Source organism: Pararge aegeria, chromosome 1, assembly GCF_905163445.1.
Source record: "Pararge aegeria chromosome 1, ilParAegt1.1, whole genome shotgun sequence".
In the NCBI taxonomy this organism is placed as follows: Eukaryota; Metazoa; Arthropoda; class Insecta; order Lepidoptera; family Nymphalidae; genus Pararge; species Pararge aegeria.
In genome coordinates, this window is record NC_053180.1 from 16047665 (window position 1) to 16309668 (window position 262004).

The following is a 262004-nucleotide window of genomic DNA, read 5'->3' on the forward strand; positions in this document are numbered from 1 at the left end:
GCAGACTCGTAGAGCCCTGTAGTGGGCCGGTAATGATTTGAAAAATTTGATCTTCTAGAGACTAGCTTGTTTTATGAACAATTTACGGGAGATCTAAAGTTAAATTCTTTAGTCAGGCTAAATATGAATTGGAAGTTGTTACATGCACTTTTCCAGCAGCTGGAATGGCAGCCCCGAACTGGTAAGCGCAGCGTTGGTCGACCCCCAACGAGGTGGACAGACCACATTAAGCGCGTCGCAGGTAGCCGCTGGATCCAAGCGGCTCAGAACCGTGGAACTTGGAACTCCCTACAAAAGACCTATGTCTAGCAGTGGACGTCTATCGGTTGATGTGATGATGATGATGTGATGATGATGATGATGATGACGATGATGACATGAACTTTTAGATCAAATCCACTTTGGGGTAGTTTTGGGACACTTAGGGCCCTACAAATAAATGTGGTTTAGGCTTGGCTTCTAAATAAAAGTTACAGTGTTTTTGTTTAATCAATGTTGGTACGATAATTTTCGTTTAACTTCGTCTATTATTGTCAGTGTTTTTTATAAATTGATCTCAGTACTAACCTCTAGGTTTCGAAAGGTGATATTGTCCATCCCCGTGCTTTTAACAGCAGCAGCAGCAGCAGTTTCAGTTAATCATTTAAACTTAGTATAGCATAGTATGGTGGATCTTAATTATTCTTTAGCTAGGCTCTTCTTTGGTGACCCAAACAAAAACTTCGCAGGATGAATTTCAATAAGTAATTAAACGTTTATACGTTATGACATAATAATGTAAATATTGTAAAACATTGGTGGATAATGTTTCGTTCACATTAAGTCAGTTTCAGAACGGAGCTTTAATTATAAATTGCAACGACGGTAATTTAATAACACGCCACTGTCATCAATACTACAGGCTCACGTAATTTACGTCAGTAGAATCTTTATAAAATAACGCAAAAACGTGATTCCTCTGTAAAAGAGTTCATCAGATTAAAATATAACTTCGTACTGATCTTACAAATATGGAATAGGCCTATCAAAGCAATCCCTCGACGTAGCTTTTTTATTAACATCGTTCGAGCTCTCCCAGATATTGAGAACTGGAGTTATTTGGCAGAGCTTGTCCGAGGAGTATTGCCAGTCTTATTTCTGCCCCCAAGTACAATTGTTGTCCTCGAGACTTAACACCAACGCCTTAGGTAGATGGAAATAGGGGGGCAATTTGTAGGACGTGTTCCTTACATGCCCTGCCAAGTGTTGCTTTGTATATAGGCTATGGTTATCTTCTTAACATCAGGTCGGCCATCTGCTTGTTCCATAAATAATTATAAAAATTAAATAGCATAGTGAATCGTGGCTCGGAGTACCGAGCTAGGCTAAAGTGCTTGCCTATCTGTTTACGTCGTGAATTTCATCTACTGTCCTTCTTTTATTCAATTCTTAATAGCCAACTATTTCCCTCTTATTTAAGGGATCGTTTTCGCTTTATTTCTGACTCACTGCTCATTCCAACCTCCGATCCCGCCTTGGTAACCGTCTGGTACTCCCATTTTGTAAAACGAAGTTCTTCGGTAATTATTTCACCTTTAAAACAATTATGCTTCCGATCTGACTGCTGAAATTCATGGAAGTAATTCCCTTCCTATATTTAAGAGTCATCTGAAGGACCACTCCCTCTCTTTGGGTGTTGGCAGTTGAAGTTGTTGCTTTATTCTTTTAAATATTATTTATACTATATATTCATATATGTATATTATGTATATTTTGTACTTATATATTACGTTTATTTATTTAAATTATCTATATATTAGTATCTATACATTTTGGTATTTATCTATTACTACTCTTGCTCTAAGTCCTTTCTACAAAGGTTGCCTGTAAGAGATTTCATGCAGCACTAAGGCCGCCTTTGCATGTCTACATTGTTTACTGTTTCATTAATGTTTCTTTTTTTATATGTATGTTATACGTTCAATAAAGTGTTTCTTCTTCTAGTCTATACAGTTTGTGTTTACAACTTGAAATAGCAATAAACATTCATTTGATATCACTTCAAACGAGTGTAAGCGCAAAAACAATGTTTGTAATAACAGAAACGCGTCCAAATACGCCTTTATGAAAAGTAAAGCTCTGAGTGGCCATTCTCAGTGTTTTATTGGCAGTTTTGTCGCGGAATCTTGGGGCAATTCTAGAAAATTTATTTCTTTGTAACATTAACACAGTATTGCTTTTTATGTTGAAATGAAACTAGTTTTTAGTTTTACAAGCTTTTGTCCGCAGGCTTTTATCTAACTCGCAACGCTTGTATTGTATGCTGCGCTCCTGGTTCTAATATATTATACAGGATGTTTGGTGCATCGTGTGCCAAATCGAATCTGATGATTGGAGGGGTCTTTGGCTATCTCTTCAGCCCTCGTAAAAAAATCTTGCTCAAACGGTTTTTTTTATACTGATTTTAAATTGTTTTTTTAAAAATTGTAAAAATTCTACATTTAAATTTTAATAAAAAATAAAGTTGTTAAGTATTAATTAATTTTCTTTTTAATCTTTAATTTGTAACGTTTTACGCTTCTTTTGAAACTAGAATTACACGCCAGCAACATCTAGTTTTTGTTTTACAGCCCCGCAAAGTTTTTTTTACGTAAAAAAATAAGCTTGAACGTCAACTTTCGGTTTTAATAAAAAAAAAACTAAAAGTGATCATGTTCTTCCAATTTTTTTAAAACATCTCTGGACTGTCCCCTTTCTAATGGTGTGCAATATGCCATGAAAAGTAATTAGTAACATCACTAATTTTCAAATTTTCTAAACTTGGTCGCAATTTTCTAATATTCAACAGGTGAAAGAAAAACAAGGGTTTGCGTAAATAACACTCACAATTCACAAGGCAGATGACATTTTCTGTCTCTTTCATAAAGTTATACGCCCGTTGTTCGTTTAAACAGGCAAAAATAGTTTTTTCACTCTAGTGAAGCGAAATCTATCTTCTATTCCTTTCTTGCATAGTGCAAACCTGTTTGAACCAATCGCGAACGGGCCCCGCGTCGCGTCGACACGGCGGCCATCTTATTTTTTAGTCGAGACATCACTGCCTCTGCTGCCTAACGTGTGTGCTAGCTTACTGTACTCCACGATTCTTTTATTTAGTTTTCGTTAAGTTTTGTTGTTTTTTGTTACGTTTTATTTACTTTTGGTGTTATTGTTAAACTTTGTTGACTTTTTTGTTGTTGCAATGACGACATACTCTAACGAGGAATATGCGGACATCATAATGGTTTATGGTGCAGCCCGTGGTGTCGCTCGTGCAGCGCAACGACTTTACCAGGAACGCTTTCCTGGTCGACGATTACCTGGCCGCAGAGTCTTCCAAGACACATACCGACGTTTACGCGAGACTGGGAGTGTCAATTTTCATGAACCAAGGGGACATGTTGTGCGACATAATGTTGAAGTGGACGAGAGAATACTGGCACTTTTTGAGGAAGACGACACAAGAAGCATTAGATATGTGGCGGCACAACTTGATATTTCAATATGGAAAGTGTGGAAAGTCCTTCGACAAAACGAAAAATATCCATTCCACGAGACTCCGGTTCAAGGTACGTAATTTAAAACCTTTGTTTGACGTTGCCTTTGTTTAGCAGGTATCCATAATCTTCTAGTGCAATTAATTACTGCTCAAGGGGAATTAAAAAGATTTTTGGTTGTTGCAGGTCTTGAGGGTGGCGACTTTGACAGACGAATGCACTTTTGTCGGTTTTTGTTACACACAGATGTGGATAATCCTGATTTTTTAAAAAGAATACTGTGGACTGACGAATCCAAATTTACCAGAGAAGGGATTCTTAACTTGCACAATTTACACCATTGGGCACCGAAACGGCAAAACCCACATGCCAAAAGACAGCAATCTTTTCAAAGACGGTTTAGTGTGAACGTTTGGGCAGGAGTGATTGGGAATCAGGTAATTGGACCGCACTACCTGCCTGATAACTTAAATGGCGATAATTATTTAGAGTTCCTGCAAAATGATCTGCCGGAATTATTGGCCGAGGTGCCCGTGTTTAATGAAGATGTGCCCATAGTATTTCAAAATGACGGCTGTCCCGCGCATTGGCGTTTAACTGTGAGGGAATACCTCGATAATGTGTTCCCCAATTCGTGGATTGGGCGCGATGGGCCTATTGCATGGCCTCCACGTTCCCCAGACTTAACTCCGTTAGATTTTTATGTCTGGGGACGTGCCAAAGAGCTAGTATACGCCACAGAAGTCCCAACGAGGGAGGTACTAATACAACGCATAGAAGCGGCCTTCGGTACAATTAAGAACGAAATACGGCTTCGGACTACAACTGTAACAATACGTCAAAGATGTCGGGCCTGCATTCGAAACAGGGGTGAACAATTTGAGCAGAATTTGTAAAAATTATGAAATAAATGTTTCAAATGCAATGTATTATTTTTATTTCAAGTAAAACCTACGAAATTTAAAAATTTTACCTGCTTGTGAGTTTTATTTACGCAAAAACTTGTTTTTCTTTCATCTGTTGAATATTAGAAAATTGTGACTAAGTTTAGAAAATTTGAAAATTAGTGATGTTACTAATTACTTTTCATGGCATATTGCACACCATTAGAAAGGGGACAGTCCAGAGATGTTTTAAAAAAATTGGAAGAACATGATCACTTTTAGTTTTTTTTTTATTAAAACCGAAAGTTGACGTTCAAGCTTATTTTTTTACGTAAAAAAAACTTTGCGGGGCTGTAAAACAAAAACTAGATGTTGCTGGCGTGTAATTCTAGTTTCAAAAGAAGCGTAAAACGTTACAAATTAAAGATTAAAAAGAAAATTAATTAATACTTAACAACTTTATTTTTTATTAAAATTTAAATGTAGAATTTTTACAATTTTTAAAAAAACAATTTAAAATCAGTATAAAAAAAACCGTTTGAGCAAGATTTTTTTACGAGGGCTGAAGAGATAGCCAAAGACCCCTCCAATCATCAGATTCGATTTGGCACACGATGCACCAAACATCCGGTATATTTTAAACGCAGAGCAGTTATGTATATAATATATTTTGCAAATGTAATATTTTGTGTCCTGTATTGATACGCAAAAATAAAAATGTACAGCTATTTTATTTTATTTAAACTCTTTATTTGTACACCACTACACAGTTAGGAAAAAAAAGGACGAATAGAGAGAAACACAAAAAAACTGGAGTAGAATACAAAAGGCGGCCTTATCGCTAAAAAGCGATCTCTGCCAGGCAACCTTAAGATTAGGAGACAACAAGAGCGAGAACAAATAGGTGGTGTAAAATTATTATAAACCTACATACCAATAACTACATACGAATACATAAACAAAATATACACAAATAAAAACATAAAATAAAATATTTATAAATAAATTTAAAAAGCTATCTCGAATGTGTCCGTGGTAATTTTTGTTATTATATGTTATTTTCTTTTTTTTTAATACAAAACAACAAACTAATCAAAATGATTCGAATGGAAGAGCAAAAAATGTTCTGTTCGAGTTATTTTTAAATTAGCTTTATTTAATTTTTATTTTATTTGCTATATTATTATCCTAATTATAAAACCAATTTTTTTTATTTTACTACGAGTTAGCCCTTGCAAACTCACATGGGGGTAAGTGATGATGCAGTCTAACTAAGTAGCGGGCCTTCCTGTTGGGAAGTATGGTAGTCATACCTCTAATCGGTTTCAACGCGACATCGCACCGGATCACTAAATCGCTTAGCTGTACGTCTTTGTCGGTAGGGTTGTAACTAGCCACGGCCAAAGTCTCCCACCAGACCTGACCAGAGAAAATTTAGAAATTTTTAATTCCCAAATTGTCCCTGCCAGGAATCGAACCCAGGACTTACTTAAAGTCGTCAGAATCAAAGAATTATTTTAAAATAACTGTACAATTAAAAAAATAATACTTAGCAAAGGAAGAGCCTTTTAACACAAATACGATGATAAACTATCGAAAGTTGCAGATGTAATCAAAAATAGCACTAGATATTGAACATTTCCCGTTCGTATATCAAACAGACATTGAAATCTAAATATGATGAAGAATGTAGCGCGTGATACGAAATCAAATATCAGTTAAATAGAATAGCGGTAGAGCCATTCGGGTCCGAGGATATTAAAGCACCACAATGGATGTAAAACTGAGGTATTATACCGGTTTGATGAGTATCGGCGATCGTACCTAATTTGAATATTGAACGTTTTGGCAAGTTCTGAGTATTTAACTGAATAGGGTGGTTTGAATTGTAATGCTGAATGCATGAGGTTCAATTGAATTCTTTATTGCCTTATTTACATGTAAACTTTAGTATAGATAAGTTGTGATGAGACTTGTGTAGCGCCGAAGATATTGTCAGAATTTATATATCGGTATTACTTAAATTCCTCATTGGTGTTCCGCATTCGTCCGGGAACGGGTTCCCCGAGCGTCTAACAAAGCCAACAAGAGGGACATGCCGTGTTGGTTTTTAGTTTGGGTATACCCCTTTAGAGCGGGGAGACCAACATAACCTCCGTCCTGCCTAAGGGTCAGAGGTAGCAATAAAGCTTTTCCACTAAAACCAAAAAAAAAAATTGGTGTTCCGCATTAACAAGAAATGAAAAAAAAAATTGAAAAATATTGTCGTGCTAGCGCGCTCGTTATTTTAGAAATATTAACTTATTTTTTAATCCAGTCAACGGCGGTAGGGTAATCAAGTTATGATGCAGTCTTTTGAGACTACAAGCAAGCTATCCTTTGGGGTGTAGACGTCCTCTATCGCTAATCGGTTTAACGCTGCGTCGTTACGGAACGCTAATTTGCTTGGTGGCACGTCTTTGTCAATAGTATGTGAATTAGCGTAACCCTGTGGTACTAAACTAAACGAGACAATCAGGAATTATAAATTCTTAATTTTGCGTGCTGCTGCCTGCTGTGTGCCTCACCGGTGCCAGTGACGTCGTTACTGCAAAATTCTACCTTTTTATGAGAGGGAAAAAATCCACATGGATGTCTTGTTCATGCCCAAATAAGAAATGCTGCAATGGCCTACGTACTAAAAGCCAACCGAATCCAGGGGAATCCAAGGAACGCCTATTCATTACATCTGGAAAATAGCTAGTCACCATCGAATCAAGAACATACATAATCCTCATTTAGCCATGCAGTGCATTGTGTCCAAAAACAGTGAAAAAGCCCCGCGCACGTCAAGTCAAAGTCAAAGTCAAATATTTCTTTATTCAAATAGGCACATATATGGTACTTTTGATGCGTACATTACATGTAAACTGAATACACCACATAAATATATAGTAAAATTATAAGTAAAAATTTAACAAAAAGTATACAATTTGGCGGCCTTATCGCTACATAGCGATCTCTTCCAGGCAACCAAAGGCGTTAAAAACAGCTCAAGAAGAGAGGTAGGTGGTGCATTTAAATAAACATGCATATATACCTATATATACAAATATAATATACTTACAATAAAATATAAAGATAGTGATAATAATTAATATATACCTATATAATTAATATCAATAATAAATAAATATATACAAAAAATATAACATAGAAGTGAGTTGATTGCTATAACTAAATTCGTCAACTTAAAACTAAAGCTACGAGAGTTCCAAACGCGCCCTGGTCTAAGAAAAAGCCCACAACAAATTGAGCCGGTTGTTTTTTTTTGTTATCACCATCTCACATTGTCTCTTAAAACTATTACGTCTCACTACACCCTGCGGAATCTTGGTAGGTCACAATTTAATTCCTATTTTCTCATTTTATGGTGAACGCTTAGAACATTAGAGGTAAAATAATTACTGTAAACTGCTAAATGGTATAAAGTGACTAACCGTTTTGTTCGAGAAACCAATCTAAAGTGGAGTAGTTTTTGAAAGTTCAATATAAGCACGTCACAAACGTACACGGTTTCTGTATGTTCTTAACAGTCAGATTAACTACGAACCGTGGTCCGAGTCCTCGCAGGAGGCACCCTCGGTTCTACGTCTCCCCCCTTCCCCCCGATGTCGTCGAGCCCTGGGGCTCATCTCATGGCGAGCGTGCGTGCGTTCCTATGCGTGTTAACATGACAAGTGTTTTTAATCTGACAAACCTCTATTTCAATCTGAGCTGTCCAATAAAACATTAATGTGTTGTAGCGTGTTCGGAAGCGCGATATAGAAAATTTTATACATCATATAGTATAAAAGTAGAGTGGGGTGCAAATTAAACTTTTAATAAAAAACCTTTATGTCTGTAAGTGAACTCTGAAGCGGTCAAAGTTCGTAACGAGATTCGTGAATCACTGCAAAGCGAACAGCTTAAGCCACGGCACTTTGCTCAATAGAAACTGACTGACAAAAGAATACTATATTATTGTCGAGGGAATTTTTTTAACTAAGTTTTTAAGTACTTCAACTTCAACTTTGTGGTTGAATAGAAGCGGCGAAAAAACATTTCTAGTGAGATTTATAACACTTTGTGCTTTAAAATCTTTTTGTATTTAGTTTTACTTAAAATACTATCACTTCGTACATTCTAACATTTTTGAAATACTAAGGTTTGTTTTAATATCACAAAAATTGTGTCACTTCTTTCGCGTGTACTCATGCAACATTCTTTTAGTAGGCCAAGCAGGTATTATAACCTAGATATTAAAAAATATTACATTTTATTTAAATATAAATATTCAGTATACTTCTTGCTAATCTACCGCTCGTAGTTTTCTTTTCTTAATTAAAAAAAAGACCAAAGACCAAGACTAAATTTGTTTGTGTTGTTACTCTTCCAGACACATAACAGCATTGATATTTATGCAAAAAGCGAAATGTCTTTGTAATCAGTATCGAATAAGATTATATGACATTCGAGTTTCGACATTCAGGTTTCAGAATCATTATAGGTTTAGAAAGAAAGATGTATATCTGTATTGTTGTTTGCAGGTATTATTGATACAAATTATAGTAACATCAAATCAGTGGCTTAAAAAAATACGCGGTGACAATCAAAACGTCAGCTGTTTTTAGATTTCAGGTTCAGGGGATCAGGGCTTACTAAGACAACATAAATTTGTAGGGGTTTTCACTCGCTACGGTGTAATGTCTCTTGTTTCCAGCGACACCGTGCGACTAGTTTAATGTCGTCTGTCCACCTCGTGAAGGATATATACACACTGCGCTGACCAAATATATATAAACTATAACTATACTTCACTACCACGACCAAAAATAAACATACTATAACTATAGACTCTGTACTAATAGTAAAACTCGAAAAGTTGTATGAGATGAAACTTTTGGTGAGTATCTATGAAAGAGTGTTCCTACATGATGTATTTAGATTATCAGTCAGATCTAATACGAAAAGTGCGTTCATTTTTATTCAATTTCAAGTTAGCTCTTGACTGCAATCTCACCTGATGGTAAGTAATGATGTAGTCTAAGATGTTAGTGGGCTAACCTGTTAGGGCGTTTTGACAGTTATACTTAAACCATACCCTGAATCGGTTTTGGACCGTCTTTGTCAGTAGGGTTGTAACTGGCCACGGCCGAAGCCTCCCACCAGACAAAGCCAGAGAAAATTTAAAAACAATAAATTCCCAAAATCCCCCTGACGGGATAGCGGGAATCGAACCCGGATCCTCCAGTTTAAAACCACAGCGCTCACCGCTGCGCCAGGGAGGTCGTCAAAGGTCGTCGACTTGATTATTTCAAAATTAATATTCATGTATATTATGTGAAAATTAATATTCATGTACTTCAATAGCGCAGTTTCAATTCAAGATGCAAGAAGTCATTTTGTAGCTCTAGTACTTCTTAAAACAGGTGTCCACCGGAGTTTCGTCGGTTTGGCAGCCGTTCATGAAACTCGTTATAAACTTGAACCACTTGAATTAAGTCAGTTACAGGCCAAAAGGATTTTTATTAAAAGTTTCAGTGCCCAAAGTTTGTTCTTAGTTCAATTTGGACAGTTGATTTTGAAGTGGGTTTGTTAAACAGTGTAACAACATAAACTGTGTAAACCGTTGCCGATGACTTGAAAATTATCACGCGGTAACTGACACACACAAATTTTATAAAAGGCATATACTTATTTCATATATATATTGAAAATTTAAAAATTCTAATATGCATTTTATATTTGTAAAAATTGATAATTCCTCCAAGTGTAAGTATATATACTGATAAGAATCTATATATATAAAAGAGGATGTTTGTATATATGTCATCGATAAACTCAGAAACTATTTGACCGATCATTATGAAAATTGGTATGCTTATGTATTTTTTCACGGAGAATGTTTATATGCTATGCCCATTGATGTAACTCCCCACCAGGCGGCGCTGTCAAGTATCGACTTCCGCCCCGTTCAACCGATTGTCATAAAAATTGGTATGACCATGTATTTTTCCACGGAGAAAACGAACATGCTATGTCCATTGATGTAACTCCCCACCAGGCGGCGCTGTCAAGTATCGACTTCCGCCCCGTTCAACCGATTGTCATAAAAATTGGTATGACCATGTATTTTTCCACGGAGAAAACGAACATGCTATGTCCATTGATGTAACTCCCCACCAGGCGGCGCTGTCAAGTATCGACTTCCGCCCCGTTCAACCGATTGTCATAAAAATTGGTATGACCATGTATTTTTCCTCGGAGAAAACGAACATGCTATGTCCATTGATGTAACTCCCCACCAGGCGGCGCTGTCAAGTATCGACTTCCGCCCCGTTCAACCGATTGTCATAAAAATTGGTATGACCATGTATTTTTCCACGGAGAATGTAAATATGATATATATAGATTCTTGGAAGTGTTAGAAGTAATATAGGATACTTTTTATCCCGTCATTAAGCTCGGTTCCTTTGGGAGAGGGGATGAGTGTTTGACGATTTAACATCATAACTCCGACAAATTAGAACCGATTTAAATAATTATTTTTGTACTATACAGGTATATGTGTTTAATTGTGTGCCCAAACTGTGGTTGGAGATAGACGACAGAACTCCTCAGCGGACAGCAGCAATTTAATGCCACATCAAAAAACAAACGCAGACGAAGTCGCGGGCAACAGCTAGTAATAACATAAATGACTTATTCGCTTAGCATGTTCGACGGATCATGGGTTTCCAGGGTGGATACGACGGGTCAAGAAATGGTAAAAACGTTTTTCAGCTCAAAAATCTTCGGATTACCAGAAATTGTCACAGTCTACTCCCGCGCCCTCGGTGGTTACGTAAGGCCTTAAAAAATGTCTAAATGCTGATGAATTGTAGACAATTCCAAGTTTCTTTAGGAAACGTCGTTTTTCTAAGTTTCTAATTATAACTATCCCTGTATATTATGCATATATTGTACTAGCTTTTGCCCGCGGCTTCGCTCACGTTAAGTTTTATTTTTGATTTGTTAAATTTACTACAAAGGGTTAAAAAAAGGTCTTGCGGCTTATAGAAAAATATGAACGGAAATTACTTAGAAAATCAGAAACTTTCATATAAATTTTGATCCCCTATGAAATACGTATTTCTTTATTATAAATCGAAAACCTAAAATCAAAGTTTAATTGATGTAGCTTGAAAAATAAATTGATAAATGAAGAATTTTTTACAAACTTTCATCCCATATTTAACCCTGATGGAATTTAAAAAAATCCTTTCCTAGCGGACGCCTACGTTGTAATAACTATCTGTGTGCAAAATTTCAGCCCAATCCGTCAAGTGGTTCGAGCTGTGTGTTGATAGATCAGTCAATCAGTCAGTCAGTCAGTGACCTTTGCCTTTTATATATTTTGATAATATACAAGTTATCAGCTGCTCAATAAATATTTTACGCAAAAAGGGTAGGTTAGGTATACTTTCGAAAATTTGTGCAGTTATGCTGATAATGCGTTTGGTGAAAATAATTGGTCATATACAATTACCAATCAAGTAATCGGTGAGTACTAAAGCAAAAATGATAACTTTTAGTTTTTTAATCGATGAAGTGCGTTTGAAATAAAAAAAAATATTTTCTAAGATTACGTTGACGAAACAGAGACAACTATTGCAATATCCTGTACAACCAATCGCTTGGACATGGTAATTATTAATGATATTATCACTCGCGTTTAGATGTAATTAATGTTTTAAAAGATAAAATTTAATTAAAAAAAAAAATTAGGGATTTTTCATAAAATAAACTTCTTTCTAAAACTATAAGATAAAATTAAATTTATATTAAAAAAAAATGAATTAAAATAAAACGATAATTGTAAATAAGAAATGTGAATAATAAATGATTAAATGTAGATTAAAATTGTAGCTATATTTAATTAAAAATCGATTAAAAAAATTTCTCAGCTTGAAATGACAGCTTAATTTATATTATTTTTATTTATAAATAATAAAGACAAAAACAGGTTATATTGATAAAAAAAATCTATTTCAGTTTCATACTCTATATTTAATAGAAGTGTGAAGTTGTTTACTCAAAACCTATTATGTCATTATTACTTTATAAAACTATTTACACTGTAACTTATAATTAATCTTACTTAAATTTGTATTGTTTATCGAAATTATTACTTACGAATAACTATTAATTAAATTTTATTCAATTAATTATTTAAATGTATATATATATATATATAGATTATTTATTTATTATTCATAATTAACAATTCATCTCAAGGCCAGCGGATAGACAATATTTTTTGTTTTCTTATTTGGCGTATAAATGTACAAAAATTTTGGATTTCCTAATCTTGAGCAAGCAACATAAAGCTGGCCATGTGAAAAACATGCACTTGATAAATTTAATCCCGTAACTTGTAGCGACTGACCTTGAGCTTTGTTAATCGTCATCGCAAAAGCAAGGCGAATCGGAAACTGTAATCGTTTAAATGTGAATGGTAAATCGCTAGGAATAATAGGAATACGTGGAATCAGAACATCTTCTCCTTTATATTTTCCGACTATTATTGTAGCTTCAATCACATTAGGCATAAGTTTTTTAATGGAAAGTCTAGTTCCGTTACATAATTTTGGCGTATTTAAATTTCTAAGAAGTAGTATTGGAGATCCAATTTTCAACGTCAGCTTGTGTGAAGGCATTCCAGGTGGCTCTAAAGAGTTAAGAAATTCGACTGAATAATTTATAGCATCATTTTCTTCTGTAACTGTGTCAATAGATTTATATTCCGTAAAAGTTCCAGGAATCTTTAATTGTATCCTATCATTTATTTTATTTACATCATCATTCTTAGGAGCTAGGATAGCACGCTCACAAAGCCAATCATGATTCTTAAAGTTGCTGGCGATGTTAGGAAAAACTTTATTGTCAAGATCTTCTATTGATGACTGAAGTTGACAGAAATTCTGTGGGAATGATTGGCTACGATACGGGTTAGGAAATCGTTTCAATAACAAATGATATACTTGAAGTTAGCTGATTTGCTTTTTAAATAAATTATATTTTTTTGTTTACAAAAGAAGGTTAGTTATTTCTTTTATTTTCTTATTTAATATAAGTTGTAAAATAACTCATTGAATTTAATGAGAAAACATTTTATTGCATTCATTGCCGCATATAAAATTTTGAATCAGTTGGTCGCTATAGAACTTAATGCATTGAAGCGCTATATGATGGTGATATTTAATAACATGGACATCATATTTACATTCTCCGTGGAAAAATACATGGTCATACCAATTTTTATGACAATCGGTTGAACGGGGCGGAAGTCGATACTTGACAGCGCCGCCTGGTGGGGAGTTACATCAATGGACATAGCATGTTCGTTTTCTCCGAGGAAAAATACATGGTCATACCAATTTTTATGACAATCGGTTGAACGGGGCGGAAGTCAATACTTCACAGCGCCGCCTGGTGGGGAGTTACATCAATGGACATAGCATGTTCGTTTTCTCCGTGGAAAAATACATGGTCATACCAATTTTCATAATGATCGGTCAAATAGTTTCTGAGTTTATCGATGACATATATACAAACATCCTCTTTTATATATATAGATAATATATTGACAAACACTAAATAAATGAAAAAATGTTATTAGAATAACTATGACTACATCATGACCATATTAAAAGGATAGCGTAGGCAAGTTTCTCTACACAAATGTATTCCCATATCCTTGCATAATTACCTCTTAAAAAAGTAACATATTAAATGAATGGTGACATTAATACAGGCTGAATATGATTTTCACACAGTTTATATTTGATTGTGTTCAAAAATTATTCAAAATTGTTTTATTTCATTAAAACCTTACAAGTACCACGCTTGTTACAAAAGCAAACGTATAATCAATTCAATCACATGTGATCGAGCAATGCTCATGCCGATTCATCAGCGGCGGCCATTTGCCGAGCATTAGCTTCAATTTACTCCAATTCGATTTTCATTATTTGCTCAGCAGCTTTGCCTTTTGCCCCGTTTATAATAGCAAAAGGATACTATTACTATATTAATCATATTTTTGAACCCTCGAGTATTGTACTTTTATTTGATTCGGCCCTTTAAAGCTTGCGTGTGGACATGGGTCAAACACATAGAGGCTTTTTTTTAATGAATCTACTTAGTACATCGAATGCCTTAACCTTATCTTATCCTTGTGTGAACGCTTTAGCCTTAAAAGTGGGAGGTTCCGGATTCAATGGCAATTTGGGACTTTATGATTTCTGTATGTTATCTAGTCTGGACTTGTAATTTTTTATTATCATCTAAATTTCTTTATAACATGTCTGTCCTTTTATATATCATTGTATCTCTTGTTTTGTTACCTACCTTCATTTTAATGTATTTTGTTAAGTTTATTTTAATTGTAATGGAAAAGTGGAGTCTTCTGACACAGGGGTAGTAATACAGGGGTACTACTCTTAAAAGAAATCTTCAGCGATATATTGATACCACTTTGTTTCTTACCAAAATAAACTGTTTTTATTTTATTTTATATATTTATTATATTGTATTGATGGCCGACACGCAAAGTAGATTTACCCGTATATTCAAAGGCTAATTGATTTTTACGAGGTGTACGAAATATTTGTGGTAGAATTATTTTTAATAACATTTTTAAAACCCTCGACTTTCAATATAGTGTACATTATTCTACTAATCCAGCCCTCTCATTTGATATCCATATTGAGGTAGTTGTAAAAAAAATGTAATTCACCCTTTTGGATGATTTCCATCAAACATAGCTAAGAACGATCCATACTAATTCACTTTCCAAACAAAAAAATAAATAAAATCGATTCATTCGTTGCGGAAATGATGCTACACATCACACACACACACACATACATACACACATACACATCCATACACACATACACATCCATACTCACCCATACACACATACACATACACACACAGACCCGTTAAACTTATAATCACCTCGTCGTTTTTGCGTCGGAGTTAGAAATGAAAATAGTTGCTTAATATCCCAAATACCCTTATCGATTCATCAGAGTATCCATTTGCTAAACAACAGCTTGAATTTACTCGATTCATTATTCGGTATTCATTACTCGCTTGGCGCACTACACCAATTGTTTAAACAGCAAATGGAAAATACACTAACCACTCTTTGCTTACTTTTATTATTGCGTTTTAAACTTTTACTAGAAATTCGTAAGCTCACTTGCAATTGTTTATTGGTGCATTATTTTGTTATTACCATCATCATCAGTCTAATCAATGCCCCACTTTTAGGTACTTGCATCCTTTTGAATAGAAGAGAGCAATATAGAGTTTAAACACGCTACGCCACTTAAGTGTAGACTTAATGATAAAACTAGACAACAAAACTTTATCGATGAAGTGATATTAACACAATATTTCAATGTAAAAAACGCTGAATCAATAGAAATTAGATGTTAAGAAAACTTTGATGTTTTTGGTCAAATCCTTAATTAGCCATTATATCATGCATTAATTAAGCGATAAATTCTAACTAACTATCCTATTCATATAAAACAATGTGGAAACTGAAACCGCTTATCCAACCGCGGCTAAGATAGCGCCAGATGTGATCCGCGCATAGTAATTACATAAGAGATAAATTATAGACGTGGTCAAAGTTAGAGCGGAAACGAAACTGTTTAATTAACCCGTCTGCCCAGAGTCCAGCAGTGGACCAATTTCGTGCTATTAATGAAATAACTATTAGACTTGATAGTGCTAGTCGATCGATCAGTGCGCCGTGCAATAATTGTTGACATTACTATTCCACACAACGATAATCTGGTGAAAGCTGAAAAGGCAAAAGTATCTAAATACTTGGACCTAGCTCGAGAGATTACCACCATGTAGGTTGTTGAGTCGACTGTTATTGTTCCGATCGTCGTTTCAGTCAATGGTCTTCTCGCCAAAAGCTTCGACCAACATCTCAAGAAGCTTTCGCTTGGCTGTTGGATCAAGGGGTCGGATACAGAAGGCAGTAGTCCTTGAAACGGCGCATATTGTGAGGAGGTCCCTCACTCTGAATCCCTGACCGCCGGATGCTTGGGGACTTAAAAGCCCCGCAAGCGGAGGAGTGGTGTTTTTTTATAAACTTTATGTAGTGTCTTTTATTTTACTTTTATAATTTCACTGTTGAAAATTGAGAAAAAAAAAGTATATAAATAAATAAAAGATAATAAAATAACTACTTATTGTTAACCTATTTGTGTTTATCTGTGTTATTGTACACGCTTATACCAATAGTGATATTGAGTTAAAGTTGGGCTACCATTATTTTATTTGAAAAAGAAAAACATTAAAATTTTATAATCAATTGATCATACATGCCGTAAGAAGTTGTGGATCTATTTGATATATTCAAAATCATGGCACGTTAATATATAGTAGTACATATTGTGAAACTCGCTTTAAGTGACTTCGCGATTTGCTAAGCCACAATTATATAGTCTTCATATCAAGTACTTATACGGTAAAAACTTTCTGATGAGACGCGAAGTCTGGGTAACCTTGCTCCTAAGTTATGCTCATTATCAGATTGAGGCTGAACGCTTTGTAAGTTATCCGATCCTTCATGTTATTTTAAGAAGTCTTAAAACTTACCAGAGTTTACTCCTAATGTTTTTTTATATTACTTAACTTAGAAATAATATAATGACGCATAAATTGTTAGACTTGATAAATAATGTGCATTTGGATGCTACTTGTTTGCATATCCAAATGATAATTTCTTGTTGTGTTCCGCTGTTAAAGTCAACTAAAAAAAACCTAGATCAGTGCCCTCGTTTAAGATTTTAATTTAACGAAAGTTCACAGAAGTTATTTTGTATTGTTTTATGGTTTAACACTTTGAAATTCGCAACGCAGGAGTTAATATTTTTTGGGAGTCCGCGGAGAGGAATTAAACTGATTTGATTGCTAAACTTGGTAACCATGACGTTTGATATCATATGAACAGATTGATTTTAACGCCGATATGACTTGTCTTTTGGTTCAAAACTTACACTGGGTAGGTACTACATTTTTATTGTTTGCCTAAAATTATACTATTGTTTAAATTCTCTATAGTTTTGACTATTCGCAGATCAATTTAATCCATCTGAAGTCTGACAGACAATGCCCAAAAATTGCTGAACATACTCTCAAATAGAAAATATACCCTTAGATAAAGATGAATGAAGTACAATTTCTGTAACCAGGAATGTTCAAATAAATTAATATTTTACTTATTTTATTTTTTGATCCTTTTTTTCAATTGCACTACCTGACCGCGAATTTTTTGGACTCATATTGATATTCAGCAATTCAGGTGCTATATATTCAGTATAATACAACTCTATTTTTTAAAAGATACTTTTTGAGTATATTTTTTATTTATTTGCATTTACCAATTTAGAGTACTTTTTATTTATTTGCATTTCATACGATGACTTAACGTTATAAATAAATTGCTCGGTCTTGTAAGATCGCTTGGACGTCAATAAGTAAATACGCTCTTTTACTTAATTTAATATTTCCTCGTGGAAAATATTCATATGAAAATAAAAATACCCCTACAATTTACTAATTAAAACTCGTACAAATGCTTTCAGAAAAAATCGTGCGCTTTCATAAAATTGCGATGCGTCGCTCCCATCAAAACTTTTTAAAATACTTAATTCACTCAATTTACAGTCCCTCAACATTTTTATTGGACTTGAAAAGTATGAATGGTATTAAGCGTGCCCGCAAGATGCCTCTATAAAACGAATTTCAACTCATTTCCTCACCAAATGAATGGAAGTGGTAGAGTTTTTAACTACCCACAAAGCTGAAAGCTACTTTTGAAATTGTGCTTTCGCAAAAAGGTTCACTATGCAAACTTTTTGTTAATCAAATATATATCTAACACATTAACTAAGGAGCTGGTGGCAAACACCCTTAAATAATTAGTTCATTAAGTAAAAATAGTAAAGTGATAGCCTTGTAGGTAAGGCTTCGGCTTTCTTTTTAAGGGGCCCGAATTCGATACCCGGCACGCATATCACTTTTCAGAGTTATGTGCGTTATAAATTTAAGCAGACAAAATATCACCTGCTTTAAAGTTGTAGGACAACACCGTTAGGAAACCGGCATGCCTGAGAGTTCATAACGTTTTTTTTGTACTAGATAGATTTACGCTTGACAACTAAGATGCCTGATGGAAAGCAATAATGCGGACTAAGTTTCTAGAAAATGCCAATTCACTCTTGTCTGAAAGGAATTCATGTTTTATGAATCAGGATACACCGATGTCGGAAGAGCGTTCCATACATGAGCGGTACGTATCAGAAAAGTAGATGAAAAACGCTTCGTAAGTGTTGCCTGTATGTCAACCACATTTCTCATAAGTTCGTATAGTCTACTAATCCTGAAGTCTTAACCCTTCTCTTTCTGACAGGAGGGCCCTGTTATGGGCCGGTTGGTAATGATGAAAAATGATTAAAGCCAACTTCTAGGTATGGCATTATATTTACTGCACAGGTGTGTTATTAATATCTTCGAACACTTTCTGCTAAAAATCTCGTAATAATATAGTCGTGAAACTCATTTCTATTAAGATGATTTATTTTAAACCTCTTTAAATTTTAATAATTTAACATCCTGTGAATATTATGATGAAACAACTGAGGCGTGAACAAATAAAAAAAACATCTAGTCTAACCTTACAACCGTGTTGACGATTGGCGCAGTCCCCATGGTGTCAGAGTCCTAGGCTGTGGGTTTGATTCCAACAAAACGTTTGTGTGAATATTTTTCAATGGGCGTGTTTTTGTTTGTTATGAGTATTTAAGTATTTTATTCATAAACTATTCATCACTTATCGTAGAACCCATAACACAAGCTACACTTACTTTGAGGCTGGATGGCGATGTGTGTGTCGTAAAATATTTATTATTATACTACCCACGACTGCTTATCACGAACTTGTCATACATGTCGACATTACCACTGGCTCTCTTGCTATTTGACTCGTGAAAATGTTTGCACACAAAGCTTTCTGGTTTTTGGTACTTAATTTAGTTTCGTTTTCATCACATGGTTAAGGTTTTCAAAAGCCGTGATTGTTTAAAACGCCGGAGTTTGTAAAACAGACATTTCATTATGCATTTTGCTTTTGACGGCCCTTCTTTTATTCGCAGTCCTTTTATACTTCCAGAGTGCATTTTTAAATTTATTTGCCATGTACGCTTACTTAACAGAAATTTTTGTAAGAGCCTGTGCGTATTTATTTATTCACTTCCATTTTGAGGCGCTTCATTACGTAAAGTACTTTTTAAATTATTTCCTTATCACGCCATACCTAAGCAGTATTCTTCAGCTGTAAAAAAAACTATCCACAAACCCACAAAAAGAGTTATTAAACTCATTATGTAGTTAAATAACACGGGAATACTCTATATATAAAGCGCGCGAAATTTGTCTTTAGAATTACGACAGCATAACATAATTACACTGCCTTTTCATCAGAGATGCCATCCAGCCTGTAATTTAATTTAATAAGATTCGTACCTTTTTATTTGTAAGCATAAGTTTGCGCCGAGATAATTTTACACTCCTTGAGGTTGAATATAACATTCAACTCACTTCAGCATTTAGATGTTTATTAAGCTCGTTTGCAAATATTTCTCCTACACTGTTATTTAGGTCAGGCTTTTTTGTCATTCCTACGGATTAACTGAAATGTATCTTATTTTTTAATCTTCGCCAACAAAGAAAGCCTTCTCTTTGTCTTCGTTAATTATAATTCTTTATCGGTATGTGGCCGAAATCAGACCACAATCAGTTAGGTGCATTGCATAAGCAGCTTTGATTAAATCAGTCAGTAGGGTTTCCTGATTTGATCTTTCTTCTGTCCCTTGGAAAATCTAGTTCTAGCTCACATAACATAACATTTGTAACCACGAGATCAAGTTTGTACCCCAAGACGTCCATAGTGCATTAAAGTATCGTGGTGTGAACACATATGCACGATTCCTGTTTCAGAGTACGCTATCTGTTGGACTTTATTAACGATAATGTTGATGAGTATATTTGCGATGATTATTGTTGCTATGACGATAGTGATCTATTCTTTTATGGGAATTTTTGCCCGTATATCATATTATTAGGTTAATACAGGTTAGAATTATGATTCATTAGTTTAAGATAAAGTCAAGAAGCAGCTAAAACAGGCTCATTTATTAATTCAGTTGATAATAACTGCTAAATGGAAACATCGCATTAAGCGCCACTATAATCTAGATAAATATTTTTTAATTCCCGGGTGAGTCATATTGAAAACAACCACTGAATAAAAATATTTAGAATATTTGTGTCGTCTTTGATGGCCTTGGTACTTTGGCTATGAATTTTTCCAACCGTTTATTCGCTGAGTGAATTACTTGGGAATGAGTTTGCTGAGGTCAGGCGAACAGAGAATAGCAATAAGAGAAGTTTATTTTTTGCATTCTATCAAAATGAAGCGTGTGACTGAGATTTCATCATAATCATCATATAAGCTAAAAGCCACATAATATATTTCTTTTGTAGTGATATTTATGAGGTAAACACTCTTAGGCTGCTTATGTATAGCAGCTCGCGAGTTGTTTAACAATATTGTCTGTCTACCTAGTCTAAGACAAGAAGGGTATTTCCAAAATTTCGGGATCCCAGTGTCCCTGAGCTATTCCTCACCCATTGCTACTTTAGCTTTACAACTCGTTGAGCTATGTCAAAAGCTTTCTTCACGACTCGGCTTCCGTCTTCCCCGATATCTATAATATAGGTTCTGTCAAATCAAGAGTGAATAGGCATTTCCTTGGCAAGCGCGCTCTAACTTAGGCTGTATATCCGTATTATTTTTAGTGTCATTTAAAAAAAAAAACTTGGCATCAACTCAAACAATTGCCTAATAATGTAGGTGATATATATAGAAAAAAATAATAGCTTAGGCTCTTGGTGAACGGTCGATGTATGCCTGGGCGTACATGGACCGTTCAATCGGTATACACAATCGGAGATTGCTAGCAATCTCCTTAGATTAGGCTTTATTTGTTTAGATTGTTTAGCCTTGTTTGTCGTTAGTGAAAACAGGCATAAGTCATCAATAATTTTGTAAAGCTTTATCCGACTCATGAAGTCGGAAGGCGGAGGAAGAAAGTTTACGAACTTCTTCGAACCTTCAAACAAACCTTAACCTTAAACCTCAAAAAACTTCCTTACAATCGAAGTTAAAAGTAGAGTGTGCAATTCGGTCACGAAACCCATTTTATCCTTGACTTCAATATTAACCCTCGCCTTCGGCTCAGATGATAAACATCTCAGATAAAATTGATTATTTATGCCCTTGTAGCAGAATCCACTGGGCGATTTAAAAACAACCGTCATAAAAGTATGTTGTCTTATGATTTTGACATTGTACTACTCACATAAAAATCTATACGGGTATTATTCCCTAAAAAAAGACCTATGTCCAACAGTGGACTTCAATCGGTTGAAGTGATGATGAATTTATTTATACACTTTTTTTTTAACTTTCACTATTGTTAAATTATATAAAATAAAAAAAAGCTATTAAAAATTTATAAAAAAAAAATTATGACGGCGAGAGAAACCGCGTTGCACAGCTAGTCATATTATAAAGAGTTCTTTATCGCAAAAGTTTGGGCTTAATGAAGCACCTCGTCTTTATATTTATGACTTGCCAGTAACGGCGGGAATCACTCGTATAAATGTTTAATTAATGTTAATTAATCACTCGTATTAATGCTAATTTTAAATTATATTATTATGAAAAAATTCCTAGTATTATGTTAAAAACAATAAAATACGTGTTATCCTGGAAAATATTTTTGCCAATTATTTTAAAGACATTATTTTCTTTACTGATGGCGCCACTAGTACAACTTTGTTACAGCTATTAAATATTGAGGGTGCGATGTACGGAATTGGAAAAAAACACGTACGAGTTCAAGTGTTAATATTTTACAATCTGTTTAAGTTCCAAATTAAAGTTAGACGTTCGAGTTTAGTATTTTACGCTCTAAAGCGTAACGTAATAGGTATGTTAAATTTTGGTCATTCATTTAGGGCTAAAATTTAAATATAGAATATCTCTACCCGAATATCAAATCTTGTTTTATACAAACATTCTAAGCACTTTACGACAGAAAATATCGTTTATTTATTTTTATAGCAAAAGGCGCGCCGTTCGCGATTCTGAAGATACCAGTACGTCGTGACTGTACATCAAAACAAACATTTTCTCATGCTCTAGAATTTGGATGAAATCCAAAGAACCATCGTGTAAAAGAGCTTACAAAATTGTAGTTAAATTCTTTATTTCTTTGTTTTAAGCATTAGGATATATTCCGTTACGTTCTTGACTTCGAATATTTTACCATTATTATATTTGTCAGTGTGTAATATAATGCACAGTTTTAAGCTTACTATTAAGACCAGAAATACTTTACATATATCCAATTATTTTTATTAACTTGTTGTTTGTATCTTAAATCGTTGTGGTTATTAGACAAATTTTATAATTAAATACTAGGATATGCTTTGACCAATGGATAAAATAATATATGATTCAAACTGACTCATAATTTCAGATTCTTAAACGAATCTTTTTGGCAGTATAGATTACAAGTAATACGAACGTGTTACCACTATCGGTTCGAAGGTGCTAAATTATTATAATGGATGGCGTTCATAAAGCTTACTACTCGTATCTTAGCTTAAAAAAATGTTGATCCGTATTTTATTAACGTCAAGGTATGTCGTATTTAAGCGTAGTAGCTTGTGTCTTATTTATATCTAATGTACAGAAAAACTAAACTCAAATACTTTTGTTATTTAGGTAAGCTATAATGGTATCGGTAATAACGCAAAAATTTTCACCCTTAGGTGGTGTCCAAACTGTTTGTTCTAATGGCGGAGATCCGCCATTTTGAATATTAGTAGCGAATAGTTTGTAGCAAGAATAACTAAGTTAATTTATTAACGAGTTATTTAATCTGTGCGAGTAATGTTTAAGATTTAGTAATTAAATTGTTATGAATATTGTTGAAATGGTATCAAGTTACAATATATATAATAACTGGATGAATGACACAGAGTACCAAAGCGAAAAGGCTGTGAAAGTGCAGTGGGTAGCTCGACTTCACTATCTCGCCTCGCATTCGGGTTGCCGAGTTCGAATCCCAGCGCGCACCTCTAACTTTTATTAAGTTTTAAGTAATTAAAAATATCACTTGCTTTGACGTTGAAGGAAAGCATCTTGAGGAAACCTGCATGCCTGAGAGTTTTACATAATGTTCTCAAAGGTATGTGGAGTCCACCATTTCGCACTGGGCCAGCGTGGTGGACTACGGCCTTAACCCCTTCTCATTGTGAGACCCGTGCCCTGGAGTGGGCCAGTAATTGGTCGATATAATGAGTATCAAGTTACAAGATATCATTTTAACTAGATACCGAGTACCACATACCTCCAGTTTAGTTCTCAGCCCTACTACAGAGTTAGGAAGTTGGTTGTATCCTTCCCTCCAACTCTGTGTACACGTGTAAGCTGTCGCTCCCGGTTATAATAACTAGCATGTGATAATTTTGCTAAAGCCCGCTAACCCAATTCGAGGAGCATTTAGGATTTAAGCTCTAAATTCCACTCTCATATATATAGGCCTCTTTATCCTCTGAGATTCTTACATTATAACATGCTCATTAACCTATTTTGTTTTTGTTTCAGATTAATGGAGGAGTAATACCCAAATATAAGTCACTGCATAAAAATAAAACGACTATCTTAATGCAAAATGCAAATTAATTTTAAGTATACAATAACTTAGTTATAATTAATGCGAGTGTTATTAAGATAATTGTAACTATTCATGTAACTATGAAAAAATAGCTAAGTGAGTGTTAAAATTAATTTAAAATGTGTCTTGAATGTAGAAGTTAATCTTAGAGACAAAATGATCAAAATGACAGTGTTATTCCAAGCCTTGGTGGTCTGCATGACATGCATCAGTCTGCAATTTATTGGTAAGTACCCTATAGTGCCTTTTAGTACTTCAAAATCAACCTCTTTGACTTAGTCTTATAATTGTATGACAATTTTAGTGTTCCGGTGGAATCAGCAATTAAACATTGGCAAAAAGTGCACCAGATTCCAAACCTAAAATAATATAAAATACATTTATTTTTAACTAGCTGTTGCCCGCGACTTCGTCTGCGTTTGATTTTGTTTTTTGATGTGGCATTCAATTTAGTTGTAGTTCTAAAAAAAATTAAAGTCTTTAGTATCGCTAAGCCTCAAATGAGGGGTTTGCTGCTGTCCGCTGAGGAGTTCTGTCCTCTATCTCCAACCACATTCATCAGATGTACACAGTTTGGCCAAATTAAACACATATTATAACTTCTATAGTACAAAAATAATTATTTAAATCGGTTATAATTTGTCGGAGTTATGGTGTAAAATCGTCAAACACTTTCATCCCCTCTTCCAAAGGAACCGAGCTTAATGTCGGAATAGAAAGTATATTACTTCTAACACTTCCAAGAATATGTGTACAAAATTTCATGAGGATCGGTTAAGTAGTTTTTGCGTGAAAGCGTAACAAACAAACTTACATTGACATTTATAATATTAGTAGGGATAGGGATATGGATAAGGATAGGGATAGGGATAGGGATTATAATTTATTCTTATTATAATACTTTTAATGTAAATAATTGTTTTTTATTGAGTTCATTTTATTTGTTATCGAGTTTAGTTAATATTTGTTTTTATTTCTAATCTTTTTATTTTTGTATTATTTTGTATATGGGTGCTATTAGAGGATGGAAAGTAAAGTTAGTTAGTGATGATCGATTAAGGATTGGAAATTGTTATCGTAATTGCAAAATAAGTACGTGAATAAGTTCTGACCGAGAAACTCAGTAGACAATCATTTGTCGTGGGGCCAAACCTTGGACTCTAAACTTCCTGTGAATCGGACTCAGGAACCCGCGATCCATCGTCGAATGTGATAAACACTATGCCAACAAAACCCTCGCATATTACCTTTGGTAAAGAAAATTCCCCTCGAGCTCACGTATGTACACTTTGTATTCAAAGCGGGGAAAGTGGGGCGATCCAGTCACGCATCATAGGTGCTTTCTGCACCAAAGCGTATTCAAGACATGTTAACACTATCCTAACATAATACTATTGACATTGAGTGTTATATATAATAAATAATAAATAAATACACACATCGTCATATAGCCCCAAAGTAAGCTTGTGTTATGGGTACTAAAATGACTGACGAATAATTTTACTTATAAAATACAGATAAACATCCAAATACTGAACAACATTCATGTTCATCACAGAAACATTTTACAGAGGCGGGAATCGAACCCACGGCCTTGACTCAGAAAGCAGGGTCGCTGTCTACTGCGCCAATCGGCCTTCAACTTAATAAAAGTATAACTTGAGTAAAACTATTAATATTTATTATCAATACTTTATTCGTTTGTTCTTGTAACCTTGGGATGACTCTCGAGCTACTAATAACTAAAATAATAAAACTATTTATTTTAGAAAGTAGTGAAGTAAATAATAGTACGTGTATAATTATATAGTCTGTGACCGGAAGGACAAACGCCAAGCTTATTGCTACCAAGGAGCATTGCTGTATTTCCGTGTAAAGGGGCGTGGTCTGGGGCTTTCAGGGTAGAACGAATGCCTTGCATGCCCTGTGAAGTGTTGCTCTGTAATACTACTATTAAATCAACGCCAAAGCACTAAACGAGGTAATAGCTTATATTTAAATAGAATGAGGTAGTTAAAAATTTAGTACCCTAAAAATAACAAATAAAGAAATATACTACGACAATATACACATCGCCATCTAGTTCCAAAGTAAGCGTAGCTTGTGCTATGGATACTAAGATATCCGATGTTTTTTTGTAATGAATAATATACATAAATACTAATACATAAATCTATAAATACTAATATGTAACAGCTTACATTAGTAATACGTCTTAAAATGTTTTGTTGCCTGTACATACAACACGCAGTTCCCTACGGTCTATATTTTTCGAGTATTTGCACGACACACGTAATTTCTCCCGTCCTCACGCGAGCTTTGCTTTCAAAGCGAAAGGAAGTGGGGCTATTAAGCCACGCATCATAGGTGCTTTGCGCACTAAAAGTGACGTACAGGGCTCTGCCAACTCTACGATGAACAAGGATCAGTAGTTATGATAACCAAGGTTTATTTTTGTGGTAGATTGTTGGTGTCTATTTTTAAGGACCCTTAGAAAAAATGGATACATATTATATTTATTTTATTCCACTACAAGTTAGCCCTTGACTGCAATCTCACGTGCTGGTAAGTGGTGATGTAGACTAAGATAGTAAGAGACCTGCACCTTTTACTGTTATAGCAGTTATACTGAACCCATACATACCATTGTTTCAACGAGACATATTACCGGATCGCTTAATCGTTTAGCGGCACGTCTTTTTCGGTATGGAAAAAGATTCCCGACCACTGACCAGACCAGAGAAAATTCAGAAATTATTTATTTATTTATTTATTTTATTTATTTATTTCCAACTTACGACTAGTTTACAGGAATTTCCTCATGCACTAGCGTAGAAACTGATGCCTACCTACACACTAAACTTTATCAGAGTAGCAAATGCACCACAAAGCAACCTTTGTGAGTTCAGTCAGAGTACAACAAAACATATCCGTTCTCTCAGCTATGTCGTAATAAATAGCTGTAATAAATTATAATTATATAAATTCCTTAATTGCCCCTGTTGGGGATCGAACCTAGGAACTCCAACTTTTATCCACGGCGCTCATCGCTTCCGGAGCCGGAGCCGGAGCGGTCACCAAAATGTTTCCGTTTCATACGACATTCTTTAAAACAACGTCAGACGGCTCAAACATCTTGGAAGTTGAAAAAATAAGTCTCTCACTTTTGTAAATGTAAATATCACTCCAAAAAAAGCATAACTTCAAAGACGGATAAGCTTTTGTTTTTTAAAATTAGAAGTTGAAGAAGAATTGTTTTTGGTAGTTATTAGGGCGTGTTGTCTAAATAACTACGTGAGGTGATTAAATATTTGTGACTGAAACGTCTTACTACGAAACACGTCAATCAAGATTTAAGGCTTCGTACACGTGTACCTATAAATCGTGTGCATTTTCTGCATATAATATTTATGCAAAAGAAATCCATCCAGCGTCAATTTTTCCGGGATATACTACGCTCTCCGCCTTATAAACCGTCTACATTTATATCATACTATTGTTTTGCGGTTGCTTAAAGAAATGGAAACCAACAAACACACTTTCGCATTAATAATATTAGGACGGATAACAATTTTCCATTAAACATGAATGTAGCGGTCTCCACATTACCGAACTAGATGGCGCCACAAAAATCTTGCATCGCGCTAGCGAATTGTTCACAAAAATTTACTATATTTACAACTTCCAAAGATGAACGTTCGGACCTCGGTCCCCGAGCGCGATCACCCGTTCGGAGGAAGATCTTCCTATTGTTACGGTTAAGCGTATCACAGCTCTCGTAAAATTAACGTTATTTCTCTTCCTGAGCTGTGTTTTACGCCATTATTTGCTTGAAGGAGATCTAGCGACCATCGTCATCATCATCATATCAACCGATTGACGTTCACAGCTGGACGTAGGTCTTTTGTAAGGAGATCCAAATACCACGTCCTCATTCCGCTTGGGTCCAGCTCTCTGCGACTCGTTTTATGTCATCTGTCTACCTTGTCGGGGGTGTTAAATACGAAACGATTACCGGTGCGAGGGCGCCATTCCAGTACTTGGGACCCCAACATCCCGTTTTCCGCTCCGCTATGTGCCCCGCCCATTGCTACTTCAGCTTCACCACTCTTTGAGCTATGTCAGTAACTCTGGTTCTTCTACGGATCTCCTCATTCCTAATTTATTTACCAATAGATACTTCGAGCACATCTCTCTCCATCGCCAGCTGTGTGACTCTAAGCCTTCTTATGAGACCCATAGTTAATGACCAGCTTATGTAGCGATAATGCCGTCAAATTTTATGCACTGTATAAACTTTTATTTACAATTTCCCTGTTGTATAATGTAGTGTGCAATAAAAGTGTATTAATTCATACATAAACAAACAGCGCGCATAAACATATGACCCAAAAATTCAGACCTGCCCGAAATAATCCCACCAAAATGTTCCGCGTATGTATACCGGAATACTCAAAGCCGTACATTGTTTGGGCCGCCACAAGATGTCACATCTCATTACCGTATGGAGGAATTCTTAACCGCGACCCTGTTTATACTATACCCAGCTTTTATTTTATGTTTACCTTGAACAGCTTTTAGAGACAAATGCGTTATACTTGGCATGCTATTGAATTGAATATTTCATGATCAAGATAGAAATGAATATTACTTACTTGTGAGTAGTTCTAATTTGACGACCTCCCTAGCGCAGTGGTGAACGCTGTGGTTAAAAGTGTGAGGTCTCTGATTCGAACCCGGCAGGGGCAATTGAGGAGTTTATTATTTCTAAATATTCTCTGTTCTAGTCTGGTGGGAGATTTCAGCCGTGGGTAGTTACTATCCTACTGTCAAAGACGACCCGCTAAGTGATTTATCGTTCCGATTTGATGTCGCTTAGAAACCTATTAGGGGTAAGTATAGGTTTATTATAACTACCATACCCCTAACAGGTTTGCCCGTTACCTTCTTAGATAGCATCATCACTTATCAGCAGGTAAAAATGCTGTCAATGACTAACTTGCAGTGGAATAAAAAATAGGTATTAAAACCACCAAAAATATTGCAGTGGTAATAATCTCTTTCGCTGCATCAAAGTTAAAATGTGATGGAGTAGTTAAAGTTTAACTTGAAAAATTTACTATTAATTTACACCTATGATTGCATGAATGATACAAGCATGCCTAAGAGTTCTACATAATGTTCTCAAAGGCGTCTGGAGTCTACCAATCCGCACTGGGCCAGCATGGTGCTCTACGGCCTAAACCCTTCTCTTTGTTGGAGGAGTACAGTGCCCTGTAGTGGGCCTGTAACCGCTTGATATAATGATGGTACACCAAGGAATACATATAAGACATCAAGACTTTTTTGTTATTGATTAATTATTTCTCCCAAAAAAACCAAAAGAAGATACGATGGCTAGTTTGCTAAATTTTTATTAATAAATAAATAAATAAATAAATATACTACGACAATACACACATCGCCATCTAGCCCCAAAGTAAGCATAGCTTGTGTTATGGGTACTAAGATGACTGATGAATAATTATATGAATAATATACATAAATACTTATAATACATAGATAAACACCCAGACACTGAAAAACATTCATGTTCATCACACAAACATTGTCCAGTTGTGGGAATCGAACCCACGGCCTTTGCTCAGAGAGCAGGGTCGCTGCCCACTGCGCCAATCGGCCGTCAAATTAATACAGTTAAGGTGAGTAAACAATTTAATATTTACCTATGTTCGAGTATTATCTACCTTTGAGCATATTACAATTTTATATTAGTGTCATATAATTTAGTAAAATACCTCAAAGTATTCCTTTATATTCCTGTTTCTTCTTGCTCCACATAGTAATTTTATTTGGATATAAATCATATATCTACGTTGTCATCATATAATATTCTATTGATGCGAAGATGTAATAAACGTGGCTTCAATAAAAGACGTACATTTTAGACAGAAACTATACTCGTAGGAAATGAAATATTATTCAAACAACTTCCAAAAGGAAGGAGGTTATTAATTTAGTACTGGTGTTATTTGCCGATATTACTTCACAAAACTGCCAAGTAAGTGATATTAATTTTTTATTCAGAAATTTAAAAAAACCGTAAATTTTACTTTACTTTGTAAATTTTAAGGATTCCTTAGGCCTTAATCTTAGGGCTTGAATCTATAAACTATGTAATATTTTATATTCATAAAAAATATTCTAATATATTATCTTGAAAAAAATAAAAGTTGTAAACTGAAATAAATGAATTATATTATTACAAGCTATATTACTGAAATTTTAATATAATATCTTATTTTGGTTGGAATCTTTTAGTTGGCTCTCTAGCTATGAGAGAATTATTAAAATCGGTTCAGTAGTTTCAAAGTTTAACGATATCGAACAAATAAAGAAAAAAATCCTCTATACTATTAGTGTAGATATACTGTTATACTTCTGATTTTACAATTATTCATTGGATGTAACGATAACGCAATTTTTCTTCCTAAATAAACGAAATAAATATAATACAATCTGCCTTTGGAAGTCCCGTTAAAATTGGACGGCAAATTATATCCAATTTGTGTAATAGCTTCCGAATAAGTATCTTTTTATACCTTCTTAGAAAGTTGAACGTGGGAGTTGGTTTTGCTTTTTTAGTCCTGTTATTTTACAATGGCGTTTTGAAAAACGAACGACAGTACCAAAAATGTTCATGAAAGTTCTACGTAGGTACTCAAAGACCTACATACATTGTGTAACGTATCATCTTAGAGTCGGATGGAGTATTTCAGAGATCTGTTACAGTATTTTGAATGAAAATGGTCGTCTAAATACTCTCAATTCAACTGTAAGGTAACTGATACAAATGATTAGCGATGGTGAATATTTTGAGCTGGTGAGTATCGCATGATAGTTTTCTTTAAGATAGAGAAAGGAACTTCTGTTAGTGCAATAAATTACTTGCACAGAGTACAGAAGCTTTTTAACAGTATAATTTATACACTTCCTAATATACACTTGAAAACGAAGGTTTGTTTTGTTTTTATGACCTGTTATTTTAACAATGTTCCATTGGAAAACGGTATATAGTACCGGTATATGTAGAATGTTGTATACTCAAATACATACATTGTGAGCAGCTGTAAAAAAAAAACTTAAAGTTATTTTCCTTTACCACAAATAGTTAAAACAGTAAAATTACCAGTTACATTTATTTTTTCCTTAATAGGTACATTTAGACAAGAACTTCCTCTGAGAGGTAATCGATAATAACTTTACTTAATCTTTAATATCTTGCAATTTCCTTGAACATCAAACGCGTAGGATATTAAAATGCGTGATAGTAATAGAATAGTGAATTAATAGTGTGTGATCAAACAGAATTCCACTATCTATTCCCTTACTTTCATAGTCCGATGGGACGTAGGACCTACAGTTTCACGTGCTCTCCGAGGCACGGGGGTCAATCAACGTCAAATTACATGCTCTGGGCTGGTACTGAGAATTTCTCGATTGAAAACCCAATACTATTCGTTGCCCGACCCGGGGGCTGAACCAAGGACTTTGTAAGCTCCAGTTGAACATTAACAACTAGACCAACAATCCGATATCCATACTAATATTTTATAATATTAGTATGGATATCGGATGCGAAAGAATGTTAAATTGGTTTTTTGCCTTCTTTCATGCCCTAAGTAAGCAATAAATCAACTTATTTGCCCTATATATAGGCTACTTTTGATCCCAGGAAATAAAACATGATTTGCCGTAGAAAAGCGGACGAAGAACGCTGGCAACAGTTGTTATTATTTTATAACTTTTCGATTTATATGTGTACTTTGTATATTTAAACTTTATTATCTCAGAAAATTTGTAATTTGTAATATTATCACTCCGATTTGAAATTCAATTTATTGAGAGAAAATCAGAGTCCGATCAATAATGCAATATAACCATTGTTAAACTTGGAAATAATTGTGTAACTATGATGTTATAATCAGAGTGTATAACAAACACTGCAAAGCAAATAAATCTTTATAAAAAAAACCAAACACCCAGCAATATTTTTATTGTATTTGATTAATAACAGAATTATGGACCCGGAATATAAATAAGTTGTTTTATATTTTTAGGGTTCCGTATTTTAATGGTGTAAATGAAACGATTTTTATTTAACTCCGCATTGTCCAGTGCAACAATGAAATGAATGTCTTAAAAACTTTTTAAATTCTCTATATAACCTAAACTAAATAAAATTGACATGTCTAAAAAGGTCCGTCATCAAAAGACACAGTGTAATAATTACTATATGTCCAATAACAGTCCTATTTTGGGCCAAACGCGTGTCTCAACGGGAGAGTTTGCGCATAATCAACGATCTGGGCAGTCGAGTTGGTGATCGCATAAGCTGGCAGTAAAAGCATATATCGAGATACCGCATCATGCAATCCCACCGCCAGCTGACAAGCGGCGCATAGGCATATACAGGTTGCTCCCAGGATACGATATCAATATTCTTTAATTTTTGGAAATACTTTTTGAAAACATTCTTTATATTGTTTTCGGTAATCGAATCCGTAAGTGGTAAAGGCAGGCAATTAATTAGTCTCGGTACAAGATAGTTAGTCGTTCGTTTACCGTAATAGTTATTTGCTCTTTTGACAATAACTTTACTTACTTACTTTTGATAATACTTTAGACGTTACTGTTCTATTTATTATCATACTTTTGCTAATATTCTTATTATAGTTAATAAAGTTTTCTACTAGTAGCCGTGATTTGATTTTTAGTTTGATTTTTAGAATATTACATATTTAATAAATGTGAGCGTCGTCATTTTTTAATTTATTTCGAATACTACACGGTTGAATCTGTTTTAGTATTTTTTGTTGTAATTTTTTCAATTTGTTCGACGTATGTTTTAAAAGTGCGGCTATAGCTGCTGAGTCCGTATAAAATAATGCTTTCACCTAAGGCTTTGTACATTTCTAGTTTTATTTCGTATGGAATGAAATAAAGCAAATTTTTGCTAGAATCGCATGCAGTTTAGAGCAGAGATTGTTTATATGCATTGTTGATATGATATATAATTAAAGGTACGGAGCTTACTGCATAAGTATGAATCGCACTTTGTACTTTTTATTTCTTATTTATTAAAATCATCTAATGGAATAACTTGATTTCCCAAAGCGGGGGAATATTCAGGGATTGCAAAAAAAAACGCTTATCAGGAGAATATGAATTTTATCGTCCCCAGAAAATTTTCTCTTGTATTTACGAGTCGAGCTTTCAAGTTAATAAGACAGCTAAAGGCATTATGTAGGCAATGTTTATTATGGCATAAACAACTTATGTCAACAAGATTTGGATAAGGATTCAAGAAATGAATATGTTTAATTAGGGTCTGCGAGTTTAGTAGTGTGAAATAATACTAAGTGCGTATGTCCGTCTGACAATGAACTACCAGTTGATATCTTGGAGATGTCTATCTATCTATCTATGCTTATAGAAAAGTCCTATAAGTATTAAGGACTACGTAAACGATAAAAATGCTTGGGTTTAAATTATTACTCTAACCATTTGTTGGTTGTAACCGGTTGCTTCTTTAATAGTTTTAAGTGACAATGTGAGATGTTGATAACAAAGAAAAAATTTACCGGCTTAGTTTGTTGTAGGCTTCTTCTAAGACCTGGGCGCGTTTGGAACTTCGCTGAATTAAAAGCTAAAATGGAGATTATTTTATTTTAAAATACATAATTGTTAAGTCAACAATTATTCATAGTGAAATCTTCTTAGTTCATGTTCCGTTGTCTTAGCGAAACGTGCACAGAGAGTACATTACCGAAGATGTGTTTATTTATTATTCATGTACCAGAAATTGTGATACAAACATAAATATATATGGAGTAAATATATGGAGTAAACAAAGGAAAGCTTATCTCTATAAGAGATCTCTTCCAGCTACCCCCAGGATGTGAGTAAGATGATTAATGTAGTGTGGAGTATAAAGATTGAAGAAATTAAAAATTACGCATCATAAGATAGTGATTGAAGCCGCTTTAGACATTTTAACTTACAGGAGTGTCTTGGTAAAGGGTAGATATTAGTTTCTTTGTTACTTCTGTTGTACAGTAAGCAACTCAGAAACGGGTAATTGCAGTGCGGGTTGCCTTCATCCCACATAACATATATGATCTACGCTTCATATTTGCTAAGTTAGGGTCACAGCGCAGCTCGGGATGTTTACGAAGAATAGCAGATAGGACAAAAAGCTGATTATACAGCTTCTCCTGCTTATCACGGAGCAAACTAAACTTCATTGTCATATAGTTAAACTCTAACGACAATGACGTGCTACCAAACGGCAATAAGTTTCGTCACAATTCCGTGTCAAAACCAATTCTGTGTATGGGTTTAATGTAGCTGCCCACTAATAGGTCATCATCTGATACATCACTCACCAGGTGAGATTTCAGTCAAGAACTGACTTCTAGAACAATAAAAAATAAGTCTTAATAAACATGTTGCATTATGTTTTACTTATTACTACCGATAATACTACGATTTATTTCCTCACATCTTTGCCTCGTAAGCACAGAAAAGGTTGCTATGAATCTTTTATCAAAGAAATAACATAGTGAAGGGTGCGGTGTTTTTATAACTAACGTTATCTTCCCACATCCAATGATTTCATTTCCTTATCCTATATTTCACGAAGCAGGAAAACTGGCTAATACATTATTTTATTTGCCTAACTAGCCTTACATTTTGTCAGATAAGCGACTTTGTTTTCTAAAACTTCCTTAGCTTATTTTTAGCTTGTCTTTACTGACTTCTGGGTGTTATTAATTGGTTCTGCGTAATATTTTTTTAGCTGAACTTTGTTAACCTTATATATTAAGATCATGCCTTAAACTTTTTCACTTATTATCATTTGTATTTTTTTCTTTATGACGAATGGATTTAAGAGAGATTATATCTTGGAGGAACATTATTCACCTTGTCCGTTCTGCCGTTAATACGTCCGTCCGTTTGTACGTCCGCGGCATGACTCAGAGGCTCCTAATTTTTAAAGGCTGTAATTTTACATTGGTATATATTTTTAGAATGCCAACACAATATTAATTTTGGTTCAGAAAACCTTAGGCATTAATGTGGTAATTTTAGTAATTTTCTCTTTTCCATCAGCGAAAAAGTTACCGTCATATCGCTTAAAAATGAATGAACAATAGTGGCACAACTTGATAAATATACTTAGAATCGGAGTACACTTTACTGATTCTTAGTATATTTCAAGTCTTATAATGTTATATTATTTCATAACGAGTCCTACAATGTACGTTGCCCCATACACACTTGACCGATTTTCTTAGAAGTTCATCTGTTATATTTTTTAGAAATAGAAAAAAAAATTACTGAGATACTATATAGAATATTTACAAAATACACAAATATCACAAAATCATACATCAGATGAACTTTGCTTAATAGATTGTTTATCTTTAATGTAATTTATCTTTTTAGTATAAAAGTTATGTTAAACAACTAATTATTCATCTAAAAAGTATGTAAAAAATTTAAGTCAATAAAGTAAGTGAGTTAGCTTAAGGAATTCCATAAATTTACCTTTTTTTGCTTACTACACGTGGCATTTTGCCCACTACACTAATTTTATTGACTGCATATGTCTTAATATTATTTAAACAAGAAAGAACCTACTAGTACAATTGGGCTCACGAAGCGAGATCTTTTTGTACTTTTAAAAAAATTCTTTCTACGAACAATTTTATTTTATATCACATTGGTTAATACTAGATTGTCGTCTGGGGACATAGAATTTACATTCATAAATTGCACTCGTAGATTGGATGTGGTGTGAATATAAATGAATATTTGTTGGAATGATCATAGAAATAGTTGTAGTAGTGTGTCAATAAAAACGAGTTTTACTAATGTTTAAGACTACCTTATTAATATTCTGTAGATTACTTAGTTGATTTGCTTACCAGTAATTTATTAGTAGCGTGCAGTGTAGCCTAAGTAGCTCTAAGTTGCTTCAGATTCATCGCTGTTATGTTAGATCTTTAATTAGAAGATTGTGGGATATTAGGTTATCCGACGAAACCATTTTGACGTGACAACGTCTTATAATTCGATGGAGCCGGCTGCACGCACTAAAAACATGACGTATGCGGCGTTACCTCGCTCTGAGGCATTCCATTCAAGGCTTGAAGTGCAAGCGAGAGCGCGGAACGAGCGACAAAGAGGCACAGTCGGCCTCCGCGTTCGACATCTGTCTCTCTCCTACTTGAGTGAGCGATGCGTCCGCGTGGACAGCTTCTATACAATAATACATTTACATGTTTTCGGCAAGGATGAAGTGCAGTGAAAAGTGAATGTGGTGTCAATTGTTTATAGCAACGATAATATCTATCAAACAAATAAAATTAAAATTTTCTTTTGAAAAATGCAACCATTCCATCAGTATTTTCTTACGACGTTATCACGTTCAACTATCGTCAGTAAGCCGACTTTACAGACAACCATTTTTTTTATATAGTATAGACAAGACCAGGGTGCGTGGGTATAATTACCCACGTGATGTATATGATTACAGATATCCAGAATAACTGTTCTTGAGACATTTGTTTATGCACATATATATATATGCCTTAAAATGAAAACAATTTATCTTAATGGTAAGACCGCAGAAAAAAAAGCTAATTCCATCACATGCAGTGCCATGTGCGTGAAAAAAATGTCTGGTATCATAGACGGTTGGGAAATAGCCGCCATCCAGCTTGTTGGTATTAACATTGCTTTATTATCGCATAGTTATTATCTGAGAATAGGGAATGTGGTCATAGCTCTTCAGATACTCCCTTTTATACGTACAAAAGAAAAGAACATAGCGAACTCTACAATACTCTAAAGCTATTAAATAATGATCATTATTTTTTATTTGAAATTATGACGTTTACCTTTTTTTTAAAAAACTTTTTGTTACTTAAATATAAAAGTTATGTATAGCATATGACACGGACTTTTTGTCAGGCATTATTGAGCTCTACAACTTTTATATAGCACTCTCATCGTTAAGGCAGCGTTCGTAAGAAACTTTTTCGTTCGACCGTTTTTTCTCCGACTTACTTTGCAAATCCAACTACTATAAAACATTCTTCTCAGTTTAAAGGTTAATAATATATAGACTATAACACTCACAATTTATGTGTCTTTATATTGGTGGAAGATTTTTTTTAAAAAGCGGTTCAGAAGATCCATTACCCCGATAGTGTCACAAATTCACAAACTCACAAACTTTACCTCTATATAATATTAGTGTAGAAGCATAGATAAGTATATTAAGCAAGCACCTTATGTTCTGCTAAATACAGATAAATAAGAATTGTTCAACGACTAATTTGGCTTTTACCAAGTTTCACAGAGGAAAATAAATTTTTAGTTGTTAGATTATTTTTGTCACGAACAACCGTTATTTGTTATTTTTTGGGGTAATTGGGTTAAGATAATATTATGCTTTTAGGAAGACACTGAATTAAAATCCGTAAATTAAAAATGCGTTGATGAATATAACATTTTTTTAAAAGTTTTTTAAATATTTTATACATCTCCTAGATTTTTTTGGCTTGTTTATTTAAGTTATTCTATTTTTAAAAGGAGTAGCTCAAAGCATAGGCCCCTTATTTTTCAATTACTGTTTATGTCATCATGATCATCACTACTAGTCTGTCGAAATCCCACAGCTTGACACAGGTTTCATCCATGCCCACCACTGTATGTGTAGCAGGTACCCACCCCGCAGGCCTAATGCGGGTTTGTGGTCTAACAAACATGCTTTTAAAACCCAATAAAGGCGACATCAGATAATTATTCTTACTCATATTTAAGGATGTATAGTATGTTATAATATATATATGTAATAGTTTAATATTTTTTGTATTTATTATTAAATAGCGGACTCGCGCGACTTCGTCCGCGAATGAGTCGACTTATAAATAGTCGTATTTGGTCGCGGACTGTTTTGTAGACCTTTAAAGAAACAACAATTCCGACAATTCCGATATACTTACTACATACTTCCGTCGTTTGGCGTAACGTTTACCGTTCACGCATCGCACGCATCAGAATCTCTCAAAAAGTATATTTATTGCAATGTTTTCAACATTTCTCATTAATGATAGTAGGTAGCCATTGGCCGTAGCCTGATGTTATATAGCCATAATTGTTACTACCAATCCAAAAAAAAAACCGAAACAGCATTTTCTATTTTCTGAGATTAGCGCGTTCAATAATATAATATCTCAATTATGCCTATCCAAAAAACCACAAAATGCGGAAAAAATACCGATGCTATTCCTATTCTGTAGAAGCAGTTTGCTTTTCCGCGATAAAACAAAGCCTATGCCAAACAAAGCCTATGCCTAAATTTTAGCCAAATCGGTTCACTCATTGTGACGTTAAAGCGTAACAAACATTCTCCCACCTATCGATCCATGCATATATCCATCCATCCATTCATCTATTCTCACAAACTTTCGCATCTATAATATTAGTAGGATATTACGCATGCATTCGATCGTTGTCCCATATGCCTTGCGACTTGCTGTTATCTGTGAAACATTATGTCCTTGATCTCCAAAAATATTCATCAGATCTTCATTAAAATTAGACAATACATGCTTGGTAGTACACACTGTCAAATAAAAAAAGAATTATTAGAATCGGTGCAAATTTAACGGAGATATGAAGTAAAGTTGATAAAAAAAATCAGGCCATTTCCCGAAAGAAACTTATCGTTTATCGGGATAAAAAGTATCCTATATGTTGACCCGGGATACCAGCTACCCCTATACTAAATTTTATTTAAATCCGTTCAGTAGTTTTCACGTGATGCCCGGACAGACAGCAAGACAGACAGACAAAAATTAAATAAAAATCTGTTTTGGACTCAGTATCGATTATAAAGCATCCCCCGGTCAAAATTTTCAAAATATATTAAATGTACAGAAATCTTCCAGTTACAGTTATATATATTATACACTTAAAATAATATATTAGTTATATATATTATTTTAAGTGTGTAATCCGGATAAGTATTCATGTGTAATTATTTCTAAGTATGTATGTGATACTATACACCACACGGCACACCGTTTGGTTTCTCTTGGTTTTGCTAATCCTAAGATTGCCGGGAGGAGATCGCTACCAAGCAATAAGGTCGCCTTTAAAACCCTACTTTTTAAGTGTCTTCTTTTCATGTACATAATATCTCTTTCTTTTTGTGGTGCATAAATAAATAAGTACCTTCAATAATGAAAAAATACCGTTTAGTTGATTATTATGTTTGAAACACTAGTTTTAAAATATGTGTATAATACATACATAGTAAGAACCGAAGTATAGTTTTTCGGTTTTTTATATGTATCATATATATATAATAATTTTCAAATCATAATTTCATGAAAAGTAATACTGTAATACTGTACTGTACTGTAATACTTTGTCACTGTTATTTTAAATTACAATAAAAACATATATACTTGGCGCCTGTTTGACTAAAGACCCCTTTATGTATTATTCATGTTTCTACTGAAGGGTCGATACTCTATCTCTGCGTAAATTTGATGCCGGCCTTTGTTACCCCGTCCCTAAAAGACCTTTTGATGAGAATAAAACTTTCTCGTATTATTATCTAATTATTTATTTAATGTTTGTCATATAATAAAGTACGAGTTAGTCCTGTTTGAACTTATCCTTATATATGGACCATTAGTGAAACGTACCACGTTCCCAAAAAAACGGGTGCATCCAGGAGTATTTTAAGAAATACGATGCGTAGATTGCCATGGGCAAAAACTGAACATGCTTTTAAATTTCGCATGACGATCCGTTTCAGAACTTATAATCGATTTTTCTACAATTTATTAGAATAAAATTTAAATACAGTCATCATTTTACAACTACTCCAGGGAAAATGTAAAAAACTAAGTCGTAAACATAGATATATTTTAAAAATTCTTTTTTTTTCTGGACCTGTCTCCGTACTTGGTTGGTCTTAACCGTCCATTTGGTTGTTAGTCGTGGGTTAAGGGCCGGTAGGGCCTCCGTCGTGTTTTACAGTCTTTGGTTGTTGATCGCGTTTGTTTATGGAGCCATATTTTGTATTTTAACACCTTATTAATATAGCTAAATAATTTAATGAGGGAACACATACTAGGAGTTTCTTAATAAAAATAAATTAGATTCTTATTTTACGTAGCTCTATAAAAAGTTTTTAAGTATCTTTGAAGGCATCAACGAAATTCATATAATTTCTGTATGGTTCGAATTTCATAAGCCCCATTTCTGAAGCAGGAATACCTGCCTGCCTAGGCATTTCTGAGTAATTTATGATAATATCTACCTACCAATCTCACAGTTAATATACTTTATCTGGTTCTGGTGTTTCCCTAATGGACTCATAATGCTTTAGGTAATCGGCTTACGTCCACTGTTTTACGTCGCTCTTAATATTAATTACTATATTCCTGATCGTAACTTGTCGTCGATAATGGTGAATTTACGATTCAGTTAATCTTATATTCTAACCCACTGTTTCATTAATAGCCTAATTTCGTCCTTTGTGTAACGATCTCAGTTCTATCCATAACGTACTGTCAAACATTTTAATAAATCTTAGACTAATATTTTAAGCTGACGAGTTTGTTTGTGTGTTTATTTGTCTACTTGATCTCAGGAACTACTGGTCCGATTTGAAAAATTGTTTCAGTGTTGTATAGCCCACTTATCTAGATAGGCTAAAAGCTATATCACTATTATTACGCTTAGATCAATAGGAGCATAGCACCAATGAAGAATGTTTTAAAATTGGCGGTTTGTTTTCCTTTTGCGAGCTCCCGCTACGTGCGCTGCGTAAACGGTTTAAGTTTCGATATAATCATGTATGACAAAGTTGATTCGCTTTAAAAGTTCTAAAAAAGTCCGCAACATCATATGCCTATCTCTTAAGGTTGACTTATACGCGGAGAAAGTTGCGAGGGACCGATAGTTTAAGATAATTTTAATAACACATTGCATTAATAAAAGTAATTTTTAAAGGAGGCAGCATCAGAATTCAGTCTGCTTTGGTTACAAGGTTATGTCAACTGTTTTTTTATTGTGGTTATAACAAACTGATAGATGTAACAAATGTATTCTAAAGCCAGTCGGATTATAACTTAAATACCGCCTGACCAGTAATACTTTATCGAATTAGCTAGTTCGATTCTCGAGTTGCCTACATTAAAGTTATTTCAGAAAGATACTGTTCCGAGTAAATAAATCATATAATATTTCAGCCTAACCGAATCAAATATATTTAATGTTGATAATTTCTCAAAATTCACACGTCTTTCTACCATTTGCCTTCAGCGCATCCTTAGTTATTTTGGACATATCACACGGCGCGGAAACGAGAGCATTGAAAAGTTGATAGTGGTTGGAAATGTAGAAGGCAAACGTCCCCGTGGCAGATCTCCAACCCGGTGGTCAGATCAACTAAGAGAAACTGGTGCCCGTACCTTCTATAACGCAATACAAATGGCCAAAGACAGGACCCGATGGAGAGAGATCTTATATGACAAGATTACTCGCCATACCAGTGATCACGATCCTCAGTCATGAGGGAGCGACTAAAGAGAGAGAGAATTTCGATCTTATTTTTTCATTTTTATTAGTGTTTTTACCTACACTTGGAGGAATTATCAATTTTTATAAATTTAAAAGGCATAAAAAAAATTTCGGAACCAATTTCGGAATTTGCGGGCTTAATTGGTGAACGGGCTCAGGCCGCGATTGCCCGCGAGTCGCAGGTTCAAATCCTGTTGGTTCCGAAAATTTTTATGTGCCTTTTAAATTTATAAAAATTTCGATCTTGCTGTGGCATTGTTATATTTCTAAATTAAATATAAAAATAAATAAGGTTATTTATTTATTAAACTCTTTATTTGTATACCACAACATTAACATAATATACAAAATATAATAAAGACAGAAACATATAAAAATGTAGAATACAAAAGGCGGCCTTATCGCTTAGTAGCGATACGTTACGTAATACATTACGTAAGTTACATGACTTAAAACCTTTAGTATCACGAAATCTTAATCACTTTTGGATAATCCAGCAATTTTTATCTGAATTGGCTGCTAAGCCGGTTTTCCTTGTTGGTAGTCCACTCCGATATCAGATAGACGTGACCCGTCCCTAGAGCCATGTTAGCTTAGTATTCTGGTAAGAAAACATTAGGTATGTACGTGGATATAAGTTGGGTCACGTAAAAAGAGCAATGACATTTTTACTGAACATTGATTAATTTTTACAATAAAATTGCGTTATCTATTGTGTAATATAGGTACTAGCCGTGGCCCGCGACTTCATAAGTGGTCCTAGTGGGTTTTTAAAAAATCGGGACGACCTGTTTATTTTAAAGATAATTCTATAAAACTATCTCCATATATGCAACTTTTGCCAAGATTGGCTTAGCTGTAAACCATATAATTGTACTCTCTTGCTTTGTATTTATATGTCTGTAACTACTTTTTTTTCTTTGGTGTACAATAAAAGTATATTCATTCATTCATTCATTCATATATTTAAGTACCGCGAGAACGGTTTCCGGGTGTTTCTCGGGGATAAAAAGTAGGTCCCTAACCTAAGTCTGTCAATAATTACAATTTTTAAAGTCATTATTTAAAGTTATTTATATTATTTAATAGCTATTTATGCAACTGTTTTATAATAATGGGTTTAACAGTATCACAAGAGTGTTTGAATAACTTATTACAAAAAGTGGCATACGCGAATTTATCTACGAAACCCGTATAAAAGATTCTGAAACAGTTAGCTTACTGCTTACATTAAAACCGCCCGTCCTAGTAATATCATTTAATGAATTATTGAGTATGTTAAATTGAACTAAGTATTAATGCAAGAATTAACTTTTTTTTTAAATATCTGGCAGTGTACTGTCAACAGACAAGCAAAGTCCATACGCAAAGTCTTTACTTTTATTCTGTTAATGTTTATTTTTATTTTGAGCATCCCCAATGAAATCGAAGTCCCTACTATATAACTTATGTTTTTTAAAATTCATACGGCACGCGCTTCCTAGTCAAACACGCGTTCGAATGCACTTTTATTGAAATTCATACAGATACTATGAATCGAGTAGTAAGTATTTGGCTGTCTATTGTGTAAACCCTTTGCACGGATGTTGTCGAAAAAGAAAAAAAGGGCTGTTATGAAATTCAGTTATCATCCGTTTGGATCCTGTTACGGTTATAAGAAGGAAAGGTGTGTTAATGTTGGCAATAAACTAACTGCTTAAGAATGTTTTATAGAGGATTGGATAAATAAACTTACCGTTTCAGAATGTTTTATAGAGTATTGGAGTATATAAAGTTATTTAACACTCATTACGATGTTAATCTAGAGTTTGTTTATTATGAAATGGGACGGAAAATTTAACGTTAGTTCCAACGATACACATACAAGAATTTGATCGGAATCGCTATCCATCTGTTTCCGTCTGCATTTAATTTGACCCTTTTGATTGGTATGACAAAACATTCATCGTTGTTGTTTTAAATCAGAGCTGGATTTATTTGAATAGTTGGACGTTGGATCAACGAAGAATCTATTTTAGCCAGAATATCAGCACTCAAATTATGGGTACCTACTTAGATGACTGATGAATATTTTTATGAATAATATAATATACATACAAACACACAGACACTGAAAAACATTCATGTTCATCACACAAACATTTTCCAGTAGTGGGAATCGAAACCACGGTCTTGGACTCAGAAAGCAGGATCACTGCCCACTGTGCCGAACAGCCGTCTATTGCAGGATGCGTACACAGAATAAATAAAAAGCAAAACTGCCAAGCAAACAAGCTTGTTTTTCACTGTCAGTTGGCTGCAGGTCACATATCGCATAAAAGAGATTAATGAATTTAACCCAACACGCTGTCCCCATGCGAAATTGTGGGAGTTATTATGTCATGTTGTTGACAATAAACCGGAAAGACGAGTTATTCGACTTTCGATAAAGGCGAGTGGACTACGTCAAATTCCTAAAGATCTAAAAAGAATTGAATCTGCCTCCTTGTTATCTATTATATATATAATTAAAACAATATTAAAATTATACAATAATATCCCCAGATAATAATTGACAGATGCCCAATCACTTGAAGTAGTTTTGGACGTAGACACTATAAATTTCCTACACCCTACGTATGCAAGTTATAAAAAAATGTACCTTAGAAGATGACCGATAGAGAAACAAAGATTTACATTGAATATTTTTCTTTGAACTTTTTTCTTAAGAATATTTAATTCAAATTGAACAATATTAAAATAAAAAACAAAGAATATATATTAATTCTTACACACATGCGCACACACACAAACACACAGACACACACATACATCGTAGATAACGTTTATCACTATGTGGGGCCGCTATATCGATTAACTCGCTCTAAAAAACACCACTTTCATGTCTATATTATATATATTTCATAAAAGCCATAAATTATGTCTTCTAACTATACATCACCTAGGCGTAGCGGCGCGTACATCGATCAATCAAAAGTTTGACTCCTATACTAGAACTACACACTGTCAAATTGGGTATTACGGTAAAATCAAGCCACGGCCAAGTGCAAGTAAGAATGCCGCATCAAGGGTTATATGTTCCTATCAACTCCTTACCGGCCCACTACAGGGCACGGGTATCCTCCCACAATAAGAAAAGATTATGCCAGTCCACACTTGCCCAGTGCAGATTGGTGGACTCCACACGCCTTTGAGAACATTATGGGGAACTCTGAAGCATGCAGATTTCCTCACGATGATTTCCTTCACCGATGAAGCAAGTGATATTTTAATTGCTTTAAAACGCACATAACTTAGAAAAGTTAGAGGTGCGTGCTGGGATTTGAACTCGCCCCCCGAAAGTGAAGTCGAAGTCCTTCCCACTGGGCTATCACCGCTTCAAGGAAAACTTGGAAAGAAAATGTATATAATATCATTCATTATATTAATCGACTGCCTCAAAACAAACATTATGGCTCGTAACAACAAACATAATATCTCAAGAAATAGGAATTACTCTTATTTCGAGTGTTATCATATGTTAGTTTGGAGCCACTTGAGCTTTTGTCTTGCTTGAAAGTCAGATACGTGGTCATGCTTGCGTATGATTTTGGAGACGCTCAAGTTTGTTCAGCTGTATTTTCCCATTTATGTCTATAATTTATTACTTATATACTATCGTTAACGTAGAGTGACCCAAAAGACGTAATTTATTAATATTATGATGGATGTATCTCTTTTTGTTTCTTTGAATGATGGATTTTTCCATATCCTTTGTGATCGTATGTCACGATAGCACCCATCTATTTGCGTGTGTTTCTTGACTTGAAATACGTTTTATTGCAACAAATTCCACGATAAATCTTTTCCACGCTCCTTGTCATTTGTCAATCTCAATTTGCCGATAAAAGCCTTTCTGGTTTACATTATCATTAACCGACTTTGAGCAAAGGCGAAGAATATTATTTTTATTTCATCCACAATTTAACCACTGGGGTGACCGGACTCCCCATAGCCTTACATCAGTTTGTCATTAGTTGTTGCTATTTTGCGGAGGGAATACTTAGAGAGCCAGGCTATCTCAACGGGACCTATTCAGATCAGAATATGGAAATGGTACGTTGATAATGTTTTTGCTATAGAGAAGGGCGGACAGGAACAAGTGGAACGATACCTGGCATATTTCAACGAAATTTACAGTAAAATGTCGTTTACGTATGAAATGAAAAAGAACGGTAGCGTGCCATTCCTGGATGTACTGGTTCAAGTATGATCAAATGGTACTTTTGGTCACGCGGTATACCGAAAGCAGACACACACGGACGGGTATTTGCACGAATTATCACACCACCATCCACGTCACCTGGCGTCAGTTGCTACTACACTTACAAATCGTGCTCACGCACTTTGTGATGCTCTTCACTTACAAGATGAGCTGGCACACGTACGTAGGGTGCTACGTTAGAATGGACATAAATCATTAATAAAATAAAGTAAACAAAAATGCAAGGTGCGCCTTTTGGAGGCTGAAAGGAGATAGCCTATCTTTGTTTTGTAAGGGGAGTGTCAGATAAGATTGGAAGACTCCTTAAACAGCGGTATGACATAAAAACTGTCTTCATACCCACAAAAGATTGCCCACTTGATGCGCTCTCCGATCGTTTACCATACCAGTGTCCGGGTGTGTAAAAGATAGACTGCAGTTTTGGAGCTTTTACATTGGGCAAACAAAGAGATCCATAGCCACTCAGGTCACCAAACATATAAAAGCAGTTAGAGACAAAGAAGTCAGCGATTACGGAGCATGTTATCGTCGTATGTACATAGAAATGTTTATTAACCACGAAAATCATAGTTTAAAATCTTTAAAGTGATTTTCATCATTCATCATCGTCATTATCATCATCATGCCGAGTGCGGCATACCACGCCTTTAAGAGAACATTATACAAAACTCACTGGGGTGCGGATTTGTTTTCCTGTACCAAGTGATATTTTAATGGCAAGCAAAACACGCCGTGTTTGCCTACCTATATAATAAAAATCAAATTAAATGCTGACGTAACGCATATATCGAAGATGATCGAGACTTTTCACAGATTTCGGAGCATTATAGACTGCCAATAAGGTTTGAGTTCCACTCTCTAACCTCTGGGAAATACAATTTTCTTCCTCAAATGTTTAATGCATGAAGAAATTGATAAAATATAATATAATAGTTAATAAAAATTGACAAATATTATAATCATTGATTTATCGATAGTTTTCATATACCGGTTGACCTGAAGTGATGCTGTGACCGCGCGCTCTCCGCCCTCTATCTCGAAAACGGTTCACCGTATAAAATTTTTTTTAAGCAATATTGGTAGAGAATTTTGTATTCTACAATATTGATAAAATTAAAAATAGCAAAAAACCCATAGGAAATGAGGTATTTCCAAAAAAGCGCAAAAAACCGATTTTTGTGACATTTGACCTTGAAATTTAATAGTTGCTTACCATATGTAGGTTTTGAGACAACTTTTAGGGTATCAATATACAGGTATTTACAGACATACAGGTGAATTTACTATAATGACCGGACTATTTTTGTTGCTAACTCAATCAAAACCACCTTTATAGTTATTTAATTATTCATATTATTTATACACATTATTTTATCATAATTTTTGGTAATCAAAAGAGCTCACTCACTTGCAAACAAAGGAGTCGCTGAATTGCAAATCCTTCCTAAAAATAATGAGGTTTGAACCCCTCTTGAGAAAGAGGTAAGTACATCTACAAAGAGCAGACTGCGCTCGACGTTTGAAGGCAATATCTTGAACGTTCTTTATTAGATTACATCGAAAAGTATGGTGATTGAATTCAAATTTATTCGATTATAATATAATTCCTAGTGGATAAGTTATTCCTTCTTGGTTACTAAACTATGCTTTACTACCGTATATGTTGCCGTCTGCTATCTATCCAGCGTGCTATCTATCTGCTATCTATGCGCGTCTATCCAGACGTCTGTCCATCGATCAGTCCATCCATCTGTCACAGGGGTCTACGTTATCTCCATCATAAGAACATAACATTTAGCAGCCAAAGCATCTTTTTGTTTTTTGCTAAGTCATATATAATGTGAATATTTATTCCCAATCTTAGTCCGCGTGTATTTTTTGAACAATCTCACGAAAACATCACAGTCTATTTATTATTCCTGGTTAAACCAGGTTTAATAGACTGTTAGTACTGGTAGACATTAGCAGATGTAATGCAATGCAATTTATAATGATTCAGGCGGGAAAGGTTATAAATAGAGTTTCTTTGTAATATTTTTTATTGAGTTACTTTATTTAGCTAAGCAGTAACATGAAAATTACACTTCTTCAAACTTGAAGACGTCTTCAAATTTGAAGATTACATACTTTGCCGACCCCAAATAACATGAATTGAGGGCAAGAAGAAGGTTTTTAGGGATTTAGTTTTCAATTTATAACGCCTAGTAGTGAAGAATGTATTTATTGTAATAATATTATGTTGTAATATGGACCCACTTGGTCTATTTCTTATTGCCAACTAAACATAAACCTCACCAAAGAGGAACAGAGTACGTGAAACTTTTCGTCCGAAGAGAAAAACTTTTATTTATCCGGGAATGTGTATTATCCTCACTCGTTGCTGAAAGGTAAACAGGGATGCTTAGCGTTCGTACCAAAGTTTTCCTTTCTACGACCTTATTATTCTTTGGAAACGTTATTTAGAATCGATTCAAGGATAAACGCCCCCGAGGGTGCTTTTTACTGAATCTATAAGAAGGGGGATGTTCTAATTGGACAGTTAAGTAGGTATGTGTGTTTCAACGTAGTGATGAAGAACTATAATTTACAAATTTTATATCATATTTATACTCTTAATTTTTACTCCACAACAAGAAAAAAAAACAGACAATTCCAGGAACAGTACCAGGCCATATTAGGATTAGGAAAATTAAAAAGAAAACGTATCAATAAACAAACTAATACCTATACCAGACTACACACATAAAACAATACCTAAATATGAGTAAGCGTATCTTTTTTGAGATAGATAATGAGCCTTACATGCATTTTTAAATATGCCCAGTGAATTACACTGCTTTATGTTCATTGAAACTTTATTTTTTGATAATGCAGAAGTCGTCATTTTTAATGTAACATAAAAATCTATCCAGCTTTTTTTTATGAAACCGAACAAATAAGCTACACTAGACCAACGAGTAAATATATATTTATTTATTTATTTACTAGCTGTTGACTGCGACTTCGGCTGCGTTTGTTTTATGATGTGGCATTCAATTTAGTTGTAGTTCTAAAAAGGCAAAATTAAACACATATTTTAACCTCTATAGTACAAAAATAATTATTTAAATCGGTTATAATTTGTCTGATTTATTGTGTAAAATCGTCAAACACTTTCATCCCCTCTCCCAAAGGAACCGAGCTTAATGTCGGGATAAAAAGTATCCTATATTACTTCTAACACTTCCAAGAATATGTTAACAAAGTTTCATGGGGATCGGTTAAGAAGTTTTTGCGTGAAAGCGTAACAAACAAACTTACATTGACATTTATAATATTAGTAGGGATAGGGATAGGGGTAGGGAAGTAGGGATAGGGATAGGGATCTTTATCGTGGGGTGGTTACGGCAAAGCCGACTCCTTTTCCGCCTGAGGAGGAATATAACAGAAGACGGGCATTAGCGTCCTGTATGCACGCCACTACCCGTCTGCCCAGTGTGGAGATTGTGGGAAAACCTTATTGATATAGGTTTGTTTTATACTGAATATGCCACCATCAGCGGAATTAAATTGAGTTATTGAACTATTGCCTGCGATTAGTGCCTTACATAACAAAGTGTTCTGGCTTCTTAATGGTGGACTAAAATAGTACTACGGACACTCAATTCAAACACAAACTCTATATCGAATTTCACTCTGATCGAGAATACTAATTATATTTTGATACATTAAACTCAAACGTGATAAACATCTGGAGTTATTATCTGCACTTAAAACACTACGGCGGAAAATATTATTCCCAACCACAAGGTGTACGAAAAAAATATAGTCAATGTTAATTCATATAGTGCATGTCATTCTTCTTTTCGGAAGCTATGATTTTAATAGTCCATGTTAGTTTGATAAAGTCAATTCGTAGACACACGAGCCACACCAAAACCATGTTACCTATTGAAAATCGATGGAACATTTCCATAAACCAGCAGTATACCTCTCCTTGTGACAAACAAATAGCCAAAGTTACGTTGTTGGTATACCTATGAGGCGTAGAACCGTAAATTTACTACGTACCAACGACTTACCTACTCTCTAGTAGTGGTAACTAGTTAGTATAGGTACTGATTCTATATTGGTTTACTTGTAATGTGTTATGGTCATTGACTCAAGTGTCTACACTAAATCTTTAAAGCCCGCTAACTCACATCAGAGTGGAGGATCTCTTAATCCTACTCTCCTATAATATAGAAGAACTTTTCCGGGCAGTTAGAAATTAATAAGATGAGAGTGATAACGATTACGATGATATCTAACACATGTATCATCATTCCCAAGAAATTAAGATTAAATCATCACTTCGACCGATTTTATTTTATTTTTTATTTATACAATTTATTTGTTCACCACAAATAGAAAAAAAAAAATGGACACAACAAAAATAAACTTGAAAAGTAGGATACAGAGAAATTTCGAATTCGGCCCCACAAAAGTAAAGCCGAAGTCCTAACCACATGGCTATCCCTGCTTCATTATATATATTTATTTTATTTACTTGAAGCCTTTAGAGCTTAAAATGGCTTTTGTACAAACAACAAGAAACATTCATAATGCTTGAAAAAAATAGTAAGAATTTAAGAACAAGCCAGGTGCATCTATAAGTCAAAAATATAGTTAATAGAATGGAGTGGTAACAGCCACAGCTTGCATTTTATGATACCCTCGCAATCGTAAACTTTGCCGCGGTATTAATATTGCGCGGATGTGGCCAGCGGTGTCGTCATTGCGGTTACCGGTGAAACTTTACGTGATTTTCATTGCACGCTCTATCTCTGTTCCTCTTTCAGTAGAGCGGACAAAGGGGAAAGGGATGGACAGTTATATTTTCCTACATTTTCAAAGGACATCGGTGATCCGTCACCGCTCTCTAAATTGAATACGATTGAACTGTATTGCGAGCATTATTTTACTAAGCAAAATATTTAATTGGAACGGAGAATTTACTCTGGACTTGAATACAGAATGCACTTACATGGATTGGGGGTTAACGTAGTTCTTAATCTAGGCGGTATCTAATATATTTTTTTTTACCCTAGAACATGCAAATGAAAACTGAATAATACTTCAGAGGCTTTAAAGGTACATTATTTAATTTCTCTGAGATTTTTCTGTGAAAACGAAACGCGAATTGAGTTAACCGTTGCCAGAGTTTTTACTGAAAGAAATCAGTTACAGCCCTAACATTACATAAAATCATGTGACTCCTGTCACTTGGTTAGGTACACGTCGCGTAGCGTAGGTACTATGAACGTGTCGATCTTTTATCTTCAATAGGGTTGTCATAAGTAAACACTTAGAATGTTTTGAATTACTTTGTATGAAAAAATAAATATGCTTCTTTTAGTTAAATATTTTTACAGTGTGATTATAAGATATACTTATGCACCCTTTAACAGTATTTCGTTACATGTTGTATTAGTTCCCAAATTGAGGCTCACAATGTCTTGCTTTTATGCGTCACTTTCTTAAATCACTAGTTTTAAATCACAGACCTGAAGTGATCTGAGGCATCTAAAATTACTGATTATAACAAACGGGCATCCAATCAATTTGCAACAGAACTTCTAACTAGCTGTTGCCTTGATTTTTGTCCGCGTTTGTTATTGATGATACAATAATTTGGATTGTTGACAAATCCAAATTATTGTATCATTTAAATCCATATATTCAGTTATGGTTATAGTAATTATAGAAAACGTTGTAAATTATAGAATTTGTATATACTTTGATTACTAGCGGTGATAGCATAGCCTACTTCGGCTTCACTTCGGGGGGCCCGCATCTCTAACTATTCCAAGTTATGTGCATTTAAAGCAATTAAATACCACTTGGTTTAACGATGAAGGAAAACATCGTGCGGATTCATACATGACTGAAAGTTAACTCCAAGACATCGCGAGCAACAACTTCTACCTGATAATAATATAATAATGGTCATTTCGAAACAAGCTAAAGTAATACTTAGAACTAATTTTTATCTTTGAAGCTTCCTTTGAGCTTCTTGGATGTTTCATCATGCATTTTTTACTGCTCGGAGATTCCGATCCACCTAGCCACGTAGCTTTAGAAGAAATAAAAAGATATAAAACACTTAAGACCAGGAAATTATCTCGATAGAAGACGCTATTTTACTTTGAAAAAGGCCTCGGGTTCAAAGCGATACAAAGTAGAATAAAGTTTCTAGAACAAAAGAATTTAGCCTGTGGCTTGTTAAAGTTCGAACAGCATAATGCAACCTGCATTAATAATAAAATGTTAAGACGTAGCAAATATTTACGATACAAGTAAAAATTAAAATGTTAAAAATCTACCCATTAATTACTGAACCGGAACTTCTATTGCTTATACAAACGTAAAAATGTGTTGAAATATTAAAAAAGAGGTTACAACTGTGACTATTCAAATATTAATAAAGATAGGTCTTACTTACGTACACGTTAAACAAGACGATGTGACCTCACGTTTAATAATGCCATTTTCAAAACAAAGCCATTGTAAAGTTAGTGACTCAACAACAAGACGACTGTAGAAAGACATCTTTGAAAAACTCGATAGTAAATTTTAAAGTATCCAAGAAAGCTATAACAAACCCTCTATACCACTTAATGAGAAGCTTCAATCAATAATTATTTAAACTTGGTCTGGAATATCAATAGTTATAGCAATATGTATCTAACTGCTTGGGTGAAATTAAGCACAGCAGTTCAACCGTGAAAGGTCGGACTGAAAACCGATCTATTAGTTCTGAAATAACTCAGAACAGTAAATAAAACAAAACACAGTTAACGGAACATGCTCAAACGAAAACACTAAAGCAACTTCAACATTCCATTCAACCCGTAGATATTAAATTCGGTTGAATTCTCTTCGCAAACAACTTTTCCATTACAACGCTTTCTAGCAGAGAGCAAAAATAACTAACATCAAGCGGGAGTACTCAACACAATCCAATAATAATAAAAAATGACATAAAACCTGTGTTATTTATGATCGCGAGCGGAGTCATCTTATAGAATAATGGCCCACAAACGTTACCGCTAAGCTAATCTAAGAAGGCAGCGATTTATGATTTAAACGAAATTTTGACGACCTCTTACTCAGTTGTTTACGTTGTGGCTTTTATGTAACAGGTCTTATGTTAGTTTCGGGAGAAGCCAATTTGGGAATTCATAATTCTGAAAGATTTCAGCAACAGGGCGGGGTAATTTTAAGCTTCAACCTCTTATACATTTTTAAACACCCCAAGCATTTCATCTGGCTACGTTCATACTTTGATATACCGTAAAAATGAGGTAATAGCTTAATTTCGACTTCAGCATTCCTTTCTAGGGGACCGAGTTTGAGCTCCAGCGCGTACCTGTTGCTATTTGGAGTTAAATGTGTTTTAAATAAGTTAATATCACTTGATGAAAACGCCGTGAGGATGCGTGCATACCTGAGAATCCTCTGTAATGTTCTCAAAGGCGTATGAAATCTACCAATCCACACTTTGACAGCGTAGTGGACCACGGCTTAGGCGGCTTAAAATATCGCTTGCTTTAACGATGAAGGAAGGAATAAACAATTTGATGTAACTTAAACGCCTGAGAGTTCTGTATAATGTCTACTATCTAATGTGTGCAAATTCGCACTTGGAGAGAGGAGAACTACGGCCTAAACCCTTCTCATTCAAAAAGGAGACCCTGTAGTGCACCGGTAATGATGATGGTGTTGGGACCCCTGTTTTAGGTGCGTGTCTTAACATTCTCATGCCCAAAGGGTCCTAGGTCCTTAAACAAATTTGAGGCGTTGCACTGCAGAAAAAATAAACGCCGATATCACACGTTCGAATTTATCAATTTAATACTTTATGGTTTTGAAGAGTTCGTTCTAAACTACCACCAAAAAAATAAATAAATATATTAAGACAATACACTACAATACATCGCCATCTACCCCCAAAGTAAGCGTAGCTTGTGTTATGGGTACTGAGATAGCTGATGAATATTTTTAATGAATATAATACACAAAAATACTTATAATATACAGATAAACACCCAGACACTGAAAAACATTCATGTTCATCACACAAACACTCTCCAGTTGTGGGAATCGAACCCACGGCCTTGGACTCAGAAAGCAGGGTGCGCTACTCGGCCGTCGCCGATTATGTAGTCTTTAATATAAAGAACTCCTGAGCACTGCATGCTACTTATACCCACCGGTTTAAGTGATGCGTTGTTTTTAGCCAGTCTCTGAAAATTGTTTTGCTAATTAGAGTTGTTTTAGGAATGTATTAGCAATTTACTTCGGTGTTTAACCAAAATATAAGTTACTGTTATACCAAAATTTAAGAAAAAAATCCAATTACTTTGGTGTTAAAATAAGTAATATACTTGTATAGTGTAACTTTTTTTGTAAACAACACATCAACGTTACTGTTATTCTAAATAGAAAAAACACTTTTTCTAAAATTTTCTTTGAATTAATTTCGTTTGCTGCGAAGGCACTTTTAACACGTTAACGGTAATGTGTAATAATATCATAAGCATCTTTATCGTTATCCACTGCTGGGCAAAGGCTCTGTTCTCATTTAGAGAATATATATATATAGAGTTTAAACCCACCACGCTACTCCAAATCAGCATTGCGTACTAAATCGCCCGACCCAAACTTCGGATTTAATTGCTCAGATCAGTTTGTGACCTTGAAATGAACATATATTGATCTGTTCCCCATTGAACTTACGTAAACCAGTCATATTTCTATTGTTGATATTTGATTTGCTCTGCGGAACTTGGTTGATTGTTTGCGGCCAAGAAGACCTATATCTTTATATTATTCATCATCATTCGGTGGCATTTTGATATTAAAGTTTGGAGGTCAACCGGAGAAAAACAGTACGATGATGTCTTCTTAATTTTGGCATATTTTTACTGTTTACGATAAAATCACAGAATTAATTTAGTAGTTGACAGTAGTTATTTTACCTGTAATATTCTAAACGTTTAACATAAGATGATAATGTTAAGGATTACTTAAACGATAAAAAAGCTTGGGTGTGAATTGCTCTAGATTCATAGCTTATTATAAGTTTACTGTGAGATGGTGATAAAAAAAATACCCGGCTAAGTTTGTTGTGGGCTCTTCTTAGACCAGGGCGCGTTTGGAAAGCTCGTAGCTTTAGGTTTAAGTTGGCGAACGAAGTTATCACCATCCCCTTACAATTATATAAACATTAAACATATATGTATGAACGCTTCATAAGTGCCTGTGATAGGCCTACATGAATAAAGAAATTTTGAATTTGAATTTAATTTGAGGAAAATGGGAAAAGTTTGCGAGCTAGCAGCATTCCGCTGGTGTGAAGTGAGATGTGCTCGGGATTTTTTTCTATGTTTTGGACACAATGTTCTGCATGCTAATGGCTGAATGAGGATCCTGTATGTCCTTAATTCTGTGGGTAATATAAAATTACATTTTATCTTAAAATAATTGTCTTCAATATTTTCTACTATAAATGTTTATATCAAGGAGAGAAAAATAACCAACTTCAAAGGGAGTCTAATAATAATAAAAACCGTCATAAAACGAATATTATTTATTGTCGTGACCGCAGTGAACTCAAAAGAATAATGGCTCCGCAAATGTTACCGCTAAGCTAATCTAGAGGCCGAGCGATTTATGTTTCAAAAGAAATATGCCAGTTATGTCAGCGGATTTCACTGGGGCACTTTTTCGACGGATAAACTTCTAAGCCGATTTCGATAAAGATTATTGATTAATAAGAATTCATCATCGTTATCAACCCATTACCGGCCCACTAAAGGGCATGGGTACCAGAATGAGAAAGGGTTCAGGCCGTAGTCCACATCTCATCATGATCGTCATCAGTCATCTAAGTATATGGGTACTTAGGTGACACAAGCTACGCTTACTTTGGGGCTAGATGGCGATGTGTGTATTGCCGTAGCATATTTATTTATTTTTACCATAAGCCTTAAGTAGACCACACGGATGTTAATCTACGAGGAACTCCTTTGTGATTGTTAAAGTGAAACTTCTTTAGAATCGTTGTGATTTCAAACTCGATGAAACAAAAAAAATAAGTCCATTGAGACACAAACACATAAATGTATATGACAGAGTGAGATAGAAAACATTATACATTTTTTGACGTGACAACGTCTTATAATTCGATGGAGCCGGACGCACGAAAAAACATGACGTATGCGGCGTTACCTCGCTCTGAGGCGTTTCATTTAAGGCTTGAAGTACAAGCGAGAGCGCGGAACGAGCGACAAAGAGGCACAGTCGGCCTCCGCGTTCGACATCTGTCTCTCTCCTACTTGAGTGAGCGATGCGTCCGTGTGGACAGCTTCTATGACAATAATACATTTACATGTTTTCGGCAAGGATGAGTGCAGTGAAAAGTTAATGTGGTGTCAATTGTTTATAGCAACGATAATATCTATCAAACAAATAAAATTAAAATTTCTTTTGAAAAATGCAACCATTCCATCAGTATTTTCTTACGACGTTGTCACATTCAACTATCGCCAGTAAGCCGACTTTACAGACAACCAGTTTTTTTACCTATTCTAGTTACCACGGGAACTAAATAAAAAACTGATACTCTACTCTACATCCACCTTAATCTCTCGTAGCCTACTTCTCAGAAGTTACACTTCTTCCGTGTGTGATTAAATTGCACAGGATTTTTTTTAAATATTATCTTATTATTATTATTATTAAAATATACGAGCCCATTTGGAAAGTAGTACCAGGACACGACCAATAAAAAGTATCACTAGCGCTTAATAAGATATACATTTAGGTAACGTATATTTTAAGTATCGTAGGAAATAGAGTAACAAAAGTCGCCAAACTGGGTAAATAAACGGTTCCTGCGGTATTCTTTAAAAAACTAAAAGGTAAAGTCGAATGAAGTGGCGGGCAACAGTTATAATTTGACCATGTGACCTTAATGTTGATCATTTGGTTGTCTCAGCGTATTTTATCTTTTGTAAAAGTTTGTACAGTTACTTCCCTAAGAGTATTAATCTCAGGAAAAGATTTTTTTTAGGTTTTATTCAATCTTAATAAGGTTTCTACCATGTAGTGTTTCATGTTGCAACTTGGAAAGGAACTCGTGTGCAAGTAGAACTAGCACTTAATCACGTAAGTGTAATAAGTCTACGTTTGAACTTCGTTTAAAAGCTCAACCACACACGGCTAGCTCGGTGTGTAATAGTCCTAATGTCCGACAAATGTTGACTTCTACGGGCTGCTCGATCAAAGGAACGCGCTTGGTGTAGAGACGGCCTATAAGAAAATCTTTCTAGGATGTCTTTCGTTACAATGGCGTTGTTCAAACGAAAAGTTCGCTAGGCACGTTAAACATGTCTGTTTACCTTCACGCACGGGTACGAATAATACACATTCTTACGCACTTACGTAAAAGTTTTTCTATGCTAAGGGAAAGTTGCGTATATTTTCCTTTATAATGCTCTTTGTGATGCTTATGTTCGTTCACCCGCTCATATAGTTAAAGTACTAATGGCCTATTAAATTTACATGACAAGGCTAAGTAACTTTGACAATTTATCAAACAGTACCAATTTACCGAAATAAGGCAAAAAATGTGTGTATCAAAACGAACCGTGTATTTATTATAAAATACGGGTTTTGCGATAATCTACACGGGATAATCAGACTTCGTTCAGGGCTATATTCCACCCTACCTAATGCTTATCAGTCAGAAACTTATTTTATGGGTAATTTTGACAGTTTTTTATGAGTGGTTTACACATAAAAATCTGTCTTTATAAAAAAAAAGATTCTGTTCTTCTATATGTATGTTTGTTAGGACCATTTACAGAACGACTGCAGGATTTTTCCAGCCAGGTAGACAACTTAACAATATAATGTTGCAATGTAGACTTAAAGTGTAGTAAGTACATGCGTTATGAGTTTTCTTCGGTACAAATCACGTAAATTAATATTAGGAAAGAAATTTTCAAAAAATTTATGTTTTCCTATTTTACGTCATTTGAGCTCAAATGAATGTTAGCTGTCTATATTTGTGGAACACGTTCTAATTGCCTCGTTGATCCTACTAGTTGGCATGTTCAATTAAGTTCACGAGCACCTGAGTTAAATTCCCAAAATTTAGGGTATATCTAAAAATCCTTATATATTTTTTTGCTTGTAATAACAACTGTGAAAACCAGCTAAACCGTATTGGAACAGCGAAAATTGTTATGGGACATTACTAGGCTTTTTTATATATAAACTGGCGCTAGTTTTTATCAAACGTAATGGCAACTGATAGATCAGCTATACACTCTCGATTTTAAGGACATGTAAGTATATACGGTACAAAGAACGAGATAAAGAAGGCTTTTAAATCTTTCCCGTGTATGCACGGGAAAGAGTTAAAAGCCTTCTTTAACGAGGAAGTCCACTACGTTACAGTTTTGATACTGGTGACAGTAAATGATTTTGACAACCTTCCTGGCGCAGCGGTGAGCGCTGTGGTTTTAAGTGGAAGGTCCCGGGTTCAATCCCCGGCATGGGCAATGTAATTTCTGAACTTTCTCTGGTCTAGTCTGGTGAGAGGCTGTGGCTAGTTTCAACCCTACTGAAACAGACGTCTTGCGTTACGGTACGACGTCACGTAGAAACCGATAAGAATTTGGGTTTAATGTTTTTTTAGTTTTAGTAATATTTCGGCCCTTCTATACGACGTGTAACTAAAGACCGAAATGTTACTTAACAGGCTTTAGAGGTACATTATGAGACTTAACGGTGAAACCGCAAAGCTAATAGTTTATGAGTAAACCACTGCCATAGTTTTTACTGAAGGAGTTCAGATACAGCCCTAACACCACATGCCAAATTAAAATCAAGTGACTCCCTTAACTTTATTAGGTACGCGTCACGTAGCGTAGGTACTATGCACGTGTCGGTCTTTTATATTCAATACGGTTGTCATAAGTAAACACTTGGAATGTTTTGAATTCGTTTGTATGGAAAAATAAATATGCTTCTTCGATTCAATATTTTTACAGTGTGATTCCTTACGAAATATACCTACTTATGCACCCTTCAATGGTATTTCGTAAATCGGTTACACTTTGTATAAATAAGTCGAGGTCAAAAATAAATTAGCTATACACACCGATTCAAAGGGCATATCAGTATAGACGGTAAGAGTTCTGTCACGAGTCTTGAGTGTGCGGTGATAGCCTAGAGGATGGGGACCGAGTACGATTCCCAGCACGCATCTTAACGTTTCGGAGCTATGAGCGTTTTAAGTGACTATATATCACGTGCTATAACGATGGCAGTTCTCAAAGTTGTGTGAAATCTACCAATTAGCACATGTCTAGAGTGGTGGACTACTGCCTATACCCTTCTCATTCCCATTCTGATAAGAACTAAGCAGATAAGGCCCCTGCCCTGTAGTAGGCCGATATTGGGTTGATAATGATTATAATGTAGGATGTCAACTACGTTACAACTCCACTGGTGGTAACGAGTATGATATTCAAACTGGTACGAGTCTCGCTCACTAGTTTTAACTGAACTCAGTAACTATATAATACTGCAGATCCTTCCGAGGATGATGTCTTAATTGGTTAATACGCGCACACTCATATTAACTGTGACTAAAAACATGCCCGAGTGAACAACACTGAAGTAAGAGAAGCTGAGCTGTCCCCACTTCATAACAAAGTAAGGAGGCTCAGACAGACAATTAATATTGTTTCACGTTATATTTTGGGTCGTTGTATCTCAGTGGAAATGTAAGGTGTATTAAGTTATAGATCAACATAACTTCAGCACTCAACTTAAATTTTCAGGCGGGGTTATTATTTTAAAAGTAGGATTAGCTTGTAATGTAATATTTCAGTCTGTAGTTGTAACCAGCGGTTTTAGCCGCGTTAAAATTTTTAACGTTATATATCATAGTTTATGGACTATCTTTCATTGACATAAACCTATATGTCGACCATAGTGGCGACCATAGTGGCCAGTGCTATCAATTATATAGTACATATAAAAAAAAAATCTTTCCTGTATAATATTAGTTGTGATATACACGGTTACGCACGTTAAATTTTTTGTCGTTTTATGACAATTCGTTAGCTGAAAAATTTAAATAAAAAAATAACAAGGTAAAAGTTTGGTTAACACCCAATATCTAGTGTAAGCGGCGCGGTGCGGTGGTGGTTTGAATCACATCACTTAAAGTCTCTAGTTCGATAAGCTGCTTCCAAATTTGTAATTGCATTGCCTGCCAACCTACATTGGAGCAATATGATGAGCTGAAGCACTAAACCGCTCTGAATCTTGAGAGACAAGCCCTGTGCACAGACGATGCTCGCAGTAATAAAGATGAAAGTACGTATTTCTATAAATCATAAAATTTATGATAGTGAGTTTAGAATCATATAATTTGATAGGAATAAAAATAAATGTTTAGGTACTTGGGAAGCGAAGTAAATTCTTAATTCAGATTGTGAAAGATCACCTTTTTGTTGAAATAAATCGAATAAATTTAACGGGTAAAGTCTGCTCAAGATAGGCTTTAAACGTCGGGCCCAGCCGCACTCCGTAGGTTGTTACCCGTTTTCTCGAGTGGGGTTCAGACCTCATTATTTTTCGAAAGCATTTGCAACACAGCGGTTTCGTTGTTTGTAAGTGGTCGAGGTCTTTTAGATGCCGAGAAATTGTGGCGACGAGTGAGAAATAATACGGAATATTGTAGCTTTCCTGAATTACTTGCCCCTTTAAAAATAATATTTAATGTGATTTTTCTTGCACAATAGCCACTTCTGCTTATGTGTTTTGAAAGGAGAATGTAAATTATTGTGAACGTGTAACCTGATGTGTGCAAACTCACTAAAAAGACAAAAGTGAGCTACATAATGGTATGTTTTGTTACTTTTTTTAGATAAAGAATTGCAGCACTTATTGTGTCAGAGCTCATCCGGCAAAGTCCTACCGCTGTGCCTATTTCTCCAGGATCTTTGGTGTCAATACTTGTGCAAAAAATAAAAATACAAAAGTGACGTTTGACAGCAAAGATCGATGCATCAACAATGAATAATTGTTAAAATTCAACATCAAAAACAACATCAAATTGTCAAGTCAACATCTCCTGAGGATGCTCCGGTTTCGGAGCGAAACGTGCGTAGAGGTTATATTGCCGAAGATCTGTTTGGTGTGGAGTATAAGGATTGAAGAAATTATAAATTACACAACACAGATTCTCCTGCTTTTCGCGGAGTATAGCAAATTAAGCTTAATTTTGATAATATATCATGGAGTTCCGCAAAGTAACGCCTGCTTCTATCCAAACAGGTGTCCGTCAATCAATAGAAAAAAAAAACTTAATTAAAAGAAAAACGGAAATGCTCAATGCAGTTTGTTATTAAGTAAGTTAGAAGCGTCGTTTTGGAAATAGTGCGACGGGACGTGAGATCATAATGTCGGCAAATTAGGTCTTCGCCATTTCACGAGATTCAGTTTCAATACCAATGAATTTTGAAATTTAGACCGTACCTTGTGATAACCTTCAGTATTTATATTACATACTTTCGTGTAAGTAAAAGTGGCTCCGGCGCGTTACTCATCAGTCCTCAACATAATCGAGGTAGGCCCGTTTTTCAGAGTTAGGGCATGATATCTAGTGATGTAATTTTTTGTTCGAGAATCAAAACATGTGAAAAATCTTTAGCGTTATACTATACTTTGTAGGCTCATTTTTTAGACCTTGGATTAATGGCAAAACATTTGAGGTTGCGTCGCGGAATAAATGAGGCAATTTCCCAGCGGTAAAGATAACAGTGTATTCAAATTATACAAAATTCAATATAAAACTTACAGACAACAATTATTATATTTAGCGTGCTCCTTTAATTTTTAAAGACTTCTTTAATTTTTTTAAATAACTAGCAGTTGCCCGCGACTTCATCTATTGAAATGAATTTTAGATTTGCTCCGAAGTTAAAAGAAATCTGCCGGATCGCCTACGCCTATTTCCACTACCTCAAAATCTGTTCCACGATTTATATGCACCACAGTCAGACAAGAAAATAAAACCTGTACTCACCTCTATACTATAATATTACATCTGATTTATATATATATATATATATATATATTTATATATTTTTTTTTCTTTTTAAAACTTTTAAAAAACTCAACATATTAAAAAAAGGATATTAGTAGTGTGCACCTCTTAGAATTCCTGATTTCGCGTTAGGTTGAGAAGATCTCCCTTAGTACCTTTGCTCTTCTCCAGAAAGAAAGCTACCGGCAAATTTCAATTTCCTTAAGATTAGTAGATTATACGGTAAGTACGTAAGATGGAAGTTTCAAAGAATCTTTATCCTACTACATTTAAATCTTCTCGTCTTTTGTACGTGCACCCCTGAAGTATTTATTTACAATTAAATACTTCAGGGATGCGAATACCTACCTAAAAGCGAATTTTGGTGTCTCTAAATCTAAAATCATAGGACTTTCATACAAAATTCCAATCTAGCCTAGATTTGGATAAAATATTTTCCCAACTGATGTATATGACGATCAATGATCGAACGATCTTTCACTATTCAGGCTGTTAAGCTTTGGAATGCCTTGCCTCTTGAAATCCGAGAGGCACAGTCTATTGCCATTTTTAAAAAACTTGTAAAAGATCATTTTTATTCTGAATCTTCGGAACTTTAACATGCCTATTCCCTTCTGTTTTGTTTGGGGTTTGAAAAATATTGTATATATTTATCTATTATTGATATTAACTCTATAGGTATATATTAATTATCAGTATCTATATAACATACTGTAAGTTTATTATATGTATATATAGGTATGTATGCAAACAGGGGCGTGCACTTGGTTTCTTACCAGGGTATGCATACGGCAGAAAAATTGCATAAAATGGCAAAAGTCCTCCTCTTATACGAGTTATATATCAATTTTAGGGTATGCAGTGCTTTTGCGCATGTATGAAATGCACGCCACTGTATGCAAATATATATGTTGATTTATATGCATCACCTACCGATCTTCTTGAGCTGTGTTTAACGCCTTTGGTTGCCTGGAAGAGATCGCTATGAAGGGATAAGGCCGCAAATAATATACTTTTTGTTAAATTTTTGCTTATAATTTTACTATATGTTTATCTTGTATACAATAAGTAGTAAGTAAAAGTGTATTCATTCATTCATTCTTTATGGTTCAACAGGTACCTATTTTCTAAATTTTGGGTTTGTAGACTTAATAGTGAAAGAAATCAACTAAAACTATCTTCCCCTATTTTAATAAACTTAAATGGTGATATCCAAAAAAAAAACTCGAAATCATAGCATCATTGCAAACTTCAAACCCCTATTTTACCCCTTAAGAGTGATTTGGATAAAATATATTCTGAACTGATGAGAAACGATTTTCCTCATATTCTCTTCTAATAATAACTAATTTACGTTCATATTTTTCTATTAGCAGCAAGACTTTTTTTCAAACCTTAGTAGTTAAAATTTACCAAATCAAAGATTGGAAAACTTGACGTGAGCGAATCCGCGGGCAAAAACTAGTATTTTTATATTTTTTTATGCAGCTTCCGCATATCACAAATAATTTCTCAGTGCAAGTTCTTTGAATTTTATATAAGTGGAGCTAAGGCAGAATGTTTTTCCTGAATTTCTAGTTTTAATAATTGTTAGCAAGCACAATTTGACGCTTGCAAATGCTACACACTGAAATAATCTTATGTACCAACCTATCGTAAGCTAATAATGTAAATGAGGGTAGTTGACATAAATACTCGTCTTTACCCGTATACAAATGATTTAGCGACGCTTGACCTGAATATTCCGCTGAGTTATGAGTTAATTTATATGCGGAAAATATGGTGAGGATACGGGAGCAAGCGAGAGCGTTTCGTAATTTTTCTCTCGTTGGATTATGTTGATTTTACGAAAGTGCCTCTTGGAAACGGCCCGCATTAAATTTTCATACTTGCTGTTAAATGTTCATATTATCAACAAGTAGCGCTTGAGGTTTAAGCTTACTTTAATATACGTTTATTAGCTTTAATGAATGTACCTATCTACAGGTATTAGTTATATGAACAGCTATGTTTACTTGAGTTTGGGTTATGTTTCAGCGGTCTTTTTGTTTATGTATATATTTTCCCTCGTATTTTTCAAAGTAGATCCTCATTAAAGTTTAACAAATGGGGTTAAATTAGTTTCATTTTAGCTTTTCGGATTTTATTGCTTGTATATACGACTTGATAAATCAAACAGGTTATTGAATTGTGCCTTGTCGAACGGGACAGGCATATAAGAAATAACACCAATCACGTTTTTATATGGCGGAAGGTTATTAAACAATTACTATTATTCAATTTAAAAGATGTTTAAAGCTCCATCTATTTTATTTCATACTCGCAGTCCCCCGCGACTTTATCCGCGTATAAGTTAAACTTAAAAGAAAGACCTATGCTTTTGCAGATTATAGTTTTAAAACTTTTTAACAACTTTGTCTTACATGATATGATTGAAACTTTAACTGTTTACGCAGCACGCTCACAAAAGTTTTTTTTCCCTGACTTTGAAATATTCTTCATTGATGCTATGCTCCTATAGCTCTAAGCGTGATGATATACAGCCTACAGCCTTCCTCGATAAAATGGGCTATCTAACAGTGAAATAATTTTTCAAATTGGATCAGAAGTTCCTGAAATCATCGCGTTTAAGTAAACAAACAAACACACTAATCAGCTTCATATATTAAAATATAAGATTAGATGACGAGATCTTTTAACTTTTTTAAAAGCCTTTGAAATAAAGCAGTTCTCTTAATAAATAGCTCTAAGAACAGCTATATTTTAATAGTCTTGTAAATAGACGATAGATATTGATATCTACAATAAAAAGTAGTACGGTGCTTTGTAATAAAAAGGACTTCCCAACTATACCATGCAAGCAATACAAATTATAATTTTTAGCGCTATGGGCCATAGATTTTAATAATATTCGTAAACTAAGTAGAAATGATTATATTCCTTAATTCAGTTGTAGTTGGTTATCGTTTAGACATAATTTAAATTAACTAAATGATCTTCATTCGCTCGCTCGGTAATAAATTAAGCGTTTGTAAAACAATTAGCCCGGATAATCGACACTTGCTCAATGAGCCTGCGGGCTTAGCGGTAAACTCTTCGCATTATTCTTAAGCCTTTAAGATAATTCCTGCAAAGATCAAGAACAGATTCCAATCCTATCCCGCTTTATTCAATGGGATTTCTGTAACACTTTTGAACAGGATTTTCGAAGCGATATCGAAACAGAACTTATCAATTTCTAGTGAAAGTGTTGGTCGCGTTATTCAATATTTTCATCAAAATATCACCTTGTTTCGATAATTCTGTTTACCATTAAACAGGTGGCACTATGTAGTCGGTCAAGTTTCTACGTTAAGGTTTGGTTTACAGACTTTTCTTCGGCAGTCGGTGAAAATTCAAAGAACATTTTTGGTGCCTGACCCCTAAACTTTTTGAGATTGCTCTAAGAGTTGATGTAGTCTTATATACAAGGGCACTTACCCCTTATCACTTTCCCCTTATCACTTTCTACAAGATCTCATACCGCTAAATAACCTGGCAGCACGACTTTTTCATTATACCTAATAGTAAGCCACGGCCGATGCCTCCCACCAGACAAAATTCAGTAAACCGTCCAATGCTTCATTCATATGCAAAGTGTGCATAATACTGGAGCTATTGCCTCGTGTTATCAGACTTTTTTTTTTTATAAATATACTACGACAATACACACATCGCCATCTAGCCCAAAGTAAGCGTAGCTTGTGTTATGGGTACTGAGATAGCTGATGAATACATAACATATAACAAATACATAACATATAATATATAACAAATAAATACTTATAATATACAGATAAACACCCATTCACTGAAAAACATTCATGTTCATCACACAAACACTCTCCAGTTGTGGGAATCGAACCCACGGCCTTGGACTCAGAAAGCAGGGTCGCTGCCCACTGCGCCACTCGGCCGTCAAACTTAACCGATATTAGCCTATCTGTTAAGTCTGATAACACAATTAGCACTAGCTCATACGTCACATGTGATATAAAATGAAAACTATTTAAAATCCACCCGCTCTGCTCAACCAAAACCTTATTTTAACTAAACTAGTACCATGAGAGAGATATACGCTCATCGCGTACAATGCCTGAATCTGATTTGCATTTTAACGCGGCACGTAGTGATCTAAACAATGCTCTATATAGTTTGAATCTCTTGTCTTTAATTAGCTAAGTGTTTGTTCAAGGTTTACAAATAGAACAAATACTTATTATTATATAAATATCCAGGCCTTAAAGGCTACTTCAAGATCTTAGTTCTGAGCATTATCACAAAACTTGATGTAAGTCATGCCGTGTGGTGACGGTCGATTTTAGTACACTTGTCGCCAACCCTCCTCTTCCTGCGGGTGTCGTTCAAGGCGACTAAAGAATATACCAGAGAACAGGCAGCAGCGTCTTCTATGCTCCTTTTATCATCTACTGCAATGACCGTCCCGTTGGCCTAACTTGATGATTATTAGCAAACCCTCCCGTTGGACTTTAGTCCAGTAGTGGACTGTTATTCTATTGATGATGACGATAGTGATAGAAGTGATTAACTAAAGTTTTTATCGACACCTATGCACACCAGCAAACGTTACTGGAAAGTGCGTCCACTGCGTTGCACTGTGGACGCACTTTCGGTAAAGCGTGTGTTCCATATATAAACTGTATCCAAAGTGCAAGCATAAATACTTTTTATTTTAATTTATATTAATTGTAATTTTCTATCTTATTGTCCAACACTGAAAAGGAATGTAAATGTCACGATTCAGAACTTTCGCTAGCGACAATTACCTATTAACTTTCAAACGTCATTCGCTTTCGGGCTATTCTCGCTAACGTAAAACGCGGCGCAGCGCAACTCCTTGTTCACTGCCAGCACCTTTACTTGAAACCGCCGATAAGACCGATGCAGGCATGAGCTGGGCACCCTAAATAGGTGGATAGGTGAATCCTGCATCTCTGCAATGCTTTATGCGAGACTTAGTGAAGAGTACACTTAGTGATCACAGAATGTTTGTTCTCACTCGAGACCGTAGATCGTTGCTTTAACTGTAATTTTCTCTTTAGTATGAGAAAGGAGGTTCATGCCTATCAGTGCCTATGAATTTCCTTTTTTTATTTCACCTCCTGATGATGCAGCCTAAGCCAGTAACACACTAAGCTGTTATGGGATATGGCAGTTATATTAAACACTCATCATTTCAACCGATGTACGCTAACTGCTGGTAAATTACATCATACAGATTCTCCTGCTTTTCGCGAGTATAGAGCTCAGTTAATTAAGCTTAGTTTTCATAATATATAATGAAATTCCGCAAAGTAACGCCTTCTTCTATCTAAATGTACCCTAACCAATTCTAAATAAATAAATTAAAAAAAACTCCCTTGATGTCGTCTCTCGCCTATGATCGTACTTTTACTTTAAAAAGTTTATTTTATGTACGAAAATCCTTGATTTTTATTTTATCATTTATCAACTCTCTCCATCCCCACCACTGTCAACATATACGATGATATTATTTTTGCCTTTTGGTAGGTAAAGCTGTTCCTTTTAGCGAGTTGGTTTATGAAAAGCTCAACGAACACGATGCCCCAGCTTATTATGACTGTAATTCCATTCCGTGAACTGTTCTTTTTTCGAATCTCGCTAGAAATCCATTACAGTAATATCTTCATTCGAAACGGCTTCACTTTATTGGTTGCGAATGAAATGCACTTTTCCTTTGACGTACCGCGGAATGAAATATTAATGCGTATCAACATGGCATCAACTGCAACTGACTGACTTTTGTGTTCATAAATGAAAAGAAGACACGAGCTTATTCATTTCATTCAAAGCAATAATATTTTTTTCAATACCCAGTTCAAATTTCTACGCGAATGGGAAAATAGATGCAATACTGCATACATTAATTGCGTTTATAGAAAATTATTTCATTGAGGTTGAAATATGCAGTTTGCTAGAGTAAAAAGTATTTTTATACGCTAAAATTGTGTTAGTTTATTATGTACAACTAGCAAATTAAATCTCTCGATATGTACTGCTACTACGCTGTGGCCTAGTTTTATCCGAGAAAATCAGCCGATTGTACTTATAATTATACAAAATACATTATCAAGTAGGCCAACCATGACATAGCTGCCTCGTTGGTTCATTGGTTTACTTTTATGCCTACAGATCACGAGGATGGGCCATGTTTGAGCTAAAAGTCAGCCTTTTCATTTTAAAACTCATAATCGGGTACTTGTACAAAAATATTCTGTACAGAAAACCTTATAGTAAGTCAACCATTGGGTTTCTGTCTAAATCTCTCTCGAACATGAGAGACAAGACAAGTGGGACGTAAATAGACAGAGGAATCTATGAAACCCAAGAAACGCTTAGTTTAATTAGCATTTCTTGTGAATCAGTTACTAACCGCAAAGTGTTTTCTGGAATATTCTAACGTCTTCAAAGGGGTTGTATAGCAAATTATCTTTAAGAACACATTACGGGCATTTTTCGTCCAGGTAAGAAATCTGGCATCTTCAAACGTCTTCAAAGTGTTTGTATAGCAAATCACGCTCCAGCTCCATCAAAGAACACTCCAGGTATATCGTATTTTTCGTATACCTACAAAATAAATAAAAAAATAAATAGTTAATCTTCTAGAATCTTCTAACGTCATCAAATTCAAAGAGGTTGTATTGCTAATGATCTTATCGAACACGTACAGTAAGCATTCAGTATTTTCGTACAGGTAACTACTTTGCCTTTCATTATCGGAAATTCACCTCGAGCACATACCGAGCGTTGTGCAAGCGATTAACGATATCATGAAATTATGCAGCGAAACGAAATTTTCCACTTATCAGCCCCGTACTCCAAAATGAATGCAGGCGAATTTTATTTACTGCAATAATATATGTGAGGACTCGTTCGCATGAGTTGTATTGATTCACGGAATGCGTTCTCTTATATAAAGTTGATTTTAATCGAGGAACCAATTAAACAAGGGATTTTACGGATCAATACAAAATAATATAGATAATTTTTAACAAAATAATATAGAGTTGAGGTGAGGCTAAACACGCGTCATACCTGCGTTCTTATGTTGTCGTGTAGCGCGAGGTGAAGAGGCAAAGTCTAAGTCAAATATTTCTTTATTCAAATAGGCATATTTGTGACACTTTTGACGCGTACATTACATGTAAAATATAACATAGATGTGAGTTGATGGCGATAACTAAATTCGTCAACTTAAAACTAAAGTTACGAGGGTTCCAAACGCGCCCTGATCTGAGAAGAAGCCCACAACAAATTTAGCCGGTTGTTTTTTTTTATGTTATCACCATCTCACATTGTCACTTAAAACTATTAAAGAAGCAACCTGGTTAGAGCAATAATTTACGCCGGAGCATTTTTATCGTTGACGTAGCCCTTAATACTATAATAGTCTTGACTTTGGTGTCGTGAATTTTTTAGTCAGCTTACGTTTAACACAAACGGAACTATTTCAGAGACATCTCCTGATATCAAATGGTACTTTATTTCCTTCAAATGAATAAAAAGCGTGAGTCCGATCAGTCCGATTCTGTAGTTGTTAGCACGCAGGACGCAAATTTGAATGCCAATGACATCGGTTAGATCGAAAGTAAGACCTCCTCCGCACTCTGGAATTCGCTAAAAAAAATCAAGTAAATATTTGATTTTTTTTTTACTTTAGACCCATTTTTACTGAATACGAAAAGTTCTATATCAAAATCTTTGGCATTTAAAAGTTATGATGAAATGAGGCTTTTCATATACATACATACATTAACCCTGAAACATTAGGTAGGGACACTACTTTTTAGTTCAGATGTTTAACATGTCACATAAAAAAAACTAAAAGGAAATAAAAAGTTAAAACAAATTACGATAAAAAGCTGTTTTTAGATATGGTTACCCTATTACGTTTTCTGTGTTTTGATACAATTATACAATTACTCATTGTGACCTTTTTCTCCCATACCACTCTTACCGCGGGGAAAAGAGATTTCGATAATCTGTGGTTCAAACACACTAAATATATTAATGTAAAGCGAAGCGAAAAATTGATTTATACTAACAGTAATAAAAAAAGCAATCTAACAATCACAAAATAGATTTTCATGTAAAAGATCAAATAAAAATTGGTTAATATTTTTTTTGCATTGTAAAACATGGAAATGCCATTTTGCTATTATAAACTTGACTACCCGAGTATTTCCAATAAAAATTTGATATTTTACGATTCATGTTTTAAAGCAATCAGTTAGTATATAAGCGAAGCGTAGTTAGGTATGTAAGCGCAACTCCGAACAGATGGTAAAAAAAATTTAGACACGAAATAAGCGACTGAGTAAATCAAGTGAAAAGCAAGAAATAAAGATATTCTACAACATTTTTAAATCGGTGCCAAGTAAAATGTAATTTTCTTATAGTAGCAAAGAAAGTATCTAGTTATGTTCCACATTTAACTTGTAGGTTTGCAATTATGTCTAAGTTATAATAGTCAAAAGTCAACTGCTCATGACCTTGTATAAACTATTTACTTTCCCGAAGCTGGGGCGTTACTGGTTGAGGAGTTTTCCATCAGCTCCTTTTTTGTGTGAGTATAAATTTTTTACGTACTAAATACCATAATCGAAGCGGAACTGGTGCAATACTTATTATTGTATAGTTGCGGTGGCCATCCTTGGTCTTCATCATCAGATTGATATGATGTTACTCAAATCACTATTCATCATCATCACATCAAGCCATTACCGGTCCGATACAGAGCACGGGTCTCCTACAGAGAAGGGGTTAAGGCCGTAGTCAACCACGCTGGCCCAGTGCGGATTGGTGGACTCCACACACCTTTGAGAACATTATGTAGAACTCTCAGGCACGATGTTTTCCTTCACCGTTGAAGCAAGTTATATTTTAATTACTTAAAACACACGTAGCTTAGAAAATTTTGAAGTACGTGCTGGGATTCGAACTCGGCCTCCCGAAAGTTAAATCGAGCTCCTACCCAATGCGTTATCATCGCTTCCAAAATCGCTCTGCGGTTTACTATAGTATTGGAAGAGTTCCCTCGATTTTTTCAGTTTAATTTCCCTCCAATAAATCTTAACCAAAATAAAAGGGGACCACCTCTGAGAACACCACCTCCAAACAAAAAAAAAACTACCAAAATCGGTGTATAAGTAGCGGTGTAATCGCGTAACAAATATTCAAGAAAAAAAACAAAATCTAACTGAGTACCCTCCTCCTTTTTTTAGTATAACCTAATCTATGAATGTAAGGAATACTTTACAAAAATTGAATCACAATGTTAGCCTTAAATGAGTTTCAGTTTTTCTTTACTTTTATTTTATCACCACTAAAGCACTGTACAGTCAAAATAATGGTGCTCAATAAAAGTAGGTTGCTTTTTATGTGTGGAACCTTTAACAGCGTAAATATTCTAAAAATATTTTTACTTTATGCATTAATAACATTTTGATTTACTTCTATTGTTATGATACACGACACCTTTGGTAAATCAACTAAAAATATTTTCGAGTTCGTTAAAATAACTAACATCCTTTTCTTTTCTAACGGCTACTGAGCTTATTGTATGTTACTAAAAATATTTTCCGCTGTCAATACAATAATTTTTTTTACATGGTAATGAGGTGATGGCCATAACTTAATTCGTAAGCTTATAACTAAAGCTATGATGGTTCCAAACGCGTCCTGGCTGACAAAAGGCCCAAAACAAAATAAGCCGGGTCTTCGCTTTGCTGTCCACATCTCAATCAAAACTATACAAAAAGCAACCGGGTTAGATCAATAATTCACAGCTTTTATATCGTTTCCAAAATCCTTTACAAGCATTATATTAAAATAGGACTTTCCTGTAAGCTTACGTTCAAAACAAACGTTGAACTATTTTAATCTCTAAAATGACATCTCTCTCATTTCATCTCTATTTGGCGGAGAAATCGTTTTAGATTCACTAAGCTAATTTCGATCATCATAACTTTTACAATATCAGGCCAATCCGCAGGTTCTACGATACGCTTTTTGATATGCAGTTTCCACACTAAAATACATCCAAAGTTTCTGTCAGTATTGCACAGGCATTAAAAACTTATTAATACTTTATATTTGGTGGCTTGTATACGAGCTTCTATATAGTTTAGACCTAGAAACGTTGGTTAAACATAAGTTTACACTAAATATTTGTTTAGCAAATACTTTGGAGCCCGCACTCCTAACAATCCTCGATAAGCCACTAAGCCTTCGAACCAAACGTACTAACTTCGCCTATTAGTGCAGATTGCTCGCAAGATACCACTGGGATTAAATTCATGGCTGCTACAAATTAGACCGAAAAAACTTTAAACTACCCCACTTGAAACTTCGCCAAATATTTCTCTTGTAATATCCATATATTAACAGTCGTAACTTAAAAAAATACTGGATTCTATTTAACACGCCTCTGTAATGTACGTACGGTTGTTGTTTTTATTGAATTGCTTTGCTCCGGTTGTAGTATTGTATTTTTAATGGTTTCCAAATGGGAATATATATTTTTTTGTTTGTATTAAAGCTTTATTCAGAGATGGTTTTACTTATATTAAATTATCTCTACTCGTAGTTATAAAAATGTTGACATTACAAAATTTTATGCATTGTTCGACTCTTTAGTTAAATTGTTTCCATAAGTGCCTCTTAATATGTCATGTTATTTACGAAACTGAATTTTATGAGTTGTCTCCTGAATATGTTCTAAAAAACCTTAAATCGTTATTATAGAACAAATGTCAAAATTTAGTAATTAAATTGCAAGAGTTAGTCTAGATCAAGTAAGCATGAAGCCGGAATGGACAAAGGCTATATTTTCAAATCCTCCGATAACGTTACCCTGGTGCTTTTCCAGAATGAAAGGTATATAATAAGTTTGTTCGTCTCCAAGACGGAAGCTAACTATATAAATATCCAAATCTCGTCAAGATCGTTGCAGTGGTTGAGCAGAATACAGGTATCAAACAAACCGACACAGTTCGAAATATTGTTTTAGAATTTTAATTCCTATATTTAGAACAAAGCAGGATATGTCACATAAACTGTTATTTCAAAATAATACTGCTTTATGTTAAGATACCAAGCACACTGAAACAATAAAGATATATTTCTTCAAAAGAAAATTAGCCAGACAAGTTGAACACTAAAAACATTGTAACGTAATCCCGCAGGGCGAGCACAGTGCCAAATTAAATATGAGGAACTTCCCACACTTGCGGTCACGAATTGGCACACTTTGCCAACTCTGCCAATTTGCTAAAGGATGCCTACTTACTCATACGATAGAATCGGGTATTTGGGGAATTTAAGGCACTGTGCAAACGTCGAAACTCGTTACCGACACTGGACAAAGAAATGGACACAAGCATTTTAGTATTAGTAGAACTTTTGATGGTAGATTTCGTCCAGGGAACTTCTTTTTCTGCCGCCGAGTAGCATTGTTGTGTAGATGAGGCTTAGAATCTACGCTTCAGACGAATGTGAGATGGTCAAAACGCAAATTCAAATTCTTTAAGTAGGCCTAGATTATAAAAACTTTTGAAACGTCGAGTTAATTTGTTTGCTGTTACTCTAGCAGTGGTTCAGAAAGCAGGTTTTACTCGGAAGGAACCACAAATAATCTCAGCAGATTCCTTTTTTCAACATGATTTTACAGTTTAACAATCTTTTGAATTTTGTATTTGCTATTTAAGACAAAAGAAATATATGTAGAAGGCAATAAAAATATGATATAACCTTGTGAAAAGGTAGTTATTATTATAATTATTTTATTTATCTAAAAACATTGCATTAAATTTAGCGCAATCCTATGAAAATTGTGATATTGTTACTTTTCAATAATACAATGCACCTTGAAAAACACGCAAGGTCCGGTAATTATTACATGTCGGAGCGGCGTGGTGGGTGGCAGCGTTGTTCTCTAAAACTCTCTCCCTCTCTCTTATGAGACAGAAGGCCTGTGCTCAGAAGTGGGATGTTAATGGTATGATGACAATAATGATAATCGAAATATATGTTAAGTTGAAATATGAGTTATTTAAAAAAACGGAAGGAACATAATATTATTTAGTTTTAGAAACTAAAGTTTGTAAGAGGTGTACTCGTATTAAACTTTTGTGTCAAAACTATACAACACGCAGCCTTAAAGGGTGTATAAGCCATTTATATGCCATAAATTATATACGCATACACTACACGACGATATCGTTGAATATTTTATGCTTTACTTTGAGACTAACATTCGACGCAGCCACTAGTTTCTAATTGCGGGCAAAACCATATATATATATGTTTTAATATATATTTATAGGGTTTGGTTAATAAAAATATTTAAAAATATATATTATTTGAATATATATATATTTTTTTAATAATCTTCATTCCATAAAGGTTCAATTGAATTGGTAAACTTAAAGTACCTCGATATGTATGATAACTTGGTGGTTATGACTTCGGTTCCTCTTTCATGGGGACCCAGTTCGAACCATGGCACGCACCTTTTAATTTTGGAACAATGTGCATTTTTAGAAATCCAATCTAAATTGCTTTATTGGTGATTATAAACATCGAGATGAAGCCATATTTTTGAGAGATATCAACGATAATCTCCAGCGTATCCAACGAGATGAACTGGGCCGGTAATGACGTTATAATGAAAATAGGAAAGATAGGATTTGATTACTTTTATAGTCATCATCAAATGGATTGACCATTTATCGTAGCATCACAAAAGCGTTCATTGTAGTTTTTTATATTCGCACACAAAAGCAAAAGGCAATCAGTGCTTGCATCCAGTTGCCATAAACCAGGTAATTTTTGACCTACCAATGCATAAGTTTAAAGAATGTGTTAAAACACATTTATTACAGCGAGGTTATTATACAATTGATGAGTTTCTTAATGACAAGGTTGCTTGGAAGCATCCAGCTCCGCTTTCATCTCTCACAAGATAGAAAAATGAATGTTAAAATATAAAATGTTTCTTGCCGGCTTCTTCTCGGTAGAATCTGCCTTCCGAACCGGAACCTTTTCTGTATAACTAGTGTCTCTGTTCGCGTAGTGCCTAATAGTGAAAGAGTTTTGGAACGTTCGCAACAATTTAGTCAGTACTGTTAATGTGCGCCGATGTAAAGTTTCTTTGGCAATTTTTTAGAACGAACTGTCAAAACCATTTGATAAAAGCAGATCGCGCTTTAGTTATTATTGCCATGCAGTCAACGTCATTAATGTCTTATTCCTGGACACAGAGCCTTAAAAGATGAAAAAGTTAAATTCATTTTTACCAATTAGTCCCACAATTTTACTACTAACTCTTTTGGTAACAAGTTAGTAGTAACTCTATCATCACTTTGTAAGGCAGATTGTAAAGCAAGAAGATGCTAACAAGAAACACGGTTAATTTTTGATTTTGATTTGTATTTTGTGGGAGATGAAAGCTGAAATGACTGCTTCCAAGCAACCTTATTAGACGAGACGACACTTATCAATTGTTAAGTAATTACAATGTAATAGATTATTTCTTAATAATTGGTAAAGGTTATGAATATAATAATGTAGAGCTGGGAATCACCAAGCTGTGGATTGGTAGATTTGCTTAAAACTCAAAAGAAAATAGATTTAGAAAGTCATAAATACAACTTTGGGGTTATATAGGATGATTAAATATAGATAATTGAATATGATTGTGAAGTAGTAGTCCTAAAGTCAGTTAAACTAGCACATGCGATGATTATATAGATTAGACAATATGATTGCGTCTTAGTCATCTTTAAGTCAGTTAAACTAACACTTTTATATACCTACTAGCAATTACCCGCGACTTCGTCTGAGTTTGATTTTGTTTTTTGATGTGGCATTAAATTTAGTTGTAGTTCTAAAAAAATTTAAAGTATTCAGTATCGCTAAGCCTTAAATGAAAGGTTTGCTACTGTCCGCTGAGGACTTCTGTCCTCTATCCCCAACCACATTCATCAGCTCTACACAAGTTTGGGCAAAATTAAACACATATTTTAACCTCTATAGTACAAAAAATAAATTAAATTGTTTATAATTTGTCGGAGTTATGGTGTAAAATCGTCAAACACTTTCATCCCCTCTCCCAAAGGAACCAAGCTTAATGTCGGGATAAAAAGTATCCTATATTACTTCGAAAACTTCCAAGAATATGTGTACAAAGTTTCATGAGGATCGGTTAAGTAGTTTTTGCGTGAAAGCGTTACAAACAAATTTACATTGACATTCATAATATTAGTAGGGATAGGGAAGTGGGGATAAAGACCAAAATAACTGCATGTTTATCTAAAATATTTTGTATCACAGTTTAAAACTTCCTTTATTCTTCCCCAAGCATAATAGGCACTTCTATCGTAAAGGTAAGTAGCCTTTAGCTAATTAACGTAGTTGGCAAAGTGCACCAATTCGTTTGCGCTGGTGTAGAAAGAAGATCCGCCACTTTCTACAGGGAGTTTGCAGGGAAACAATTATTGTGAAACACTGTGAAATTTGCACCATTAGAGCTTAGTATTTGTTAGTAAACTGTAATAGTCCAAACTGTTCTAGCATTTTAATTTATCGAAAAAATATCACACTGAAAAGTACTAGATACTCCGTCGTAGTAGCACTTCTAGATAAAGAAAATTACGTGTTTATTAAGTAGTGTTCATTATTAGTTTTGAGTGTTCTGTATTTTTAGTTTATTTTTCGGTTAAGCCTGTAATGATAAATTATATTTGTAAATAAATTAATAAATAAATATTGAGGGAGTTGTTAAAAAAAATATTTAACTCGCCATATAGTGGCGACGCATATCTTGCAGCCATAGACATACTGACACACACACAATCTCTCGCACATACACACTCACACACAGGAAGACAGACACACACACACACGCACATACACACTCACAGCATTTACACACATAAACGCTCGCATAGCATTTTTAAACTTGTCAATTTAGTTTAGAGATGTACAAACAAACTTGGCAGTAATGCCGTTTTTGTTGTACGCAATCGCTAAGCTAAAATAGACTGCTGCCCTTTACAGACTTTATTCCATGCAAAAAGACTATAAACTTAATTTAGGTTATACCCATTTTAGGTTAGATTACAGATTGGCAGATTAGAACAAAATTGGCACCAGTGACTTGTGTCGCGGTTATTCCGGGGTTTACTTTTATGGATTATCATCTCTAAAAGCAAGTTTCTATTTAACATCGTTTTTCTTTAAGTATTAAAACTCTCATTTCAACGATGTCAAGGAATGTCATTCTACAAAGAAAACCTTTAGTTTAATATAACAATTTCGATGGTCGCAGCTGGCAGCGACCCTGCTTTCTTTGTCCAAGGCTGTAGGTTCGTTTCCCACGACTGGACAATAATAATATTTATACTTGTACCCATAATACAAGTACGCCCCAAATACGGCTATATGGCGATGTTTTAGTGTCAAAATATATTTATTTATTAAATACTGCCTTAAATGAGGTTTTAAACGATGCCAGTAAGCTTCTAGCGCCTTTTAAATACGTGAATGATGTTTTCTACCTAGCGACGATAGCTATAAACACCGAGTTTTTCGGTGCATTCACGTCATTCTGCCGGACTCTAATATCCATCAATCCTCCAAAAAACTAGTTTTTTATGCCCTGAAAATCACCCTATAAGTTTTGTAATTATAAGTGAGCTATATTACTTACTATGGTTCGTCTACAAACCTCCTCATGTATAGAATCCTTCTTGAAGCATAGTTTTCTCCATCGCTCGTTGAGGAATAGTCTCTATATTTGTGACCAGTTTCAGAAATCTAACGCAGCCAATTTATTAGCGAATATAAGTTTTTGAACATCCAACTTACATAAAGTTTAGCGCTTACAAATTTACCCGCAAAACCGTCCTGAGATCTCAGTTATAAATAACCATTCCGTCAGTAAGAGATTTCCGTTTGCACATCATAATTTGCCTTGCAAGGCAAGTGGAAACTCAGTTAATACAGAATGTAATATTCTAATTCCAATTTAACTTACTCTTCATTATACAGACACCAAGGGTTAAATAGTTCGTGGTTTCAACGTAATATCTACACAATTAAATATCTTCAAGTTTTGCAAAATACTAGGGGAAATTCCGTTTTAAGTCCCATTTTGCGAAATCAGAAGCAATTCACTGTTTCCTTTAGTGTACAAATGAATTTAACCGTACTCCGAACACAAAGGATTATATCTCTTTGTTACCTCTGAATTACTAGTTTAACTTGATGCTGTACGACAATCGGGTTTTAAAATTAATCCAACGAAATCTGATAATAATCTGATAAACTTTGAACAGTTAAATGGATATTAATACATTTAAATTTTTAATCGTTGTGTAATAAATTGAATTGAAAATAATAAGAATTTGTTATTATTCAAAAGCCTCGATTAGTTTTGACTTTACTGCAAATATCCTTTCCAATATAAATATTAAAAGTTTAACAACAACAATCGACGAAATAAAAATAACCAGTAAAAATAATTGACTTTGTATTTAATCTTTTTAAAATAACTATGGAAATAACTATGAAAAAAACATTGTATGGTTTAAATTAAACATCCTTCCGGTGAATTTGTTCTGGAAAAATCTTAAGTAGGTATTTGTGTATGGTAAACGAGTCCCAACACAGTTATTAGATTAAGTTGGGGGCCATTACTTTCTCACAGGCATGGTTATTCAAAAGTAATAGTAAAAATATCTGCGTATTGTAACTGTTACGTAATTAGTATCATAAAAAAAGCTCATGTGAAAGTTGAGATGTTATATTGCCTTATGAAAAGGTTTTGTAGCGCTGTAAATAGTCTGCTCAGCTTTACCGTGTACGCTTTCACCTAAAGTAGGTTAAAAGCAAGTTGCATAAGGTGAACTGATATGATGCTGTAATGCGCTCTGAATCCCGGTATATTTTATAAACAGAATACAAAATATCGGTATAAATTTTGATGTCGGCATATTTTAAACTTTATGGGCTCGGTAAAAGGTTTTACATTTAAACGCTGTCGAATGTGAAACGTCTCATAAATAATGCTACAAACCTTATGAAAAGATCAAAGGTTCAGTAGCGTTGTTAAAAATGCGGCTCGTTTTCGCGCACAAAAAATTTGTAACACGCAGACTCTAATGAAAGGCTGTTTTGCATTTTTGCGAGTTTATCGGATATAACAAACAAATACGGCATATTATTGAATACGTGGATGAATTCTGTATTTTTTACGGTTTTTTATACAAACAAGATGTTAAAACTTGTGATAAAATGATGATAAGCAAAAAAACAGAGTTTCTTTAATTATCGTGATTGCCCCTCTCTACGCGTTAAAACAAATAAACCGATATTTAACTTACGGGTTTAAATATTTTTACTTGGAATAAATTACAATAACTTAGATCCCCTGATATTATATTATTAATAAATAAATAAATATAAATAAATATACTACGACAATACACACATCGCCATCTAGCCCCAAAGTAAGCTCAGCTTGTGTTATGGGTACTAATATAACTGATGAACATTTGATATGAATAATATTCATAAATACAGATAGACACCCAGACACTGAAAAACTTGCATGTTCATCACAGAAAGATTTTCCAGTGGTGGGAATCGAACTCACGGCCTTGGACTCAAAAAGTAGGGTTGCTGCCCACTGCGCCAATCGGCCGCCCGATCAATAAGGATCATCATCAATATTCTGTAGCACTCCACTGCTGGGCTAAAGGCTTTACCCAGCGAGGTTACTATACAATTGATGAATTTTTTAATGACAAGGTTGCTTGGAAGCATCCGGCTCCGCTTTCAGCTCTCACAAGATAGAAAAATGAATGTTAAAATGCAAAATATAAATTGTTGATGTTGGAAAAGAGCAACTGCTGAGTTTCTTGCCGGCATCTTCTCGGTAGAATCTGCCTTCCGAACCGGTGGTAGAATCAAAACGACAGACTTGACGTTTCAAAAATGCTTATAATAGGCCTACTTGAAATAAATGAATTTTGTAATTTTTTTTTTTTAAGAGTTTGCTAATAATAACGAGGCTGGGCAGAGGAGTTGGTGAGCGCAGTAGACACTGCGCTTAATATAGAAAATATATATACCTATCTACATCCTAATAGAATGTTTGAGTTATAAGCACCAGTAACAGCATGGGATCTTTAATGGGAAATTTGATGAGAACTAAGAGAGGTGATAGCCCAGTGCTTAGGTTAAGTTCGAATTCAAATTCAAATTCCAATTTTAAATATTCATATAGGCCTACCACGGCACTTATGAAGCTTTCATACATATAAAAGTCAAAGTCAAAGTCAAATATTTCTTTATTCAAATAGGCGCATGGATGGCACTTTGATGCGTTGATTATATACAAAATGTGTACATAGCAGTGCGTGTATGACTTGTCGACGAGTAAATTCTAGCTGATATCAAGAGATATTTTAGGTACCTTATACCTGAAGATCTGTTTGGTGTGGAGTATAAGGATTGAAGAAATTATAAATTACACCAAACAGATTCTCCTGCTTTTCGCGGACTATAGCAAACTAAGCTTAATTTTCATAATATAGGAAGAGATCTTTAAAAATAGTTATCTTGGTTTCATTAATAAGCTCATATAAAAGCATATACACAACAAAAAGGCCCATTTTACATATATGCTATTAACATTTTCTTGAACATGGACTTGTGAAACTGGGTTGCCGTTACACTGCTTATCCCGGATTACGCGGACCTATAAAACACGCTAAGCCGCTGTCAAGACTCCATAAACAAGGACCATTCTTTGGGTTATTACAGACAGATGTTGTGACGTAATTGGGTGTGAAATCCGAAGGGTTTCGACAACCTTGGTGAATTGGTATACCATATTAGTCGTTGAGGCTTGATTCAGTTTCGTGATAATCTTAACTGAAGGGCATTCCGCTGGACATGGGTGCTTTTGTATTACCGCTATGGTTGTACGCCACTTGTAACCAGTGACTGAACGCGACGTTTCCGCCTGCTTAAGCACCGTTTCCGGTGCGGGGTCGACTCTGGGACCCTAACGTCCATCGAACTCAGAGCTGTGTCATCTGCCCATTGTGAATTCATCCTTGTAACTCAGTGAGCTATTTTAGTAACTCGGATTTAATTTAACTATTCATAAACTTCTTTAAAACAGAGCGCATAGATAATTAGGATAATGACCTACCAAGCTGCTAAAATTGTTGGCGGGTTTTAACTATTATTCACCATATCCACTATGGAACTCCTTATTTTTCATTTGATTACTCCGTGGCTCTTAGACATAAGAGGCTCAAGGTCGGCGATACTGCTAAATTTCGGACAAAATGATCTAGCGAAGCTTCATATTAATACGCTTAGTCGAGTTGGATTGATGAGTTAGGTCGGAAGTCTAATATTTCTATGTAAGTTATGGCTCAGTGTAAGTTTAAATGTTAGCAAACGTGATAGGTATTCTTACGGTTTATTCAGGTAAATAATTATTAACAGTACTTTGCAATGTAGGTAGCGGCTGTTATTACCGCGGATAGAATTCTAATGCTTTCTCAGTTCGAAATGAAACAAATCTATTGAGTGGTCTGAGTTAGGTACTAGCAGGTAAATGCTAGCTATCTATCTTAATATATATAAATTACGCTTTCTCGTTGTGTTTGTCCGCAATTGAGTCCTAAACTACTTAACCGATTTCAATCAAATTTACAAACCGTGTCCAGTTTGATCTAACTTGAAAGATGGGCCAGCTTACATTTCAATTTATAGCCACAATATTATTTTATTGCAATTTATTTGTTGCTTACAATAAAACTGTAACGGGTCAAATTCTGTACATGAAAGATATTAAAAAAAAACGAATTTGCACTCTAACTTTGCACGATTTGAGTTCATACTACAAGGTAGGACATAGGACTATTTATCCCCAAATTCGAGATGAAACAATAATCTCGAACTGTTAGAGCCTTAATGAGAGATTTCACAGCTGTAATGAAAGATTACATGTGATTGGTCACCTCGCAATATAGGTCAACTTACAAAGCGCCTGCAATATGTCCTACTCATCTTCTAAGTGTATAAAGGTAATTCAAAGCTTTAAAACACTTGTTTTAATAATTAAATAATATAAAATCTTTAAGAAATAAGCTTGATGCTAAACAAATGCCCTTATGAAAGTCAGTGCAGAGCCCACCTACAATATTTTGTTTATTATTTGAATATGGGATAGTAGCAGGCGTTTCTTTGCGGAAATCCATGATATATTATAAAAATTAAGCTTAATTTGCTATAGTCCGCGAAAAGCAGGAGAATCTGTATGGTGTAATTTATAATTTCTTCAATCCTTATACTCTACACCAAACAGATCTTCGGCAATGTACCCTCAAAGCTCGTTTCGCTCCGAAACCGGAGCATCCTCAGGAGATGTTGACTTTACAATGAATAATTGTTAAGTGAACAATTATAAATTACACCATACAGATTCTCCTGCTTTTCGCGGACTATAGCAAGCTTAATTTTCATAATATATTATTTGAATTTTCTAAAAAAATAAGTAAAGCCATTATGAGAAATTGATCACCATATACTGTTAACCAAACCCTCCTATGAGTGTAAGCCCAATAGGTAGATATAATATTTCATAAGCACACTATTTCGACTTATTACCAGCAAAGTTAAAATTGAAGCATCGGAATGTGACCTTTATTTTAAGGTACATTGACCACGCCTCGTGCTCGAGTCTTTCACTTCAAACAATACTTTAAGCTACTTGATATAGAACTCACATTTCGATGCTATAATTTGAGTCGAGTCGGTGTTGTGTTAATATGGGGAGCAAAGGCTAATAATGAGCTAAATAGTTAAGAGCGTGGCATGACCGGATTCAGAATGTTGCAAAGTATAACGTGACCTAAACAACTATTTGGAAGCTCAGTGCACTTTTCCATTGCCACGTTTTTTTTAAAATTTTTAGTTGCTATAATAAAAACCAAAATAATCAGTAATCCCTACATTATTCATTTTTTATTGTATCCCAATATTTTAATAAACAATTATACAAGCTTTTTTTTTTGTTTTGAAAATTTGTAGTATAGAAACGCGTTTACAAATAGGATTGATTAAATTCTGAACCAGAAACACAGACTTTAAAACAATGCAAGTAGAAAAAAAGCTTGCATGACAAATCTATTGTTATCCAAACTACACCTTTAAAATTTTAGCTCGAATGGACACGTGGAAAATGCGAAAAATCAATTTAAAGTTTTAAACCAGGAGGTCTGCATCGAAGGTATCCTAGATACGATCATCATCCTCAGTACATTAGTGACCCACAACGAAGCAAAGGCCTTTGAATAAGAACGAGTGACCCACCATGCTGCTTCTATACGGGTTGGCGGGCTATGACGGTTATTATCTCATTTTAACGACAATAGCCGAGGCCGACAATCCCTTTACGTGCTTATCGGGGCTAGGATATTTACCTACTTCGCGGATTTCTAAACTCCGGACTAGATTGATAACTTATTGCCGTACCATTTTTTGCCTGACCAGGCAATCGAACCGAAAACCTCGTGATCCGTTGTTGTACTCGCAAACCAGTAGACAAACAAGACATGGTGTGTGTTTATTATAATCCGAATGTAACTTAAACTTCTTTAAGCGACATAATCGCAATCCATCCATCCTTTTAAGTGCTTCCCTGACAAAGGCAGCGGCACAATCACAACGATAGACACATTTATTAATCAAAACTATAACAATCCGATTCTAAGTCGGGGATGTGTAAATGAAATAAAAAGAAAAACTTAACGGAAGTTTAAAGAACCCTCTTAGAATATCAAGCATCCTGGTAAAAGTAGCAGGTTTAATAGGTCGAAGAAGTTACATAAACATTTATCTCGGGCAAAGTGCGAAACGTGGATGCGGTTACACTGCTTATCCGGGATTATGCGAACTCATAAAACACGCTAAGCCGTTGTCAAGACTGCATAAATAAGCATTCTTTTGGGTATTACAGGCATTATACACAACTTTATAGCGAAATCTTAAGAATACGGCACAATTATACGGAATTTACAAGAATTTTTAAACCCTTAAAGATATTGTATCTTTCATTCATGGTTATATTGCAACGAAGTACACTCTGTTTTCGGTTTCGTTATATTTGGGACTAATAGTTTGTTATAAAGGAATTATTTACTTTAATAATAATATATATTTATTTTCAGATTGTGAATATATTATATATATTGGTGTTGATAAGTCAAAAATTGTACATTAAATTTTAAAACAATTTTTTGTCCAATTAATTGAATGTCACAGTCTAGTAATATACATAGTCATAATATAATTAGTTCAATTTTAATGTCATAATTACCAAATTATCAGCATCATCAAATCAACCGATTACCGGCCCTCTACAGAGCATGAGTCTCCCCCCACAATGAGAAAGGGTTAACCTACATTATCCATCATTATTCAATTTTAATTGAAAAATACTTTTATGTTATAAAAATTGTAACAAATGTTTAAAATGAGATGTTGACTTTTCAATGACTAATTGTTAAGCAACATCTTAACAATTATTCGTTGTAAAGTCGGTTTCGGAGCGAAACGTGCGTATAGGGTACATTGCCGAAGATCTGTTTGGTGTGAAGTATAAGGAAGATATTATAAATAACACCATGCAGATTCTCCTGCTTTTCGCGGAGTATAGTAAATTAAGCTTAATTTTCATAATATATCATGGATGTCCGAAAAGTAACACCTGCTTCTATCCAATATTTAAAATCTTTTAACTATTCATCACTATAAACTCGTTACTGGCAAGATCAAAGCAAAACAAAGATCTCCTCTCCATTTTGAGACGGACGGGGAACGGGGCAGAAGAACTCTGATAATAGCTAGTAATTATTATATACATAGTAGTAAACTTACTGTGATCTTCTTCTTGACCTGGGCTTGTCTCCGTACCTTCCGTTGTACGTAGTGCCACTGGTACGGCTCCCCGCTGGGTCACTCCAGCCAGCCGAGCTCACTCCAGAAGCTTAGCAGGCCGCTCAGGTCGCCATTTGCTTCAGGGAGTGATGCTGGGGAGCCAAGGTATGCTGCGCGTCGATCTGCTACTCCTCTACATCGCAGCAATACGTGTGTGGGTATTTCATCTGCCTCCATGCATGCTCTGCATAGAGGACTGTCGGTTATACCTAAAATGAAAAGGTGTTTGTTTAGTTGGCAATGCCCTGTTATCATGCTTACTACCGTCCTTATTTCCGACTTAGTTTTAGTAGTTTGGTTGTCAGTCGTGTGTTAAGGTCTGGAAAGGCTTCCTTTGTGTATTTACACTCATTTTCGTTAATCTATAGCTCTGAGTCTGTGGATTGCGTTTGTTTATGTAGCAATGTTTTATATTCACTGTGATATTAAACACCTTGAAAGCTGCAGCAGTTTTCGAGTAGGTACATACTATAAAGTCAAAGTAAATTGGATCTAATTAGCGTTGTTTGGAAGCACTATTAAGTAAGCTGCTTAGCGGAAATTCTTAATTTGCTTCCGCGAAAACCAGGTACTGCACAGCTTATGTTGCAGTTTAGTTATTCTCTACATGCAATTCAGCACATATCCGAACACACGTTTCGCTGTAGAGTACTTGTGTGTGACGAGTACTTTCGTCATCATCATCATACCAACGCATTACCGGCCCACTACTGGGCACGGGTCTCCACGTTGGCCCAGTGTGGATTGTTTGACTTCCATGCTGGTTTCCTCACGACGTTTTCCCCGACTTTTACGACTGCTGAGCCAAGTGATATTTTGATTACTTAAAATGCAAATATCTTAGAAAAGTTGGAGATACTGGGATGGGAGGAGCGCACTGGGATTCGAACTAGGCCCCCCGAAAGTGTAGACGACCCACTGGGCTCTGACCGCTTCACGAGTACTTTAAATTAGTGAAATTAATATATATATTAAGATATGTAACGCACACTGCGTCTCGTTCAGGCGACTTATAAAACAGGCGTAGGTTAATTTTCAGTATGATTTTCTTAGTATTAACCAATTACTACTCAACTTTTTAACCGATTTGCATGGATGTGTTTATTCAAGTCTCAAGATTTTTTAAAGCTTGAATGCAGATGCATTTTATAGGTATAATACTTACCATACGAAACAAAACGCATAAAAATACTCAAATTAGTAAGTAAGTTGTGCCTGTAATACATATTCAAAGGGCTCGATAATATTAAACCTTCTATTCCCCTCGATTTCGCCAGGATTCCTCCAATAGACCTTGACCTTATTAAAATGTCCTGCCCTGCCATGCCCTGTAGTTGGCTGGGCTTGATATGATGATGATGTCGGATTTGACATGAATAAGCGCATCCAATTAAAAAGAAAGGTAAACCCTACATTGAAAGTCATACCTGCAGCAGGTATCGATTTTGTGACAATTCCGATTCGGAATTTTCACAGTGTAGGCAGCGTGCAACGTATGTCACTTTGCATATTCATCACGTTTAACCGTAGGCCGCGGCTTAAATTCACTTTTGTCGACGACTGTATCCCTTTTACAGCGTTGGCGGGAACGAATTGATTGCATGGCGTATTTTTTGTTTTTGTATCTTTATTTGAAGTAATTGCTCACTGTCCAATCTAAAACCGTTAAAAGACTATAAATAATTAGTTTTTGGCCTGCGTTTAAATCGCTTTTTTTTACCGTAAAATTTTTCCGGGGCCTAAAAGTATTCCGTCTGTTTCTAGCATACAAAGTAGCTTTATGATTAATTTTGCTATGTTAAACTGTTAAGCTGTGCATAACTTAACATCATATAAATTAATTGACTTTCACAGCTAGACAAAGTTTTTCTTGTAGAGCATTCCAAACTTACAATACAATATACTAGGTTATATAAAATTCATAATTACTATAAAGGAAAACGCATACAATTCTACAATAAACTACCTATTGACATCTTGGAGATGTCCTATAGACAAGTCCCTTTATAACTACGTGATTGATAACAAAGCTTGGGTGTGAATTAATGCTCTAACCAGGTTGCTCTTCTAATAATTTTAAATGACAATGTGAGATGGTGATAGAAAAAAAAAACAAAGTTTGTTGTGGGCTTCTTCTTAGACCAGGACGCGTTTGGAACCCTTGTAGCTTTAGTTTTAAGTTTATAGTTATCGCCGTCATCTCACTACCGTGTACACATTTCTCATGTAATGTACGCATTAAAGTAGCCACCTATGGGACTTGAATAAAGATATTTTTGACTTATTTTTTTATAATTCACGGTCTTGAGCCGATATATTAGCATTGAGCTAAAATTAACTGACACTATACTAAACTACCTAAGAATAATCCACATCACTTGACTGACCTAACTACTTAAGTTATTTGCTTGCAAAACTTAAAATATCATGAACGTTTTAATGGTTGAGCTGTGTCGGTTCTTAGTGAGCTCGAGTTCTATCTGCGGATCAGCTATTCTTTTTAAATACACGGGTCTCCACCCCCAGTGTGAATGGACCCAATGTGTGATGGCCAAGTGCGAATTGGTAAACTCCACACGCCTTTGTGAACATTATGAAGAACTCTCAGGAATGCAGCTTTCCTCACGATGTGCTCTTTCTCCGTTGAAGCAAGTGATATTTTAAATTATTAAAACGCACATTACTTAGAAAAGTTAGAGATGCGTGCTGGGATTAGAACTCGCTGCCCTGAAAGTGTAGCCGAAGTGCTTACCTATACTCATAGGCTATCACCACTTCTCGGTATGAGTATATACTACGGAGAAAATGTTATTATGAACTTTTTATTTTCCTGGGATATAAAATATCCTATGTCTGTCTCTGGGATGCGAGCTCTTTGCCAAATTCGACTAAGACCTATGCAGCAGTTGTGCCGAACAAAGGTAAAAACTGTCAAACAAAACGACAAAACTACTTTAAAACTTATAATACGTTTATCAACATTATACCAACAATCTTTTTGGTGGAGAGTATTAAAGAACTGTTTCGGTCAGGAATAAAAAAAATTGGTTTACTCAAAAATGTTATGCAAATAAGGACAAGCAAATGTAACCGCAAGGAAAGGATTAAATATTTATAGAAAAACTCGCGGCACTTATCTTGATTTCAAATTGCTCTCCCAGTAAATTTATGTGACACTTTTTGGCTCTCGGGCACCCTACATTTGCGAGATGAATCAAATTATGTTTAAAGTAGTTTTTGCCTTTGGTTGGGCTATTATTCTATTACAGTTCACGAGTTTTGACGTTAATTGTAGAAGATGTACAAAATATGTTAATATTTTTGAGTTAGGGCCCGCTCGTAAAACAAAATTATGTGTGCGTAACGTTTTAACGGACACCAAATGAGTATACGGAACATTCTAATAAGTACACCTTCAGATAGAAAGAAGCCAGTAACTAGGTAACAGAATTCGGTTATATATTTTCGTATGCTCTACCAACCGGTCATTGGGACGGGTAATTCATTATAATATAAGTGTTCTTATTAAGTTTCTACATAAATCTCAAAGTAACCGGAATATTTTTTTAAAGACCTCTCTGGCGCAGTGGTGAACACTTATAAACGGGAGGTGCCGGTGTCAGATCCCGGCAGTGGTAAATTAGGAAATTATAATTCATCAATTTTCTCTGTTCTGGTCTGCTGGGAGTTTCCACCCTACCCATCCATCTTAGACTGCAGCATCGATTACAAATAGTTGAGATTGCAGCCAAGGGCTCACTTTTCATCTTATCATTACTTAAACCGATTCACTGCTGGACGTTCACTGCTGGACATAAAGATCTTTGGTAGGGCGTTCCAAAATCCACGATCCTAGGCCGCTTGTTTCCAGCGGCTCTTAAGCTCTCAGCAGGTCTACTGTCCTCCTCGGCGTCCAACGCTGCGTTTACTGGTCATTCTATCACCTTGAGAAGTCCATCGGTCCTCAAAGCTATGTGCCCGCCTATTGCCACTTCAGCTTCGCGACTTGTTGAGCTATGTAGATAACTCTAGTTCTTCTACAGACCACCTTATAGCTGATTTGATCACGTAGGTCTTACTTGTAGTGATATAAAATATATCAGAAACCGGCTTTAAAAAAACTTATCACTATCACTGTTTTTGGTTTCGTCAGATTAGTTAAGGTTTTTAGTTGGTGATGTTAAAATTGACACAATAGTAGCTGGTACAACTAATCTATTTATAAAACATGCAAAGTGAATTACAAGCAAAGTATCGATACGAAATAAACAACATCAATCGCGTACGAATCGACTTTTATAATACCGTATCACTTTGTACCCAATTGGCAATACCTTGCCAACTCTTTCAATGTATCCAAGTGAAACTCGGCATTAACTTGGATTTATTGCGTCCTTCGATACACCAACTTTCCCAAGTTACTATTTATTTGTTAACACTTTAGTTTCTCTTGGATTTGTAGTTTTAGCGAAGAGTCACGGAATGGTTCAAACTTTGAAATGGAACACTGAATTTGAAATGTTTATTTACGAAAGCGGTTTATTTTATTGTTTGTGAAGAAATGAGATATCTGGGATATGCAGTCATGCATGTTTTTTATAATGTAAATGTATGTTAGCCGAAGAATTACAATCGGGTGGCACCGCTGTGTTACACCAAGTCCAGCAAAAAAGCAGCACAGCCGTACTATCCCTTTCTCGATGCAGTTCACAGCATTTTAGACCTTTTAGACCTGTAGATACAACAAAAAGCCTGAGTTTTTAGTAACCAACCAAGCATTGTAACAAGTTTTATATCAAATTTCATTCATTTGAACTATTCGTTTATAAATAGTCTAAATTTCTTCAGTTTGTCACTCACTGACTGATATACTGTCTGACCGATCACCAAAACTCTAAGGCACTTTTAGCAGACACAGAAGAACGCAATAGGTGTTTATAGTATTAACCAATAAAAATCTAACATATTTTGTAATTTCACTCCAATTTTCTAGATACACTGCAAAAAAAACTTTGTGATCTTATTTAAATATATGAGATTACAAATTCACATCACAGGTATTTAATCAATGTACCTACCTGTTTACGTATAATAATATAACAATATAATGGAACAATAGGTATAGATATGTACCTAGATATAATAATTTTCAAAGATAGCTCTACAAAATGAATAATATGCCATCAAGACAAAACCTGTAAAAAAACCAAGTCTCGCAACTCAGTTCTTCTAACCAAGTCGGTTATTTTATTAAGTCCCTACTTAACTTTTTCTTAAGTTATTACGTTATTAGCTAATCTAACAACATCTTATTGATACAATATCAATATAAAAATCTTTTATGTTAGCAATCGCATTTAACAATCTTATTTTATGTATATCTGCTTTCCGTACCACACATGGTAGTTACTACAAACAGACATTCTTGACGTTTCAAAAGTGAATATTAAGTAAGCCTACTTGAAATAAATGAATTTTTATTTTTTATTTGTATAATATATATCACTAGTAAGATGCATTTCGTTTTCATGCGTTCGCGAGACATGGTTTTTTACTAGTTGTGTTTTTGATGTCATTCTATGTTCCCCGTAACTGTGTTTCCTGCCACGTATAATTTAGGTACCTTCAAGGCTAGAGTGAATAGGCTTTTTCTAGGCAAGCGTGCTCCAACCTAGACCTCATCAATGCTTTCTAACGGGCATGATTGTCGTCAAACGCTGGCCTATCGTTAATAAAAAAAAAAAAAAAAAAATGTTCTTCACCATACTAGTAGCTCTACGAAAGACAAGCCCAAATAGTTACTTTTTATCGCTTTTTAGCACTTTTTTTTTTATTCTGCTTATGATCCAAAGCAGAGAGATAACTCTTAAGAAACACACTGGATTGATATTCTTTACATAGCTGAAAAATTACTGAAACAGAAAATTAATGGTGTAGTCTTAATAAACAGTTAACTACAAAAGCCGAAAAGTCTATTCAGGGTTCGTGCGGCGTAAATGAGGTCCTTAACAGTCGCCATTAAGAGAACAAAGGGGGGGAGGCAAAACCTCTAATGCCCCGGCGGTAAGAGACAATGTGTCCGTTAATTCAGCTGGAGGTATTTGTCAGAGGCTGTTCGCACCCCACAATGTGGAATGATGTCAGTAGGCAACTTCGGAACGTGGATTTCAAGGACATAAAATCGCAATGTATACTTATAATAAAACTGTAACTGGAAGATTGATGTACATTTAATATATTTTTTTTAAATTTTGTATGTAGTCGTGGTATGCTTTATAATTGAGTCCAAAACAGATTTTTATTTAATTTTTGTATGTCTGTGTCTGTCTGTCTATCCGGGCATCATGTAAGAACTGCTAAACGGATTTAAATAAAATTTGGTATAGTGGTAGCTGGTAAGTTGCGACGGGAATAGAAACGCAAAAAGCAAGAAAAATGCAACGGGCCGCCCGCGAATAACATTGTTTGGAAATAAAACTGGACCTGGTAGGTAGCGCTGTAATTCGTTCCTAAGTTTTTTAAAGATATTAAAACCTCTAATAACGAAGGTGCGCGGTCAGCTAGTATATAATGTTACTAGAATTACTTTTTTAATTGAGATCAGGAATTTAAACAATATTTTAATAATGTTTGTTAAGGCTTGGATCACAAACCAGCATAAAACTTTACAATATATTCTGATATTTAAAATATGAATTCCTTAAAACCTGAAAAGAATTCTTTCCGGCCAATTAACATGTTCTTATTTTAGTTTTAAAACATAAATATTATTTCCTTGAAGAGCAGAAAAAGTTGAGACCCGAAAGCCGATACTTATAAAGTCAAATAATATCACACGCAATAAACAGCAAGAAATATATATTTCAGTCGTTAAAACTGTCAAGTACGACTTCTTAAGAAGTTAACGAAATGAAAATGAACTTCCCAAGTGGCATTACATGAAAAATCTCGCTACAAAAGAAAACAAGAAACTGGATTACATAATTCGCGGCGTCGCAGTTAAGTCGTAAATTTTATAACTTCCATTCGTTTTAGCGAGAAATAAAATTTGAACTTCTTTACAACATTCATCAAAACGTCACGGGCAAAGCTTTTGAATAATAAAAACCATCGCCTAGGGCGTAAACGAAACTCCAAAACTTGTGACATGTTCCTTTGTTACGTAGGTAAGTACTTGTTCATAATTTTTAACTCCAGTTTTCGGCAATTATTATTTGGTTCGAAAACGAGATTATTTGACGTCTCACAAAGCAGCCGATAATTATCTGAATTTGGCTTTCTTATAATTAACAAAGAAATTATTAATATTGTAGAGATTTAGTCGCGTTCGTAGAACAGATACTTCAAGTGAATCTTACAGAGCACAAGCGGAACAAGACTATGGAATAATACAAATATATTACAAGTCATATAAGATATAGCAGTTCCGCATATTGTCGATTTTCGACTTTGCATACTCAGTTGTTTTTATGTATTGACTTCAATCATGTATCTAAGGTGGAGCGTTATCTAGAAGATGCCTATTCAATCTTGATTTAAGGTACTTATATAGGTACTGGGGAAAATGGAAGCTGAAAGGCCATTCCAGATCATTGCGGTGCAAATCAGAAACGAAGCTGCATAGCGCTTCGCACGCGTCCATAGCTTAAGATAGGATGCAGATCCTTTGCATCTCTACCATTTTACTACGACTCAAACATGAAATTATTTTTTTTAACAATTTAAATTTCATCTGAAAAATTTTAAAATGTCACTAAAAACAAATATTATTTCACCATTCGTACTATTTTGATTGAATTAAGTTTAAACGATATTCTACTCCTTCTTTTTTGTCCTTCTCTTGATTTTCTCTTAAATCACACATTACACAAAGAGTGAGAGATAAATACATTTATTATCTACAAAAGGTAAGACATTACGAGTAGGTATCTTGTGAGTGTTTACAGTAGAGATTATTGTTTTGCCCTTCAGTTTGATCATTTTAAATAAATTGGTACGGTAAGTTACATAACCTGATATAACGCTGAATGTAGAATAATAGATTGAATTGTTTTAAGACATAATGTACCTACTTCATATAATATATTCATAAATATACATCCATAAACAGACTGATGGTTTCTACGAAACAATTCATCTTCTCTTATAATTAACCATGCATCACGAGATTTCCAAGTTAGACCATACAGTCTGAACACGGGAATGTATCTGAACTTCGCTTGTATAGGTAAGACTGTATCGGAAACTTAAGTGATTAACTATTGTTTGGAGTTCCGAGGTTTTGGAATACAATGCGGCGAAAGTTTAGCGATCCACATATTTTAGGAAGTTGATGAGATTTTATATTTTAAACAGTGTGCGTGAAACTAAATGGGCATTGTTCTGAGTTTCATAAATGTTATAAATTAGTCAGGGAATTTCCTTTTTCATATTACTAATATGGTAAAGCTAGAAGTTTTCGATGATGCTTGGATGTATAGATGATTATTACTATTAAATGGATGGTATATGATAAAACTACCAGGATAATAAAACTGGAACTGAGACAGACACTGGATCTGAGAGCTATCTTTGCGTCGCTGCATAAATCGTTACATTACAGTTCCAAAAAATCATCCATATCTGCATTTCGACAATGATACAGACCAACTGAACTTAAACGTAAACTTTTAATTAAAATAAAAAAAATTAAGGCATCCTCATATTTAACAATTTAAATTTATTAGGGTGTCAAATTTTAATATTATTAACTCTTTAAAATAAATTTATACATTTAATCCAGCAATCCTAATTTTATAGGCATCGGAGAAATATCAAGGCCTTCTGTTGTTTTTAGTGGCCGGTCAGGCTGGCTGATTCCATAGTTACAAAGCTGGCAAGACACTCTACAGACACTCTTACCCGTCGGAGAATTAATAAACGAATGAACGAATGTATCAATGAACTTCGTCTTTGTTTCAATACAAGAGTGAAGTACACACTTTACACAATAACGGTAACATACTTTTACGTATTCCAAAGACCTAAAACTCCACGAATAATGAACTTTGTGATGGCCCTTTAGTCGCATGTACTTATCTATTATCACAATCCTATAAAAAAATTTGGTACTTAATACAATTTTAACTGGTAATAAAAGTTGATTCTTTAACATATATAATAAATACGGATATGATGGTATAATCGTATTTGCTTTGACTAACAAATCTGAGCGAAACGAGCCAAGTTAAAAATTATAAATTGCCTAGCTGTAAAAAATAAATTTAACACATTAACATGCTCAACGAAAATAAAATAGCCCGAAGAAAAAGATAAGCAAGATTATACTAAAGATGCTCATCTCCGGATTACGTGTATCATCCTCTTGGAAACCCAATTTATCTATCTTCCACTCCGGTAACTCAAATTCACCAAAATGTTGCGGCCCATTAACCTCCGGCGTTTTGAACGACATCGAATTTTTTGCATAATGATGAGATTTAAAAAATAAAGCAATTTTAATATATTATATAATAATAGGTATTTACTTAAAAATTTACTATTTTTTTATCTTACAGCTTGATTTGCTGCTGTCATTTGAGGAATTGCATGCTCTATCTTCAAGGATCTTCACCAGAAATTTAAATTGGTCGGGATTTGTATTGTAAAAAATAAAAAAAAAACAAGATATAAAAATTTTTGATTTTTTACATAGTACCAAGGAAAGTATTTATATTATGAACTTAAATAATTTGGTCGCCTTACATAAGATACAAGCATTTTAAGTAAGGCGGAAGATTTGACGGAATGATCTTCCGACTGGTAAAAGTTTTTTTCTTTCTTAAAATCTTTTTAGCAACATTTGTAAGAATTTATTTTATTGAATATCTTAAAAAAATAAATAAAAAACATTTTTTAGTGATTTTGAGATTTTGTGCCAAATTTTATCACAAGGCGTGGTTAAATATCTATAACAAACAAAAAGACGTTTTTTTTTTCGCTTTTATAATATTATTACCTATGCATTCGTAATAAAACTTACAAACGGTCACCTGTAGGAATTCAGCAGTTTCAAGTAGTCTATACTAATATTAAAAAGGGGGAAACATTTTTGTTTGTTTGTTCTTTTTTTTTTTGTACCCACGGGCCTTATTTAGAAAATAGAAACTTAATAATATTTATAGAACAACAGCTTAATTAAATACCACACATCTCCCAAATAAACTATTCCTATACCATCGTCATTATCGTCATATCAACTCATTACCGGCCAACTACAGGGCACTGGTCTCCTCCTACAATAAGAAGGGGCTAAGGCCGTAGTCCACCGCGCTGGACCAGTGCGGATTGGTGGCCTCCACATACCTTTTGAGAACATTATGTAGAACATGCAGGTTTCCTCACGATGTATTCCTTTACCGTTGAAGAAAGTGATATTTTAAATGCTGGAAAAACGCACATAACTTAGAAAAGTAAGAGGCTGGGATTTGAACTCGGTAAAAGTGAAGCCGAAATCCTACCTACTGGGCTATCACCGCTTAAACTGTTTCTACGGTATGCTTTAATAACAAAAATAAACGCGGACGAAGTCACGGGCAATAGTAAAATATAATTCAAACTCTGCAATCACCTTTGACCCTGTGAGATAAAAACAATGAATGATGTTCACAAAAATTCTTACTACGTTAATCAGCTACGGAGCCTCCCGTGCGGTAGTTTATCATGACCTCCCTTGTCTTTCCTTGCGACACTGCTTATGTAAGATCACCATAAATAATGTTGCAAACGTCTTTGGAAGAAAAACTTGATTTATTAATACTTTTTGGTCAAACGCAATTAAATTTAGTTGTTTTAGTTTTTGAAACGGAGTTTTGGAGTTTATTTATGCTCCTGGGAATATACCGTTTCCCTTATAATACAAGGTAGGGTTTTAAATTTATACCCACAACCTCCCTGTAGCAGTAGTGAGCGCTGTGGTCTTGTTTGTTTGTTTGAAAACTTTATTGCACACACAAATTTGTAATAGAAAATGGGGCGTGCAAAGGCTGTCTTATCGCTAAAGCGATCTCTTCCAGACAACCTTTGACGTCTTATTGGTGAAGGTCGAGGCTCGGGTGAGATCCCCGTGAGGGTTAATTTGGGAATTCAACCCGTGAGATTTTTCGTCTGGTCTGGTCTGGTAGGAGGTATGGCGAGTTACCACCCTACCGTGCCGCCATGTAGTGAAAAAAGATATGCGGGTTGGCAGGACTTATCGATTAATACGATATGTGAGTTATTATTAACCGTACCTTGAAGAACTGAACACTATTTAGTAAGGTAGGACCAATTTCTCGTGAAATTAGCCATCAAATTCCATCTTATATTGGCAGCGTTTGCATACATTCTCCATACTCACTCATTAATTATCAATCGGGTGTTATTGCAGCCAAAATAAGTATACAAAAGTTTATTTAACAAAAATGAGAAATGCTTTATAAAACCACCCCGTTACGAGCATCAGATATATCCTTTGCGCAATTTATTTTATTATTTTTCAATAAAAAGCTTTGAGGCTTCCTATCAGTGTATTTTAGCGCTGCAAATTCTGCGAAATTGCAATTAAGTTTGTGATGTAATTTTTATTATGAGAAAACGTTAACGGATTCGAGGAGACTAGTTTAAGCCGTGAGTGCTGAACGTGAGATAGTGAATCGAACCCTAAGGTAAAGCACTATAAGGTACTCAGTTCGATTCCCGGATTTGTGGGTTTTAATGTATGTGTTTTGCTGCGGTGCCAATATGTAGTGTGTTTTTCTCTTATGCAATACTCTGTAGAGTTAGGTTATAAAATTGTTGTTGTTCACTTACGTGCTCCGGAGAGCACTGAGGGCTATGTCTCCTCTCGTACAGAATAGAGGTAATTAAAGCTTTAACCTTTCACCCTGCTACATACAATTCAACGTGCGGTCTTTAACATAGTGATTGCCTCACTCCTTCTTCCAATTAAAAGCTGAGCTCGCATCATTGTGGCCCTATGTAGCATTTTGTGCCCATCGCCTATTGCTGTTGTCCTCTACCCCTCTTCTTCTCTATTTTCCCCTCTTCTATTCGTAATAAATTCATCATAGTTGGCGACCGATCATTTTTTCTCTTATGATTATCTTACAAACATTAAAGTTTACTAATCAAAAGTGTCTTATTTGAATAAATATTTTCTTAACGTGCTTTCCCAGACACTGGTTGTCAACGCCAATTTCCTGACTCTAGGCTGGGACTGAATGTTTATATTTACAGGAAAACTTAATATAACTGACAATGAGTGAAAATACGACTATGATGTAATAACATACCTATAAAATAGCTATTTGTTAATGATGACCTTAGCATATCAAGAGATGATTTATGAGCTTTCTCGACTTTTGTCCTAATGATTGATTAGTTTCTATTGTCGAAGTTTATACCTATAATACAAAATTGTTACAATTTCTTTATTGAGGTAAGAAAGTGTTTTTTATATATATTGTCTAGATAATATTTACAAGGAGGTTAAAAATTCGAAAATGCATGCCAGTAACAGTGCAAGACTTAAGAAGTAGGTGACGTAAATTCTCTTGCCGGAGAACGCACGCTAAGCCTTAGCTTAGCTCATGTAAAGTCAGCACAACATGTCTTCTTGAACATTGAAGACAGTTTTGGACAGCCTATTGGCGCAGTGGTCAGCGACCCCGCTATCTAAGTCGAAGGCCTTGTTCGATTCCGACAACTGGAAAATGTTTGTATGATGAACATGAATGTTTTTCGGTGTCTTGATGTTTATCTGTATATTACTAATATTTTAAAAAAGTATTCATCAACTATCTTAGTACCCATAAAACAAGCTACGCTTACTTAAGGGCTAGATGGCGATGGGTGTTTTGTCGTAGTATTTTATTAATTTATTTAGACTTTGTTGTTGTTTTAGCTCTGGCACTATTTGTCCGACCACCATCTGGCTGTTGACACTGTTAAATCTTTTTGTTGGTGGAATAACTTCTACCTTTCGGTTAAAAGGTAGAAGTTATTCTACCTTTAAAACCCTACCGTTTTAATACCCTTAAAATTAGTCTCCCTGAGCATCTAAATGATATTTTTGGTCCCAGTTAATAAGTAAATGTTTTTATGTATGTGTGATAATGATAGCTACAACTCGTTTGATATTTTGTTATGTATGTGTTATAAAATCAACCCATTTTGGTACAGAGTGGGGGGTGTGCAGAAGACCTGTACTCAACAGCGGGATATTAATAGGCAGACAACAGATTAAAGATAGTGGTAAAAATGTACTACTTGTATTTATACTATGTTTGCCTATAAATAAACATCTTAAACATATTTCATCAATGGGGGTGCTTATAAAAGCAATTAATAGTGTTTTTGTTTTTAAATATCATTAAAATTTGTGAACTTATTTTGGATTATCATTGAAAATCACTTTATAGCATAACAGTCCATAATCAGTTAAGGATGTAAATGGCTTTTACTTCTCCACTGAAACAAATAAATAAATAAATATACTACGACAATACACATATCGCTATGTAACCCCAAAGTAAGCGAAGCTTGTGTTATGGGCACTAAGATAGCTGATGAATATTTTTATGAATATAATACACATAAATATCTATAATATATAGAGAGACTAAAAATTTCCATGTTCATCACACAAACACTTTCAAGTTTTGGGAATCGATCCCACGGCCTTGGACCCAGAAATCAGGGTCGCTGCCCTTTGCGCCAACCAGCTGTCAATTTAACCGGCTGATAATTTGAAATAATCAAATGGAATTTAAATATTACATTTAACAAGTGCTTGACCGCTGGTTTGATCCGTAACGTCAATAATATTCATAGGTGAAATTTCACCATACAATTATTAAAGAAGACGAGGTAGATCAGGCAGCACCAAAGAGGAGGTAATTTATCTCAACAGTCATCTCATCTTGCCAGCGCGCTGACTCGGGAGCTCTATCGAAATAAAATGGATGGTAAACGTCGAAAGTGGAAAACCAATTTCATGTCTGCACCGAAATTCGTTTAGTGACACGAGTTTTAAATAAAACTAACAGCTTGTTATGTTTGAACGTTGCTAGTTGCCTCTGCACTGCGTCTGTGGTATATTGGAATATTCAGGACAATAAATAAATTATTATGCCTGTATTATTCACCTAGTGTAAAATATTCATGTTGAAGTTTTTGTTTGGTTGTACTTGTTGATTTTAAAAAACCTTCGTTAAAATAATTTCGCTTGAAAAAACCACGTGTGCAAATAACAAAACCAGTTTTAAGTTACTACATTCAATACTACCTAATTAGTAGTTTAGTTCATTTCTTGATGTGGCTACGAATAATTCTAAGGGTTACGGGTCGATTGCTGGGTATGACCAAAAAATCTTAGGAATGATTTTTACCAGACAGCACGGCTAGCATAGACAAAAGACAATTATCTCCCCGGGGAAATGATAAAAAAAATTCTTATCCCACAGCTTTATCAACTCTAAGAGCATTGGCGCACAAGTGTAAATAATACACAAATAATATATGTGTAATAATAAACGGCGGTCATTTTCTTCTCTTCCATGTTACCATGTTTTAGCAGGTGGACACGCAAATGATATATCCAGTAAGGGGATATCATTTTTAACTCCTGCCTGTGCTAGCTCTGCAGCAGTGAGGTAATTGGCACTTTTAAAAATAATTGTACTACGATATGATGACAATAACAAAGAAGCACTAAAATATTGTATTTATCTAATGATAAGTCGTTGTCGGTAACACATTTTTACTAATGTTAGTTAATCGTCAGTTCGTTTGTTTGTTACATAATCAGTACGTATTTTCTTTCATATGGGTTCTAATAACTTACATCCTAAAGACGAACATAGGATTTTTACCACGGAAAAGCACGTGGAAACCCGAGCGATTTAGGCAGTAAATTTTGTTATCCATTTGCGGCTAAGAGCAAAATGGTCATAATTTTACATGGAGATAAAAAGCTGGCATCCTTTAGACCGATAATTTTTTATAGCCCGATCAAATAAACGATTCTGTTTTTTTATTTAAACCGTTGCAAACGCGCATTAAGTTGAACCAGTTAGTTATATGTTAGCGAAAAATAATAGTACGTAAATAAATAAAGTTTAATTAAATTTAACAAAAGTACATTCATAAAATCTAAAGGCATTAAAGCCTGATCTCACTGGAGAGACAAAAGTTAAAGACCCTCATAAATCAACTCGGCGACTGACAAGTTCGTCATAAAACAAATACCTGCTGAATTTCGCTTTACATAAATATTCTTGAAAGCGTTTCGGTACCTTTTTCTTTTAAATAAGTACTATCAACACCCTTCATTTATGTCCCACAGTTGAGCACTCCTCTGACCACTGTGATAGCTTCGATGAAGAAAGTGATGAGTTTAGATCAGCCACTGAAGAAACATGGGCCGCGTTTTAACAGTTAGTATCCCATGTAGAAAGTAATAATGACAAAATAGTAAAGTTATAACCAAAATGAGCGTGTTTGGAGTAACCCACCGCTGAGGCCCAGCGGTGGGTTACTAAAATCTCCTAACTCCAAGTGTATATTTCAGTCAGTAGCGTGCATAGAGCACTGCACACCACACAGGGTATGCAGATGATATAAAACAAAGAAAAGTTCCAGTACGAGTTATAAAAAACGGATAGGCATTGTAAGAGGTATGAAAAGCCTACCCTTAAGTAATTATAACACTTGCTGGAGATTTTCTTAATTTTATATCACCTGCATACCCTGTGCATACCCTTTATCTATGCACGCCACTAACCACAATAAATATATTAAATACTTATAATTCTACAATTGCAAGATTATTAAAAGATCTTATAGCTTCTAAGCAACTTAACAAAATAAGCTAATTCTCAGTAATAAAACTGTTTAGGTACGTGTTAGGGTTACATTGTCATTCCAACAGCAGACAGGTTAAAGCGCATGGGTTATTTGATCTACAATAATTGTCGCTATAATTTGCTACTACGTGCAATGTGTTTACAAAATAGTAGTTTAGGAGTTTTAAGGTAGAAAACATTCAACTCACGTAAAACAACCGCGGATTATTCCGTGAGCAGTATATATTATTATTTTCCACCAGCTCGCAGTTCTGCAGCGTTGTAGGTCAAAACTTTTTATACTGTCCTGTTATGAGAGCTTCCAGTCATAATAAAAAGTGACGAATTATTTTCAAAAATTGTGTCAGTATAAACTTCGTCCAGGAGGTATTGATAAATAAATATAAATAAATAAATATACTACGACAAAACACACATCGCCATCTAGCCCCAAAGTAAGCGTTGCTTGTGTTATGGGTACGTGGGATAGTTTATATTATGAGTAACGTTGAAAAATAACAGAATTGCACAACCAAAGATAGGTCAAACTCGTGAGTAGATAGCATTGTTTCCGTTATATTTCACCCGTGATGGGTGAAACTTCCTCTTATCGGTGTCAGTTTGAAAAACTGTAGTGTTTTGGCATACGATAGTAGGATCGGAATCATTCCGTTGAACACGTTCCAGATATTTGCGATTTTAGTTTTATTTACCGATACACGATACTGATTTTATTGCCAAAAGCCCGCTTTAGATTTATTCTGTTTCGAAATTGTTATTTTTTATATACAAAATAAAATACTGCTCTAAAATAAATTGAAGTTTTTTCCAAAGGCATTTCTAGTAGATACGTTTATGTCGACTGTAGATAACAAATGAAATTTATGTTCATTTTAATTAAATACTGACAGTGTTACTTCACGTCTTGTCGTGTCATTCTCAAAACACTTTACTTTGGAAATTACAGACACATATTGCGCGACATATTCCCATTTTATTTTATTCCTGTGCTGTCATTTCCTAAATAAAATCACATAGTTACTGATGTCGATCACAAACTTTTTATGATAATTTAAGTTCTACAATATAGGTAGGTGTTACGATTTTTGTTTACCAGTTTTACGTCTGGGCTTTAAGGTACGGTGACGACTCTTCTTACTTCAGAGACTCGAAACAACTATTGAAAACTTTTATATCAAGGTTGGAATTTTGATTAACATTAAACAAATGTTGTCCATAGGCTATGTTTAGTATAAAAATAAGCCTTCGTTAAGCAATAATCACTCAAATCACTCGTGTATAGCCAATGCGTTATTACGTGGACTGAAATAAATCGACACAACTTTACAGCCGTGATCGTTGAACCATAAACACTCGATAGTACCCGCGAAGTGGAAAACTAAATGACATTTCCAATATCCGCAAGAGAATTACACACAGATAAAAATCTCGTGCCTGATAGAATAACTGTAAAATTCAATCAAACTTGAATTCATGATAACAGGAATTCGATAGTTTACTAGGGTTCTTACAAAAAGCTCTCCTCGGGAGAGAGCACCTCTTAGGAGGAGATAAAGAGAGTTATTCTCAGAGAACTTCTATGAAATCGAAACAGAAATGGGATGATTTGTAGAAGGATGAAAGCAACTAACATTACAGCTTGTTAAAAGTTCGGAAACTAAATTGGTTATTTCTGGGACAAGTTACGAGGATCGATTGACGGTTTGTCCCATGGCTCACGAAATTGTATACGTTGTGTTGTGTTTTATCTTATTTTTCTATACTTTTGTTTAGTGTGCAATAAAAGTGTATTTGTTTTTCATTAGTTCAGTTGATGTAATTAATTAATTTATTTTTTCACAAAAATTAATAATAATAATGACATGTAAACGCAGCAAAAATAAAAATAATCATAAAGATAGGAAGGAATAGGTGTTCTGTATCTATCTTAAGGGAGGGCTCATCGATAGGTAAGCGATAACCTTTTTTTTAAACACCGGGTAAGAGTTATGAAATATGTCATGCGACAAACGACGCAGATTAGTAGTTAGACGAGTGAATATGAATGTACCTACATTAAAGGTATAGTAATTACTGAATAGATATGGCTTACTAAAATACTTAGTTACAATTAGACACGGTGTTGGTATCTTTGAATTTTCTGTAGTCTGGTCTAATGAGAGGCTTCGGCCGTTGCTAGTTACCAACAACCCATGGACAAATACGTGCTGCAGTGACTGCTAAGTTATTTAGCGTTTCGGGATGTGACGTAGAAACCTATTAAGGGTATAATATAACTGCCATACCCTTAAATTTTGAACCCACTTATATACTGTCTGAGACGACATTATCACTTAGCACGGTGAGATTGCAGTCACGAGTTAACGGGTTATTAAGGCTTTTTTCATTTTTATTATTTTTCTTTATGTTTGCGTATATAAACTCTTACTAAGTAATTGATTGACAACAGCGACGCAAAAAGTTAATAGTAAAAGCGGAAAATATCTATAAACAAAAATAACCTATGTACTTAAATAAGCTTAGTAAAATCTAAAACGTCTGCGAAACCATCGCAGCGAGAACGCATAGTGCCTAAAATGTGGGCAGCATCGCCATTTAAATAGCCAAGCAAATGCTTTGGCCAAGGTAACACAAGCTAATCATTTTAAATGACAATGTGAGATGGTAATAACAAAAAAATAACACTCGGCTAAGTTGTTTGTGGACTTCTTCTTCTTCTTATACCAGGACGCGTTGGGCACGAATATGATTATCGCCAACATCTCACTACCTTGTACACATTCCTCATGTAATGCACGCCATCTATGGGCCAACTTGAATAAAGATATTTTTGACTTTAACTTTTACTTTGCTCTTGGATCACGGGTAGACTTGTTAAATATTTTTGACAGTTCTTTAAAAAGAGCTCGAGCCCCGGTCCCTACAGCCGCAAAAGCAGAAGCAATAATAGAAACATCAAAAAGAATCTCTCAACAGGCCAATAATCATTCCAACCACTCGTGTATGACCAATGCTTTAATACGTGGGCTGAAATAAATCGACACAACTTTACAGTCGTGACCGCTGAACCATAAACACTCGATAGTATCCGCGGAGTGGAAAACGAAATAACATTTTGGATATCCGCTAGAGAGTTTACATAAATAAATACTGTTTTACAAGATGTAAATGTCGTCATGAACACAAACAGAAAACAGACTTATTACAATAATATGGACTGGAAATACTGGTTTTCTATATTATTGTCTGTTTTATGATTGTTTTGTTATTACACTATCACTAGTCTTTAATTAAATACTTATTTAAGTTTTTTTTTTTATTGTGACCAGATATAACAACGATAATGCTGTATACACCTATAATTGATTATTGTAATGACACTAGACAGAATTTGTAATTCTAACATATAATTATTTTTTTTATGAATTTTACAATTAATTGCTGGTGTGTCTTATGAATTAATAATAACAAAAATCACTCTACAACTTATACTTTAAAAATTATTGTTTTGGATTTTGTTACCGACTTACCTCCAGTTAACTTAAATATTTCATGCTATTAAATTCAAATTCATATAATAAATTCTATTTCAACAGCTCATTTTTATACAAAATAATATATTCGAATTCAGAACGCTTATATCACAAAATATATGTTCCCGCCAACAATCGCGTAGAGGCCGAAATAAACACATCTTAACCGAGAAACTATACTAGTTAACCTGTACCTCGTTCTCGTTGTAAGGCAAGTTCAATCCGCAGCCTCCAACATGCGTTCTTAGCGTCCTGCTTGCGATCAATCAAAATGCGCGCATTTGAGCAGGTGTCTTGTAATTGGCCACTTGTTAACAATCTCACGTGTGCGGAAAATACTTAACCGAAACGACTTATTTATTAGCTTCTAACATTACCCATTAAATCTAGCGAGTATTCTGACATTTTTGATTAGATACCAACTGTCTACAATCTAGAGAGTCATAACGACCACATCTACTAACAGTATCTGCAGCATCGGCAGACTAAACTCTGCTTCAACAAGTGCTTTTTGCACATACACAGAGAAGATTTCTGATTAAATGTCTTTGCTATGCTATGAAACTAAAAGTTGAATTGAACCTTACTCAGAATATGGTTCGGACCTCTAATTTTATATAAACTACGTCGTAGAAGTATGAAGCACACTCATATAAAACCTCCGCGCCACTACTCTGTTTTATGTATAACTTTCCTCCACCGTACCCAGTAGTAATCAAACGCGTGAGTTTGCATTAAGCATGCTCCATTCGGGCCGTATTAAAATAATATCGGGTCGCAAACTCTACTGAGGAGAAATTTTTCCTCTCCGACACGATATAAAATTAGTCTTAAATAGTCATTTGATCTACGTAGCTGACTTTTGTAGCTAAAGCAGTATTTACGGAAGCCTGCAAGAGATATGCTTTAATATGGAATTATACAAGGAGCTACTGAACAATTTTTTTTATGTCTCGGCAAATCATTTGCAGGTTCTGTATTAAGTTAAATATTAACAGACTGCAGTAATCACTTAAATCATTAAACTGAAATGTTGTTGAGACAACTTTTATAATTTGGCACAACATGGTTTTTCATATATTTACTTAAACTTTGTTTACGAATTTTTATAAATCTGCGAAGACAATAACGCAGATTGCTCCGTTGTTCTACACAATTTCAAATTTGACATCCACGCCGTGTTTGACGCTATAGTAACTATAACACCAGATTAGATGTTTGAGACCAAAAAGTTAAACAATCTAGTAGTACAACAACAACAATATTATTTTATAGTATCTTGAAAACTACTGTGGAAACGAATCTATCTATATTACTCAGTGGTTGGCATTCATCCAACACCAGTTATGGTAAAATATTATATCTTTTACGTAAATGAAAAATGTGGAATAAACTTCTTCCTGCGGTATAATTTATTCGGCGATCTGATCGTGACAATATCGTATTGTATAAACGTTCATATCCCAAATAGTATTCCGTTTGCACAAACAAACCATAAATTTGGAGATTTAAAAAGCTTTTATCTCTTTGTTTGCCGCGTTGTTTGGCGCAATACCGTGGAATAAAACGTGCTGTGAAAATTATAGATCGATGCATAAATTAAAGTTTTTTCTATTTTGAAATGTTTCGCTGCTAATATTCTAAAATACAACTGGGATTTACCCCAGTCGTATAATTTCAATCAGGTGGTGACCAATCATATCTTGGTACACCATAGCGACAAGACACTACGTTCAAATCCGGCATTGGCTACCTGTCGTAATTTTTTTAATTTAAAATATCAGATCTACTTCATCATTAATGTTTAACCAGATAGCGTAAACGAAGATGTTTCTTTGAATCCTTTGACACCTGCTGGTTCCGAGACTACTTTTTCCATCCAGACCTATCCCGAGCTACATACTTAAGCGAGATCGAAGGAAAATTGGAAGCCTTCAAGTTCGCTTTCATATTGCCTTTGGCCTTCCACGCTTTCGTGTGCCTCCCCTCCAGCCATTAAAATGATAGGACCCCGGATGTCCAAGGCCAAGCGTGGCCTATCTAGTTCCATTTTCTAACACATTTTTGGTCAAGTTTATGTTTTTCCTTGTTAAGGACCCAGAGATCTGAATTGGAAATTGTTTCACTCCAAAAGATGTTACGCCGGCACTTATAAAGCATTTTAGTTTACTAATTATAATAAAAATAAAACACACCTTTTATGACGTTTTCAGTGAATTCGATTTTTAAAAGTATAATTAGGAGATACAATTTTTATAAGAGTAGGTACTAATATATAAAGAACCTTTCTAGTTTAACATTAAAGTTAATCACATTATAAAAGAAAGTTATATGAACATTTTAAATTATTTTACCTGGCTCGAGCAGATGTTCTAATCTTTATTTTCCTAACTGCTTTGAGACGAGCTTAAAATTAAAATATCACCCGTTATTTCTTTAACACAAAAAAGTCTCGTGCCTATTTCTAGCGTTGGTTAATATATTTATAATCCAGCAAGGAACTACAAATGTTGTTATTTATAGAACATGTGGTGGAAATATATTTCATATTATTTAAGTAAGAAAAGTAGCTCTGTACAAAAGACGTAAGGCCCAGCTGGCACTTTAAATCTTGCGTGGGTATATGGTTCTAACAAGTAGATGCTTTGCGAGACAATTGATCATAAATGTTAGTTGGAAATAACAACCAGATCTTATCCTTCAGCACATAAATAAGCTACCTATGTATACCTATTATGCTGATAGTGGGTGCAGGTCTATTGCAAAGTGTTGAAGATTGTCGATACCCAAAAAAATATGGCAAATTAATTACTTCTTCGCAATACTTATAGTCTCTGATTAATGATAAAATTGATAAGAAAATAGTAATTATAAATAGTTATGGGTACGTTACAATTAATAATTGGTAACATTAGTTGTAAGCAGTTATTAATTGTAAAGTCAACCTCTCCTGAAAATGCTCCGGTTTCGGAGCGAAACGTGCGTAGAGGGTACATTGCCGAAGATCTGTTTGGTGTGGAGTATTATGATTGAAGAAATTATTAATTACACCATACAGATTCTTCTGCTTTTCGCGGAGTATATCAAATTAAGCTTGTTTTTTATAAAAGCTGTACTGTTTCTTAAATACTGGCATAGTACATTACTCAAGTTGCGCTGAGGTGAAATAACGGATTTCCTTTCACGAACAGTCTTGCGAGCGGATTTCCTAGTGATAACGCCAATTAATGCGATTCTATCCCAGAGCATATTAGCTCAGTGATAGATTATAAGTGGAGTTAGACATCGTTTATATAAGAATTATTTTATTACAGTGGTCGCTGTAAATTATATAACATAATTTGAAAAAAATATATAAAATTGTAAAAATTAAGTTTTGTCGGTAGGTTAAAGCATTAATACCAACATCTCCTTTAGCCACCGCTTAACTGTAAAAGTACGAAGAGAGAATCTAGGTATAAATACATAACTATCAATTTTAGATTATTAACATGGTAAAACCTAACGTAATTTGTATATCCTCACTAGTATGACATCTAAAAAATGGGATGGAAATTAGCTAAATTCGTTTAATATGCGGTTGGTTTGTAAAATCGAATTTAAAACAATTATAGAATTCAGAATAATTATAGTCCATCCACTAATTAAGTGTAATAGAAGCGGGACTGCAAAAATAAAAAAAAATTGCCAGAACCATTTAGGTATTGGCCCTAAATTCGTAATGCTAATAGATATGAAAATTTCCCTATTAGTTAAGATATCCATCCCCATCTGAATAATTGGCTAAGATATAATAATAAACTTTGTTTATATTTTAACAAAAGTTTAATAAAGAAACGACAAGAGTGTTTTTATTCATTGTTCTTATACAAAGTATCTTAATATAAAATTTGTATTAAAAAAATCAGGCAAGTTTTTCTGCCCTTTTTTTATAATTGTATAAGCAGTTTACTGACACACCTGAAATATTAATTTTCAAAATAGTATCATCATAATAGTTACTAATACTGTCTGGTTTTCCATGATGAATAAAAAGGTACAATTTCAAGGGATTGTAACTATATTCACTATTTCAGATGTTTTACATTACGTCCAGCAACTTGTCAGGGCAGAGATTCTTATTTGAAAATTATTTAACGGTATATACGGCAATACAAGTCCATTCCTATTCGTTATCTTACAGAGTTCGTGAGTTGACAATCAATTTTGGCAATCTATTAACTGGGCCCCACGATACAGGTCGCCTAGTGTGGGGTCCACAGGTTATCAATAATAAGAGGCAAATATCAATATTATGTGCATTCAGCTTTACAAATTTAATATGTTAACCAATTCATGTGAAATTGTTTTACTTTTTGTGTTGTATTTCTTTTTCTTTCTACTATTGTATTGATATTCTGTGTAACATTTTAGTTTCAATAAATGTTTATTATTATATTATTATTATAGTTTCTTCACCTTATAATTCACTTGTTGAGCTGCATTTATCAATAATTTGCACTCACAATAATAGTAGCCAGGTATACGGCTAAAAAATACAAAATGGCGTCACTGTCAAATTTAGTTACAGGCATCCTGCAGGGCTGGCAGTGGTAGCGCGGACTCTGTGTGTCTTTAAATCTAGAGTCGTTTCAAATCCAACTTGGTACATGAAGAAACTTCTGCGATATTGGATATTGTTTTTGTGACGAATATAAAAAAGTAGGTAATTTGTAAATTTAGATTTTTTTTCTGTTTCGAAGCGAAAAGCTTTTCCGCATTGATACATTTCCCTTTGAATTTAATATAACATTTTAGAGATACGGTTACACTGGCAACATCTGTAATTGCTTAAAAGTCAGCAATACTGGCCAAGGTAGACCTATGAATACACTTAACAAATAGATCTCAATTATTTAATGCCTATGTGCTTGTTATGAAGCCACAATGTATTAAGTGATCATAATATAAAGCAACTTAAGAAGACTAGTCCGTCAATTCATTCAAAAATTCAGTATGCAACGAAACTTCCTTCAGTGCTTTTACTTTTTTTAATAACGAATCTTACAAAATTTATCTATACAAAATATGTATAGCAATGTAGCAATAAGAAGTAATATGAAATGAAAAATGAATGAAAAAAATCATCCATATTGCCTTATTAATTGCTCTCTAACCTTAGGAAAACATTGCCGGACTATTATGTTGTACGTCAGATAAATTGCCCGTGTGCCTTTTAAATTATGTCGGAAATTAAATCCTTTTTCTAACTCGTGCCGTAATAAAATAAGATATCGCACGTTTTATCTTTATATAACGGGGCTGTTACTCGCGTTGGCATATTAATTATCTCACAAGAATTATGTGGATTCACGCGAATAAAAACGTGGGTCTTTGTTGAAAAAAAATGTATGGAAGCGGAATAAATTTTACTTAAGTGGGGAACTTAATTTAAAGTTATGAATTTTTCATGAAATGCATGTTTTATTTTTATATTTAGTTAGTTTTCTTACTATAACTAGCTTATCATTGAAAAGTCTTAACCATTCTTATTATATCATCATCATGATCCACAATCCATATACTGCATTTCTTACAGCGATTTAGAATTAAGAGCATAGACCCATAACGCTGCTACAATTTGGGTTGGCGGGTTTTTAATATAAATAACAAAGTGACAATCAATTTGCTCACTCCAAGCTAGTAGGAACTTTATTTTAAGTCCTGGTTATTTTTGGTATTAATTATTGGAACGTTATTCGAACCGTTTAATCAGACTTGGTTAACCATTTTGTTTATTTATTAGCTGTTGCCTGCGTTCTTCGTCCGCATTTATTACGGTTTTTTGTACATCCCTTAGGTACTGGCTGTTTTCCTGGGCAAATATGAGCCTATGTTGACTTCATTCTTTTTACTAACTATGCCAAAAATTAAGTTGGTTAGCTAGGACGTAAAGGAAGGACAAGAAAACAAACACATTTTCCTACTTATAATATTAGTAAGAATTTAGGCCGTAAAAAATCTATACTGCAGAATAATATTTCCTCTGCAGATTTATTCTTTTCTCAGCAAAATAGATAAGCTTTGCTTAGAATGCTGGACGCATCAGTGAACACGATGGATATTGCTTTTTGTTTCACGTGAGGTCTTTTCAACTGCAGCGTATAAGATTTTCTAAAGGACGGTCATTTATTTTATAAATCGAGCGGATTTTTTAAAAATCCTAACGAGATTTTTTTGTTTTTCCACTAAGCCTAGATTTATCTTAGCTTTAGGAAAATAATAATGCTTTAAAGTAGAAATTACCCACTTAAACGTTCTCACGTGTAATAAATTAGTATAAACAAAAAGGAAACAATATTTTAATAATACAAATAACAATACTAAAAAAAGTATTTATTAATAGCAAAGATAACTAATGTGAAAGTTCAGATCAGAAAAATTATAAATAATTATAATAAAGAAAATTTCTATTAAAAGTAAATAAACTATTGTAGAAGAGAAAAGAAAAATTATAGAAGACAAACTTCTCTGGGTGCCGTGGGGTATACTAAATGTAATATTATATAACGAACAAAAATAATGTATATCTCGCTAACCCGTATCATAGCAGCGTGGTGGGTCTATATTTTAAAACCTAAGGAATGGATTATAAAAATGATTATGTAGCCTTGAAATTTCGATGAACCTTTTTGCTTATTATAAATAAGACTTAATGCGCCAATAACGCTGCGGTAGCGAGCGTACACAGCTTTACAAAAGCACCATAGGTTTGGGTTTTTTATTTCACTACAAGTTCGCTCTTGACTGCAATCTCATTTGGCAGTAATATGATGGTAGCGGGCTTACCTGTTAGGCAGTATGGTAGTCATACCCCTTATAGGTTTCTACGCGACATCACACCGGAACACTAAACCTCTTAGCGGCACCTCTTTTCGGTAGGGTGGTAACTAGCCACGGCCAAAGCCTCCCACCAGACCAAAAAGAAGGTAATAAGAATTGGTCAAAGTAACCTGGCTTATGACACATCTTCTTTAACGTGCGACATTCGTTCTACGAATTTTCATGTGGCGGAGCCGTGTCACGTGTTACGTTGCCAGCCCGTAATGCGTACCTACATAATAATTCAAATACATGTATTTTAATATTGTATACCCAAGGCAATTTCGAACGATATTAGAAAAAGGCGTCGGGTTAAATGATTATAATTTCAAATAACGTATATTTCAGTTTGTGCAAGTAACGTAAAATAAAACAATTGTTAACCCATACTAATTTGAATTACTTGATATTATATTTACACGTGTTCCTGAATAATTGTTTTGCTCTTATTGGTCTCATCTTTCCATAGTAACTGGCGACTCCATTTGACCAAAAAATAATATAAACAATGCATTATCCCGTATCACTAACTTGGTTGTGGTTAATTTTTTATGAAAAAAGTAAGTATAGTTTTCCACTAAAAACTGTGGAAAAAGTTGTTCAGCATAGCAGGTGCCTTCGAAACTAGCCGTGTTTTATTTTTCCAAGTAATAATTGGTGGACCAAGCCAATGGCCCCCCTAGTAGTAAGTGATAAACCATCCTCATAAACAAAACAAAACTTGACATGGCATGCTAGAAACAGGTCCTGCAACATGCTGCCCTGTGTCTATCAATCGTAGTTAAAGTTGGTAAAGCTCATGCGCATGAAATTACACCGGCAACCAAGTCCTTCAGACCGTAACACTGCATTGCAACAATGCTTTAAGGCAGAAATAAGCATGGCACTACTTTCCCGTAGGAGCTCCGGCATAATAAGCTACACTACTAATACACACTACCTGTGTATAATGAACTTTTTGTGTATGTTTAATAATATTTTAAATCTCTTGTTACAGTAATAATTAAGCATTTGATAATTATAAATTCAAGGCATAGTTATTAAATTGACTAGGAATTTTACAATACGCAGATAATTATTTATTAGTTAGTTTTCAAGAAACAATTAAAATTATATTTGATTAACAACCAATGTGCATGACATGGAGTTGGTGGTATCTTGATAAAAATACGACTGCATTATCGATACACTTCAGTCCTACATGGACTCGAACGATGCAAAGATACCTCCCGGTGTCAAACTCACTAATATAAAAAAAAAGTGTGTGTACTTATTTACACGCGTTGTAAGTTATACGTTAGAAATTGGCAACACCAAGATAAAAATCTTTTTTATTATAACGCATGATCTAGTTATCTCATTATCGAACAACCAAGTTTCACTCAAGAGATTTTTGTACAATTGAATCCATTAAATCACCTGAATGAGCACGCACACTTTGACAATTATTGAAAGTGTACACTGTCAAACCTTTTTTTGAAAAACTAAAATGTTGACAAGTTCAGGAATAATAATCACGTTTATACTAATTCTGTCATCAAACTCCTATTAATAATTAAAGTGGAACTGAAAACAAACTCCACCCCAATTAAGAGAGCTAGTAAAGTTATATAGCACATAGCATACGAGTTTGTATGCTTTCATTTATGTTTCAACGCTCTAAAGTCGTAAAAATATCACACGAAATATTTGTTATACTATAATAATAACACTATAATAATGATAAATAACTAAGCATAGATCAATTCAACAAAAAAGTTTGCAAACGATACTGGCTACTTGCGTTTTTATAAAATTTAAAAAGAAATCCATGTCAAACACTACGCACGTATGGGTGTCTTTTGTTTGATCTGAATGTTCCAATTACAAAATAAAAAGCTAATCAAAATAAACCATATTAATAGTTAGAATTTGTCCAATTATTAGTTCGTTGAACTATGTAGGTTTCTGTTTTACGTGAAAACTTAATTGAAAGTTGGCATTATAAGTTTTACCTATAAACAGTTGCGTTTTATTAAGTATACGGTAAGGAACACTAAAAATACCTACAGAGTACCAGGCAATCATAACTTCACTATAAACTTGGAGATTTCAGCAAAAAGAAGAGATAACAGCGCCCCTGTCGTTTTACGTTATGACCGAACTTCTAACGAGCTGCCATAAACTAGATATTTACTCTCCCAACCTTTTAAGGTGCTAACACAGAAAAATAAGGCTCATCACACAAAGTTATTTCAATTTTCAATAAACGGTTAACAAAGGTTTCAAGAACCAAAAATATACTCATTAGTTTTAACGATAGAGAAAACTCTTCAGTGAGCTCTCGATTTTATATGTATATAGGACATATGTTAATTTATTGGTAGGACTATTAAAAAAAAAAGTTATTGCTGCGTATTTTTTACGACATTCCCTTGTGTTTTTCATCGGCACAATGACTGGTAATAAACACGATAAAATAAAAATATCTAAATAAAAATTGATCAGTTCTATAGACTCCATCCTTTTTTCAGTTTAAAAAGCAGACTTTCAAATCACATTAGTCTCGCCATCGAAAAAAAAGGATAAAGCAATAGACATATTTCCCAGCTTCTTCTCGGTTAAATCTACCTTCGGAACCGGTGTGAAAGTCACTTCAAACGTTTATTTTGGGTTTTTCCGAAATTTATAATATTTAGTTAAAGTAAAAACCCAGCTTGTAACATAACCAATTTTCATCAATTAGTAATATTATGCACAAAATACTAGGCAATTATAAGTAAAAGAAGTTTTAAGATTTGAACAAAAAGTTGCGATAACAATGCGCCCCTCGTTTAGCGTTATGACCAAACTTCTAATGAGCTGCCATAAACTTGATTATATTATTCACTTTCTCCAAGTTTTCTTTACCTTATATACACAGTCTAATAAGGTACAAACATAGCTTGCTTTGTATCCAAACTATTCTATACTTTATTTTTGTTAATACTTATATAACTAAGATACGCCACCTGACAGACATAGAAACTGCTAGGCTAGTCTATTTTAGTTACTTTCACAGCATTATGTCATATGGAATTTTACTATGGGGTAATGCTGCTGATATTGGCACTATTTTCGTGCTGCAGAAGAAGGCTGTTCGTGCGATCTATAAAATGGGTCCGAGAGAGACATTGAAAGATAAATTTAAAGATGTTAAAATAATGACACTCTATAGCCAATACATATTTGAAAATTTAATGTATGTTCACAAAAATATATCAAAATTTAAAAGAAAATGTGACTGCAATAATTTGAACGTTAGAAGCAAAAATAAACTTGCAGTGCAGTACACTAGACTACACAAAATAAGCAATTCATTGAAAGGAAATTGTATACAATTTTACAATAAATTACCGGTTGATATCTTGGGGATGTCACTAAAGAAGTTCAAAGTTTGTATTAAGCGAAAGCTTATAGAAAAGTCCTATTATAGTATAAAGGATTACGTAAACAATTGCTCTAACCAGGTTGCTTCTATTATATATTATATAAATATTTTCTAATGACAATGTGAGATGGTGATAACAAAAATAACACCCGGCTAAGTTTGTTGTGGGCTTCTTCTTAGACCAGGGCGCGATTGGAACCCTCGTAGCTTTAGTTTTAAGTTTACGATTGTAGTTATCGCCATCACTACTCACTGCTATGTACACATTTTGTATATAATAACGCATCAAAAGTGCTTTCTATGTGCCTATTTGAATAAAGATATATTTGACTAGGTACAATTAAAAGCTAGGTTTTATAAGTAGTTTGTTTTAACGGGATTGTTGCACTACCAATAGTTGTTTAGTCCCGTTTCGCAGGTGGACATTTTTTTTCAAAAAAGGTCCACAACAAGACAGCCAAATGGCGCAGTGGGCAGCGACCCTGCTCTCTGAGTCCAAGACCGTGGGTTCGATTCACACAACTGGAAAATGTTTGTGTGATGCTTTTCAATGTCTGGATGTTTATATGTATATGATATGTTTTGATGAATATTATATTCATCAAGTATCTTAGTACCCATATGCTTACTTTGGACTGGATGGCGATATTTGCATTGTCGAAGTATTTTTTTTTTAATCCCGATATTTATATTTTATATAACGTGGCATTAAAAAATCCTAAAAGGAGAGAGGGATGCAGAGCTTACTCATCACGCTGATCAAATATGAATAACATTGATAATAAACTGTAACGTAGGTTAACAATATTATAAAATAATAATGAATGATAAAAACGGATACGCGAAGAAAAGGCTAAAGGTCTAATTTCAACCTTGCAATGGTGAATGTGCTTAACCAGCGTAATCGAATACTGTTGCAATCAGGCCACAGTACCCTTTACCCTCACACCACATAAATAATGTATTAACCACGTTACGTAAAACAAAGCGATGTTTATCGAAACAGAAATTCATTGTTTTATCAATGTAATGGTTGTAATGCAGCTAAGTGAACTAGTGTGTAAATATGTGCCATTAATATTTGCGAATTGGTTACATTTATGAAGCCGTTATAGCCTAGTGGTTAGAGCTTCGGTCTGACTTTCGGGTCGACCGAGATCGATTCCTAACCTCTAACCGCATAACTTTTTGGAAATATGTGCATGATAGTTTTAAATTTGAGCAATTCAAAAATCACTTGCTTTATCGGAAGATACGTCCATCCATGAGAGTTTTCCATAAGGTTGCCAAACTACTGTGGACTACGGGATAAACTGATTAAGATAAATAACAGAAATTAGGAATAGCGAAACGCGGTTCTATATTTTTACACAAATGTTTTTTTTTCGTTCAATGAAGCTGTTTTTAGTCAAAACTGTTTTCTTAACTTAAGATTATATCGATTCAAGAAAAGCTAAGATTTAGTTTTCTAAAACCGTAGATGCCAAACTTTATATATACCTCTTCTACGTAGTAAGTATTCCTCCAGTAATTTTGTGAACCCCGTGATTATCGATTACAAAGCGAGACGTTTAAAAAGCGAGATAGATCTTTACTCACTATGTGTTAAATATATATATTTTAAAAATGCATATAATAATTTTGGAACTGACAGGGTTTGAACCTGCAACTTTCTAGCAATCGCTGCTTGAGCACTTTACTACTAAGCTACGATTCTCATACCGCCGATGCCAAAATTATATATGCCTTTTTAGTAGTTTTATAGCGATTTCATAAATCACTCTGTATTCGGGATTCTATTGATACCTATACTCTACCTATTGCCACTGTTCTCTAAACTCTATACAATTATTCGTAGCACAGTGAAATAGTAAACACACAGACAAAACCCTCAGAGGATTCAGTCCTTGTTAATAGTTTGATTACTTGTTCCCAGGCACCGTGAACACGCTCAAGTCCCTTCAAATCCACGTCCCAAAAGCGGTCCTCACGGGCCGAGACGCCGAACTTATGTGTACATACGAGTTGGAAGGGGCGCAATTGTACTCAATACGCTGGTACAGGAACATGATAGAATTCTACCGGTACGTGCCAAAGGAGTCGCCCGCTACCAAAGTGTTTCCAGTCGCTGAAATAAAAGTTGATGTGAGTATTTACACGAACTATCCATTGACGACCAACCCGACACAACAGTGAGCATGTCCCGGCTAACATAGGTAGGAGACATAGGTGTCCATCTGCCAAAGCACGGCAATTATTAGGGAACCAGTGAAGTTTATTCCCGTTTCATGTTAGACTTATATTATTTGCATGTTATTTCCACACGTGTGCCAATGCTGAAAGAGATGGTAAAATTTTGTTCTTCCCCGGGGAGAAAAATGTCTCTTGCCCATGCTAGCGGAGTTTCTTAAGTGGGAGAAACTGGGTATATAATTTCTGAATTTTCTCTTCTCTGGTCTGGGTGTTTGGATTCGACCAAACCTCCCTTCTTAAAAGGGTTTGCATCCAAGTGATTTAACATTCCGGTGCCGCGTTTAGCAAACTGATTAGGGATATATGTTTAATATAACTGCGATACATACTCCTAACAACTTAGCCTGTTTAGTCTACTACGGTTCAACGAAAACACTCACTGTGTTTATGTGTTTTCGTTTATTTTATCTGGTTTGAGGACAAAGACGCACCACCAAATGATTTAGCATCCCGGTACGATGTCGCATAAAAACCGATTAGAAGTATGGGTTTAATAACTGTCAAATTCAAAACAATTTAGATTGCCACGATCTTACTACTACGTTTCCAAGGAAACACTGACAGCTTTTTATTACTTAAGTCTAGGCAGTTACGATACTGAAACACGTAAAGTGTTACTTGTACTATATACATAGGTTTCAATGTTGTGTCTGCACAGATGCACTTTTATTGGAAGGCGTAGGAATCAGTTAGTTACTGCTTTTCAGACAGCTCTTTTCGTACAAGTTATCGCTTGTCTGCGATGCCTATTATTCTTATTTAGCATGCTAAATGTAAAGAATTGTGAAAGCAGTAAAGTGTTAACTTGGCATTGAATATAGATAATGTCGCGTATTAACACAATATATAGAGCGAGTGCTAGCTCGGAGAACCGATGGACGTTGGGGTCCTAAGTTGCTAAAACGGCCCTGCATCTGTAAATGCTGATTGGTCCCAAACGATTTATATAGCGAGTTTTTTTTTTTAGTAACGACAAGCCAGCGCTTGACGACGATCATGCTCGTTAGAAAACAATGATGAAGTCTGGGTTGGAGCAAGCTTGTCTAGAAAAAGCCTAATCACTCTTGCCTTACAAGAACTTAAGTTATAAGGCGGACGACATATAGCGAGTTACTGGGAGCCGCTTGAAACAAGTGGCTCAAGCTCGTGGTTTTTGACTCCCTAAAAAAGACCTATATCCAGCAGTGGACCCCAGTCGGTTGAAACGTTGATGATGACGAATAGCGAATGCTGAAAGTCACGGTTCCAAGTGGAAACTAGATTTTTTTATATATTTCCCACAGCCTGGCACGGACCTTCTCTCTCATTGCATTGAATATTGTGCTTAGTTCCATCACGCTGCATATAGGATGATGGGAGAGTAATTTCTAAACAATAGAAAGGTTTAAGTGTGATGGTACTTTTAGTAGCTTCAATAATAGTGAAATTTTAGTATATCGACTTTTATTTGACAACTTTATCATGTTAAAATATAGTATGCGATAATGATAACTCTACTTATTTATTCAGGTAGCAGCTTCAGATCAGAACCGGGTAGTTCTGACGGAGGTGGATCGAACACTGACCGGGGAGTACCAATGTGAGGTATCTGCTGATGCCCCACTCTTCCACACAGACATCAAGGCGGCAGAAATGGTAGTAGTTGGTGAGTTTAATTAAATTATAATATATTGATAGCAGCTAAATTAACTGCTTTGCATACAAAGTAAAAAATACAAAGAATTCGTAAGAGCAAATAGGTGCTACCTCGCTGCTCTAATATCATCGTATGTTATGGTGGCATCATCATACGAGTGTTAGTCATAATAGCCGTGGTTGATGGCTTAACATGCTCTCATGGCACGGGGGATCTCACCACCTCTTCCCTAACTCAGGAATGACTAACTCCGAGATTTTTGTAACAAATAAACCCAATTCCTTAAAATTCTTGACCATGAGGGACTCGGACCGAAAACCTTTGATCCGCGACGTGCAACGTGGCAGTTACGCAACGCTAAGTACCAAAAGAAATAATATTTTGATTTTCACTATAAAAAAGAAGCTAAGAAAAATCGCGAGCCCTAAAAAATAAACCTCCGTAAACCATTAATACTTGAAATGTTCCGTGAAACGAAAATTACGACAACAAATCAAAAGCCGAAGCGAAGCGAATGATTTAGTATGCACAGGTCATTTAAAGTCTCTGGAATGGCGAATTAGCGAGGTATTTGATTATTTATAGTATCTCTCTTACACGACGTAAGAATACAGTAGATTATAAATAATATTGTGTTGCAAAGAAAGCTGAACTAAAGGAGGGCCTACAATTTTATCGTCGGCGGCGCGCAAACGTAGCTACTTTTTATTAATACTTAAGTCAGACAAGCAGTCAGAGTGCAGAAATATGAATGAAAGAATGAATGAATACTGTAGGGAAGGTGATTAGGTTCAAATTCAGTGGCCTTTTTGCTTTCAGTGTTATGTTAAATGTTTTAATTTCTTTACTAAAATCGATAGTTTAACAATCTTTTTTGATAAAGTCGGTGTACTAAAAACTAAAGTTTTAACTAAAAGACATATGTTAAGGTTTGATAAAATATATACAAACAGATAGATGAACAACAAAAATATTATTTTGCACCTTCAATCATTGAGTTGGCATCACTTATGCATCTAAACAAACAGTCCCAAACTTACGAAAAGCAATCAGAATAAAACGAAATAAAGCTTTTAACCCTAACAGTTTCCTTTTATGGAATAAATGCTGAGGTATTTATTCTACGGGGAATGTCGGTGTGAAAGAGGGGTGAACGACCTTGAACCTTTTTCCAATTCGTAAACACGCGAGCAAAGTTTGCGTTTAGGGACCGTTGTTGATCCAGTTTGTTTTACTAAATTATGAATATTTTCCGCTTCACTGGTCCCTTCAACTATGCACGGAATAATAACTACTAAAATTTTGGTGTAGCCTTAATTTGAATGCTTTTTCTTTGTTCTTTGTTTATCTTGTATATATTTATATATACTATTGTTTACATTGTATATATATTATAGCTTGGGGGTATTCATAATTTCAGTATCAAGCCCTATAGTATCAACCTTCGATGGCAATAATAGGGTTTGGTAGGGATTTTTACATTAGAAACTCTGCGACCTGTTTGATGTTTTTTGTCTTTTTACCTCCATAAAGCTTATGTCCCGTTAACCCAGTTTTCTGTAGAGTAACCGTATGTACTGGGGGATTCTACAGAAAACTGGGTTTTGTGTCATCGAGAGTGCTGAGAAATCTTAACCATGTACGTTGGGGTACTCAGATTTTTCTGAATATTATGTTCATAGTTAGGGGCCAAATGAAAACAACAAGCAAGCGAAACTATATGACCCATCCACTTAAACTTTGCATCACACTCGCTGTGTGGCCCTAAGGTTTTTTATCAGGTCTATTACTAGCGACCAGGTGTCAGAATAGGTGTCATGTGTCTGCACTGTTATTCAAACAGTTGATCATATTTTCAAGCGGCAATAATTAAGTTTAGTAGTGTTACATCGATATCTTTTAGGTAACCTAAAATAACTAGCTACATTCAAACAAGCTGTCAAGTTTCACTTAATGTTACAGTGAAATAACTTGTAATATATCTTTACTATTATTTATGTATCTATTATTAGTTTATTATTTTTTAACATTAACTATATTATGTATTTTTTACTTGTGTAGTCCAGTTTATGTATTAGCATGTGATTAATTGTAAGTAAGTTTATTGACTCTGCACTGCCTGCAGTCAGTTTTCGTCGCGATTTCTTATCAAAAGGTAGAGGAGGCAGAAAACTCTACTAAGCGATAAGGCCGCCTTTTGCGTGTTTTTATTTTCCTTTGTTTTCCTTAACTTATAGTAGTCTGCCAAAGAATTAAAAAAAAAAAATAACTAATGAAAAAAAATTATAGATCATAATTTTAACCCGAGTTATTATTTGTATTTCATTATATGTTTGTGTGACATAGTACCTTGTGCGTAAGAAAAAGCGGTAATAGCCTAGTGGGTAATACTTCGGCTCCCGTTTCCGGGGACCGAGTTCGAGCACCTCCAACTTTTCGGGGTTATGTGTGTTTCAATGTAAGCAATTAAATATCACTTGCTGAAACGTTGAAGGAAAACATGATAGGAAAACCTGCAGGCCTGAGAGTTTCCAACAATGTTATCAAGGGTGTGTTAAGACTACAAATCCACTCTTGACCAGCGTGATAGACTACGGCCTGAACCCTTCTCATTCTCATAAGAGACCCGTGCCCTGTAGTGGGCCGTTAATGGGTAATTGACGGTCATGATGATGATGATGATAACATAAAGAACAGTTCTTTCATAAAACTTGTGAAATTAAATTAAAATACACTTTATTGTACACCTAATAGAAATGAAATTATAATGAAAAACAACACTAAATAAAACACAGGTACAATGGGCGGCCTTATCGCTAAAAAGCGATCTCTGCCAGGCAACTTATGTTCCCTTACCAAAAAATTTACATAAATCTTCATAAACGTTTTAATAATATTATGTTTATTATAATAATGTACTTTGAACATCTTACATTCCAAATAATGTATGTTATAAAGTTCAAGTAGTAGGTACATGTAACATAACTTAGATGACTTTCGAAAAACTGTAATGATGTCGTTAAAGCTGAAAAGTTAAAAGTTTGCTGTGAGTGGTAGTATGATGATAACCCAGAAAATATACCGGGAATTTGAACTGAAGTTTTTGATAGTATCTAACTATCAAAAACTTATATGCTTTTCGATCAGCTTCGTCGATTTCATAAATCATAGTGATCCAAAATGCATTAATTGCCAGAATATAGGTAAAATTATACGGTAAAACATTTTAAATTATTATACTTATACTACAATAATTAATATTTGAGTTTGCCCATGTTGCCGTTGAATATACTGGATCGTAAATACGGTACAATTGCATAGGTGTGCGTCCAGTTGACGAGCAGTATATTTACCTTATTCCTTATTATTGTTACGTTTATGAAGTTACTAGATTTTGCCACCTAATCTGCTTTTATTATGGTTTTAACAAATCCTGTGGGAAAAGTTGGTTTTCCTGGAAAAAAAAGTCGTTTATATCACTCTCCATCCTTTCACCTAACTCTATGCCATAAATGAAGACATTTGTTGCTTAGTTATTGCGTAAGTAAGGACAAACAAACAAACAAACTTTTACTTTTCAATATAAGTACAAAACATGGTAAGTTTTTAAATTTAGATGTCGTTTTTCTGATTCTTTGATTCTATCACAGACACATTTCACATTTGACATTTTTATACTTTTCACTTAGTGAACTAGCTCACAAAAGAATTGGCATGTTTTTAGTCTGCTAAGTTATTTACTTCACGGTTATGTAGCTTTGGGTTCAGGTCGAGGTTGGAACCAGTTTTGTGTTCCCGGATGTAAAATATAGTCCGAAATTGACTTTGGAGACTTATTCATACATATTAACATTTACCGGGCCCGAGTTCAAATCCCAGGACGCACTTCTTACTTTTCTCGGTTACGTGCGTTTTAAGCCATTAATATATCATTTGCTTCAACGGTAAGGAAAACATCGTGAGGAAACCTGCATGCCTGAGAGTTCTCCATAATGTTCTAAAACGTGTGTGGAATCCACGAATCCACACTGGGCCAGCATGGTGGAGCCCTTACACCCACATTGTGTGAGGAGACCCGTGCCTTATTGTGCTATTAAAGGGTTTATATGATGATGATAAACATTTAGTGTCCACTATAGATTTCTTCGTTTGCCCAATGTTGAGCAATATTTGTGAATATTTGCTAGATTTACCCGAACGCTGGATCCGGGTATATATAATCAAACACAGCTGTGGAAGCTATGGTGAAAGATACTTTGAAGAGCGAATCATGAGGGCAGTCCTTTGGAAAGGTACCGTATTGGTATTTCTGCCATATTGTTTTCTCAATAATTTGTATACTTAGTTCGCCATACAGAATTTTGGAAAAATATTAACTTGAAATTATGAGGCAGAAAATGCTTTATCTAGTGACAAAACTGTTTGCGCAAAGAATCATCTTGAATGCTCAGCAGAAAATACAGGCAGCATTCTTGGCGCCATTCCACGCGGGCGCGTGATGTGCAGTAATTAGTTTAGGTTATATTTTAAGTTGTTTTTTTATTTCGCGGAGAACTGCTAGAAACAAATAGTAAAGCAACGTAGATTGAAACTATGAAAATAATTTACATTCTACACGACTCTGCGATTAGGTAAAGTAGGCATTAAATTTTTATGGCTTAGCGGAGTTGTAATGTCGTGCTGAAATCTATTACCCCTATGGGTTGTTATGCGATTTGAATAAGGGAAAATCCCATAACAAAGAAAATTTTATATATTTTTATATTCATTTTTTTGTCGGCTGATTAGCGCAGTGTGCAGCTACCCTGCTTTCTGAGTCCAAGGCCGTGGGTTCGATTCCCACGACTGCAATAAAAATGCTTGTGTGATGAACAAAAATGTTTTTCAGTGTCTGAGTATTTATCTGTATTTTGTAAGTATTTATGTATATTATTCATAAAAATATTCATCAGTCATCCTAGCGTCCATAGAATGGGTTACTTTAGGGCTAGGTGGCGATGTATGTATTGTCGTGCATTTTTTATTTATTTATATTGTCATCTTGCTTTGCTCCCACTTTATTAATTCAGCATAATTTAAATGTTTTATATATATTATAAACTCGACCGAGACTAAAAGATAAAGTATAGAATATTAATAACATTATATTTAACTGCTAGTAAAGTTAATCGCGAGCCGTGAAAAGTATAGTATTCAATGCAGAGGTATGATTATCTTGGGCGCCCTTATACCGTCGCTACACTCAAGAATCTAGAAGTAGCCCCCTCGCCAAAGTCGAGGGTTACTCTTAAATCACTCGTACGATATTGTTTGACCCCCATGTTGGGAAAAGATTAACATAATATTCGTATTAAAACTTCCGGATAGATTACATTGTCTTTATTAAAGTTTGTGGCATAAAACTGTAAAAAGAGCCATGTTCAAAGCCCTTTAAATTCTGTTCCGACAGATTGAAATCGAACCGTTTGTTTTTGCGCAGCGCCTTGACAAAATGCCAGCTGCGTTGTGAATATGCAATATTTCAGCTACCCTAATAAAGGATTCTCCGTAAAGGGTAGGAATTTTTGGTGTAGGCATATGGTCTCTACGCCAGTGAATAGTGTAAGCCTACTCGTAATAAAACACGACGGAATGTCTGTTCAAAAAAAAATAAAAAATTGTACAATATTTTTAGCTCTCAACAACCTCCGCTTATATTTATTTTAGGATTAATTCTTGTAGTTATTTATTCAAAGCAAAAATATTGAAGGTAAAAAATATTTTTAAATCAATATACAAGATTAGGGCATCATCATCATTATATCAACCCATTACCGGCCCACTACAGGGCCCGAGTTTTCTCTCGCAACGAGAAGGGGTTAAGGCTCTACACCCACTTGAGAACATTATACTCTCCGAAATACAGGTTTCCTCACGATGTTTTCCTTCACCGTTGAAGCAAGTGCACATATGAGTAACTTTGAGAAGTGAGAGGTACGTGCTGGGATTCGAACTCGGTCCTACGAAAGTGGAGTCGAATTCCTACCCACTGAGCTATCACCGCTATATGCAGGCCTAGGGCCTAGTATTGAGTTTAAGTGTCGTGTGTGTGTGTGTGTAATCTGTGTCGTTCGAAACTATGTTAGGGCCAAAAGTATCATAATTACTAATAGGTAAGTACTATAGCGGTGATAGCCTAGTAAGTAAAAATTCGACTTACCTTTTTGAGGGGACCGGGATTGAACCCACACAGCTCACACATCTATCACTTTGCGCAGTTATGTGCGTTTTTTTATTCAAACAATTATAATATTAATTGATATAATTTTGAAGGAAAACATCGTACGGGAACCTGCAGGCCTGAGAGTTCTCTGTTTTCATAGGCGTGTGAAGTTCTGCACTTAGCAGATTGGTGAACTCGAGATCAGCGTGGTGGACTACCACCATATTGTGGGTGAACACTCGTGCCCTGTGTTGGTTCGGTAAAGGGTAATATGATAATATAACCTAACAACTGACTAACTAATTAACATACTTCCATGAAACAGCGATGAGCGCTATTAAGCTGATTCCTGGCAAAGATTATTTAGGCATTTAGAACTTCAGAATTTTCTCCGGTCTGGTCTGGCCTCTCAGGACAGAAAGCAGGATTGCTGTCCACTTTACCAATCGGCATTCATGGCCGCCACAAGACATGTTGTACCGGCCTTAGGATAAGAGCAATAAGAAGAAGACTACAACTTGATAACTGTACAGATCTGTTGATACTACAAAACGAGATAACTACCCCTTTTATTTAATTGATTTAAACAACAAGCAATCAACACACTGCATTAGATACTATACAAAAAAATATATAAAAATCCACTTAGAACAAATATAATAACAATCTTATAATATGAAAATTAAGCTTAATTTGCTATACCTACGCCGCGAAAAGCAGGAGGATCTGTATGGTGTAATTTATAATTTCTTTAATCCGTATACTCCACACCAATCTTTACATAAATATAGAAATAAGAAAACCAAACCTGGTGACATAGTTTATTATCCCCCGGAAAAATGCATTGGTCCTTAAAGTATGGGTCTAGAAAGCTGAATTTGATATTGATGAAAATTTGGCAATTTTATGAATCTTACTTAGATTTTAGGAATAACAAACGGACTTCTTTTTTACCAGAAAAATCACCTAAAATACTAGAAATACATTCACACACATACAATATTATATTCGTTTGTTTATTTTTACAAAAAAAAATTAGTGGAAGCGAGCGTAACTACAGGCAAGTCTTAAATTTAAATATATTTTTTATAAATGTCTTTATGAAACAAAAATAAGAAATACAAAAACTACAAACATAACAAAAAATGTTTTATTTTCTGCGATCATAGTCTTCGCACGCGATTATCAGTATAATACGAGTACATTATATAAAATACTAGTTTTGGAAGAATTCTAACGAACATTAATAATGAATGAATAAAAACCAGAGTTTCAATCGTCAATAATGTTTGCCTACTTATTATATAAATTAAGTTATAGAATACTTAATAATTTATTCTCGTTCGTTTCGAATAAAAGCACTTAAACATTTGTACTATAGGTACTCGTATTTTAATAATATTCGCATATATTTTTGTTTGTTAGACTAATTTTTTATTTGTATACAAAGGAAGATATAGCTTACGTAAGTTTTCCACAACGCCAAGGTAGTTAAAAGCCGCAAATCACTGTCGCCGCTGGTATGATATTTACCTAAATGGCCACCGGTTGGTTTTCAGGATCCTACGAGGAAGCGAAGGAGTGCGAGTGTTTTGTTTTATTCTTAATTTCTCGAGTGAACACAGTCATTTAAACACAGCACATGCACCAACTAATTGGGTTAACGCAATGGTCTGGATCTGTACTTACTTCATCATCAACATCAATATCATTCTTTAATAGCCGCGTGTTGCAACTCCACATGGTTTTGTTTTTTTTAAATTAATAAATTAATAAGCTTCTGATATATATGTATCTATAATAATATATATCTATATAATGAGCTTCACTCATGTGCCGCTAATGTTATTTATATGCCTATGCGTGCACAGTAGGGACATGTGAGAGTACAGTCAACGTTACTGGCAATAATTGTTTTCAGAGATACAGTTAACACTAGTTCGGAAGACAAGGGCACCAATAAATTTGCTTTCTTTCTTATTCTTATAGGCACGATTGAAAGGAGGCGTTGCTTTGAAATAGTCACGATAAGCATCTATATCTTTCCTCCTTTTGCCTTCAAAATTATGGGGGACTCTGTTGGACTAAGAACTCGTCTATACAACGTTTGCGCTTCTCGTTCTTGGGCTCAGACTAGCCGATACGCTTGACCTTCATGACCTGTCCACGACGAAGCAATTGCCGTCTTAAGTAGTTTTTATATACCAGGTTACAAAGTGCGCCATGTGCCGAGATCTACGAACACTGGATGACTTATCCAGCGCACTAAAGTGAGATTAAGTCACTAAGTGGAGCGCAATGTCACTGTGTACCATATCTAGTTGAGAAATTCCGATAACTACTTATCTCTAAAGTTTTTATCAGATCTTGTTCAAACATGAACCAAAAACCAAAACCATAACCAACTTGAATTAGCTTCTCGAAAGTATCATATCATAACTTTCTATACTAAAATAGACCTATTGAAGGTACGTACTTTTCAAGCTTCATACATATAATTTATTCTATTGCAGTTAGACGAGCCGCTAAGTATAAATATAAATAAATAAATATACTGCGACAATACAAACATCGCCATCTAGTCCGAAAGTAAGCGTAGCTTGTGTTATAGGTACTAAGATGACTGATGAATATTTTTATGAATAATATACATAAAAACTCATAATACACATAAAAACACCCAGACACTGAAAAACATTCATGTTCATCACACAAATATTTTTCAGTCGTGAAAATCGAACCCACGGCCTTGGACTCAGATAGCAGGGTCGCTGCCCACTGCGCCAATCAAAGTATGGAAAACCATTGTTAACGACTCGATCTTACAACTACATACATTTTTTGCCGCAATTGTATTAATTCCTTAGTACATTTGCGAAAATATAGTTTATCATTGCATCGCGTGTTATTCGGGAATGACTTTGACAAATTGAACTTAATAACATAAATTAATTCCGCATAAAATGCAAAGCAAAGCTTTTATAAATCGATAATATATTTTTATTTTAATTTTTCTCTTTAACGATGCCGAATGTTCTTATTTTGAGTGTGTATATATTTTCCTTTTGAATGCGTTATAACGATTTGATTTCGTTTGAAGTTAATTATTTTGTTGAATATAGTTCGGAAGGTGGGATTAAATATAGAATTGAATTATGGGCGGGATAATAGAAATTCTGAAGCACTGTCAAAGCGGCGAAACGTGTTTTATTTAATTTGAATATTTATAAATTTAAATAAACTCTTAAAACTTATATTCCATTATTTTTAGTAAAAAAGAAGCAAAAACGACGGGCTGTTATAAGTTACACGTGTCTTTATGTGTGCGTGTGTATTTGTGTGTCTTAATTAGCCCGTAGTGTTCTTAGCTACTTCACAACTCCCTCAATATGGGTATCATATTAGAAGAAGGGTTTTGGAGTGGATGACGTGTGCCTGGTGACGGCAGATCAACATAATATAGTTCTCAACAACCTTCCTCTTCCCGCGGGTCTCTTACGAGGCAAATAATAAGCAGCAGCGTCCTCTGTGCTACTATTACCATTTATTGCGATCACTAATGCAGTCATCAGCACGTCTACCCAGCTTGGTGATTATGAGCAAACCCTCCCGCTGAGAGAGTCCTTCAGTGAAACAGGACTTTAGGACTGTTATGGGTTGTTGATGAAATTTAGGGATTACATTGATTATTCTATGACCAAAGTAGTACTCAGGTTCTACTATTATTATACTATTTAACAATTCTGATAGTTCATTTAAATATTTGGTTTACATTCTGCATTTTGGTATTCAATAGCTCATTGAGCCAAAGTTAATTTATTAAAGAGTATCCTAAACTGAATAAATAAAATACATGCAAAAATTAGTACTTCGTTAGCCGGAATAATCAGATATTTATTTTATTTTTATGTAATACAGCGTAATTTTTAACAGAACCGCCGTTACTGAGCCCAAATGTGACGTCGGACCGGATGTCATACATCGGTGGAGATCACATCAGGGCGAACTGTACTTCACCGCCTTCGCTCCCAGCAGCGAATATCACGTGGTACGTCAATGAACAAATGGTAAGTTTCACTCATTCTACTAGAACAGAGTAAGGAAAGTAATAAAAATTAAGCTTAATTTTCTATACTCCGCGATCAGATCTTGGGCTATGTATTCTGTACGCACGTTTCCCTCTGACACCGGAGCATCCTTTGGAGATGTTGACTCTACAATGAATAATTATTGTTAAGTCAAAGTCTTCTTAAGCAAACGTGCGGTAAAAGTAGACCGAGGAAGGGACCCCAACTGGCCCAGTAAGGAAGCTGCATGACCTCTTTACAGTATATACAGTAACGACGCTGTCTAGACGATGTCGGCATCCACCAAAAGATCAAAGGCGTCAAACTATAATAGTGTAATTGTATATCTTCTTCATATTGAGCTTATAACAAATGTTATTGTGTGAAAGTGTTATAGATTGTTGAAATGGTGGTACCTGCTTGTTAGGATACTACAAATAATATTTGCTTTGTGTATATAAAAGCAAAAGAAGGACGCGTGCCACAGCTAGTATGGTTATAATTGAATATGAAAGCTGGTGGGCAGTGACCCTGCTTTCCGCGTCCACAATCGGCCGTGGGTTCGATTCCCACAACTGGAAAAATGTTTGTGTGATGAACATGAATGTTTTTCAGTGTCTGGGTGTATCTGTATTTTATAAGTATTTATGTGTATTATATTCATAAAAATATTCATCAGTTATTTTTATGAATATAATACAATATAAGTACACAAGCTACGCTTACTTTGGGGCTAGAAATCGATCAGTGTATTGTCGTAGTATATTTACAAAAAAAAAAAAATTGCAAATATTCGTTATATATTAAAAACAGTTGTAAATCTTAACAACTTATAATTAAACCCTATTCACGTGTGTGTTTTCAGTTCGTGGCATAGGACCTCTTTCTCACTTTAGTTTTGTATGTTAAAGTTTTTTTTTTTAAATACAAAATCTTTTTTTTTTACTTGAATGATTGGAACCATCATCAAGATTGTAAGGGTGCAGGGTATCAGAGCTTGATTTTTGACATAGATTTAGTTGGAAAGTTGGCGAGTAACGTAACATTTATCCTAGATAACGGGATTTGTTAATAAACCGCAATAAAAGCGAAAGAGGACGCGTGCAACAGCTAGTATGGTTATAATTTAAAGTAGCGAATATATCGGTTATATATTAAAAACAGTTGTCAATCTGAACTACTTATAATTAAACCTTATTGACGTGTGTGTTTTCTGTTCGTGGCATAGGACCTCTTTTTCACTTCAGTTTTGTATGTTAAAGTTTATTTTTTTCAATACAAAATCTTTTTTTTTACTTGAATGATTGGAACCATCATCATGATCAGATCATTGAAGTTCAACTGTTGGGCACAGTTATCTCTATTGTAAGATTGTTAGGTTGCAGAGTCTAAGAGCATAAAACCACCACACTGCTCCCATGCTGGTTGGTGGGATCCAGAGTGATGCTGAGAATTTTTAATAGTCTAAAAGAATAACTCCAATACCATGCAATTCCTTGACGACCTCCCTGGTGCAACGGTGAGCGCTGTGAATTTAAGTAGGAGATGCCGGGTTCGATTTCCGGCAGGGGCAATTGCCGCTGGCTCGTTACCACTTTACCGACAAAGACGTGCCATTTGTAGCGATTTAGTGTTCCGGTGCGATGTCGCGTGGAAATCGATTAGCGGTATGACTACCATACCAGGATATCCCGCTGCCATCTTGGACTGCATAATCACTTTCTACCAGGATTACAACGAGGTATAATGTACAGTTAGGATAGTAATCGTAAAATACCCGAATGAATAGCTAATTAAAGCGATTTAATACTTTGTCTTCTTTATTGTTACAGGTTCCAAGTTTCACTGCAAACCACGTACTTAACTTCAGCAATGGGTATGCCTCGAGTCTATCCACGTTAGAACTAGAGGCCGCTGTCCTCTCTCCTGTACCAACCCTCATGATAAGGTAAATAAATAGAACTAGTAGTAACATTATTAGTACTAGTAGTGTTTGACGGGCGATTGGCGCAGTGGGCAGCGACCCTGCTTTCTGAGTCCAAGCCCGTGGGTTCGATTCCCACAACTGGAAAATGTTTGTGTGATGAACATGAATGTTTTTCAGGGTGTTTATATGTATATTATAAGTATTTATGTATATTATTCATAAAAATATTTATCAGTTATCTTAGTACCCATAACACAAGCTACGCTTACTTTGGGACTAGATGGCGGTGTGTGTATTGTCGTATTATTTATTACCTCTAGAATCTGTATACATTTAGAGAGTGATATGAACGGATTCGATTTCAAAACGTTGCAAACTAAAGTGCTACGTGGTTGTTCCACTTTTCCATTTCCCAGTATTTTCAATTTTTCTGCCAAAATCGCTATTTAAATAATTTACCAACTGTAAATGATAAAAATAACGAATTATTCGGAAATTTTGCCTGGTGGGAGGCTTTGGCCGCGGCTAGCTACCACCCTACCGATAAAGACGTGCCGCTAAGCGATTTGGTGTCCCGGTGCGATGTCACGTAGAAACCTATTAGGGTTATGACTAGGTACCATATTCCCTAACAGGTTAGCCCGCTATCATCTTCGACTGCATCGTAACTTACCATCAGGTGAGATTGCAGTCAATAAAAAATTGCCAAGAATAATATTTATTTTTTGGTTACTGAACTACTTTTCGTAACCAAACACTGTTTATATAATAATGTCCCTTGTCAAAAACAAAAGGTGTCTATTTTCATGCAAATCCTAAGAAGGTAAAAATTTACAAAAACAACATTCCCGTAATATTTTATGTATGCTTGGGTAGGTAAAAGAGGGCCTAATTTTATTCCCTTACCAAGTTTTGGTATATTCCTTTGAACTAGAAACCTTTCACAGTAATGTACTTAGGAGGTACTTCACCTGTATTCTCCGTAGGCAATGAGATTCAACCCGTAAAGCGTTACCGGGCCCGGTGTTACCAGGACGCTGTGAAAATAATGTCACGACTCACGTATCTATTTTATTATTACTTTACTTTTGCACCAAGCCTTAGGGTATTATTTTAATTTGAAAATAGAATGCCTTTTATATAGCTTTGATCATTCCCGTCATTAAGAGTGTGTAAACTTTGTTTCATTTTACACCAGCTATCCCGGCGAACTTCGTACTGCAGGTCATTTTTTTTTTGATGAATGTTATATTTTAATACTTATTATCCTATTCCGGTCTAAGAGGAATCCAAAAAATCAATTATCATAAAAATTGGTCCAGCCGTCCTTGAGTTATAAATGGTGTAACTAAGAGAACTTTCTTTTATATAGGTATAGTCAAAGTCAAAGTCAAAAATATCTTTATTCAAGTAGGCCCACAGGTGGCACTTTTGATGCGTACATAAGAATTACACGGTAGTGAGATGATGGCGATAACCACATTCGTAAACTTAAAACTAAAGCTACGAGGGTTCCAAACGCGTCCCGGTCTAAGAAGAAGCCCACAACAAACTTAGCCGGGTGTTTTTTTTTTTTTTTTTTGCTATCACCATCTCACAATGCCATTTTAAATTATTAGAAGAGCAACCTGGTTAGAGCAATAATTTACACCCAAGCTTTTTTATCGTTTACGTAGTCCTTTATACTATAATAGGACTTTTCTATAAGCTTACATTTAATACAATATATAGATTACTATCACAAAAAAAAATTGAAACTTATCGAATTAATTACTAATACTATTATTTAGTTGATTGATTGATACCCCCACCGCACTTCAATCCTTGCAATGATTAAGGGGTGTTTCGAAATTCACCAATTTTTTTTACATGCTTATTACTTTTTTGTTTTACCTATTTGGTTTTGAGACGTGCGTGTAAATAAGATTTGTGTACTTAATGAAATGGGGGCTTTGTATGGTTATGTGATATTATGAAAACCTTTATCCAGGTACCTAATCTGAAGGCCCGACTCTGAATAGCTCTTAAACAAAACACACCGCCCTGGACTAGTTTCTAAAGAATATATCGTCCCACTTATTTTATTTAACGGAATGTTTGTGTTTTCTTGTTTTCATACACCATTTTAATCATAAATAGAGATAAGAGTATAAAAAACACATTGTTGCAGATGCGAAGCGTCTATTTTCGACGTATGGAAAGCGCCGAGCCATACAATAGTTCTACGAGAGCGGAGCGCCAACCCAGCCTCCGCGCTAGGCAGGAGTTTCACGGGTGAATACGTTTTATATAAATAATTTATGAAAACGTGAACAAAATAAAGCGTTATACCTGATGTAAAAGAAGCTAAGGTAAGCCTTGCTTAGCCCTTTTGTTTCCATGACACGCGCCCTGACCCTGCCTCCGTGCTAGGCGTATTATGGAGAAATTTCACGGGTGAATATGTTGTATATAGTTCTTTGCGATGGACGTGAACAAATAATGCGCAATATCCAGCATTAATTAAGCTAAGCTATAAGAATTACTTAAACAAATTCAAATTCAAAATGTCTTTAGTCATATATCACAGGCACTTATGAAGCGTTCATACATATAATGTTTACATAATTGTAAGGGGATGGTGATAACTTCGTTCGCCAACTTAAACCTAAAGCTACGAGGATTCCAAACGCGCCCTGGTCTAAGAATAACCCACAACAAACTTAGCCGCGTAATTTTTTTTTGTTATCACCATCTCACAGTAAATAAAACTTTTGAGCAACTGCAATCACCTCCGGCATTTGCGTTATAGGCAGGGGTGTCATGGGAATATATGCCATATTTACGATAAACATGAACAAAACAGTTTTGCAATATCCACCATGAATGAAGCTATTGCAACGTCATCTTCTACCGAAAATACCGGGTGAATAGTATTGTGAGCTTTGTATTTACTAAAGCCTGCAATAAACAGATGCCAGACTTATAAAGCAAAACGGGGTCCAATCAGAACCGAAAACCACGGGTTGTTATTTTGATTGTTATATTGCTACTTTCAAATGTATCCCCCTTGTACCGTTCTCACTAAGGCTTCTGCTTCTTTAGCGTAATGAGCTACGTCTTATGTCATGCAAATTGTAATATTTGTATTGTAATTTTGACGTTAAATACGGTGATAATGGTATGAAAAAGGAACAATTTAAATTACATAAAGAGTTAGACAGAGACAGTTCATAACGCTACAGTACTATCAATGATATAGTCCGTCGGGCTCTGCGTAATACGGCCATCCCTTAGTTGAAACCGGCCCAGTCAATTCAGGGATGACTTCAAGGTGCCAGACAGGGTTACAATTGTACCGTGGTCTATGGGGAAATCTCTGGTATGGGACGCGATATGCACAAGCCAAAAGGCTGACGCAGCTGCGGAATCTGCTCCAAAACATAAGCACTTGATCTTATTAAGGACTTTGTTTTGGCGGCGCTTGGCGTTTAAAACAATGGGGTCATCAGACACGAAATAGATTCTGAAGTGTTGTATCACAAAAGCTAACTCATGAGTAAGGTTGGCTTAAGGCTGGTGCTTTAGCCCAAAGGACCTTACCCTGAGTTGACTATTTGAATGGCGTAAAAGATTTAATAATATTTTTAAAGTAAATCTTCTTTAGGCGCGACTAGGAAGTAACTCATCTTTTTTTCTGACGGAAGTAACGCTTACGTCAGACGTCTGTGTAGTTTCCGCTATTTAAAAATCATAATTGTGATTGGTATTATATGTCACATACTCCACGCTTCTTTACTTATACGCAAGCCATTGGCAATAATTATCATAATCAATGAGGATTATTTATTTCTAATATTTTCAAACGGATCAATTGTGAATAGCAAAGTGAATAAAAATTAAACAGTTTAAAAAAAAATTAAATTACAAAGTTTTTTGAAAAAATATACTTGTTTATTTATTACTTTTGTAATGAATAAACAAATATATAAAAATATTTATAAATTTCCGGACGATTGATCCATTCAATAATATTCAATGACAAGGTTATATTGACATGTGCTGATCTAACCTTCAATTTTCTACTCTCAATTATTTTATTTACCAAATGAAAATATTTATAAAATGTGAAAGATATATTAATGAAGTTTAAATAGAATATAAAATTAAATAGTGAATATTAAATGAAATGGCGGAGTCCCAGGAACATTTCACTCTTTCATCAATAAATAATAATACCTAAAAGTTTTAATTCAATCGCGCGTAAACGCACTTTTTGCAGTAGTTGGTTAATTAAGTAGTTATTTATTGGATACTTTAGAAATGAAATATAATTCAGAGGATAATAATCTTAACATCGCATGTTTTCTCAGTCGCATGTTTTGTTGGCTAGCGATGTATTTATTGTTAATATTATTTTTCTTGGAAAATTGCCCTGCAGGTGTTTGTGGAGTACTAAGCAACTACTGGTTGTTCTAGCAACTATCACAATAGCTCAGTCTAGGGTCGAAATATAAGCGCTTCTCTTTTAAAAGTCAAGTGGCGTAGAAATTGCTTGACCTCGAAACATTATAAAGCCGTATTTCACTAAAAGGTCAAGAGTTATCGGTTACGGAGAAAAATGTAGAGCAAAAAGCTGCAGGAATTCATAAATCTATCACATGAGACTGTTTGAAGTTAAAAATCACTGTGCAACAAAGACTTGATTGTTATTACAATAAATATAACATATTAAAACCTGTCCATCATTTGCTCATAGCATATTTTGACAGATAATAGAATTAAATAGAGCGCGAACAAGTTTGATTCATAAGTTGATTTAGCAAAAATGCTTTTTACAGAGCTTTTCGAAATAACATTTTCTGCAATTTCACTACGTTATCATCTGAATCTACCCATGATAAACTTCAGGTATGTCATCGACCTGCAATATATCGAGAGCGTCATGTAGCGGTTTTCTGACAGAACCCTTATAGTAGGTACTGATACGTAATTTTTTTTTGTTGCGTGGTTTATTTTTTAGGGAAAAGATTAGGCAATGGGGGATTTCTATCCGCCTGAACCTATCGTTGGCTACGTACTGCGCATATTAAGTAGTTCCAGGAACACCTTTGAACGCATGCCTTTTTTTCACGACATCCATTCTCCTATCTCGACGGCCTACGGTGTCCCAATTTCGGGCGCCTCGCTGCGATGAACGGCTACTTGTGCAGTATGCTGCAGGACTGTTTGGATCCCAAGAGTATGTCCGGCGTTGCATAAAAGATGCAAAGAACAAAGACATTTAGTAGAGACCATTTATGACCCCACGGTCTCTTCCTCTGAGATTATCGAACAGATGGACTAAGGTGTGATCATCGTAGAGTGGAAAAACTGTACATATTTATAAAGATCTATTATATATTCAACTCTTTCAGTAAAATCTTAAGTTACATTTTTGTTTCAGGTGGAGCTACCGAGACCTGCATACCAACAATTTTAGTCTTAATTATTCAATTCATCCTGCAATTCTTGTTAGAACGCTTCACAGAGACTTCGATAAGATAGCTATCTAGCTACTAAAAGTAGTAACAGTGTTATAATGAAGGGTTAAGCATAATAACACAACGCTGGGGTGGAATTAGGCCGGGAGCGATACGAGGCAAAAACTGCTCATATTGTACAGCACACTGGGGCCCCGCGGTGGAATTGTGCGACATGTTTCGACATGTTTCATCCTATTCCAACTGAAAAACAGAACTGCAGTATGCACCTACTGCAAACTAGAGCTATGGGGATTAACAATAAATAAAAGCTTTTATTTTTAGCTATTTAAGAAATGCGAGTAGAAGCGCATTTGCAACTACGAGAACATTTTGTAGATCACAAATATTTTAAATTTTTAAACTGTTTTATTAAGTTTTTCCTTTCCTATACAAGTATTTGGTACTTTACTTATTTACTATACATAAATATCCGGCACAATTCTGTCCCCGGATTACTGCCCCCACCCCAGCTTATGTGTGTTTAGCTTTATTATAATCTGTGACGTATTGATAAAGTGTAGTAAGTCAGGGTTTTATAAAAGTTGTTTTAGTAATATTAAGGACAATACTTTTCCAAGTTAAATTCTATGTCGTTTTAATTTTATTAAAAAACAATAATGTTAAACTAATGATAATTTGTATATAGTATATATTTCTAAGTAAATAAATTGTTAATGTATATTTTAGTCTAAAATTATAATGGCAGACACACACGTTGCCGGGTTTTCACTGTAAAGCAGTGATCTGCCTGTAATGGTTTTCATACATTAGTAAATAAATAGATTCAACAAAGTTGATTGCAGATTGCTATAACGCATGCAATTACAATACGTCAACAGTATGAGTTTACCATTGAAAGCGTCAAATTAAATGGATGGCACGTCCAATGCTTTCGAACTGCTGATTTAAGATATGTTGAAAAATGCAATGCAAGTGATTGTTGGTTCTCTAGTCACTTCTACGTCAATGAGCGAGACTTTATTAATCTTTTTTTCCAGAAATCAATGAAAACCGATGGTGTTGCAGCCGTAAAATTAGGCTTATAAGTAAAACTTCTGTATCATAAAGCGTTCATTACTTTCGTAATAGTACCTATCTATTTATATTTTGGTCATGAAAATATTTGACCTAATAGAAACATTTTTAGTGAGTGTGGGAAAAGCAAACAGACTAATGTTTCGTTGAATCCAGGGGCAGTACCTTCCATGAAAAGAAACAACGCTAGCACAGGTGGCGTCAGGACGGGTAGGCTATAAATCCTAGCGTCCGTTAAAGGTAGATTCAAATAACAGCAAGTCTTTTTGTGCCTTTTATCATTCTTACAATTTGTTTCGAATTACTTTTACGATTATAGTAATTCGGTTTAATGGTATAGAGATTGTAAAAAATTCGCAAACTAACAGACGCTAGCCTTTTTCAGTAAGTGTGAATGGGTCTTAATGTTGTAATGTATATTATATGGCAGTTGATATTCCTGATAAAAAAATATTCTGTTATTATTCCGTAATTAGACAAAGAGCTTGATTTAGCAATTCTATTAATTAGCTTGATAATATTATAATTATAGACTGATTAATTTATTGTAAATATTATACGTAACGATTCGAATGTAAATAAGTAATTATTACCGTTCGTACTAAGAATTGAATAAAGTTATTCCTATTAATATTAAATGAAAATGAAATTCGGATTCCTATTCAGTGGAAATTAATCATAAAATGGAACTAATTAATGTTTGAAGCTTTTGATATTATTATGTTGAATAATGGCCGTGTCACATTATTCCAGTCACTGGATCTAAGCTCATTCGAGCACTGTATTGGACGGATGGTATCAACTACAGTTGCAAATAATTCGAAACATCACTTTGCTTCCTAATTCCGCGTCATGTTTGATTTATGATAAGGGCCGATGATGGTAACAAACAGGAATCTGAAATCCACCAAATACATACCCTAAGAATGAAAAAATGTTAAGTTGCTTTTTTATTGATAATGTTATAATAAAACTTATAACTAAACTAATCACTGTACAAGTATTGCTCGCGGGGAATTGTGTCAAAAATGCAAGCTTCATTCCGCGCTAAACAGCCAGACTGATCCTTGGCGCATAAATGAGCCAGCGCTTATGTCACCAGATGAGGCAATCAACCGCGGTGTAATGTCTCGCAAAAATATTTTTTCAGTTGCTTTACATCTCATTAAACATTTTCTGAAAGTGTAAAAATATATTTTTATCTCTGAAAAAGAAATGGCTTACATCACTATAAGCCCTTTAACCCCATTTAAAAGCGTCAAGAGTTAACCCCTGTTTAGTGCCGGGATTCTTAAGTCTCGAAACAGGTCAAGTGCTTTAGGTACATTTCATTTTTCGTACCTGGTTACTGTGTAACGATGCAAAAATATTATCGTTACTTATGTAATTTATTTTTAACAAGCAAAGTTTATATTTGGAAATGGAATAGAAGTATTCAAATAATATTAAAACACAGATGAACCTAAAAAAACATAGGTACGCGGAATTACTTACTAACAATAATTTAATAAGGTTAATTTCCAAAGTTCTGTTTATTGTCTAATTGCGCGCGTAGGTAGGACTACGAGTATTTTAAAAGAATAGATAATATTTTATTATAATGTCATTAAATCATGAAATGCTTCAAAATAAAAGAACAAAAATACATAAATAATAAGTGATTTGATATTTAAATTTGCTGTCTTCGTTAGTGAGTTAACTTTTACAATAGTGCAAGATCGCATCTCAATCAAGATCCAGAATCAAATGGAATTTCGTATACGTATATGTGTATATAAAAATTTCCTTCTTAATAGGAAGTACCTTATAAAATGGTGCAAAAAATAAATCACGAAACATTTACTTAAAGTGCTCATGTGATACTTTGCATTTCTTACTAGTCACAATAAATGTTTTACTTTAAATTATTTGTGTTGTGTTTGAGAACAACAAAAGCAATTTTAAAAATATATTATTGTAAATTTAGCAAGAGAATATTTTTCCGGTACAAGACCATCAAAAGAATTGCTTGTGGCGATAAAGCTTCAGGGGACGTAATCAAATTTGATACTTATGTATAATAATAATTAGTTATAACTCTAAAACATAATAATTGTATTGTATCTTAGTAAGAAGGTAACAAAACTATCACTGAAATACCCTTTTACCGCTTCCGTCGACAAAATACCGCGTGGAATTCGAATAATAAATTGCAGTTGTAAACAATGCCGTAATAAATGATTCCTTTACCATCCATCTGAGAGACTTTCGAGAAACTTTTGAAAGATTTTCCGAAAACTTGTATTTCTTATTTTGGCGGGTTAAATGCGGTTTTTATCAACGAACATCTACAGGTGAGTTAGGCGATGCGATTTGAACTAAATAGCAAACGAAATAAAACGTTAAAACCCGACGTGGCATATGGGTTCGGTGTGTACGTATTGTTTTAGAATTATTAGTTTAATTACATTATTACGCGATCTCGTCTCTTGATTTAGAAAATAACTTTGTGTGGTTGAGAAACAAAAAAAAAATTTTGTTTAATGGTTTCTTGAGTATAGTCTACTTTGGTAACTAGGAACAAGTCGGCAACTGTGCAAAATTTAAGTTTTTGGAAACTACCCTATGATGTCTTGTTATATTGTCATTGTAGAGACAAAAAATATAATAGATAAGGTGAAATCTAAGCATTTGTAAAAATAAAACTCTTGTCGTATGAATGGCTGTGTTTTTGGGAAAATATGAGAATTTTCTAATAGTTAACAGTTTCTTAAGTAAAGCTTAGACTGGTTGCCAATTTTTTTGTTATAGTTTATAAGCAACTGGCTTGCTCTTTGTTAAAGTGCCTTTCCAGCAGTTATATACCGGCATACGTGGCTTGCATATATGTCCCTAAAATCAATCAACTTTATTATACTGACGGCCGATTGGCGCAGTGGGCAGCGACCCTGCTTTCTGGGTTCAAGGCCATGAGTTTGATTCCCACAGCTGGAAAATGTTTGTGTGATGAACATGAATGTTTTTCAGTGTCTGGGTGTTTATATGTATATTATAAGTATTTATGTATATTATTCATAAAAATAATCATCAGTTATCTTAGTACCCTTATGGGAATGCACAAGCTATGCTTACTTTTGGGCTAGATGGCGATGTGTGTATTGTCGTAGTATATTTATTAATTATTATACTTTACTTTCATAATAAATTATGAGCACGGTCCAAGCGAATACTGTGTGATCGTTTGAGTACGCGTAAAAATCAACATCCGTCAGATCACATGACGCGTTTCAACCTGACTTAAGATATTTATCGATACTCCCTAATATAGCTAATCGTACCTCGTTCCTCCTTTTTTCAACCGACTTAAAAAAAGGACAGGTTCTTGAGTTGACAGTATGTTTTTTTGCATATATGTTAGGCGATAACTCCGCCAATTATACACCGATTTTGATGATTCTTTTTTCGTATGGAAGCAAAAAAGGAAAAGCAAAGTTTTGTAGAAGTTTATGCGCATTTGACATTTGACTATTATAACTTACCCACTAAAAAGTGTTAAAACAATTTTTGGCAAAAAAGAAACGACTTTGGAAATCAACTAAAAAACAAGAAATATATAGGAACCTACTAAAGAATTTTTAATTTGGTGCCAAGTACAATGTTAAAAATTACAAATAAATAAAAGGCATTACATTTTATTTGGCATCGTCATTTTCGTTGTTTTACAAAGTAGATTCTTTTCTGCCAAAAAAAATTGATGTCGAAATATTACTTAAAAGTTGAAAGACATTCAGAAGAAAATCAGTCTTAATCTGAAGACGTATTGTTGACTTAGTTCGTTACTTACCTACTAACGATTGTAACACTAGTAATGTGAAAATATGTGTGTAACACACATATAATACAAGGATGGTCCCAATTACTACGAGTATGTATAAATTTTCAACTGCATCAACCGAAATAAGAGTAAGTTAATATATTTGATTTCTAATTATATGATTGATTCGTTTTAAGGAAGTAAAAAAACCGTGAGGGATATACTTTAGAACAAGGCGGTCAGTCTGAGCCTGACTTAAAAAACTAAGGTACATGATACTGGTTTTTAAAAAAAACCATAAATAATTCCAATGTTTGTGATTTCAAGGACACAAAAGGGTTTATTGTACGCATAAGTTTGTTTGCCTAGTTATGCATTAAACTGTAAATGATTTTAGCATGTAATGTAACAATGAATAGTCTATAAATGAAATTGTAAAAATAAACGATGTACTAAAATACTCTTCTCTTTTCTTTAAACTGTCTTGTCTCTCTCTTGTCTTTACTTAAAATCCATGTCATACCTTATGTTATAATTGATTTCTGCATGCGATCAATCACCTTTTTTTAATGGGAGAAATTATCTACATCATAATATTATATAGTAAGATAGATAAATAGATCAAGTCTTTATTGAACAAATTAAAAAACAATAAAAAAACAAAATATATATATATATATATATATATATATATATCTTCAATATATATATTCTCACAGGCGGTCTTATCGCTTTAAGCGATGTCCTCCAAAAAACCTTTAAATATTAAGACCATAAGACCAAATATGAGATTTATGTATATATTATTAGTATTGAATTACTATAAATATATAGTTGCCCGCGTTCTCCGTCCGTGTGTATTACAGTTTTTTTTACAAATCCTGTAAGAAATATTTGTTTTCTTGTTAAAAAAAAAATTAGCTTACGTTACTCTCCTTCCTTTCAACTAACTTTATAGTAGCGCCAGAAATTAAGTTGATTGGTTGCTTAGTTAGGGTGTAAAGGAAAGACAAACAAACAACATTCACATTTATAATATTAGTAAGGATTACTGCTTTTGTTTTACCAACTGTTCGATCTTTTATAAATTGGTGGGTAAATTGAAAATAACATGACTGCATCAAGCCGTGTGGTCAACTTCGCAATAGAATGTGCGTGAGAAGTTCCGCGACCGTCTACGAGGCAATACGTTATTGCTGGCCGTCGATATGTCCATGTGAAACATTTTCACGTTGTTATGCAACCGTTTATCATCGTTGGATAGCCGTGTTCTTCCATACCTCAGTGTTGCGAAAGACATATCCCTCGCAATAATCAAATACAGTGGAAAGTGATGTGTCAAGTCTGCAAAACCGAAAGAGCGCCGCGCGTGATGTCAGCTGTCCATCCCATTCGGGGTGAAGTGGATAAAAAGGTTAGTGCAGTTTACTTATTCACCGATTTACGAAACATATTTCTCATTTGTACACAAAAATGCAGTCCACTTATATTTTCTATCATTTATCAGTTGTAAAGTGTTGCGAAAACCGCACACCTATTATTAAATGCAGTTACTTTATGTTATCAGTTACGAGTTTAATACTTACTAAATGAAGCCCGAAAAGAAAGTCACAAAAACAACGTGCATTATCTGTTATAATCTTGGAATACGTGCTATAATCCAGCAGATTATATATGAAAATTTGTAAAGCTTCCACTTAGCCTAAAATAGTGGGTAAACAATCATAAATTTGGGGTGCCGGCAGATACGCTATCTCAGTATAACGCAGGAACGTGTCAGTGTTACTGAAAACAAGGACTACAAATTCTGTGCACTCGGAAATTTACGCTGTAGGACATTCGCAGGGGAATATAAAGCAACGAAATTAAATTACATTTATCAAGTGGAACGTATTTTTAATTTATACTGCATTTCCAATTTTTGCTCCATTTTCCCATGTCAGTGACTGTGCGATGCTCGCCATCGCCTCAGTAACATCCCATTCAATTCTAGGCAAATACTTAAATTAAATCTATATTTGTAAATAGTATTTAATAGTTGCGGTGATAGCCCAGTGGCTTGGACTTCACTTTCGGGGGGCCGAGTTCGAGTCTTAGCACGCACCAGAACTTATGTAAGTTATGTGCGTTTTAAGATTAATTAGAATATCACTTGCTACAACGGTGAAGGAAATCTATCTTGAGAAAACCTGCATTTCTGAGAGTTCTCTATAATGTTCTCAAAGGTGTGTAAAGTCCACCAATCCGCAATGGACCAGCTTGGTGGACTACGGCCTTAACCGCATCTCATTGTGGGAGGAAACAAGAGCCCTGTAGTGAGCCGGTAATGGATTGATATGAAAATATTATCAACCCTTATTATTTAAGTTTATAACTTTTTCATACGGAACCCTAGGAATGTTTCCATTTGACACGAAGTAGCGGCCAAACAACAATAAATTTTGGGCGCTGGCGGACACGCTATCTTGCTACGCGTACGCAACAACGTGTCAGAGTTAGTGGAAACAACACAAATCCCGTTGACTTTGAGATGTGCGATGTGGCGCAGCATATTATTTATCGTGTGTATTATTATGACAGTATAATCATACTAGTAAAGCTTTTTGTGGCAAAGCTGGACCGGGAATGTAGCCTTGATTCATTCTGCCGCTAAGCAGTTGATTCTCTCATTCTCCTTTCTTCAGTAGGCTTTACACCTACGCCTCAGGTTAATGTTTTTTGTGCATGCCCTTCGAAGTCTTTCCTTTACCATCGGTACATCATCTGCTTGGTCTGTAATATTGCAAAGAAGAATTATTTTTATTTGTTTATGCCCAATAGGCTCCGAAAGTACGGGACTGTTTTTGGAAATTAATTTACCAAAAGAAAGTTAACCTATTACAAAGTAACATAAGCTATAATTTTTTTTTAAATGAGGTCCTTTAGTAAATTGCAATCACGGTGAGACTAAATCACGGCTTGCTTATCTCAAAAAAATTCAGAAAAAAATGCGAAATCTAGGGTCACAAATTTTCCACAGCCGACTTGGCTTCTTCCTTCATATTATAGTCCGCCAACTATAACATGACACAGTTTTCGTTTGATTTTATTAATTATAAGTTTTTAATGTTCCAATCATATTTATTTTGTTCATCCGCCACCGTTTAAGCAAAGTTTGTCGACATTGCAGAATAGTGACAAAAGAGTATACATTAAGTTACTTAACAATAGTCCTTTGAAGACACGATTCAAATGCAATTTATGCACGATTAAAACATAGGCGACAAACATGGATACCCATACATTATAGTCAAAATGCAAAGTTCGAAGTTTGATTTTTCTTGTTCAAATTAAAGTTTTGTTGATCTGCTCGTTAGGTACGTCCGTAAATGTAATTTGAATATTTCCATGCATGTTTGAGAAAAATAATATAATTTTACAATTTTGATTCGTAAGCTATTGAAAATACCTGCCCAAGAAATTTACATAGGGTCTGAACATCAATGATAAATAGGTTACCATTTACGCCACCGAAGTCATGAAGCGGTTGAAAGAGGTCTGACATGGACATGACTTAATAACCTTTCAAATGTTAGTTCAAGCTTGTTTTAGGTGCACACAGGGTGTTTATCGTACGTATACAGATCTTTATTGTTGAAATATTGTTTGTATTAAATCATCATAGCTCATATTGAAATTCATATTGCAAAATGAGTACAAAAACGTGGTACCTACGGTCAAAATATAGAATTAAATGACGTGAATCCCTCCGTGAAAATTTAAAGACATAGGTATACTTACGATAGTCTCACAATATATTCATAACACTATAGTATTTGTAAGACAAAACATTACTCTTTACATAAGAAAAGTGGATATAAACAACCACCTTACTCGAAATTGACATAATAGTGACATCTGCATATCGTTTGCGAAAGATGCAAAAGTCATTTGTGGGATTGAGTATATGCTTTTATAATATGATTCCCAATGCAATTTTGGACCTACCCAACCCAATGTAAAAGTTTAAACACTGTGTTTCTGCTGTGTTTCCGAACCGGTGCTAGAGTCACTACAAACAGACTGACTTGACGTTTCAAAAGTGCTTATAAAGTATAAGCACTACTTGAAATAAATGAATTTTGAATTTTATAATTTTCTCTATATTAATGCTTCACTGATCGGCAAAAGGTTCTGACACGTAGTAGAGAGGGAGTAGCGTGGTGGGTCTATGCTCCAAAACCCTGAACGTTATTAGATACAGGATGATAAAGATGATTATCTCATGTTAGTGATAATGTTCAACGCTACAATTTTCTGGATTAAATAATAGTGTATATACCTACATACATAATAATTAATTTTTTAAATAATAAATAATTTTAAATAAATTTTATATATGCTAAAACAATTAATAATTTATGTACTTGTTATAAAATTAATGTTCCACAACGCTTCTACTTTTAAACTGCTATGATACAATTTAAAACAAAAGAATCCTTTCAAGACATCAGTTTCCGGTATGCTATTTCACAAACTGTACTCGTACCTATAGTGATTTTTGCATAAATTTAGAAAAAATATTAAAAATTTAAATAAGCTTTATAACGATTGATATCATAAAACACATAATTACTCATTAAGCAATTCAGTATCAGACAATCGTGTAGTAATGGTGTAGATGTCACGTGTCAATCGCTAACATTTAGTTCAGAAACATTAGAAACGAAAATAAATTCTGCACAGAAGATGAACCCTATTGAGTGAGCAAACAAACAATTGATGAGTTATTATCACTCGGTCGCAGGCTCGACTCAGTTCACTCGCCGAGGTGAATACAAAAGGAAAATATTCACCTGCTATTATTGCTCACGTGAGTTATGAATAATTCATAACGCGGAGCGCTGTGATTTGTACTGCGTTTTGTTTCTTTTGCCCAAAAAGTGCTCGTATTTTTAATTTAACGTCCGGTTCGCACGAGGACATTGATGAATGGTTATGGAAACAAAAAGGTTTATGTCATGTGGGTACTTTATACCGCCCGAGTAGTGAAGTGGTTGAGAGAGGGTTGACGTATATACAAGTTTATAAAGCAGGAAATGGGACCTTGCTTTTGTTTTGTAGCTTTATAGACTGCGGAGTGTTTTGTTTGATAAATAGTGTACTGCAAAGTTAGTAAGCTTCATTTTTGTACCAGAATATATAAGAAGATCGAAGCTATGACTTTCAAATACAAATCGATTGTACGTTTTTGAAGAAGGGGATTGGAACGGTGGAACGTTCGCCCCAGGCTACCTACCTATCTGTGTCTGATGTGCCTAATTTTTTTCACATGTTACTTTTCCCAAGTTAACCTTTTTCAATCCTTATTTATTTTCCAAAGTAGATGTTCCCCACGGTTTCCCCCGTGTTAACTAAGTTGTAACGTAATATTATAAAACTTTAACCAAATAACCGCGTAGTTATGGACGCAAATTTACCAATCGACCTCAGCTTGTTGCGAACCGCAGGATCGGGCACTACAGGTTAAATATGAACTTATTTAATTATTTTTATTAGCTCCTTAGCTAATAATGAAAATAATATGCTAGGCAGAGACATTTTCGTCTACATAAGATTCCTTCGATACTTAAAATGCTTTTTTGTATAAACAAGAAAGAGAAGATATAACTAAAATTCTATGCGAAATACTGAGGTGATCGGTATATTATATTAGCCTTACGGATTTTTTTAGATCAATCGAAGACCGATATTAGTGTTCTACATAGTGTTTATGTATGACAGACCATATGGACAGCGCACGCGGATGCATAATTGTTAAGATTAATAATCTGAGATTACAAAATGAAATTCATTGAACAATTATTCATTGTAAAGTCAACATCTCCTGAGGATGCTCCGGTTGTGAAGTAAAACGTGCGTAGAGGGTACATTGACGAAGATTTGTTTGGTGTGGAGTATAAAGATTGAAGAAATTATAAATTACACCATACCGATTCTCCTGCTTTTCGCGGAGTATAGCAAATTAAGCTTAATTTTCATATTATGGAATTCCGCAAAGTAACAGCTTCTATCCAATATTTACTTGTTAAGGTAACTTTTTTAAGTATTTTGCGCTTTATATATTCAAAACGAAACCAAACTTATTTATATTTAGTATAAATGTTAAGTTACTGTTAAAGTTTTTCACTCATTTTATTATCAATTTCCTTTGTGATCCCTTTTGAAGGAGTAAGCGCCAAATTACCGGAGCGTAATATTACAATAGCGAAGTTGACTTACTACCAACTATTCCCTTAAATTTCCGAAGTTACGAGAAGTACTAAAATATTATGTTTTAGGCCAGTGTTCCGTACAACCTTGTTTATAACCGAATTCAAAAGAAGGCTAATGTTGCAAGTGTGTAGTCTCCAAAACTCAAAATCTCTTCACACACTTTTCTTTTTTTTATAATTATTATTAATGGACCAAGCAGATGGCCCATCTGATGGTAAGTTGAAAACCATCGCTTATAAACAGAGGAATATTTCGCAAGGCATGCAATGAACACATCTTGGAAGATGCCAACATGGCCGCCAACCTGATTCATACGTGTTAATGTTCCAATTACACCGAAAATCACACCTTTCAGACCGTAACACAGCATTTCAATAATGCTGCTTAGCGGCAGAAATAAATATGGTGGTTGTACTTCCCCGGACGAGCTATGTCAAGAAGAGTTCTACTACTACTCCAAATCTAATATTTATCTCAGATTAAAAAAAAATGCATTACAGCAGCATTTACGTTAGTGCCGCATTAACCTTTTATAAATGCCAGTGTTTGGAGAATATGTCTCTTTATAAAATGGTTAAAATAATAATAAAGAAGTTGTTTGCGGATACGTCCTTTAATAATTCATTAATAATTACTGATAATAATGATCTGTTTTATTTAATGCAATTTTGTTTCATTTTTGTTGACGTTTTAAAATAACGTACAGGTACATACTTTGTCGACAATATTGAACCGTTTTTGAGTAAACGTTTGATTGTTATAATGTAATGTATGTAAGGTGACCAAAAATAATGTAAAAGGTTTGTCTTTTTTATTAATATTATGTCAATAGTATCTTACACTATTATTATTTTACATTTTTTTACTGTGTAATAGTTTCACTCTAAATGCAAACCTAATTTTGGCTATATGTTAACAAAACTATGTAAACATAAAATTTGACAGTGCCATTTATGACCTACAAGCCGATTATATTGCCGATTACGATACTAAGTTTAAAGTGGAAAACTCATGTCGCTCCAAGTTATAAACTGACATCCTCTCATGGCTTGAAATTTAAATTTATTATTCATTAATTACACGTAGGCTTACTCTATACGCTCTTTTGAAACGTGAAACCTGTTTATTTGTTGTTTCATACATTCTGCAGTTTTGATGTTTCCCATACTTTTAGCGGCTCCTTAAGTTTATGCAGTTCTGGTGTCAATTATTCATTGTAAAGTCAACATCTCCTGAGGATGCTCCGGTTTCGGAGCGGAACGTGCGTAGAGGGTACATTGCCGAGGATCTGTTTGGTGTGGAATATACGGATTGAAGAAATTATAAATTACACTATACAGATTCTCCTGCTGTTCGCGGAGTATAGCTAATTAAGCTTAATTTTCATAATATAGTTCTGGTGTCTATAATTAGCGTTTAACATCTAGCATCTACTATAGATCCTGTATATCCCCCAGCTTTGGTAGTTTACTTGCCTTGCGGCCGGTACTTGCACCTCCTCCAATGCCTTAAGATTCCTCATCTCTAATAGCTTCAGTAGCCCTGGTAGCTCTAGCGTCTCTTCTAGATACTTAATCTCTTGCAGTTTTGTTAGATCTCTAACCTTTTTTGTATTATGTAGATAACCTTCTGTGGATGTCTTTAAAATTTCCGGTAGTTCCAGTAAATCTCTCGTCTCCTTGGGTTTGGTAAATACTTTCTCTTATAGTTGTAAGTCTAGTAGGACTGATAGCACGTTGTTATAAGATCCGTAATCTATTTTTCACCTACATCGAAACGGAGACTGATCAAGTAGTTTATTTAATTTTTCTATTTATTTGCAATATGTTTCTCGATATGCTTAAAGATTGGCCATCAAACAGCGCTGCAGGTTAAAAAAAAGCACTATCAAAGAGCAAGAGTCATTCTGAGGTCTTTTGTATCTCTCTATCTACTATGGGACTACCAAGACTTAATATTATTAAAAACAATAGTTAATGTAGGTCTTGTTAGTTCTCAAAAAGGATTCAACATCATATTTTCAATACCTACTAAAAGTGTATTGAAGAACGGCTCTTTTAATTGTATTTGATCAACAGTTTACATATTCCGCTTATATTTTATACCATCGCCGAAAAGTTCAAACTTTCAGAAGTTAATTAGTTTTTCTGACTAGCTATTACGAAGTTAAGCGTAGCTATCCGGTCTAACGCAACTGCAATATAGTCACAAGCTATTGTGATATTCCGAGACTATTAATGTAGCTTATGACAGTTTGATAGCAAACAATTTCAATTTTGATCATCCGTCGGACATCGAAGCATAGTTTCTAAACGTCCTTTTCACTAAATCATTTTAAAAATCATCAATCCTTAAATTCATTTCAATTTAACACCGGAAGCACTTATTCCGAATTGAAATGAAACCTACTTATTTCCTTAAAAATTTCTCACCTTTCATATATAATATAAAAGCAGTGTTCTTGTTTGTTTATTCGTTGCCCATGTTTTTATCTCAACCACTGGACGTCCTAGAAACGTCCTACAAAGTGGCGCTATGTAGATACATAGCCGCACTTTTTAGAACGTTTCTACGTTTGTTCTTCGTTTCAAAATTCAAATTCATTTATTTCAAGTAGGGCTACTTTATGAGCACTTTTGAAACGTGTATATACGTATAGTATGTATGTTTGTAGTGACTCTACCACCGGTTCGGAAAGCAGATTCTACCGAGAAGAGCCGGCAAGAAACTCAGTAGTTGCTCTTTTCCAACATCAACATTTACAATCATTTTGCTATGTTGCGGGAGATGACAGCGAGGCTGGCTGTTTCCATTTTAATCATCAATCTGAGTCGCACGTGCCTTCTATTTCACTGGCAATCACCGGAGCACAGCATTGGAATAATGCTGCTTGCACGCAGAAATCCAGTCAAGTTTGTTGTGGGTCCCTTCTTAAACCAGGGTGCCTTTAGGTTTAAGTTGACGAACGTAGTAATTACCATCCCCTAACAGTTATGTAAATATATATACTCGTATATGTATGATCGCTTGAATTTGACTATGAAATAAGCTCTACTAACACTAAACTGCTACAATAATACTTTGCAATCGACCATTTCGTACGCCCTGGGTCACACCTTCTTCAAAAACTTACAAAGGAATATTTGTATATTATCCTCGACAAAGTGACTGGCTAAGTAATTAAAATAAACTTCCTGTTGTTAAGTTTCCCCGGAGATAGTTGGTTACAATGCAAACTTGTGTTCGTATTTTCAAGTGTTTCTGATGCTGCTGGCTAATTTGAGAAGTTTTGTTTTTAACTATTAACTGCAAGTTCCTAACTTTCATCGTTAAGGTTTTGTATACAAATGTGATGTGTTTCCGCCTTTCCCCGTGTTTTTTTTATTTAATGCGTTAGTTTTCCGGATGAAAAATACTATGTCAAAAAGGTAAATGTAATCTGATTGCACTCAAAGAAATTTAAATTATTAAATTTTAAAGAAATTAAAATTTTTAAATTTCTTTGAGTGCAATCAAATTTACATTCTTGTCGAACGCTGAATTTGATGATATTAGGATTGAAATTATTGTCACTGGACATATTCACACTTGCTGTTAAAACCCATTATCTTAAGCAATAATAATAGGACTGCATAAGGTCGTATATTCTTACTCATATTTAAGTAATTATAGTATGTTATAGTGTATATTACTTTGTTTTATTTTTCATATTTATTATTTCATGTGTGTAATCTGGATAATTATTAGAGTTTAATTATTCGTAAGTATGTATGTAATAATAATTGTTTATTATTATTACATACATACTTACGAATAATTCGGTTTCCAACCAATCGGTTTCTCTTCTTTTTCCTAGCCCTAAGGTTGCCTGGTTGAGATCGCTACTAAGCAATAAGGCTGCATTTTGTATCCTCGTTTTTCAGTTTACTCTTATTTCGTCCAATGTTTTCTTTTTGTGGTGTATTAATAAAGTGTATCAATAAATAAAATATATCTGCCTTCATAATGTAAGCTATCCCTGTACAAATTTTGTCCAGATCGGTTTTACAAAGGTAATTTAAATTGTACTGTTGCCCTCGGCTATAAAAAAGTATCCTCTGTCCAGATCGGTTCAACAAAAGTTTTATTTTTAAACTAGCTGAGTGCATTCTATAACCGCTACTGAACCCAAAACTGTAATTTCTTTAATTTATGTGTCTCTGTGTGTCTGTTTGTCTGTATCATGTAAGTCGCGCTTCACGCTGAAACTACTGACAGAGCTCAAATGAAACTTTGCTTGACTTTAGTTCATACTACGAGGTAGGACATAGGATAATTTGAGGGGATACAAGAGTTTGACAAATTTACATCATAACTTCTTCAAATGTTAACTGATTTAAATAATTGTTTTATGAGCTCGATAGGTTATACTATCAGTTTAGTTTCGTCCGAATTCGTATAGATCTGATGAACGCGATTGGAGACACATTACAGAACTCCTCATCGGACGGCAGCAAACTCCTTACTTAAGTTTTAACGAGACTGCATACATTAAGTGTTACTACGTTTATGAGGAAACTGGTAAAAAAATTTAGATTTTTTTTGTGTCGATGCGATTTCGATTGTTCCTTTAACAATTTCTATTATTTGTTAGAGCTGAGACTGTTGGATATCAAATTAACTTTCAAACTTCCAAACACTGACATATATCCATTTACAGACTTAGGTCTACATTGCCTGCTCAACGCTATCGACTAATATGTATGTACTGCTGTTAAGATACTCATTATTAATGCGGTCATTTAAAGGGAATTCAAATAATTTTTAATAAGGCAAAACGGGAGTAGGGCCTCGGGACAATTGGCGATTAGCTATGTTTACGGGATTGAAGGTTTCAGATAGTTGGTACAGATATTATATTATTCGCCCACACCTCAGTTGTTTGTTTAAATATCTAAAAATACTATCTGTACTTAATATGATAGATATATATTATGAGATATATATATGATAGATATATTTGGCACTTCCAGTACTATTAAAAAACTTTAAGGTCGGTATCTGATTTATTGAGGTAGATGTAGACTGTGAACCGTTATTTACGCAGGCGACGCCGCAGGGTACGTATAGTTAATAATATGGCTAGTTTTTGTTGAATTTATAAAATTCACTACGAACAGCTGCAGGTTAACGAATCAAAGGATTATATGGAAATGTGAATTCATTAAGTGGATTACCGCTAATTCAGTGCGCAAAGCGAATTAAATCACAAAATGCTTAGTGTTAATGCTGAATATGTACCTATTGCTGAAATTTAACTAAGTTACGAGTAATATAGGTACATCATTACCAGTCTATTAACTTTCCACAATCGGGTGCAGGCCTCGTTTCTCGTAGGAGAGAGGATTTAGATCCACCACTCTGCCCGTGCTGACAACAGATCTGAATACAGTTGTCAACACCCCTCTGCCCACGGGTGTCGTATGAAGTGACTGAGAGAATTCAACAGAGAATTGGAAGCAGTGTGCTCTATGCTACTATTAACATTTACTGCGATCGCCTTCCCATTGGTGGTGATTATGGGCTAACCGTCTATTGAGAGAGTCCTTTAGTCCAGCAGTGGACTGAAATAGGTAATTTATTGTTATAAATTCGAAATTCATTTATTTGAAGTAGGCCTAGTTTATAAGTACTTTTTACTCCACTCCCAATCAATGGTACAGTCACTACAATCAGACAGTGACAAATACCGGGATCTACGGGTTAACATGCTCTCCGAAACATATTCGTAAAGGTGGACTGCTAGTGGTAAACTGCACAACGAGTTTATTTTTGCTTCTAATATTTATATTGTTACAGTTCATTTTCTATTTAAAGTTTGTTATATTTCTATAGACATAAATTAAATTTTCAAATATATACTGACCCTTAAAATATATACTGGCCTTATTGACTCTCTTCTCTACCGTGTTATTGACCCGAAAGAACCGACTTTTACGTTCAACTTCGCAAGATTTTCGATTTTGTACTTTTTCGGTAATGTTTAGTGTTATATGTATTAAGTTACTTTTATGTAATGACTGTTTTTGCCAAAATTAAAAAAAATTAAAATCTCGAAGTTTGGCTTATAAACCACCATAATATTTTTTTTTTATTTTCATTAGTTTAAAAACCGAACAAGTTATAAAAAAATCAATGTGAGTTTTCAAATGTAGTAATGTTTATTCACCTAAAGTATATAAAAAGTGGTTTGTATGTATTTTTGACAAAGCATGTTACTTTTTCGGGGCCATAAACTCATACGTCAAATCACACTTCTCCACGGTGGCTCTGAAGGTAAAAAGTAACAAGGTGTACCATACTGTTGCCATAACCATTTATCAAAGTCCGCGTCCCCGAATTTCAAACTGCGGATGCGAGTAGATTTTTCTGTAAAAGAACACGGCACGAATCAGAGTGCTCTAGTTTTGAATTATTCATAACTGACATGACATGAGCTGCAATAATAGCAGGTGATTTTTTTATCTGCTTTTTTTTCAAAGAAGTATAAACGTTTGTGACGTTGATGACGTCAAAGTCCAAGTCAAATATTTCTTCATTCGAATAAGCACATAGATGGCACTTTTGATGCGTACATTACATGTAAAATAGTACATAGGAGTGAGTTGATGGCGATAAATAAATTAAAATAAGTTAACTTAAAACTAAAGCTACGAGGGATCCAAATGCGCCCTGGTCTAAGAAGAAGCCCACAACAAACTCAGCCGGTTGTCATTTTTTTTTCGTTATCACCATCTCACATTGTCATTCAAAAACTATTAAAGAAGCAATCTGGTTAGAGCAATAACTTACACCCAAGCATTTTTATCGTTAACATAGTCCTTAATACTATATATGTTAATAAAGTCTAGGGTTTGAGAATAAGAAAACCTGATAACTCTTGTAGCACTTTAATCAGCTCTTCAGTCCAAGTTTCAAGAATAATCGGAGGTCAATCGTAGTCCAGATTAGTAGCCTAGGTCACTATGTTCCATACTTAATCTCTACCACACTAAACATAATTCGCTTAGTAGTTACTTCGCCTGCTCTTAGAGCAGACTGACTCAGTCATGACGTAAAAGGTGTATTGATTCAGAAACATCTCAAATTATGACTACTCTCGGAATTACTATATTGTTTCGTACACGTTACGTTGTCACGCGCGATTATGTACTTTAATTCCCTAGTAATTGTTCTTTCTAAATCTGAATATAATTAACGATGAATAAACGATTGAATTAAATTATAATATCAGCTATCCAGGAAAAAGTAAGAAAAGGATAGAACTCCTAAATAATTTATTAATTTGTGATTAATTTTGTGAATTACTACTATAGGTACATTAAGGATTACTATTCGCAACTGAACAAGAGCTGCTGAGTTTAGTGAGCTGGTAAAATCTGCCTTCCAAATCGGTGGTAGAGTCATTACAAATAGACAGACTTGACGTTTCAAAGGGCTTATATTAGGCCTCATTGATATATACAAATGTTGCAGCTGTATAGTTTTGAAGTGTAGGGACGCTACACTAAACTACATACAAATTAAAGTGGAACTTATCAGGCGGTGATTCCCACCTATTCAAAATCAAACTTTAAGTTATAAGTAATAATAATTACAGACTAAAATTAATATTTGCAGTAAATATAAGCCATCTTACTGTTCACTTATGGGCATGGTACCCAAAATGCTGGCGGTATTGCCCCTTTGAATTGCTAGACTTAGCAGTTGAGCTAAATAAGCGCCAGCTCTTGGTCCAACTTATGTATATATTACACAGCACATCAGGGAATCTCCAAAATTACCACATATCTTACTTATCTCTCATATCTTTAATTAATAACGCATTGTACGTCGAAAATAATTTAAGAGTAATAGTAATTTTTAGGCATAGCTGGATCAACACAAAAAAGTATTTTTGTTTTCAAGATATTTTCACGTATAACATTTGGATACGCAGAACTAGTTTCTCTTAGCTTACGAGCAATAATAGCAGGTGAATATTTTTCTTTGTGTATAACTTCTGGCGAGTGAAATGAGCTGAGCCTGCAACCGATAGATAATAACTCATCAATAGTTGGCTCGCAAACTAAGGGGTAAACAAATAAATCGAATCGCAAGGGATTATATACGTACCCTTAATTATGAGAGGTAAACTTGTTATTTTTTGAAGTTAAACTTCTTTTGGCGCGTTAGGGAAAAAAGGTGAGAGTAATTTTTTACGATGTGCGCGCACTCCGTCACAAAATACCGACACCATGAAGCTATAGTAAACATTTTAGTTTTTCCAAAAAAGGTTTGACAGTTAACTTTCAATAATTCAAGCAATTACTTTTTTCTATTGTTAGTGTTTTTTTCTACAACCGTAGAATAAGCCGAAAGATAAAATGTTTGAAAAGATTTTTATCTTGTTACGCCAAAGAAGTAAAACTTCTAATGCGTGTACATAAGTACACACACGTTTTGTTTTCGATAAAAATAGGAAATGGTTTATGGTACACTTTTGTCAAATTATTTATTAGATTCAAGTGCATCACAATAATCGGATTTTAAAAATGGAACAAGTGCTTTTTTCTCCAATAGAAACCAAACTGTACAAATACGCGTTATGAATTATTCAAAAGTCACGAGCAATAAGGTTGGTAAATATTTTGCCATTGTGTGTAACTTTCGGTGAGTGAAATGAGCTGAGTCTGCGACCGAGTGATAATAATCATCAATTGTTTACTCGCTCGCTGGAAATACATAAATATATCAGATGATTACGAGGGATAAAATTGTAATGTTTTAGAAAAATATTCAACTAGTTTTCTTCATCAAATTGTTCAAGGCCCTAGTCGATCATAATAATAGGATTTTATAACAAATTGATACCAAATTTTTGGCGCTTACTAACTAGGCCGGCCGTTGTCTTCTTAGTAACTAGGCCGGTTCCTAAACATATAAATCAATCAACAGTGTATTTCTAGGAAGGAAATTATATTTTATATATAAAAATCAAACTGTACAAAACCGTGTTATAAATTATTCAAAACTTAGTTGAAATATTAGCAAGCGTGAGTATATTTTTTTTGTATTCGCTTCGTGGCAAATGTAATGAGTTGAGTCCGTGAACGAGTGATAACAGCTCATCAATTATTTTCTCACTTACTGGGGTACATATGAATCCAATAGCAATACAAAAGGATGATGATATGTTTTAATAAAAATATAAAATGGTTCATATATATTTATCGCATCGTTCAATAGGTCCAAGTCGGTCACAACATTTACGGATTTAGAAAATGCAACAACCACACTTTTAAAGCAAGAGAAATGTGTACAAATCATCATTATGAATTATTCACAACTCACGAGCAATAATAGCAGGTGAATATTTTCCTTTTGTGCTCAACTCTCGGCGAGTGAAATGAGCTGAGCCTGCGAACGAGTGATAATAACTCATCAATTGTTTCCTCGCCAGCTGGTGGGTTAAACCTATAAATCCGTTGTCGATTTTTTTAAGCTTCATACGTTCGCCTGAGGATTATCTGAGTGAGTGCAGGAATTTATATATTTCGATTCAGTAAATCCTTTTTTTATTTCATAACAAATGAACGTTTGATTTTATTTTCGATAAGATAACAAGATACTGCCTTAACAACGATTAATTATTTAACGTCCCCCTTTCACAAACAAGCGATCCATCGCTTCAAACTTTCCTCCACACATGGTATCGATCGCTAAGGCTCGTTTGTATCAGGACATAGCATCACAATAAAGTCGTGCAAGTAGAATGCCCCAGTCAGTAAGTTACATAAATAGTAAGTTATTCAAGTTTCACCTGATTTAAAAAAGGGTTGTAATGATATATTGGCCACGCGCGGATACCCTACACCCATTCCGTACGTACCTACGTAACATATTTTTTTATTACCACCTAAGCAATGCGATCAAATGACATGATTTAAAGGACAAATGTGTATTAAAATAAGATTGCCATGATAGTAATTAATATTAGCTTATAATAATAAGCTTTAAAATAACTATTGGAAATAAACTTTTAATTTATTTATTTCGACATACAATGCGTTATTTTGGCGTATTTGTATAAAAGTGTGCCAGTTTTTTTATAATCTCTTACTTTTCTAAACTAGATGTCGAGATATTAATATTGAGAGCAAAAATCTTGTGATTAGTCCCATGCAGGACGCAAGTTAGAACGCCAAGGAAGCAGGTTAGATGCGGATGCCCTCGCCTCGTTTTAACAAAAATCAAATGGCTGGCGCGTCCCGAAACCGTGCCCGCTGCGTACCGCTTTGGCGCCGACGAACGCAGACGTCTTGACCATATATTATGAAATAAGCACTTATAACCTCCATGTTTGCAACTTCAATCATAATCTTTATTTTTTTTACACCTTTGCACTTTTCTAGATCTATATTTACTATGGTAGTTTAGTATACTTACTATAACTTAAACTTAATTGGTTGTTTATAAAAAAAAACTTTATTACTCTTATGTGTTAAAGTGCTGTTTGTTTCCGTGGAAAAGCTAATAAATAAAATAAGTAAAATTGAAGACAGGCATATTCCATATATCTCAGAATTAAACCGTGTGATGTCTAAGTGATAAACATACTAATTGATATAAACCAAATACCATCCAAAGCCTCTTATATTATGATCCGGTTAAGCCTGATAACATTACAGTTACGTTAATAATCCGCGTAATCCGGCAAATTGCTTAATTGTAAGGATTTCTCATGAATAAGAAATTGGTGTAATATGAAGCATAATACTAGGTTATAACTTCTAGGTTAGAATAATGATTACCGTGTTCGACTACAGATCTCGAGTTCTGACTACATGTTCGATTCCCCGGGGTCACGTGGGATTTTTGACTCCAGTGCACACGACTCTACTTTATTTTCTCTCTTCTAGTTCTATGGGATGGTCACTCCGATACGACCTGAAAGAGATGGGCGTGCTCTCTGATGCACGGGGAAAAATAACCACCAACCTAAAAACTCCCGGTTGGTATTAAGAATTTCTTTGGTAGAAAAACCGTACTAGCGAAATATTTTGAGTACTCAAACATGAATTATTATTAAAACCCACCAACCTTAATAAGGACCAGTGAAATTCATCATACACCAACAGCCTGCATGGCACAGGCGTCGTCTTTCATAGGATAGACGGTTCTAGAGCATAAACCCACCATGCTGCTACAATGAAATTACATTAGTTATTCCATTTAAGTACTTACGTAATACGTACGTAGTACGTAGTGGAAATAAGAATACATTTTAAGAATTTTGAGATTTAAAATATTTTATTTGAATTACGGTATGAGTAATAATAAACTTGGTGTAACGTCGGAACAGTTGTGCAGCGTTCGCCCTGTATTTGCAATCATCGTTATCTACCCGAACAAATAACCGGCCCACTTTAGGGCATGGATCTCCTCTCGGAATTCGAAGTTCGTATTCCACCGGCTAAATGCGGATTAGTTATGGAATTCACATGCTCGTGAGAACAGTGTGGCATGCAGGTTTCCATACGATCTTTCCTTCGCCGTTATAGAAAGTGTTATTTAATTCATCATCGTCATCATATCAACCCATTGCCGGCCAACTACAGCGCACGGGTCCCACAGTAAGAAGGGGGTTAGAACATTATGGAGAACTCTCAGGCATGCAGGTTTTCTCACGATGTTTTCCTTCACCGTTGAAGCAATTGATATTTTAATTACTTAAAACGCAAGTAACTTAGAAAAGTTCTGGGATTCGAAATCGGCACTTTGAAATTGAAACCCAATTTCGACCACTGGGCTATCACACCTATTTTATTGCTTAAAACAAAGTCTGAAAAGTTAAGAGGTGCGTGCCGGGGGTCGAACTCGGTCATCCCAAAAAATAAGTTCTAAACATCGGCTAATGTGCAATAATGTATTCTAAAATAAAAAAAAAGTTTGTAAAACATTGCTTTGAATTTTTTGTTTTAATAAATTTAGAAGTTGCTAGCGTTATCGTGGCACCATTAACACCTGTTCGTTTCGTTGGTAATGTCGTGGTACCAACGTTGGTGGGTAACTGTACTTGGCTGTTATACGTTATAAAATATTGTTAGTTTGATAAGTGAATAAATAAATTTATATATGCTACGACAATACACCTATCTATCTAGTCCCAAAGTAAGCGTAGCTTGTGTTATGGGTACTAAGATAACTGATGAATATTTTTATGAATATAATACACGTAGATACTTTTAATATACAGATAAACACCCAGACACTAAAAAACATTCATGTTCATCACACAAACATTTTTCCAGTTGTGGGTATCGAACCCACGGCCTTGGAAGCGGAAAGCACGGCCACTGCCCACTGCGCCAACCAGCTGTTAGGCGTAGAGTTAATGTTTAAAGCTTTTACAATATTACATGGTAGTTTATAATTTGACTGAACAAGTATTTGAATGCATTGTAAGTGTCATTTCTTGGAAGAAACTGACACAGTACCTACAGCTTTGTTTTTTTTCTTTCACTCCACTACCCTTGACTGCAATCTCACCTGGTGGTAAGTGATGATGCAGTTTGAGATGGTAGCGGGCTAACCTGTTAGGAACTATGGTAGTCATACCCCTAATCGATTTCTACGCGAAATCGCACCGGAACACTAAATCGCTTAGCGGCACGTCTTTGGCGGTAGGGTGGAAAGCCAATCCACGGCCAAAGCCCACCAGACCAGACCAGAGAAAATTTAGAAATTATAAATTCCCAAATTGCCCCTGCCGGGAATCGAACCCGGAACCTTCCACTTTAATTCACAGCGCTCGCAATTGCGCCTAGGAGGTTGTCAAAAAAAACAGCTGGCGTGAGTGTTTAGGTATTAAAATAGTATATTGTGCAACTAGTGCGACAAGTTGTCGATTGCCCACGAAAGCGAAGTTGAACGCACGAGAGAAGCGAGTGCGGTCATTCGCTTGAGTGGGTAATCGATGTCGCACTTGTTGCACATACTATTTTGTATTACTCATGCGGGGAAAGTTTTTAAACTAATTTTAATTTAATTACAATTTTATTTATTAAATTAAACTGTCAGACTCGTCAACCTCAATTTGCGTGTGCCAAGAATAATTTGAGTGTGAAATTTAGAAATGGGCAAACGGTTCTTTTTCAACCGCAACAGCGAGCGTCAAGATACTACTTTCCCCGCATGACTAATACAATAAAAGTTTGTACAACATTGCTTAAAAATTTTTCTCCTAATAAATTCAGAAGTTGCAGCATAATATTACCCTCGGTCTTATTTTCCGTAACCCTGACGCTTAAAGCATTTAAGCGCCGGCGTTTCCCCGTGGCACCCAAAATTTATTATTGTTTGTCCACTGCCCCCGTCAAGGGGAACCTTACCAAATTTTGTTTTAAGCTTGGATTGATAACAATTTTTTTCAGTGTCTGGGTGTTTATCTGTGTATTATAAGTATTTATGTGTATTAAATTCATAAAAAAATATTCATCAGCTATCTTAGTACCCATAACACAAGCTACGCTTACTTTGGGGCTAGATGGCGATGTGTGTATTGTCGTAGTATATTTATATTAATTTATTTTTACCATGCTTTCTATTACAATGCTTTGTGTTGGTTTTACATTGCTTATTTCATATTTAGTAGTAATAGAGCTTTTTTCGACAGAGCTCGTCCGGGGAAGTACTACCACCGCGCTTATTTCTGCCGCTAAGCAGCATTGCCGGTGTAATTACACAACAGGCATATAAGACTTCACCTTATCTACGCATCAGGTTCAGACATAGGGCAACTCTCTACAGGATGTGTTTCTTGCTGGGCCAGCATGGTGGACTACGTCAGTAACCCCTTCTCTATATGGAAGGAGACCCGAGCTCTGTTCATATCAACCAATTACCAGCCCATTGGCCGGAGAGGATATTAATAGCACAATAGTATCCATATCGTAATAAAAGTTATAAATTAACGTGAAAAAATGTAATAATACTGATATCAAGTACCAAGGTACGAGAAAAACATATTGGGTTAGCAAATGATTTCTAAAAACTTCCCCTTCGAATTTCGAACGCTGAATAAATTTCACAAATACTTGTTTCGAAGGTCAGTATTATGAGAACTCTGTAAATATTGTGCTCGTCATCTGATTTGAGTTATAAAGTAGTATATATATAAGAATCTTATATTGGGTTCGAATCTCGGATCGAGTTAAAAATCGTGAGGCATTAGGTTTTTCCGACAAGAAATTCTCAATACAAAGTACGGCAATATCTCGATTCGGAGAGCACATTAAACCGTCCTGGTTATTATCACAAAAGCATGTGGTAATAATCGTTAAATCCCATCGACTCACATCAGAGCATCAGAGTGGGTCAGTGCTGTAATTCCGTCTCTCCTATATAAAGGGGATGAAGTGGGACATACCTACATAGATATATGATCATGAAATAGTAGACATTGGATAAATAATAAATTAACTGTCTCATCCTTGTAAGACAAAAAAAAACTACAAACAAACAATAATATCAAACAAGGTTACAAATTAGGTCAGACTGAAAATAAATTTGAGTGCCTTGTCACAACTCTGTCGTAGTCGCTAATATTTGTAAGCCTATGGAACCTTATTTCCTTTTAAAATAAAGACGGTTTTCCTAAAACGTTATTGAAGTTTATGTCTTATCTTTTTGTTATTTTTCCTTAAAACACCCTTAGTGGAAACTAAAAGGCACGTACCCAATGTTTGTACACGTATTGTGTAGTTTTTCTTCACATAAAATTCCTGAGCATTTTTCGTTGGAAAGTTATTTTGACACAATTGTAAAATGTTTTCATTTTGAATGAGCAGCCGTCGGTGAAGGAATCTAAAGGATTTATATACAAAGGTTTCAATTTGAAGTTTAAATTCTTGGCACTCTTTGAAGTTGTGTTCGTTTGTCAGGTTTTGAGTTGCTGCGAAATATTATATTTCTACTTTTATTTCGGTTGAACGCCAATGTAAACGACGGGTTAAATTAAATTAATGAGACGCCCAGTGAATACCTTTTACCCCTGTTCGTTTCGTTGGTCACGTCGTTGTACCAACGTTAGTTGGTAACTGTACTTGTCTGTTATACGTTATAAAATATTGTTATAACTGCAGAGTTAATGTTAAGATATGCGATTTTAAAATTTGATTACTTAGATACTGCGTGCTTATTTATATTTTGACTGAACAAGTATATGAATGACATATACACACATACACTGGTCAAGTATATGTCAACAAATGACACTAACAATGGTTAGTGACATCTCTTAGAAGAAACTGACACAGTATAACTGGCGGAAGTTGGCGTTTACTATTTCAAACAAAATCCAACGTGTTTAGCAGGCCCACGGCCGTTAACCTAAACTCGTTAACCTTAAGTGCCGCCATGGAAAATACCTGGATCATTTGGGTAAAGAGCCAGAACATAACTTATAGGAACATATATAAAACTACAGAGTTTTAATGTTACCACAAATTAAAAACGATTATGTACAAATAGTACTCTGTGGTAATGTACAGGATGCAAGAAATATACAAGTTATCATGACACATGATAGTGTGTCAGCCAAGTTAAGATATATTTGACAAGTTTCATCGATATCAGTGTTGCGTTTGAGCCAAAACAGAACCAAAAAATTAACTAAAAATAAGACTTTCACTTTTATAATATTAGTACCGAAGTATCGATTCACTTAAATGGAAAACGTAAATCTAATTCAAATCTGGTGCAACTCTGAAAAGCTCTGCGGGTCTCATTAGTTTAAATTGTAAATACATTTTATAGATACACATATTATACCTACAAATCCGTCTGTTTTGTATCCTTGCGAATTCTTTAGTAGGTACCAACTAAAATCTTTACTAGCTACAAAGAAACAAGAAGAATAAAATGTTGTTCTACATTAGCAACAATTCTAAACACCATCCAACTGTAGCGTAATAGCTAGAAAATACACACAGCGGTTTTGTCTGGCCAGCAAAATACATCATATAATAATTAAATTTAAATAAAATTAAATATAAAAGATAACTTCAAACCGATTAGGGTGTGTGTTTAAGATAACTACAAGTCCTAACCAATATTTCATAGTATTGAAGGCCATTATAGATTCTTTACATTATACTACTTATCGTCATTATTTACATTATGCAACTCCAAGTCGAGAAAAACAGCGGCACGGCCGTAACACCCGTTTCTTTAAGCAATTCAGGTCATTTTTGACCCCCTATAACTTCGTTGTGGATTAAACTAAAATCCTAGAATCTACAAGGAACCAAGCAGGCACATTTCATTCAAATAGTACCGTTAGTTCCTGGTGCAAGTGCTAGTCACATCAGGCGATACGTCAGAATATTATCTGAGGTGACTACCACTTACGCTGGAAGGGTTAAAATTTCTTAATTTTATATCTCACAGGACAGCGACAGCTAGTTAGTTTAGGTTAAAACATGAATCGTTGGATATAATAAAGATCAGTGAGACACTGTGTTAAATTTGCCAGCTCAGCGCTTGCAGCTGCAACCAAAGGGTTATTTCTCAAACGCCTCGCGCCAGCCTCATAATAGCGAATCATTTATATCCATGATCACAGAGTTGTCATTTGCTACTTACTTTTTGTTTTAATGTCAAATCACATAAAACTGGGTAATCTAATATAAAATCAAATCTAAATAATTAAGATAGCTGCTGCCCGTGACTCCACGCCTCGTTCAGGATTCCTTTATATTCCCGGGTTTTTATTATGTATCCTATAGCTATCTCCAGGATCCATACTATTACTACGCAAATTTTGACAATGAATAAGCTAGGGAGTCAAGCCATGTGTTGTTATCCAATTTGCTGTCTGATGACGATGAAGATGTAATAAGATTTATTCAAAATCGATTAACAATTTAAACGTGTATCTTTGGTTTTAAATCAGCAAAGCTATGATTATATGATTCCAAATGGTTATAAGAATCCCACTTCTGATTTTTTTTTATCAAATAAGCACACAACACACTGATAATGTTATATAGATGGATAATATGAATATTGTTTCATATTTTGTCAGCAATTCTAGGGTCACGCTCGTAAATCCGTTTTAACACGGAAAATGGCACGTTCCTGGCATATACACGGAATATAAAAAATTTCATTGGTTGCACAGCCGGAGCAAATAAAATTTAAAATTATTTGATGATATACATCATATTATATGGAAGTGTGTTAATCCACACTAGTCCGCACTATACATAGTGACATACTAATATATAAATGCTAAAGTGTGCGTTTTTTTCGTTTTTAAATAACTCACCGTTGAACCGATCTTGACATACTATATATATATATATATATATATAGCTTGCATCCTGGAGATGGGTATATATTAATCCTGGAAAAGCTGCAAAAAAGTTACCCGCAAGATTTAAAAGTAAAGTTTTCAAGCTTAACTTATCTTGCACAGAAATAGTTTGCATCTTTAAAATGGCCATAGAATACATTTTATCCCGAAAAAACAAAATGGTCCTGCGGGATTATTAAAAATGCAAAATAAACCCGTACGAAGCCACGTGCGGTTAGTCCTTGACTACAATTTCACCAGTTGGTATGAGAACATGTAGTCTGAGTTAGTAACGGGCAAACCTGTTAGGAGTATGGCACTTATAGTAAACTCATTTTCTCGGTTTTTACACGATATAGTACTGGAATGGTAAATCGCTTTGTGCCACCTCTTGGTCGTTGGGGTGGTAAATAGCCACAGCCGAAGCTTCCCGCCAGACAAATTACATTTTAATTACAATTTCCGATATTCAAAATTATGTAATAATGAATCGGCGAAAAATTAAAGCCCGTTTTGACTAAACCTAGGAATCGCCTAAATCGAATGCCCTATAATTTAGGCGATATCTATAGAAAAAAAACGTTTCACCACATTGGTTAACAAATCCTTGTAGCTTTTACTTGAATAGCAACTAAATTACATTATAAATACTACTATTCGAAATTGAATGTTAAACCATGCCAATTTTAAAAAGGCTTGTTGATATATATTAAAAAAAAAAGACCTTTTCTCATTCTTTTTGATGTTTATTTTTTTTCCAACAATATATTTCGTTGACACTTTTATAGTGATGATGAGTTTAGAAGGCAGTTGATAAGCTCTATTTTGAGCCTCTGACACAAAATTTGCTCATAATTGTTTTTATATAGGTACTTTAAAAGAGGCATCCACTAGCGAACTAGTGAAGTTGCGAAGTAGCGAATATAGCGAAGTTGTTTACATCGCAAGTTTGATCCCAACGATTAAATAATTCACAACACAGGTCCCCCATACATAAGGTAGTGCTCAAGCGTTTATTTCCCATCTGCTTAATTTATGACGAAAGTCTTTGCATAGGTTAGTTACCTACATGCTTAATTTTATAGTTTTACAAGTTCTTTACAGTTTTAAAACTCCTTCCAATGTTTTACACTATTCATAACTGTAGCCGTAGTACAAGATTTGCTTACTGGCAATCGCGGAGTCGTTATCGAGTATGGAAATTCTTGAACATAGGTGTAAAGTGGATTTTATTTGTATATTGTTAAAGCTCAAATTTGCTTACAATTCATTAGCTCGGGTGTTTGACAGAACGTTTGTAGAATAAAAATCAGAAGTACCGGTTTTACGAGTCTATCAAGCGTGAAATTAGGTTCATTTTACTTTGACCATATAGAGTTTAATCTTCGTATACGACTCCTAAATAACGAACGAGCAGATCTTGTACTTAGGCTACTGTTTTTTTTTACCTACCTACGTTGATTAATTGCCCCTGAGAGCAGCTTCAAATCGGTAGACCAGATCATTAGCTACTAATTCGATACATAAACCTGCAAGACAGCATTGTTTCAGTGTGGTGATTCTATAAACCTCTCTTCTACTCGAGATGAGGTTTGAGTCCAGCAGAGAGACATTCAGCATACTAATTCTAATGATGATGATTCATTAATTTACTAACTAATTGCCAGGAAATTAATTAGAAAAAAACAATTGAGATCTACTCACCCATTTTTGATCAAACGTATGTCAAATATCTCTCTAAATGTTTTTAAACTTTGCAAAGATTGCTGAAACTTATGTAGGTTTGTTTTAAGCGTTATTTGCGCTTGAACAAACAAACAGACAAACTAAAACCATTCTGATAGTTTCTACTCGCTTTTTCTTACTAATTCAAGTTACAGTGTTTCATTTCACTATGTTAACAAAAGTATAAAATCTGCTTTTACTAAAGTAAACTAAACTTTAACTTTGTACAAAGTTTGTCGGCAGTGACTTACCCGGGAGTTTCTCCGCGTTGAGTTAACTTCAACAACCCATTGCACCTCCTGCTAAAGATTGTTTTAAAAATCCTTTTATAAGCAGAGTATTTAGATTAAGTTTATAATTTATTATATTGACCTAATAATATTTAATTCCGTTCAGCACAAGGTTGTCCATCAACAAAAAAACAAAAATAGTTTATTGATCAATTGACAGGTTGATTATAGGTAGCGATTGCTTTTACCGCCCATTATAAAAATGATAACCTTAACACCAAAAATAAAGTTTATTTCGAGTCTCTTATACCACACTCCACCCGTATTCCTACCAACCTAGAAATTATTGACAAAACTTATAATAAGCATTTGCTTATTTATACCACAATATTCAAATCAGTTTATAAAATAGCTGACTCTAAATAAGTCGCATTAATGTCTTAATCAACGTTGACCATGTTGACCAAGTCAGGGTGATCAATGATTGTAAAATATATATTATATTGACCTAATAATATTTAATTCCGTTCAGCACAAGGTCGTCCATCAACAAAAAAACAAAAATAGTTTATTGATCAATTGACAGTAATAAATAACAATCGACGTCGCTTGGATCTCTTTGCCATCATCATTTCAACTCAGTACCGGCCACTACAGGATACGAGTCTCCTCCCACAGTGAGAAAAGTGTAGGCCGTAGTCCACCATGCTGGCCCAGTGCGGAATAGTGGATTCCACACGACTTTGAGCACATCAAGGAAAATACAGACATACAGTTCTACTCGCGATATTTTCCTTCACCGTTGAAGCAAGTGAGAGTTTTAAATAAATAAATAAAACACATATCGCCACCTAGCCCTAAAGTAAGCGTAGATTGTGTTATGGGTACTAAGATGACTGATAAATATTTTTATGAATAATATACATAAATAAATAGCAATACATATCCCAGATACTGAAAAACATTCATGCTCATCACACAAACATTTTCCAGTAGTGGGAATTGAACCCACGGCCTTGGACTCAGAAAGCAGGGCCGCTGCAAACTGCGTCAATCGGCCGTTTATTACTTTAAATGCACATAACTTAGTCAAGTTAGAGGTGCATTCGGTGATTCGAACTCGGCCCCCCAAAAGTAAAGCCGAAGTATAACCAAAGGGGCTATCACCGCTTCATCTCGTTGCAAAAATAATCGATCGTCAATCTATGATCACACTGATCAATGAAACGCGGCCTGTAATCGATTTTCTGAGTTTAATAATACCCTAAATACGTCTATATCTATATGCTATCTGTAAATCTAACGGTTTTATAGGTTAATAAAGTTTTATACGTGTATCATAGCAATCGAGAGAATGCAGGCAGCTTCGTATACCACTCCGAAAAATTCAGTAGCAATCGCGTTTCAGGGCCATTTATACTAACCAACTATAACTTACTTAACTTTTGCAAAATATTTGTTGAAAATGTTAAATAAGTTATACTTAAACTTTTGCAGCAAATATTAAATTTTAGAAGATTCGGAAGTTGTCAATGATTTTGGTTGTTGGAGTAGAAATTTTTAGAACCTGCCAACCAGAAACCGTGTACACGACTAATATTGAAGCATCAAAACCCCTCCACCTTAGTACTGTTACTGTTATTTTACCTCTAATGTTCTAAACGTTAACCATAAAATGCGAACATGAGAAAAGTTTGTGAGCTAGCAAAATTCCCCGGGTGTAAAGTCAGACGTGTGCGAGGCATTTTTACTGTTTTGGACACAATGCACTTCATGCAATAATGCCCGAATGAGGGTTCTGTATGTTTTTAATTCTATGGAAACTTTATCCACCGTTATCAAACTTGAACACACATAAAACAAGAGCAGTTCTGTGCTAAGCAATATAACCTTAATATGTTGAGGTAAATCGTAATGATAATATGTAATACCTCAAAACGGCTGCCTCTGTCAACTCAGAATCCGGTTAGGGTTTTACTGATATCCATCCGTTGTCTGGGGTAGGTACTTCGTACAGATGAGTTTGACGTTGGGGTCGGATAAGATGTTATTTCCGTTCGTTTACCGTTTTTAAATTGCGTTTCTATAAAAACAAGCGCGAAGATAAGTAAGATTCTCAATATAAATTTCTCAAATAAAAAATAACTAAACTTGAAGCTAACATGGCTCAAGGAGTAAACGCAAACTAAGGGATTTCGAGCGTAAAATGTAGTAATAAAGGAAAAGACTGAAGGATTGTGAAGATTGTGTGCTTACTTATATATCTTGTTGCTTAAGAATCCTTTTGTGTCTCTTTAAATTCAATATTTCCGTAAAATATTAAACCGGTTAGCATTTATCTTAATAAAGCATGATTCGAGTCGCCATTGAGTTCTGAGAGAATGTCATCTATTGTTTTAAATTATGATAATTGTTATATTGTTATACAATAACTTTAATACTAATTAATTTAGGTTATTTGAGCTCCTGCCCGCTGCTTCGTCTGCGTGGACTTTAGAATTGGGTCTGAAGCTACGCTCGTTAATAATTTTTAATCTTACCACGGGAACTATCTGAGAAATCGGTATGGAAAGTACATGTCCTTTTCCATAGCATAGGTGACATGCATACCAAATTTCAAAGCTTATTCCCTCAAAAACTTTTTTAGGATTCGGAGTAAAGGGTAACCTATATTCTTTTCCATCCGTTTCATTTTGTCATAGGCTACAAGCATGTTAAATTTCATCCAAATCCGTTCAGCCGTTTTGGCGTGATTGAGTAACAAACATCCACACTTTCACGTATTAAAGTAGGATTAAAGTTAGTGACAAATTTTATTGTAAAAGTCTCAATAAAAAAATAAAACTTAATACTAGTCACCTCAGTAGCTATCAACTTGGAGTCAAGAAATTGGCGGTGCCCTAACCCTATGTCTCGGATAAGCTGTACGTTGAGATGTCGGTCTCAGTTATTATGGCAGCAGAGTATAGCAAATTAAGCTTTGAAGTCGCCGTTTCCATTATGATTTGCTCCTTTGGGAGCAGGGTTTTCAGAAGTGGGATACAAAATAGACTAATTATCAATATAAATAAGATCATGATTACCTACTTTTTTGATATCAGCTTCAGTGTTTTAACTCCAGTCGTATTATTTTATGCAGTGGCGTTTATAGCAGAATGTCGTTAAAATCTTCAATTTTACGAGCCAATTCATATTTTGAAAAGATAACGTTTCCAGATAGGAGTGTGGCGTTAACTTTATTACAGATACTTTCAGAATTCACTGTATATGCGGAGTCGTAAAATTCTTTCTATTTAAGTGTTTTCATCTTGGCTTGCATCAAATTCTAGCGATGGAATAGTAGATAAGTTGGCGAGTTAAGGGGCTATCTTTAGTGAAATATAGTTTTATTCCCTTTTATGTATGGAAATCGCAATAACGCCAAAGAAAAAGTTATTTATTGTGCTTTAACAGTAAACTAAAAAGTGAAAACTTATTTTCTATGTCGACGTATTTTGTAAGGCGTTCAAAATACGAGGATCTTGCCGTTGCTGCTAACTATAATAGAACAAAAGTTACTATTTTTTTATAATACACGTGAACGGTTTCTGGTGTTTTTCTAAGATAATAAGTATCCTTTGTCCCAAGATATCAACTATCTCCGTTTCTTATTATGAAAGGTGGATGAAAAATTATATAACAAACAAATAAACAGGCGAAAAGACACACACTCGCATAGAATATTACCTACGTAACGTACGTACGTACGTTTTCGGAACAAGTCAAATAATAAGCAAATTTAAGGTTGCCTGGCAGAGATTGCTTCTAAGCGATAAGGCCGCCTTTTGTATTCTACTCCAGTTTTTGTCCCTCTATTCGTCCTTTGTTTTCCTTATTGGTAATGGTGTACGTATAAAGAGTTTAAATAAATAGATAAATAAGTTAACACAAATACAACTATAATTATGTCTGCGATCCTATTAACATTACCTAATTTATCTGCGAAGATCAGTGAAGCTGTTGTGATTATATCAAACATTAATTTGACAAGTTACTGAACCGTATGTAATTTAATAACACACTACTTGAACCGAATGATCAAAAAACTCAACCGAGTGGTTAAGAAAGATGTTTTACTTTTTTTGCAGATAATCAGAAGATCGGCCATTTAATCCCATAACTAATAAATAATAAATTTGGTATGCTTTCTGTTACTTTGAAATTGCAGGACTGCCTCATTTTGGGAGTATGTAGATAGGCTAGGGTATTTATACGGTAGCATGACACGCCTCTCAAACTTTTGTCGGTCTGTTTGTGCCGGCTAATCTTTATACTCCTACGGGTAAGGCTTCGGATTTAGATCGCCATCTGGCAATAACTGTTACTTTGCGAAGCTATGTGCGTCTTTGATTTAAGAATTAAAATATCACTTTCTTGCTTTCGCTGGGAAAGGAAAACATAGTAAACAGAAACCTGCATGACTGAGACTTCCATAATGTTCCTGAGAGCGTGTGAAGTCTACCGATTCCTTCTCATTCTGAGGGAAGACACGGGTCTTAGTAGTGCCTTGACAGTAGTAGAGTAGTAGAGATATTGTCTCCTAACAGAGATAAGAATGGACCCTTAATAGGGTCTCGCAGCCTTCGGGTACGGAACCTTGTTACTAGTATGGCATGTCTTGTATATCGAAAGTTAGACCATTTTTTTTGCCTGTTATCTATGTTCCGGTCAACCGTTGAACCAATCTTAAAATAATATTTCTACACATGTAACTTGCATTCTGAAGTTGGACATAGGATAATATTCTTTCCAGAAAAGCTGCTTCTAAAGGTTACCTAAAACATAGCATTTGTTACCTATGCACGTCTTGAGAGCTTAACATATAAATTTTGAATAGAAATAGTTTGCATTCTTGAGATAGCAATATGATACAATTAATCCCGGTAAAATAAAAGGCACCCAAAATAAACGAGGACGTTGTCGCGGCCAACTGCTAGTTTAAAAGAATTGGGAAGGCTTTTTGCCGGCTTCTTTTCGGTAGAATCTGCCTTCCGAACCGGTGGTAGAGTCACTACACACAGACAGACTTGACGTTTCAAAAGTGCTTATTTTAGGCCTACTTGAAATAAATGAATTTTGAATTTTTGAATTGACTCATAATTATTTTAATACTATTTAAACAATCCTTCCAAAGGAAATCATTTCATTAAATCTAAAGAATCTGCCGTAAGCCTTAAAAAGTAAACATAATCTTGGAGATTCTTCATTCTTTCCCTTTATTGCTTCATTTTACGCTTGAAGGCCCTTAGTAATGACCGTTTTCTGGGTTGAAATCCTTATTTTTCGCTATCAAGTACCCTGTCATCTTTATACTGGCTTCAGCTTTGCCATGATATAAAATGAGGTAGAGTTATGCTTTTTTTACTGTTTCTCGGGTATACAGCCAGATCAGACTTTAGTTATTGTCTAGTGGGTATAAGGTGCCAGAATAGACATATCACCAAGCAATTATATCCGGTAGGTACGTATTTGTATAACTTATCTTTGATATTTGCGTGGACTGAGTTCAAGGCCGTGAGTTCGATTCCCACAACTGGAAAATGTTTATGTGTTGTCTTTACATTATAAGTTTTTATGTGTTTCTATTGTTCATCAAAATAAAAATATTCATCAGTCATCTTAGTACCCATACCACAAGCTACGCTTTTTTCGGGGCTAGATGGCGATGTGTGTATTGTCGTAGTATATTTATTTATTTTTTGACTTAACAACTGATCTTCTTCTTCTTCTTCTCTCTGGGCAGTTTCCGCATGGAAGCGCTTCGCTTGTTGACAACTGATAAGGGTCATACTAATTTTTATAAATTTTCCATACCAAATTTACCATACCATAGTTCCTTACAATTGGATGTTCGGGTTTTATTTTAAAATACAATATTTCTGGATGGACTGCAAAAAATAACTTCAACCTGACATACATCCGACAGTCTGACGAATTGTAAATAAGTCCGTTTCCGATTGCGGAACGGCTAGACACTTCGATTTTTGTTGCATTTTATATATGTAAAAGTTTCATCTTGACTTCAAGTTGTTTATGTTTAAAACAGCTATAAAATATTGACTGACAGATAACAGTCGTCATAATGTTATTGGTCCGTCTATGTTTTTTAGAAATCATTCTTTTTATAGTAATCAATTAATGAATGAACCGAGTAGATGTTGCAACTGATTTTAAGTCGGCAACCATGGCCTATTAGCAGAGCAACACTTCGCAGGGCATGCAAGGAAAACCTCTTATATTTGTAGGAAGTGTTACCCAATCTGAGGCGTAGGTGTTAAGTCTCATCATCCTCGGGTCTCCTCTCACAATGAGAAGGGTTTAGGCCGTAGTCCACCTCGCTGGCCCAGTGCGGATTGGTGGACTTCACACTTATAGGTTTATCATATAGGTTTTCCTCACGATGTTTTCCTTCACCGTTGAAGCAAGTGATATGATAATTGCTTGAAACGGAAACGGACGAAATAAAGGGAGGAGCTGGGATTCGAACTCTGCCCACCGAAAGTGAAATCGAAGTCCTTACCACTGAGCGATCGCCGCTGTCTCGCCTCATGTGACTGTAATCACACCAGCAGCAACGCCCTTTCGATCGTAACACAATAACGCTACTTGGTGGCAGAAATTATTCCGCGAGCTCTGACACTACATGCTTAAATAGTAAGAACAAAGTAACAACCTTATTAAAGTTACTTTAGCACTTTTACAATGTTTCATAATAAATCTTAGTACAGTGCAGTACCTACGCATACTAGACTGTGGTCACATTGCATATTTTATAAGTTTGCAGTCACACGTAGGTGAGTTGAGCTGTCTGGTGTACTCGCAAGCCTTGTACCTTATGTTTTTGCGACATTTGCTATGAATTATTAACCATGCGGGTTAACTAACAAAGTTTTACAGTAAATATTTACTATTTTGAAGTAAAAAGCTTCCAATTTTGATTCGGGTTCAAATATATTAACCGATTTGAATATAATGTTCTTTTGTTTGAATAAGTATTTGTCCGAGCTGGTCCCACTGTCATCAGATTACAATTTATTAGTGAAATCCTGGAGGACCTGTCGAGGGAACTTTTAAAATGCTATAGTCACAATTTACCCCGCGCACCAAGTTATCGTATCCTGGTGACTACGGGACCACCTCGGACGTAGTCTACCTTTTCAACAATTTTTTTTTTATCCAAAGCATAGTTGCAATGCCGCGTTCCGATCTGATAAGGCACCTTCTCCTCTGGTTGTTGGACACAGGACGGCTCAGTGAAGAACGAGTTGCATTCCCTGCAAAGTTTTCTCTACTTATGGTTGCCTAGTTAACACCCGGTGAGCCAACGGCTTGGTCCGTTTAGAAAAAAAAAAAATTAATGTTTCAGTACATCTAATCTGTCCACCAAGCGGGTCCAGTTTACGGCCTTAACCCATTCTCATTGTGTGAGGAGACCCGTACCATGCAGTGGGCCGGTAATTGGTTGACATGATTATGATTATAATAGGTAATCATAAAGATATACAAAAAACATAACAAAATCATAAAGACATAAAAACTAGTAACATATTTTTTTTATATTTGCACCTACCAAATCAAGATTTAAAAAACTTTTAGTTTTTTACAGCCTTAAATCATTATTCCACATTTGATGTAAGTTTATAGCAGGAGTCTTATAAAATAAAACTAAAACTATTTAGTAAGAAATTCCGACTTTCTAGTTTACTACAAACATAAAATCCTACGCAAATAGTTATGAGTTTAAAAAGTTTTATACGTTGTAGCCGTAAAACCAATAAAAATTTCTATATTCCATGTATATGACCGGGACGTGCCGTTTCGGGATTTTTGGGGTTAAAACGAATTTACGAGCATAAAGTTCGTGTAAAACTCAATGTCCATGTAAGCGAAAGTAATACGTAGCTAATGCAAAATTACTTGCATGCTATTTAATCATCATCAGCTTGTTAGCGTTCCGTTACCGGGGTAAGACCTTCTCTCTAATACCAAAGCTTAAACCTATCACGCTGCTACATAGCCGGTTGGCGGGTTATTTTCGACTATTATATACATTTACCGAGACCGCAGGCCTATCGTGTTCTCTCACGAATTGGCGTGCACAAAATCAATTTATTGGCTTACAATAAGAACGTCTTAACGGAAAATCCTAACGCTTAACAATTTTTTGTCCGACCAAAGAATTTATCTCAGGTTGTCGTCTTCCGTTGTCAAACTTCCTCAATCAATATGGTACCTATGTTATTTATAGTATAGAAGAATTCTCAAAAAGAAGATCTGGGAAAGAAACATATAGATCATTTCAGGGACTTTTGGCAATGAAGAATAATAAATTTAATAATAATTTTCATTATGTAGTTTACAATATGTATTTAAATGTAGAAAATATTAAGGGCACAAATGCTTAGAAATACTAATAAATAGCTGTACCGGTGTATTTGTCCACGTTTGTGCTGCTTTTGCAAAAACATTGTTTGCTCCAAAAACTGTTCCACGCACAATTTTTGGTCGATGAGTGTCTTAAAAGTGTTATGTCTTATTCCCGAAGTACCTATCACCCTATGACCTTAGGATCCGAGCAAAAAGAAAACGGTTAAAAATGCTAAGTACAACGAAGTAAAAGTTAGGAAGGATGATGCGATGCGGTCGGTCGAGGTATATTGTAATAATACCTAATTTCAGTTTGTATGGTAAATTCACTTACTAGAAATTGTTTAAACGAAGTTAATGGCAATCGCTAGTAATGTTTATTGATTTCCACAATTCTACTAGTTGAAAAGGGGTGGAAATTGATTTCAATTTTATTCAAGACGACGTATTATGCCGCACACTGCACACCGCATAGAATGGACTAGATAAATCGCGGCCTGGAGATCGAGTGATACAATTTATGTTCTGGTCACCGCTCTAATGCAATTGCGCGCAATCTTGGATGCACCTAAATTGGAAGATTTAGTGTCTTAGTATTGTCCGATAAAACTTTGGGGGTTCCGGATGTGAAATGTTGCTTAAACTTTGGAAAAAGGAATCTAAATTGAATGAATCTTGGAGATTCGGAATTCGGATTGGGTAAAAGAACTTGCTTTTAAAGGCATAATCTCTTATGTTTGTGAAAAGTGTGTTTGGTGATTTGGATGTTTTACGTAGAAACGGAACGACATATTGAGTTGACGTTTGCCACTTATACAACGCGAAACCGAATTACGAAATAATGTTGAAGGATGCATAAGTATATGTCATAAGGAATCAGCCTGTAAAAATATTAAATCAAAATAAGCATATGTATTTTTCAATACAAAGGAATTCAAAATATTCTTAGAGTTTATTTGTGACAACCCTATTAAAGATAAAAGACCAACACGCACATAGTAGCTACTCTTCGCAACGCGTACTTATTAGAGTTATAGAATGATAAATTAATGATTTTAATTATCATGCGATGTTAGGGCTGTACCTGATATCTTTCACTAAAAACTATGGTAGTGGTTTACTCAAAAACTATTAGGTCTTCGGATTCACAGATAAGTTTCAGAGACAGTTCATACAACTTAACATTTATCTTATGAGGACATTTTCCCCACAAAAACTAAATACGAGTACACCACGACTGACTGCGTTGCATAGCCCGCCCGTGCTATAACTTTGTTCGCCCGCAGGTCTTTATGTTAGGTTACGAAGTTTATAGCAAGTACAAATTAAATCCCGTTTGTTTCCCGCAACTTCGTCCGCTTTGTTTTGTTTTTAAAGCATCCTATAGGAAATGTTTATTTGAGAGACGTGAGGCATTCAATTTGTGTGTAGCTCTACTGATATTGTTAAGTGGTGTAAGTATTCTTAAAAAAAGGGTTAAGTTTATAAAAAGAATTATTACATATAATTAAAAGCATAATATTTCTCAGACTAACCGATATGTTTAGGCGTAGACACTAATTTTTTTTAATTCGCGATAACTTCTAAATTAAATGTCCAATTTGAATGAATTAAAAAATATTTTACTGCTATATAAATACCCTTGATGATAAAACCATTAATTAGAATGAGAATTAATACCGCGATACAAATATAAGCCACTTTTGATCCTACCGGCGATCTTGTACGACTTTAGAACACAAAAGCTGCTTATGCGTCTTAACTATGACTTGAGCCGACTTTTTTGTAGGTACTAGATAATTAGCACTTTAATCATGTCATACATAATTTTTATGTATTATCAATAGTTTTTTCAGCGTACGCCAGTTAATGAATTATTTAAAATATGAGTTATTTTAGGCGAAATAAATAGACAAAGAGTGATAATGTACCAGCTCTGCAATCAAATATTCAACAAGAAGTGCCAATAGCTCTAAAAGTGCCCTCGCGTTAGGTATTCGCAGGTTGCGTATCTCTACTTTCCTGATAATGCTATAACCCAACCAAACCAGATACATATTATATCCAACTGTGGGCGTATATCGCTTGGAATGACGTTGAACTACGGTTTTCGGGATGAACATATTATCTTGTATTATTCAATACATTCATAATACCACTTTAGGTCAATCTTATGAGAGCCGTAATTTTTTTCCGCGTATGCCAAATCCCGTTATACTTTTTTCTCATACTGCGGTTAACTAGAATAAACCTATTAACAATCTTTCTCATATAACATAATACCTAATGATCAGAAACGCGTGGGTCTTTAGAAAAGAAGCAGGAAAATCAAATCCAAGTATTTATTTCTATGAAACTTTAACTCAGCAGTTTATTCGCCCATACAAGCGCATAAAGCCTCATTTGAAACTTCCCAAAAGTTTCTCACGCCACCGTGCAGCGTTCTTGTACTCGTACAGCACAAATCCCACACAAATATATTTTTCCACATCCGTGTCGCAAATACGTCAGAATGCGCTTCGCCGTTTCAATTTGTCGAAGTGGAAAACTGGGAGCAAGTTGGAACACTTATGTTATATTGTTCGTTACGATCGGTGGAAATTTTTACAGTTGAGAAAATGCGGTACCCCGGGACAGCTTAAAAGCATTCTCCATTATGCGATCCGATGATCGTATCGTAGTGTGATCCGATATCGGGCTTCATATACAATACTACTAATGATGCTAAGGAGTTCTTATTTTTTCAATGAGAACGTTTATTGAACACTATGATCCTTATTAGCCGAGCAAACGAGGTAACAGCAGTGGGCATGCGATGCTGTTTGTGTTGTATAGAATATGATGAAAGTTTTTATATTTCACGAAGTCCAAGAAATTAGTTTAAAAATATACGTAACTAGTTGTTGTTCATGTTCTTTGTCCGCATTTATGACGTTTTTTTACAAATCCCTTGGGAACTTACTTTGCTTACTTAGGGCGTTAAAGAAGGATAAAAAAAACAAACACATTCTCGAAAAATTTATATTATTAGTTAAGTTAGTTAAGATAATGATAAGAACTAGTGGATAGACATGTAGTGGCCGCAAAGTCCAGTTAAAGTCATCATGATCATCATCTGCCTTTTTTATTCCACTACAAGTTAGCCCTTTACTGCAACGATGCAGTCTAAGATGGTAACGGGCTAACCTGTTAGGGGTATCACAGTTATCGGTTTCTACGCGACGTCCTATCGGAACGCTAAATCATTTAGCGTCACGTCTTTGTCGTTGGGATGGTAACTAGCCACGGCAGAAGCCTCCCACCAGAACAGACCTGAGAAAATTCAGAAATTATAAATTTGCAAATTTCCCTTGCACGGGATCGAAACCGAGATCTCTCACTTGAATCCACAACGCTCACCGCTGTGCCCAGGAGGTCGTCAAAACCGGACTTCGTACGTCGTTGGCTGATTTCCTCTCTAAAGCTATTAGCGCTATGATCCGCGCTGTACTGATGCAGGTTGCGCCAACCTGCATCAGTATTGCTTATCAATGAATATAATAGAAGATAATTATAATTATTATGTTAGTGATATTAATCGGGACCACAAGACTAACATACCTTCTGAGAAACGGTAACGGTTGTTATGAAAATTATCTTAATCTGCTTAACAATTATACATTGTAAAGTCAACATCTCCTGAGGATGCTCCGGTTTCGGACCGAAACGTGCGTAGTGGGTATATTGCTGTTTGGTGTGGAGCATAAGGATTGAAGAAATTAAACATTACACCAAACAGATTCTCCTGCTTTTGGCCGAGTAGGTATAGAAAATTAAGCTTAATTTTCATAATACGTTACGGATTTCCCCAAAGTGGCTGCTTCTATCCAATATGGTAACGGTTATTTTTAACTTTACTCCTAGTTCTGGCTAAAGCATGTTTCTGGGGTCGAGCATAGGCATCGCGGTATTTTTCTTATCTCATAAGCTATCCGAAATTACACAGAATAAGTATCTGTCTTCCAAAAGTATAGTTTTAATGTGAAGATCTGTTTGTTGGTTTACTCGTTAAGTAACATGGCAACGTATTTACTTCTTCTACAACTTATTATACGGGAAAATCGTAGTTTTTATGGAACAGAACTACAATAGACACGGGCAAAGCTACTTATAGTATATAATTAGATATCAGCAAAATACCATAATCATCTATTGTCAGTCACAATATACACACTATAAATATAATGTAAGCTTTAGCTGAGTGAAAAACTATAAAACCTAGTAAGAACATGAGAACATACCTATTCATCGTGACGTAAAAACCTTTATTTCTTAAGCATCGGCCTAATTAAGTCGTAAACCCGACAAACAGTGACAAATTGGCAAGTAGGCTAGACAAACAGTACGTACGTGAGACGAAAGCTTGCATAAGTTTCGTCGCTTTTCGTTTTACCGGTCACTAATGTTTGTTGTAGAAGCTCGTTCTGAATATTTTATACATTTTGGTCGTGGAATAACAAATCGACGCTACGTTAGCTTGAAAAATATTCGAATTTATAAAATAAATTTATAATATTCGAATGTTTTCGGCGAACTCCGATGTCGGAAAACCGTTTAGTGAAATACTTTGTACAATTGTGTGACATTTCGGTTTGCAAAGCTTAAGTGTCTATATTGTATGTAAATGTATTGGGAGAAGTAAATGAATACATAGCAGCGAAACAAGTTTATTTCACTTTAGGGTTCTTATACCATCGAATTGCCACCAATATGCGTTATTGGAAAGCATTCTGCGTACATAATAATATTCTTTTTTTAAGTAAATCCTGTTTTGTTTGTGTTACACAAAAAAACACTATTTTCAAGCAAAGAGACAAAACTCATGGCATTTCGGAACTTTTTATTTCAATTATTATTATTTAATCACGTACGTAATTCAGGCCTATTTTTTAAGTCTTAATTTCCAGTGCAGTAAAAAACATAGAATTAAAATTAAGTAATAGTCGTGCGATTGTACAGGAATTATTACCAACCAATTACCCACTATAGAGGATAACGCGGGTCTCCCCTCGGAATGAGAAGGGTTTAGATTGTAGTCCACTAGTGTCACGATTTTAAATATATTATTAAGTTTGTCTGGTTTCAAATATATTAAGATGGTTTTTTAATTTTAAAATAATTAAGTAAGTAGTTTGATTAAAAATATTTGTATATTGACTTTTAAAAATAAAAGGGTTTCGTCTGAGTTCGCGTGGTCTGTTCGGTATTCATTCGGGTCAGTGCTGGGGAGGGGATTTGAGAGACCGAGCGGAGAACGCGATGTTCGAAGCGGCTTCCTTATTTTTAAAACACTTTGATTGGAACTTCGGAACCGAGAGGTGGTGTTAAAGAGTTGTATATTAATTTAGCTTGTCTGTAAAGTGAACTAAAATATATATTATTTACTGGTATTGGATAAGGTGTTTTCATTTTACTACCAAGTAGTTCAAGTTCGGATTGGCTGATTCTAGAGAGAGAGATAGAGATTTTACTATAGAGAAATTTCAGGCATGCAGGTTTCCATATGTTTCTTTCACTGTCAAAGCAAGTGATATATAATTGCTTAAATTGAAAACACACATAACTCCAAGATGTAAAGAGTATCAATATCGTTCCCCTTATTAATTCAGCCATTATTGAAATGAAATGAAAAATAATCTTTATTTGGAACAGTTACAATGGCACTTAAAATATTAGCAAGGATGGCACTGCAATAGCAAAAACTGTGCTGCATGTACCACAGCCCACCTCCGAGTTATGGTACACAAATTATGTAAATGTTCCACTAGATTTAGTGAGTTGTTTTGTGTCTGAGTGTGTATGTATGTGTGTTGTGTGTGTGTGTGTGTGTGTGTGTGTGTGTGTGTGTGTGTGTGTGTGTGTGTGTGTGTGTGCGTGTGTTTGTGTTTATATTATAGATACGTACTTAATGAACTCTTCCGTTTGATCATAGCTCATTTGCAGTAGCCATGTAGTAATGTCATCTGTCAAATGGTATAAAATGGCTAATAGTTTGTACGAGAAATCATTTTAAAGTGGAGTGGTTTTTGATGCTACAATATTAGTCGTGTTTCTGTATACTCTTATTAATCTGTGAAGTCGGAGTGTGTACCACTAGGCTCTATTATCGTTCAATAATACTAATCATCTTCAAATTATTAATGCCGTACTAACAATAACACGTTTTAATTAATTAATCTTATTGAAAGATATTGATTAATATTTCCAAGTTCAATTTATTTATAAAAAAAATTAAGCTAAACTTTGTTTGGAAAGCTTTTAGCTTGATCCGCCCATAGTAATGTATAGAACGAAACAAACTACGACATAAATAATAAATAAATAAATAAATAAATAAATAAATATACTACGACAATACACACACACACATCGCCACCTAGCCCCAAAGTAAGCGTAGCTTGTATTATGGGTACTAAGATGACTGATGAATATTTTTATGAATTATATATACATAAATACTTAGAAAATACATATAAACACCCAGACACTGAAAAACACTTAATGCTCATCACACAAACATTTTCCAGTTGTGGGAATCGAACCCACGGCCTTGGACTCAGAAAGCAGGGTCGCTGCCCACTGCGCCAGTCGGCCGTCAAACGAACATCTTTTAATTATAAACTATTAGAGTTTCCACCCGGGACTTGTTTTATGCAGTGACGGTTTTCCCACTGGACTAAATATTTATTTTTTCCAAATAAATGGATTCTCTGGTTTTATCCTGGGCATGGTGTGTATATGTCATTCAAATTAAACGTGCTGTTTACGTGTAAGTGAGAAAAATAACATCTACTAATTCAAATAGCTTCGCAAATTTACTTATTACTGTCCGATTCTGTTGTAAGCAGAAATTCTAAACTTAATTAAATTTACAGCTCTCAAAGAAACGAGAGGAAAGAATGGCTAGCATCTTTGAAAGGCCTGCCAGCCAAGGGTTTCTGTGAATCGGACTAAGAAGTAATACTATTTACTCTCCTATGATAGAGTTCTTATTTATGCAACTCCCTAAATAGGAACTCTATCATAGGAGAGATTTTTTTATTGTGCAGATCCTCATGCCACGCCAGTACTATTATAATGATGCTTATCTCTATGATGAACATTGCTACTTTCCTACTTAGATACTGAGAATTTCGTAACATAAAAGTGAATACAGTTACCTATTGGACATTAGGAATTGGAAATTAACTGGATCGGGGATACGGTACGGTTTTAATCGAGCCCCATTCTAATTTTGGACATATTGAATTCGCTCAGGGAAATAGACCGGCACTTTTATAACAAAATCCGGAAAAATCGGACAGCTTTTTAGCTGACTTCAGTGGAAATTTCCAATTACTTTCCCTGATAGGTAAAACAAGTCTCAGTAGATTGAAAAAGGGCTGACTTCACACGATGGCTGCAATGTACTAGTACATTTTCGGAGCGTACGACATTGTTGCCAAATATTAAATCTCTAGATTGATTTCATATAGGCATCATTGTCACAATTTCAGGGTAGGGGCTAAAACTTGGATTGTACTACGGTTGCGTATTATGAAATTTATTAGACTAAAAAACATTGTTATTTTCATTATTTTCATTCCGCTAATATTATTAGGTCACATAGGTCAGGCCACGAGTGCCGTAGATCTGGGTTGACAAACATTCTTTTTTTAGATTCCCAAAATCCATTAGTGATGAAATGGATAACTAAAACGACTTAGGTCTGATAAACGATTTTTAGCTAACTAGCAAGGCGGGGATCGTAGAGATAGCTTTGCCCTGTCGTGGGACACATTGCAAAGTAGGTAGATAGTTTTGTTATAGTGATAATTGCTTATTTGATGAAAAGTGGGAAACCATCGCCTATAAACAGCAACACTTGGTAAGGCGTGGAAGGAACCCGTCCGATAAAAAAACAACCTGTGAAACAGAAGCTCGATTTGATGTCCAGGGGACATCAAATCGAGCAACGCCACGCCAACAGTCCGACTGAACCGCCACAATAAGTATTTGACATCAAAATATAATGCAAAGCATGATGTTACTATCCCTATATCTCTATCTTAAAAACTTTTATTTAAAACGGAGATACACAATAAAAAGAACAAAACCTAGTGCAAAGTTACCCAACAGCTATAAAATAATTCGCTTCCCACTCGTTGCTATAAAAAAAAATTAAGCGCACTACAATGCACCAAATTCCGTATCTTTATTCAATAAACAAATTGTACGCCACTATTTGCGTGCAGAGTACAACTTGCCGTACAAGGCATCCAAAAAAATATATCTCTGACTAGCAAGCTCTCAAATTAGGACCGCGTTAGTTTTGTAGTTTTAGGGTGTGGTACAATATACAAAAAACGTTAACTATACATCTCTTGGATAATAAGGGGTATTAAAACTAGAAAATATTATAACATGACTGTTTATTACCTAATTATCAACATTGCATACAAGGCTTTCTTTACTTTATTGAACTGAAGATCATCATCATAATCATTACCAATTACCGGCACACTACAACACAAGTCTCCAACGCAGGTCTCCGCTTACAATGAGAAGCGTTTAGGACGTTGTCCACCAGGCTGGCCTAGTGCGGATTGATAGACTTCACATGCGTTTCAGAACATCATGGAGAACTCTCACGCATGCAGGTTTCCTCACGATGTTTACCTTCACCGTTGAATCAAGTGATATTTTATTTACTTAAAAAAAAAATTGATAGTATGCTGCTCACTAAACTGATGACTTCGGGTGATTAATTACTGTCTGTTGAGGCAATCTATCTTTTAACACATTTTTTTTTAAATAAGATCTTTACCATAGTTTATAACCTGATATTTTTATAAGACCCTTCAAATGGTATTTTTAAAAATCGCTCACTTATATAGATTGTTCCACACAGTATGTACGATTTCGCCTGATACAAGGCTCAGACCCTGGCGTGGCGCCAATCCGCATAAAGCGTTATTTTGTTTCATACAGACAGAAAGGCAGGCGTTAATACATTCCCATCCCACTTTACGAGGGTGTTTTCATTGGTTTTGGAAATGTTCGCAATTCATATATACATACTCGTGTATGAATGCGATTCAGCATTACGAACATGTATTTGGAACAAAAGGAAAAAGGAAGTATATTTATGGAATCCTTACACATACAATATCATTGTTTGTTTTGCGCACAGTGAGTAGTATCATTATGCATTAGAGGAAAACAGAGGCCATTTTTATTTTAATGAACTTGTGAAGGTTCCGAAATTTTTATATGCATTTTAAAATTTATAAATTAGAACTTGTGCACTTTAAACCCGAACTGACTTAGTATTAAATACAGTTCACAAATGCCTCTGTGTTATGTTTTAGTTAAGGTTTATGTATGTTCGTATGTATTACATACTATTTACCCAAACTCAAATGGGTTTTGGTTTCTTTAATTTGAATTAGGTTGTCATTCTTAAACCTTTATTTAATTTAATTTTACTACACAGAATATAATGAAAAAGGAGATAATACTGTCGTTTTTAAGAGGGCAGAAGCACAGAAACAGTGCACAACACAGTCGGTTAAAAAAAGTTATTTTGTTCCTACTTAACTTCTCTCTTAATATATAACGTAATAAGCTAACTAAATAACATCTTATATCAATTCTAAAAATCTTTTATGTTTTCAATAAAATATATTGACTTGGGCATCGCATGAAAACACATTGTATCTCAGAAGTACCTAATACACATTATGCTTATTATATTACTTAATATTAAGACAGAATTTAAGTAGGGAATAAATCAAGTAACCGACTTAATACAGCCCTAACATCACATGGAAAAATAAAATCATGTGAGTCCTGCCACTTGGTACTATGAGCGTGTCGGTCTTTTATCTTAAATAGGGTTGTCATAAATACTTAAAATTTTATGAATTCTTTCGTATGGAAATATAAATATACTTCTTTTGATTTAATATTTTTACAGGGTGATTCCTTATGAAATATAATTATGCATCCTTCAATATTATTTCGTTATTCTGTTACACGTCGTATTATTATTATTACTTAACTATTACACGTTATTATTAGTTTAGCTAATATTTACGTAATAAATTAAGATAGAAGTTAGGTAAGGTAAGGTCTTATTGTGCAGATTCCGGCAGTATAATTGAATAGTAACAATAAATAAATTTACAGTTTATTTTTCAAAAACATTATTAGTTTTAAAACAAAAATCTGTTCGAACAAAACTGTATGTGTTCTGGATCGCCATAACAATTTATATTCACTCTACAATACGGCATAGTGGTTCATCTGGCCTAGTTTTAATTAAACATGAATCGATTAAAACTTACATACTCCAATCAGCATAACAAGGGTCAGAATTTGCTAATCAAACGCCACAGGTTAGCCCTGTTTAAGCGAAAACGGTTTCAACATCCGCCGTTCTAACAAGAAATTATTAAAATGAAGGTTTACATTACCCCATTACCTTCATTTGAATAAATTTAATACTAATAGGGAAGGTGTAAGGATAATCCTTTGATGTTAACCGTTCTACAACGTTTTTAAAAAACCCAACTTGTATTTATTTTACACTATAAAGAGTTCTTTACGAAAATTTCACTTTGTTTAAACGGAAATGTTTCTAACAATTTGCAGCTGTGAAATGAAATTATTAAAATGTGTTGCTTTAATTCACCTCTAATTGATATTGCTGAAGTGGCAATGGGCGGGGCATATAGCTCGGAGAACCGATGGACGTTGGGGTCTTAAGGTGCTGGAATGGCGACCCCGCACCGGTAAACGCAGCGTAGGTCGGCCCCAAACGAGGTGGACAGATGGCATCAGGCGAGTAGCTGGGAGCCGTTGGAGGAAAGCGGCCCTGGGCCGTGCATTGTGGAACTCCCTACAAAAGACCTATGTCCAGCAGTGGACGTCAATTGGTTGAGATGATGATGATGATGATTATGCATTGAATCTTCAAAACTGAACTTAGTTATTTCCTTTCTTTTTTTTTAAACAGCAAATTCCTGAGATAAATACCAATCCGTTAGAGGAAACGGAGTGGCTATGTGGGACTTGCACCCACTAAACACTCTGTGTGTCTCTCGACAGAACTAAAAGTGAGAGTACGGGATTCAATTGCGTACTCACCGCACCCTCGCCAAGGTTTTGACCCCCCAATGCATGGCGTTTCCCATCGTCGATGGCCTGGTCACAGTCGAATCCTCCAGGTAGGCGCACGCTACACGGCACGCCGCCTTCTCAGGCATGTCATAGTCCGGTGACAAACTTCCCCTTAAATTCGCCACCCGCAGGTTAGTTATTTTCCTGCAATACAGCTTAAAACTATGTTATCATTAAAACTTTTTACCTTTAACGTTCCAGCAAGCCTGTTTTACACATATTAAAACTCCAAGACGAAAGAATAATAAAATTGTACGTAGGTACTATATATTTCCCCACACATATTTATTTTAAAATAACTCTCATTGCTTGTTACTAACATATTGTTATGCATTTGAATAAACTCAAGTCGGAAGATTTTGTGTTGTAAATACGTTTCTTTCGACTTGTAACATTTGTAAGCGTATCATATGTTCTAAGACTTTTATTAGTATCATTTAGTCTACCAGTTACGACTTAAGGCATGTAGATAGTAGGTTATAAAGAACGTAGAGTTGTTTAAATTCAGAAACAAGGTTTGAAATAGGTTGCTTCTTGCATTCTCCTTCGTTTTCTTTCCATGGACTTGTCTCCGTACTTGGTCGGCCGGAACCTTCCGTTTTACGTAGTGCCACTGGTAAGGCTCCCGCTGGGTCATTCAAGCCTGCGGAGCTCACTCCGGAAGCTTAGGAGGCCGCCCTTGTCGCCAAGTGCTTCAGGGAGTGATGCTGGGGAGCCAAGGTATGCTGCGCGTTGCTCTGCTACTCCTCTACATCGGAGGATTACGTACGTCGTACGACAGGCGCAGTTTGGATATTCATAACTCCTGAATTTTCTCTAGTCTAGTATCGCTAGTTCAAAGGCTTTGTTAATAATTACCACCACTTCAAAGACGTTCTGCCAAACGATTTAGCGCTCCAATACGATGCCGCGTAAAACCGACCTAATGGGGTACTAGCTGTGGCCTGCGATTTTGTTCCGCGTTTATTACAAACACTGTGAGAACCGTTTGCTTGGAAAAAGTGGCCTATGTTTGTCTCCGTACTTTTGACTAATTTTTTGCCAAAAATCAATTTAATTGGTTGCTTAGTTAGGGCGTGAAGGAACGACACACAAAATTTTTTAATATGCCTTCTACGCCCCTAACTATTTAGCCTGGTAGGTACCACTGATGACTCTGCATTCAAGGGTGAACTCGTAATAAAATATTTAAAAAAATTACTTACATACTATACATATTACAAAATAGGTTTTACTTATAGACACAGCGATTCTTGAGGAAGGTTCAGTGTATATTCATTATGTTTTTCCGTAAATTGGCTGAATAATAACGATTACGAATTGTTAAAGATGTCGAAAAAAAATCATACCGACTTTACCGGCTTTACTGGCGTGTGCCGTGATATTTTTCAACGACACATAAAAATAATGTACTACATGTTTAAATTAATCATCTTTGCCGACATGTAAGTCCACGGGCAATAATGTAAACTACACTAATTTAAACAAACCGTTTCGAACCGTTTGTTATTTGGCGTGCGTGGAGAAAACTATTGATGTTAAATAAAAGTTATGTACTACACGATTAAAGTACTCATTGTTACTCAAAAATAAACCCCCGCGAAAACTGACGGTTGCCGCGGGCTTTGTGAAATACAGCAGTTAAGGCGAACAAAGTCGCGGGCAATTGCTAGTTTAAAATAATTGAAGGTTGTCCGCGACTTTGTTCGTTTCGGTTTTTAGACAGTCCCATCGGAACAGTAAATTTGCTCGGGTTTAAAATTATCTATCTCAACGATGCAACACTATGTTTAAAAAAAACTGTGACTCACTGGTTTGAATATAACAGATATAATTTAAAATACAAAATGTCACCAGAAGGCACAATGCAAGATTAATCAAACATCGCATACTTTGACTCATCTTGCTGTTTTTTATTCCCATGAACTTAAAATGAAGACTCCTCGGAAAAGAATTCTTTAGTAGATCTCTCTTAATAGCGCAACTATTAAGAGAGATCTACTAAAGAAGTTAATTCATAGGGATATATTTCTTAAATAAAAACATAATAAAGAATCCACAAAAAGAGGTTTAATAAATATTCATCATCCGCAGCCTATTAACGTCCTATTCCTGGGCAAAAACCTACTCTTTCGTAGGAGAAAGGATTTTAGAGAATAGGGCTACAACGCTGCTCCAATGTGGGTTGGTGGACTATGACAATTCTTATCACAAATTAGTGATAATAACCTAACTAGGTTTAACATGCTCACCGAGACTCAGGGTTTCTCACCGCTCATTTCTTTCCTACAAATATTATGGTTATGTTAAAACTTCCACGTGGATAAGGATACAAGCAAAGTGTAGGTACTTGGTAATATATCACGTTGTTCACGATACCGACTTAATCTTGTATTACTGATATGGTGAGTATGCAAAGCATATTTTACGATGCTCCAGCAAAATATGCCACACCGTCCCGATTTTAGGAATTCTGTAGACCTAAAGGTTACCTATAACCTTTTCAAGGCATATTTTCCTCGCCTCACTTAACAGTTTCATGTTTCGCTCTTTTTGAATCTGTATGAAAATTACACTTACAATTTTATATGGTTGAATAAATAAAATGTGTGTTACTCGTCATTTACCCTTTTTTGGTTTGAATAAGTTTTTTATTTGTAAGATATTTCGAGGTGATAACTTTTTTGCAAAACTTCCCTTTTTTATGTGTTTTATCTTCAGGTTTTATCACATCAAATGACGGTGCCTCAGTTTCAAACATTCTATAATTGATTAAATGACAGTTGTTTGAATAGAAGTCCGCTGGATGAAGATATTTATACATTGTATTTAAGATTTTCCTTTTTTGTATGGGTTAATTATTTTACAATTCATGTTTACCTAATAGATAGTTATATAAAAATTAATCGTATTTTCAAAAAACAGTGCTAAAGTTTGGAGTTAATTTGAAGCTTTTCAGGCTTATATCAAAAAAAAAATCCCGCTGTTGAAAGTTGACTTTTTTCCGCGAACATATTCCATCTAACATTAATTATCTCCGATAAAAAAAGGAACTAATTTATTCTTAACCAATCTACGGTGTAACTACTATGAAGCTAGGTCCCAATGAATCTAAGAAACCTAAGAACAACTAATCTTATTTCACTGAAAAGCGAAAATTCTACGGTTTAGTTACAAACCGAGTAAAATAAATCTGGTTAAAAGTTCTATTCAATTTTACTCCTCCTTATTTGGTTGGATAAATATCCCCATTTTTTACTTTTCATGATACTTTCATTAAATCCATAATTATAATTTTTAAGCGGGGCACAGTGCAAACTACCTGTGTTTTATAAAATACTATACTTATATAGCGATAAGCTATTAGCGTCAAAGGTAATATTTTATATCAATATCGAGCTTTTGAAATTAAATCAATGAATACATATCATTAAATAAATACTAAAACTATAAACGTAGTAGATATTGTTTAATTTGAGTAATGCTTCGTGAATATAGTGGAAATATAGCTGTTTAGCGGTTTATTAATTTTCGAATGAGCCAAATCATTAACTACTCGTACATATTGACGATTAATGTTATGCTTGAGTGTTTGTACATATTCGTGTGGAAATCAAATTTGAGATTTAAAAAATTTAACCATCTTCTTTGCTTTATGTTTAGCTTTGTTAAAAAATTTTTGTCTGAGGTCCCCTCATTTTCTCAAAAACCCGTTGTTATAAATTGAGTAAAAGAGCGTCTGAAGTTGATGACAAACTTCTTATTCTTCTTCTTTTTGCGGCTTTCAAACGAACTTTCAAAAGTGCTTATATTAGGCCTACTTGAAATAAATGAATTTTGAATTTATAATTTTGGTGTTCCCCAGGCGTCTAACAAAGCCAACAAGATGGACATGGCGTGGTGGTTTTTAGTTTGGGTATACCCCCTTGAGATGGGGGAGTCCCACATAACCTCCGTCCTGCCCAAGGGTCAGAGGTAGCAATAAAGCTTTTCCAACACACCAAATATAAAGGATTGAACCTGCAATAAGTCCACAGCAGCTCGTACAGCTGCACCAGGTAGTCCGTCAAAAGTATTTTTTTTTGTTTTATTATAGTCTGATTATTGTAAGTACAAATAATAAGTTATTGCAAATATCCGTTCACTTAAGGAAAGGAAAGTGGTGAGTATCAAACTGGTGAGTTTTGCAGTAATCTGGAATTACGCTGACGGTTGGAATCGGTTTCGTGACATATACATTAAAGCATCCCTATCCTTAGCTTTTATTATTACGCATATAAGAAAGGGATTTGGCAAACCTAATTAGCGTCATCATACTAATTCCGCCGAAGTATTACATACCCAAAGGATGTTAGCAAAGATGTTTTTACACATTGCATCAATTAGCAAGTAAAATGCAAATTATAAAACGCATTTATTCAAGCAGCATCGGGGTTTGATTATTATATCGCAAGCGGTTAGCAATTACCGAGCATAATCTACAAATGAACGCTCTGGTTTTGGCTTCGAGCAATTTGCATTAGTTTAAATTAAAAGGCTTCTAGATCTACTCGGTCTGTAGTCCTGTATGGAAATTACATTTATATTTTTACTTACAATTTTGACGTGTCTGTGTGTGTGTGTGGGTTGTGTATCTGTCCGTCGGTGGCATCGTACTTCCCAAACGGAATTTTCATTTTAATTTCGTTTTTTTTTGTTTGAAAGATGAATTAGTCGGGTATGCTCTTGTATGTTTTTATAGAACTTTATCGGGGGAACAATAATTAAGCACTGAACAATCAGTGGTAGGTAAAAGTTTTTGTAGCATTAGGAAATACTATGTTATTAAGTTGATCAAAAGTGGAAATGTATTTTTTTACGGGTGCTCCTTCGTCCGCGTTTGTAAACAATTCCTTATAGTTAGTTACCTATAATTATCCCCTATAAACTTTCAACTCCTTTATAACACCATTATAATTATGTTTCCGAATGATGCTTAAATTAAATAGTCTATTTTTATTACAGCATTAGCATTCTAATCTATCTACCCCGGATTTAACTGCTCTAGCTTCAAAAATAAGTTTTTCAACCCCCGTTTTCAACATTTTAACGTTTTAACAACTCTTTATTAGTGTAATTTACTAAAAGTGCCTGTTGTACACCCTAAACGGAATCTTCCTTCTAAACTATAATGCCTCTTACATAGGAACCCCATGTGTTTCGATCAACCGTCAAACATTCTTTCACCATCTCAGCTTCATTTTCCAAAAAAAAAAAAAGTCGCTCATTGTCAGCTTTATCGTGATCATCATATCACTCGATGCCGTACACTTATGGAAAAAGCTCTTTTGTTGGAAATTACAAATATCACGGTCTTGTACCGCTTGCGTCGAGCAGCTCGTTTAATTTCGTCCGTCCACCTAATTGGATTACAGGTACATTTAATTAAAAATTCAGTCTCTGTCTTTCAAAGGCAGGATGTTTTATTTTACAATAGGTGGGAAAGCATTTATGCGGATACCGTGTCAGTAGAAAATAGTGCAGTACTTACCAAATTATTATCAGCCAGTAATGCGGTTGGTGAATTCCTGTACGTTTCCACTCCACTCGATCGAAACGCACCCTCAAGTTTCAAATTGAACATGGTTTACATATTCTACCAGTGATAGAATTACTAAAATTACATAAACTGCATGTTCCAAAAGGCCCATTTAGTCAGTTTATGTGAACGAATGGTAATACAGCATCTATTAGCCCCGTACGCAAAAATCAATTAAAAAAGGTTTAATAGTCTAGTAGGACTTCGGTCTCTGGGATGATTTTCAATGCGGCATAAATTTTTCGGAGTTACGTGCATTTTAAGCAATTTAGTATCACTTGCTATAAAGGTGAAAGAAAACATCTTGAGAAAACCCGAATGCCTGAGAATGTCCCGTAATGTTATCAAAAACGTGTGAAGCACCAAACCGCTCATAGCCACGACTGAATATAGACATGGACTACGGCCTACAACGTTCTTATTCTCAGTAGAGCCCGTGCTCGATAGTGGGCTGGCAATGTGTTCATATTGAGGATTGTATCTTGGTGTTACTGACAATACGTCCTCTCTAGAAAAAGGGACTAAAACACGCCTTAAAAAACCTTAAGCAAAAGATGGGATCACTTTCATTTGTCACTCCGAAGCCTTGAACACTACCTTAATAATCGTCAATCGTGTGGAGGCACAATCGTCATTCATCGAAGCCGATCATCCCAATCGTCATTCACCTAAGCCGATCTTGAATATCTCGCCACCATTAGGCGTATTGCACTTCCAATGCACTGACCTATCTGCCTTGGCCGCTCTTATAAAATATCTGTGTCTCCTAGATTAGTTAACCATTAGCATGTGCTATGTGATAAATAAAAACTCTTTCATATAATCCTCCTTAGTTAATGGTATGGATAATAATCTATGAAAATAATTATGAAATGCTGCCAGTTTGTGCTGCCAAGGATGATACGTTGAAGCTGGTATGGTTTTATCTGTATATGTAGGCTTACGATTGATCTCAAATCGATGCTTTTTATTACAACGAGTTATAAGGTCGCTTATTAGATTTATTGTTTTTAGTTCAAAGCAATTTGTATGGCTCGAGATATACGCGAATATTGTGCAATATGAAGTGTTAAGAGATTTTAGTAGCGTAAACTATTCGTGTACTTCTTACACTTCATCTTAAGATGTTCCTTACTTTTCATGTTGATTAAGTTTTGAAATCTAATAGGTCAAAATGTAATATTATATTCGAATTATAATTTTTTTTATTTTAATAAAAGCACTTTTATCAGGTAGATTGTACTTAGAGGAAGCCGGCAAGATACACAGCAGGTGCTCCTTTCCAACAGTTTAACAGTCATTTTCTATATCATGTGAGATGACATGGCGCTTCCAAGCAACCTTGACAAAATGAAATTTCATTAATTGTGTAGTTACTTCAATAAATGTATTTTAAAGTTTCATGTACTATTGTACATTACATACATGTACATTATACCTTCGGTATCATGACATAAAAGTATGGACTCAATTACTCATCTCCACTAAAGTTTACTGTACTTTTCTCAGAATCTAAGCGGATATTATCATGATACTCCCAAGAACAGACTCGATGGCTGAATCGAGGCCTCGATGAAAAAGCGTCGATGGCTGAATTTAGGCATTTCGAAGAGCGCATCACAACACACGAATATCCACCTTTTTAAGTCAATCGGTCCATGGCAGGAGGTTGACCGATATTGAGTACTGGTACACCGTCCATCAATTTAACGACAGACATAGCCTACCCACTGCCCATATTCTACACACAACCTAGCCTTTAAACACTTAGTTTTAATAAGTTCTGAGGTTTTACAAACTCTTATCTTAGCTAGATGGTCCATTATAAACTTTATTGTATGAAGATAAATATATTGCCTATTCATAATAATTGTTGAATCAAATCCGGAATAGGTTATTAGTATGTCATACGCGGTCAGCAATTTCCGAGCATAATCTACAAAACATGGACGCTTTGTTTTTGGTTTCAAGCAATTTGCATTAGTTTAAATTAAACGGCTAAATATTTATTAATTGCTGCGGGTGGGTTTTGTTCAACATTTCGGTACTTACGTCACAATATTACATGAACTAATTACAAATAACAAATTAATGATTTCGGTCATTAACCATGTACAGGTTATAGTTTTTGGCTTTAGGTTCCACTTAGACGCATTTGGTATGTTTATTACTGAATGGGTAAATCATAACTATTATTTTAATTGTTATAATATTTTAGTCACAAACATATTTACAGGCGCCAAGAAATACTCTTTTAAAGATTGTGACACTAGATGAACAGACTAGGTCATAGGGCTAATTGCAAAGAGTCGCTGGATACAACTGACACAAGAATGTAGAATCTCTAAGAAATCTACCTACTTCCACCAGTGGACGACTATAATAGGGATGAAAAGGTAGGTTACCTACATAATCACTCCTTAAAAGTTGGAAACGCATCGGTGGCTCCTCATTTAACAACCGGTGTCCCACTTACTCGTTTGCCCGCTATAAATTAAAAAAAAAACCGAAAATAATTGCGTTGGTTGTCACCGCGGATTTTACAAAACTGTCCAAAATAGTTGTTTATCGGGGGCATGTGCTTAGAGATGACAGTTACGAGCGCCTGCAACTTATAATGATGGGAGATGATGATGGGAAGCGTCGATTGCAAGAGAAATTCCTGTCACTCGACATTAGGAACATTAAAGACGAAGAAGCTAAAGGAGGCTAAATACCTAGTCACATCGACTACCCGTGTGATACTATTGAAAACCCGAATTCGTGATTTATTATACAACAGCTTCATAAACTTCTATTATTGGTGCATTTTGCTGCTATAACAATTCAGGTGGAGCTATATTATACTAGTTAAGTATAATGGAGTAATATAACAAAGGACGGGGCGTGACCATATCAACGGAAGACTGCGGCATTTTTTATAACACACCTGTAAATCAATGAGGGAGTTAATAGACCGACAATAAGCCAAATAAATTTTATGAGATAGAGGTTATTGAGCTAGTAGATGGACTTTAAATGGTTTACTTTATATTAAACTTAATGGGTACACTCAGTCAGTCAGTACAGTCCGCAATTTAATCATGTAATAAAATAAACATACAGACACTGAAAAACATTCATGTTTATCACATAAACATTTTCCAATTGTGTCCAGGGGAATCTAACTTCAAAGCTCGATTCCCCCTTGGACTCAGAAAGCAAGGTCAGTGCTCAATTGGCCGACTATTAGACAATCATTTTTATATTCAGTTAGAATTTATATTTATTTCAAAACTTAAATAATATTTTTGCAGACGTAAAAAACAAAGATACAACAGCTCGCATAGAGCATAATAATTTAAGATGTTTCCCTCTCAGGTTTTATTTAGGTGCAAACTTGTGTACCGCAAAGTTTCTTAGGGAAATGCACCTCCAAAATAAAGTTTATAATTCTCTAAAATTGAGCACGCGGAGACATACTCGCCGACGCGACGTCGGAAACTTTCACTTTAGCAATGAAGCAGTTACTTTATCGCAATGAAATATAATGTTATTGACGATAGTAATAGAGAAGAGTTATTTTTACATTTCAATTTACAAAAAATTAAATTTTTTCAAAGTTATGCAATTATGTTAGATAAGCTGTTGCGTATATTCTTGGTTTTTAAAAATACCGCAGGAACCCTTTATTTTCCCGGGATAAAATGTAGATTGTGTATTTTTCGAGGAAGCAAGCTACTTGTGTGCCTAATTTCATCAAGATCAGTACAACGGTTGAGCCGGTTTTTTATCGCTATTCGAAGTGCTTGTCGTAGTACTAGCCGTAGCGCTGATCGTAGCACTGACCGTAGCACTGACCGTAACGTGTTGGAACGAATCGCACTGCGCAATGTGAATAAATGTTAGTCAAGGCGCGTCGCATGCCACGCCGCCAGTCACCGCTAGCTGTGGCAAGAATAGTATATTTCCATACATTTGTTTTAGAAACTAGACGCTTTACAGTTGGTGCCATGCTATAATTCGCCTAGTATCTCCCTTCCAAATGTCCCCAATGCTATAGCCAAACCAAAGAGTAGTAAACTCCCACAAGAACTTCGTATCACCTTTGCCATTACTGAAATTCAGCGTTGCAGTATTACTTATCATGTACCTACTGCCATAGTATCCCAACACAGAGTTGAGGAAATGAGCCCTTGACCACAAACCGCAACGCACGTTGTCTATATTTTCTTCTTTAGTATGCACAGGAAAATATAAAAAGATAGTTCTTTTGTTTTTGAATAATTGTAATTCCTAATTCCTATTGTAGGAATAATTATGGTCATTAAACATATTATTATAAGATGAATAATGATTTTATAGACGACGTTCACATCGTTTGTAGTTCAGGAAGTGCCATGACCGGCTTTTAAATAAAGAAATTTTGAGTATTGAGTTTGATATAGACGCAGACTCGCTGGTACCCTAGCACGTAAACTCACGTCTATTACCTGTGGTTTAAGATAAAGGTACATTAACATCGCTATCGCTTATAATAAGCCACCACCTTAAATTTTCATTCACGTTAAATATCGCACATTACGAGCTAGGTAACTAAATGGCCCCATATCACGTGAGACACGCGTTATGGTGGATTGCGGCCATTGAAGCGTAATAGCGACGTGATGTATTGCATAATGTCACGTGGGAATTAATGTTATGTTAAGATAGGGACAACCTTTTAAAATTTGTCACTTTAACGTATGTTTGAGTTTTCAGATTTTATGGACAGTAAGTATATTTTGAATACTGCGTCCACACTTTCATTTATTTTTTATTTTAAGCCCATTTTTCGCGTTGTTTGGCATAGGCCCCTCTATCCGATCTTAAGTTTACCTAGATTAATACTAGTATTTGGGGGCAAGACTGGTACAGTCACTGTACACTGGTTTTTTTTATATATTGTATAGAACTTATATAATATAATAATAATATTCTTAACAATTATTCATTGAAAAGTCAACATCTCCTGAGAATGCTCCGGTTTCGGAGCGAAACGTACGTAGAGGGTACATTGCCGAGGATCTGTTTGGTGTGGAGTATACGGATTGAAGTAATTATAAATTACACCCTACAGATTCTCCTGCTGTTCGCGGGGTATAGAAAATTAAGCTTGATTTTCATAATATTTTTTTTTAGTTACAATTTACGGACCAAGCAGATGGTCCACCTGATAGTTAGTGGAAAACCATTGCTTATAAATGTAGGGTATGAAAGAACAACTTACAAAGTGCCGACATGCGTCTATCAAGGAGGTGTACATGTCAAGTGATTGTCGTAGTAAATTTATTTATATTTATTTATTTATGACATGGCCGGTATCCTAGTCCAATCTGTTCAAATAATATTAGTTTAATATCGCAACTACAAATATAGAATTTACATTCATTCGGAACAGTGGAGACCGCACTGCTGTTGCTGCATACTAACACTAAATAATAATTAAAGTTCAATACTTTACGTTACCATTCATAATCGGCCACTAACAAATAAATGCTGGGTGATGAATAGGTATAACATTATTGCATCGAAGCTATAACATAATTCATAATATGACTACTTCATTGAACTTGCTACATCCTATAATGTTTATGCCCGCCTGGTGACGTAGCCTGAATAACCTGCTATCGTCACATCAGCCCATTACCGGTACACTACAAAGCATGGGTCTCCTAATACAATGAGTAGAATACTTAACCCCTTGTTAAGGCCGTAGACCACCACGCTGGCCCAGTGCAGATCGGTGGACTCTCAGCATGCAGGTTTCCTCGCGATGTTTTCCTAAACCGTTGAAGCAAGTGATATTTCAATAACGTGAAAACCACCTAAAAGTTAGAGGTGCAAGCTGGGATTCGAACTCAGCCCCCCCGAAAGTGAAGTCGAGCTCCTACCCAATGCGCTTTTCCTGCTTGTACCAAGAATCATACTATCAAGAATCTAATTTGTAATAAAAGTAGGGATACCTTTGCATGTATACATAACTAACTTCTTCATTCCGCTTCTTACATCCTATAGAGTTTATGCCCGCCTGGTGGCCTAGTACGATTAACCTGTCATACTACCAAGAATCTACTATGTTATTCTTCGGATGAATTTGCTTCTGTCCATCTGACTGTCAAAGCTGTAACTTCTAATAAAGGAAGTCTCGTTGTCGGCTTTTCAACAATCGCATTCCTAATTTTGCTCCATCACCATTTGCTTACAATTATATGTGATAAATACATTTAACGATCCTAATTCCATGGTTCCTTCTTAATAGCTTAACGTTTTATTTTTACCAAATAGAGAGACTACCAGTTCTTAAATTCAAAATTAAAAAAAAAATCAAAATAAGTAAAATACTGCTTTCCTTAATTTATGTCAAAAAAAATTAATATTCTATTTAGAAGCTTTTTACAAATATTTATTTATAGAATATTTAAATAACCTGTTTTGTTAAAAAATTATTGTCAATGGAAGAAGGGTAAGAACATATTTGCGTATGTAAATAAAAGCATGACTAATAATGCCTGCGGCAAAATTTCTACCTATGTTGAAAAATATCTTCTAATAATACAACTTATCCATCTCTACCTTAAACAACATCCCACATTCTTAGATGTTTATGGTTTATGTCAGCCTGGTACCTGTTCAAACGTAACCTTCTGAAATATTACGAAAACATATTTCGTGTAAAATCAGAACAGGTTTAAATGTAAGATTTAGTAAAGTCATAACTGAGATACACTTAGATTTGATCATATTGATATTCATTTCGTAATGAGGTTTATTCAACTTTTACTATTATTGAATCTGTGAAGTTTTTCACAGTGAATAAATAACTATTTTATCTTCTGATTAATTTGTTGACCGCATTACACGATTATGTAAAATTATTTCGACAATACTGTTGCAACTGACATAACTATAAAAGTAGAGATTCAGTACAAGCAAAGAGTACACTCCTGTGAAGCCGCGGGTAGATACAATCGTCTCCATTTAATAATATTAGTCCATAATAACTGCTATTTTTTTCTAAATGTAAGGAAAGAAAGAGAAATAACTAAAATTAACATCACAAAATCATATAGTCAAAAGGAATAGTTGTTTTCATTGACTCTGTACCATCGATACATTAATCTCATATTTTCGCAATTTTTCGCAATTTATTATTCGCAAAAAAAGGCAACATGAAACTTAAGAAAATAAATGCGAATAACGCGGACGTTGACAGAACTAGGCGGCACTGGAGATGTCAATGCAGATTCAACGAGAAATGCGTTGAATTTCTTGCGGTTTAAACGACATTTGCAACAGTGTGCAATCAACTTTATGTTATTATATAGGTGCAGGGTAAATGAAAGCGAATGGTTCCATAATAGGAGTTAGACCTTTTTGTTTAAATTTTCATGCAAAAATTAAGCAACTCTGAAAGCAATAAAAGCACCTAAGAACACGCGCTATCTCGAAACTTCCCTGCTAATCGACAAGGGGTAAGGCGCACCAAGTTTCCACATTTGCAGAAATAATTAAACGAAACCCCCTTTTCTCTGGATCTTTTGGAGCTTGCCTACACACTACGACCGCACAAGACAAAGGACTAGTTTGAAAACATTTTAATTTTAAAGTACGAGTATATACCTATTTTTTTAGATCTATACAATAATTTGGAAAGCTGAATTTTTACAGTCTTCTCTGATATTTATTAAGAATGCTGACTAAGGATACGACGCTATTTGTCAGTAGGAAGGGAACATTTTGATCGACGTTTATTGTGTTGCGTTTAATAAGTAGCGGTGATAGCCCAGTGGGTAGGAGATCGACGGAGCTTGACTTTCGGGGACCGAGTTCGAATCCCAGCACGCAACTCTAATTTTTCTAAGTTACGTGCATTTTAAGTAATTAAAATATCACTTGCTTCGACGATGAAGGAAAACATCGTGAGGAAACCTGTTTTCTGAGAGTTCTCCATAATGTTGTCAATGGCGGGTGGAGTCCACCAATCGGCTCTGTGCCAGCGTGGTTGACTACGGCCTTAACCCCTTCGCGTTGAGGGAGGACCATGTGCTGTAGTGGGCCGGTAATGGGTTGATATGATGATGATGATGATGATGATGATGGTGATGATGAATAAGTAGCGTTACACCGCTCTTTACCACCACGAAACATATTTGGAGGTAATTGGTAGGCGTTGACGTTTCATTCTTATAAGACATTCCAGAAATAATATTTAGCTTAATATAAAAGTCTAAAAGACTTTTTAACAGTATAAATAATTGAGTAAAATCGATAAACACGCGGTTATTTACAAGATAAATAAAAACCGACGAAAATTATTGGCGGAAGTCCATTGTGTGTAGAAATGCTTAGTGGAAGGTGAAATTGAACGTGTTTGAATGCCGACCTCCCTAACTATTTACGTTTCCCCATTATTGAAAAACTTTAGACACATCGCTCTACTGTAAGAAAAGTTACCTAGTGATTAAAATAAGTTGGAATACTGTTGGTCTATTAACTAAAGAATGGCGAACGTTAAGAAATCAATAGGATTTTATTAGACAGAGATATCTGGTGGATTATTTGTGACAGTGTAATTTAGTAGTTTGGGCGGTTAAGCAATAATGTTTGACCGCTTAAGCGATAAAGCCGCCTTTTGTATTCTATTTCTATTTTCATATTTCCACTTTCTTGTTTATCTCTTTTACTAAATGTGGTGTAATAATAATAATGACTCAATTCCGTAAGTGGTGGTTACAGCGGCCTCAGGCGACACGTCTGATGTCTGAAAACTCGTTCGGGACATACCTGTACCAACGCTGCGTTTATCGATGCGCGGTTGCCAATACTGCACAATGAGGAACAGCGTCTAATGGTTATTTGAACTATGTTAATTGTGATTAGACACTTTTATCACCATCATGATGATTGTTTGGCTGAGTCTAGATACATTCTTCCTGCCTAAAAAGGTGTGCCGCCAAGCAATTACGCTTTCTAAACAGATGCCTTGCAGAAACAGATTAGATATATGGCTACTATATATGTTATGTTATATTGTCAAACGTTTGTTAATAAGACCATAGATATAGAGAAGACACTGCCTCCTGTAAAACAGTTTAAACTACCGAAGGAGACAGACAGGGCTTCACACTAATGAAATGTATACGATTTTTTGATAAAATAAAGATATTATTTTTATTATTATTATTATATAACTAACCCTAGCAGTTACCTAATACCATGTTAGACTTCTTCATCACTTACAAATCAAAAAACTCAAGTTACTTGTAACTCTTTTTAAGCTAAAGGCGCTAAATTGATTAAAAACAATTTATAAATTTACTCCGTCCTTAATTGAGTTCTAAAATTCCGCTCACTGCCTTACAAAAAATGTATTCAAAACACCTTTTATTAAATCAAACAAAATCGAGTATCTGCAGCCAAGTGCTAGTGGTCCAATGAATTCCTGTACGTTCATTCAAAGACCTCTTTTAAATATAAATTGCTCTGAAAATACCCTTCGATTTATTTTTGTAAGTGAACCGAATCGGTTCACTCAGTGAAAAGCGAATGTAAACACTTTCAGACTTTCAAAGGCTTAGGCCAGGGAAGGCAAACTAATGGCAGTAGTACAGATTCAGGCACGCGGAGAAAAAAATTTGTTTTGACGCATTTAGAAACACAACAGTTACAGAAGTGCTTCAAATCTAAACCCGGAACATCGCGGTTTGATATATAATACGACTTTCCATAGAATATACGTTCCAGAACTGCATCTGGGTTAAATATTGGCACATGTTTGCAAGGAATACATAGAATATATTAAAATCGATTTCTAAATGATTGTTGTTTTACAATAAGAAATGAGATAATGATTTTGCAGTAAAGACCCGGAACCAAACCCAACAACCACCCTTAAAATTAAAAACGTTAAAATTCGCGTCATAAATACACCGTAAAAAAATTAAGCGTTAAAACATCGAAAGCTTCTCAGAGATTCTACTTTTTTAATCCCATGATGTATTATGAACTTTAACAGGTATTTTAATGTTTACAATTTAAGTAAAGTATGTATTGTGTAATACATAAAATTTCTTCTATCTTAATACAAACAAATCTTGGACTATGTACCCTCTACGCACGTTTCGCTCCGAAACCGGAGCATCCTCAGGAGATGTTGACTTTACAATGAATAACAATTTATAACTACTTAACGGGGAGTATAGCCAATTAAACTTAATTTTCATAATGAGTCTTCTCGCTAAATTAATTGAACAATTTGTGTTTTTCTCTACGAGCATGATAATAATAAATTAATTCATATTACAAATTTTTGAAAATCATAAACGATAAAGTACTAGTAGTGTAAAGTAAATGTTTTGTGATTTATTTTATGTACTACAAAATGTTCGCTATCCCTGGCTGACGAGTATATATATCTGCGTACATATTATAATGTTGTACTCAGTAGATCATTTTGTATCTTTACCCATGACGTAACGGAGACGATAAATGCGTTGGGCCTGCTTGTTTTTATAATCATTCCTAAGGATAGGGAATTCAATCGTTTGTCTTTCATCGTCATCATACCCGACTGTTGGGCAAAGGCTTCCTCTCTCATAGAAGAGCGTTGGAGCTTAGATCACGAGCTTCCATGGTGCTGTAATGGGGTTTGGCGGGTTATGACTCGTATGTTTAAAGTGCAGTTTACTTAGATAAACTGAAGCCTAACAGGTAAACATCTTAGGTACTTACCTGGTTAGCCTGGTGCAAGGATTTGTTCTTGAGAGCGGACTTTTGCCCTGAGGGCATCTTGTAACGTAGCTATAGAGTCGTCGTTTTTGCTTGACGTATAGTACTAATTTAAGATTGGTATTTAAATAACAGTTTCTCTTACGTAATTGTATTTTGGTTTAAAATAGCATTGTTGCCTGATACATATTTATAAAAAGAATATAACCAAATCAAGGTCTTTATTTATAGCATAATTGCATACCTAACGTTCACATTATTAATAGGTGCAGTTTTAGTACAGTGGCTTAAACGGTAGAAGTAAAGTTCCTAAATAAATATAACTTAATATATACAGTTATGGGGCGACAAAGCTCGAGTTTACCTAATTATAGCAACATCTTAGAAACTGCAAATGTTATTTTAAAAGCCTTTAGAGCTGCATTATCTTAATTATTGTAGAACATACGTCTAGCTACCATGCTACGTAGCGAAGCCTGGGCGGCGAAGCGTGAGGAACACTCTACATTCTACAACACACTGCGAATTTGAGATAATGCTTAAAGCTATAAATAAACTGCTGCAAATAATTATCTTAAAGCTCTAAAATATATTGTTTGTTTATTTGTTTATATATGAAATTCACAAGACCAATTATATATTAATTATTTATTTTAATACTTTTTTCGTGTGTGTTATTTTATTATTTTTAATTTAATTTGTGTATTTTTTTATGTTAAATGTTAAGTGCACTGTATATGGGCTATGCCTGAAATAAAATTTATTATAATTATTCTATCATTTATTGATTTTAGTTTTTTTTTTAATTCTCAACAATGCTTACAAAAACATAGAACACTATTAAAAATTTATAAGAAAAAAAAACCACCCTCCACTTATTATTATTATTATTATTGAGGTGAGTTCTAATCTAAGTTCATTTTTAGTCTGGAAACTGTGATCCCAATATAATAATAACATGAAGCGAATTCTAGATTACGACATATGGTGAACACGTGAGCAATATCAATCACCATCATCATCAATAGCCTTTAACAGTCCACGGCTGGACTAAATGCCTCTCCCAATGGGAGGGTATTCCCATAATCACCACTCTGGGAAGACGGGTTGGAAGTAGTAGTACAGAGGACGCTACTGCCAGCTATCCGTTATATTCCCTTAGTCGCCTCGTACGACACCTACATCAGGGGCAGGAGTGGTGAAAACTGCATTCTGATCTGTCGTCACCACATCGAAAACCCACCGACACTATGAATACTTATATAAATATAATATAACGTGTCCTGAGTATTATTCCAAAATACGGTGGCTTCTTAATAAATAATATTTAAAATAATATAGTCTCATCATCATATCAACCCATTACCGGCCCACTACAGGGAACGGGTCTCCTCCCACAATGGGCTTAAGCCTTAAGGCCATAGAGCACCACGCTTGCCCAATGCGGTGGACTCCACACAACTTTGAGAACATTATGCAAAAATCTCAGGTATGCAGGTTTCCTCACGATGTTTTACTTCACCGTTGAAGCAAGTGATATTTAATTACTTAAAATGCACATAACTTGGAAAAGTTAGAGGTGCGGGCTGGAATTCGAACTCGGCCTCCCGAAAGTTAAGTCGAGCTCCTACCCAATGGGCTATCACCGCTTCTACGTATGAATATTTAAAAAAAATAAGTGACTCCCAGAAGTTAAAATTCTATTATTGTTTTTTTTTACTGCAGTGTGAAAATAAAGAAGACGAAAATATTTAAGTGTCTGAACCAAAACTCTATCGAGTGGCTCCATAAATTACAAGCAAGAAAACTATACTGAAACTGTAACCCTACCTCGGAAAGCCGAAAGGATTCTTGTAGCAAAATTATTACCGCATTCGATAGGTACTGGATACACGGGTGAGTATATTGTTTCACCCCACCTTTGTTATATACGCACTCAAATTGGGTAGAGATTTATTTTTGATTTATTGCCTCCGGCAACTTGCTATCTTTCCTCAGAATGTTTAGAGTTTCATAGTCCCTTGAGGCATGTGAAAGATATATGACTGCAAAACAGGTATTTTTAATGGTCAAAAAATAATTAAAAAGTCGTTTATTTATTTTCTAGACTAATAAATAGTGCGTGTTGCCAGTGATAACCTATGGTTCTAAAAACTATGGGCATCAGAAGGCTCAGAGTCACTCAGCGGGAGATGGAGAGAGCTATGCTAGTAGTATCTCTACGTGATCATATCAGAAATGAGGAGATCCGTAATCGAGAGTTACCGACATATCTCAACGTGTCGCAAAGCTGAAGTGGCAATGGGCGGGGCAAATAGCTCGGAGAACGGATAGACGTTGGGGTCCCAAGTTGCTAGAATGTCAGCTCCGCACTTATAATATAAAAGACCTATGTCCATTGTGACCATGTATTGGATGTCTATCGGTTCATATGATGATGATGATGAAAAAACATAAGTAAGACAACTGACTCGTTGATTTAAAAGTTATTTTTTCTTTACTTTTATTTACCTACCCGCATCGAATGGAAAACATATTTACTAACTAGGTATAATAAAGCGGAAGAGGCGATAGATCGGACTTCGGTTCACCTTTTGAGGGGACTGAGCACGCACCTGTAACTTTTCGGAGTTATATGCGTTTTAAATCAAGCAAATTAAATATCACTTACTTTAACAGTGAAGAAAAAACATCTCAAGGAGCAATTATTGATGTAGCAAAGAACTCTAAAAAGGTGCTCGCTTATGCTACAAATATAAGATTGGCTTTCCCGTCAATTGACTTAAAACTCTGGAACCTTATAAAATACATGAAGTTGTTTTGACGTCAAAGGTATGCCCGCAGACGGAAATATGCGGAATATATTACGAGCACTAAATCTGTTGAACAAAAAAACTTTAGCAGCCAAAGCTAGAATGCAGCAGGTTTCATTGCAAAAGGAAGTTTTTCATAATATACGCGAAATAAAGTGCGGTGTAAATATGAAAATGCAGAGGTTTATTTCGTTCTTTTTGATACGGGTTACTGATTTTTACTACATTTTAAAATTGTAACTAACGATTTCAAGCTTAAATGTTTGTGTTTAAACAACATAATTATAAATTTAGAAAGTCTGGGCGTAGCAGAATGCCATGAAATAAACTAGACGAATTTCTGAATTTCATGACGCATATAGGCATGTAAATAGCACGCAATATCTATCCATGTTTTATCATTGAATTTTGTTTAAATAAACAAGTCCTTATTTTTGCAAACGTTTGTGTTAAAGCGTCATAATCATAAATTCAGCTAGGCGAGGTGAGGCAGAATATAAGCCCTGTTAAATGTTAGACGAAACGTTGAGTTTCATGACTTACGTATGTATATAAATTTCATATTTTAACATACATATACAATTGTCATTTCTTAAAACTAGTTCAACGGGTATATACCACGATAATATTATGAGAAATGTTGATTAACCACGAAAATCTTTATTTACTATTGTCATGTTGAAATTGTGTTATATTTTATCGAACTAAGTATTTTACAAGATAAACAGCAAATGGTAAAACAATCTTTTCGTTTTTCGAGCGAGTACGACTGTAGTTATATTTTAATATTCGGAAAATAACAGATTCGTTTCGCAAGTTGATTGACCACTTCCAGAAATATTGGTTTTATTTATACTGAGCATATTTTGAAATCTATAGTGGCGTACTAAATTAACATTTATTTTTATTATACTCCATGAACGTGTATTTTATAGCTGTTTCCATTATAATTTCGTGTCACGTTAAATGCAAATAAATCAATTTCAAGCGTTTGACTGTGATTCACAGTAAGCAGGTAATGATATAGAGGATGGTATAGTTTATTAAAATTCTATTTTTTGATGTAAGAATTATCAAAATCTGATATGAGATACAAATTTTAATTTTATTTACTCAGATCACTACTCGGATGCATAGATGCAAAAAAATCAGTGCAGTTATATTATGTGTTCGATGCTTATACAAAATATGAATACTGTCACATCATCAGTCGGTCCCATTCATGACCGGCGGGCCATAGTCAACAAACACATAGATAAAGCTAATCATTTATTACAATGTCGCAGCGACGCGACACTATCCTTTGACGAAGGTAGGTACTATCCAACTTAAATTGGGCTGAAATTTCTTTCTGATTTATCGCCCGAAGGGTCTTGCGATCTTTTCAAGATACTGTTTACAATTTCAGGGTCGGGTCCCGAGGGTTCCTCAGAGGAATATTACCATCGCGATCTAACCCGTGTTTCGTCTTGGGATATCCGTTAAATTGGATCAATCAAAGCTTTATTGACAGGTATACACAATGAAAATCCCTTCACGATTTTAGAGTTCCTTAGCGCATTCCTTTATAGTTGGAAGACGTATCTCGTGTTCCTGATACACCTTTGACGTTGTTAAGCAACCCTTGAGGACTCTTAATTTAAAAAAATCACAATTCAAAAATTCATATATTTCAAGTAGGCCCAGTTTATAAGCACTTTTGAAACGTCAAGTCAGTCTGTTTTAAGTGACTCTCCCACCGGTTCGGAAGGCAGATTCTACCGAGAAGCGCCGGCAAGAAACTCAGCAGATTGCTCTTTTTCAACATCATTTTACAGTTTACAATCTTTTAAATTCACTATCTTGTGAGAGACAAGAGCTGAGCCTACTTCCTGCAGATTGAGTCAAACTGCCTCGTTGGTCTAGTGGTAGCATTATCAACTACGGGTTACAAAGTCCTTTGTTCGATTGCCGGGTTGAACCCAGAATAATTATTAAGTTTTTCCTATAAGTTATAGGGTATCCTATGTAACCCTGCCGATAATTATATTTGATGACCTCTCCGGCGCAGCTTCGAGTGCTATCTTCGTAAGTGGGAGAGCCCTCGTTCGATCTCCGGCAGAGAAAATTAATAATTTCTGATTTTTATCTTGTCTGGTCTAGTGGGATGCTATATCCGTAGTTACTAGCCTAAGGACAAAAATATACTGCCAAAAGATCCAAAGTTCCGGTACGTTGCCATGTAGAGACCGATAAGCTTTAATAAATTGCAATCAAAGACTAAAATACGAGTATAGAGGCTTAAAGTATATCAACAATGATATTAGTAATAATAAAACTCTTTATTACACACCAAAATAAACATAAGGTACTTGTAAACTTCCTAAGGATGTAAAGGCGGCTTTATCGCTGATCGTTATACCTTAAAATCAACCACTAAGCTATACATATATATTTTTGTATGTTATATATCTAATCCAGTAATAGTAACGAATTGAATAATTGATTGAATCACTGCTTTCATCGGACAGCGTGATTACTCAAGTTACAAAGCTTTCATAGTATGTCACATTTTCCGATGAAACTGTCCCGGAAGTTGCGGTCAACACCGGAAATTACTGACATAATACCGTAGACAACTTACAGACCCAACGATTTGTTTGCAAAATGTAGCTACTATACTATAATAGTTGTCGCTTCCTAATTTATACGTGTTTATTTTTGATTTTATAGTCTCTTGTTTTCACTGGCTATTTTAGGTTATTTTCTAGAATGTAAGATTTGTCAAGATCAGCATACCTATGTTCTTTTTTCATTATTTTAAAGATGGGTAACAAATTAAGAAATACACTTTCACGTTTAAATTAATAAATAAATATACTACGATAATACGCACATCGCCATCAAACCCCAAAATAAGCGAAGCTTGTGTCGTGTGTACTAAAATGACTGATGAATATTTTTATGAATAATATACATAAAAAAATATAATACACAGATAAACCCCCAGACACTGAAAAACTTTCATGTTCATAACACAAACATTTTCCAGTTGTGGGAATCCACGTCCTTGGACTCAGAAAGCAAGATCGCTGCAAACTGCGCCAATCTGCCGTTTATAACATAAATAGTTTTTGAGGTGAAACTTCTTTAGAATCGTTGTGATTTCAAACTGGATGCAACGGAAAAAACGACAGGTAAGAGACACAAATACAAAAATGTGTAGGATGAAGCCGTCAAAGAGTGAGACAGAAATATACTATTTTATCTGTTTTTTTCCTATTTAAGTTACCAAGGAAACCGACTAATATCTAGATAAAGAAACAAACATAGGGCAGAGTGAGAAACCTTACATTTATCCTAATAGTTCTGATACTCTACATCCACCTCAATCTCTCGTAGGCTACTTTTCAGAAGTTACACTTCCGCCGTGTATGAATAAATTGCACAGGATTTTTTTTTTCATTAAATCAATTAAATTATACATCGTGAGGAAACCTGCATGCATCCATTATATTCTCTGTGACATGAAGTCTTTCAATCTGCTCTTGGCCAGCTTAGTGGACCACGGCTTTCTTTTTTTAGATGCTATCAATTTCTATGTTGCACTGTAAATATACTAAGATCAAGCAACTTGAATAATACACTAAATCCATTGACCTAGCATAGTTAGTAGTTGAAATACTCGGTTTAAAGCAACATTTCCAGTTTACAAGACGTTATTGTTGAGCTCCGCACGCCTCGTCGCCCAGCCGCCCCTCGCAAGATGGATGCCACACATGAATAATGCACGTTTAATATTTCGGATTGGGAACACGTATCCAGAATTTGACCGAATGAATGGAGCCTTGAGGTCTTAGTGTATTATGAATATATAGAAAAAGTAATAAAGTACAATGAATATAACATCGGCTGATGTGTTATCTTCAATAGCATCTAACAGTTCACGGCTGGTCGATAGGTTTCTCCCAACATAAGGGTTTGCGCATAATCACTAAGCTGGGCCGACGGGTTCGTTATCGCAGTAGATGGTCATAGCAGCAAAGAGAACAGCTAATGCCCGTTCTCCGTTATGTTCTCCACCTGTTCCACTTGTAACTTCCAAGATATCCCTCATAGTAGCCTCGTACGAAACCCGCGGAAAGTGACTACTGTATACTGATACGATTGCTGCAACCAAATGGACGATCTGACGTGCTTGCCAGGGGACAAAACCAGTTACTAGACGCGTCACCGGTCGTGCCTAATGTCCCGTGGCCAGCACGTAATCGCCACTGTCAAATAAAGCTGCATAAGCGTCTGAAAAGCTTTGCTACTATACAAAGTTAAACGGTTCTTAGAACTCAAGTATCTGCTATATGCAGCGTAAGTTTGGCCTTATAATTACAGCACACCTCTTGGCTGGAACACCTTAAAACCAACTACTTCCATTTGATCGTATTCAAAATCGGGCAGTTCAATTTGTTGGCAAACTCGAACTAACCGGCAAGTTGAAAACTTTAGCGTATTGTAAAGACGTCGGTTTCCTTTGTGTGATCTATCGTATCTTTAGTAGGAAGCGTTCTGAGATAATGATAAAACAGAAACCACTTTTTGTTTATAAAAATGGCGACGAAGTTTATAAGTGGGAGGTTCCATGGAGGATCAAAGGAGGATCCTTGGCGAGGGTAATTTCTAAATGTCCTTAGGTCTAGTATGGTGGGCTTCACCGTTAAATAGTTACCACTCTACCGACATAGTCATGCCGACAAGCAATTTAGATTTCGGGTACGATGTCGCGTAGAAACCGATGGGCATGGGTTTAATTTAACTGCCTTACCCCTAACAGGTTAGCGCGCTACCATCTTAAACTGCTTCATCACTTAACATCAGATGGGATTGCAATCAAGGGCTAACTTGTAGTGGTAAAAAAATTATATAGTTTAGTAGGTATTGAGGAAAATAAATTGTCTGTAAAAGCATAAGTTAATCGTAACGTTATTTAATTTATAAATGGAATAGTAATAAATAAATATACTATGACAATACAAACATCGGCATCTAGCCCCAAAGTACGCATAGCTTGTGCTATGGGTACTAAGGTAGCTCATGAAAATTTTTATGAATATAATACACATAAATACTTATAATATAGAGATATGGAATAGTTTGTAGCTTGTAGGTTGTAGCACGTTCACAAATACAAATCATTATATTAAAGTTTTATAGAAATTAATCGGGAAATATGGTGAATAATCTTCTTGACGATTTGACCCGCTTAAACGTTCAGTTTGCGACACTCAAATGTCCCTTCTGTGGCACCGATCTCTAAGAACCAAGCTATTTATTGTAAGGGGCAATTCAAACTATATCAAAGTGAAAATTGCACTCGAGAGGTGGAAATAAGAAATAAATTTGCATTTCCTCGGCATTTCTGTTTTTTTTTTTTTATATTTATATTTCAACTTGTTTCCTACCGCAACTGGAATTCCTATTTTAACTTGAAACTGAAAATTTTTCCCGGGATATAAATTATCGCGTGTTAATCGAGAGCATGGATTGGTCTGTGAGTGAAATGTCATTTTAATCGAATCCTGATTGAATAAAAAACATCCAAATACCCAAATTCATTTACATTTTTTTTTTTAACATGACATTGGAATTTGTTTTATATGTCCAGATTCTCCGGATTTTCGCGGAGTGTAGCAAATTAAGCATTATTTAAATCGACTTTTCACGCTCAGGTTGCCTTTAAAAGATCACTTTTAGTGATAAAGCCGCCTTTGTACCCTAGCACTACTGATTTTCTTGTTTATTTCCTATTGTGCTATGTTGCAAAGTTTTTCTATTCCATTCTATTCTATTTTCATAGTTCATCATGGAATTCCGCAAAGTAACGCTTGCTTCTACCTACAATATCTCTGATTTAATTTTTTTCGTACAAAACCCCTGTTCAAAATACTTGACGTATTAACACCACTATGTTCCACTTTCCACTTTAAAAATGTAATAAAACTCAGTAACCCACATCAAAAAGAACTATACAAAACTCCTCGCGTTTCATATTCGCGCCGCACTTTATTCGCGTATATTATGAAAAATCTTCCTTTTGCAGTAAAAACTGCATTCTGGCTTGAGGCTAAGTTTTTATTCAACTGATTTAGTATACGTAATTTATTTTGAATTTCGTCGGCGGGTGCACTTTTAACTTTCCACGACGAAATAACTTCTTAACGATAAAAATCTTGTTGGAAGAGGATTATGACGACATTTTTTGCAAAACCTTTTAAAACCACGAAACCAACGTTTTTTCCGAACTCTGAATCATGAACACCAACTTTTTGCTGGACTTTCTTATCTAAGAAACCACTCGAACCAATAATATTAACCAAATAGAATAAAAACGTCAGTTTATACAGTTAGTTCTCTACGTATAGCTTTATAAATGAAAATCCGCAAAAATACCTAATGTTACAGTACTTTAATAATTATTATTTAATTAATAAATAGTTTCCAAGAAAGTGTTAAAATTATATGTGACGGCCGACTGGCGCAGTGGGCAGCGACCCTGCTTTCTGAGTTCAAGGCCGTGGGTTCCATTCCCACAACTGGAAAATGTTTATGTGTTTATTTTAAGTATTTATGTATATTATTCATAAAAATATTCATCAGTCATCTTAGTACCCATAACACAAGCTATGCTTACTTTGGGGCTAGATGGCGATGTGTGTTAATATTTATTATTTGTTATTTGATTAACAACCAATGTTCGTGACATTGTGTTGGTGGGTATTTTCGGTACACTTCAGTCCTGTATGGACTCGAACGATGCTCCTTCGTGGAAGAACGAAGACCTCCCGGTGTCCTAGTCGTTATCACTACGCTTAGTTGTCCTTCTTCCCAACCCCCCAAAAGCTTGTGCCAAGTGGTGACGGCAGATTACAGAAAGATATCAAAACCCCTCCACTTCTTGCAGGAGTCCTATGAAGCGGCTATGGGAATATAACGGAAAACAGACAGTAGGGTACTCTGGGGCTACTACTGCACCAACCCGACTGGCCAGCCAGCTGGCTTTATTTTAATTTTATCGACGGCTCTTGCACTATCTCTTGGATAATAAAATGATAAACCCCTTTCTTAAATCCAACTAACGAATGAAGAATTATTGTTATTGTTTAATTTTATATGAAAATAATATTTTCTCTCAAACATGAGGAACGTTAAGCGACAATAATAATTATTTTCTTTTTTATAATAATTTATATTCTCTTACTACATCAATTTAGCGTAACAAAGAAAGCATTATTATTTCATAAATCGTAGATTTGCGATATGAATGCAGTAATTATTATTAATTATTTTATTTATTATAATTATATCATGCCAACCCTAACTCAGGATGTCAACTATTCGCCAGATCTTTCATGATCTTTCTTACCTTTCTTTTGGACTATTGACGTAAGTAAGCATTTCAAAAATATAACTGAACTTAGTTAAGAGCCTCCAGAAAGTAATGATATTTTAAATAACGGAGCTACTAATTTATAATCGTTTTACCAAATTAATTATTTTCAAAACGAACATCGTGTTTAACAAATGTCAAGTATCTGTAAACACGAAACAGGGGGGCAAACTTCTTATTATTTCACAGGGCTGAGTTTTCAGCAGTGCAGTTCCCAACTCCATAAGTCAATAACTCTTCTATTGGCTTCCGACTGAAAAACTTTTAACTCGATAAATAAGATACATTGCTTCGTTTAGTGCTTTTATTTTTGTTAGTAAATGCGCACACTTTATCACCTAATTTTTGGTAGGCAATATATTTATATTATTATTACATTAATTTATTGAACCATTGACTTTTCGGAGTTATGGGTGTTTTTTTAATTTTAGCAATTTAAATATCACTTTCTTTAAACGCTGAAGGAAAACATCGTGAGAAAGCCTGCATGCCTGAGAGTTCTCCATAACGTTATCAAGGGCGTCTGAAGTCTATCCATCCCTACTTGGGCAGCGTGGCAGACTATGGCCTAAACCAGTGATTCCCAAAGTGGTGTATATCGACCCCTAGGCGTCTATGACAACCTGCAAGGGGTCGTCAGCGAAAAAAAAATTGGGGGTCCATGAAATGAATAATAACCCTTACAAAATTGACGCCAAATGTTGATAATTTATTATTAAAGCATCAGGTTCATCCTTCTCACCAACAATATTGACTTATTGCTTATGTTATTTTATTTATAGTTTATTTTATGTTTATTTAATGTTAAGTATATTTTTCATAACAGATACAAAATTTTATTTTGAGTAGTTTTATTTTAAATTCTATTAATAAATGTATAAATTAACATGTGTTTTTACTTTAAGTTTTTAACACTAAACTTCGCTACAGTTAGACATTTACAGAAAATCAATATATATAATATATATAATAATCAACCAACACGGAAAAACATGGCAATGGGTCTACTACACAAAAAAGTTTGGGGAACTCTGGCCTAAACTCTTCTCATTATAATAGGAGACCAGCGCCCTCTAGTGAGCCGGCAGTGAGTTGATGATAACTAATAAGCTAAAGCGATTAGAAGAAAAGAATCAGAATTGTAGAGCCAAAAGGTGATATAAGGAAGACTTGTGCTGTATGTTCTATTTACTAATTTGGTTCAAAAAACTTCTGCCTTTGAATGAGAATAGCGATCCAAACTCGGTAAGGATATATTTAGCTTTAAACGTGAAATTTTGAAGGTTAATTCTGTTTTCGATACGAAAGATTTAACAAATAAGTACAGCATAATAAAAATTATAAAGAAGAAAACCAGAACGTAAAATGAAGCTTAGATTTTCGAAGTTTGGCATTTGCTTGTCTGTAGCGTGTTTTCAGAAGACGAGTATCAGTATCATGGAATATCTCATGGAGTCATCATAAATTCTAAGGGATAGAAGAATATATAAGCTCAGTTCTCTCGAGTTACGTTTAAAATTTAATTTCAAATAGCAAATACAGGTACAAAATATTTGTTGGCCGATTGGCGCAGTGGACAGTGACCCTGCTTTCTGAGGCCAAGGCCGTGGGTTCGATTCCCATGACTGGAAAATGTTTGTGTGATGAACATGAATGTTTTTCAGTGTCTGGGTGTTTATATGTATATAACATAACACAAGCTACGCTTACTTTGGGGCTAGATGGCGATGTGTGTATTGTCGTAGTATATTTATTTATTAATTTATAAACAAATATGTGCACATTTTCATCCAGCATAACATATTTTTTATAGTAATAATTGATGAACTAAGCAGATGGGCCACCGGATGGTAAGTGGAGAACCATCGCCTATAGCTAGAACGACACTTCACAGGGCATGGGAACGCGTCTTACAAAGTACCGCGCTATGTCCATCAACTTAAGCCTCAAGTGCCTGTAATTACACTAGCAACAGTGGCGTGCACTTCATACATGCACAAAAGCACTGCATATCCAAATTCTTTTACATAACTAGTATTGGACGGGAATTTTTCCATTTTCCATTCCATCTACCTGCTTTATGCATACCCTGGTCGAAAACCTTGTGCACGCCACTGACTGGCAACCACGTTTAAGGCCGGAACACAACATTGCAACAATGCTGCTTAGCGGCAAAAATAAGCGTGATGGTAATATTTCTCCGGAGGAGTTCCGATACAAAAAGCTGTTCTGCTTAATAGCTTTTCCAGTACCTACTATCTTCACTTTTGTCTATTTTAAATTGGCCTTTCTCCTAAACCTATTACCTAATAGACTGAAGATGAGATTATTTAAACTTCAGTCTATTAAGTACTCTATGTACCATAAAAATTAAATTGAACATTGTTATAATTTAAGCTCACTTAACATTCTAATAATGTATTTCCAATAAAATTTTATATGTAACGGCGGAAGCATTGAAACGTGCGTGAAATTTTTATTAGCGTTTTATTCTGTAAATGAGCAAGTATGGTGTAGGTACCATTACCTTTAGGTAGGTAGCTTACCTTTTAAAACATAGTAATGATTTAAACTACTATTAGTATAAATCATTACAATCATTACGTTTAGTTGGGTGCTCTGCACTCGAAATTGTAGATGAGTACACATACAAAGCACACACGATCCAATTACGTAGGTCCAATTTCGAGAAAGAAGAGAACCTACAAAACCAACTCCAATTGGCAGCTCCATTATCAACATCTCCTGAGGATGCTCCTGTTTCGGAGCGAAACGTGTGTAAAGGGGATATTGCCGATGATCTGTTTGGTGTGGAGTATAAGGATTGAAGAAATTATAAATTACACCATACAGATTTTCCTGCATTTCGCGGACTATAGCAAATTAAGCTTAATTTTCATAATACATCGTGGATTTCCGCAAAGTAACGCTCTATACATTGAATAGATGATGATGATTTTTTTTTAATTTTTTTGCCAAATATGAACCTATAGACTAAAAGATTATAGAGAATATAATCTATTATATCGGGAATTAGTTTTTGGATAAAATTTACACCTGTATGGAAAAGGCGTTATTGACAATCAGATCGCAAGCCATTGACCTAGCGAAGTCAAACAGAACACAACACAAAGACGGTCTAACAGAGCGAGTAGCAATCTACCTACTTCAAAGGTTCTACTGGATTCCGGCACCTACCCACAAGACCGTGGTCGACCAAAGCGGACCATTAGTCAGTGACCGACGCATAAATTATACGCCCAATTAGTTACATTGATGGCCGACAGCGATTAGATATCAAGATTGAAACACACGGCACGATAAAGCAACCGGAGACGCACGTTTGATACCACGCAACGTGTAATACATAAATCCATCCCTAATTGTTAACGGGTGTATAACTATATTTGAATTATATGGATTGCATAAGATATAATAATTTATTTATTAGTTTTATATACATAATATACTTATTAGTTTTATTTTTTGAAGCTAGTTCATTTTGTGGTGGACCATGTTAGTTTATAATAGTGTAAAGTATGCAAATTTTTCAATGGAATATAAACTATTAAGATTCTTTGAATTCACAGCAAACCCAATAAAATAAGAAACCGTTAAGTCTTTCAACCGTCTTTCTGCCTCATATAATAAACAATGCGTGAATAAACTATATCCTGTGCATATTTATTTATTTTTATTAGGACTACCAACAAAATAACATGTATTTTCGTTATGGATAAAAGTAGCGTTAGGTTACTAATGACTCATAATTCCACTTATAAGTAGTCATAACATGTACTGCTTAGTATGTACGGTAACTTAATTTAATAAAAAGAAAGAAAGAATAGCGCGATTAAACAGTTACATCAGCTTATGGGGAAAGTGATCAAGCGGTAAATGAAGTAACTTTCAAAAAACTTTATGACTCGTTATTTAAACCATTCATGACCCAAAAGAACATTTAAAAATAAATTAGTGCTCCAAAAAATTTGCATTCTCGCCTCTCGGTTCCGTAATTCTTTGAACCTTCTTGTCCCACATAATTATCAGTATGTAAATTTTTCCTTTTACTGCCGGTGCAATTTGTCGCCGTGTTTTCAAAACCGATCTCGTGATGTACCTACTTTGCAGCATCATCCACGCAACCGCCTAATGAGCTATGCATTATAGGTCACGCTACATTGAAGCCCTTTCTTAATAAAGTACCACAACACTTACCTGTCAGTTTAAATCATATTTTCTAAAGGCGGAACCACGCTGCGTTTTGATAATCGTTCGCATACCGCGATATTTTTATACCAATATAAGTTCGCCCTTGATGGCAGGGTGTCACATTGTTTCAGGGTGGTAACCAGATGGAAAAACATTCATGTTCATCACATAAAAATGTTCCAGTTGAACAAGGGAACCGAACCCACGGCCATGGTCTCAGAAAGCAGTGTCGCTGCCCACTGCGCCAGTCAGCCGTCAAAAAATGAATATATGCACCGATTGTTCAATTCGCCAGCTCATTTGAGTGATCATAATATGTACTTATCTCTAAAATCACTTTTGGTGATAACAAATTATACGAGTAGTACTGTCATGATTCGCGAACATCACACTTATTTGGCATATTCGGCATATCGGCACGAAGTATGTATACAGTGTGGATGGGCATGTTGGTTGCCCGCACATGCAACAAACATTTTTGGGAAAACTAACTAATTGCAAATTGCTTTGAAGTAAAAAATAATTTATACCTTCAGCGAGTATACAAAGATTTGTTTGCACAAAAAACCAAAAATCATCTTATAAAACACAACTCAGAAGCCTCAAAGTTTTTTTTGGTACACGTATTTAAAATACTTGCCTTTACAAAATACGGACCGGAACGGAACGGATATTTAGCGGATTTCAAAATAAGTACACAAAACAAAATTTATGGTACTTTTAAAGCCTTGTGCCAATTACAGACTTTTATATTATTTCTCTGTTCAACACCTCTAGAGCCTACGGAGTAAATCTATAGAAGAATAAATATCTCCGTTTAGCCGTTGGGGATATATTATGTTAGTCAAAAATTCTAAATATTGTTAAACTTTAAAATGATGTTGGAAAAGAGCAATCTGCTGAGTATCTTGCCGGCTCTTCTCAGTGGAATCTGCCTTCCGAACCGGTGGTAGAGCCACTACAAACAACAGGCCTACAAGAAATAAATGAATTTTGAATTTGAATTCAAACAGGACAAAACATTTTATAGTTACTGATGACAGATAAAGTGCCTAAATTAATTCACAATTGTGAGGTTCAAATAATACTTTGCAAGCCATGGTAGTAAGCTTCTTGGTTTTCAGCCAATCGCAATAGCTGTTATTTATCAAAAAATGGCCTATCTGCATTAAACTCTAATCTTATACAGTACTTTATTTATCGCTCGCGCGAGTGTTCCTGAACTATTACACAATCTCTAACTTTCTTCGCACAGTTCTCGACATCCATCGTTACGTGAGCCGATTACTAGAATAGCTGTTGGAACTAAACTGGGAATGTGATTTAACCTGAAACAATCTCTTGGAGTATAAATTACCTATTCACGACTTTAATGCGTTATTTTTGTTGGAAAGGTATAAAAGCGTTAAGTTGAAGTATATTTATTTTGAATAGCTCATTCATATTCATTCACAGCATACTATATTCATCGTCATAATTAATTGTTAAGTTAGAGTACTGCATCACACTGTAATGCTATGACGTGATGCAATAACGTGGTACACCTGATATGATTCTATAACGTGGTAAACATAATATGATTCTAATCTGTTGTTTTATGTTAGGCTGGGTTTTAGGCTTGTGGCATACTAGTCCCCGCAGTGAGCCTCGCCCTGCTTTGACGTCTAACGTACCCAAATGCAGAGCGCACTGCTTTTAGGTACACTCCGGTGTCCATGCGCTGTTTAATTTAAATACGCGGACCGCACCGCTAGAGGTACACTCTCACAAAGTGTCCATGCGCAGTTGTAGGTAAACTCACTGACTCGTTTTTTTAGAGACGCCAAACGTGGAACGCACTGCTATAAGGTTCACTAGTGACCATGCGCTGTTTAATATTGCTCTGCATTTCTCTCACAAAATAATGCATAGTAATACAGAGAAGCTCACAATCGACTTGTTTCTAGTCCGAGCTCGGGTAGGGGTCCACCGTTGCGCTGCGTGTGTTGGGACTCGCAACTACCATTATTTCAATGAGAGATATTGGCACCATAAAGACTTTTTCCTGTACTAAGAGGAAGGAGTGATACATAGTAGTAGTACATAGTAGTAGGATACATAGTGAATCCACTATGCCGTTTAATGGAGATATGAATGCCTGGAGTAGGGAGATGAAGTTGAATATGCTATGATGTATTGAGTGATGAGGTGAAGGAGGTTATCTAGATCCTATTTTTATGCCATTTAAGGAAATCTAGTCGTGTGAACTCGTTGCTTCTGCCGCTCTAAAAGTCTTGAGTTATGATGGGACAACAAGATTGGGGTCTTCTGGGTGATCATGTGGCAGTATTGTTTAAGAAATCATGAAACCGTACGGAGAGATCTTTAATAGGACCTAGTTGGTTTTGTTACCTACATACTAAGAATATCTTGACAGAAAATGTAAATGAAATAAAATACATTGAAAATTAGAGTTGAAGTTTTTAAAACCTTTGAACAATTAGACCAACAAAGCAGTTAAATAATAATTTAACTCTAGATAGAAATTGACTTACACAAGCTAAGTAAAAGGTGTTAAGCTTCATGAGCCTGGCGTTTGAAAATATTTTAAGCGTAATGATGACCCGTTGAGAGAAAGCAAGAAGAAAAAATTCTCGCGACATTGCTCGCGTAGTCCCTGCTATTTAATAGTACAGAAGAAACTTAATTAAACCGGAGCTCTTTACAGAGTTTTTCTCCGTTTTCTTATCCGGTATTTGTTCAGTGCAATTACTATAGCTACCCGGTTCTAAGTAATCCTTTATCTTCTCTTGAGAGACGTCCCCTTTATGTTGAGCACATTGCTCAGAAATAAGCTACGGCTTTCAAGTAATGGGTATAGAATTTAAATAAACTGGTATACAATATTTAACAGTACGATATAAAAAAAAAAGTTAGTTTTATCACCAGAGATGGTGACTAACAAAATGTCTTACTTAATCACCACCTAGTATATTATATTTAGCATTGCTACTAGTACAATAATTGGTTGTGTAAGTTTTTTGAAAGAGTAGCATCAACTTTTAACATCAAGTTAAGCTTAATACGAAGTCTTTTTACTTTCATTATTTAAAATGTTATAATATTTATTGGCTGCAATATGAAATAGAGCACACAACTCCTCATCGGACAAAAGTAAATCAATGTTGTATAGAAATCGATTCGGTGTATGGCTTATAACAGCCGTAGGTGCTCCTTACAGGTTAGCCCGCTAACAACGTAAATTGCATCCTATTTCATGCTAACTTGTTCTAGGATAAAAACAATGGAAATCCATCGCATTTTTGCAGAGTCTGCACATAGGTATAGCTTCCTGTTCCTTACTTATCTTTGCAGTGTATGCAAAGATAAGTATTTATCCTCTGTTAAAAGTGTACGTTTTATATTTCCTTTGAGTAAAAAATCTCCTGCAGACGTTTTGCAGTAATTCGTTCCATCAAGGCGTTTAAGCAGCTAGCTATCTGCATCTTAAAATTCATCACAGCATCTTTATATTATTTTTAATTAAAACTTTTATTTGCAGCCCGCAGACGACCATAAAATATACAGCTTTGTTCTGTCAACGATTTGCATAATGTTTTGCTTCAAAATAATCACAAGTTGGTAGTCTCTGTTATAAGAACAAAAGAGTTTTGAGAGATGCGCATTTAAAAAGGTAGATTTGTTTAAAATTTAAATTCAAGCTTTTATTTACGATTTTCTCTTCGGGTTTTATGCAAATGAATAGTTTAACGGACAGACTCGAGCGGGATTTTTTGTCTTCGATCGTTGTATGCATACACCTGCGGCATTTCTATATTACAAAATCCTATCTACACGGGTACCTATTACTTGTGAATTTTCTAGTGATGGCCGCACTTGAGGCCACCCGACTTCCAGTAACAAAATTGGCGCAAAATAACTTAATTTCGTTCCAAATCATTTCGCCATCAACATTCGTCGTTCATGTATTGGATGTAATTTACTAGTATTTTATCATCTGTACTTCTAATATAATTTGTTACCTCTGATACCACTTAAACACTTCATGAAATCTTAATAAAGTTTGGCAAACAGATAACTTGTATCCCGGAGACAGACATAGAATACTTATTCTCCCAAAGAAGCATATCCTATATGTGCTAGTATCTGCAATTCAGTGAACAATCTAGGAAAATAGATGGTTTAATAATAACAAGTTATTCGTTATTAGAAAATCACACATCAAATCGTATAGAACATTTTGCCTACCTTTACCACAAAAATTTAAGTTAAGAGTCACTTGTAAAATGTCGCTATGTATAAGAGGATTTCGGTCGCAAAACAGAAAAATACACACGGAATTAATTAGGATTATTTCGTAAGCCCAGTGTATCGTTTCTCTCCACATTGGTAGAGTTTATTTGACTCAATTTATGCCGCCTCTACTAAATCGTACTCTAAAAAACCTTTACGTGCACGTTTTTCGTATTCATTTAGTCCTCGAAATAAAATTGTAGCATGACTTTATTTGAATAGCGGTTAAAATTAATATAAATTAAAAAGAAACTCGACTGTGGTAAGCCTGCAGCACACTCATAGCCATAAGTACGTAAAGTTTCTGGATATTAATAAATAAGACGAGATTTACTGTGATACGTTAGCCGGTTTTAACTATGGGTCGTTTCAATTCACTATTTATGCACGATGTTCATAATGCATCTAACCCTAAATTTTCAGAAGCAAAGGTTGCGTTGTATTAAAGGAACTAACTAACCATAGCCACCATACTGCATGAGAAATGGTAAAGAGCGATTCGCACTGGTAAAGATTCATTATAAATTTAATTTTTTAATTAATTTTATTTATTTTAAATGCTTCAGTTACGCTGAACTCACGTGGTCGGAGATTGCGCGATTAGTTATGTCATGCCGCGTCTCGTAAACAAGCTTCACTAACTAACTAAGAGCCCCGAATGGGTTAGAAACTAGTCGGGAAACATTCGATTAAAATTCACGTCAGTTCAGCCGTTAATAACGGATTAAAAATGAATTTTACTCACGACGCTTTAAATTCTAAAATTTTTAAATAAAAATTGCAACGTTTGGGCAACTTAATGAAATCTTTTTGTTTAAAATCCCTGAAGACCAGTTTTAAAAAAAGTTCGTGTTGCCAGTGATGACTTACGGCTCTGAAACGTGATCGCTTGAATAGAGCCTCATTACAAGGCTCAGAGTCTTCAAGAGAGTGAAGCCAGTGGCGTGCATAGAGGGTATGCACAGGGTATGCAGATGATATAAAATGAAGAAAATCCCCAGTACGAGTTATAAATACTTAAGGTTAAGGTTTTTATAACTCTTACAATGCCTATTATTAAGTATTTTATAACTTTTATCGAAGATTTCCTCATTTTATATCATCTGCATAACCTGTGCATACCCCAAAATCGGGCATCCATAAAATTAGTAAAATAGTTATTTTAATATATAAATCATTTATACTTACTCGCATCATGAAACTACGACGCGTAGCATATCAATAGTCGTTTTTATAACACATGTTTATATATGAATTAAGAAGTTGGGTATGCGTTGATGTGCATTTTTAATCTTTTGAGTCTATTCTTATGACGTCTGTCAGTCTATATATTTTCTAAATATATTAATTTATCGCCATTAGCTGCCGTGCAAATGTTCCTTATAAATCAAACAAATAGGTCAGAAATATGAGGTGAAAAACAGTGATGTAGAAGCTCAGAACATATATAAAGTGTCCAGGTATACCTATATATAGAACTGTCAAAAAAGTTTTTTGGCGAATGATGTACCCTCTCATGAAGAAGAATTTTTTCCATTGTTTGCTATATAAAACAAATTAAAAGCTGGTATGAGCGCACCCTTATTGAACTTAAGCACAGGCAAAGTTTACGTAGGTTTAGGTAGGCAAACAATTTTCATTCTGAAAATCAAATTATATCTTTGATATTGAATCTCTCTTTGCTTGAATTTCCATGGCATCTTTTTGTGAATCCAATTTAAACATTTCTAAATTAATTTATTTAACAGTTGAAGTTTAAATTGTTTACGAGTCTATAAATAAATTAGTATCTAACGTAGATGCGAATTTATTTAGTTTTTATAAGTGTCGTACTTAGTTGTATAGTACCTAATTAGGTCGTGGGGATGAGATAGGTCCAATCTTATAAAATCAAACATAAATCGCACAAAGTTGTGCGATCTTTAAGATGTGGTTTGGATCCTCAGATCTGTGTTATTAAAATACAATAAGGGCTCTTTTATCATCTCATCCGGTTTGATAGTTTCATTAATGATCCTAAAATCCCATTATTTTGACGTGTATCTATTTTAAACTCCATGTTTCAACCATCTTCAACAAGCGTTCGTTCTCAAGCGCTAAATTGTGATGCAAAGAAAAACGTTAAACATATAACATTATCACTTAATAATTAATCCGTTAAAAAGTTTCGTTACACAAAACGTCACTTGTTTTGCCAAAAATGTAACGTGGCACGCGGAAGTCACGTAACTAAGTCGTTATGATGGCATTCCGAAAGTTTGGACTGAAATCGCTTCCAATTTGTTATATGAAATGGAAAATGTTGAAAACAACATTCTGGAGGTAGGTACCTACTTTTAGTACCTGTTTGTAAGGCGCATTTGCTATTTACAAGTAACTGCTGTAACGGGTTGAATTCTGTACGTTAAGGGATTTTTTTTTTTGGAGGGCACTCTATAATCAATACTGAAGCCAAAAGTGTACTTTTTCAAATGTTTGTCCATCTGTCTGTCTGTCTGTAAATACGTTTTATCCCAAAATTCAGTACGTTCTAAATTCTCTTTGAAATTTGAAACATCGGGCAGCCATGTATTAATTGGCTTAGGTCAACGTTGCTTACCCAGCGCTACCGATTAATATGAGTGAGTAATGATAAAAAAAAACGGATGCTAGTATTTCAATGTTATTTTTGTGTTAGTAAATAACTTATTAATCTTTTAAAAAGAAAAGTAAACAGTTTATCTGCAAACTCTAAATTAAATCTGACATTGGAATCTAAAATAACCTCAATCGCTTAGTTTAATTACCGAAGTAACGGAGACCGCGTCCTAATGACTCTTGCTATCTCCCCATGAACAAGTCTTGAATATTTTAATGTTGTCAGATTTATCCTACTTTAACTTTAATTCGTGAATATTTATCTCTCCTTTCCCCGGGAGAAATTTATTAGAATAGCTCCTTACATAATTACACATTATATAAGCACTGACTACTTGCTACAAGTAGTCAGTGGTGTGGAAAGATATATTCAGTCAGTTGTATTTTGTAACTTTCCGCCATACGTAATTAATAAGTTGACTTCTTCAGTTGTTAACTCATATTTTTGTGTGGAGATGAAAATTCACCACTGATAAGCACTGTCAAAAAAGTTGCAGAATATACAAACCTACCTAACCTAGATATAATTTTTTCTAATCGTCCTTATCAACCTATTAACTGCCCACAACAGGGAACTGGTCTCCTCTCAGAATGAAAAAAATTTAGGCTTTAGTCTACCATACTGGACAAGTGCAGATTGGCAGACTTCACAGGCCTTTGTTAGCCTCCGCATAGTATTCATAATCACTAACATCATCAGCAGGGCTAGCACGGGAGGGAGATAAAAATTATATCCCTGAAGATAATATCCCCCAATTATATTCCCCTGACAAGGGATATAATCAACGTATCCACCTGCTGAATCACTGGAACATGGAATATGAGAAGTTTACAGCCGTTTATTAATACACATATATTATTTGGATATTATTTCCACTTGTGCGCCAGTGCTCTGAGAGTTGATAAAGCTGTGGGAGAAAGTAATTTTTTATCTTTTCCCCTGGGGGATAACTGTCTCCTGCCCATGCTAGCGTGCAGCCTGCCGACGTTCACTGTTGAACATAGGTTTTTCCCAAGATGCGCCACTTAACCGGTCCTCAGTCTTACTTATCCATCCACTCCCAGTTACTCTCTTTATGTCGTCGGTCAATTGTGCCGGAGGGTGTTGGAATATACCAAAAATCCAAGTCTTTTTCTGTGCTTCCTTCGATTTCTCTGTGTTTGCTATTCGTTTCTTGTACAACGTTTTTGTGAATTTGTTCATAATAGAGCAGACAGTCGAACAGTGCATACCCTTATATATACCGACAGAGGCCATCACAAACTACGCTTGTTCGTTGATGCTTTCTCTCTAGAACTTTCCTGATCCAACGGCAATTGCACTTACAACAAGCATGGCCTGCCCATTGTCATTTCAACTTGCTCATAGTTTGGGCTATCTTCGTTATAATATAGCCGCTTTGTTTTCGCCGCCTTTTTCCATAAAAAATACACATGCAACTGTTACGTTTCTCGTGCTATGAGACTATATAACGATGAATTGTTTGACGTAGACCTGTTTTTTAGCTCCTTAAAGAAAATTAAAAGTGCATCTTTTAAAAAATACTTTTGATGTACCTTTGTTATTTTGTATATCTTTATCTTCAACTATATCTTTTTCTTTCTTGCTGTTTTTAATTAATCATGTACCTATTCTTTTTTTCCCACCAATTATTGCCTTACTGCTCTGCTCAATGCTTTTAAAATTTTCTACTATTATAACTGTACTTTTTCGGCAATGTTTAGTCTATGTTATAAGATTGTTATTATATATGTAACTTCCTTGTAATGACTGTTTTTGCCAAAATAAAAATAAATAAAAAATATATATATAGATTTATTTACCGTTAAAGCAAGTTGTCAAAATGCTCAAAATTAGAGGCGAGCTGAATCCCTTGGCCCAGAAATATTCGTTGCTAATGTCTACTCTCAAAGGATATTTCTTTTTGATTTTGAAATTATTTATATATTTGCTTAGTACATAGCTATAAATGTATAGGAATATTATTTTAATCTGATTATTTTGAATTGATTGAATTGATAAGCTTGGTACACGTTTTGACCCTCAGAGTACTCGGTCCCTGAAGTGATAATTGTGCGTAGTCACGTACCGCTGGTGAAATTATTTTGGCACAAACATCGAGATAATTTCACACTGGTATTACTATTTCTTTTATATTGTATCATACCCGGTTTCTTGGCACGAGTGTAAGATTGCATATCGTTGTTCTTTTATTATTATTGTAAAATACTTTTATATAGGTTGAGTAATAATTATTTAAGTACCTACATTTAATAGGAATATTTAAGGAATAATATATTCTTTGTCCTAACTGCTAACTGTAAGTTGTCTTCACACCCCTAAGCCATCAAATAATTGAGCAACAATCTTGGTTTGTTCGCAGTAAATTGCCAATGAAAAATTAGTACAAAAGCCGATAGAAAATATAATAATCGAATTGCATTTGTCGACCAGTCGAATGATCGCCCATCTTCAAAATGTATACAACCAATTTTTTCTTTACAGGGGTAGTTTTTCAGTAGTGGTAAAAAAACAGTATTCAGTCAGTATTGTCAGTATTTCCAAAAACAACTGTATATATTTAAAAAATATATTGACCTCAATGTAGAGACAGTATTTTGAATACAACTTTACCAAAAAGCATAAACGTAAAAGAAATGATAATAGATAAAAGCACAGTTAATCAATTGAAACAGTATGGAAACTACGAACTAGTGTTCAAAAAAGCACACTAACATAGATTCACGAGTACTAAAATCCTGCGACAATAGCTTTGGAGCCTCGTCGGTGATTGTATCTGTGTGTGTTCCGTTTCGAAAGTTTTTTGTAGTTTCAATACTGCTGTAATATATTTACTGTGATAAAAGTTACTTGTTTGTAGTTATATATATTTGCAGAAAATTGAATTGAAACTTTTATGTAGGTATTATAATTATATTATCATCATCTTCTATGCCGTCATAAAAAAGCCGTCAAAAAAATTAACTACTTTTAATGAAGTATTTTTATCTACTTCTACCGCATTCTTCGTCCGTGTTTATTTCTGCTTTTCAAAAATCCGTTTTTTTACCTGGCAAATAAGTAGTTATATTAATCTCCGTCCTTTCAACTAACTCCTTGCCAAAATCAAGTAATTATTTATTTATTTGTTTTTATTACATTAACTACTAAAATTATTCTTCGCATCCTGAAACTCACATGAGTTTAAAAATTGGTTGCTTAGTTAGGATGTGAAGAAAGGATAAACCCAAAAACACACATATCTTCGCATTTTAATATAAGTTAGGATTACTAAGTATCATAATATCACCATCAGACCATACTGGCCCACTACATGGCATGGTCTCCCCCTCCGTAGAACTCCACGCTGACCCAGTGCAGATTGGTGGACTCCACACGCCGTTGAGAACATTATAGATAGCTGTCAGGTATGCAGGATTCTTCACGATATTTTCCTTCACCGATGAAGCAAATGGTATTTTAATTGCTAAAACCGTAACTTAGAAAAGTTAGAGGTGCGTGCTGAGATTCGAACTCGGCCCCCCGAAAGTGAAGCCGAAGTCCTAACCACTAGGCTATAACCGCTTCTTAGTAAGTATATAACTAAGATTTGTATAGTCTTCCACGAAAGTTTTGAATTGACTCGTACCTATTATTCAAGAACCTCTAGGTACCTATAAGAATTAGATGCGAGCTCGCTCGAAATTAGGCTAATGTGTATTACAGAGCTTCACGAGACCTAGTTCTGCTCTTTCACTGATTCCACTACAGCTCTTTACAAATTTATAAAGCTCTTACTATGTGGCGGTTTACTGGAATAATATAAGTCAAGTCAAAACCGTTGAACAAATTTTGAATAACACAAACGCTGCACCTGATTTTGATTGCGTGAAGCGGGAGTTACCTGCTATCCATGAAAATATATTTTCACTTATTTTCCTAAGGCGCATAGCGACCAGATGCCAGTGAAATTATGGTTTCGGAACATGGTTGCTATTTATGGGAATTATAGAACGCTCCGACCTACATAGCGGTAAATGAAAAGAACTATACTCGTAGTATCTATACGTGATCAAATCAGAAATGAGAAGATCCGTGGAGTCATCAGAATTCATCATCAGAGTTCACATGGCAAAATTCAAAATTACAAATTCATTTATTTCAAGTAGGCTTACTTATACTTTTTAAACGTCAAGGCTGTCTGCTTGTAGTGACTCTACCACCGGTTCGAAAGTTCAATTCTACCGAGAAAAAGCAAGCAAGAAACTCAGCAGCTCTTGCTCTTTTTACAACACCAAATCTTGTAAGAAAGCGGAGCCTGATGCTTTCCAGTAACCTTATCATTAAGAAATTCATCAATTGTAAAGTAACCTCGCTCTTATAAATGTGTTTTAACATATTCTTTAAACTAATGCATTAGTAGGTCCAAAATTGCACAAAGAGTTGCATAGCTGATGTGTGAATTGTTAAGGTGTTGGACCTTGTGGTGTGTGGTGCCGGGTCAAATAGCAGTTAAAAACTGTAGAGTTTAGTAATATCTAGCAAAAATCTATGTCTTCCATCAGTTCTTTTATAGTGATGACGACTAAGTAATAACAAATTTCTAGGAGATATAATAAGCAAATTTTTCTCTTTCGTTTAATTCATACCATACGTTTACGTGTTCAAAAACTTATGACACAAACTTTTTTACGTCTTGACTATGTATAATGTTGGTGCTACGTCAAAAACAATAAACTAAAAGTTCGCTCATAAATTTGTCGACGTCCGCACAAAGTTTGGATCTATTGGGACTGGTCAGTATATCCTTTGCAGTCTCTACGTACTTTTAGTGCGGGTTTCGAGCCAAGAAAATTCGATTTAACGAATTTCTATTATCAAAATGTAATTAAACTTTGTTTTTGTATTTATTCATTAACCAGTCTTATATATTTTAAAATTAACTTTAACTTTTGTATCTATAGTCATATTTTATTTACTGGCTACGCCTAGTTAGCCTCTGTTACTCCGAAATCTTCTAATAAGAGAGGGTTTTATGTAAGATATTAACGTGAATTTAAAGGTTAATGTGATTTAGCGTCATTTATAGCGTCTGAATAAAATGGGAGTCTACTAATTGCAAAAGTAATCCCCAGCGGCTTAGGAGTACCGGGGGGGGTATAATACGTTATTAAACTATTCAATTGGGTAAAAAAAAATGAAAATTTTCATAACTTTTTCTATTAGTATTTTTTGTGAAATAGGTACTGCATAACCACTTGTACTCAATCTTAATTACTATTTATTATTTATAGTAAAATAAGTAAATGTAAATAGTGTAACGTATTATGATATAGATAGTTCTAACTTTCTTTGACATGATGCCCGGATGTTCGTGATGCCCGGATCTTAAACGTTTATTGCATTTTTAAAATAAACATACATACACACGTATAACATGTAATCGCTCAGTTGGTAGGCGAAGTTCATGCCGCCATATTTACCAAATTAGTGTCCGCCATATTTACCAAATTAGCAGCAGGTAAAGTATTATAATTAATAAGCGATGACTTTACCTGCTGCTTTACGGCATAGCAAAATAAATAAGCCAACCGAATCTTAATTTCGATCCACGTTGCATAACCAGCAACTAGGCCACACCACTGTCTAAATAATTCTTATATTCCCTGGGTATGACCCTGTACAGAAAACGATATTTTCTAGAATTCGGTCAAACGTAGATGTATCCTCAGGTGAGAGTTTTCTGTCGCTACTAATTGCAAAAGTAATCCCTAGCGACGAGTGCCGGAATGATGCCATATAAAAACCATTTTTAATAACTTTATTGCACACTAGCTGTGTAGCCGTGACAGTCTCCGCAGGATCTCTGTTATCACGTTTCTCGCGCAAAAAATGGTCTTAAACATTAAACAATTCTTGGAAACTTGCTCCTTAATTAACTAAAGATATTCCGGAGAGTGTGCTCGAGAACTATTTGACCTAGTTAACCTTTAACCATACTACAATTTCACCTAAGATACCTTAATCATATCCCATGGACACGTACGAAGCGGTGATCGAGAATGCCCCTCCATCTTCAGGTTTCCCCACTTGTAAAAATATGCCTTTCATCAAGAACGTCTTCTAGGCAAACATTCGAATTATCGCATTAGATGTATTTGCAGCCTATATCTAGTTTACTTAGGTAAGTGCCTATTAATCTATAAAATAATTATATGATGATATTATCTATATATAAAAATTACAGCCGAAAATCAATTATTCCATTCGTAAATAAAACCAGAGAAACCAAAGAATGAAGACAGGAAAATATTAAACTAATGAAAGAACAGGAGGAGCTTCTATGTTTGACTCTAAGTATTTTCTTTGAACTGGGCAGGTGTTAAGTTCCCGTATTTCTCGAACCTTAAAATAACTTTTCAAAATCTCTGTGAGCGAGTGGCCGTCACTAGACGCAAGACGTTTGCAAGGATATATAAATCAATTAGGGTATCCCGTTACAGATAAACAGAACATAAATTCTCTACTGCAATTATAAACAAGTTTAGCACAGTTTATTATGTAACTACATATAAACTGAGCCACTAAACAAAAAAAAAAATACCGACTCATTTGTGCTAACTGTTAAAAGACCAAACGAGCACTCGAGATAGCAAGTTATTGCCGACTTGACAGTACGTTTTACGTCCGTTTTGTATATTCAATCTATCTGTAATCTGTTGATAAGTTTGTCATCAAAGTTGTTATTTGTTGGATATTCATTACGTTATGGATATTTTTTGATAATAACAACGTTGCTAAGTCATAAATCTATATATTACTGATAGATTGAATATTTAAAGTATAATTGATTATCTCAAGCACAGGAAGTCCACTGCTATACTTTTTTAGGGATATCCACACACCTACGGTTTTCTGTCGCTTGTATACAGCGACTCCACGGTTTTGTTTAGTCCCCACATGACTAAACAAAACCGTGGAGTCGCTGTATCGGCCGATGAAGGATCTACTAATGCTGGGCTTTCATTCATCTGTCCTCCATCAGTACTACCGCTGCTACTTCTTCGCAACTCACTGAGCTAGGTTGGCAACCCTGGCTTTTTCTCGGATCTCACCATTTCTTATTTGATCAAGTACAGATACTCAAAGAATAGCTCTTTCCATTACCCGTTGAGTTAGTCTGAGCCTTCTTTGAGACATATATATTAACATATATATTAAGCATACCTGCATGCCTGAGAGTTACCATGATGTACTCAAGGGCGTGTTAAGTCTACCAATCCGCACCACACAAGGTCAAAAAAATCTTTATTCAACTTAATATCATTATAGGTGGCACTTTTGATGCGTACATGAGAATTACACGGTAGTGAGATGATAGCGATAACCATATTCGTAAATTTAAAACTAAAGCTACGAGAGTTCCAAACGCGTCCTTGTCTAAGAAGAAGCCAACACAACACAACACACAACTTATCCGGCTGCTATTTTTTTTTTTTTTGTAATCACCATCTCACATTATCATTTAAAATTATTAGAAGAGAAACCTGTTTGGAGCAATAATTAACACGTAAGCTTTTTTATCGATTATGTAGTCCTTTATACAATAATAGGACTTTTCTATAAGCTTACGTTTAATACAAACTTTGAACTTTTTAAGACACACCTTCAAGATGTCAATGGGTTGTTTATTGTAGAATTGTATGCAATTTCCTTTAAACGAATTATATATTTTATGTAACCTAGTATATTGTGCACTGTAAGTTTATTGTTACTTTTAATGTTTAAATTATTGTAGGCACACTTTTCCTTAAATTTCCCTTCTTACTTTGAGAGGGAGTCCCGTGCCCTGTAGTGTGCCGTTATGGGTTGATGATGTTCATGATAGACATCATTTGAAACCACTGTATTGCAATATATTCGTATTAGAAACTCAAAATCAACGAACGTTACTACGCAACCAAACCAGATTGCAACGGTTTCGGAATACGAGATGTTAATTAAGTCAGCACTGGGTGAAACCCTACTGATCATATTGTTACCTGCATAGTCTTAGTTACACGTAAAGTACACTATTCTCGTCTACTTACCATCTATTCTATTATCCTGGGGCCCGAAATACAGAATGGGGTCTGTTTAATATCGCTGTAAACTATGCAGCAAAACATATCTTTTGTTACGGTTGTGCACGATTAGTTTTATGAACTAACTTTTCAGTTTAAAATGGGTTTCGTTTATCATAATCCGGGACATTTATTATTTGTATATTAAATGAAAATGTAAAAAAACTCAGACCCGAAAAAAAAAGGAATGGAAGACCCAGAAGGAAAGATATGTGCCTCAGTTTTATGGTAATGTGCAACATTAGTGCAGCAAAATTATATAATTTTTGTGTTCAATGTCAGTGGCTTACAAACAGCCTTCTGTTTTTCTGATCAGCCATTTAAGCATAAAGGAAAAACATATCGTTGCGCTTTAGATATAACCTTTGAGTTCTACTCAATTTTAGTGAGAAAAGAAATTATATTTGATTCCGGCCCAATAAAACACCCAGAATACAAAAAGAAATTCTTAACCCAAAAAAAAAATTGTATGCGTAATATTTCTAGCGATAGGAGTCTCACTCTGATACCAAGTCTACGTGAACATACCAAATTCTTTTCTGCAACGATGTTGGAATGTATCATTACCATTTACTTGTTTCGCTAGGTATATAAAAATATCCTTATAATAAATAAATATACCACGTCAATGCACACATCGCCATCTAGCCCCAAAGTAAGCGTAGCTTGCGTTATGGGTACTAAAAGGCCTGTTGAATATTTTTTATGAATAATATACATAAGTACTTATAATATACACATAAACAACCAGACACTGAAAAACATTAATGTTCATCACACAAACATTTTCCAGTTGTGGGAATCGAACCCACGGCCTTGGAATCGAAAAACAGGGTCGCTGCCCACTGCGCCACTCAGCCGACAAGCCATCATCATCGTCAATAGACTTTTATTCTCCCACAGCTAAGCAATCTTAAAAAATAGAGATGGAAGGCTGAAACATCTATTATCACACGTTTTCGTGAACAACAACCGCGACCAATATCACCGCTCTCAAATGCTCTTCGAAACCAACGTTTGAGATTGGAGTCGCCGAGATATCCAAACTCCTCAACTCCGGGTTTGTATCGGGAATTAAGATTTTCTCACAAAAGGACATAATACTTACAAATTTTAGCTCAAACTCGGAAATCGAAGCCGTTAGCTTTTGACAACATCGCTTACGCGACAGAGGGTTAAAGACACTTGGCAACTATTCCAACGTTATGACATTTTAAATTAAAAAGCCCTTAGAGTCCAAAAAGGGATTCCCAAAGTAGTCCACATGCCCAGGGGTCAAAAGGAAACTTGACAGGGGTTTACGTTGTTGTGACAAAAATGGAAGTTCACAAGTTGTATACCTTGGGGGTCCACGAAAGTTTATCTGGTTTCGATAGTAAAGAATGAAACAAAAATTAAAACTGGTCTACAAGGAAAAAAATGTTTGAGAGTCTCAGTAGGTAAGCGTGACATTCGCATGATTAAAATAGATGCAAGAAAATAGTAACTACAATGATATAAATAGTTCCGCTTTACTATTATATAGTGATAGTATATTTAATTTTAGGCACATCTACGCGAAGTATCAGCAACAGTAGAAATTTATCTCAAACATAATGAATAATCTTGAAACTTCTACTCAAAATAAGTAAATGAAAAAATAAAAGAATCTACGAGAATCGCATTTTCCTCTTCATATTAAATAACTTCAATAAACTTCTCAAGATTTGAAGACATAAAATTATTACAGCTATCTTTCAAGGCACTTCGAAATTAACTCGTTCGAGGCACGTAGCTATCCAAAAGAAACTTTATAGTCCATAAACTTACTTAACATCATGCTTTCGGGTAGTATATATACTTGATAATACATTTTATGTGATTTCACCCGAGGATGAATTCGGATCGCGTGTTTTATGAGTGACCAAAATGATACGCACGGTCGTTCACTAAAGCGATCCTTTTGAAAAGTTACATCAGACAACCCACACATTAGAGAGCCATTTAACTGTTGATCATCAACAGCTAAATGCTAAGTTAATGCTTAGCCAAGCCAAGTTCAGTACCGAGGAGTAACTTTGCAAATTGAAGAGAAAATATTTTTTTAACTCATACTAACATTATAAATGCAAAAAAGTAAGTCTGTTTAATTATTTGTTACCTATATTCGGCTTCGGCTCGAATCTTGATGAGATTTGGTAAAAATTCTGCGTGCATTCTGGAGACAGGCATATAATACTTTTTATCCCAGAAAAAAAATAATGGTCCCCACAGGATTTAAAAAACCATTAAAATACGGACGGAGTCGCACCTACAGCTAGCTAGGTATGAAATTTATTGCAGAAAACGGTTATTAATGTTAAAATAATGGTAATCTGTGTATAATTTAACTATAGTATAATATTATTCAAAACGCATTTTTTTAGTTTTGATATTCTTATGTCTACTCACTTCTTTCACAGTTTAAAAAGCAAGAAATACTAATAACTTTCAATATTTAATTAGGTTATCATTACATCAGAAGACATCAGTTTTACTACAAAGGTAAGATTCTACTTTTCAGCAATATAAATAAATAAATAAATATACTACGTAAGCGTAGCTTGTGTTATGGGTACTATGGTGACTGAAGAATATTTTTATGAAGAATATACATAAATACTTATAATATACAGATAAACACCCAGACACTGAAAAACATTCATCTCCTCACACAAACATTTTCCAGTTGTGGGAATCGAACCCACGGCCTTGCGCTCAGAAATAAGGGTCGCTGCAAACTGCGCCAATCGGCCGTCATTACAAACATATACAAACTACCTAGTTGTGGGAATCGAACCCAAGACCTTTGACCCAGAAAGCAAGGTCGCTGCCCACTGCGGTCGTCTAGATATGCTGACTAGATAACCATACAGAACCGCGATTTTTGAAAGGCATTTCCGTTATCTGAACAAGTAAGCAGTGTGTGCGATATGGCAAGAATTTTGTTTATATCCATCTTTTATGGCGGTCGTTTTGTAGAAGGGATGCCTCTTTTGAGATGCGCATATCAAATTAGTTTTGAGATTAATTTTCAGTCAGTTCTATTTTATAGCCTTTAAGTGAAATTTCAATTTAAATGTACAACGAAAATAGATGTAATTTCAAATGCATTATTATTATATTTATTACCAACCAAATATAATCTAATATCATGAGCCGTTCGGATAGTATTCTCATTATAAATGTCCGATATTGGTGAACGAGAATCTCTCTTGCGGGACTGAAACTCTAAATATTATCTGACGGCCGATTGGCGCAGTTTGCAGCGACCCTGCTTTCTGAGCCCAAGGCCGTGGGTTCGATTCCCACTACTGAAAAATGTTTGTGTGTTGAGCATGAATGTTTTTCAGTGTCTGGGTGTTTATACGTATATTCTAAGTATTTATGTATATTATTCATAAAACTATTCATCAGTCATCTTAGTACCCATAACACAAGCTACGCTTACTTTGGGGCTAGAAGGCGATGTGTGTATTGTCGTAGTATATTTATTTATATATTTATAAAAAAAAAAAAAAAATTGCATAAAATCACAATCTTTACCACTCATGTAGTTCTATGCTGGCTTAAGATCGTTAGTAGGCATTTTCTATGCGGTACAAGAGTACAGATTGGATTGCTAACTGCACTCCGCTACGTGTTTGATGCCGTTGGTTCACCTCGTGTCTTCCAAACGGTTACGACAATATCCGATTGCCTGTATCGTAATGCTCAATAACTCAATTGCAGTGGCGTGCACAGGGTTTTTGACCAGGGTTTGCATGAAGATCGAAGATGCCATAAAATGGAAAAATCCTTCGCATTTATAAGTTGTACAAAAGTTTTTTGGTAGGCAGTGCTTGTTCCCCGGGCGTCTAACAAAGCTAACAAGAGGGACATGCCGTGGTGGTTTTTACTTTGGGTATACCCCTTTAGAGGGGAGTCCCACATAACCTCCGTCCTGCCCAATGGTCGGAAGTAGCAATAAAGCTTTTCCACCTCGCCAAAAAAAAAAGGGTAGTGAACGCCACTGCTCAATTTTAATACCGTATACATATAGTTAGACGATGGCAACGACTTTGCATATCGCAACCTACGGATATCCAAGTTTCTGAGGGTAGATTTATAATAATTTATATGTTTACCTAAAAATAAATTTAATATGATCAAATAAAGCTAATCAAATAATATTAGATCAATATGATTTATCTGTGAGTGAATATGTAAAATTATTCTTTAAGATAAATAAATGATTCTTTAATCTGAATAACATGTCATAGAATTACTAAGTAAATAAAAAATTTGCCCTGAAGCTCTACAATTCATTTATGCAACTAGTAAATACATGGTAATAAATACCCCCGGTTATAAATCGTGTCCATACTTATACACCCCGGTCCAAATACGCGTGTTAACCCTATAAAGCTGTCAGAATAGACGCGTTACGCGTTCCGTTGTGGAATTAACCCGTACTCACTGCCAACAAAAGTAACGGGGATGCAAATATTATTGCATCACAAAACAGCTCTTGTGGCGTTAATGGGATAAATAACCCTCGAATGTGAACTGGCAACGACTCAGCTATTAATTATGCCCGGTTAGATTTATGCTCCGAATGTCAAACGTTTCAAAAACAATGGGACATTTTTTTGTTGTTTTGCTCGCAGTTTTTCTGTGTCATGCATCTTATGTCAACAGCTTTTTGTGGCTTTTGATACAGATAATAATGTGCTGTCAAGCGATCTGGCGTTCTAGTACGATGCCGCGTAGAAACCGATTAGTGATTCGATTTATCTACCATACCCTAGTAGGTAAGCCTGCTAACATCTTAGACTGCATCGTAACTAAACACCAGTGAGTGCCATGCTTATTTCTGCCGCTAATCAGCACTGTTGTAATTACAGGCAAATGAGTGCTACATAATCCCTACGCCTCAGGTTGATGGACACAGGGTGACACGTTGCAGGATGAGTTCCTTGCATTACCTGCTTAACCTTCTGCTACCCTGTCTATAGGGATGGTTTTTCACTAACCATCAGGTGGGTTATCTGCGTTGTCCGTCAACCATTATTATAAAAAAAAAATACCAAGAGATCAAGGGCTAACTAACTACTACTGTAATAAAAAAAATGTAGACTTCACGATAATATTTTTAGCCTAACTACTATTTAAGCTACCAATTGTTACGTCCTTTTTTGTCGATTATCTTTTTCTTTATTAAGCTGTCATAAAGTAATACATTTTGCACCTTTCCTATTCGTTACACCAAAAATCTAGACATTAACATCACTTTATCAATCAGCACTTTCGAAATTTACAGTCACTTAATTCATCCAGAAAGGTTGACCGATAAGGAAACTGCACCTTATCTATCAGCTCTTTATGTTTGAAACTAAGTTCCGTCAGTTTTTGAAGCTATACTTCTTTAGCTGCGTTAGGTAAAAATCATGGGTGTGAAATTATACGATGTAACAACATGCGCGCGCACATGGTTACACGTTTTTAAAAGGATGAGGGTAGTTGCGAAATGAGTGAGAGGGAAATACATCGTCTACCAGCTCACTTTTTACGATGCGCGTAATAGATTTTTATCAATTTAGGTAGGAAGGCCTTTGATATAATGATCTTATTTAAACGAATGGGCTATTATTCTTCTGATTGAAGTAATAATTAAACCCAAATTAAATGAGATAAAAATAAAACAAGGAACACTCCGTTAAAGTATGATGGTAATATATTTCACATTAATCCTTTCGTTAATATTTTATTTTTAAACTACTACCACTTCGGCAGGGGTCATATGTCATAGAGAAGAAGTGGCGAAAGAAACTCCAGAGCAACCCTTCTTTTTAAATATCACTTTTACAATATTTCATTATTATTATTTCTTATATATGTCGGCGTGAAGGTGTTCTACACCTCATTTACCGGCGTCAAAATAATTAAGATCTATTAATTAACTTCTTTTAAATGGTTTCAATCACAAACTAAGCCTTTACTGACAATCATGTGTTACACAACATAATTTTGTAAACACAATTAGTCGGTGTCAACAAGTTTTTACAACAGATGATTGTACAAGCATGCTTTGGTATAAGTACCGGTGGCCGATATCTCGCAGGGGATTATTACTCGAGACGTCGGACCGTTCGGACGTCTGAAAGTATTCGTAATAAAAACAGAAAACAACATGTTGTGGTTTTAATCGTGATGGACGGAAATATTGAAGTTAGTGACGTCAGTATCGCTGACGTCACTCTTTCTAAAAACAACTCGGAGGCTCTTAAGCCGTCATATATCTTTAATTTTTTAACACATATTTTATCGTATGAAAGTAATTAAATGATATAGTAATTGTGCAAAGTACTTAACTTTAGTATTTCGGCCAGCGTGGTGGCCTCAGTAACCCACGTGAAGGACCAACTGTTTGCTGGCAAAAACAGAGACTGCCCCTTTTTTGACATGGCACATTAGTTTTATACTTTTCCACATCACGTGTTTTACTAATATCCATTTCCGGAAAGCTTTAATTTTAAAGTATAGTGACACAATTGTATAATGACAATTGTATGAACAAATATTAATACTTAAAGTATAATAACATCATTGTATGATGACTTTAACAACAATCGTTTTATATTAATTTCACTTACTGTAAATATTATTTTTAAAATACAATTACAAAACTGTATAATGACAGTTGTGTATTAACAGCGGTATAGTGACACCTTTATTAATTCTTCAAGTATAGTGACATCACTGAATGTTGACTAATAAAAATGGTCTTTATATTTAATGTGAGGATATTAATATTAACTTTGAAATATACTTTTACAATAAATCATAATTAAATATGATAAATATCAAGTTGTTATTTTAGGATATTCTAACACGCGCGCACATTGTCCCAAAAATCAGATACCCTGAAGTTAGCTATAGTAGACATTGTAGTTTTTCAATAAAAAATTAGACAATATAAACTTTCAATTGTCAACTGCTCACTCATTTCGGCGATTTAATTGATTCAATTGTACAAAACTCTCAACTTTTAATGTTCAGTGAAACTTCGTGGTCTGATAATGAGATAACTAGATAATGAGTTATAATAAAACATTCAACGTTTCAAATACCTTCTTTCTATTGTTAGTGTCGTTTTTTCTACAAACGTAGAATAAGGCGTAGGATGAAATTTAAAAAAAAATGTTCATCTTGTCTCACGCTGAAGTAGTATAACTTCTGACGCGTGTACGTAAGTACACACACGTTTTTTTTTACCTGAGACTATAATAAACTGAGTTTCCGGACGCTCAGTTTTTTGTAGTCTCAGCTGCGTTTTGCTAAGTTTAATAGCATGAGTTGAGAAAGAAATCCATATAAAACCTAAACTGGCATAAAGTTTAAAAATCCTGTATAAAATTATAAGGGTAGGCAGTGCTTTTAGGCTTGTATGAGGTGCTTACAACTGACTTTCGCATAATATTTTTTTTATTTCACTACAAGACTCCCCTTGAATGCAATCTCACCTGGTGGTAAGTGATGATGAAGTCTGAGATGTTAGCGGGCTAACCTGTTAGGGAGTACAGTAGTCATACCCCTAATCGGTTTCCACACGACATTACATCGGAACACCAAATTGGTTATTGGAATCGAACCCAGAACCTCCAACTTGAATGCGCAGGATTCACCGATGCGCCACGCAATGGAACACTAAATCGCTTAGCGGCACGTCTTTGTCGATAAGGTTGTAACTAACCACGGCCAAAGCCTCCCACCAGACTAGATCAGAGAAGATTCATAAATTATTAATTTCCAAATTGCCCCTGCTGGGAATCGAACCCAGAACCTCCAACTTGAATGCACAGCACTCACCGTTGCGCCAGGGAGGTCGTCAGAAAGCTGATTGATAGAATAAGTTCTTCTCATTTGCACACTCAAACCCGTTCTATTGGGTAGGTAAGTATGTGCAAAATTTAAGCCTCTTCATTTTGCATGCGGTATAATATTTTGTACTATGTTTAATGAGATTATGCGTAACCTATTGTTCAACGCAATTCCTATTAACATAGACAATGCAAGCAAAACTAATACTATGCGAACTAAAATTAATGAAGCTTTGCGGTATTATTTTATATGTTATATGCTTTATTTAAGGACGGCCGAGTCGCGCGGTGGGCAGCGACCCTGCTTTCTGAGTCCAAGGTCGTGGGGTCGATTCCCACAACAGGAAAATGATCGTATGATGAACATGAATGTTTCAGTGTCTGGGTGTTTATCTGTATATTATAAGTATTTATGTGTATTGTATTAATAAAAAAAAATATTCATCAGCTATCTTAGTACCCATAGCACAAGCTACGCTTACTTTGGGGTCATCATCATCTCAACCAATTGACGTCCACTGCTGGACATAGGTCTTTTGTAGGGAGTTCCACAATGCACGGTCCTGGGCCGCTTGCCTCCAACGGCTCAGCCGTACTTTGGGGTAATCGGTGATAAAAGGTTTATTATTATATAAAATTAAAATGAAATCCCAATGGATGTTTTGTTTTTAATCATCTCATATTGTCATTAAAAACTATAAGGACCTACTTACTAGTTAGAAAACATGTAGATTTTTTAGTCGAAAATGCATGCAAATTTGAGCTTTATTTCGACAACCTACTTCGAGATAAATCGTAATTGCTGTACTGGCCAAAGACGGTAACGACAAGCAAAAGTTGTATGAAAATCCATATCTGTAGCTGTTTAGCAGCCGAATAAAGTTTTTACCACTTCTCTTCTTCCCGCGGGTATTGTACGAGGCGACTAAGAGAATACAACGGTATTCGGGCAGCAGCGTCGTCTATGCTTCTACTACCATCTACTGCGATCAACAACCCGCCTGGCCATCGTGATGATTATGGGAAAATCCTCCAGTTGAAAGAGGCCTTTATTCCAGCAATGGGCTGTACTAGGCTATTGATGATGATACAGTCTACGATGGTAGCCGTTAGGGGCATGGCAATTGTTTTAATCCCATACCCCTCATCGCTTTATACGAGCCATCGTACCGAAACGCTTAATTGCTTAGCGGCACGTATTTGTTCATATTGTGCTAACTAGCCAAGGCCGAAGAGAAAATTCTGAAATTATAAATGCTCAAATTTTTCCTGATCGAGATCGAACCAGAGACCCCTAAAAGACCATGGCACTCACCACTGCGCGAGGGAATACGACAATAAGTTTATAAATGTGTATAGTACAGTATAATATAATAATAGTATAATTATTAGTACATTCAAAGTAAAAGCTGAAATCCTATGCAACGAACAGCGGTGCTGTCATTAATTCAACTCTGTTTTCAATTTAATTTAAGACCCTTCAGAAATGCAGTGACAGGTATAGTTAAGGCAAACAGAATAAAACGCAGCAATTTCCTCAACGCCACCGGTATGGAAACACACGTGAGTGATTACGGCCAACAGCCGCCGCGGTTTTTGTGTAGATATATTAGTGATTGATAAATATAACTGTAAGGGGTCCTATTTGGGGAGAGCGGAGCTACACTTAAACTATAATAGCAAAGGTTCGGGTTGTATATAACTTTAATAACAGTTAACCGATGTGGACAAGAGAGTGAATCGTCTTACGAGTTTCGGGTTAATTTTAATGTGGCCAGTTGTTAAATGAATACTTTAAATTTTTACCTAATAAGATTTATTATTATAAATAAAAACGATTAACAATTTATGCATAATGCTTTCAATGGAGATCAATAAATATAAAAATAAAGATAACTGAAACTAATTCATATAATTAATTAGCATATTTTTAGATTTGATTCGAGCTTACTTACTACGAAAATAACACAAAAAAATATTCTCCTCCTGAAATACCTATATAGCATTTAATTTATCACGAAACTTATAAAACAACAAATAAATTACTTTATTGACGCCTCAACCGCATGGTTTCAAGCGAATTTAACAATCTGCAACAGGAATAAATGAAATATGCAGACGTATATTTTTATCTGTTTGCCTTCTTCCTATTTCCTACTAACTCGTATTAAGCGACTTCTATCGTGAATAAAATCGCAAACAATTTAGAACCTAACCCCATTTAAACTACGTTCAAGTATAAAAATTTGATTTAAAATAACTTCAAAGCATATCGTGAGGTTCTCTTTTTACTTCTAAATAAGAACAATATTGTCTATACAATTAAAGTTAAGCTTGATTCGCTATGCTCCGCGAAAAGCCACAGAATTTGAATGGGTTAATTTGTAATTTCTTCTATCTTTGTATTCCACACCTAACAGATTTACGGCAATGTACTGTCATGTACTGTGTGAGGGTCCTGCTTTTCGCGGAGTATAGCAAGTTAAGCTTAATTTGTATTCACATATCACGGAATTCCGCAAAGTATTACGCCTGCTTCTATCTAATAACAATATTGTCTTTGTCTAAGATTTAACTATTTTATCATTTGGTGAAAGAACTAAGAAAGTTAATTCAAATTATAATTTCAATTAACTTTCTTAGTTCTTATAACGATATACCCAAAACATAGAGTATAAAACTCATATTCATAACATAAATCTAATTTGTCTGGGAGGCCTCTGCCACCTCCACGTATCAACATTAAATACATTTGATTTGACTGTTATATATATAAGCTTTAATTACTTTTTCATTCATTCTTGCAGACAAGTAATCCATTTTATTTCCCTAACAAAGAAATTCCTCCCAATAAGAAAACTCATCACGCCCAAAATCATCCGAACAAATTCAATTAATAGAAATAACAAACAATATTCGGCGCACCTCAAGCCTTATTTATTTAGAAATACTTTGAAATTAAATCCTTTTCCTTTCACTGACCTACTTATACTTTCACCATTTTCAATTTCGTTATTGCTGTAAGGTAGAATTTAATTGAGGATTCTATGCTAAAGTTAGGAACTTTTCTCGAGTATTAGTAGTAGTAGTAACTTTCGACTCACAATCTATACGAATATACGAATATGTCGTAATACACCGTGTGGTGACGGAAGATAAGAATACAGTTGTACCCCATCCCAATATAATGGAGTGCGCGCAGCAACGTCCTCTGTACTACTACTACGAGTACCATCTACTGCGATCACCAACCCGTCTGCCCATCGTGGTGATTCCATAATTTATATCCCATTAAAAATTATATCCCATGACTATATCCCCTGACAAGGCATATAATTAACAAGTCCACCTTCTAAACTACGGGAACATGGAATAGGAGAAGATTTCCCCCGTTTATTATTACACATTTGTAGCGGTCTCCACATTACATAACTAGATGGCGCTACAAAAATCCTGCATCGCGCTAGCGAAGTGTTCACGAAGAATGCCTATATATACAACTTCCAAAAATGAATGTTTGGACCTCGGTCCCCGAGCGCGATCACCCGCTCGGAGGAAGATCTTCCTATTGTTACGGTCGAGCGTATCACGATAGCTCCCGTACACATTCATTGTTTGGATATTATTTCGACTTGTGCACCAATGCTCTGAGACTTGGTAAAGCTGTGGGAGAAGATAAATTTTTATCCTTTCCCCGGGTAGTTAATTGTCCCCTGCCCATGCTAGCCGTGCAGCAGTGGACTGTAATAGGCAGTAGTAGAGTAGTTTTAGTGAATATTCTTAGAGTTCCCAGTGAGAAACAAACTTTTAGGCTTGCGAGGCTGAAGTAATAATGGGTAAGGCACGTAGCCCGCAGAATCGATGGAGGTTGGGGTCCCAGGGTACTGGACCGTTAAAAATTTTTTAGTGAGCACATGGGGTATCTGGAAAACATATGATAAAACATATGTACATGGAAAACCAGGAAAAACCTCTAATAGGTGAAAAGATGATATCACACGTATCATAGGGAGCCGCTGGCAACAGGCAGAACAAGACCGCAGAACTCCGAGCAAAAAGCTAATGCCCAGCAGGACATTCATTGGTTGGCATGATGATGACCACTAAAAATCATAAGAAAAGGTTTTAATGAAAATCAAATTGGATGTTTTTAAGATTAGCCTGTATAAATAAACAGATTTTTCTATTTCTACTTCATTCCATAAACTCTTAGTAATACACTGTTAACTCTTTAATCGATATATTAGTCAGAAAGTTTCAGAATTTAAACATAAAGTCTGATCTGCAAATACTGACCAATCCCAATTGGCTCACACATTGTGCGAACATCCACCAATTTATGGTGCAACTTTTTAGTCAAATACTTTGTATCTAGTAGTTACGAGTTATATAACAAGTCGAAAAAAATATTAACAAAGACGTCAATTTCATTATAATAAATAAACTACGATTAATATTCTCGATAAGAATAATATTATTTACGGAAAACATAAATTTTTGATAAAAAGTTAATATATATATATATATATATATATATATATATATATATATATATATATATATATATATATATATATATATATAATTTTATAAAATAGCTGTTGCCCGCAACTTCGTCCGCGTTTGTTTTTAAAGCATTCCGTAGGAATCATTTTGAGATACGTGTGATATCAAATTACGAGTAGGTGTAGTTCTACTGATATTTTAAAGTTGTAAATGAAATGCAATCAATTATTATTGCTTGTGTTTGTGCAATTCAAATATCACTTGCTTTAACGGTGGAGGAAAACATGGTGAAGCCTGAGAGTTCTTAATAATGTTCTCAAAGTTGTGTGGAGTCCACCAATCCGCACTGGGCCAGCGTGGTGGACTACGGTCTTAACCACTTCTCATTGTGGGAGGAGACCCGAGCCCTGTAGTGGTCCGGTAGAAATTTTTCAATTCACTTAAGAATAAAATGTCTAAAAAGAACTGAGTATTCTCATCGTATGCAAAGTAATGCATATTACAGGCAAAACATTGATATTTATTGCAATTTTCGGATTCAGAATCTTTTTAAAAATAAAAAAACTTGCCTTCTTATAATTTTAGTAGAGATAGTCGAATTTACTTAGTTGAAAAATTAGGCTGCCTTGCGTAATGATTTTTCATTTTTGGTCATTATTGCGTTCAATGTGTACTAAAAACTTTTATCCAAGTATCTATCTAATTTTTCATCTGTAAGAAGTTTTTCAAAACAAAAACATATTACAGCAATGAAGTTATTTATATGCTACACCAACTGGAATAAAAGGCAGGATATTGCCTGGGAAAGTAAAACGTTTGCTCCATTATTTATATGTTTGTTAAACGTTTAACCAAAGAACTCGTTCAATGTAGGTAAGTTCTTACATCTTAAAGTACCTTTCTACTATTCCTATAAAGCATCATAACCCGATCCATCGATCTCAAATAAAATTAAATAATGACATACTTTAATTTTATTTTCGATTACGTTGGGGAATTAAAAGTGTTTATTTTATACAAAATGTTCTCTTCCGACCTCGGAAGGTAAAGTTAAATTGATTTATTTATTTATTAAAGGCTGTAGTCCAACACGCTTGCCCAGTGCGGATTGGTCCTGTCATTTTTAATACGGCAATCAAAATATGTGTCAAAACAAAACGCATCGCTTAAAAATGACTTATTAGACACTTTCTCTTTCTTCTTCGCCTATCAATACAGTCCACTTTCTTTAAAATATTACAGCATTACATTCTTTGTGTAAGATGTGTTTACAAAGTTTGTTTGTAAATATTGCTCATATCTGGAAACTGTGCTAGTTAGTGGCGTAAAATAAAATTTTCTTTCATATTTATTAATTCTATAAACTCTAGTTCAATATAGTTTCAACTTTGTACCTCGGAACGTCTCCAAGAAGGGTCAGTTCTGACTGACGGACAAACGATAACGGGGTGTTTCTTTAAGGATTCTGTTTTCCATTATGAGATTATTCTTCTTCTTAGTCATTACAGTGTTGACAGACTGGTTGTGGTGGTCATCTGGGAGTTGTGGCTCGCTTAAGAATCCGTCGCCACTCTTCCCTAATGGTTACCTTTTTGCACATTCATGTAGACGAGCCTTGAATCCTGTTATAATAAATCACAAATCATTGTTCTAATAACTTCATTGTTAATATTTACCAGCTCACTGCAATGCATGGATTTGCTGTCACAAAAAGAAGGATTTAGGCCATAGTCTATAACGCTGCTGGCCAAGGGCATTGTTGGACTTCACACGTCTTTGAGATCATTATGGTGAGTTCTCATCTCATAGATGCCGGTTTCCTCGCGATGTTTTCGTTGACCGTTAAAGCAAGGAATATTAAATTGACACGAAACTGAAAAGTAAGAGGTGCGTGTCGGAAATTAAACTCGTCTCTCCGAAAGTGACGCCGAAGTCACTCACTCACTTGAAAATGGCGGCTTGATAACCTAGTGGTTGGACTACGGCTTAAATATAAAATATGATTTTCGCCTAAAATATTAAATTAATATATTCAAATGTTAACTAAATTAATGATTGCAAAGGTCATGCCCGCGTGCATTTCCGCGCTGAACAGCCAAGCTGATAATCTGCGCAAAAAATGAGCCAGCTCTTCTGTCACCAGATGAATAAATCATCCGCGGTGAAATTACTGGCTTAATTAATTAAAAAAATTTTTTTGCACTTAAGACTCCATGGCCCCAGGGTCTCTATGGCAAACGGAACTAATATGTATGTATTGTGTATAATAATAAGTCAATCTAATATTTTTGTGTATTTAGTCAAAGTTACTTTATTTATGTTAAGAGTTATAATAAAAACGACCGCCACATTAGCATGTAGGTACCCACTACGCTAAATTTTGAGTGCTTTTTCTATATCTATACATCATTTCTGCATCTTTCTACAAAACACATACAATAAATTTAGGTGTTACCAGCACTTTGAACTGAACCAATAGACTTCCATATCCATTTGAACTTAAGGCTCTCGTAGCATTTAGAGACACCCTGGCATTCCCTTGATATCGTCTTAGCATACATGTATTTATAATACCTAATAAAAAGCCAATCCAGCTAATAATAGATATATTCGCAATCATTAATATAAAGGTGTCGTTCCATTACTGCGAACACTGTACATTCCCACTGTACATAATACCTGGTAATGTACAGCGTTTAAAATAAGCATTAGTATTAATAAGGGCAAATCGTGCATGTCCATTTCCGCAGTATGAATTATACTCTTCTTTCTCCAGCTCTACCTGCTCAGGCAATGTAGTCACGCAACTTGGTACGTTCCCTAAGGTTAAATACGCGGTAATAGCCTATTGTAAAATTTTTGGTTGGTAAATATTCTAAGTTATGTGCGTTTAAAGAAATTGAATTTCACTTGCTTTAACGGTAGAAGAAAACATCGTGAAACCTTCATGCCTGAGAGCTCTCCAGAATGTTCTCAGAGTCGTGGGAAGTTCGCCAATCCACATTTGGCCAACGTGGACTAGGTTATAAACTCTTCTCATTGTGGGACCTGTGCCCTAAAGTGGGCCGGTAATGGGTTAATATGATGATGATGTGGAAGATGACCCTAAGCCTAACGACCCCCAATCCGATCTCGACCCCTGACAACGAGCTTTTACGCTCTCACCCATCCATCATGTTACAACTGACATAGCCGTGGATGTTTTACTTGTTTCAATAACGTTATCCATCATGCATTCGTCTTAGTTGTGTGTGAGTTTATTAGTGAGTAAATCAATGGCCAATTAATTAATGTAAACACTAATAAAATCGAATTCAAGAATATCGTTTATATTTTAAATAGTTTATATTTTAAATTACATATATAATATTGTTATTCGAAAAATTTTGCACTATTTTAGGGTACTTGTGTAAACAATTTTGTGTCTTACCATTAACTTCTAAGATATGTCTCGAGAGTCGGAGATGAAAACATCCCACGTATAGCTCCAATGTGAGAAGCACGACTTGTCTAAGTGTACCCCGGCTACCTGTAGCGTTGTGCTTTGTAGAATATATTTCTCACTCACTTTCAAATAACTCTTTGCAAAAAAAACAAGTCGATAGGTTGCTTAATTAGGGCGTGAACGAAATACAAATAAACAAACAAGCAAACTTTTGCATTTGTAATATTATTTAGGTAAAGTAACTCAGGATTTAAAAAGATTATTTACTGGGAACAAGGATTTTATATGTACGCAAAATATAACCATAAATAAATAACACAGGCAAATGTTAACACTTTCATCGAGAAATAAATGATTTTCTCAGTTTGCCAATCATAAACAATCGTAATATTAGAACTTAGGCCGATAAACTTACGCGTATATAGAATATCCATGCGCATCAGTAGAACAGCACCTTTATTGCTGTACAAAGACCGTTTTGTGTAAATAGTAAACATTAATCAAGTACGCTACTGATCGTGCGGTGGGTGTAAACAACAACCGCCAACAGAAGCAAAGTCTACTGGGATTTTCTGTCTAGTAACGGTTAAGTTTTACTGAGAAAATGAAGTTTGCTTCTTAGAAGGCTAAAGTATACATAAATTATCCAACAGATCACAAGGAAGTACTAGAAAAGTTTTATAATATATTAGAGAATTTAAATAATTAACAGACTCGCCAATCTTAATGTACACACACACACGCACTCACACACACACACACACACACTCACACCCACTCACCTCCACCCACTATCACACATGCAAGAACGCGCGCGCGCGCACACTTTTTTTTGCAAAAATTTTACTACTAGGCGTTCGTTTAACGTTCACCCTTGAGGCCAACATATAATATTGGCTAACCTAATATATAATATTTAAAACGATGACGAATTCTTATTATCAGATTTCATTTCTTCTTTTCGTTAGCGTAGAAAGCGTAAGATACGCTTGAGAATAGCATCACTCGTGTAAAGTGCTTTATACTCAGAATGTATAAACTCTACTTAGTAATCCACAAGGAATCCAAGTTACTGTGTGTAGGTCTCATCTTTCACATATAAGAGATCGTTTATCAAGGTGATTTAGGTGAGGACCTATATTCACAAACAGAATCCGTTTGACAACCTACTGTTACAGGGAAACTTCAGCACTGACCGAGACTAAAGATTTCAAGTCGCTTAATGTGGTAAAGAAAAAGTTATGTTTGGAATTTATTTGACGTGACTTCGAGCATTGCTATGAATCTTTATAAAACTTGCTCTTCAAGTCTGTAATTGCTAGCGAAAAGACTAGCTTATATCCACTTGTGGACCTAGCGAATGTAGACCTACGTCTGCAAGTCGATGCTGCTATTTATTGGCTTTCAGTCGCGGAAAAATATCAACTAGCAGTTGCAATACTTTTTCAACATTGATAGAAAATGTCAAATTTCATCTAATCTTACGTTTCAGAGAGGGGGGGTCTCGGAAAATATCACGCAATTTTTTTTCTGATTGAAAAAAAAATAATTTACTATTGGTATTTTTAACAATCCCACGCCACGCGTTAACGTATGGGGGATGGGGGAGGGGTTTAAATAAAATCTCACGACATCTCACCAGGGGCCCCCCTGGGAGAGAAATTTTAAAAAATACTTACGTAATTTATGGTCGGTTACATGCAGACAAAGTCACGGTCACCGATAATGGAATGCGAATTTCACAGTGTTCCCTAGGATCAAATTTCTTACCTGAACTTGGCTTGAAAACCGGTAAATTTCCGTTTATTAAACCTGGCACCAGATTAATTTTGGTTATGGTTTCGGTTTCGTTTATTTACTGTTTAAATAGAGAAACCACTTCTTATTTGATTTCACTTAGTTAACAGATAGTAACTGGCACAGAATTAATAACGTACAGAGACCGTTTACATAACTAGCATCAAACACCACTCCACTTTAGAATGGTTTCTCGAACAAACTGTCATACCATTTAGCAGATGATAGTATTTATTATATACTTCTAATGCCCTAAGCGTTCACCATAAAATGTGATAAGTAATAGGAAAAAGTTTGTGAGCGAGAAACATTCCACACATTTTCACTGTTATTGGACCCAATGCACTGCATACAGTAATAGCTAAATGAGGATTCTGTATGTTTTTAATTCTATGGTAACTGGTTTACCAAAACCATACATACATGGTAACATACTCGTAGGTTAATTAAGCGTTATGAATCGGTTTAAACGTTCGGTTCCTTAGAATTTGTTCAGTCAAATAACTGTTAAAACAAAAAATGATATTTCAACCATTTAATAAACAAAATTTTGTAAATTAAAACCGATTCCGAGCCCTGCTTGAAACCCCCAAGGCACATTGTGGTAACGTATTGTTTGCCTTTCCAGAGAAAATGTGATACTGGTGGTTAATATTGTAGGCAGCTTGAAAGCTTGTAGTTCTTGCAGAGTTTATTTAAATAATTAAAAGATATATGACTGCTTTATTAAGTTTGTGGTTAGCATGTTCGACTACGGATGATGAAGTCTTTGTTTCGAATCCGAAATCGAGTCGGGAAACTTCCACTCCCACATTAAAACATTTTAGAGTTATGAGACTCTTAACTCTAAAGGCCTCTGAGAGCTGCTTTTCCGGCCTCACTTTCAGGGGACGTATAAAATATCGTCATTAAACCTCATCTGATGAGAGAGAGAATGTGAGAGAGTTCACCATAATTATCTCAAAGAGCGTGAAGTCTACCAATCCGCACTTGGCCAGCGTGGTGAACTAAAGCCTGAACTCTTTTCTCTCGGAATGGAGAAGTGACCTGATGCAGTTTCAGATTATAGTGCGCTTATCAAAAAATAAATTTCTATGCAATATCATATTGTTGAATTATTTACTCGTCAGATACAAGGTATACAAAGGTTAACTTCCTCAACACATGTAAGAGCAGGTGCTGCTGATTCTCAATGGTGTTTCTAAGTCAATTCAGCTACAGCAAAGTTTATTATTTTTAATTAGGTAATTTAGAAATAAAATAACCTTGGACTCAGCTAAGTCACTGCCCAATGTGTCACTCGATAGTAATGCTACAGATTTACGAAATAAAGTGTTCCCAACTTTTTAGCAGGTCAGTGCACAGTCACTCTCACTCAAAATCACAAGACATTTTTTATTACACGATTTCGATTACACTAAGAGAGGCATCTTAGGAATGTATTGGCAGTTGGCACCAATTAGGAGTAAAAAAATCAACAAATTGCTCATTGACGTTTTACGAGCTGTAAACTAAATCGAATGCATTAATTCCGTCGTATAATTGGTCGGAGTGGGTTTGCCACGCTTCTAGCGGTCTGCGGCAAACAGGGTTTGTACTTTGGATACTTGTACATATAAAATAACTAGTGAATTCATGTTTTCACTGTTTTCCAAAATGAAATCCGATCTGAAAGACATTATGATGATTATTTAAATCTGCTTCTATATTTTCTATTTATTTTTATTTCTCGAACACATCAATAGTTTTAGTAAGATTCGAAAATAATCCTTCATTGACTTTATAAAAGTTTTCGCAACGTTGCGTATCATCAATAGCCAATTACAGTCCAGTAACAGGTCTCTTCTAAAGGGGGAGTTTGCGTATAATCACTACGCTTTCGCACTACGGTTCAGTAGAGTGTAGTAGTAGCACGGACGTGCCATACCTCCATATGGTACCTGCAGGAAGAGAAAGGGTGGTGAGAAATGTATTTCTATCTGCCGTCACAACACGGCACAAAAGAAACTTACTTTTTTTAGGTATATACTATCAAATATATACATAAAAAAAGTAAATTACTTATTAAATGGCTTGATAAACTACGTACACCTAAGTAAAATTTTCATATAGCCAACACAATATATACAGACATAAGATATACGTAAGTGTATTATCTATGCTTAAACTCAAGATGAAAAAAGTTCTTACGTCTCTTTACAAGTTTAATACCCGATCATACGCAATAGTGTGACAGAAAGGTCAGTTAGACTTTAAAAAAAGGAGAAATAGTTTCCAGCGTCTCAAATTGGCATAAGATTGCTAATGCCAGGGGCTTTTCAGAGACCTGAAATATCATTTCTTCACCAGTGCAAAATCTAATATCACTGTTTGCCTGTAATCAGAAGCTTAAAAATATATTGATCAACCTTAAATCTTCGAACAAACCTATATTATCAATATCAATCGATTACCTGCCGACTACAGGGCACGGGTCTCCCCTCAGAATGTGGGGTGTTTAGGTCATAGTCCTCCACGCTGGCCAAGTGTGGTTCACTTCTTTGAGACCATTATTGGGAACTTCCAAGAATGCAAGTTTCCTCAGTATGTTTTCCTTCACCGTCGAAGCAAGTGCTTCTTTAAATTCCTTAAATTAAAAACGCACATAGCTCTGAAAATTATCTAGTGCGTGCGTGTTTCGGTCTCTCCGAAAGAATGCCGAAGCTCTTGCCACTACGCTATCGCCGTTTATATACGTGACGGTTGAAATATCCATCGAACGAGGAAAATCTATTATACCAATAAGTAAATTGATTTCCGTACCGATCAATCAAACCCATGATTTAAAGCATATACATGTATACATATAGTGAAAATAGAGTAAAAGAACTTATTTTTTAAAGACTTTCATAGATCAAATATAGTCAAGTAATTAGTTGACAAGTCTTTTGGTCAACGACAATTCGTAATTGATAGAATACAGTAGATTAAATGTGCGCGGCTCAAAGGGGCGTTGGCATTAAGATAAAGTTAAAAAAAACATTAAAATTCAGATCAGAATTTCACTGGCAGCCCTTCGGGTCTCTCATGCATATTCCTGAAGGTAACTGCACTCATCGATTAACCGGAGAGTTATTACCAACTCACTGGTGTCGAAATCCTTTAACCTACAGAATTTCTAGGAGATTTGCATTTTATTCGCTCCGCTTACATCATGCAGATTTCTTGAGATTAGAATAAAATCTAGGCACTTATATTAACGGTAGGCAATATTATTGTCTTAAGAGCAAACAGCCAACATAATGTCATCTTTAATCCACGCCAACCGATAAACGTCCAAAGAGGGACATAGGTTTAGTATATATAATAATTTCCAAGAATCACAGTTTTGTACCAATTGTTTCCAACGGCTTCCTTAAACCTTGTTTGATGTAGCCAATTATTTTACTCTTAAGAATATACAAGGTATTCTGAATTACTAACGCATAGTTTGATTAAGGTATGAATAAAATTCTGGCCATCAGGCTTAAACCCAGGACTTTAAACTTGAGTGTGAAAGAAGAATCATCTTTATTGCACGAACATAACGCTAATTCTATAACCTTATATACCTTATTTACACCCTTGCTAATGCCAAATACTCATAGACTACTTCAATAAAATACTAGTCTTGGGCCTAACCGGTCACCACAGGATGAACTAGTTCGCTCTATTAGTTCATTAGTTCTTTTTTTGAAATAATTTAGTATGATTTGATAAAATTTCAACCATGGGGATGTGAAGTTGTTTATTATCGATATCGAAATATCAAGGCGCGCACAGTAAAAGTAAATAGCTCGGTTGGTCACATAGCGCCACTGTCTAATAAAGTGGACGCTAAAAGAAATATAAAATGAACTAAGAGCGGGATTTTCAATGAACTACGAGTAGTTCGCATAGTTGACCTAAAGGAGCGCTCTTCCCACCTAGGTCGTTAGCGAACTACCCAAGACTAAAATAGTACAAAAAATACTTGTAACAGCATAATAGGAACTGCGATGAATACTTCCGAATACTTTCAAACTTTATTTTTACACCGTGTTAAGAAAAATACATGGATGGATAGGAAAAAACAAAAAAGTAGGATACGAAAGGCTGCCTTGTCGCTTAGCAGCGATTTCTTCCAAGCAACCTAAGGATTTCAAATTATTTTGAACCTTAGTTTCGACCATTTCGAGTATTATAACATCCCTAGTCGTATTTCGGAACACTGCTATTGAACTGTGTAACATTAATATCTTACCGTTTTCTCTGTGTAGTCCATACTTTACGTTATATTTGTTTTATGGTCTACGTTACGTTATGAACACATAATATGGCTTACTTACTAATAATTCAAAGGCTGCACATTCAGCGAAAACTGGAAATAGAATACTCAAACGGACTCCTTATCTGAAATAGAGCTATTATTCGGATGCTTCTCTTACGTGTAAATTATAATATAACCAGTCCTTTGTATTTTGTTACTGCACAGTATCCATAGCACAATATAATATAAGTATACTTCTTCCTCCATGCTTGGTTATTCAATTTATTTATTTTTAAGATATAATGGATATAGACACAATAACATGTACACACACACACACACAAATACACACACGCACACACACACACACACACAAACGCACACAAACGCACACAAACGCACACACACGAGCACATACACAAACATACTATACACAGCAAGGCAAGGTTTATGTAAGGAACGAAATAAACGATTGTTTATTTCATTTTTATCGTCAACCTCACTGCTGTGGGTCGTGATCCTCTCCGTGGAATATCCTATATCTGACCATGTTGCGCCATGTCGATCTTTCCGCGGCATGATGTCGGCAATGTGGAGGACAGGTGTGCCGAATGAGGTGCCCAATAAGGTTACGTCCTTTCGACCTTTTTTCTTCAACTTTGTCAGTTCATCAACAGTTTCTCCGGGTTGTCTGGGTTTCTGCGGGCAATGTGTCCGAAAATTCCAATGTTCGTCGTAGGTTTGTGGTCGATAGCCTGGTAGTTTTTTTTCATGTTGGTTCTAAAAGCCGTCAAAGGTATCCAGAGAATTTCTAGCACCACATCTCAAAGGCATCTCATCATCATCTATGCGTTTTCGGCCTGCGGAACGAAAAACCATGTCTCTGAACCGTATAAAAAGTATACTTACTATTTATTTTTTGCTTTAAATCTCTAAAAGAATTTCACATTGTAGCAGACGTAGATTTTTTTAAATATCTTCAACCGCTGTGCGGCCAAGCGATTTAGAGAACCGATACAATCCGTTTTTGAACCGTTTTCGGCACACTAAAGGGCACAGACCTCCCACAATGAAAAAGATTTGGGCCGTAGTCCAACACGCTGGCCCTGAGTGGATTGTTGAACTTCATATGCCTTTGAGACCATTATGGAGAACTCTTAGACATGCAGGTTTCCTCACGATGCCTTTTCTTCACCGTTGCAGATAATGATATTTTAATTGCTTAGACAGCGCATAACTAAGAAAAGTTAGAGGTGCCTGCTGGGTTTCAAACTCGGCCCCTCGAAATCGAAGCCGAAGTCCAAACCACTGGGCTATCACCGCTTGTAATCCCGACATATTGTCACGTTATGCATAAGGTCCTGAATAATCAAGTGAAAAAATAAAAACTACACTGTGACGAATTCGTCAGTGAATAAATACAAATCCGTGGAATATTCAACCAATTTCTCTTACATACAAACTTGTACAATACTGGTAGAAATAATTCAGAGACTTTAGCGTTGCGCAAACTTAGACACCAAGACTTTAGATGCCAAACATGGCCAAAATACAAACCGAAACCAAAAGCAGCAAATTGTTTATGTTCATGTATTGTGTTAACAAGCAAGCTGTTTCTAAACAAGAAATCTCTTTTTTACAAAAAATCTTTTACTTAACTACAATATAGTCCTGGAGTGTTATGTCACTTTATGTGATAAGTAATGATGCAGTTTAAGACGGTAGCGGGCTAACATTTTAATTGGTTTCAACAGGACAACGTACCGGTACGCTAAGCCACCCGTCGGACATATTTCTCGGTAGGGTGGTAGGTATCTAACCACGGCCAACAAGTATAAGTTTGTTTCCAGTTTCTTAAAATGTCAAGTAACATAAAGTGACCTAAATAGCTAACTATTTCTTTGCTAACGCAAGCATCAAGCTATCTGCTAGTGTGGGATTTGAATGAATGAATGAATATACTTTTATTGCATACCACAAAAAGTACATAAAAAACATGAGTATAATAAAACAGTGAAAACAGGCTGCCAAGCCTTATCGCTTCATAGCGATTTCTTCCAGGCGACCAATGGCGAATAAAAACAAATACAGAAAATTGGTGCATACATATACCCACTAACGTGTTGTATTCCGTTTTGTTAACAGAGAGTCCACGTTAGCGATGCGCCTTACATATCTAGCACGAAATAGAATACCTAAGGGCGAGTCTCGTATATCTTTGAACCAATATTTTATTATGATATCTCACTTTCTTGCTTTCACATGAGTGAGTTATTAACTTATCATGTACAAGTTTTCACTTGCGGTTAAACCTACCTAGGATGGAGATAAAAATCGTTTGTTCAGTGTTTATAATTAAGTCCTACAATATTCATGTGCAATATTAATCAAGACCAATGTGGTTCAGTCAGTTTCAAAACATAGATTGCAGTTGTTCCAGCTCTTCGTTCTCTGCGTTCTTTAGGTATATATATTAAAAAAGGAATGGATTTAAAAAAAATCTTTTGTTATATATGTTATAAAGGGAAGACTTTAAGAATAATAACTTTCATAATATATTTCTGTTATATTTTTGTATGTTTAAACAATTAAGGCATGGTAGAATATGATTATAGAATTGTCAAAAGAGTTACTGATAAATAATTAAAGCCCTGCCTCTTAATTAAGTCCATTGAACTACGAATGAAGCGCTTTTTGAATAAAAATGTAGACTTACCAAATAAAGAAATAAAATTATGTTTAACCAAAAACTGACGAAGTAGTTTTATTCTTATGAGTAAGACACTAAGGTTTAAATTACAACAAAGAATGCTGTGTTCGCCTAGCTTCATTGAAAATGTTCAGTTACTGCTACTATTCTATTCTACTAATTCCGAATTCTGTAAATTAGATTTTACTTAAATTTCTAAGGAAAATTAGGACAACGTGAAATTCCTGTGGCGTATTTGGAGATTTCAACAAAGCTAAGTTAATTGTTAATTTATAATTAATTTATGTTTATTTATTTTTTTTTCCCTTTTTCGTATTATTCGACCAATTATTATACAGGAACAACATGGGTTCGTTACACGGAAGTCTACAGAAAGCAATCTCTGTGAATTCCTCGACTATGTCTACAGAGCCATGGATGCCGGGGTTCAGGTTGATGCTGTGTATACCGACTATTCTAAAGCATTTGATAAAATATCGCATGAAATTCTCATACAGAAGCTCGATAAAATTGGTATACATGGTGACCTGTTACGATGGCTTGCATCTTACCTTAGGGATCGTACCCAGGCTGTAGCTATAAAAGGATACTGTTCCTCATTCATGCCAGTCTCCTCTGGTGTCCCTCAAGGCTCACATCTTGGTCCGTTGCTATTCAACATCTTTATCAATGACGTTATTTCTTGTTTTAAAAATTCAAAGGTTTTGCTTTTTGCAGATGACATGAAAATTAGGTCTATCAATACACTTCATGATTGTAAACTCCTACAAGAAGATCTTTTTAGATTGAATACGTATTGTAAAGTCAACCTTCTTGATATTAATGTCAAGAAGTGTAATGTTATTACTTTTACCAGAAAGAAAAATCATATAATTAGTGATTATTACCTAAGCAATAGCTTGCTTGTTAGAGTGGATGAGCTGCGTGACCTGGGTGTACAACTTGATAGCAAGCTCTTGTTCAGGTCGCACATAAATATAATTACTAATAGGGCATTTGGAATGCTTGGTTTTATCATGCGTGTTACTAAGGATTTTAAGAAGACGTCAACTCTGGTTCTTTTATTTAATGCCTTCATACGTTCTATTCTTGAACACTGTTCAGCATGCTGGAATCCGCAGTATAACGTGTACATTGATGCAATTGAAAGGATTTATAATAAATTTCTGCGTTATATTAAACGTCGTAATTTACTATGTGATCACAGTATATCTGCAACTGAAATTACTTTAGAAAAAAGACGCGATTTAAGAGATCAAATGTTGTTATATAAAATAATACATAATTTAGTTGACTCCCCACTTCTTCTAAGTAATATCGATTTTGCATGTCGTAGGTTAAATGCAAGGCGTAAACCTCCCTTTGCGTGGGCTAGATGGAAGACAAGGTATTCGGCAAATAACTTTTTATCTCGTGCGTGTAATGCTTTTAACAACAAATATTGTGAGACGGACATTTTTCATGTCAAAATTGGCACGTTTAGAAAATTTATTTTGACAAAATAAGTACTATAGCTTTAAAGTTTTTGTTTTTCATTTTTGTTTTACTTACATTATTATTATTTTTTCTTTTTTTTGTATAATAATTGCTTGCTAGGTACTTACTCCTAAGCAATTGTGGTTAATGTTATCGTGTTATATGTATAACCAAGTTGTGGAAACTTTATTGGTCTATGTGATACAAAAATACGGCATTACTTTTATGTATAATTATACTGTTTGTTTCCCTTGAAAAGCTAATAAATAAAAAATAAAATAAAAATTATATATTAACTTTTTTTCTATTTTCTCGGACGAGAATCCTGGTAGAAGCAGATTGTGGAGCTGATAAAAACTTTACACGTGGCTCATCATCACCATTTTAACCAATTGACGTTCACTGCTGGACAAAGGATTTTGTAGGGAGTTTCATAATCCACGGTCCTGGGCCGCTTGCCCCCAGCGGCTCCCAGCGAAACGCCTGATCTGTCATCTGCCCAATTCGTTGGTGGCCGAGCTACGCTGCGTTTACCGGTGCGTGGTCGCCATTCCAATACCTCAAGAACCCAATGTCCATCGGTACTCCGAGCTATGTGCCCTGCCCATTGCCGCTTCAGCTTTGCGACTTGCTGAGCTATGTCGGTAACTCTAGTTCTTTTACGGATCTCCTCATTTCTGTTTTGATCACGTAGAGATAGATCACTCCTAGCATAGCTCTCTCCATCCCCGCTGAGTGACTCTGAGCCTTCTTATACCCAAACTAAGCGACCACGTTTCAGATCCGTAAGTCATCACTGGCAACACGCAATATTCGAAAACTTTAGTCTTCAGGCACCGAGGGATTTTGGACGAGAACATGTCACGCAGTTTCCCGGACGCTGCCCATGCGAATAAGATTCGGTGGTTCACCTCTTTCTCGAAATAATGTTAATTTTCTATCAAAAAAACGATTTTCGCATACGTTAACTTTTTAACATGATTCACATCGAGTTATTTTAATCTGCGTGTTTGTACTCATTGTCGTTACATTGCTCTGCCTACTACTAGGAGTCTGAGAATTCTATATTGTAATATTAGTAAAGGATCACTTTCTATTATTGGCGACGAATTACTAACTCTGGAAAAACTACTTGTGTACAGAATCAACATCATCTTCATCAAACCATTACCGACCCAAACAGTCCATTTAAAACGTTATGGAAATCTTTGAGACATTTCATTGACATCGTTTTCATCATGATGTTTTCCTTCACCGTTAAAGTATATTTAATTTCTTAAATTGCACATAACTACGGACATTTAGTGGTACGTGCCGGGGATTGAACTCGATTTCCCGAAAAGGAAGCCGAAGCCTTGCCCACTAGGCTATCACCGCTTCTTTTGTGTACAGCACAGACACAATACTGCCTGTTTATCGATTTTTTACTTGATTGATTGATGTACTTGGTATAAACGTTGCTAGTTGCGTTCAGAACCTTCACAATCTTGTTTGTGTATGGCCACTCTACCACAAAACAGCGAGAGGCTATAAGCGGTGCAATCCTGGCGTAATTAGCATCCAATTAACTCAGGTGAAACGCGTTCTTATCCACGTTTCTGATACAGGTTGTGGAACGCTCTTTGGCATCTGCACGTATTTCCTTCAAGGAAAGTTTGAATTTTCAAATGAACCTCGCATTACCTAAACCCATCAGTGATTTCTATCAGGCATGGTAGATATCAAATGTAAGTCTATTTAATAAGTCTAAGTAAATGAAAAGCAATTTTAAGCAAGGTCATCAATTCTAGATAAAACTTATGACCCAAGTTTGACGCTCGCATTAAATCATTTTTTAAATAATACCTGCAATTAATGAATGTGTTTTATTTGTGTGTTCTTGTGTGTTGGTGTCTAGTCTAAGATGGTAGCGGGCTATCTTTTCAGGAGTATGTCGTATGTCAGTTATATAAAAACCAATAGTCTGTTTAGCTTGTTGGCATGTATGTAAATTTAATGCAGCTAAAACCCTTTGATTTGAAGACAAAGAAATCACTCGGACAGCACACGATATAATTCGAATGGATATGGCGGGCCTAGTGGAAGTCGATATTACACAATCTCAATCATCCGATTCGTAGGAGGTGATTACTCAGTGGGTAGCACTTCGACTACACTTTCGGTTTACCGAGTTCGAATACGAGCACGAATCTCTAACTTTTCTAAGTTACGTGCGTCGTACGGTGAAGGAAAACATCGTGAGCAAACCTGGATGCCTGAGAGTTCTATAATGTTCTCAAAGGCATGTGGAGTCCACCTATCCGCACTGGGCCAGCTTACTCAACACCTTCTTATTGTGGGAGGAGACCCGTGCCCTGTAGTGAGCCGGTAGAGAGGTTGATATAATAATGATGATGAAGAATTATCCGATTCATTATACTACAAATGCACAAGATTTACTGCCTCCTACGACAGTTATTTCATAGCAAATAACGGTAGGTAAACCAGCATGCAGAAACAAACATCTTAAACTAACTCTACTGTTTGTTATTCCATTAACAACAACAACTAACAATTACCCGTACGTGTAAGTAAAATTGAATAATAATCATAAATACAAACATCACCAAGCGTCAAATAATGGGAAACCATCTCAAAACTTAATTACTAACAAAGCAAATTAATATGTATCACCGCTCCGCATTAAAGCAGTCTATCGGTACGCTGGAACAACTCAATTATACTTGTTACATGTATAGTACCCAAGTCATAAGCGAAAACGGGGAAGCTTGCAATGCACTCATCTAAAAAAAATACGCGTATCAAACACAGTTTGTTATGTGACCAACAATGCGCCCCGTCATCTTCAAACGTTAAATTTTCCGATGCGGGTTTGCCACTTCAACACAAACATCCCATCTACATATTTGCCAAACTATGTGCCTCGACTATCGCGACTTTTGCATCGCAAAGTGAGCTACCATTAGAACAAGATCTGAGGACCAGGAGGTATTTCAGATTATTTTTTTACTTAACTTAAAATCAAACTTCAAATTAGCCTTAATTTCATGTCACAAAAACTTCACATTGACTTTTACGTATATAGTATCCTGTCAAACATCATAGCGAAGAAATAATAATTATGACTTATTATAATTATAATTTAGTATGGAATAAGAAATAGAACATTTAAATCCACTAATTAAATACCAAATTTAATGAGATTTCTTAGCACTTTCCAAGCCTACTTTGTAGCTACTCAGTAAGTATATTTAAATCCAAAAAGCCGCTTTAATCTAGTAACATGAATA

The 262004-nt window shown here is 35.0% G+C and overlaps 1 protein-coding gene across 1 annotated transcript; it reads left to right on the forward strand.

Annotated features, from left to right (window-relative positions):
* The first annotated feature begins 24437 nt into the window (after nt 1-24437).
* On the forward strand, nt 24438-137026 carry LOC120625631. The gene is made up of 7 exons (XM_039892719.1): nt 24438-24532; nt 117132-117340; nt 118958-119093; nt 129220-129353; nt 131186-131301; nt 133451-133554; nt 136706-137026. The coding sequence occupies exons 1-7, from the start codon at nt 24463-24465 to the stop codon at nt 136804-136806; spliced, it is 870 nt and encodes a 289-aa protein (XP_039748653.1). The 5' UTR covers nt 24438-24462; the 3' UTR covers nt 136807-137026.
* Nucleotides 137027-262004: the final 124978 nt, after the last annotated feature.

What these genes read in the sequence shown, in the direction of transcription:
- LOC120625631 (XM_039892719.1), top strand. Translation starts at nt 24,463, where the DNA reads ATGATCAAAATGACAGTGTTATTCCAAGCCTTGGTGGTCTGCATGACA. An exon ending in GGTACGTCAATGAACAAATG is followed by an intron (nt 129,354 to 131,185) that starts GTAAGTTTCACT and finishes TTATTGTTACAG; the next exon opens with GTTCCAAGTTTCACTGCAAA. An exon ending in GCTAGGCAGGAGTTTCACGG is followed by an intron (nt 133,555 to 136,705) that starts GTGAATACGTTT and finishes TTTTTGTTTCAG; the next exon opens with GTGGAGCTACCGAGACCTGC.